At 36.1% G+C, this 282,964-nt stretch overlaps 1 protein-coding gene and 2 long non-coding RNA genes across 3 annotated transcripts; 1 reads left to right on the forward strand and 2 right to left on the reverse strand.

The window, feature by feature from the left end:
* The first annotated feature begins 33,544 nt into the window (after nucleotides 1–33,544).
* LOC127953252 (heparan sulfate glucosamine 3-O-sulfotransferase 4-like) lies at nucleotides 33,545–124,400 on the forward strand. The gene is made up of 2 exons (XM_052552262.1): nucleotides 33,545–34,683; nucleotides 121,228–124,400. Exons 1-2 carry the CDS (start codon nucleotides 34,082–34,084, stop codon nucleotides 121,880–121,882), a joined length of 1,257 nt encoding a protein of 418 aa, XP_052408222.1. The 5' UTR covers nucleotides 33,545–34,081; the 3' UTR covers nucleotides 121,883–124,400.
* A 13,904-nt stretch (nucleotides 124,401–138,304) lies between these two features.
* LOC127953262 (uncharacterized) lies at nucleotides 138,305–151,091 on the reverse strand. The gene is made up of 2 exons (XR_008153130.1): nucleotides 150,979–151,091; nucleotides 138,305–138,499 (listed from the first exon to the last, which is right to left on the reverse strand). It is a non-coding gene; the product is annotated as an uncharacterized LOC127953262 (long non-coding RNA).
* A 36,905-nt stretch (nucleotides 151,092–187,996) lies between these two features.
* Nucleotides 187,997–276,274, reverse strand: LOC127953259 (uncharacterized). Its single transcript, XR_008153127.1, has 3 exons — nucleotides 276,119–276,274; nucleotides 188,936–188,971; nucleotides 187,997–188,856 (listed from the first exon to the last, which is right to left on the reverse strand). It is a non-coding gene; the product is annotated as an uncharacterized LOC127953259 (long non-coding RNA).
* Nucleotides 276,275–282,964: the final 6,690 nt, after the last annotated feature.

Genomic DNA, 282,964 nt, shown 5'->3' on the forward strand with positions numbered 1-282,964 from the left:
GCTGTGTACAAAGAAAACAGACGCTTGAGCTTCTGTCTCGCTATAGTGAGTGATTTGGCATAATGAGGTCGTACCTAATGCTTTTTTCACTGCTTGCTGGCACTATTATAAACTTCAGTGGAAAAACATCAAGCAGTTGTTGATTGTTTTAAAATTGTTAGCAAATTTTGGCATATGAAATGCATCCTAATTTAATGGTGGATCTATGCTGGCGTTTCAAAATTAACACATTTTGTGGTTCCCCTGGCTCTGTTAATATGAAAACAGTGTAAGGAGACCCTCAATTTTCACCTCGGTTGAGAAATTTGGATGTTTTGTGATCTAGCTGTGGGAAACTTGCTGTGAATTTGTACACAGCAGGAATCTCTATCAGCAGTGGCTGTGCTCTGGCAGATAATCTGTTTCATTTGTGAGGTGAAATATTGTGGGGTAGACACAGACCCGTCTGAGTCTGTTTATAACAGAGGACGAAACAGAGGCCTAACAAGTATTTCAATGTTTTTAGATGTCAGTAATGTTATATGTAAAGTTGAATTGTGTCATTTTTTATGTTCCCAAATGTTAAAGTACTTCTCCAATTCTAGTTTAAAGGGGTCATATGATGGTGCTAAAAAGAACATTATTTTGTGTATTTGGTCTAATGCAATGGGTTTATGTGGTTTAAGTAAAAAAAAAAAAAAAAAGGCCACATTACTTTCCACATACTGTACATTATTGTTTCTGCCTTTGGGTTTGTGTGTGTGTGTGTGTATGTGTGTGTATATACACTGAAGTCTAAATGAAAATTCAGCTTTGCATCACATTAATAAATTACATTTTACAATATATTAAAACAAAAAAAGTAATAATATTTCACTTTTTTTTTTTTTTTTTGACCAAATGAATGCCACACTGGTGAGCATGGTACAGTAGACATGATTAGATGATTCTTTCAAAAAGAACAATTGTAAGCAGTCTCCTACCAACCACCTAGTAACCAATCTATCCACAGCATTTAAATAGACCAAAACCACTCAAAAAAAAAAAAAGGTGATGTCACACTCTTATAATAACACCCACCTGGAGGTCAAAACAAAGCTTTGCTCCACTGACCTCCAGTTATTTTTAGTAATATAGTAAAATGCTGTTATTAAAAGGTGAGATTCAGTACAACCTTACTGATGACGCATACTGTGTACAGGCAAGCAGATGAACCCAGAATATAAATGCAATGCGCAAATTTTCATATTAAATGGTTTTCTAGAGGAAGCCATTATAGAGAAAACACAGAACCATTTAGTGTACTACGTTCATATTCCTGGCTTGCCAATATAAAGTAAGCATAATCAATAAGGCATGTACTGAATTTGTTCTTTTAATATCACTTGGTACTTTAAGTTTTTTTTCACAACATTTTACTGCATTGCTTAGTGATAAATATTGCGGTGGGTGCATATAAAATGGATTGCAAATGGCCAAAACTTGCATTTTGTTAACATATCATAGCTTTATTCTTTTGAGAGGTGATCTAAATATTTGCGGCTGGAAACAGATGGAAAATTGACAGGCTTGTGCTGCAGTTCTGTGGATGTTTTGCCCTCCAGGTCTTTGAGCCGATCACGTGACTGAAAGCTTTGAATTGCGTAGTAGCCTATTGAACTAAAATCTCAAAAACCCTTTAGAACATCTTAACACAGACAACAGCACACGAGGAACCAGCTCAGCTCTGTGGCAGCAAATTTTGCATTGGCAAGCAGGGCTTATATTTTCATCAGAAAATGTAAATAAACTAGTTATTTTTGCGTTTCTGGTGTCGCTAGTGGTGCAGAAATGACACACTTCACCTTGAAGATGATGCCTAATGTAATTACATCAGCGTCATCCATCATACCACTTCTATAGTTGTAATCCTCTTTTAGCTCATAGAACTCCTCTAATAAATGCCTTGCGTTTCATTTCAATGGCCTGGATGATGATACTTGTGATAAGAAGTGATTGTCATATGGCAGAATTTGAAGAGCAACAATAAACTGCACAGTTCAGTTCTGTTTGATGTTGTTGGGGCAGGTCTTTATCTTCCTGTCTTTGTGTCCTCTCCACGTGGAAACCGATCCTAGCGTTGGGACTCCAAGGAGCTCAAGTCGCAGCGACACGGCGCTCAGCCAAAATCCATACCCACACCACCCCTCCATTTGTCCTCATATCCCGCCTGACACTTTCCATGAGAACAAATACATCCTCACCTTTTTGACAATAAAGAGGGAAAACTCATCACTTCTACTGACACCACTGAAGGTTTCGAAAGGAATATCTATCAATATCAATCAAGATTTCAAATTTGTAAATTTGATTTTAACAAAATAGATATGTTTTTAGTTTTCAAGGTTTGAATGTGAATTTTGTCAATTCAAATGGCAAATGTTTAAGAATTCAAAGTATTTCGAAGAATTCTTAATTTACAGATATAAAATTACAGGTTTGCACTGTAAACAAATTATTTTAGGTGTGCTATTTAACACAATACATTTTTGTTTTATTTTTATAGTTTTGAATATGGATTTTGAACATTTTAATTTTAAACACATTCAGCAAAACTAAGCTATTAGATTTTATTTTGCGAATATTTTAAAATATTTTAATTTACAGTTTTACACTGTAAACTAAGATTTCCAAAATATTTAAATAAAACAAAGATTATAAGACTATTGTACATTTTACTAAATATACCATTTTTGAAACGTAATAGTTTACTGGAAAATTTACTAGAATCATACTATTTTTGTTGCTAAAATGTTGCAAAGTACATTTGGAACATCACATTTAAAAACATTGACCAATAAAAGTAATAATAATAATTTTCATTTTGAAACTGGATACATTTAAAGGGGGGGTGAAATGCTATTTCATGCATACTGAGTTTTTTACACTGTTAAAGAGTTGGATTCCCATGCTAAACATGGACAAAGTTTCAAAAATTAAGTTGTACGTTTGAAGGAGTATTTCTGTTCCAAAAATACTCCTTCCGGTTTGTCACAAGTTTCGGAAAGTTTTTTTCGAGTATGGCTCTGTGTGACGTTAGATGGAGCGGAATTTCCTTATATGGGTCCTGACGCACTTCTGCCGGAAGAGCGCGCACTCCTGTATAGCAGAGCAATGAGAGCACAACAGACTTCACTGATCAGAGCGAAAGTGTCGGGAAATGTCACAAAAGGAGTGTGTTTTTGGTTGCCAGGGCAAGACAACCCTGCACAGATTACCAAAAGAGAAACAGCATTAAGGGACCAGCGGATGGAGTTTATTTTTACAGAGCATCAACGGAGTTGTGCAAGTGTTTGTGTTTGTTCCCCTGCATTTCAAAGATCTGCACAAGATCCCAGTTTGACGACGGATTTGCACATCGTTTATTTCTTAAGGATAATGCAGTCCCAACGAAAAAGAGTCACGATCGTGTGTTGGAACTGCAGGCGGTGAGTAAAACTGCTTCAAATATCTCTGTGTTGTTAACTTAGCTATCGGCGCGTAAGCACATCAAGTAAACAACATGCGATGTTGTCATCAAACTGCACTTTCCACATGTACAGCTTAAAAAAAAAAAAAAGACGAAAAAAAAGTGGAACTTAAAAAAAAAGTGGAACTTAGTAATTTTCCAAAACCGCTAAGCAAATATATACAGTTTCAGTGCATACCACATAGAGACGTTTTTGCTGATGCTGCTCTTGTTAAATTTCAGCCTCTGGATCTGATTCTGGATCAGAAATAAACGGCTGAATCTGACTGTTAGCCATGGTTTGTTTTGGTTGGGTTTTCCTCACGGTAAAGTCACAGCTTCCAAACGCTCTCAACACAAAAGCCTACTCGCGCTCATGATTCTTTAGCTCCGCCCACACGTCACGCCTCCAGCCGGTCGTGTTTTTCCGGGAAAAATCGGTACAGACTATCTTTCTCTTATGAATATAATAAAACTAAAGACTTTTTGGAGTTATGAAGGATGTAGTACTACTCTATAGGTACTCAAGATTAACAGGATATTGAGTGAAAACGAGCATTTCACCCCCCCTTTAAAGAAGCAATATAGAATATGCTGGCTCTTGAAATTGCAAATATTTGTCAATGTATCCAGAAACATTGAACCGTGTGAGAGTGTTTAAAATTGACCAAGAGGTCATGATAGCTGATAGCTATGCAGTCGCTGTACGGTTGAGATTCATAAAACACAGGTCCGATATTGATCCATGCATGTCAAACCGTTAGTATGTTTTTTCTTGTTACTGGCAGTATATTGGTTGCCATTATATGTTGCCTTCATTCACACATTTATTACTAATCTGATTTTGCTGCAGCTTTGGATTGATTCCAGACACCCAAACGCTGCACAAGATCACTGTAATTATCACTCGAGAGCTGTGAGCCCTTTGCTTTTCTGCTCCTGGATTTTTAAAGTAGAGACATGACCAACAGTCTAATTGACATTCCTGACTTCACCCAATGAAATTAAACACAACCTAGAGAAAGCTGATGAGTTAAAATGACTACAACGCTCATGATGTAGCTGCAGACTAATAAATATCGTATGCCAATCAAGTTAGCCAATCAAGTTAGATGTGGATATTTCCAAGTATATCATATTTCCATTGTGTGAGTTGATTAAGAAAATAAAGTCTGGCACTAAAAGTGACCTTTTCATATTTGCTAAAACTTTCATTCAGATGTGCTTAACATGACATTACGAAAAGGTCATTGCTAGATTGAAGGCATAAATACCTTTATCCTAGATTTTCAGGAACTTAATGAAAATAACCTTTATGTTCCTCTGCTTTGAGCTTTAAATTAAGAAGAAAGACGTTTCTTAAAGAGACAGCGCATCTGTGCGTGTGACAGAGTCCTGCATAATTGAGACCCATTTTTAGGACTAATCGAGTTTGTGTCTTTCTCTGAATGCAAGTACTGTCACAGACAACCCTGGCCTGCTGCCACCAGTGGCCGTGATTGACTTCAATTATAGGCTTTGGGGATTACGTTGACCCAGGGTGAAAATAAATTGTCTTGCTTTGCATATATAAATGAGTGGTTATCAATCCTTTATCTCAGGGTGGCATCACATCTCTGAACGCTGCCGAAGAGGATTGATCTAATGAACATGTTCCAGCAAGCCAAGGACTTTTAAGTAAATAAAGACGAACAATAGTATCAGACAGGCTTTATCAAGCCTGTGCTGAGAGAAAAGTGTTAAAGGAATAATTGAGGTTATTTACTCACCCCGTGTTGTTCTGTATTATAAGAATTTTTCTGTGAATGTGCAGTCACACTAGAAAAATTTGAGTGCAATTTTCTGTTCGAAAAAGAGCATTGGGAAGTTTATCTCACTCTTGTGAAACTGTCAGTTGCATAGATTTGTATTGGGATGCATATTTAGTTTTCTTAAAGGGTTACTACACCCCAAAATGAAAATTTTGTCATTAATCGCTTACCCCCATGATGTTCCAAACCCCGTAAAAGCTCTGTTCACCTTCGGAACACAATTTAAGATATGTTGGATGAAAACTGGGAGGCTTGAGACTGTGAGTAAATAACAGTGTCAAGGTACATCTTCTGTGTCCTCCGTGTCACAAGGATGCGCTGTTTTGTTTCAAATCAATCAAATCATCTTTGTGGCGCAGAGGACACAGAAAAGCACACACAGCACTGTGAAATGGAGTGACACAGAGGAGACCGTGGACAATGGAATCAATAAGGTTATTTTTTTAGTTTTCTTCGCTTAAAAAGTTTTCATATAAACCTGATTTCAACCTCCTGATAGCAATCAATAAATGAAGTGATCTAAATGTATTTATATGTATTTATATTCATCTATTTAAGCACGGTCCATTACACTATTGCAGACCGAGTTAGAATGGAAGGAGCTATTATTGTAATATTGTGCCGTCTCTCATCATGTTGTTGGTTATCCTCTGATCTGCTGGAGATGGTCATGTGTTTTGGAGGAGGTGTGGCTTTGGAGAGTGATTTGCACGGAGGGTGGGATCTTATGCTTTCGATGCTAGCTTACTATTACTAGCCTTTCTGAAATCGGCCAAGAAATTAGAATAAGAGGGTGTATTCATGCCCGATACTCAGTCAAATTCATCTTCAACTTTTGTGTTTTTACTTTTTTTTTTTTGGCTAATGTGTCACCCAAAAATATGCGTATATGGAGAGAGACCCCCCATTTCTTTAACACCCCCTTTCTTTTATGGATTCCAAAAAACTCCTATATTGGCAAGCGAACATTTCTCAGATGTGGGAAGAGTGTCTCATTTTTGTCTGACATCACCCATAACATTATGTTTTTGCAGCTGTAGTAGTTGCACATTGTGTCATCATTATCTTCTTCTTCCACTTTCACTACGCCGAGACCTTGCTGGTGCTAGATTATTTACTAACATATATACATACATTTTTTTATATTATTATAGGATTAGCAGAGTATCAATATTTCCTTTTTTTATGACACGGTTATCGTCAATACCAGTATTTTGCGATATCCCTACCTGTCAGTATACATCACAGTCTGCCTTGCTGTTATGGAAATGATCAGCCTAACATAATGGGGTCAGAATGACATGAGGATGAATAAATGATAACCTATTCATTTTGTGTGAAATACTGTATATCTTTAGCTACTTAAGTGTGATGATTTCCCTTAATCCCAACAGGAGAAAAGTAAGTTTACTGCTGCTGTGAGTCCTAATGTATGAAAATTATGTTATTGCCAAATACTTAAAAGATTGTGGTTGTGATAAAGGTATCAAAAATAGCAAATCAAATCACAAAATTAATTTCCCTCCTTTTAAAGTGCAACAAATCCTAGACAAGCTGACAAGATCATAAAGCGTGTGCAAAAGAACTGTTAAAAAGCTTCCCTGAGGGCATTGACGTCAGTGTCTCTGTGCCTGCAACTCGACCCTGAAATGTGTAGTGTGTGTTAATAGTGTTTTAAGCAGGTGGCAACCAAAGTTAACAGTGCACTGTTATGTCATATCCTGAGGGGGCGAGCAGAGGCTTGTGTCATCTCCTCCACTGGTGCCTTGATGAGCTCTTTATGTTCTTTGAGATTTGCTTTACTGTTTTTATGTTTGAGATCCCAGAGACGACACTGCTGTGTGTTTGAGTGTGTGTGTGTGTGTGTGTGTGTGTGTGTGTGTGTAAAAACAACCTCTTATTGAAATTAACCTCTTGTTTACCCTTCAGAACCTTTTAACCCTCTGGGGACGGATTGGGCGGTACCGCCCAAAATGGCATACTTTTACAAATGTGTAGTTATCTCAAAAACTATTAATGCTAGAGAGATGCGGTTTTTTTTGCCGTCTTCCTCAGATTCCGCTGAAAACAGTTTTCAGTTTGTATATTAAACACTTCCCTTATTGCGCAATACCACTGCGTAAACAGGCCAATGAAAACGATTGTGTTAGGCAGATTCAACACGCAACAGCCAATGGAAAAATTGCCGCTGGGAGGAGTCTTATTCTAACCCAATCAGAGGAAGGTTATGTCTTCTAGCCTTTCAGAGGACTGTGTAGCTCTGCTGTAGCCTTGTAAAAGCTGGCTGGACTATAGTAAAAGACATGTAATCAATAAGCGTTCAGAGAATCAGCATCAGGGTGGAGAAAGCAGAAAGCGATCGGAGTATTAGCGAGCACAAAGAGCTAAATTCGAGCGATCGGAGAATCCGCATCACGTGGAGAAAGCAGAAAGCGATCGGAGTGTTAGCGAGCACAAAGAGATAAATTCGAGAGAGATACAGCATTATTACAGAATTGTTTTATCAAAATGACAAGCAGTAAAAGATTTACGACAGAACAAGCTCTGGAACAATTACTGGAAAGGCCTGGAGAGGCCTTTCTTTGCTCACTGGCATGCCTAGGACTGTTTTTAAAAAAAGTTAATTATTTAATTGTTCTTTACACATTTGATTAAACAATAACACATTTCTGACAAGCAAAGAGTTTGAAAAAATATATTTTCTTTGTTCAAAAACTGTTCTATATTGTGTGTTTTTCAGTAATAAATGACAAAAATCTAATTTTCGTTTTTGAAATTCTCTAGTTTATTGTAAAATTTTTCACTCATACTTCCTTTATATAAACATATTGCATGCATGCTTATGGTAGCTTAGGGTCTTCTGAATCCATAGATACCAAACACAGGGTGTTGCATCTCCTTTACATATGATTTATAAGCCCAAATATAAAAATAGAGAAAACAGACCAAAAAGGGCTTAGTTCCAAAAATAAAAAAAACGCCTAGGACTGTTTGTAAATAAAGTTAATTATTTAATTGTTCTTTACACATTTGATTGAACATTAACCCATTTCTGTCAAGCAAAGAGTTTGAAAAATATATTTTTGGGTCAAAAACTTTTAACTATTGTTGTGTGAGGTAGGATTTTCAGTAATAAATGACAAAAATCTAATTTTCTTCTTTGAAATTCTTTAGTTTATTGTACAATTATTCACTCATACTTCCTTTATAGACATATTGCAAGCATGCTCATGGTAGCTTAGGGTCTTCTGAATCCATTGATACCAAATACATGGTGGTCCATCCTCATTACATATGGTTTATAAGCCGAAATGTAAAAATAGAGAAAACGGACCAAAAAGGGCTTAGTCCCCTAAGGGTTAATATATTACTCTGACAAAATCAAAACTGATTAAGAGCTTTTACCACCTGTTGTATGCACTTCTGTTTGTAGCTGCTTCAGTATGACACAAGCAAAATCATTGTGAATTATTATTATTATTATAAATATTATAAATGAATTAATGGATTAATGAATCTCATCAAATCTCTTGTTCATTTAACTTTAATTACTTAATCAGTTAATGACAGCAGTGTTTACACCATCTTTTTGTTTTAAAATGTTTATATTACATTTATATATATATATATATATATATGCATTGAAGGCATTTGTGAATAGATTGCATTTAGTTTATAGCCATTTCACACAGTAACAGCAATTTGTGAAACATTAACCTGATTCTCTAACGCTAAGTATATTTTTTGAGCTATTAAAATGGCCATGAGATCTCTGAGACCCCAAATATAACAGAACAGAATGTGACCCTCAACTGAAGTGGCCTGGTCCTGGAGGTGTGAATGGACCAGAGCGCGGTTTACGTGAGCGTAGGTCAGCAATTGTGAATGCAGCCTTGTTGTGTTGCGAGGAGTTAATGGAGGCTGTGGCGGCTCTCCTTTAACAGATTACAGCAGCTCTGTGTCACGGGGAAAGAGAGGCAAGGTCTGCAGGCCATCCATCATGGGCCCTGTCTATATCCAGCCTTAGTCTGGCTAAGTCGGGTGATAAAGGTGCATGTCAGCTCCCCTCTGCTGCTCAACTGCATCCAATCCCTGCTGAAATCCACACTGGGGTTCTGGCTGGCACACAAATCTACGCTGTTCAGCTCCACCTGCAGCCAACTTCATACACAGTGGAGAGACTATCCAGGTTTGACTTGCTGCTCTTTCTTTCTTGCTGTCAGTTTTTTTTTTTCTTTCTAGTTCTTGTAATTTTTCTCCTGAAGGATTAAAGCCCCAACTGCGAGGAAACATCCAGCAGTATTTTCTGTGCATATGACAGGGCTTGCTGCTCAGTGCAAAAGTACAATTACATAGGCCTGACCTTACTGTGTGGCAAATCCTCTATCAGCTTGCACGCTCAGGGGAATCTCAAATTAATCCTGTCTGAAAGAGTGAAAGCCCAATCTTGTGTTTCTCTCATGTAATTAATACCAGTACAGTATGTGCACACTTCATTCAGATTAACTGCCTGCATCCTGCTTGCTTGTTGGTTTTGCAGTATCTAAAGGTCCCCAGTAATCTCCATCACAGGCCTATTTATAGTTGCTTTTAAGTATCAATACGTGGGCTGTCTCCTTATTGAGTCACTGCACATGTAGCCATTTATTTTTTTACTGGAACAATACAACAAAACATCATTTGAAACAATAGGAAGCACATCATTGTTCAGAGTACTGTTGCACTCCACAGCTTCAACGGTTTCACTGACCAAACTCATGTAACTTATGCATGACTATTTAGGCAGCAAGCATTGGTAATTCACCCCCCCCCCCCCCCCCCCTCAAGTTATCCCGAACCTGATCTCATATGAATTGAATTTGTACAATGTGAATGTACAATATTGTAAAAATATACTATACGATGTATATGATATTTGTCAAGAATAGAATGAAGGTCCACCACTAACCCCCTTCCTAAACATACATAACCATCACCGGTGCGAAAATGTACAAACGAGACTGTACAAATTCATATGAATTAGCCAATAATTCACCAAAACGTATAACAGTGACACATTGCCATAAGATTGAGTTGGAATTTCTTTCTTTAACATTTTAAGACTCAGTCCACTCTTTTCTACATAATGAAAGTTAAAGTTGTTATGAATTCAAAACACACTCCATTTATATCATATTGCATTGTTCATTGTGAACAATTTATTAATTTATTATTTAATAATTATTTTTGATGATCTGGTGACAAATGCCTTCTACATGTGACTTCTACAATGATTTAGTCCTCTTAAGCATTCTTGACTTGACTTCTTGATTATTCAAGAACAAATTAAATGAATGCTAATTATTTCCCCCCTCTTTTTTTTAACAATCATTTTCACTTGGATAAAATATAACTTCCTCACAGGATGGAAAGCAGAATCCTCAGTAAATAGTAAAATATTGAGAAAATGCTCTAGTTCAAATTAAATTATTATGTATAGGGCCATCATAGGAAATATAGAGAATGTCTTTTCAGGGACCCCTGTTTCCACTAATTCCCTTTCTACCAGCGTTTTCTATTTCTATGCATGAATGATAATTCCTTGAAGTATATTAAGCACCTGATTGGTTGTAGTCCAGGACGTGTTAACCAATGGTGCTGCTTGCAGTTCTGTCATTATAAGTCTCTATTATGCACCTCTCTCTGGCTGATCTGAGTCTCCTAGGACCACATCATATATATATATATATATATATATATATTTTTTTTTTTTTTTTTTTATCTGATTCTCATACCAAGACATTCGAGTGAGGCCTCCACGTGCTTGGCATTCAAATAATGCATAGGAACAAGTCATTTTCACCACCGCGGGTGCAATACAGTATTTTGTTTGAAGAGATCATTACCTTTCCCCCCAGTTTCTCACCCGGCTTCCTTTCCTGCTCTGTCTGTGCAATCTGAATGCACAAAACCTTTCCCATCTGAATCCACACCTAATAGGAATATGTAATACATTTCACACCTTTGATCATCTGAAATTGGGGAGATAGAGTATCTATCCAGCGCCATCAAACAGTGCAGCACTCTTATCTTAAAAAGTCCAACAGAGCTGAAAAGAAGCTTTTCATGTCCTTTTTTTTTCTCTCCATACTCGATGCTCAGATGTTCATTGACTACTGCCTTAGTGCTGAAGGTCAGTATAAGGACAGTTAAAGATTTTTGACATTACGTGTAATTGCTGCACAGGATCAGCTTGAACGTCTGTCAGCCTCATTTGCAATTAATGATCATTAGCGCCAAGCGATTAATGCGTGTTTGTGTTAGATTTGTGAATCTGCACTTTTTAATGAAGCAAATATTGATTCAGATATTTTATGATGCAATCATGCATTTCCATTAACTTGCAAAAACGAACAGTAATTTAAAGGAGTAGTTCACTTCCAGAACAAAAACTTCCAGATAACCTTGTCATCTAAGATGGTCATGTCTTTCTCTCTTCAGTCCTGATGAAATTGTGTTTTTTGAGCAAAACATTTCAGGATTTCTTTCCATATAATGGACTTCTATGGTGCCCCCGAGTTTGAACTTCCAAAATGCAGTTTAAATGCAGCTTCAAAGGGCTGTAAATGATCCCAGACGAGGAGGAAGGGTCTTATCTAGGGAAATAATCTGTCCTTTTCAAAAAAAAAAAAAATGATAATAATTTAGTGTATATACTTTTAACCTCAAATGCTCATCTTGTCTAGCTCTGCATGAACTCTGTTTTTTTCCGGTTCATGACAGTTAGGGTGCATACTTTGCTTTCTTTTTCTTTTCTTTTTCTGTGAGGGAAAAAATATATATATTTATTTAATTTATTTTATTTGAATTATTTCTCACACAAGATTATTGTGGTATATCATGCATTTCAGATAAACTGGATTCTAAATGTCATGTAATAATACAAAATATTAGTTGCTTTATATGTCAGTCATTTGATGATCAAAATGATTGGAGCTACTGCAATATACAGTATCAGCATAAATCTTGCAATTGCAAATCAAAAAAATTGTTCAGACCACATAAAGACAATTTGATGTTAATTATTTGTGTCTGACTTTCATCTGAAATGCACCTGTATTTCTGCTTGGCCTGCTTGACCCTTTTCATCAAAAAGAGATCAGAAACGTATGATTTTACCAACGTATATCTTAGGTAATATAGTAATATAGCATAGTATAGTAGCATAGTAAGGCAAGGAAAGCACAGGACATTGACTCATATCTATAATTATGCAATATTATAATCATATAATATTTCTTAGAATATCTAATAAAACCTGTACTGCAGTTGACAGAATAACTATATGATACTCCACTTGCCATTCAACTGCAGGTAGCAGTATAATGATACAGCCCTCAGAGTACTTGACATGACATGCTGTGAAAACAGTCCTGAAGAAAAGACATTATTATTGCACCCCATGATTACATTATTCCTCACATACCTTTAAAGAACATTTGAATTCAAAACAAGTATCACACTCATTGTAAAAAATATGAAATACATCTAACTTAAGCAGTGAATAGATTGCTATTGAGTACAAGCCAACTCTGATATTGGCCAGTTTATAGATTTGAAGAACTGAGACAATGAAAAAATCATCCATTGTCGCTTGTCTTTGCTTGTGAATTTGTCAATGTCAGTCCAGCTTCATTATTTCCTAATCTGTGAAATGAAGCAAAAGCAAGTTCCTAGTCTAGACGAGCCATAAGTGCAAGAAAAAGTAATTGTGTTTCAAAAAATGTACTCATGCCATTATTCCTCTGTAATTTGATTGTGCTGATTGATGTATCTAGGTAATAATGCATTCAAGAGATTTAGCTATACTGAAGTTACATTGGTTGGTCATTTCGGCTATGTACTACATTCTCATGTCACCATTAATGTCTTTCACACTGACGTCCAAATCCACTATGATTGTATAAATTATGCTGTTTTTGTGTCATGAAATATAGTTTTAGGAGTCTGTTCATGCAAGAATGTATTTGTTTAGGCTTGAAAACCTTTTTTTTTAAGATAACACCTATTTGAAAATTTTCTTCATTTCGAAGATATGAGCTCCTCTTTGGTCTCATTAATCTATTATTTGATCCAGAGAAAATAGTTTTGGCTTACGACAAAGTCTCATAATGATATATTTTTGTATGATTTTAATTCTGAATATCAGAGCGCTGCCTTTGTAGCCTACTTTTGACTGAATTGCCTAGCACCTTAATAGTTGCTATATTGATAGTTGTTTATTAAATATTATTCAATAAATAATATTTTATATAAATAATAGTAGTATTTACTAATATTATTTCATATTGAGAAACAAAATGAGTGTGTGTGAGTCAGAGTTTCTGCTAGAAAAAAATGGTGCCGGTCAAAGTGACTGGCAGAGGTTTCCTTTTCCGGACATTTTGATGATATGCCGGTCAAGTATCGCCTCTTAATTAGTCAAGGTGAGGAAAACTGGAGGCAGGCTATGTAACGTAAAAAATGACATAATCAGGCCGCCGAATGCAACATGTTTATTAGCCTAACTTTCAAATAGACGGAAAAAAAAAAACATTTTCTACTATGGTTCATTTCTTCATTCGGATCTGTTTGCGATCCATTCCATTCTAAACAAACAAAGCATATGTTTCGTCCTTGTTTCATTATAGATTAAGATAATAATTCATAAATGCACGCATAATTATCAGTGAACTTGATAAAAGTTGCAGATATGTTTTACATGGATGCACAAACAAATGCCTTTCAACTTATGTGTGCAAAATTCAGAATGAAATGAATGTGCAGCAATTTGTACAAATAGAGATTCTAGGTCTACTATACATGTTGTAGACATTAAATAAACTTATTTAGTTTAATATTTGTTAAAATATTATAATGTTATTTTTTAATTTATGTTGATTATGGAAAGTGAACCTCACGAGTAAGATAAGATGCGCAATATCGAGAGACATGGAGCGGGTCAGACATGATTTTGACCACTTAATTAAGTTTTGTTTAGTAGAAATACTTTTTTGAAGTGAATTTCGTTTTGTATAAATTGTATCTTAATTTTTATAATTTTTTTTTATCAACCAATTGCCTGGATTTAATACATAAGAAGCAAATATAGCAGACGACAGGCCTAATCATGCAGGCGCCCTCGCGGCCACTTGCATTGCTAGTGAACTGGAGTGCATCTCATCCTAATTTAACAAAACTCAGCGTAGGCCTCACAGACATGACATATATCTTGAAATGTCTTTTTAACAATTTAAAACACATTTTTTTTTACCTATGCTAATTACACATTAAATTCAGGTAGGCTACTTAGTCGCTGTCCTCAGTGCCCAGAAAAGCGCTGAAACGGAGATGAAAGGGGAACACGTTTTTATTTATTTATTTATTTATTTTTTGGCTTATTTTAACTGGCCCATCCAGTTTTCTGGAGGCCCACCTACAATCAAAATCCTGGCGCCGCTAGTGCTTTGCAGCGGTCTGATATCAAGAAATAACAGACCGCATTCCACATTGGAATTCAACTAAGCCATGTAATAATGTTTAATAACTTTCAAACGAGTCTGTTCCTTCATAACATAGCCAAAGTTCGGTGTATTTTTGCTTTATACATTTTAGGCTTATTCTCAAATTCAGATTGTGTTAGGGGGGGCGGGATTATTAGGCAATTTTATTCGGACAATTTGACCGGAGAGATTTAATTTTGTCGGACATTTCATTTTTTTTCCGGCCAATGTCCGGCAATTACCGGACAAAGGAAACCCTGGTGTGAGTGTGTGTGTGTGTGTGTGTGTGTTCGTAATAGGGATCATAGTTACATTGTTCTGCCATTAGATGGTGACAAGAGACAGTTTTTATGAGTGAGTCAGCAGTAAAGACTTTTATATTGAAAGAGACTTAAATGGAGTTATAAACAATGAAGCTATTTTTACTTTAAACAACTCATTTATAAGACAAAGCCAGCAAATGCGCTGAGCAGACCTGTCATCAGAAAACATCTTAACAGATAAAAGGATAGTACAACAAAGATATCGCTTTTCTCTATGTTTTATTGTGAATATGAGATTTAGCTGAAGAATGAATGGTGTATCAGATGCAGGTATTCACACTCAATACATTTCTGTCTCATAATACTCTACATAATGCAGTGAGCTTTTAATATATTAATAAAGAAAGCTTACAGTGAAGCAACTCATCGCTCCTTCTTTGAGTCCATGGAGGAAGAAAGGTAGTTCTGCATACATAATGTTTTTTCAAGACAATCAGTCTTTCTTTCTTTCTTTCTTTCTGTCCACACTTGTGCTGTCGAACTGTTGTATAAACAGTAATTTTAAAGCGATTTAATAAGGGTTTCATTTTTAATAAATCTTGTTGAAATCATGAATTATAAGATCAATATCACACTCACACTGGTGTGATATTGCTTTGATTCAGCATGTGTGTGATTACATATGGCTTCAGCCGTGCTGATATAGTGCAATCTCACACATGTACAGAAATGGACAATAGCTTACTCTTTTTATTTGTTTATTTTATGTTTTTTCTCTCAGTTACTTTGCCATGCTGGATATGATGATTCTCTTGCCATTGTGTTTAATTTAGTAAAGTTTAAGTTTAAATGACTGAATTTGACAAAAGTAATTTTCTGGAAGTTGTCTACAGAAATAATACCTTGAATTACTGTAGCATGTACAATCGAAGCATCTTAATTTTTTTTTTTTAAAAAGCTGGAGGGTTCAAAAGGTAACACAAAACAAAAATGACTCCGGTTTACACAACATGTGCATGAATCTTTAAAGTTGTAATGGATGTGTTTATCAAACTGTATGTAAGAACATTATTTCCCCCTGAAACAGCCCTACAAAGTGCTCGCTGCTTTTATCATTTCAGAAACGATGGGGTCACCAAGGGTTCTGCTAAATATTTCTGTTCACCAGTAGGCAGATGCATAGTACCATAATGGGATCTGCACTTGTCTTATAATGAAACTTCACTTTTCATTCCAAACTCTGTATCAGCTAACCTCTGGGGTTCTGGATCATGGCTTCCCGAGGAGCGTACAGGAGATTTGTTTCCCAGGAGAGCTTCAGGCAGAGGGCAGAAACCTTCTCAGATCACCGCTCATTTCTGACAGACAGCTTCTGCATACTCGGAGACATCATACTTTATAATGTACCTCAAGTATGGCAGAATTGATCTGCAGCATGGTAATATCTTCTTCACGTTACTTACATTCTGCCTTCAACATCGTTTTTTTTCTATGAATGTGTGAGCAATCATGACAAACATGCAGGCTATCATGATTCAGACCAGCAAGATTCCAAGAACAACATTATTAATTTACGGGATGGCGGTGGTGTTCTGGGCTTAGGAGCCCATCATTTTAGGAGCTGGGAGGGCGATGAAGCTGGCGGAAACTATTTCTGTGATGATGGGCATCAAGTAGAAAATATGAATTATTAATCACAAGCATTTTGTCCCTGATGCCCGGAGGAAAAGGCGACTAACACAATCCCCATCTCATTTATTTTTTATAGAAAACTTATTAAAGTATGTACTTGAGATCAAATGGTTAGTACTAGAGGAAACACATGGAAATAATGAATGTCATCAACAGGGTCTGAGTGTTTGTGGCTCTTAACAAGCAATCAGAAAAGTGCTGCAATTTTATGATGGGTGAGATTGGGCCTCTCCAGTTATTTTATTATTTAGCTTTAAGTTCATTTCGTTAAGATATTCACGCTGTTAGAAACGGAGAGCTATAATGAGGGACTGACACAATATGCTCCAAATGACCCAATTGTGAATCATTGTTAGTGCCATTGCAGACAGCTATATACAGTATATAATTGACCTAAGGTTATTCTGCTGCATAATGTTATGATACTTTACAATTTATGGATGTAAATGAAAAATTCACAGCTGTACATATGGTTTTATTGGTAACACTTATAATAAGAATCAATTTGTTAAATTTAGTTAATGCATTACCCAAGGTGTCAACTGAATATAATGTAGTGTCATTTTACTTTTTAACAGTATTTACTGTATTAATATAGGTTATTGTTAATTTATAAATATACTCATTATTTAATTTTCATTTCCAATATATGGATGTTAATTTAACTAATTGATATGGCTGAAATGTAAAAAAAAGAATAGTTTAGGCTAATTTTTTAAAGAATTATTATTATTATTATTTGTATTATTAGTATTGTTGTTGTTGTTGTTCAGCAGGGACTTATTACATTAATCTAATTACAATAAAGACATTTATAATGTAACAAAATATTTTTTTTTATTTTAAAATGATCACTGTTTCCACAAAAAAATAAAAAAAAATAAAATAATAATAATAATAATAATAATAATAATAATAATAATAATGAAAGCAGCACAACTATTTTTAGCATTTTTATAAATAATAAATGCAGCAAATCAGTATATTAGAATGATTTCTGAAGGATCATGTGTCACTGAAGGCTGGAATAATGATGATGAAAATGCAGCTTTGCATCACAGGAATAAATTACATTTTTAAAATATTTTCAAATAGAAAACAGTTACTGTAAGTTGTAATAACATTTTGCAGTATTTCCAATCTTATTGTATTTTTGATCAAATAAATGTGGCCTCACTGAGCATAAGAGACTTCTTCCCAGAAAAAAAAAAAAAAAAAAGACACTTCAAACTTTTGAACAAAAAGTTTAAAATACATTTTTATATTTGTTAATTATTTAACACTGTTGCATTAATTAATTAAAGTGTCTTAGTGCACATATAAATTGGTCTGCATTATTTGTAAACCATTGTATTAGTGACTAAAATTTCTCCTTTTGGAAATGTCTCAAGTTGTCAGAAATGTGCTGTGGCCATCATAGGTATTTCCTGCTAATGAAGAAATAGTGAACTACAGTCTGCGGTCATCAGAGTTTATAGTCAACGCCGTCGGCTTCATGATTTATGCTGTTCTGCCAGCACCCTGCACTCACCCAGGGGAGATGGGTGTCTTTTTGATATAACGGCATTATCTTTTATATGTCCTTGAATGTGAGATCTTTCTTCAAATGCTGGCATGGGGGACACGCAATATTTGAACGTGTCTCCTGATTTTACAGACAAAGTCTTCAAGGTGGACAGTAATATTCCAGTAATATTTCGCCCATGGGTGGCTTTGAGAGAAAAAAAAGCTTTAATCTCTTTGTAAAGTTTAATCAAGGTGAAATTTCAAGATAGTCTTCTGAACTATTCTGAAGTGAATCGTTTTGACGCAACAGGATGGTTTTTATTAATAAATGCCATCTTTAATTAAAATCTCAACTTATCACTGCGAGAGCTATCTGTTGTGCCGCGAAACCGTGACACAAGCGCCATACTGAAATCATTGCATAATTAGGAAAATTAAATAGGTAATACATTCTGCGCTTTACTCCAGGGACGGTTACATTTCTGCTTTTCTATCACCTTATTTTTTTTTTTTTTTAAAGGACTCAGTTTTGTTCTTGCAAAGAGCAGATAAGACTAATTGGACAGTTGAAAGAGCCGTGAATTGATGATATTGCTTGTGTTGCTCTCGTTTTACTACGTGGCCCGCATTAATGTGTTTTGAAACGTCCCTTTTGGGTTTCCGGAGTCTGCACAGTGACCTTGGTGTCTTTTTTCTTCTTTCCCTCTTTATGTACCCTCTTAACCGGCTGAAATAGGATTTGAAATGCACTGCATTATGACATGCGAACAGAGTGTGTGAGCTGACCCTCTCAGTTCATGGAAACATTCGTATTATGACTCACATTCAATTATCAATCCAGCCCTTCAGAGAGGCTCTCAACAATAGATCAGTGAGCACAGAATGACCGTGAAAAGCTTTGTTCCTACTTACCTCTAAACGTGGAAAGTCGGCCGAGCCTGCAAGACTTCTTTGCCATGGCAATAACCATCTTTTGTGCTGCAGGTTTTCTTATTGCAGGGAAATATTCTGCACTTGGCACGATAGGCCCACGCACACATACATGTTGTTTTATTTATGGAGTCGATGCTGCACGTTGAGATTGCGAGACACCTCAAGGTTACGTTAACAGACACCCCAGTTTCCACCCACTATTAAAGATGTATTATTTCCTCAAGCAAGGATTTTACCCATCAAAACTACACCTTGCTGGCCGAATTGAAGTCAGGAGCCAGTGGCTTGTGTTGTGTTGTGTCTGTTGACCATTAGTGCATCGGGTAGGTGTGAGGAATAGATGGTGTATTGTGTGAGCCGCAGTGCAGAGCAAACGCAATGGCCTGAGAGAGTAAGCCATGAGCTGTGACTACGCTCTTTGTTAAACACAGTCAGGGGAACGTGGTCGATTTAGCAGAGCAACTCTGGGTTCCCACAGCACTTCATATCAAACGGAAAGATTAGCGTGTGGTTGGGAAAAAGGACTTTTTTTGTCCGCTTCATTCATTTATCTTCAACACTGCATGTGTAAAACCAATTATAACATCCATTTTACAATTTTTTTTTTTCATGGACATTTTGAGCATATAAATGAGCATATAAACTTGAATATTTTATAACATGCACCGTTTTATAAATAATTATTAATGTGACATGTATGTGTCTTTGAATATGTTGTTTGGATGATCAGAGAAGAGTTTTATGGGATTAAATTAGCCACTGCAAGGGGGACTTTCATTTATTATCACTTGCCATTTTTTAAATCGGGGCAAAAATCTTGTAAATGTTAAAAATGTTGTCTCGTTTGCATAAACAAGTTGACACAATTCATTATTAGTGAACGTTTTTGCTTGTAGGATAAAATAAGCAAAACAAAAAAATAACATAATCTGTTCATGTTGCATTTGAGTTGATTTATTATTAACATTATAGGACCGCTGATTTAATACTTTAGTAGTTTGTCTCTATGTAATACCTTCAGACATCTTTCTTTTTGATATAACCTAACACTTTATTATGAACGATGTATTAATGTGATGCAAGTATATCTCTCATGATCATTCACAAAAATAACCCAATGTTAAAAAAAAATAGTTTGTAGGATTCCTTTGAAAATGTTTCTAAACATTATTTCTAAAAGCCAAAAAAAAAAAAAAAAAAGAAAAGAAACCTATTTACACACACTCATAGACAAATTGCAGTTCATGTTTTTCAGCACTAAATAAATCACATGCCTTTAAAATTTAGACATATTTCCCCCCAAAGGACCAGTTTTTTTTTTTTTTTCTTGCTGGAAGACTGGACATCTGTGTGTCCACTGACAACACAAAGGGGCAGATAAGAGTCCTTTTGCAATGTAAGGAGAGAAAACGCACTGATATGCCATAGCAGTCACTTCCTGATGAAGTGTTCGACTTCAAAGCAGATAAAAGTCAGAAAGGCTCTGGACCACTGGTAGATATTGAAGTGCTTTTATGAAATGCTGCTAAGGGACTTGTGGGCAATGCCTGTGGAAAGGACTCAATACAGAGCTGGAGCCCATAATGTAGGTCGCTGAATACATACAAGGTCTATGTTAGAGGTCTACTAAATAATACAATATTTACATTATTAAGATGCAACCAACCTGCTTACCATGAATTCCATTTAGACCATTGGTAATAATGTTGGCATTACAAAGGATATTGATTTTTAACCAAACATAGATCCTACTCTCTGCGGTCAGTGTCGTCACAGTAAGGTCACTTTCAAAATCCTTCACACTCGCTGTCTGGAACAAATTACCAACCTTCACCTGGAGATTCATTGATCCATCTTCAAAAAACAGATTCTTTTCCAGAAGCACTTTACTAACTAACTAGTGTTGTTGCACCTAATTAATTGGATTAATTGATTCTAGTATAAACTTATTCAAGTTGTTTCTAGTAGAAACGATCTTCCCTTAAATGAGCATGCCTCCTCTTTCAAAACAATTCCTAGCTGGCATCTCTAAATTGCCTAAAATAGAATTTTTTTTTGCCTTAGTTTTCCTGCTGACATTCTTTCTACAGTCCTCATGAATTATATGTACATGTATTTGCATTGACTGTTCTCTGTAGATCCCAAATTCTCAAGTCACGATCGGTCGATTATGTACAACGCCTGCACACTATTGGTCAACAAGTATGAAAAAATATGAAAACAAAGTCAAAATCCAGGCATTTTAGGCAATTTAGAAATGCTGGCCAGGATAAAAAAAAAAAAAAAATGTATTGTCACCCTGTAATTAGTACATACCTGTACAACAAATAATTACTAAGAAATTAAAGTAACACATTGAAATGAATGTAATTTGCAAGACATTATGAAACACATAATCAAAAAATGTGTTTTACTTAAAATATTTTGTATATATATCTTAACGTCAATTTTAATATTAGCTGAAATTTTATTTATTTATTTATTATTATTATTTTTTTTCTCTAGAAATGTTTTCGAAGGAGGTATTTGCAATATTTTGTTGGTTGAAATATCAATACCAAAGTTCATAACAGTACAGCCTATTAAACAGACTGTACTTTTACAGCTTTGTTAAATATCTATCCAGTTAACTATGTTATCAACCTTGACTAATGTCCAAATTTGGTTAATTTACATCCATTTTATTAATATTTGCATAGCTCAAATACCCAAGTCTATTGCGCATCCATCTCACGAGGCCTCTCCTAACTTAATTGTATCTAATCTAGTATTTAATTGGCAAGACGAAAGTTAATTTCTTTCATTTAAGACTAATTATTTTGATGTTCCAAACTTTACAAGAAATGTTTGATACAGCTGCACTGTTTTCATTTTAGTCGGTACGTCTCAGTGTGATATTGTTTTTTTTTTTATATATATATATATTTTTTTATCTGTATTATGTATTTCTAGTTGGACTGGAGGGGGTGGAGGCAGGCAAGAAATATGGTTGCGTTCTTCTCCACTGCATGCTTGTCGTGCGCCGCTGCTCCAGCTCTCCCCAACTCACTATATGTTCACCCCGATATGCACCCCGAGGCAATATGCCTTTCATTATTTCTTTTGAAACTTTCATCTGAAGTCTCCTAGGGATTAGCCCTCTTGATTCCTGACACAGTCGATGAAAAACAAGCCTTATACACTGGGAGGCTTTCAGCCAGTGGAGCTACTCAACTCCATCTCTCACAGTGTTCAGCCATGTCAGGATTCCTACACAACAAGAGGGCTGTCTTTCTTGATTTTCCTAATGGCTACGGTGATCTCTTATCATTTGGAAGAGAGCTGGGGGTTTTAAAACGCTCCGTCTCTTTCTTTGTTAATGAATGTAGCAAATCTTTGGTACTTAACACCTCTGAGATTTTATCTGGGAAACTGTGGTCTGTTCACGGTCATGAATGTTAATAAGCCCTCTTACCTCAAGTGCTTCAGTGCCTCAGTCCTCTCAGATGGTCTTTACAACATCGCTGGGACTTACAAAGATGATGCAAAGCTTACCAAGTTTCAAGTATAGAATTGTAAGTGCTGGCTGACTGCAGGCTTTCTGATTGGCCAAGCTGAACATGCGCTTTTAAATATTAATTGGTGTTTTTAGGAGATTTAAAGGGATAGTTCAAACAAAAATGGAAATTCTGGCATTAACTCACTCTTACGCTGTTCCAAACCTGTATGATTTTCTGTCTTCTGCACGACACCGAATGTGTGCAAATAAGGAAATGGGGTCCAATTTGCTTTAAGGCCTATAACGACAGTATTTTTTTCTCATGTACATGTTTGTAAAAATACAATTACATGGCCCCACAGTGATAAAATTCAGTGATTCAGTCACAATGGAGAAACGAGTTCTTTGATTGTACGAGCTCACCTGGCCAGTTGCATGATTGTGTGCTATAAATAAAATGTAATATGCTTGGAATATTAAGAATTAATTCATATTTAATGATATGCTATTTATCATTTGACTATTTAAATCTCCGTTTAAAAAATAAAATAAAAAAGGTAAATAAATGTGTTTCCTGTCTTGCATTTTATTTCTCAATATGCATATCATAAAAATGCAGGGATTAGCAGAAATAAGTTAATGCAACCTCTTATTTGCAGAAGCTAAACATAAAGCTGACTGGTTTAATTGTATAATTGTAGGCCTATAATAATTATTTCAAAATTGTATTGCATACCTGTTGCTGGCATGATTTATGACCCATTTTAAATGTTTGTGCTTTTCTTCCATTTCGTTTTTGTTCTTATAAGTTCCCACTTGTTGTGGTGGAACAGTGATTAAATATTGTTCTTGTAAATACTGTTCAGGGTTAATTATGCATGCAAATTACAGCAAATTGCAATAGTAACCATACAGGGATTGGCTATGGTCAAAAAGTATTTAAAGGGTGAATTTTTAACTGATTTTTTCGGACGACAATTAAATCACCATATGACTTTGGTGTTTTCAGGAAACAGTAGGTAATTTGACCTGGGATTTTTACATGGGTGGTGGGAGAAAAACAACGATATTCTGGATTCGGACAGCACTAAAGTTACAGACTAACCCTTGTAAATATTGAAAACAGCTGATGTCCCTATGAGAAAAAATTAACATCATAATCAGGCTATACTTGAATTGTATTTAGGCTATCGTTTTCCTGTAGGACGTTTTATACATTTTTTTTCTTGAGAAAAACACAGTGCTCCTGAGAAATAAAAATCCTGTATGAATGAGATTGTCTATGATTGCTGATATTGTATTTTCCCATAGTTTTTTTAGACTAACCTGAGCTACCACTTGCACACTAACCTTACATATTCTTCACTTTTCAATTGTCGAATGCTAACTAAGGAAAAAGTAGGCTAATATAAGAAAATTAATTTAAGAGAGCAAAAAATGAGGATATATGTCAACTAATATATCCAAAGTTCTGATATGAAACTCTAGATGGAGCAGTCCAATAGGTCAAATTCAATCTGATATAATGACATCATCACATGACACTGCTGATTGGTTCTTTTTGCATCAGCAGCCAATGAGCTTGCTGCTCAACATTCAAATATCTGGGTAGTGCTTGCTGTATAGCTATTGCAGTGTGTTACAGAAACCCTCCACCTTCCCCAGTTCCACCTGTGTAGATCTACTATATGGGGTTATTTGATATATGGCATGTACAGTAGCAGTATTTTTTACAACCTCACAGCAGCATGCTGTGGATGTTTTGGAGGAAGTGAGTCTAGATACTTGCTCTGCCGCAGCAACAGCAACAGCAGTGTAGCAGATCTATTCCACCAAGACCAAACACACATGTACATTGCCATGCCAATCCCTCTGAGAGTTGTTATGATAGAACTAGATTTCTCTGTTTGTTAAATAGTCACTTCTTTAAACTATTATTTATTTATTTAAATAAGGTTTTGATCATTAAAAAATCATTAAAAAGATGTATGATGCATGCAAGCACAGCACATATCCTTCCTTCACATTTAGAAAACACACACTCCCAACTCTTTAATAACATGCCCCATCCAAATTGGTATATAAAATCACAGACGTAGGTGATGATAAACATGTAATTTAGGCAACTAGTCCCAATCCAATTATGGATTATTTTTGTCCACTCATTCTTCCAAATTCCTTTTTTTTAGGTTGAGTTTATGACGATAGAATTTGGTGGAACGATGCCTCTAAGCACTGTGTTTGAAGCTGCCCATTTTCTGCTTTCTTTTGTTAGGATTTTCACTATGTTGTATTTTGCCATGAAGCAGGTGGAGCTAATATATCTCTTTTGCCCTTCAGTTATGGTTTACTGTCCAGGGGACTGGACACAAGTGTTTCCAATAATCTCTTAATTAGGCGATGATGGACTATTCATTTAGTATGCAAAGCTGCAGATCTCACTGTTCACTGAGCAAAGCCCCCTTTTGCTGTAGCGGCCGAGCCAACGCTAATGATCTCAGCAAGTGGCAGCAATCCATTGCAGTGCTACTGTGGGGCCACATTAATCTTGTGGGTGATCCGTTTGATGAATGACCCTAAACTAGAAGTCCTAGCAGATTCCACCCTAATTACGCTGAGGGTGCTCCAACTGGGAGGCATTCGGGGACTCTTTGCAGACTCAGGGATGTGTCGCCGCTCTACAGGTGATTCTAGACATTGCTCCGGTGGAAATCCGGTGGACCCTTTGGGGAGAGATGACGTCATGTGTCCTGGGGCTACCAGCCAGAGGTGAAGATGATGTATTGGACCCGTCCCTCTCATGTGCCACCTGGGCAAAAGCCTGCGAAAGTCATCAATCTGAGGGACATCCCGGAAAGGGGTCATTAGAAGCCTTAGATCTATAACAAGCTGTTCTGATTCTTTTTAAACTGTTTGAGAGGTCTTTCACTACCGGATTGCTTTGCGGGGTGTTTTTGCCATTCCACTGGCGTTCAATTGTTTCTCTCTGTTGCTCTGAGTTGTGTTTGAGGATTGAATGCTCAGCAGGGAAAGTGTTGCATCAGCTGAAGTTCTGGAAAAATAAATAATACACCAATGATCTCTTGAGAGGCAAAGTTGAAGAATTTGTTCTCCTTGAGTAGATTCTAGATTAGAAGTTTTAGGTCTCTCGGTCTCGATTATATTTGTTTGGTTTTAGTAGTGTTTTGTTTTTAAGTTTAGTTTCCAATCTAAAACTGGGGAAAAATCAGTGTTAGGTGTTAATATAAAAATACTATATTATACAAATCATAACACTAAAAACTAAAAGTATTCATTTTAAAGGTGAATGTAGTCATCACAACTTTATGATATTTGCTTAAGATTACATTTAACAGTTTTATGAGTGTACGTAAAAATGAAGTTGTGACTGTTAAGTGATGGCAAAAGTGATTACATGTATAAAAAGAGCAAATCCAGTCACAGCCAATGTCAAGCAATTTTCAAATGTAAATTAACACTAAAAATTAAATTAAAAAGTGAATTAAGACATCACATCATTATAATTTTCAGTTTGATAAATATATATTCATTTTGATATTTGCTAAATATTATATATATATATATATATATATATATATATATATATATATATATATATATATATATATATATATATATATATATATAATTATTATTTTTTTTACAATAAAGAAAATTACAGCCAATGAACTAAACATTCATCAACAGCAAGCGGTGACTCCAAAAAAAAAAAAAGAGAGAGATAGTACAAATAAGTAAGAAAAATAAGACAAATACCACATTGTCAAATAATACAACAGGGAATAAATCAAGGTTATAATTGATTTATTAAGTGTTAAATGACATCAAGTGGTTAACAAATATATCACGTATAATTTATATTCAACAATCAACTTCTATTTATCAAGCAATAGGCATAAAATAAACATATAAATAAATAACATTCTGTTATTGGTTGAATACGCATGTGATACCAATATTGTGCAACACTTATTTGATCGATTTTACTGTTATTGTTTAGCTATAAATGTGATCTTAAGACTGTCTTGACTGTCTCTGATAAGATTCTTGTCAAATCAACTAAGAATTTTTAGTATATTTTTTTAAAAGATGTAGATTATGATACTATAGTGCAATGAGCAATGCAACCTTAAAACAGTCACAATGGGCTTTACCCTGCAATTGAACAATAGTCTTAACAATAGCTTCTGAGAGTTTCATTGCCATTCAGTTCTGCTACAGGAGTCTGAAGGATCTGTAGGAGAACCTTAATGAGAAGAAAAGCCTTCATAAGAGGGCTGATGTCTCCAGGGCAAAGCACGGCCTAGCAGATGTCCGCAGGGAAATTCTTTGACCTCTAGTTTCTAGTAGCGAGATGCGAGACTCCCCATGGCCCCTGATGGTTATTCTGCCCGTTCTCTGCGGTTTGCCGTGCTCTTTCTCTCCAGAGCTCATGACCCCTTCAGAAGTCATTTGGATTCTCCTTCCCAGCAACCTGTCCTTTGTGACTTTTTATTTCAGCTCAAATTTGTCATTTCTCATTATCTTTTGGAGTAATGACACAAGGATCAATAGGCTTTTACTCTTCCAATTTTTATCATGCCTGACTGCGGAAATCACTCATTATCTATTTTATGTTTCATAGAACACAACTATGCTTCTTGGAGATGTTTCATTTGTTTGTTTTCTTGTTGATTACACAGATGCTGTTGACAATATTACAAATTCAATCTCCCGGCTTTCCCTTTGCAGTCAACCGAATTCCTGTGTGTTGTTAAGCCGCACAAACAACCCCGTTGCATTGCCACCATCAGACGGATTGATTTACTTGCATTCACATACAATAAAGTTAGGATCTAAAAGGTCAGCAGGAAAAGCTGCAAAGCCCAAAGGAGCATTTATTTTAAGAAGTTGGTGAATTTAATACACATCTATCACTTTTTATCATCTAATTTGTCCGCTGCATGGCAGGCTGTTCAACATGGGAGGAAACAGCGGTATTGATTTGATAAAGGCCTGGTATCTATCATTTCACTTGTTCATTGACTGACTGCTCGGCCATTTCTGACTCTGTCTTTATAGTGTCAGCAAAGCGCTCCTGCTTGCTGCACTATTGCCTTACAAAATTGTTATCATCCCTCTGATGTCACAGGAATAACAGTTTCCTGCATCAGTTGTAACCCAGCACATTTTTATCGCCCTGATGCAGTCGTGCATCTTGGGTGTACACAAAACTAAAAGCAACCAAAGTGTGCCGTTCTCACATCCTGCAATTTGGCATACTCATAGAAGGGATGTGGAAACTGTTATATTGCTGACATTTCTAAATTCAAGGGCTGTATTTGAATGACTGCATATGTGTCAATATTACTGTGGACAAGATGATTTTTTTTCCCCTTAAAGGGTTAGTTCACCTAAAAATGAAAAGTCTGTTATTAATTCCTCACCCTCATGTCGTTCCAAACCTGTAAGGCCTTCATTCATCTTCAGAATGCAAATTAAGATATTTTTGATGAAATCCGAGAGCACTCTGACCCTCTAAAGACAGCAAGGATACTACCACGATCAAAGCACAGAAACATAGCAAGGACATTAGTAAAATAGTCCATGTGACATCAGGGCTCAACCATAATATTACGAAGCTATGAGAATACTTTTTGTGCGCAAAAAGCTTGCGCATGCTGAATGCAAACAGCACTGATTACATTGATTGCATTCTAGGCCATGCATCATGTTTAGATGGGTAAAAAAATAATTAACAATAATTAATAATTAAACAATGTGTAATCAGAGTAGGTATTTTGGGTTTATATATGATCCGACACGTGCACATTTTCTGAAAAACAGCTCATATGGAGTTAAGGATTTTGATGAGTGACGGAGGAAAATTTTGACGAGTCATTAGAATGGCAGCATCTGAGACAGTAAATGAATCGCATAATGTTTTTGTCAATTTAGAGGTTATAAAGTTTCTTGTATCTATATGAGCAAAAGCTATATGAAGCTATATGGTCAAAATATCCTGATCCAAAAGATGAACCGTTATACACAAGATATTTAAAACGTACAAAAGTGTATTGTAACTAGACATGCTAGGACTCTTCTCCACTCATTATTACAAAACATTAGCATTTATGGACAGTGTTACTTGAGTACAGAAAACGCTGCTCATTTTAAAACAACAGGTCTTTATTTACCCTTGTATGGCGAAGAAGTAGACGTCTGTATTCAAACTGCGTGTTGAGTTTTATTAGGTTTGACTGACAATTTGAGGATCCAATGGCGTTACGAGGTGTGGTCAAATGCTCTTTTGATTGCTTTTCATTGGTAAAATATTTGTAAAACCCACAAACAGACATAACAATGACCAACAGATCTGATTTTAAATAATAACAAAATATAGGCTAATTGAGATAGGACGTTTTGATCATTTTCCACGGCACACCAGACAACTGTCACTAGTGTGCCGCAACACAGTGGTTGGGAAAAACTGCTTTAAACTCTACTCTGTACTCTGTGCTGTATTATCATCTTAATTTGTCTCTACTGTCATCCCAGGACAAAAATAAAACTGGAGGGTGAAATTATTATTCTGTCTCCATAGGTGCAGGGAAATTCATTGATGCTATCGGCTGATCTATAGATTTGCTGGCTTGTTCAGCCCTCTCCACATATTTCCATGGTTTTGGATGTGTGTGTGTGTGTGTGTGTTTTGTTTTATTTTATTTTTTTAATTTTTTTTTTTTTTTGTGCCTCTGAGGCTGTCAGAGGTTGCCGTTTTCTCTCTCACTCAGACATTTCTGCCTTTGCCTTGAGCGCACAGCTTGGTGAGCATGTAATTTGTCTGTTTTGTTTGGTTTTCATTGGAAGGGAAGGGCATGTTCAAGTATGATCAAGCAATAATAATGTCCAATAAAGAAGCCAATGGATAGAGAAGAAATATTGCAGTTTAACCATATGTGAACGTTTTATATTTGTCCACAATTAACTATTGTTAGCACACTGAGCAATTTGTCTGCATATTGTTATTTAGCCATAATGTCCTTGCAATGTATTATCTAGGGGACAATTACACCAGGGCTGCTTGGAAATATAGGTAAATTGCTTGTACTGTATTGAGTGTGGAAGGCATTAAAAAGTAAAACTATTAATTATAAGAGCAAATTTTGCACTTAATGAACAGTTATATAATCATTCAGTTTCAAAGACAGTACCAGACAGAAGTTTCCCTAAAGAGAAACCGGTCAAACATGCAAAGCCCTGGATGAACTTAGTCTTTCATAGTCAGGCCGTTTACAAATTTAAAGACAATGTCTGATTCACAGCCTAGCTTCTTCTAGCCAACATATGCCTACTTAGACAGGAAGAGACTGTGTAACCAGCATAATACAATGTTTTCTGAAGGATCATGTGACACTGAAGACAGGAGTAATGGCTAAATATTATTTACAAACATCAGATCAACTGGACATAGTATTTATCATTTATGTTCTTTGTTAAAATTCATGCTATGCAGTTTATTGCAGTCAGTGTTGGGTGTAACTAATTAATAAGTAAATGGTTACTGTAAATTAATTACTTTTCCATTGAAAAAGTAAAGTAAGGGATTACTCTTATTTTTTCTGTAATTTTATTACAGTTACTTATGTAATTTAACTTAGTGCTGTGTGTAGACTGTAGAACATTTATACACATCACAATATTGGATTTAACATCAAAATTTGAAGTCTAATCTTAAAATGCATGTTGGTAAGTTAACAAGAATATTGGTAACACTTTAGTGTCCATTCCTCACTGTTAACTTGTTGGTTATTTGCATGAATATTACTGGGATACTGGCTTTTTATTATTACTTAAAAAGCACAGATGTATGTCTTATTCTGCTCTAATTACAGTACACTTTTGAAGATGAAATTAGTAGTAATGAATTACCTTTTTCGAGTAATTTACCCAACACTGATTGCTGTAGATCTTAGCGTTTACGCAGGCTTATAGACCAAACTACCATTTTCCCCACTCACCACTCAAAGCTCAGACAATTATAAGTCTGTTTCAAGCATTTTTTGGCAGATTTCACAGGATTTCCCTTTGGACCGCACGCCAGAAGCTTAGAGTCCAACTGCTAGCCGATCTCTTAAATATCCATGGATATTTAAAAATGAGTTTTCCTTCACTGTGAACTCTACATTACATTTTCTTGTAGCTTCTAGGCAGGTGCTATCTTTAAGAGCAACTTCAAAAAAATATATGTATGCATCCGAATTTCTGATCAAAGAAATGCATCTCCTACAGTGTGTGGAGCTGTATTTCCAGTGAGCATTTGTACCTAAGTTTGAGAGGTCATTTCAACATTGGAGAATGAGAACGGCAGCACTGCCACATCTAGATAGGTGGGTGCCCTATATGTGGGAAGAGCAGCTAGCTGCAGTAAAAGCCAGCACAACATGGTGTTTTCTTACAATGTAGGTGCTGTAATGAATGTGAAGTTTGGTATCTTTGAGGAGCTCTAGTGCTGGCATGTGTCACTTATAGTGTAAACACTCTTAAAATGCGTAATCTGTTTTGTTTGTTCTTTTTTTTCCCTCTTTTTTTTTTACATGGCATACACGTTTTTGACTGATATATAATGAGTTGTAGGTGTTTCAGTGTTCATACACTGTAAAAAACAAACAAAAAAAACCAAATTCTGTTCTTTTTGCATAAAGAAATTGCAGCTGCGGTTAAATATAGTAAAATGTTAATATATATTTGCAGGAAAACAAACATACGTTTATAAAAATACGTTTATACCATACCATTTTTTAACATACTGCTATTAAAATCTGTTTTCTGTTACCTTAAACATAAAATTACTGCTGCATTTTCTGTAAAATAATGCAATAAACAACAAAATTGTCATAGCATAAAACCCGATTATGCATAGCTGCTAACAAAAACTATTAAGGAAAACATATGAGAAAATTATGTAAATGAAATACCATCAAATGTAAAGTTTCATGCATGGGAAGAATGTCGGATTACAGTTCTTTTTTGAGAACTGTTTCCTTTTACTTCTAAAAATGGTGCATTTAACTTCCCTTATATGTAAGGCTGGAACTATTACAGCTTTCCCCCATATACAGTAAGTGAACTTACTGACAACCAATTACCAGGTTTTACTGTAGTATTTTTACAGTGTTTAACAGTTAAAATTGTGTTTAACAGTTAAAAAAATGTTTTTCACTGTTTCTTTTTTTTCTCTACACATTGTACAGTGCACTCAGTTTAAAACATATTTAAATGTGCAGGCTTACAGTATACAGAGCTCAAACATCGTTCTTGATTTTAAACAACCTCCAAAAACCAACTACAAGAAGCTTGCAGGAACTCCGATTTATCAGGAAAATGAAATGCTTACTTTTAATGGATGCTCTGAGCTGGAAGCTGTATAACATGAGGGACGTGATGAATGGAGGGATCTAAAGGAAGGGGACACATCGTTCCACTCACAAGTCATCTGTTTGTTTCCCCAAAATACATATGTCTTATCCTTGGAACATAATCAGTAGCAAAAAATAAATAAATAAAATAAATAACTTCAAATCAATAACTTGAGATAAATGTATAAATTGACATTTTGAGCATTTTCACTGTAAATATTGCTTTAGTGCTTCTATTGAGAGAACTCTGTTGAAGAAGGAAAACAACAGATAAAGAAATTACCATTGTTGAATTATTCAGCACACATACCACAAGAACACTGCTGAATTCCAGAAATCCGTGCATCAACCCATTCAATCATTCCTCATCTATACAGTTACTCCTGCAGTCCGTGCATTAATGAGATGTAATGTGCATTAAGGTAACTGTCATGAAGAATCACAGTGCTGTTGTTGCATGGATTAGTCCTGCATCTCTCAGGCCAGCAGAGAGCAGGCATGGGCTGCTCTTTATAGGCCAAAGTTAGTGCTTCTGTCATAGAAATTTAGTCATAACAATATAAATGTGATATCAGATAAAATCAAAGGAAGCAATATATTAAAATAGCTGCTGTAATATTCCTCTTATCAGAACTGCTTTCACTGGTGCTGGCATTACAGACCTAGCAGGTTTGCAAACACCCACTGCACTGTAACAGAATTATTTTGTTGTAAACGTAAGCTCTTAAAAAAAAAAAAAAAGAAAAAAGATTGTTGTATGTTTTAAAAGAAAAACACGTTTTATACATGCTACTCACCGTTTTTTTTTTTTTTCTAATTTTTTGTGTATTTCTTTTTTTCAGTGCACCCCCAAACATTCTTCATATGTCTTGATCAGTAAATATTCAGACACTTTGATTATTGATAAAATTTGAAAAAAAAAAAAAAACAATTTCAGTAATTAAAGCCATAAAAAGTTTTATAAATGCTATGAATATACTATATATTAGTTTATGCAAAATTTACTATTTTGTATTAGATAAATAATATTATTAAAATATTTCAATGATAAAAAATAAATATTAATATTATAAATCAGTTTAAATATAAATATTAATCCGTTTTTTATTAAATACATTTTCTGTTGAGATTTGTATTATTTATTTTTTATTTTTCAATAAATATAAAATAGATTCTATAGAAATTTATTTTTGTTTGTCTGATCAAATTACATGCGTGTCTAATGCTTTCCTCCCCTGTTATCTTGTAGAAAGCGTAAGACGTAGCAGCAGTTTCTTACTGTAGTATTATTCTGGTTTTTGGATGAGCCCACGGCTGATGCGCAAATCACGTCTACCAATCAACGCGAAGCGTTACGACTGCGCGCTGCACTCTCAGCCACTGAGAGCAGTCAATGAATATTTATGGCGAGGCTGCTCACTCTCCAGCGCTCAAAGTTAGTGGATTAGCAGTGGGAGGATGACTGCGTGATACAACATCAGCACCTCTTTTGGATTAAGATCCAGCGTTTGCGCCGATTGCCTCTTGAAATCAGCAGTGTGAAGGACAGCGGTGTCAAAACTGCATTCCAGAAGCGGTATCGAGGGCAGACGTGCCCTGCACATCACTTCAGAGACTTTGCTATGTCTTTGCCCCTTTTCTTCTAAGATGCCAAGACTTCCATCAGCATCAATACCCTCAGTCTACAACCGAGAGGGCTGCTCGTTTGGAAGAACGCCCGACCGCAGCCGTTCTCATCTGCAAGTTCATTTCGATCAATTGTGACAAAGGCTGTCAGCGTCGGAATAAGAAATCGATACTCGAGACGTTCTTCTGGAATTTTAACGATCCGTTTTCCTCGAGCGAAGCGCGCGTGGAGAGCGCGGGATCCTCCTCGCACTTTCAGATGTTCGCGGTGTTGATGGTGACAGATTATTGTTGTTGAGTGTCCATGCGAGACTTGGGGTGGAAACATGTCTGGCCACTTCTCTGAGAGGGTCGCTGCTATCAGAGATGGCATTTTGGTCCAGCACTTCGGTTTTTACTTCTAAAGTGCCCCGGAAGATCTTATTCATGTTCACCCTGTCCCTTTCTGTCACCTATCTGTTCTATAGCTTGATGAGCTGTTACAACTCCTTCCAGTTCCAGGAGAACTACGTTTATCAGGGCAGGCTCGTGACAGAGGAGACAACTTTTGTTACGCTGAGGGAGAAACTTTACTCGACCTCTTCCCAGGTCTACCTCGACGAGGAGTTCGTCGAGAGGACGGCCACAGAGCAAACCATCGCCGTCTCGAGCGTTAGAAATAGCTTGGGGATCGACGAGAGGACAGCGGGATGGGTGCGAGCTCAGGCGGCTACAACGCGCTCCGCCGCCGCTGCTGCTGCTGGAGAGCCCCCAGAATTCAGCACCACGGACAGTGAGCTAAGGAGAGCGGTGAACTGCACCTCGGATTACGGGGTTAAAAAATTGCCCCAAGCCATTATAATCGGAGTGAAGAAAGGGGGGACAAGGGCTCTGCTGGAAGCTTTGCGGGTTCATCCCGATGTGCGAGCCGTTGGGAATGAGCCGCACTTCTTTGACAGGAACTACGAGAAGGGGCTGGATTGGTACAGGTGCGCCCTTCACGTTTCTATGTTGTGTTGTTTATGGGTCAATGACAGATAATGATGTCCGATCGCACGATAGCAATCTAGTTTAAAGTTCTTGGAAATGCAATTTCTTTCTTGACTTTACTTTAATATGCTTTTGAAGAAGATTTATACCGATTTTTACCAAAACAGTTGATTTCATCTCGGGTAAAATGCTTATCGTTAATATTATTATTGTTAATATTTAATTTGCAAACATTTTTACACACACACAGTATATAGGTCTATGTAAAATATTCATGAGAATGCAGGAGACCTCTCTGTTTTATGGTTTTCTTGTCACATGACAACAAAATGGCTTCTTTTATGACAGTGACTGATTTATTGGATTTTTATTTATTTATTTATTTATTTATTTATTTATTTATTATTTTAGTTCATTATAGTTTATTATATTATTATTTTTTATTTGTTAATTTATTTGTATTCTTAATAATGTAAAACAAGAAAATAAAAGACAAACACAATTATAATGAAAAATTATGCCAAACTGCTGATGCAAAATGTAACAATTTAATCAGACATGAAAAGAAGAAGAAGAAGAAAAAAAAGTAATTTAATATATCCAGACAAAGCCCACATATCATCAACAAACATCTTGTCATTGACCCAAATATCAGGGTTGAGTTCTCTTTGCTTCCTTTACTATAAAAAGCGCTTGCATTCAGAGATTGCAGACATTATTTACCATTACTGTATTTTTCAAAATGGTCTAGTAATTCATTAAAACACGCTTTTACAGTAGCACAAAATGTCTTGATGATCAAAGCTTTTGGAGACATCAGATGATTGTACAGCTAAATGACAGATATATACATCCAATTTTAGTACAGTCATAAAATAAAAAATAATATACATCTTTATTTGACAAAAAAAAAATATATATATATTTTTATCAGGCCTATGTATTGCGTTTGAGTATGTCTACACATAATGTAGATTTGTTCATTTGCTTTTTTTCCCATTTTGCTGTTGAGAGAAGCTTCAGTCAGACAGTTAGTCAGTAGACTAATACATATGGGATGATTCAAATGCAACCGAGCTCCAGGCTGCAGCGGATGCTTTTGTCCAGCTTTAACATAATTACTACAGCAGCATGACTGTTTCATTTCATGCTGAATTCATGTTCACAATCACTGCTCACAAGAACCAGGTGCAGTGGATGCTCCGTTGAGTGCTTTGACTCCCAGGTGCGCTCAAATCACGAGGTGCTTACTCAGGTGTATGTGTCCCTCAACATGCTTTGACTCATCAGCCTGCGATATTTCCTAGTTCACATTTCTCCACTCTGTTTATGATCTGAGCCAGTGGAGGTTATTACAGCCAGGCTGTTTTTCTTTTGGATTGCTATTCTACATAGACCTAACATCATTCATCCGAGTGGTTGCCTATGGTGATGAGACGCTCATACAAAGAGTGTCTGAGGGGTAGAGAGTGAATGAGCATTAAGTCATGCTGCGGCGTGTGCTGGATCCGCTTGGATCTGCTAGCCTTGGGCTGTGACTCAGAGCTTTGGGGCCAGGCAACATCTGCCGCAATTCACTTCGGAGCGAGCAGAACTCGTAACATTCCTTCATTTGCCTGGGTGTTAATGCGAGCTGTTTCATTACAGTCGTTGTGTGGGGCTCATTAGAACGGGGGATGACAAGCTTATATAAATAACACCTAAGAGTGCTTGTGTGTTTTAGTGTTTTACTGAGGCTAGAAAATCCCTTCAGTGGCCTTAAATTTGTTTCCGCATGCACTTGGAACATGACTTGTAGCTTGGAGGAATATCAAATATGTAATGGACTACCATACTCACTGAAGGAAACAATATTACAAGTGCAATAACTGTCGGGCTAGATGTGCAATACATCAAAGTGAAGCTGAACAATAATATACTACAAACAAACTGTATTTAAAAAAAATAATAATGATAATATTTGATATTATATTAAAAGATGGACCTTGTATTTGATGACATTACAACATACCCTTAATATTTGTGTTTTAATATTGGCTCACCAGATGCATGCAAACTGATTTGCATTCACAGAAGTGGCTCAGTTCACACTTAGCTGTGGTTGTAAGACTTGCAAGGACAAAATAATTCTTCAAAATATCTTCTTTTATGTTCCACAAAAGTCATAAGGATAGGAAAGGTTGATTTTTAGGTGGTTTATCCATAAGAAGGCAACTCGGTTTACAAATATGCTTTATGCAAAGATGCATAGACAAGTCGGTTTTACATTTTAAAGCCATCATGAATAAATATCCAGGGGTAAAGGCTTATTGAACTTCATTTGCTGGGCACCTGTATCAGGAGAAGTTAGGTAGTCTTTTCAGTCTTGAAATATAATGGTCCTCTTCTTTACAGCCCGAAGCAATGTTTAAAAGGCTTGTCAGGGAGGACCGGATGCTCTGTTAAACTCCTGTCTGCTTTTAAAAGAAGCCTCACTTTAACTGAGTAGGTAATGTGTTCCCTCTGTCAAATAATAATAGCTCGGCATCATTAGATGAATCGCACCACTGTTGGAGTCCACTTTTAGATTAAAGGAGTGCAGGGAAGTAAAAACGAGAGTGTTAAAGCTGAAGTGTGTAATTTTTACAGTGTTAAAAGACTCATATCCAAGTTTAATATGCAGAGACAAGCCATTTGTAGGGCAAAACACTGCTGTTTTTCAGCATTCCAACTCTCGAGTAGTGCTGGGTGATAATAGTTGACATTTTTTCAATGATACAAGCATTCAAAAATGATGTATATTATAGTTTATGGTTACTATGTGGTATTGCCAAAAAAAGAAAAGAAAAAAGAAATTGTAATAGGACATTTGCAGCATTTTACAGGCTTCTCTGATCTGTTATTTATTCATTCTATTCAATAATCCCCCACACAATATTCAGAGCCGGAGATCCTTCGGCTATTTGACCTCAGGAGAGTTTTCCCATCTTTATGTCTGGTCGTGAGCCTGTAAAAAAAGGTGGCCTTTCAAGAGATAGCAAAGACTCAGCATTGCCTACACCAAGGTCTCTTCCTTTTTGGTGGAGATGAAATGCATTCCGATCAATGAGAGCTGTACACTGCTGAAGCCCACGCATTGTTCTTGCCTCGTACAAGGCTACACAATGAAGCGCTCTAATTCCACCACCTTTTTATTCCCCGGTGACCCTTGTTTCCTGCTGGAGAGAAGAACTTCAGATATTCAGAACCCCATTCCTCACAACATCTGTAGTTTAAAGGAATATTGGGAGGTGAAGGTAAGTTAAGCTCTATCAGCAGCATCTTGCATGCTTGCCCTATAGACTTACAGTGTATGTGCAAAGCTGTTGGAACTGAGAGATGGAAAGCAATTATAGTATTTTGATAGTGGTCAGCACCAACATGCCAAAAGATACTATTTGCAGATATTTCCTTAAACTGAATAATTCCTAAAAATATATACTTCACACAATGATGAGAATTCATAATTTATTCAGCCTCATTCCAAAACAATGTTAAGATACTATATTACTGTAATTGTATTAAAATTTGACATTATTTATTATATAAAATATTTTATATAATCTGTTTTTATTTAAATTTTCCTTATATATTTGATAATTTTGTTTTGTGTTCTTGTCATGTATACTAGTTTAATACATGTATTATTATTGTTGTTGTTATTATTATAATAGTTTAAGCTAAACTACATTTAAATGATTTTATTTTTAAGAATGACAGCTTAATGAAAAAGGTTTTAAGTTATAAAAACAGTACTATTTATTATGAATATTTGGTAAGTACATGGGCACTTTCTGGTTCAGATGCTGGTAGATCACATTCATAGTTAATGTGATGAGCTGCACCTGTTGTTACTCTGACAGAACACCTGTGTGAACCTGTTGAATAAAAATCCCCCGACACTTTTAAAAATAGCCCTGAAAAGTAAAGTTAGTTGGATAAAGCTTCAGTGCCACTTGTTTGCAGATGCCATTTGCTTTGATGTTTAATGCAATGAAATGTATGCGTTTTTAAGTGTGGCTTAAGTGTTCTGATACGTTTAGGGCCACTTGGTGTAGCAAATCATCTGCGAGTTTATAAGCAGTATGAACAGTGTGCAGTGTTGATTCCTTCCTGTCAGAAGCCGAGGAGCTAGCCTCTGACAGGAGGAGCAAGTTGCAGATCCACTGCTGAGCGAAGCAGGACAGGACCCAAATCCTCCGTTTATCTCTTGTTTACCTTGCCTCAGCACGCCACGCTGCAGTTCAACTCGACTCTCTCCTCCTCACTGCTGGCTTGAAGCTGTGAGAGGAGATGGGCCGCCTACCAGCTCAAGCTGGATGCCATCTCTCTCCATACAGCCTAGCCCCTGCACCTCCATGGGACGCCCCAATCTGCCTGCTCCTGATAAGCTTCCGCCAAGGCGTGCAAGGACGCACCTCTGGGTACTCGGATGCCAACACGGCAGTCGTGGAATTAAACTTTTTAATTAGCAGCATGCCCCTGTGCCTGTCGAGAGCGAGTGGACCGCTGCAGTCAGGTCTGTCTCGTCCCCCTATTTCCACTTAATTAAATTCACCAGCACAAGAGAGCCCAGCGACTGCAGGAGCTTCTGTCCTGGCACTTCACATGTTTATCGCCCTTCCTGTCATCCTTTGGCTAGGTGCGAACATCTCGCCATTCCAACGCTGAGATACAGTTGCTGACGGTTGAAAAATGGCGAATGTACTCGCGCTAATACTTTGTTTTGACGTACTGATGATATGTAGACGTCTTCCGGGATCCAGCTTTCAGGGTTGCACGGAAAGGCATGCGCATATTGTTTGCCCCTCCGGAAACAATCCCAGACAGCAGTCCTGACAGTTCAATTACATCTGGGATTTAAAGTCAAAGAGCATTAAGGTGTAAGTGTTCAAATGGCACCACAGTCTATGAGAAAGGTTCTCCGTGGCCTTAAGAATCAAGGTGAAAAATTAGCTCATATTGTGGAATTTACTCAGAAGTCGGGCTTCCGGGTTATTCGAGTCCATTTATTTTGCAGCACCGGAGCTGTACATGGAATCACCGCGTTTTATCTTTGAAGGACGAGAGAGGAAAATCCACCCGCCGTCAAGATTCTGGAATACATCTTTTTATACTCAGCCCTCAACGCCTCGCTCTTTCTGACAGACATCCTTGCTGCCTGCTGGGCTGAATCCTGCTAGAAAGTTTCTGAAGTGACGATCTTCATCCAATTCCACAAGTTTAATTCACTTACGCTAAGAATCTAATTTGTCAATTTAATTTGCAGCCATTAAAATATTGGCATCGTCACACAGTCGGCCATTAAATCACAGCTTCATGTCTGTGGATGAGAACCTGAGTCTTGTCCTTGTTGCAAAGCTGATATGGAGGCTGGTTAAGCTTTGTTGCTTTTTTTAGTAGCCCCAGCCACTGCCTCAAGTATTAAATTAATTATTTTGAGCCAAAAATAAAGAGTAAACTTAAGTCATTTTGAGCTTAAACGAATTCTCTCAGGGATTATTTACTTTCCACGGATTTGCCATGATGTGATTCCAGTCAGAAGGAACAATGATTTCATTCAACAAAGAGCTGGTTTACAGCCATCTTAAAATTTCTCTGAATAAGAATTCCCTGGGACAAATAGGCATGTCAATCATCCTTGACAAGATTCCAATTTTCTCCCTACATTTCCTGCAGCTCCCCCTCCCTTTTTGCGTATTGGGTGAGTGATACAGTCTCAAGACACGACCCAAAGACAAGCTAATGCAGTTCAGTCAGGAACTTTGACACGTTGAAGCCACGGCGCGACGGCAAACATGCGGCTTCTAGCGTGTCTCACGGCTGCTCCTCTGACCTGACATTTATCGTAGCAGGGCTTTACTGTTCCTCAGAGGAGCTGTAGGGATGAAAACAGTCAGATTCCCTGCTAGGAATGTGACACATGGCTTCACCTGCATCTCTCTGTGACATCTGACACAGTACACAGAAATCCTAATACACCATATGGCTCTGACAGATAGAGGATTCTAGTTAAAGGAATAGTTCCCCTAAAAGTGAGATGGCTGTCATCATTTACTCACCTTCATGTTGTTCTACACTTGTATGCTGTTATTTTCCTGCAGGAATTTCTGAAGAATTGTTATGCAGCCCTTGACACACAAGAACAGTTCAGAAAAACTAAAACAAAAACTAACAAACACCCTTATAAGGTTGAAACCTGTTTTTTTTGGAACCAGAATTTTGTTCATCTTTGAAAGACAAGGAAGGTATTTATAATGAAACCTAAGATATTTCTGGGCCTCCACTGAAAGTCAATTTACCCAAAACTATGATGTTTTAAAAAAGTTCAGAAAGACATCGTACAAGTAAGTAATCCATATGAGTCAAACACTCGAATCCAAGTTTTGGGAAAAGACTTGATTTCTTTCTATGTAATATATATTGTATATTTCCAAGTGTTATGAAGTCTGTTCCTCAGAGAAAGCTTATTATTTGGCTTCAAAAGACTTGAAATAAGTTACACTGGCTACTTTTACAATCCTTTATGGTGCTTTTTCTATATTTTTTTGGTACTGACAGCACTGGTTCACTATGAACTTGTTCTGTGCGATTCTTTATGAAAATGTTCAAAGTTTCCAATGGAAATGATAACCCCATATGGCTTTGGACCAGTGAGAATAAACAGTGTCAAAATGTAAATTTTTGACTGAACTATTCTTTTAAACATTTTGCCAGGGGAACGCTAAATTACAAATGAAGGTGTTCTCCATTTTGCGAACAACTGAATCTGAATGAACAAACGAGAAAGACCGCTTTTTAGCAGTGCTGCTTTGTGAATGATCTGTGACATAGCTCACACCAACCGTTTCTTCAATAATGTACGCAGCTTAGAAGATTGTGACAGGCTTAATTCAATTATGGCGGTGAGATGTGCTTACACTCTGTAGGTGTGAGCTAATTCCTCTGTTAACACCCCTGAGTCACTGTCACAAACAAAGACAAACACGTTCATTGGCTTCCAGAAGCTTGTTTGCTGTGATTGTCCCATCGCCTTTGAAGTTTCTCGTTGCTTTCTGTTGTTTATTTATTCATGTGCCTTTCCTTGCCTGAAATCACCATGAGGTATTCAGCTAGAATAATTTTAGCATAGTGTGAAACAATGTAGGGATGGCATTTTGGAAGTGCAAACCGACTGCAACAGTTTCAACACACTTGAGTTCTGGTGGTGTTCTGTTCTTATGTGACTTTGAATATGTTTTTTAGGGACTTTTTCTGTGCCATTCTCTATTGAGGTTTCATGTTGCCTGCCATCAATTATATGCACACGCCATTAATCAAACACCACATGAGAATCTCCCACAATCAGCTCTGCTCACAATAGTTTTTATGCAGCAGCTGTCGCATGTGCCAAGTGTCCTTTGAGACCTGGACTAAGCTGATGAGATGAAAAAGGATGCTTTTAAGGATTATGTTAATTGCTAATTGGTGTATCAGAAGGTGATTGTTTTGCTGGGGTAATTTGGATTATTGGCATTTGAGATGTCAGTTTGGGCATTGTTTTGTTGACATGCTTTGCTTGTTTTATGCCTGCCTAGTAACAGTATAAATGGAAAGTGTTGCTTTTTTATATTTAATTTAAACCGTTTCATTTCTTGACAATACCTGAATGGTAGTATGAGTAGTACACACAGTGTTTGAAAGGGAGTGAACCCCCAATTGCATTTTGTCTCATTTGTTAGTAAAATTAAAGCTCTCACTGTAGTGGACGTTTCTGTCTTAAAGGGGGGGTGAAATGCTCGTTTTCACTCAATATCCTGTAAATCTTGAGTACCTATAGAGTAGTACTGCATCCTTCATAACTCCAAAAAGTCTTTAGTTATATTATGTTCATAAGAGAAAAATAGTCTGTACCGATTTTTCCCTGAAAAACACGACCGGCTGGAGGCGTGACGTTTTGGCGGAGCTAAAGAATCACGAGCGCGAGTAGGCTTTTGTGTTGAGAGCGTTTGGAAGCTGTGACATTACCGTGAGGACAAAACCAACCAAAACAAACCATGGCTAACAGTCAGATTCAGCCGTTTATTTATGATCCAGAATCAGATACCGAGGCTGAAACTGAACGAGAGCAGCAGCAGCAACAACTCGCTCCGAGCGGGGCTCGAACCGGGGTCTCCGGCATGGGAGGGGACGCACTAACAAGGAGGCAGAGATATTTGAAGCAGTTTTACTCACCGCCTGAGGTTCAAACACACGATCGTGACCCTTTTTCGTTGGGATTGCATCAATCCTTAAGAAATAAACGATACGCAAATCCGTCATCAAACTGGGCCTTGTTTGTAAAACAAGCATCTTCGAAATGCAGGGAACAAACAAAAACACTTGCACAACTCCGTTGATGCTCTGTAAAAATAAACTCCATCCACTTGTCCCTTAATGCTGTTTTTTTTTTGGTAATCTGTGCAGGGTTGTCTTGCCCTGGCAACCAAAATCACACTTCTTTTGTGACTTTTCGTGACTTTTCGCGACGCGCTCGTTCTGATCAGGCTGTGCTCAGCCTCTCTCTGCTCTGCTATACAGGAGCGCGCGCTCTTCCGGCAGACGTGCCCTCAGGATCCATATAAGGAAATTCCGCTCCATCTAACGTCACACAGAGCCATACTCGAAAAAAACTTTCCGAAACTTGTGAAAAACCGGAAGGAGTATTAACGTACAACTTAATTATTGAAACTTTGTCCATGTTTAGCATGGGAATCCAACTCTTTAACAGTGTAAAAAACTCAGTATGCATGAAATAGCATTTCATTGTGCATGATAAATTTAAATAAACTAATATATCTATCTGTATATCTAAACAGCACAACTGTTTCCAACATTTATAATAATCTGAAATGTTTCTTGTGCAGAAAATCTGCATATTAAAATGATTTCTGTAGGATCATGTGACACTGAAGACCGGAGTAATGATGCTGAAAATTCAGCTTTACATAACATGAATAAATTATTGCTGTAAAATATATTAAAATAAAGACAATTTATTTAAACTGTTATAATATTTCACAATATTAAAGTTCCCCAGGTGTTCTTTGTTAGCCCTCTGTGTATTTATACCTCAGTGTTTCCCTTGGTCAGGGTCTGGTGTTGTCCCTTGTGGATGTTTTATGTGTGCTGTTCAGTTCTTTCCTGCTATTCCCTGTGTTTGAATGTACTATATTTTTGCCCGTGTCTCCCTTTGCCTGGATTTAGTTTGTTGTTTGTTAATAAATGTTTTATGTTGCAATTGCATCTTACTCTCCGTCTTTCTGAATCAGCCCTTCTTACAATATCAATCAATTACAACACTGCTGAGCTCTTGCATCCTGATTTGCTTGCTGGTCCATTTTTCTTTCTTTACTATTCATGATTCCTCACCTGTTACTTTGCTATTAAATATTCAAATTTTTAAGTTCAAATTAACAGCTTGAACAGAAACACACGGAGTAGTTTAATGACCTCTGAGCTCATAGTAGCTCATAGTATGTACAGAACATCTTGAAAGGTTTCTATAGAATTGTTGCAATTTTCTCTATGGAGACAAATAATGGGAGTTTTACTGCCAGAACCCAACTGTTACACTATATTGCACACCTCCTCTGTGATTATGCTATTTTTCAAGATTTCGAAGCGTCTTTGTGTAAAAGGAAACAATTTTGAATACCAGCAGTGTTCAAAATAAGGCACAAAGATGAGTTTTCCTGTTTTTATGAGGCAAACTGGGAAATTGAGGGAGAATTATTCACTGGATGATGTACTTTAAAAGATCTTTGTTCACCGTTGATCTTCTTTGAAATTCTCTCCCAGCTTTAGTCAATTTAGTCCTTTTATTAATACACATTTTCATGTTTTAAAACAACAGACGGAATGAAATCATGTGAAAGAAATAATAAATTCTCTCTCCCCTCGGACGTGCAGTTCAGGCTGCCAGCATGTTGATGTATTGGTGATCTCCACTCAGTTACTCATGCCACACTTTTTAACGTGTTTGCAGTGACGCAGACTCGCTTTTTCACGGCCATCCACCCCCATTTTTCCTCTCACCTGCCTCTTCATATTTGAAAGCACCTCAACTCTGATTTACTTTTGTAATACTTGTGCATTTTTAAAATTAACCTGAAAAAACACAGTCGGAAATGTGTTAAAGTTTTAATTGATCACCCCCGATTAACAATGAACCCGGTTCTGCTCATTCAAGGTCACTTTCCAATGACAGCTTCCATATACTCAGTCCTCCGGTTGCTTTAAAATGCCAGCAAACCATGAAAGCGCATCTGGGTAGAGGTGAGAAGGTAGCAGTGCTGTAACTAATGGGTTTATTTAATTTAATTTACTGCAGCAGCCCGGGATCACAAGAGCCATGCGGGCCGGAGAGAGATTGAGCTTGCTGTGGGAAAGAAAGAAAGATTAACCCTCTTTTTAAAAGGGCAAAATTCGCTCTCATGTCATGCTGGATTTTCCTGCAGAGATATGGCACTGTATAACTTGGCAGAACTAAATGAATACAGGTTTGTGAAGGAATGGGGCTCTCCAGTTTATTACTGACAAACCTCCTAATCAACGTCACGCTGGGGGCGCGCGACGGGTCAAGAATCGTTCAGAAATGAAAGCTTTGTAAACATGTCCTCGGATGGATGGAAAGGAGCGTTTGCTGCAACGACTGCCACTCAATGCAAAACGCACAGACGCCTGACCATCAAATGAGAAGGAAGCAGCCGGAGAAAAATGGCTGTGGTTACTGATTGATAGAATATCACGGTCAAGCATGTGTTGTAGTCATTAACGCTCACTAATTAGGGACTCGCCTGTGATGCTGCTATTGTGCTTACGTGTCAGTGCATATCTCTTTCGGTGCATGCTGTCCCTAATTAACAGGCGGAAAAAGGAAAATGTTTCAGAATTCCTGATGCAATCTGTGGAATGTAAATGAAGCAATCCCAGCAGCCCTTGGGTTTGCATACACTATTAAGAAAAATGGTCCTAAACAGTACCCAGAAAACGGTTTGTCAGCTTGTAACAATAGCAGAATCTTTTTGGTGCTTAATACAGTAGAACCCTTTTTATAGGGTTCCATGCTTTGAAAGGGCTATATAGAACCTTAATGGTGCTATAAATAACCTTTAAATTATATTTTTATTTTCTTTAATATTAGTATATTTATATCATTAATATTAGTTTTGTTAATGTGTATTTGAATAAACTATTTATTACTATTGTTTTGTTTTTTTACCCCTCTATTTGCCTGGTCTTATAATATCTTATAGCTTCTATTAAGGTTTTCATAAAAACATCAACAACAGCATGTTGTGTCAATTAGGTATATTTATTTTATTTAATGACGTGAAATTGTAGCAAAAATAACAGTGATCTAACATTATGGGGAGGGGGACTTTACATTAAAACAACAACAATAACAGCAGAATTAGGAACTATTTTTATCTATGTGACATTCACGTAGCAATAATGTCAGTGCTCTTAACAACAGTTGACAGTAGACATAACATGAATACATACATAAATAAGTAAAACAAGAAAAAGATGTGATGAGGACAAAGTTCCAGTGAAATATCTTTACAATCCTTTATAAATCCTTTAAGTCCATCAATTTGTTGTGATTAAATGGCAGTTTCTCTCTAAAGAGGATGAGGTTATGGGAACATTAAACATGTTTGTTTGGAAACCAGTTACAATTTTAAAGTTACATTTCTATTTAAATTAAAGAATGAAATAATTTACCTGTTGAGAGTGTGTTGACAGTCTGTATTTGGATCACTGAGCTCAAGAAAATCAGTAATGAGGAGCTTTGTCAGTTACAGATTTAAAAAAAAGGGGCGGGAATCACTGCTGAAAGAAAAACAGCATATGCTATTTATGTATGTTTTGATGCTGGGATGCTGGTTTATGCTAGTCCTTTGCTGGTTTGAACTGGTCCTTTGTTGGTTTATGCCGGTCCTTTGTCAGCTCATGACCAGCATAGACCAACAAAGGACCAGCAAAGGACTAGCATAAACCAGCAAAAGGACCAGCAAAGGACTAGCATAAACCAGCAAAAGGACCAGCAAAGGACTAGCATAAACCAGCAAAAGGACCAGCAAAGGACTAGCATAAACCAGCAAAAGGACCAGCAAAGGACCAGCATAAACCAGCAAAAGGACCAGCAAAGGACCAGCACAAACCAGCAAAAGGACCAGCATAAACCAGCAAAAGGACCAGCAAAGGACTAGCATAAACCAGCAAAAGGACCAGCAAAGGACTAGCATAAACCAGCAAAAGGACCAGCAAAGGACCAGCATAAACCAGCAAAAGGACCAGCATAAACCAGCATTCCAGCGTCAAAACATACCTAAACAGCATATGCTGTTTTTTTTCAACAGGGTTAAAGAACCCCAAACACTAATACAAAGAACCATTCAGCATAAAAGGGTTCTACAGGATGCAGTGGATCTAAATAGAACTATTACTGTACTTGTACCTAATACACTAACTATTTTTTAGAGTGCAGCCACAGATCCGCTGAATTGCTCACATAGAGCTGTGTTTTGGAATAAACTAGCCGAACTCATGCGCAATCCACCATGGGTAAATCCAGCAAACGCTTCAGGGCGCAGAAAATGAATGTGGCATGATAATTAGTTAACCAACAGAGCGTTGCCAGAGGAGAGAATGGTATACCTAGTATTTAATAACAGATAGTTTAATTTGTGACGCTTGTAATGTACCTATTTCTTCATAACATGTTGGCACTTTTTTGACAGTTCCTTCTGTTCTTTACCTTCTCACAAACATTTGCATGGTTTTGAGGTGTCAAAGTGTTGTAAAACATTTTCAATGCTGATAGATGCCTAGGGCTGAGGCACATTGAGACAGTGAGTTTCTGTTTGCTTAGTTCTCGTAGAATTCGCCTTTGGGTGGATACACACAGGGTTTCTGGGATTTGACTATTGTCGCGTGCGTTCGCGCTACCTTTGTAGCTATGTTTGACAGGATTATTTGACATCAAGTACCACTGGGCCACTGTGAAAGCTGAGTTACGGGAAGTTACAGCAAATTTGAGCACAGATAACACAGAGAGTTGTGTTTAGTTTGAAACACAATCCTAAATGGGAAACTCAAGGTCAGTTTGCCATTTCTATTTGAGTAATGGTCAATATCATGAATAAAACAGCCCGAAAGCAGCAGTGGTGTGCCAAATTGTATCAACAACATTGAATACAATTCATCATTGTAACTGGTTTCCAAACATTCAAATGAATGTGTTTGTGCAAATCTATCAGAATACTCAGTAACACTTTAATTTAAGGACCAATTCTCACTATTACATAGTTGCTTATTAGTATGCATATTACTAGCATATTAATTGTTTATTAAAGCACATATTATTGCCTTATTCTGCATGACCATATTTTAGATTCCTTTTAGATTGTACCCTATACCTAAACTTAACAACTACCTTACTAACTATTAATAAGCAGCGAATTAGCAGTTTATTGAGGGAAAATTCTTTAAATAATTAAATTAAATTAAAGTGTTTCCAAAATCCATTATATGAATATCAGAGTTATATAAGTATGACAGAAATACTATTATAGTTTTTTTCCTTAAATTCTTTTTGAATATTTTTAAAAGTTCAATTGAATAGATAGTAGAGTTTATATATTCCTGTTCCATGTGGAATTTTGTAATCAATTTGCAGTATTTTTATTTTTATTTTATTTGTATCTGCATTGTTAATAATGGATTCATCATTTTTAGATTTTTAGAGTTTTAGATTTTATATCTTACTTACATCAAACTGAACTTAATGAAAAAGAGAAATGTTGAAATGTTAACCAAAATAAAAAGTAATCTATTTTTAATATTTCATAAGTTATTTTATTTTATTTCATGTAAATAATCCTTATACAGATACAGATACAGATTTTAAATAGCCATAAGGTGTGTGTGTATGTGTGTGTGTGTGTGTGTGTGTGTGTGGTGTTCAGATTTTAGATTAGATGTTGATATTACTGTCTTTACATGCTGTATGAGTAACATTAGAGCGAACGGGGTAAACATTCTCTGCCACCTTTAATTTTTTATGTATTATTTGAATTGAAATAGGTTGTAGCATGCTTAACATTGAGTCTTGAAATGCTTAGGATTTAAACCGTGTTATACACTTTTGCGCCTGTAATCTTCCCAATAGTTTGTTCAAATACACCTTCAGCTACTGAATCAATACAGATCTGTGGTCATAGCACACACAGAACTGCACAGAACTGGTTCACGCTGCATTGCTTTGTCTCAATATTTATCTTACAATAGCATGCATGACGCAAGAAATAGACATAGTAGAGGGAAATTTGGTTCATCAATTCTCTACTTTCAATTCATGATATCTTTAGTCTGGGGTCTGAAGGAGTGAAGTCACTGAGGAATAAATGCACAGAGATTAAAAGCATTTGTTGTTTAGGACACTTAACTGTATCATAAAAACTAAGGGAAGCTGTAGATATGATAGATTCACAATGAAGTTAGAAAGTATTTATAGAACAAATGGCATTAAAAGAGAGGTCACATGAATATGGGTGCATAAAAGTTGCTGAAGCGAACCTGAAAGTTTGGACAGCATTACCATTATTTTAATTGAAGTATACACCAGAAAGTGACATGGAAATGAAATGACCATGCCACCTACCTAAAGCAAAAGAATCCCCACTGTGCTTTACATGTCCCTTTTGCTTTTTAGCTTTTATTTCATCCTGTCCCTGACACTGTGCACTTTTCTTTTTGCCTTTTGCATTATTCTCAAATGAAAGACACAACCAAGTTCACCACATGTTCTGTCAATTATGGCAACTCAGTGAAGCAGTCCTGTTGTGATAATGAATGTAATCAAGCCTCCCATGGCACAAGCACAATAACAGAAAGTTCCGTCAGTCCATGTGCTGCTTAGCATTGTAAGTTATACTAAAAGTGACCACAGCTGCGACGCAGATTGCTTATAGTAGACGCTTTTCAGACACTTTATTTTACACATTGATTCTGGCTTAGGAAATGCTCAAATTCTCAGCGGCAATCAGGCACTGTCCAGGCGAGCTTTTATGATTTCCACCCACATGCTCGTACCCAATGTCTGTCAAAATGAAAACAGACATCTGTCACAAAATCACTGTGAATGCAAGGCTTCATTTTAGAGACACTTGCTGTGAAATGTGTAGATCATTAAACCTTTAATGGCTCTTGTCATGTTTTTATTTTATTTGTATTTATTTGTAAATTTAGCTTTACAGTTAGAAATGTTATTGGTGCTGTATTGTAGGTTTGGCAGATCAGCGTGTTGTTCTAGGTATCATCAGCTAATAGATTAGTTCACCCAGTTTCGTTGATGAAAACTGCTTTAATTTGGAGCGAGAGGTACGGGGGATGACTTAATTGCATTAGATATCTGTCCGTTTGCTCACAGATGATTGGTCCATTTTAGGTTTGCGATCTCTAAACCGGAATAAAACCTGCTCCAGAGCAGGGTAGCTGTGTAGCGTAAACTACGATGGTGACGAAACCTGCTCAAAACTAACCCACCTTCTTGAGCCAAGAATCTCAGAGTTTGCTCAAACTAAACATGAACCTACCTGGGTCAAAACTGAAACTGCTTTGTGCTACAGGCCACAAAACATTTGGGTTTTGGAGTAAATTATCACCATATATACAGGAGCATCATGCAATTTGTTTTACTTAATTTTTGTTTTGTTTTGTTGTGTTTTTAGGGCAAACCTAAATAAAAGCTATTTGTCAAGGCAACATTTATAATTTTCAACAAAATAATCTAAAACCAATAATAATAATAATGTTAATAAATACTATATGGACAATAAAAAAAAATAGTAAAAATGGCAAAAACACAACATTATTACTGAACCTTTAATATTAAAGTGAAATCTGAAAATATAAAATAAAATATAGTTCAAAATATGAACAAAATTATGATAATACATCAGTGATGCTAGAATAGCAAGTCATACGGTACATAGAAACAACAATCTTTTAAAGCCCTCTTTTGTGCAGAACTACTTCCATCTGCCACAGATTAAAATCTAAAGTTGACAGTTTTCAACAGCTGAGCCCAAACCTCTGTTACTAATTTGGAAGTGTCACTTTAAAACTAGTAACAAAGGAATGTTAAGTTGTTTCACTGAAAGCTTATTGTATTACTGTTTTAAAAGCAGTGTATTATGTGAAATAGATTATAATGAGAGAGAGATAGACTCTGCGAGTGTGATTACCTGCATCTGAATTATTTTTTATTATAGTGGATTTACAGTAGGAGTCCGCCATGACACTTCCTGTGAGAAATACCACAAACGCAGTGATACAAATGGTGAAAAGGCTGATGGGGATCTGCTGGACTCTAATATAACATTGTTATCAGCGAATCAGATCTGAGGACCAGAAAGAACTAATATGTGTGTGTGTATGTGTGTGTGTGTGTGTGTGTGTGTGTGTGTCTATCCCACAATTTTGTTTTTGGGAAATTATATTTAATATGACTAAAGTTACTGCACACTATAATTTATTTGAATTGATTTCTAGATAATTTTTGCCTATTTAAAGGCCATTTTCCTTAACTGCATTAAATGCATCTTTCATATTATTTTTTTACGTTGTATTAATAATTTAATTTAATATAATAATACAATATAGGGTTGTTACAAATCCAATAAAAAAAAATGTTAGCAAAACTGACATTTGATTGTAGAAGAAACAGAAGAAGCTAAAGTGGCATATATGATCGTGCCACTTTGAATACACTCCACATTTAAGTTTTACTCAACTACTTTGTACTTTTTGATCAACAAACCAGCGCTGCACGATAAATCACATGTGATTGTCATTAGCATGTCTTCAGTAAAACCGGTTCTGTGATTTAATAGTACCAGTAAATCACATCCTTTTAGATTGAGTGATAGTCCAGTGTCCAAGTTCAGAGGCTGTCATATGTGGATCAACTATCAATGCTGTGTATTTTCATCAGTTTCAATATGAAAATAACTTTCATATTGATTCAATTGATGTATTTGCATTTTGAGCAAAAAAGAAGTATCATGGATTTATTGCTTTAATAATATATATATATATATATATATATATATATATATATATATATATATATATATATATATATATATATATATATATATATTAATATAATTTTTTTTTTTTTTTTTTTTTTTTACAGTACAGACCAAAAGTTTGGACACCCCTTCTCATTCAAAGATTTTTCTTTATTTTTATGATTATGAAAATTGTAGATTCACACTGAAGGCATTAAAACTATGAATTAACACATGTGGAATTATATATGGAATTATATACATAACAAAAAAGTGTGAAACAACTGAAAATATGTCATATTGTAGGTTCTTCAAAGTATCCACCTTTTGCTTTGATTACTGCTTTGCACACTCTTGGCATTCTCTTGATGAGCTTCAAGAGGTAGTCACCTGAAATGGTCTTCCAACAGTCTTGAAGGAGTTCCCCGAGAGATGCTTAGCACTTGTTGGCCCTTTTGCCTTCTGTCTGGGGTCCAGCTCACCCCTAAACCATCTGGATTGGGTTCAGGTCCGGTGTCTGTGGAGGCCAGGTCATCTGGCGCAGCACCCCATCACTCTCCTTCTTGGTCAAATAGCCCTTGATGCCTTCAGTGTGACTCTACAATTTTCATAGTCATGAAAATAAAGATAACTCTTTGAATGAGAAGGTGTGTCCAAATGTGTGTATATATATATATATATATATATATATATATATATATATATATATATATATATATATATAATTTTATAATAAATCTTTAATATTCTAAACCTGGATTTGAATTTGTTATGTTATTTTAGCCTAAAGATGTAATGTGGAAGTTTGAAACAGACGATATTGGTTTTAATCTTGCCAACTTGCATATGAAACCTCTGAAACATATGTAACTGGTTTTGTAATGAGCAATGTAAATGAAAAGGTTTTGCGGTGGTGTCCAGCTGTAAAACCCATTTTGCCACTAATTGGAAGCTTTATTTTTAAGAACCACCATGTACAATCACCACATTAACCTCTGTGACCTGCACTCAGGGCATTGGCCTGGGTCTCAGTGTGATGGACATGCACTTCGAATCATCTCTGAGCAGAGCTCACCCAGAGGCTTTGCAGAGATCTTCTTCACATTTACAGTCAACCGTGGCAGGTCGCTGCCCTAATATGGCAGATTAAAGCCCAATATTAATTCTCCTTCCTGTGCTGCTGGAAACCTGGGCAGTTTGCTTGTTGTGTCTGGGGTGTGTTTGTTTTGGCCGAGGTGCTCCGCCTCGGCTATACTTTTTATTAACACAGGCCCTAATGCCTTGATTTAATGCACTCTCGGAGGTCAGATATTGCTCTGGCAGCCACAGAACACTTCCTTCCTCCCTGCCCCATTAATAACAGCAAACAAATCAGGGATGTGCCATAAATATTCTCTCCGGTATATTAGAGCAACTTGGATGTAAGATGTGGACATCTTTATTATGAGAGGAGAGCATTACTCCTGTGCAGCTCCAGCCAGAGGGTGCAACTGGGTATGTGTGTGTGTAGTGTTTCTTTATCTCTCACTCTCACATGTCATTTGTATATGCTCCATTTCATCAGAAATTACATGCAATATTCCCCTATGGCCAGAATGAGTCCATCTTAGATTCATACTCTATGTTTTTTGTCAGGTACATTATTTTATTAGTGCACTGTAAGTGAACATGACTCTTTAGAATAAAGGATCCATTTAGATTTCCAAAGGACAATAAGACAGCCTTATTAATAATAACCTTTATTCTCTAATTCTTTAGCTAATCATTTTTGGAGCCATGTTCTAGAGTTTAGAGTTGGCCATCGTGAATTTGAGCTTAGTTTATATTTCATTTTTTTTCGATGAATGGTCCGCACACATATTTAAAGTCCCATGTAGCCAATCAGAAGTGCTTTACTGCACAAAATGGTTGATGAGAAAATACAGTCGATACAGTATAAAAACCATTATGCCTATGAAATGTCCCCTTAAACTTGTGAATGTACATAGATCACTGGTCAGGATAGTGGAGAATATTCTCCAGCATGTCTATTAGACTTTTTTTTATTTTTTTCTTAATAATGAAGCTGAAATCACATGTACTTATGGCTTTTTAAAGGAAATCCATAATTGTGCATGGTTTAAAAGTTAATACATTATCATTAAAAATCTATTTCTCTGTGGAGAATATGAATCATACAGCTCATATAATCAATAATATCAGATCGCTGGTTTCCAGCTGGTTACAGCTGAATGCAGGTACCTTTGCATCTACAGCATGAAGAACTGCTCTCATCTCTCACTTCCCTTTCAAACTCCCATACTACCTTGAGACATTTTTCCCTCTCTCGCGTCTTCCTGTTTGGGTAACAGCTGCAGTATTAGAGATTAATGATTAATTAATGCTTTCAGTTTTGCATTTACAAAGAACTAAAGCGAATCGAATGAATGCGATTCATTTGCAGCTGCAGTTCATGGTCATTCCATGCATTCAGCTGCTGTATCGAAGTTATTAAGCATGCACAGGGTGCAACTGAACTAAAGCTAATGAGATATAGCATTGTCCAGTTCCACTGAAATCCACAAAGGTTATTTGGTCAAATTTACACATATATATACAAAATAAAGAGTGAAAAAAGGTGGTTCTTAAAGAGTGTATTAGTTCGTAATTTCTAGCATTAGAGACTAAGAGTGTTTCCATGACTACAGTCCTGCTTAATAAAATAGTCTGTAATGAATCACCATCTCATTGTATTCATTTGGCTCAAGGTCTGTGTATTTCTGGTACACAATGTTTCTGTCAGTCTGTTAATGAATAAATGATCTCAGTCATTCATCTCCAGACGCTGTAATGACTTGTGTGTTTAGAAGAATCTGAATCCGTGGCGGATCGCCTCAGCACGTCTGACAGGACGTGTAAAGGTGAATTACCGCCACGTATCCCCAAAAGACTCGACCGGCACATCCAAAGCTTATCCCTGATCTCTCAAATATGATTCAGTTTCACCGGGGTGTGACTTTCATCCTAAATAAATGCCTCAGCTCTATATTACTTCTGAGTGGATTTTTATGGGAAGTGGAGAGATAATGCTGTGTCACAGATATTGACGGGACTCTACTTTGTACTGGGACATGAAGGAAATGTTGGAAAATCTTCACAAAGGGTGATTCAAATTATTGAGACACTATATAGTGTCTGAATAAAAGTATTATATATCTATGTACTTTTATTCAGTGAGGATGCATTAGATTGATCAAAAGTGACATTGATGTATTTTATTGTGTTTCAGAGAAGTCTATTACAATCTATTACAAATATAAATGCTGATGAACTTTGTTTATTAAAGAATCCTAAAAAAAGATGCAGCATGGATGTAGTTTTCACAAAAAAATATGAAGCAGCACAACTGCTTTCCATGTAGTAATATGATATTAATAAATGTTTTTGTGGAGCAAATCATCATACTGTATCCGAATGATTACTGAAGGATCATGTGACACTGGAGTAATGATGCTGGAAATTCGGCTTTGCCATTACAGAAATAAATAACATTTTGACATATTTTTGAAAATAAGCCTTTGTGCATAAACAAACAAACAAACAAAAAGTATGTTTGTATTTGTCTATTTAAAACCTCCCTAAATTACTAAATTCATTTTTAAAATAAAATATAAACCAATTCAAATGAATGTTGAGATTTCAGCTTCATGTGAAACGTTCAGATTACCTGAAGAACTACATTACCCACAATCCTGTTCCCCACAGTTACCATGGAACCATGGAGAGCGAAAAATGCAACAGAAGTGCTGATCACTCACTGGATTAGAGTTTTTATTCTTTCACAAATATTTCTCATTCATTTTCTCCACAAGCAAGCTGTTTTTATTTTTTACAAGGCAAGCTTTTATTACCAGAATATAGGCTAATATTTGCGGCAATGTTGATGACGTGAAATGCACATGACTCAAGTCTGTTGCTTATCCTTGTCTCCATATTGTTTACACACCATCAGTCTTGCGATGCCTCTTCCCTGCACTTCACCTATGAAAGCAGAAAATGCCGCGGGCTGCTCTCATGCAGCAAACAATGCATCACGCCGACCGTAGAAGAGCGAGCCAGAAAAAACATTCACTTTAGCCACAGGACCCCACCACTGATTTTGCCTTTAAAAAGAAAAGCGCGGCTGTCGTGAAGTAATTTAGGTGCATTCAGTGAAATAAAACTGGAAAAGAGATCAGATTACGGCATGAATATTCACTTGAGTTTACAATTAAGGATGTTCTTCCTCTTTTAAGACTGAAGTGAGAACAAAGAGAGGACATTAATTACACACATCAAGTAAGAAATCTTTTTAATGGCTATCAACATCAAAGCTAATGGAGGACTCAAAAGGGATCCTCAGAGAATAATCAATTGTGTGAGTGTGTGTGTGTGTAAGTGTGCACATCCTGCTCTTTCTTTGTGTCTGAGCGCTCAAGAATTGGCAGAATATATTCAGCTCAATCTGTTATTCTCGAAAGAGTCAGGGTTTGCCCAAGGAAAAAAAAAAGCAACATGTTGGTCTGTCCCACTGAATAATCAACATTGTTAGTAATTCTGTTTCCCCCCTATATTAAAAACGAACAGCCTGTGCTACAGTGAGGGCTTGTCTTGATTTTCAGGGACCAATCGAAACCATTTGTGAGGCCAGGCATTCTCTCAGATGTTAAGATATATAAATTATGCATAAACCAGCTGTTCCAATATTTATTAACATGTATAAATATGCTTTAATGGATATAAACCCCTGTAACGGCTCCAAAAAGAACAGAAACAAATGTGTATCTGTTTATTTATTAATTTAATGAAATATTTAAGCATGTATGGATGCATGTATCAACTGCAAGATTTTTAACATTTAACAGTTTTGTAGATGTATAAGAGAAAGTGTCTTGCAACACAAAACAACAACAACAAACCTGCAGAATTCTTTCTTTCTTTCTTTCTTTCTTTCTTTCTTTCTCTTATTTTTTTAATGGGTATTTTTGTCCCAATATAAAAAATTCTAATAAATTTGTATGGCCCAGCTTTTACTATATATATATGTGTGCGTGTGTGTGTGTGTGTGTGTGTGTGTGTGTGTGCGTGCGTGTGTGCGGGTGTGTGTGTGTGCGTGTTTATATATGTTTGTGTGAGACTATTCATGAACATACATGTGCTGAAAAGATGGAGACATATATATATATATATATATATATATATATATATATATATATATATATATATAGAGTTTAGCGTGTCACACATGTCCTATATCCGAAAATTAGAAGTGCATGTCTGGAAATGTTTTGTGTGTAGCTTGAGGTATACTCTCTGCTACAACAATATGTTGAATTATACAAACTCAGCCAGCAGGACTGCGTCGCTCTACTAGAGCAACTGTTTAAAATGGTTTGTTTGCTATGCAGCGGAAGCTTGAATTTTGCTGTTTTGTCACTTACATGCCTCAACTAAATTATGCGTCTGCAAATTGTTGACGCGTCAAACTAGGCCGCTTTCCAAAACCCCGCTTTAAAAGAAGCTCAGCCTTAATTGGCAACAGCTATACGGTGATCCAGCAAACCGGCACCATTCCTTTCTCAGCCCAAGATGCGAAAAAAAAGTACGGGATCGGCCGAGCCAGCTTTCTTTCAACTTTCATCCCTGCGATTCTAATGCCAAATTCAGTTGAGCTGTGCAGTGTTTAACCTCTCCACCCCCAGATCCCCAAGGCTCAGGCTGGAATCTCCTCACAGAAATGAAAGCAGTGGTGGGTGTCGCTAGGGGAGTTGAATGAGGAATGCTGAATGACTGTGAGATAATTGGGGCCTGTTGGAGCGCTCTCTCTCTCTCTCTCTCTCTCCCTCTTTCTGTGTTCAGATCAAGGGGACGGGAATAGAGGAGGGGAGAACGCTTACTCAGCACAGCGGAGCACCTTAAAGAGCACACAGACACATGCTCATGCACACTGGGAGAAAGCAAGGCAGCTGTGCAAACTCATAATGTGCTTTAATTATGTCGACTTTGTGTTTAAATGTACAGCGAAAGGCTGATAACTAACAGAATTCAACTCATTATAAAACCCTGAAAATGCAAAAACAAACGAAAACTTTTTCCTGTTTTGTCATCAAAACTAGACAGACATATGCACACTTAATTAGCATCCAAAACACATGTAAACTCATAGTTTTTTTTTTGTTTTGTTTTTTTTCTGTAGTGTAGATTTGTACACTATCATTCAAAAGTTTGGGGTCAATACGTTTTTATTTATTTATTTATATTTTTATTTATTTACCTTTTCCCAACTTCCTTATGCTCAACAATGCTGGATTCATTCAATTAAAATACAGTAAAACAGCAATATTGTAAAATACCGTCTTATTACAGTTTAAAATGTCATTTATTTCTGTGACGCAAAGCTGAATTTTCAGCATCATTACTTCAGCCTTCAGTCACATGATCCTTCAGAAATGTTTTATAAATGTTTAATATTTCTATGTAAATCTTTTTTTTTATTATATAAAAAATTATTATATTTATTTTTATTCAATGGATCTGTGAATTGAAGTTGATTTTGAAATAGTGACCATGGGATTTGAACTTAGTTTTATCAGAAAGATACTAAGCAGGAAGTTTTAATTTTAATTTTAATGTTTTTTTTTTGTTTGTTTTTTTTTTTTTTTTTGTCTTTAGAAGCCACATCGAAGCAAGAGTGATTTGTTTATTTAATATAAATGTGTGTGTGTGTATATATTTGTCATGTGACACTTACGTATGCCGCATGTTGCCATCGAGAATATCGTCCTTGGTGTGTATCACGTAAAAAGCGTCGCTAAGTGCTGGGCCTTGAGCCGGTGGCATGTTTACCCATGAGACCTGCGACTGGTGACACATGCTTTTACTTTGCCTAATAAATCATTGACGGCCTGATGTGCATCGATGGGAATGCTGTGTCAGTTTTGATACTTGATTAGCATTTCTGTCACTTTGCTTTACACTTAACATAACTCCAGCTGTGCGGCTCAATCGGAGCCGTTCAACGGCATGACAATGATGAGCCGTTCCTCAAACTGACAGCCTGCCATGACAGCATGTCCACGAGAGGGGAAGAGCATCTGAACGCTCTGTACTCGCCGAAAGGGCCCTTGCAGTTGAGTAATAACCGGACGGGCGAGTGTATCAAACATCAAGGTTATTGATTCTAAAAACAGCAGGCTTACTCAACGCTTTTGGCCATTTTCGAAAGCTGTATTGAGCGATTGTGTGTGGTATTAAATGAGCTGTTTAACAACTGCTCGGAAAACGTGTGTTTATGCTTCATTGGCACCTTGTAGCTGTTGAGTTGCAAATGGCAGCTCCCACCTTTAACATGCTAATGAGAAGGTGTTGTGAATCAGCTCTTCATATTTGCACTCCCCTACATGATCTCCAGGGCAGTCAGCCTGAGTCAGAGCTGCTAACTGTGAAACGCTCTCTTAACAGAGAAGCCAAGGACAGTCGCTAAGGCTTTACGGCCGGTTCCAGCTACTCGCTGTGTCTTAAACACATTTGCGCTGCTGTGAGGCAGAGCTATTATCGGATACTGAACTAAACCTAATTCTGTTTAGTTTTGCGTCAGCTTGGGTTCTGTGTTTGAGATGCCGCATGAGAGTCATCTTAAAGTTTGCCGCTGTCACGACTGCCGGCGCGTGTCTTGTCTTCTGTCGGCTCAGCGCAGGAATAAACAAGTGGCAGACGCGTTGCTTATACTGCGACTGTGAATCCTGTCTAAATGCAGGCAAATCTTCTTGCAAATCTAAATATGACAATGTTCTGCTGCTTCCTCGGTGGATCCCTGAAATGTCCATAAAATAAAAAGTAGACTGTAACTGTCAAAACCTAAAATTAACTATGAACTATCAATTGCATGTAGTCATGCATACATATCTAGTGTAATTTTAAATGATATAATTTAAATGTATGAACTGATCATACTGGATAAATTGTTGTTGTTTTAACACTTTGTTTTAAGGTGTCCTTGTTACACTTGTTACATGTACTTACTTCAATCATGCATAATGACATGCAAGTAACCCTAAGCCAAACCCTAATCCTAACCCTAATCATTTAGTAAGTACATGTGGTTAATTAATAGTACTCAGTACTTACAATACATACATTTCATTGAAAAATACTTTTATGTATTCAATAATATTATGTAATGATAATTTCAAATTTATTCATGCATTAATAAAATCAAAAAAGTTATATCTGTAAACGTTATTTAATAGATCTGAGCCCAATGACCAGATGTTATTAACAAAGATTAACAAATACTGTATGGAAATGTCATATTGTTGTTTTCATAGTATTTATGCACTGTTATGATATTTATATATATTTTAAATGAGCTTTAGTTTTGTGCTTTTGTTATCTTTATGAGTTTTACCCCCTAATATATCTATTAAGCTTTGATTATATATATATATATATATATATATATATATATATATATATATATATATATATATATATATATATATATATATATATATTAGTATGTTTTATATATGTTTTTTTTTTTCAGTTTTAGTTATAATTTTAATACTTCAAATTAAACTTGTTTTATTGCACTTTGCCATGGCAACATTTCTTATTCATTGTTAAAGTGTAAGTTTTAAGCAAAAATTTATATAAAGTGAGGGAGATAAAAACAACAACAAAGACTTTTGAAGTGTACTTAATTGGACTTTCACTTAACTGACTAACAAAGCTATAATGAATACTCATTGAAATTGAATTAAATTGATTATTATAATTTGATATTTCAGTTTTAGTGGTAATGATATTTCAGATATTGTTATTTCAGTTTTAGTTTTAGTCATTTTAGTTCTTCAACCTTTTTTATTTCAGTTTGCCATGGCAACATTTCTAATTTGTTGGTAAAGATATACACTTGCTCATGTGTATTCATGTAAATTATATTAATTGACAGATCATGTATCAACTGCCACCTGTAAAATGGCTCACGTTATACTATTTATTATCTTGAACTTCTGCCATATCTGTGAACTTCTCTTCCACACACCACAATGATTTAATTATGGAGAGTATACACTGCTCATTATACGTGTGGTCTTTTGTTTCTGTCTCTTCCAGTGCATTTTTTTCCACACTACATTAAACACACAAAGCTGGTCCTCTGGGTCTGGTCCAGAGCTGGCCATACAATACGCTCTGGTGCCTGACCCTTGCCCGGGGCCAGCTGACCTACATTGTACTGAATATAGAAGATCCTCTTTATGTCTTTTCCACAGAGAGGATGTGAAAATGCATGAAGTACCTCCATGAGGAATGTTTTGTGGGGAAATGCACTTCTGAGAAACGTACAAAACATTACACCAACTTTTTGACAGAAAGAAACTTGTTTGTACAGTTTTTTTTTGTTTCCCCAGATGTTTTTGCCGCAAACCTACTGTTAATTGGCAACCTTTGGCGACAACTTTTTCTGAGATAGATTTTAATTCAAAGCCCATGATTCAGTATAATTGAATGCATTCAGATATCAGACAGCGTCTGCATGTTCTTACTCAGAACTGAGGCGCAGATGAAGTCACATCACAAAATAAAGTACAGCTCCAGAAGCTTATTTGACCCGAATAACCTGCATAGTGACTTTGACTAATTGGATGTCAGGGACTTTGCTGAACTGCCTCAGAAAGCAAATGCATTAATTAATATTCCTCCATGTTCCGCTTAACAAGAAAATTGAGTGATAATGGAGCCTAACTGCCCCGCATCAGCTAGAGTCGCTTGCCATCGCTGATTAAATGCATTGTGGCCTAAAGGTTGCGATGTGACATTGATATTGTTATAACTTCATTATGAGAAATCAGATTTCTTGCATCCAGCTGCCTCTTTGCAATGACCTCTTTGTACTGGTAAAATGATTGCCCCGTTTTGTGAAGTATACAAATGCTGTTCGTGTGTGTTTGGGTTTTACAGTGGCACCAGTAATGGCTTTTTAGTGTCAGCAGCTGTACAGTTACAAGCAGGACAGCGCTGGTTGAACAACTGCATTAGCTGAATGGGTGCAGGGCTCCGTGTGGCCACACAGGTCCCTCTCCATCTCACCCTTGGACTTTTTCACACATCTGAATCACACCTGCATCAGCGCTGTGCATCAGGCCGTCTCAGCACACTTAGCCATGCTTCTCTGATCTCCAGTGGTACACTCACCCACGCCGGCCTCACTTGTATCAGTAACTTCATTTAAAGTTCAGCACAGCCTCAGGGCGTTTAGTCATAAGGGTCAAAATTTGAGGTTTATACAAAATATTAAAGGTGCATAAATAAGCTTTCCATTGATGTATGGTTAGTTTGCTCAACCATTTGAAAATCTGGAATCTGAGCATGCAATATATATATATATATATATATATATATATATATATATATATATATATATATATATATATATATATATATAACCATACATCATATATGTATATATGTATAATCATATATGTATAACCATACATCAATGGAAAGCTTATTTATGCACCTTTAATATTTTGTATAAACCTCAAATTTTGACCCTTATGACTAAACACCCTGAGGCTGTGCTGAACTTTAAATGAAGTTACTGATACAAGTGAGGCCGGCGTGGTTGAGTATATATATATATATATATACTCTATATATATATATATATATATATATATAGCCTTTACATTTGTCCAAATAAAGCTCTTAGCAATGCATATTACAAATCAAAAATTACGTTTTGCTATATTTATGAAAATTGACTAAATATCTTCATGAAATATGATCTTTACTTAATATCCTAATGATTTTGACCTAAATTGTGATTTTTTTTTTTTTTCATTTTAATGCAATTTCTTTCTCATTAAAAGCATTATTTTTTATAAAAATAAAAAAACAACAGCCCCAAACCTTTGAACAGTAGCGTACTGTATGCGCTTAAGTTCATTAATTAATTCACTCAATTTGATTAATTGCATATGCAATTAATTCCATATATTTTTAATTGACTGAGAACAAATTATGAATATTCATGTTATTATTATACATAGACGCACATTAATTAATTAATTAACTGTTAATTAATTAACTGTTACTGTCATTTATTCTATTAGTATGACATTGACATGACTCATTTATAATAATTTCTTTATATGATCATTTATTCAGATCATACAAATAACGATTTACAAAGAGAGGTCTTTTTCCCCATGGAGTGTTTTGCTTTTCTCTACAATTGTTTTGTGGAAATAAACATTTCAAAGTGCAATGACGATTTCGGCTCTTGCTCACGAAGACTTTCAGATTTCACAGGTTCTGAAGTTCTTTGTAAGTATTGCTGAGCAGTTGTCTTTTGTACTCCTTAGTATTCAGTAACAAGATTGGTTTCGTTTAATGGCTTTCACACCTGCCATCATAATGGAAGGTCAAATATTAGAAATAAGTGCTATTCAAATCCTCCGTAATTGAATATTTGAATGGCCAATTAAAATCCCTGTTGGAGGTTTAGATAAGGGGAATTAGCTTTTCTTTATTCACCTCCCATGCAAAGCTTTCCTCCCATTCACCATTATTCCCCGGAATTCTGTCATTCTGATTTTCCTTACACTTTTACCTCCATTGTTGGACATGCTGGTTTGATAATAATAGCGCAGAAGAACTTTTTTTTCTTCTTTTTTTTTCAACTATTTTGCAGATGAAATGGCATGAAGAGTGTACGGTTTCTGTGGGTGAGATGAAACATTCACACCCACCCATGGTGAAAAACATGGATCTGTATCTTTGATAATTAGGTTGCATAACTCTAACAAACAAAGATGTTTGTCTTCACCCATTCACACAGATAAGTTTGCTTGATCAGTCGTGTCGCACCCTCCACTCATAATTTGCTTTAAACTGTATATTCCGTTGTCATCATCTACCCACTCTTGTGTCACTCGAAACTAGTGTGACTTTCCCATCGAATACAATAGGAGATATTTAGCTGTTTATCTTTTTCTTTCATTGAAGTTCTTTATCAATTTTGCTCAAATAAAATAAAATAAGTAAGTGCATGACATATCTGGTCTTTGCCTCATTACAAGACAAAATCCAATAAATAGCAGCAGTTTTTGTGTTGGATTATTTTTAGTTCTCTCTTAACACGTTCTGTGTGATGAGTGTGTTGGGGACGAGCGTTTCTGTGTGTCTATATTGAGATTCATTTCCCTTGCGGTTAGCTGCTGAGAAACAGAGAGACACACACTTGTAAATATGACAATTCTCTGTGAAATTCTCTGTGAAAATATGTTCATCATGAGGGGTCTCTGTCAAAACAGTCAGAAGCTTGTTCCAGCAGTGGTCCTTGACTTTGTAGCCCATGTTTGTGTGATTTAGCTAGTCAGAATGATACATTTTGCATCTAAAAAATATTACATTTATTAGGGAATAGTGTTGTTTGAAGTCCTGCAAGTTGTCCTTCCAATATTAATGTCACCCCCACTGCAAAAAAAAAAAAAAAAAAAAACTTGCCAAGACTGATCCTCAATACTATATCAGTAATATTTGCTGCATTATTGTGTGTACACAGCTCATTCCTTACATTGTAAATAGACAGGAAAGTCTTATTATTCAGCAGTGCACAACAGAGGAGCAACATAGCTGATATTGTAAAATAATTCATCAGGACAAATCATAATGTTAGAATATAATGTGGGTCATTGCATGCAGATTTCTATTATGTGCAAGATACGCAGGTTTTGCTATTCTTCAAACGCTTTTTATTTCAGTATGATAACACATGTATGAGGAGAGTCTAAAAAGGTGTATCAGAAATGAAGTTGAAATATTCAGGCAGGCTACTCTTTTATTTTCAAGCTGATGAGCTAATACCTTCACAGCGTTTAGAAGCACGCTGTGTTACTTTGTTGTAAATGTTGTAATGTATGCACACAAGAACATGCAGGTCAGAAAACACAGTCCAGCTCACAAGGACTGATTTATTGCAGTTTTGGAGTTCTGTTGATTGGTTGTTGGAAAGATTTCTGCTGCAGTAATGAAAGTATTCTAAGCAAATCTACTTTTAGAGAGAGAGAGAAAGAGAGAGAAAGACTTTATGAAAATATTTATGAAAATGTATATGTGAAGTCAGAATTACAAAGAGTGAACTTATGAGTAGCAGTATTAGTTTTATATTTTATTAAAAAAATCCTTTTAGTGACTTATGTCTTGCACTATCAAAATGTCACTATTGTATAATATTCAGGCAACAAATCAAATGTCACACTGATGCCGCATTCAACTTGTTTCTGAAGACTGCCTGGCAAAACTTTAAAAAATAAATAATAATTCTATCATTTTTTGAAAGAAATGTATACTTTTATTGAGCAATGACAAATTAATCTGATCAGAAGTGACACCAAAGACATTTACAATTTTACAAATATTTGTATTTCAAATAAAAGCATAAACGAATCCTAAAAAAAAACAATAATGTTATTATTATTAATAATAGTAATAATAAATATTTCTTGAGCAGCAAATCAGCATATTAGAATGATTTCTAAAAAATCATGTGGCACTGACTGAAGTGATGCTAAAAAAAACTTTAGTATTAATAGATTTGATAGCATCTTTAGCAACAGGAATAAATGTTCAAATAGCAAAGATACTTTAAATTGTAACAATGTTTTACATTATTGTGTACATTATTATTGATCAGATAAATCAAACTTCGGTGAGCATGAGAGACTTTAAAACAAACACTTTAAAAAATCCAATCAAATAAAAACTTTTGAAGAATGTTTTACCATATTAATTTTGTATAATAAAAATACTAAAACATAAATACTTTGTACCCATGTCCATATTTTTAACTCTTCAAATATGATAACATTCTAACTTATCTTGTGGAATTGATGGAATTCTTCGGTAACAGTATATTTTACCCAATACCCAATACCTAAGCAAATTAGGAATTCATTGATGGAAAAGACATAGTTTATAGTGAATAAGAGTTCCCTATTCCGAAGTGTTACCGAATCTACTGACTTGTTGTTAGAATATCACAGCAATTGATAAGAGAAAATTCACTACAGCAGTGTTTCTGTCAGAATGAGTTCCTGTTGCATCTTCTCTTTGAACACTTCTTGTCTTCATGTGTGAATGACTCTATCAACATTAATAGTGTGACAACTAACAGCGCACAATAACACACTGTCACTTGCAGCCACACCGCTTTCTGCTTCCCTCGGCTGTAAAACTGCAGTTGAATCTCTCTCATTTTAGAGCACTCTCTACATAGGACCCATAATGCCTTGAGTGCTCACATGGACCACATGTCAACCGAGGCTTTTCAGATTCCTCGCTCTCCATCCATGTCATCCTGCCTCTTACAAGTGTTGGAGGGAGGATAAAATAGGAGGAAAATGGACTGGGGGTGGGGAGTGGTGGGGTGGTAATGCTGTCCCGCTGCAGCTCTCATCCAGTGAGCGAGTGCTGGCCTCGGGCGGGATAACTTGAGAGAGCTCTCGGTGCTCGCTAATCTCCCCACCCACCAGCGCTGACCTGTGCACTTTGACTGCAGGAGAGACCCAGTCCTCCATCAATGTCACAGTCAGAACTAATGAGAGCCAGAGGCCGCAGGGTCAATGACTAAGATGATTTGCCTACTGATAAGCGATGACGGAGCCTTGGAGAGGGGTTGTACTGCTGTCTGGGATTAGATTAGCTCCACTGTGCCGGAGTGTACAATTTATGAGCTCCCAGAGTTGAAACTTGGTCGCAACCTTGGCGAGGACGGGCGGCCTTAATGTGCATCGCTGTAACAAGTTTAGGTATTAACCCTAGAATGCGTAAAAAGGTCAAACTGGCAACACTCAAAAATAAATACCTTTTACTTAAATAAATGCATGGTTGCAAGTTAAAAATCCAATTTATTGATTTTGTTAATCCTTTTAAGTTGCAGATGTTGTTTTGATATAATAATGTTTGAGTTTTGTTAACATAATGATTCTAATCATTACATCAGTTTAATGTTCTGAGTAGTGCTGTCAAACGATTAATCGCGATTAATCGCATCTGAAATAAAAGTTTTTGTTTGCATAATATATATATATATATATATATCTTGTCTAGACATAGGGTATAAAGTATAACAGACATAAGCAAGCAAGAAAGGAGATTCAGAAGATTTACCTTCTTTATTCTCAGTAATCAGTTTACTGCAAAACAAAATCATTTCTTCAGTGCTTGTTAAAGAGTAAAATGTGTTGTACATAGTTTTCGATGCAATAATGATTTTTACCATTTCCCATTTCTTTGCGCTCTTTTGCGATTTCTGACAGTAGAATAAGTGACGTTAGGCAGATATTGCTCCCAGATGATTTCACAATGCCATTCAAGTGGGTACCCGATTACAGGCTCCTGGGTAATTTGCATGTGATTATGCCACTGGTTTTGTACAGGGAAATAGCATGGCTGTAATTGTCTAACTTTTAGCATGTAATTATACTGCCGTATGCACTCTGTAATCTTAAATTCTATAGTAGGAGTTATTTTGGCAGAATTAATCACAGTGGCATGTGTGCCGGCTGGGATGTGTTTCTTTTTATTCTGAGATTTTCAGTTTCACATTGCATCGTGAACGACGGCACAAAGGATTTTATTCGCATTAATCTTTTACATATCAGCTGGATGTTTCCTTTGTGTGAGAGACATTAGTGAGTGACCTCTAACTCTCGTCCTGTGATGTACAGTGTCATTCGCCTCGACTACACTGTCCCAGATGACACAAAACGCCACAGGAGACAAAATAGCGATGAATAATTACCCCGAACCTGAAAACAGCTCTGTGTTCCCGATTCTGCAGATAGCATCTCTTCACCTGGTCAGTCTAGAGGCTTATCGCCCGCCCTTTTAGCTCACCTGAAAGCATATTCAAGACTTTAATCTAGCAGAAATGAAGTGCATATTTAAGCGAGCGGTATAGGAGCCCGCGGCGTATGGGTTTCAGGCAACCAAGGTTTGTTTCACCAGGCAGACAGCAACGCTTCCATCTGTTTGCCTCTCAGGGGTGTGGGAACGTGGAACACGGCATCTTTCTCATTCAAGATGCACTCATGATGCCTTTATTTTAGCTGTGTCCTCCTTGTCGGGAGGCTGATAGCGGTATTGGCAGCTCTCAGGAAGACTGGCAGCAGGTGTAATCAATACGACCATCCCGCATCAGTGGGAGACAGCCGTGCCCAGAGGCGGGCCATCCATCAGTTCTCCAGCAGGCCTCGGGTCCACCTGGATCATACTGCATTGCACACACTGCAGAGGATGTGCATAAATAAAAAGGTTGTTTTAATTAGTTGTTCCTCCTCTGAAGTTTATTCAATTCTTTTTCCTCCCTAAGTGCCATTAAGAGATACTTAAATAATGCATCGTCTGCTCAATCAAAGGCAGACTCCATTATTGTCTATCTGAGGAATTCAAAACATCTCTGAAATATTAAAAAAAGCCCCCAGCTGCTAACAACTAATATATTTTAGATTATTTATTTTTATATATATATTTTTGTTGGCAGTGCACAAGAGACAATTCTTTTTTTTAAATGATTCAGGTCTAATAAAGAGACAATGGTCTAATGAATATTAATATTAAATTAATATTTTATAAATTGCATGGCAGTGCATAATTGCAATACATGAGCCAGGATTATACTATTCAGATTCTACATTTCAGGAGTTTGTAGAATTATTATTTTTTTTTTTTTAAATGTATTTTATTTAATTTATTTATTTTTTGTTACAGTTTTTTGTAAAATAGTGATCTATGGCTCTGAGTATTAAATGTCGCTCCATCTGAAAACACCTAATGGAGATTTATTACTAATCACAGAACCAGCTTTACTGACGAGATGTGCATGACAGTCGCATGCAATTTATCATGCAGCTTTTTAAAAAAATCATAATTTTGACCTTTGATCCTGAAGTGATTTCTGTGGTGGGGAAGGAACGTAAACTATCAGTAAGATTAGTATTGACCAAGTTCAGAAGCTGTCACATGTACATCAACTTTGTTGTGTATTTCAACAGTTTCAGTATTAAAAATAACTTTTATAATAATTCAAAGGATTTATTGCATTTTGGGGGAGAAATATATCAGTTTTTATAATAAATCTTTGAAAATCTAAATCTGGATTTGAATTTGTAATGTTATTATAACCTAAGATGCCATGTAAAAGGCATCATTAATTGAAAATAATGGTTTTAATCTTGCCACTTTCTTTGTAAAGAAAACACATTTTTACTCAAATTAATCCAAATACATTTATAGCGTTTTGGAACCAAACTCTTTATTTCGTGCAGCAAGCTTAAACTATTTGTATCTTTACATATTTCGAAGGTTAATCAATATTATTCTTCTTTTTTTTTTCAAAGCAAGTACATTTAAAGTTTTATCAGTTTATCTGTACTGTATGTGTGTTTACTGCCCTTGTGAAAAAGTAAACATCATTCTATTGAATGTAATCATATAATATCTTGTAATAATAATCATATCTTAAATGTATATTTTATTATAGGGAAAAAGCTGTTCCTGTAGATACTATAAGTAAAAGGACTCTAAAGAGAGTACATTTCATAGCAATGTTTCTTAACACAATGAAAGTCTTACAGTACATAATAGTACATAATAATTTTTGTTTTGCTTTGAAGAGCTACACTTATGATGTGTTGACTAACACTAAACACTAAATGTAAAGTACTGTATGTACTTGATTACAATTGTGGAGTGATATTTGAAATTACATTTATTTTTATATATTTTAAATATATAAAAGTACATTTTAGTTTACCAGCATACTGCATTTAATATAAATGTAAACTATAGTTTAATCTAATTGCTATTAACATGTACTTTAAGTGTCTGAAAATATACCTTCCATTTGCTCTTAAAGAGATAGTTCACCCAAAAATGGCTACTGGCAATTGTCTGGTTACTAACATTCTTTAAAATATCTTCCTTAGTTTCCAACAGAAGAAAGAAACTCATTGGAACAACTTGAGTTTGAGTAAATGAAAACAGATTTTTTTTTGAGTGAATATCCCTTTAAATGTATTATTTTCACATAAATTATTTCTGCTCTCTTTTAAAAGTACACTAAATTTGCTAGCACTATTCTGTACCAGCTGAGTTGCAGGAACACTGTCACACTACTTTTCAGAGCAGTCTTTTAACAGACTCACTGTTCTTTCAGTTAAAGAAAGACTCTGTAAAGAGTTTCGCACACTTTCTTTCCTCTTGTGCCTGCCTATTATTAGATGGCCACTGTTGCCTGGCAAAAAAAAAAAAAAAATTATATATATATATATATATATATATATATATATATATATATATATATATATATATATATATATATATTGTTTTTGAGCTGGATTTAAGAGATTGAGTTAGCAAAACATTATAATGAACTGAATATAACTTGATTACTCAAGTGACAAAAGTTACATAATGATTAATGAAGCTCATATTTCCTATTCTGCAAACTATTTTCAAATGTAATGTGGTGTCAGTGCTTATTTTCCTGAACATTAATTTTCTTTTACAGATGATGTTTGTGTGGGAGACGCTATTCAGAGGACAGGTTGTTCACTTACCCACTGAGTTTAAGAATGCAAGAATTGCTATGGATCTAGGCTGGGAGCAGCTGGAGATAGTCACAGTATGTGTCTGGAGATAAGCAGAGCGTGAAGAAAAAGAGAGTTTGCAGAAGGTGAATTCTGAAATGTTAAAGAGGCCCAGCATTAGTCACCCTGTGCTGATTCTCCATGTAGGGCCACTGCTGGCGCATGTAGAGATAACTGAGTCACGCCTCTCTCCAAGAACCGTCAGGAGGAAGCGAGGTTACGGCGTGAAGCATGGCACAGAACAGTCTCTGTTGACGTGCCGGAGTGAGGGCAGAGTGCCAGGCAGCGCGCTGAGGTGACATTGCTAGTAAGCATTCCCAAACAGCAGCACAGCAGCGTTACTAGCAGCAGATCCGCTTTCATATGAGTCAGCCACGCTCCCTCACTGACTCCCCCTGTTGCTAATGACCGGCACAACCTCACACATGCACCAGGAGCGCTTTCCACCTACCTGACCACACAGCGCTCATTCCTGTGACATGTGGAAGCGGGATCATCCCCGTGCCGTGAGTTCGTTGTTTTGAAACAAGCTCCTCAGCAGATGTTCAATAAAGCTGAGAGAAGTGCCGGATAAAAGTGATTTTAGCACCACATGAAACTGATTGCAAAAAAGCAATCAAAAAAAAGCCAACTTGGGTTAAAAATCACTTACTGATTTTGTAAAACGATGGGAAGAGCAATATAATGCATCATACAGTACATTATACTTGATGAAGGTCATGGGACCGAAACGTTGTGAGTGAATAAAAGTATATATTGGTATATCTGCAAGAGCAGATAGTGTGCAGGATTTATTCTTTTATTTTGTTTTGAAGTTGGACGTATTTTGTTGTTGTTGTTGTTGTTTGATTGATTACATATAGGAGTGTGAAGGTAATTGTTTATTAAAGGGGTAGTTCAAACAAATATAAGTCTATCATTAATTACTCACCGTCTTGTTGTTCCAAACCTGCAAGACCTTCATTCATCTTCGGAAAAACAAATTAAGTATTTTTGATGAATTCCGAGAGCTCTCTGACCCCCTCATAGACAGCCAGGATCCTGCCATGATCAAAGCTCAGAAGCATAGCAAGGACATTGTTAAAATAATCCATGTGACATCAGGGGTTCAACCGTAATTTTACAAAGGTACAAGAATACATTCTGTGCGCAAAGAAAACAAAAATAACAACCTTTTTTATAAAAAGAAAATTGTCTTTTCTGCGTCACTTTATAGCGATATTTTGGAGAGTATCACATACGTAAACAACATACGCAATGTATGTACGTGAATTTGTTGTTTACGTTCAGATCAACACTTATATTCGTACGTGTATTATTACACTTACCAAATGCATTTATTTGTTAACATAATACAACTAAATATAATTACAGTTTGAAATAATTTTCTACTTTCATATATTTAAAAATGTAATACATTTCTTTGATGCAAATCTGAATTTATCTGCATCATTCCTCCAGTCTTCAGTGTCACGTGATCCTTCAAACATCTTGCTGCTGCACAGCCGTTTTCTTATTATTATCAATGTTGAAAACAAGTGATGCTGCTTAATATTTTTTGGAAACCAGGAAGTTATTTTTACCCCAGGGTTCTTAGATGAATAGAAATTTGAAAAGAACACTTTATAAAAGACAAACACTAACAATACGGTTTCAACTAATACTCAAAACGGGTAAAAAATACACATAAACAAACAATGACAATATAATTTTACATAATGTCAATATAGGTTAATACTCATAAACAACTTGAAACAGATGTTTCTTAAATATTTCTTATATATATTAAATGGTCTCTCGGTAGGGAATTACTATATTCATATTTTGGGGGGGCTTTACTTTATCTATAGGCTGTTTACAGTTGCTAAACAATCTGGCTACTTGGTACATTCATATAGAATGTGCAGTCACAGGTGTGCATTCATTTCCATTTTACAACAGCTTCAAAAACAGCCCATTCTATCAAAAGTTTGCGTTGAAACCATTTGTTTTATCACAGGGACATTTTCAACAGCAGAAAGTTGCAGCCCCAGCACGCCAACCAAAACCCGCTTCCTTCGCCAAACCAATTACCGTTAACTCTCTCTAGATGAGGCTTGGAGTGACATCACCAATGCCAGTGGCATGCGAATAGTGAATTAATGTGGCGCTCCATAAAGTGCGCGCTCTGCAGGCCGCCCGCTGCGTCTGCAGTAATCAGTGTTTGTGAGTATGTAGAAAGCAGTTATTAGCTTGAGTAAACATTGAGCAAGCTGTCCTGATCCCCACTGTGCTCATAGTGTCGCCACCACTGCCACGAGGAGGGCTGATGGCAGCCTATTCACAAGCTCATCTCAACCCCTTTCCCCTCGATAGCGGCATCTCCAAGCCATTCCCTTCCCCTCCATTCGGTTTCATCGACAACACAGAGCAGACATAAGCCTGTCAGGATATCCTAGGAATTTGGTTATAGATGTGTCATCGGACACCGTAGTTTTCTCCTTTCCTAATAGATGACTGGCTTCAAATATTATGTCAGTTTTTTACCGCAAAAGGTCAATGTTATCCAATCTCCACTTGTGCCCGTCTCCATTTACCATAATCATTCTGAGAAATATGAAAGCAGTCTGGCTAGAGACATGAGGCGGTTCTTTATTCAGCACACAAGGTCCAGATGATTAAAAGCACAGTTTGGAGTGCCCTGGAATACTAATTAGCTCCTGTTTATTTTACCTTTCTTCGGACAATCAATAATCACACAAAAGCAATGGAAGGCTCAAATCGCTTCGATAACCGTTCAAATTAAATTGGATGGAGTTCATTACAGATTCCCGAGGCGTCGTGCATAATATTCAATATTGGAGACGTTTTATTTCATCTCTTTGTCTTTTGTTCTGAGTTCCTGTGTGGAAGCCAGACGAGTCAAGAGTTCTAAGACAATTAATTAAGTCTCTGACAATAGGGCATTTCATATGTTTCCTCATAGCATCACAAAAAGATTTGCTGAATTTGATTCGCTCGCTTCCTTTCTGTAGATGTTTTCAGGCGTTCGCGCTCACTTCCATCGCAGCTTGTGCCCAGTGTCTTTATGTGCTAATCAAGAAAAATCCTTATACACACCCGTTTGCCAGCATTCAGGCTTAAATCCCATGACTACAGTGGCACAGGCTGTAATTTCGGAGGTGGTGGCTGCCAGAGACTTGGGCTGTTTGCAGTGCAGCTTTATGATTCTTTTTTTTTGATTTTGTCTTTTCTGTTCATTGTTTTTCGTATCCACTAAGGATTGTTGTTGCTGACAGAGAATGACCTGTTAACAGTTAAATTGGCTTAGTGTAATCACAGCAAAAAAAAAAAAAAGAAAAGAAACAAATTACTGTTATTATTTGCAAAGATGGTGTCTGAACCGTAGGTCAGCCTTGTTTCCAAAAGAGAAGCTCATGGGATGCAGCATTGATGTTAACTGTGAAGTCAAATAGTTTGGAGCTCACACTTTCTCTTAGTTTGAGACTCAAATTATCTCCAGTGTTAATTATGATCAGCGACAGATGGTCAGTCACATATAATTACCTCTTTATTACATGTTAACAGATATAAAGAGGAATTTGCTGCTACCTGTCCTACTTTTACAACAGTAAATATTTTGTATAAAGTTAGTTTTTAAGTCTAAGTGATTCAGTTAATTTTTTTTTTCTTTTTATTTCAATGTTACGTTTTATGTTTACGCTTATTTTATTTTTACTTTTTAATACTACATTAGACTCAGATTTACATCACAATACAGAATAAAGGACCTGCCACTACCTCATTTAACAGATACCGGCACACCAGTAAAAATAGTCTTTTAGACTTTCCAGGTAAATGTATATATTTATTATTTATACATAATGTTTATGTTTCACGAAATGTAGTTTAAAGAGTTTTTAGGTGAGAAAGTACTTCAAATATGCGGTTTGTTAATAAAGATGACATCTATTTGAAAATTTGCTTTGACGTTTTTGGAGATGTGAGATATATATTTCCTGAGAAACAGAGCTTCCATGTGTGAAAACTAGCCCTGATCTCTACTACACCAATAGAATATAACAAAAAAATGTGATTATTTGAATTTCATGTATTTCATTTTTTTTTTTTTTCATTTCATCTTGCTTTTTGTTCGAGCTCTCTGCATGTTTTAGAGCACAAAATGCGAATAACCGTAATTTGCCATGACTGGTATTTTGCATGCGCTGAATATGTATAATGAATGTTAATACAGTTAAAATCCTGTCAGAAGATGTTACCAATTACGGTAATTATATGCACATGGCACTCATTAAATAATGTGAAGCATACGGCATTACTGAAGCACAGATTAGAAGCGCTCTGAATACCTTTAGATTTGGCCCATAAAAATGTCTTTTTATGTACGATTCAGTAATTTTCATAATTACGTTGCAGCACTTTCAGCAAGCCTGCATGTGTAAATATTGTCTCTAACTCTCTCAGCCTCTTAATCTCTTTATCTCGTGCGGCACGTGCAAAGAGCAGATGTTTGTGATTTATTGAATAGTAGAATGATCGTTTAGAGTCAGATACTGGCAGCCAGAGATTTAATCGTTTAATAAAGTGTATTCTGTCACCATGTCAGTCATTCGGGACTCTGATTGGCACTAGCAACACAAATGAATGCGTTTGCGCTTACACAGGAAGCATCTGCCATATTTATAGCTTGATTTATGCATAAATATGTCAGTGCCTGTGACACGGACATTTCAAATTCAATTCTAAATTTGTCACACGGGCCCAAACTCTCACTCGGCTTAAAAAACACCAGCGCGTCTGTTATTCACAGTGTCCGGAGACCATTCTTACAAGGTTTGGCACAAGTACATCACCTGTCAGGCTACATCGATTTAGCCTGTGACTCAGCTGAAATGTAAAAAACAGAGACATTGGTAGGTTTAAGTACCGCTGCCCGCTTCATAGTGCTCCTACTAACTCCTCCAGCGCTCTAAATGTGGCAAAGCCATTTGCTCGGCTTATAAAATGCTTGACTGCTTCTATCCTCCTCCCTTTTACTTTAGCGAACATATTGGAATCCATAGTGCGTGTAAACCGTTAAATGCAGGGAACTTGGAGCATGTCTGAGCATGTCAGGAACCAGAAGGGCAAACTTAATTTTATTGCTGGAAATCATTCTTTTTTTCTCGTACAATGTACAGTATATGTTTCCACAACAGTCTATGTTTCTATTATAGCTGTCAGAGATTTATGGCATGTTACCTTGAGCTGACTTGAGTCCTTTATTTTATCCATGACAGCTTGCAGTCAGGGCACTAAAAATTGATTTGTGCTCTTACAAGAACAGGTATTGGATTGGCCCTCGCCAGAAATGTTTAATATAACGCTTGGTAACATTTGAGAAAATTAAGGATGTGGTCAGTAATTTGTAAGCAGACTACCAGCAGCTTGAGCATTCCTTAAAAACGACATAAATAATGCAACATTTGGAGCACATACCATCTGTGACAACTTATTACAAGAATTAATCATCACATTATAGCTGTCAAGCGTTTGGCTTTTACATGTACTCGAATCCTCTGAGTCACGAAACTGTTTTATGCCGGCTGTAACAGATGTTGTCAATAGTCATGAGAGATAATAACAGTTTGTGATGGTAATAATAGTGCTGTCATACAGCTGACCTTTGATCTATGTTATATGAGATGTCAAAACACAGCCTGACATCACATCGGTCAAACCCATAGTTATGTGGGCCGTCCGGCTGCCTCTGCAAATGTTCATCTTTGGACCATTTTCATGGTTATATTTAATGCATGTGTAAAAGCATGTATTTGTGTTTGTATTATAGTTGAATAGTATAATGTTAATATTATTTACTCTTTCATTTTAGGGCATTTCATTTAACACAGTTAGAGCAAGACCTTGCATTAAGTACACCTATTTTATATACTGGCAAATATACTATTATTATCAAAAAAAAATTTGCATTTTGCAATGTGATTCTGGTTAATGCTATAAACTAAACAACAATTTAAATCAACATGCCACTGTTTTCAAGCACCGTTCATATTTTGCTTGCTTTAGTATTTTCCTGCAGACTAGTCTTTGTTTTGACTGGATTCCCAAAACAATTATTGAAATTATACTTTAAAAGTGTGGGCGTTAAATTCTAAGTAGCTAACCAAAATGTAATTAAGATTGATTGATTTTCACATTAAACTGAACCTAGGTAAAAGATGGAAAGAAATATTTCAAAAGTCACTTAAGTAATGAAGTAAAATGAAAGTAATTTCATATTATATTACAAAAATGTAGCCTGTTTTATAGTCACTGTTAATTTGTTGAGGTTTTTTTAAAGTAAAACTATACAGTTTAACTAGTATTTATATAACATCTCAAAATAATACTTACAGTAAGTGGCATTGCCTATTAAGAATGTACTTTTTTCTTCTAATCGTTGATAACAATTTATAATTTCCACATGTACTTTCTTGTTAAATTCAACTAAACCTTACCCGAACCCTCATCCTAACCCTAACCATGTACTGTACTTAATTTATTGACTCTTAAAATTAAAAAAAAATAAAATAATATTAGATAATATTAAATAATATTAGATAATATTAGCAAGGACACTGTAAAATAGAGTTTAAATTAACTGTCTTTTGAAAAATATGTCCTTTAAATTTTACATAAAATAAAATAAATGAAAAAGCATGTTAAAATGTAACAGTATATTTCAATATTTAAACATACTGAAATATATGCATTTCAAAATTTGTCAGTTTCAACATGCATCAACATATTTGACACCATAAACAAAACAAAAAAATCCACTTACTTAAAACTTACAGTTGCTGCCATACATTTTGAAGTATGTTCAAAATGAATCTAAAAACAATTGAGCTGAAATTACAGTGACCAACATGTAAAAATCATTATTTTCCTAATACATAAATAAACACATACATAAATAAAAATCTATCATGTGATTATACAATTTTTATGTGTGTGAAAAAAAAAAACATGTTTTATGTACTTTCACTGACTAGATTAACACTGTTATAACTCTATTATTAGCAATGTTACAGTAATGAAGCGCAGTTCCTCGAGTACTTACACCCCCGGTTGTCTCATATATCCCTGCGTCTCAGTCCTTTTTGTCCTTTTAGCCTCTAAAGAGGTTTATCCGCGACTGCTCTCGCTGTAGCTCCTGTCAATGTCAGATTATTTACAGTGTGCCGGGGGAAGCCCTGCCTCACTCTGGTAAATGTATGTCTTTCAAGTCTTTCCTCTGCACCACTGTGCTCTAAATCAAATGAGCTCTGTTTTCTTTCGTCTGCACATCTCCTGAGAGACGTTTCGTTTCAAGGTTCAAAGAAATCGCACAGTTTAGTCAGGGTTTGAGGGCATTGTTTACTGCCTTCACAGCAGTCCTCAGAAATACTTCTGATAACTTATGGTGCAAACAACTTTTTTTGTCGTTGTTGGTGGTGGTGGTGTGGTTTAGTTTCTTGATTTCTCTCACTGCAGCTGTGCTTTACTCTGCCACATATTGTCTTTTCGTCAAGCATGGTTCCTTGTCACATTCTTTTTTAGTCTCGGCCAGTTGTATCCTTAAGGTGTTGTCTTTGATACTGATCTTTGAAGGCCAGCGATAACCTTTCAGCACGCTTCTCCATGTCTGCTTGTGTGCTTGATGAAAAGCGGAGAGCGGCCGTAGAGTGGAGAGGGATGAAAGTGCTCCTCGTGCCCTTCCAGTGACATTATCTCAAGTGAGACACAATGAGAGTGGACGAGTGTGGGGTGCGCAATGAACATCTCAGAAAAACTGCAGATAACATTGATCAAGGAGCCAGCATGGACCCTGCAAGTGAGCTATTCATCATTAGCACTCAACAATAGTGAGGCCTTGTGTTAGTACAGACCGACAGCTACTTAATGGTAATGGGCTGCACTTGTGGCATGTGGGAAATAATGTTGGCTCCTCTCTTCAGCTGAGTTTTTATGTATTTGTATCATTTAAAACTTAAAAAAAGCTATTTTCTTAATGAGACATTTTACTTTAAAAGTGTACTTGGGCTACCAATCTTTTAAATAAATGCCACTTGGTTTGATATTTTGTTATCTAATTCAAGAGTCATGCATTTTTAAATGTCACTTAGTAGCCACTTATATACTTACAGTGGAAACCAAATCAAATCAAGTGAGGCTGAAGGACTTAAAAGCAGAAATATAAGGCTTCAACTTTGTTTTGATATAATTCTTTCATCATATATAATATAAAAGAATATATAGATATTATATTTACATTTTAGTTTAAATATGTTTTTATTTTTTACTGACACCAAAATTAACCTATTTTTAGTCTTGTCATGACATAAATTGAAGTTTGCACAGGCAGGTTTGGAACATCAGTCCCAGGATAAGATGTATAAGTGTTGTGGTTGTTATTTCAAAACAGTGTGACATTTAAATGTTTAAATTCATTACGCTGTCTATTCCAGTGTTTATTACTTTAAATGCTTCCGGTTCACACATATTGAGGGCAAGGAAAATGTCACAGATGATATTCATATGTATTGAGTTGTAAACAACCTGGAGTATTCATTAAATACAAACACTGTACAGCAGGGATAGGCAACTCCGGTCCTGGAGGGCAACTATCCTGCAGAGTTTAGCTCCAACCCTCATAAAAACTCACCTGCCTGTATCTATCTAGTAATGCCGAAAACACTGATTGCCTTGTTCAGGTGTGTTTAATTAGGGTTGGAGCTAAACTCTGCAGGACAGTGGCCCTCCAGGACCGGAGTTGCCTATCCCTGCTGTACAGTTTTTACAGTATTTTTTTTTATTTTATTGAGTTCTAGAGTCATGTTGTTAATTTTATTGGAATTTCAGTTTTCGTTTTTTAGTTAAATCTAGAAATAAACCGCCAGTTCAAGGATTTTGAAACATTTACAACAAAGCCATGAAAAATTTAATAATTTAAACATAAAAAAACAGGTAGTTATTTAATTTTCACATAAATAATTATTTTTTTGTTCTGCACGGATATCACATGGATACAGTACAAGGAGGAAACGAAACCCAATTGGGTTTATACATAAATAAATATGCATGATAAATAAACATTGACTTTCTCAATTGATAAAATCTTGTATCTGAGAAATTATGCTTATTTAATCTGTATTAAATGAGAAAAGGTAATGTTATGGGTACACAACGCATTATCCAAAATCCTTGTGGGGACACTTTTGGTCCTAATGAGGAAACAAGCTAATAAATCATACAGAATGGTGTTTTTAATATTTTATTTTATTTTTTTGTTTGTTTTGTTTTGTTAAAACTTTAGCGGTACGTTTAGGGGTAGGGTTAGTGTAAGAGGATTAAAAATATAGTTTGTGCAGTTTAAAGACCGGTAATTTTATGAAATTCCCATAAAACATGGAAACCCAATGTGTGTGTGTGTGTGTGTGTGACAAAATCCTGGTTCCCTTGACAAACCCTTAAAACATACACATTTTACTAGACTGCCATGTTTCCATTCCATTACATCTGTTCTTGGACAGACATTAGCTTTGTGTAGGAGCTCTCCTCTTTAGTGCCTTCTCACCCGGGGCGTATTGCTTACATGATGGAACACAATGTATCCATAAAGACGCAACTGGGTTCATTCTCAGATCTGCTCAGTTATGTCGAGATGCCCTCTATCTATATGGTCCATGTCCTTTACCAGCTGAAACAACTTAATGAATAAGTAAAAAGCTCCATGCATGGTTTAACTTTGCTCTGCACAGAAATTATAAGTGGAAGTGCTGGATGAGGTCTAGCGTGAATTCATGTCTTGTCTCTCAGAGAGATGTTTGCTTTGAGACACTCCTGAAGTCCTTGCAGTAATGGCTCGTTAAGATCCTGGCACACTTTGTCCAGCAGCTCAGCTTTTCCCTCATGGTTTATTAATTCATATGGCAGTATAGAAAAGGGTTAACTATGTAAAACCCTCACTCTAGAAAATAGCGTTTTCAATAAAGTAAGAATTTGAATCTGAATAATTGCATAATATGGCACATATTGCACACAATATGTCAACTTTTATTAAGAAAAAGAAATTTTTTATTAAGGACAATACTGTGGAAGAGCATTAATTTATTTAATTAAAATTGGAACAAGTGCTTATGTTGTTTATTTGTTTTTATGTTTCACATCTGTAGTTGTTGTTGTTTTTTGTGCTTTTAAATTTTTTGTTTGTTTGTTTTTATTTTTTTTTGTTTTGATTTGATTTGATTTGATTTGATTTGATTTGATTTGTTTTGTTTTGTTTTTTTGTTTTTTTGTTTTGTTTTGTTTTGTTTTTTGTTTTGGCTCATGGGTTGCTTCTTAATTTGTCTCAGGGCCTCTCAGATCAAGCTTGAATAACTCCGCTGGCAGAAAAAAAAAAACACATATTAAAAAATAACACATATGTCTGGGTGCGTGTCTAATTATTAATTTTATTACATTGTCATTGTCGTTATTATTTTCTTATTATTTTATAATTAACCCCAGTAAATTAACACCATTAAAATGACAGTGCTGTAAAACATGAGAGAGAAGAGGAGAAAAAAAAAAGCCATGTGAAGACTGTGAGGCTTGCAGTTTCATCAGATAATTATGGTGTAATGTAGACGAAACCCTTGACATCTATAAGATTTCATTATCAGCTTTTCTGAGATGAAAATGGAATTACTCCTCACCTCTAAAACTGTTCACCTGTGTCTGTAATTTGATGAGTTTCGCTGGAGTTGCATTTCCAGGCGGAGGCTCTGTTATGTGAAGGGGAGTTTGTGCTTTTTCAAAACTTCATCAGTACAAGGTGAGCAAGACAATATGGTAAGACAGATTGTGCAGACACCTCTCACCAGGCCTCGTCACATCTCGTTTACGGCACAGCGGTGCTGCTTCAGTCAGGAGGACAAAGTGTCGATGTGGGTGTTCAGGCTACTTCCAGTGCTGAGATTTAGAAAGGGGCATGCAACACAACTAGTTAACTAATGAGTCTTATAGGTGCATTCAGCATTTTCTTCCCTTGTTAAAGAAGTTTTACTTACAAATAAATGTGTCCACTTACAGAAGTATATACAAATACCACTATAAAAAGAAACGTTTTTGAGCAGCACATCGGCATATTAGAATGATTTCCAAAGCATAATGTGACATGGAAGAGTAAATTCAGCTTTGCATCACATGAATAAATAACATTTTAAAACATATTCAGATAGAAAATGTTTATTTTAAATTGTGATTTTACAATATTATTGTTTGTTCAAATAAATGCATTCTTGATAAGAATAAGAAACTTCTTTTAAATCTGAATTATTCGAAACTTTTGACCGGCATAACTAAGCTGGTTTCGGATTCAGCTGCAATTTCCTTAATATCAGACACATTGTTGCATTCAGAAATAGGTGGACAGAGTGCATTACATTAAAGCACGCATTGCTTTTAACTTGACACTGCCGGGATGATTAAAAAACACAACAGAGCAGCCAAAAGCATCTGTCTGAATTTGCAAGGCTTCAGGTAGGGCTTGAAGGGGCTATATCACTTTAAAGATGCACTTTAGGCACCTAACAGTGAAAGCACAGCAAGCTGTCCTCACACTAATTAAAATAAAATAAAAAATAAACTAATAAACTAGTCAACCTCATAACCATCGGCCATCATTACATCCCTAGAAAGGCCACAGTGTTTTATGATGCAAATTCATCACATAGAATCAAATATCTTATTGAGTTGTCATAAAGCTGATCGTTAGGGTGTGACGGCTCAGATAATGATGAGACCAAGTTTGATGAGACGCTGGCGCTCCAATAGCAACACCTAGGCAGGCTATACACATACACACATACAAATCTGTCATATTCCTGCATCTGCTGCAAATACAAAAATAGACACACAGGTCCTCCATGTTTCCGCAAATGTTTTACGAAAGAAGATTTTTGGCGACAGTCGACAGACGCTTTCAGAACTTGTTCATGAGCGTTTGGAAAATGTTCTATGACACCTGTGTGTTGTATTGCTGTGATTTTGTGTTGCACTACCCAGCTAAACAGTTGCCACGCTCTGTTCATTCTCCGGTGGCGCTCAGCTGGATTGCAGAGCACTTTGTGATTTGCACAAGTGTCTGCAGTAATGGGTGTCCCTCCCAGCCAGCTCCCAGCAGATGGCTGTGATTGGCATGACAAACACAACAGAGCTCTGGCTCTCAATTACAGCTTATACCCAGTCTCTCTGTGAGACTGGCTTCTCGATTAACTTCTGTGTCACACTGGTATGGACTAAGTGTTAAAACGTTCAATTAAAGCAAATGTATTAATTACATAAAACATTTTATATATATATATATATATATATGTGTGTGTGTGTGTGTGTGTGTGTGTGTGTGTGTGTGTGTGTGTGTGTACTATATATATATATATATATATATATATATATATATATAGTACAGTACAGACCAAAAGTTTGGACACACTTTCTCATTCAAAGAGTTTTCTTTATTTTCATGACTATAAATGAACACATGTGGAATTATATATGGAATTATATACATAAAAGTGTGAAACAACTGAAAATATGTCATATTTTAGGTTCTTCAAAGTAGCCACCTTTTGCTTTGATTACTGCTTTGCACACTCTTGGCTTTCTCTTGATGAGCTTCAAGAGGTAGTCACCTGAAATGGTCTTCCAACAGTCTTGAAGGAGTTCCCGAGAAATGCTTAGCACTTGTTGGCCCTTTTTCCTGTCTGCGGTCCAGCTCACCCCTAAACCATCTCGATTGGGTTCAGGTCCGATGACTGTGGAGGCAGCACCCCATCACTCTCCTTCTTGGTCAAATAGCCCTTGATGCCTTCAGTGTGACTCTACAATTTTCATAGTAATGAAAATAAAGATAACTCTTTGAATGAGAAGGTGTTTCCAAACTTTTGGTCTGTACTGTATATATATATATATATATATATATATATATATATATATATGTGTTTGACAAATAGCATGCTGGCATAGTGCGTAATCAACCAAACGTGGTATGTGAGAAGATGGGATCTTCAGAAAACCGTTAATGCAATGCAAATACTCAAATGAGGACTGTGGAAAGCACATCAAACAAAGCCAAAACCCTGACATTTTAGGCCATTTAGGAATCCCAGCCAGCACGTGTCTGGGAAAAAGAGAGCATAGTGTATAGTAACCCAAATTAATACAAATGAATGTTAACACATTTACACAAAGTCAGTGATCAGAAAACCTGTGTAGTCACATGAGCCAACATTCTGTAAACAAAATGTTCCTGCAGCTCAAAGAGTAGAGGATAGTGCTGTAAATGCTAAGGTCATGGGTTTAATTCCTTAAAGGAAGATGCTATTAGTCTGACTTACAAGTCTAAGTGAGAGTAAAACATGGCTAAATTCCTGTTGTGTGTTGCACCTCAGAGGCAAGTGTCTGACATTTATTTCTGCCAAGATCTCTGATCGCTTCAGTCTTATCTAAACCGTTTCTGTGGTTCATTTTATGGCAGATCATTTTGTGGATTTGTCACAGTGTCATTCAGACCTGTTACAGAAGGATGGAGTAGTTACATATTACGTTGGACTCCACAGAAACCCTGCAGCTTGTAAGTTCAGCAAAGCCCTTCCACATCTCATTTCACATGCAAAGAGAGTGTTTACATCAAAGTCTTATAGGCACATCGGCAAAAAAAATTGCAATTTAATTTGTAAGGGTCAGAGAGGGGGTGGAAAGAGTATGGTAACATTTTATAAGTGGACCTTAGGGGAAAATAAATAAAAAATTGATCCAAGAACTTTAATGTAACCAGATTTGCTATGCACTGAAGCTGGAGGTAACTAATGCAACACATCTAAGTGTTTTGATATAATGCATATCTGTTTTATTCAGAATCGTTTGTGTATTTCATTGTGTTGAGGGTCTCTGAGGACAGACCTCTGGAGGTTTAATTGGCATTCAGAGAACTGTGCATTTCCATTAATTTTTAAAGCCATCGTCATGCTCTGCTTTTAACGGCAGAGGGGACGTTGCATGCTGATTTTGTTAGATTTCTCAGCACAAAGTGTGGCGAAATGTGTGACCTACTTTAAAGCTTGGAAAGCGGATGGGCAGAGGGATGGACTCCGTTTGACCACCTTCTCTGTCTGAATTCCACTTTCTCACCGTCTCTCTCCTGAGATGTCAAAAAATCACCATCCACTTGTCTATCTCTCTCTCTCTCTCTCTCTCTCTATCTCTCTGCCATTCTGCCTACAAACTGGGCAGGGTTTGAACATTGATGGACCCCGGTGTGAAGCCAAAGCGGCGGGAGCATCAGTGACCCCCGGGTGATGTAGAGCATCCATGTGTTACATGAGACGTGTTCCAGAGTGCGCTGTGCTTTTACAAACAACAAAATGACTGTCTTTTTTCCTCCTTTCTTTATCATACGATGTTGATTTCTATCTCCCGATGCCAGTTCCAGATGTGCCTTTGATCACCGTGTCTATTTTTGCTTTCTTTTGTTGCCATGAAATAGAGAGCACAGCGAAGACAGTTTTTGCAGGGATTCGTCCCTTATTCTCGAGAAATTCAGATGGCGAGGAGCTTTGAATGACTTACAAATGGGTTCTCATTTGCCTGTTAGTCTCGATTGATCCCGTGTGATTTGGAATTGACTTGCTGAAATCAAATATCAGCCTTTATTTGTGGTGATGAAGAAGATGAGCTTGTGAAACACTCACCTCATTTAAGATATCCATTTTAGTCACAGTATGTCAAAGCATCATAGATTTTCTTTTGGCACCCCCTTGTTACTGATTACTGTGTTTATGTAACTGGCACGCGGCAACGTGGCCCTGCATCCTCCAGAAATGTACTGCACAACGTCATGCTTTTTATCTTCTGAGGTTCGGCAAATGCCGCTTTTATATATCCAAGGAGACATTTAGTCATACCTCATTTAGACTGAGGACACTCATCACGCTCAATTAGGTACTCTGTGTTTTTCTTGTCATACCTTTTAATAATAATTATAGAGTTTAATGCTCAAATCAAATAATTACTGCAGAATGTGTGTGTTTCTTTAAAGACATCTGCTTTCACTCTATTGATGGCAGAGCTGTTAATGTGGTTTTGTTGGTAGTCTTTACAGATACATAGGCAGACATGCATAATTGCAGTCTATGCATTCAAGGTTTTCTTGGCCAGCATACAACTATATCTAACAGCTGAGAACTGCAGTGTAGAAGTATCTGAGTTCTGTAGAAAACCGAGTTGCCCCTTTTGAATAACCGTGCATTTCTAACAAGCTGTTTTGATTTGCTGATATGATTGTTCTTGTGCAACTCTTGTTTATTTTGTACAAAATACAATGCATTTTTTAACATGTTTGATTGCAAATTATGTTATAATTAACTGTAAAATGCATTTTCATTGTATTCACTAGTAAAAAATAAATATACTAAAATGTATACAAAATTGCTTTATCTCATGCTACGTAAATACATTTACATATTTATGTCTTTAATAAAAAATACCCTGCAACTGTACTTTTAGTATACTAAACAGGTATACCTAAAAATTGCTAAATTTGTGCTTAAAGCACTTTATTTGTGTGGAAGTAGTGATGAAGTCCACCTAAAGATATACTGAAGTATGTTTGAAACTATTGCAAGTTAATTCCAGGTACACTTTAAATATCTTGTATCATGCAATCCTTATGAATAGTGACATTAAAACACATTTTAGGCTTAATATTAAGAAATGTGCATTGTGCACAAGTAGTACACCAAGAACAGTTTCATTATAATTTCTATATCAGTAAGTCTAGAGCGATATGCCAGTAAATATGTTAAAGGTGGGGTAAAAAATCACCAAAACAAACGCGCTCCTGCCCCAAAAAGGTCTTGCAACTATTTTGATAGCTCCGCCCCACACATAGGTATGCAACCCAGGCAATGATTAGTTCTGTAAAGCAAAACAAAACCAATGTTACACCGTGTCTACAACAGATGCGAGTAGCGCGGCAACTCAAGAACTCATATTCATATTCAGTGTCATAATCAGTGACACTGTCTACATCATAGAAGTATATACATATCTATGGTCTACACTGGATGTGGTGCGACAGGACATGACAATTTCCAGACAATTGACACAAATTTCAAATGACTTTCAGTGGTTGCTCTGTCCAGTGCACTAGAAAGACTTTAGCTGTTGCGGCGCAGAAACAGTGTTATTCACCTATCGAGAGGAAACAAAGCAACCTCATGTCTGGTTGCAGGCCTTCCGCTCCTTGAGTTCTCTCCAGCACTGGAAAGCTGATCTGAAATTTACATGGTTCCTACTTCTTGCCTTACTGCCTTAAGCCTTCTTTTGTTTCACAGACATTTTCTTCTTCTTTTTTTTTTATCCGCCATCTCTATCTTTCTGTCGCTTGGCTCGGCTAATGTCCTTCCTGTGCACTGAATGCTCTCACCCCTTATGGGCTACAAGTTTGCTAGTCAGCCTGAATTAGTTTTCTAAAGCATTTTGGAAAATCGCTTACCCCACCTTTAATAGATTTGAACTATACTTAGTATGAAAGGAATGTATTTTAAATATTTCATGTTTTTGCTAGGGGAGTTATTATCTGATTATAAAACCTAATTATGCATGTTGCAATGCATGCTGGGAGCTCAAACACCTTAAATCATCAACGTTGTTCATATGAAACTGCTCTGACAACTTTGTGTTTGAATATTTGGAACAATAATATTTGGAACAATATTTGAGATAATTTTTGTGTTCTAATAATTTTATTTGAATACACAGTTGCCATGTTATAATATTGGAAAACAGTAATTCACATACTCCAATATTTCTGTCTTCAAAATATATTTTCAAATCAGCTTTTTCCCCCTCTCTTTTCCCTTTTTTTATGTGTTTCTATTATGTGTTTTTTGATGCTTTAAACTCCATATTACCAAGTATGTGATCAATTAATGGTTTACGTGTGCAGATAGATGGAAATTTCAAGAAGCTAGTATCTTTTTCCTGTTTCTTTTTGCTGGATAACCTGATATTTTGGTGTCTGTGTTTTCTGATGCAACACGGAGCATGGAAAGTATTGATCCACACACCATCTGGGGCTGTTCGCTCCATATTATTAATAATAATAATAATATGTCAGTAAAAATGTGTTAGACAATGTCTCTTAGAGGGAATTTATTTATTGAGGGAAATATTTTCTTTCAACAAAAGTAAATGTCACACTCTATTACATTTACAACTGCAATTGCAACAAATATTGCTATGGATTATTTTATAGTCTCTTAAATTTAATAGCAACCCCTACGACCCCTACGATCCAAAACCAAATCTCTTGAACAGGAATGCAAACGGTTGCAATCCTTCATTGGCCATGACTCCCTGTTATAGCCGTACAAACATGCTCTAAAATATCAAAGTGCTCATGAAACTCTATATTATTCTCCCAAATACCCAGAATTTGGGGGAATTTGAAGGGATTAATGGGACATGTAGAACTCTGTATAGACCTGCCAACTCCAGATGTTGCTGCTGCTGTGATGGATGTTTACTGCCTCGTTGTCGATTGGTGGTTTTTATTTTTAATTTCGCTTTATCTGTGACGAAGATTTATCACGGCAAGCTGAATGCTATTTGACAGCTATCGTTTTTTTCTGTATATCATTGACATAACCGCTAAAGTGTTGATTCTTTTGTTTTTTGCTTTGCAATTAGAGTAAAGCGCTCCAATAGAAAGTGCAGTGCAGGCAGATCTGCACAGCGCTATGTGAGCTGAATTCAACTCCTTCAGTGAAACAGGAGCAGTCAGTGTAGACATGATAGCAACCCAATGAGAGGAGGTTTTCAAATCCACCTGAAAAAAAAAATCCTGACCGGATGACGATTTCCATGACAGGAGAGTGTCCTATTATCTAATATGGCTGCCAATGATCATGGATCCATGGTTTAAACCTCACAAACATGGTTTCTAAAGAGGATTACAGCCATTCCTGTTGGATTCTGTAGCAAAAATATGAGCAATAACCAGCTCTACTGAATGTTGAACTTGCTATAATCCTTGGCCACACTGCTGATAAAAGATTACCCTTAAGTAATCCTTGCATTCAGTTTGCCATAATAAAAGGAAGAAATAAACATAGAGGTCCTATTGTTAAGACACAATTACTATTCTATTTTAGTAAATGACTTTCTTCTTTCTCATTTTTTGTTTCTCTTTGATAGTCACTATTGAGACTAAATCTCAGCTTTCTAAGAAGACCAAATTCGTGCATTCCAGGAATCGCAGGGCACTGTAAAAAATTATGCATAGCTCAAGTAAATAATTTACTTGATTGCAGTTCTGTGGTTTACTCTTAGGTTTAAGGAACACAGTAAAAGCATTTCAGTGCAGCTTTTATTATACAATATAGGGGAAGATAAGAGACGATGTCCCCATTAAGAGCAATGTGCATTTACTTTTAAATTGTAACTTAGTTAGATGTAGGTTTAGTATGTGTAGGATAATGAGGCAATGGTGTGTTATCAATGGAAATAATTATTTAACTGAATATTTTGCAACACTGTGAATTGAACTGAAGTTAAATGATTACACTCAGTTAGCTTGGGTTTTAACTAAAAAATACAGTATATCAAAGATTTCTAAAATCCAGCTCCTAGAATTATCGAATAATAACCCAATGAATTAAAATAGGTATTAAATAACAACATGCCACTTGGGGCCTAATGTGCCAGTTCTCATTAACACACAGACACAAAAACTTTCATTTTCAATGTAATGCAATGTCACAGATCATTATTTTCCAGAGACACAAAATTAGATCAGTTAACCTCAAAACTGACAGATTAAGTATCATAAGATTTTATATTCTGATGAAATGGCAAAGCCTTAATTAAAGTTATTGCGACTGTTTGCTCATTTAATTTTTCATTTGCATTGTTCACTACAAAATCAATCTTATGTCGCTGGGGTAAATAGCAATAGCCAAAAAAATAAAAAAATAAAAAAAAACTTGTATGGGTCAAAATTAATATTAGGATATTGAGTAAAGATCATGTTCCAAGAAGATATTTTGTAAATTTACTACCGTAAATATATCAAAACTTTTCATTATTATTATTAGTTATATGCATTGCTAAGAACTTCATTTGCACCCTCCGATTCCAGATATTCAAATAGTTGTATCTCGGCCAAATAGTTTCCCATTCTAATAAACGTTACATCAATGGAAAGCTTATTCATTAAAGCTTATTTTCAGCTTCCAGGTGATGTATAAGTCTTTATAAAATAAAAATTACCCTTATGACCTTACCCTTATTTTTTTTTTTGACACTGAATCTTCACAAGAGAATATGCAAACAATCCAGAAGCTCTTGACTTCTCTTTCCTGTTGTTGTTGTTGTGAGCGTGCAGTACAATGAGGAAAAAAGAAACCACAAATAATCAGTTATCTCTCAGCCAGCATCAGCTTGGCAAAATAAGCAAAACAAACCCATATTACATGCTGGGCTAATTAGGCCCCAACTTGCGTTATTTATTTACAAAGCTCATACAGACATTACACTCCCCTGCTGCCAACCCTTTGTGGCCAATCAGAGCAGAGCCGACGGGGACAGCGTCTTCAACACGCCCTCTGCTCCCAGCCTGCTATCAGCCATGTGTGAAAACAGAGGAGCGCTTGTCAAAAAAAGTGCTCCTCAATTCCTGTAAGCGTTTTGCCTTTTGACACATTAGTCATTTGGTTTGTTGTAGCCCAGATAAAACATCCAAACGAGGCAGAGGAGATAAGTAATCTCATTTACATTCGTTGCTCTCCTTAAAGCATAAACAGCCAGATGCTCTATTTATGAGACGGCAACAATTAGCAAGTAAAAATTCACATATAAAATCCCATTAATATTCAAGGCCGAGAGACGCGTTTGAAAAACAACAATGTGGTCGTAGCTTGTGCTGCAGTTAGTCATAATAATATTATGGTGAAATCCATTCACCTCCATTCTTTCCGACCAGGTGAAGGCATCTGAAATCTGCAGCTGTTTTTTTTTTTTTTTTTTGTGCAGTGTGTGTGCCGATGTTTGCGGTATCTGATCTTGTTGTTGCTGTTGCTGTTTTATAGCAGAGCCAGAATCTGTTTTGGCCCCAGGCAATTTGATTTGCCCGGTTCGGGTTTCGGTGATTTTTGATTTGGTTAGAAGCCCAGAGAATTCACTTTCTCCCATCCCCGTCTGCGTCAAAGGTCTCTAATGAGAAGCTTTTGTCAGCATTCATTGCTACAGCCTCTAAATTGCCACGTTGAAATTGGAGAACAATGCCACTGTAATCAGTCGTACTGGGGATACGAATGCAGAAATTAAGTCACCTGACTGACACTTGGTCTGCATGACAATGCTTCGCCGTTTGGACAAATTGGGACTATTGATCGTCTGAAGACTTCATTGTGTTTTCGCATGGATTTCCTGGTCATGTGTCACTCCCCTTTATTAAGTTACTCCAATATAGCAGCCGCGATTTGTGCCAGTGCCGAGGATCCTCTGATATCTGCCTCCCTCATCGTTACCGTGGAAACCACTGCGAGCCGATGAACGTTTGCTGCAAACATGTCTCCCACATAGGTCTGTCATTTGGGCTCAATATGAGACACGGAATGAGACATGAAATAATATGCCTATATTGTGCTTTTCAGATATTCGTTGATGCCGGCCTGCACTTGTCATTGTGCCGCTCCGCCTTTCATCACCCCCAATGCCACTATCATTATGAAGCACATTTTTCATTTTACCGTACCGTTTCATTCCTCTTCCCGCAGGTTAAGTGATAAGAGTTTAAAAGTAGTTTTGACATGAAGATGATGGCTGCGAGAAGTAAATAAGCACCACGGCTCTGCATACTTCAGACAGCGTCTGAAAGCAGGATTGTGGTGGGGTGGAAGCTCCTTCCAAAGATGAAAAGAACGAGACTGGTTTCCACCTGGGAGTTACTGTGTGATGTCATATGAAAATATGCCGTCTTAGTTGGGAAATTAGTGGGTGAGAATGATAGAAACATGTTGTTTACTTTAGGGAGAATAGGAGATGATATCACACTTCCCAAAAATGGATTTAAAAGGGGGCAAAAATAGAACAAAAGTTTGATTTGGAAGATTGTTTTGATACATCAGTGGTGTAGAATTCCATATTTCTCAATCCTGCTCTCGGGAGCCTTCTAGCACTGTGCTGTAGGGATGTGTCCCTCATCTAAGCACCTGATTCAAGTCATCAGCTCATTAGTAGAAGCTCCAAGACCCGAATTCAGATTGGCTGAGACACCTAAAATGTGCAGAGCTGGGGGGCTCCCAGGGGCAGGATTGAGAAACACTGATCTAAATCGGTTTATTTTCTATAGCATTGTATAATTGAAGCAGGTCCAGCCCAAGTTTAAACTACAGCGCGGCGTACATTTAAGTAACTAAAATTAAAGAGTTGGCATTGCCAAGGCCGGTAGTGTGAGAGGTGGCACGATTGTTTGGGCATTATGCAGAGTGAATCAGATTTTAAGCGACGGTAATTGATAAACCATTCAAGCATTTACTTGTGCAAAGCAGGAGAATTTTATTTCAGACCTCCATGATGTGGCTTCTTAAATAACTGAGCTAATATGAGAGTTTTTGAATCTACTGAATATATGGTTTGTCGGCGTGAGGGGTTTGGGGTATGTGGTGTGCTCAGAATGCAAAGGTTTTGTATTTATTAGCATAAAATGTGTAGTAATACTATTCATCATGTTCATATATACACGATGATCACACGTGATCACACTTCCAATGTTCTTGCGTTCAAAAGATTTTCTCTCATCAAAGCAAAATGTTCCACAAAGATTCATATTTTATATAAATGCTGTCCTTTAGAACTTTCTATTCAGCTAAAATTCTGAAAAATTAAGTATATTTTCAGCATTAGCAATATTATATGTTTGTTGAGCAGCAAATCACTAGTTATTAGTGTGAATTGGACCCTATACTAAAGTGTTATCAAAAAAAAAAAAATTATTCTCAAATTTCAAATCACTTGATCATGCAGAAAGTCAATCTGTGCTGATTTGCTGCTCAACAAACATTTAATATTGCTAATGCTGAAAATATAATTAATCTTTCACATTTTTAGCTGAATAGAAAGTTCAAAAGGACAGCATTTATTTGAAATAGAAATCTTTGTTGAACATTTTGCTGGTAACACTTTAGTATAGGGTCCAATTCACACTAATAACTAGTTGCTTATTAGCATGTTTATTATTAACATATTGGCTGTTTATTAGTGCTTATAAAGTACATATAATGTATGACATCCATAATCCTACCCAATACCCTAAACTTAACAACTACCTTATAAACTATTTATAAGCAGCAAATAAGGAGTTAATTGAGGCAAAAGTCATAGTTAATGGTTAGTTAATAGTGAGAATTGGAGCCTAAAATAAAGTTTGACCATTTTTTTTAAACAAATTCAAATATAAAACTGCCAAATATAAAACTGCCTAATGTTTATATATATATATATATATATATATATATATATATATATATATATATATATATATATATATATATATATATATATATATATAAACATTAAAACATTAAAACATTACAAAAACATTCAAATATATTTCCAACTCCAGTGTTTTAAATTATAGTGTTTATATGTATCTATAATTATGTATAATTTTTATATCCCATAAATGTTTATATTTCTTTATTTATAAGTCATAGTAAGTACATAATTAATTTAAGAAAATACATGTTTTCTGTGACAGAAATCACCCATTAACATGTCTAAAAGTGATCATCTACCCACCCACATCACATTCAAAACTTAAAAAGAGTTAGCATACAGAATCATGTTATTATTTACATGTCAAATCTGCTTTTTCCATACAACAAAAATGAATGCAGTTCACTAGCTGTCAAGTGCAAGTGCAAATTATATATTAGATTGAGATTTAGAGCTGAATCCTCATGCCAACCCTACACCCTAAAATAAAAGAAGTTGTTGAAAAATGTTTGGTTTTCTTTGATCATGCCATACACCGCCTACAGAGCCTGGGGCTGCCACATGGTGCCCCTTAAAAATTATAAAATAGACAAATAAAATAGTACCCTTTTATTTTATGTATTCTATATTGTTATTTCTAATGTAGCCATATGTACTGTAAATGTTTCTTCTATTATATTTATATAAAAACCTTTCTCCTTCAGTGCACTGTTGGAAGTAGCTGCAGGATGGTGAATCTGTGTGCAGTAATATTCAGCTGACAGTAGCTTTGGACCTTTGCGGGTTATATCTGACTCTTTATTGCATCGTTTTTAACTGCATATTCTAAGAGTCTCACCGGATTACAATAAAAAAGCAACCATTTACATGGTCAAATGCGGCGTTTTGGGAGGGAAAGACAATCATCCATATTTGATGATATTGTTTGTTTGTCTCATCCTTTGTTCTCCTGAGTCCCATCCCCACTCAACCAGCATTGAACTGGCATCACTTCCAACGTTAAGTGCATTTTTCATGATGCAATCTGTGAGATTCTCTAATGGAAGCGTATCCTGCCTTCTATCGCCGTTCCCTCTGAATGCACCTTTTGTTACAAAACAATCACGCTGGAATTTTATGAATGCAAGAGAAAGGAAAACTGATCAACGGAATCTATGGGTCAATTTTTCCACCAAAGCTTCAGAAAGGTCACCCGTGGCATTGAGTTATGTCTGTGAATTCGGAGAGACTATGCGTCACAGGGCATGGACCTCGGACGAGAGCATGGTGGGTCATGACGGGCATCTGGCCCAGAAGGTCACAGTTCATCCTGCTGTCTGTGACTCGTGTTCACTGTAATTCTATCAAGTACTCGGGCAAAAAAAACCCAGTGATCTTTCAGGCTGCAAAGGTCACGTGTATTGATTCCAGCAAAATGATGTCGTGCTTCTCATCTCTGGTCTTCTTTCGCTCCTCTGCGATCGTGAGGCTGCCTCGTCAGCCCGGCCGCTAATTGCTCCAAAATGAAAGTGCCCTGATAACCCAACGCTTCCCCTATCAATCTTTGTCGAATTTATCTTTAATTGGTCTTGCAAAGGTTTTTATAGCTCTGATCTGTCCCATTTTTCCGGATGACATTTGCTGGCTTGACTGGCATTTTATTCACTTTCTTCGCACACAAATTCCGCTACTTCGCCGTATCAACATGCCCATCAGAACTCATCCGCCTATGTGGGTAATAGCCTTCTTTCCGACGTCCCCCTTTTCTGTGCAACCTTTTGAAATGCCTGCACTTTTGATTGAATGACGGTCATTTTCAGCAGACATTAGGCAAAGATAACATGGTACTGAAATGATAAAAGAGAACCATTACGTTTCTTTTCAAACCAGGAAGTCATCTGTAGTCGGAGCCACAATGTCTACTCTTGTGATTCGAGCGATGTCTCGATGAAGCCGAGTTTGTCTAAAAGGAAGGAACACACGTTTTCTTCACTTCCACTGTCGAGTCGTTGTTTAATGTCCCTCTATAATTACCACTGATAGACACAGTTCAGTCGCGCTCGGCGTAATTGGCCTCTGTACATTTGACCTTTACGTCGGATCTGGCGAAATAACAGTTCATAAAGTGAAGTGAAGTGAAGTGAAGTGAGTGAAGTGAAGTGACATTCAGCCAAGTATGGTGACCCATACTCAGAATTTGTGCTCTGCATTTAACCCATCCGAAATGCACACACACAGAGCAGTGAACACACACACACACACTGTGAGCACACACCCGGAGCAGTGGGCAGCCATTTATGCTGCGGCGCCCGGGGAGCAGTTGGGGGTTCGATGCCTTGCTCAAGGGCACCTAAGTCGTGGTATTGAAGGTGGAGAGAAAGCTGTTCGTGCACTCCCCCCACCCACAATTCCTGCCGGCCCGAGACTAGAACTCACAACCCTTCGATTGGGAGTCCTACCCTCTAACCATTAGGCCACGACTTCCCCATAATGACATCCAGCAGGTTTCGAGGACCTCTGAGGCCTGTTATTGTCCTGGCGCCGGAGAATTATCAACCCGAAAACAGCAAAACATGTTTTGAGCTGGATAATGAAAACAGCCAGTGCCTCTGAAAAGTATCCGAATTTTTCGTCAGCACGCCTGTTAATTACCCCGTTTCCCCAGGGTTCTTGCTCATGGTTTGGTATGAAAAGGCTCATTAACGCCGTGCTCTTCTCATTGGGCTGATTTTGTCAGTCGAATCCCGGTGCCCTCCTCTTCCTGCCAATTGGTAGTGCTCACCGGCATTCATATTATCTTCAGCCTCTGCAGTCCTTCAATCATGCCTTCAGATGCTAGGCCACACACACTGGAAGTCTCTGTGTCGGTGCGCTGGTGTGGTGCAAGTGCCAATAGTTGAGATTATAGCTCATATCAGTCTGTTACTGCGCTTCAGGCAATTTTTCAGCTAACAAGGACTGGAATGACACTTGAAGGGATCGTTCTCCAAAATATTAAATTTCTGTCATAATTTTCTCACCCTTGTGTCATTCTAAACCTGTATGATTTTTTTGTTAAAATATCCTGGACACTTTTTTTTTCTCTATACACTGAAAATGAGAGTGGACTGAGTCTTTCAAACTCCACAAATGATATAAACTCAATGAAAGCACAATTTTGCACTATATTCTATCATAAAGCCATATGATAGTTTTGTGTGAGGATCGGGATGATATTTAAACCATACTTCACGGAAAGATTTGATTTGAAAGGCACAGATTTTCATTGAAAAATGATTTAAATTTCAGTCTGTTCATCACATTTAAAAGTTTGCGGTCTGTAAGATTTTTTTATTGCTTTTGAAAGTATTGTCTTATGCTCACCAAGACTGCATTTATTTGATTAAAAAAATACAGTAAAACACTCATATTGTAATATTGTTTGCTTTGTATTTGAATATATAGTACAATATAATTTATTCCTGCGATGCAATGTATCCTTATTCCAGTCTCAAGTGTCACATGATCCTTTAGAAATAATTTGAATTTGCTGAATTAACTTCTAAAGAAACATTTTATTATTATTATTATTATTATTATTATTATTATTATTATTATTATTATTATTATTATTACTATTACTATTATAAGAGTTGAAAACAGTTATCCTGCGGAAACTATGAAATGTTTTATCAGAATTTATTGATAATGTATAAACACAAAGAGCAAGGTTTGTTTAAAATATAATGTAACATTATGTTTTGTAACATCAACATGTAACATAGCATATAGCCTTAACAGGTACTTTTGATAAGTCAGTGTATCATTGCTGGATATGTTGAATGAATGAATGAATGAATGAATGAATGAATGAATGAATGAATGAATGAATGGTAACACTTTAGTACAGGGAACAATTCTCACTATTAGTTGCTTATTAGCATGCCTATTATTAACATATTGGCTGAACACAAACATATATTCTGCATGACCATATTCTACATCCCTAATCCTAAAAGCTAAACTTAACAGCTACCTTGCTAATAAGCAGCAAATTTTGAGTTTGAGGCAAACGTCACAGTAAATGGTTTGCTAATAGCGAGGACTGGACCTTAAAATGAAGTGTGCGAGCCCAAACAAACAAACAGACCCCAAAGGCTTCAGAAGACATGGAATATAACATATAAATTGTACGGAATAATGCAATGGTGCTTATTATTTTATTCTTTGAGTTTAATAGTCCTGGTTTCATTAAATAGTAAGGAACAACACAATGTATGTTCTGTATGTATGTATTTAAACACATTTCTTGCGTTCTTAAAAATGCATTGTTGAATTATTAAGTGAATACTTAGTTTATTTTTTGTAAGCTGCAAATGTCTGATCTCATCTTTCACAATATATGTGTTTAAGTTTCTTCTTTTAACCCCTTCACAAAATTTTCAGACTGCTCTTCGGGACCCAGGCATTATCCATTTGAGACAGCCATGAGGAAGTCCTTTAGACTTAGCTCATCCCATCTGAGAGGAAGTGTCTCACTGTTAACTGCTGAAATGAATGCTTGCTTGCTGCTGCTCTTCCTCCTCAAAGTGACAGTTCACTCAAAAACATAAATGCTGTCATCTTTTACTCACCCTCATGTCATTCCTGTACTACTGACTTGAAATCTTTCATGGAGCACAGGGTTTTCATGCAATTATGAAATAAAGAGGCTTTCAAGCTTCAGTAAGGACACAAAAGCACCATGAACTTTTTCGCTTGAGATTTTCCGTGGTTACACAATTTCAGTCCTAACACAAAACTATCACATGTCTTTAAATGATTTGAAATATAACAATACATAAGCTGTATGGGCCACATTCATGATTCTCTTTGATGTTTGAAAGCCTCGTACAGGTTTCGGAAGGGGTGCACTATCCCTTTAATGCACCTGGAGGAAGATTGTGTGTTATTCGGGACCTGCAGCCGTGTCACTCCGTCATCATCAGTGGCTCTGACAGACTGACTCAGCTCACAGAGAGAGGCCATAACATCCCCCTTCAAATCTGTTATTTCACACAGGGGATTCGACTCTGACTTGTTGAGACATTAATTGAAGTGCATAGGGTGAACCTGGTACGTTTATTTGGACTGGAAAAATAGGGGTGTCATGTACCTATATTTTTAGCGGGCGTTAGTGTCATACTTGGTGACAGGACGACAGAAAAAGATGCCTTGAATGACATAGTCGTGTCTTATATACAGTAAGTATGAAATAGGAGAGTCTAGGGACATTGTACAATTTCACAATTACACTTTTTCTCTATCGATTTCACACATTTGTCTAAAGTCAAGTCACTGTTCTCAAAACAGCTTACAAAGTGATCTGAACACTTTGTGAAGGTCCTAAACAGATTGTAAGTTTTCATTAATTTCATAAAAAAATTACAAATCATGCGAATAATCTTCTCAAAAACACTGCACAAACACTTCAATGTTTTCATAATAATTACAGTATTTTTCTCAGTCGATTTGACACTTTTCTCCAACGAAATGTAAGTGCTCTCAAAACAATTAGCACAGCCATCTAAACACAGGCTTATCTTAAACCAACAGTTCAACTTTTCAACTAGTTAAGCACTGCAACTGTTTTCTAATAATATGTTTATTAGAAGCATATATTAACATCAAATGTTGTTCTGAACCACTGTCTACGATGCTCTTGTTCCATTCATTTCCATTGAAACATGTTTGGACATTTATATGTCTTGCTATTAATAAAAGCATTACTTACTAATATTATATTGCAGTGTTTTGTTTTGCAGGAAAGTTAAACTGGTTGCTTAAGATGAGCCTGTGTTTAGATAGCTGCATGAGAGCATTATTACTTTTGAGAAAAGTGTTAAATTGGCAGAGTACAAAGCTAAATGGAAGCTGAACTAGATGACCACTGATCACCATGTGGCTTTTGTTGGAAATAAGCAGCTTTGGCATTTTGTTTTATGGGGGAGGGAAAATGAGTTTGGGTGGGTGGATGATGACAGTTCAGTTTAAACCAAATAATCTGTACAGGGCCCAATTTATCTGAACTTGCCACATCTAATGAAGAAATGTAATAAATTATTTTTATTTTTTATTTTTTTTATTATTATTATTTTTAGTTTAAATGTGTCTCCTGCTACACTTTAATCAGTGAAACTGAACTTGCCAAATCTAATTAAATTTGATCGGAAATTACATTTATGCACTTACTTACTTAATGCATTTACTTAAAAAGAAAGTTAATTAAAAATATCAGTTTCAGTGTATCTCTCTAGAATTAAATCACTAAATAGCCATTTTTACTCATGTATTTATTTATTTATTAAAAATGTATGTTCATTCATTCATTCACTCAATCAACCAATCTTTTAGGATTTTGTGATTCATTTTAGTTTAAATGATGCTACTCTGGAGTCTTGCCAAATTGAGATATTATTTAGATATTAGACATTAAAGTATTTTATTTACTTCACATATTAACTCATAAGTTAAGATAACAAGTTTTAGAATTAATGTTTCTCCACAGAATCAGAGCATTTCGAATAATTAGACAACTTGTGATCGTTGTTTTACCCCCTAAGAAAAAAAAAATGAACCTTTCTAAATAAATAAATAAAATAAAATTAATTTACTTGTTTACTTATTTATATATTATTTAGAAAGTTATACATAATTTTTTATTTATTTAAATTTGTCTGACACAATGTAAAATACTTCAAGCTCCCTCCTTCTGAATATTTACAATGATGCCTTCCCAGGATTTGCTGCAGAAAACACATCCCTGAGTCTTGAGTGACTGAACATTGAGAGATTGTTTTTTTCTTCCCCAACCTGTCCTGCTGACAACGTTTGTCTGATGAAGAATTAAAGTGGGAATATTAAGACCTCTGCCCGGCCGGTCTCTCTTGAGTGGCATGTTTAAGAAAACAGCAGAGATGAGATGTTTCAAATGAGTGTTTCAGTCCATCTGCTTCTGTGGTTTACATCTCAAGTAATAATTTAAGATCAATCAATGGCTGGCGCTTTCACTACAGTAGCTTGGATTATACCCTTTCACTCTCTCGTTCTTTTTACTTGCTCTCCTTCTTTTTCTAGCTCTGAAACTAGACTCACCTAACAAATGATCCCAATATCTGGTAGGGAGCACTTAGGCAGCATGAATAATTACAGGTTATGGTGGGCTGGTGTGACAACAGCCGGGCTGGAGTGTGCGTGGGTGCTCCTGCTCTTGGCTTGTCACTGGCTGCACATTAAGGAAGTGTGGGACTTGAAGGCTGTCAGGCAGGGACTGTAGTCGCATCTTTATTAATAATGAAAGACATATTGAGGCCCCCCGCTGCGGCTGAATCTCACTGGCCTCGTAATATCTACAAGAACAACAGCCAGAGCAGCTGTGGCTCATGTATCTCTGAAACGGCTGTTATTTTAAGACTCAGTATTAGGATGTTTGATGGGAGTGTGTGTATGAGGTGACCAGTTTAAAGTTCACACATACAGCACAGTAGCAGGGATGTTTTTGTTAACTAAAACTAACCCTCTAAAATGTATTCAGTAACTGAAATGAAGATCAAATAAAGCTAAAAACCTAAAATAAGAAAATAAGAAATGTTGCCCTGGCAAGTAACTGAAATAAATAAGTTTAAGGTGAAATACTAATTTTTTTTATAAACAAATAAAAATTAAAATTAAAATAATGAAAGATATATAGATATATCAAAATAATAATAATAACACAAAAAATATATATTTCTACATCTTAAACTAAAATAAAAAATTACATTAAAATAGCCAATTTAAAATATTACTAAACATTATATTATAGTTATAAATAATAATACAATAACATTTGTCCACAGAGCACTAAAGTACTCAAATGTCTAAGACTGAAATAAAATTAATTGAATAAAAATATAAAAAACTTATGAAATGCACATGAAATAACAACTTAAACTGATTAACTGAACTTAAATAATAATAATAATAATAATAATAATAATAATAATAATAATAATAATAATAATAATAATAATAATACAATTATTTTAAAAGTATTAAAATAACACTGAATCAAAAAAAATGAATCAATGGCTAGATTATTAAAATTACTTAAATTAAAATAAAAAATATAGCTATGTGGAAATATTAAACAACAAAAAAAGAGAAAAACAAATAACAAAATTACTACAATTATAATAAAATCTGAGATTCATTCAGTCGTAAATATTCGTAAAAACAATATCGTAATTAGTTCAAATTAATATTAAAATTAAAACAACACTGACCCATACAACAGGAAAAGTTCAACATTTGTTTGTTTGTTTGTTTTCCCTAGAATTACTTCACTTAGAATAAATGGAAATGTGTATTCAAGTCTTTTCCTAAGAAAAATTGTTTAAAAAAAATGCATTACAAAATTAAATTAAATTAAATTAAATTAAATTAAATTAAATTAAATTAAATTAAATTAAATTAAATTAAATTATGAATAATAAACTTAATTTAACACAAATTGTAATTAACAAACGTGCTGAATTTAGATATTTTCATATGCACATTTCTCATCAAATTCTCCAAAACAAAATGATCAGAACTTTGTTTTCCACAATAATTGTTTTTAATTGTTTTTAATGTCAACAGTGCCCTTTTCTGGCTCTGTTTTTATGGTTCCAAAACATGTTAAAAGAAATTTAAGTTGAAACTTAAATAAAAGATAATTAGTTCACCATAAGGTCTTTTGAGCCATAAAAGAGCAACCTCTAAGCAATAAAAATGTTCCTCTGGGCAGAGCCACTGAGTTTTGAGGTGGACATGATTTTTATAATGAGCATGGTAAGCTTGTCTGGTTTATCTTGGTGTAAAGCAGCTGTAAGGAAAAGAAGAGGAAGGACCTGGTGGACTCTCAGAGGGAATTGTGTGAGTTGTTTGCATCAATTGCTTACAAAAATAATGAACCTTTTAGGGGGCAATAATCACTGCAGATTAGCTCCATGCCAACGGAAAATCCATTAATAATGTGGCCGTCATCAGCGAGGCTTTTCTTTATTTGTAGTCGAGAGCTCTCCTCAGCACACGCTCAGCAAGTGGCCAAGGCTCTGCACGGCTCATATGCTTCACCTCACTCTACATGTAAACAAACCACAGAAAACAAACACACAAAGATTGCACATCATCACCACGCAGTTCCGTTTGTGAGAATCATGAAAGGCAGATTAACTGAGCAGCATCTGTTTGTATCCTTCAAGGACTATAAAGATGGCCATGATGTACAATAACTAATAAAGACTGCCCACCAGCGAATGTGTGTACTGCCATGGAAATATGTTTTTGATTCATACATAATTGCATCATTGCATATAAATAGCTATTAATCAGCTTGAATGGCCAAAATAGCACAGTTTTGACTGTCATTTCAGACACCTTCAGCTTGCGGGAATTATTTTTGCTTCCCTTTAACACATTTTAATGGACTGCGAAAAATCACATTAAAGAATGACACAGTTCTGTAAATGATTTGATTATGTGTCAAACATATAAATATAGCATATAGGCTTAAGACTAATTCTCTCATAGAACAAATTGCCATAAATTAACCATTTGTATTCTCCATCAAAAAGGTGTATATTCCGTTTTATCATTTACAAATATTGTTCGAATTTTACTTTTGAATGTTCTCTGAATGTTCTAAAACAAACACACACACACAAAAAAAACATTATCTAAATGTCCAACTACAATGTTTCAGAACAAATATCCCATGAATAATTTATAAATGACAATGACAACTGTTTCAGAAAATTATTAACACTAGTTAACTTTAAACGTTTATCTATATTAATGCTTCTGAAAAAGGTTTGCTCATAACTTTGAGAGAACCTTCCCAGAACATTCTGAGAACATTCTCTGTTGGCTTAGTCTGGCTGCATTAGTCTTAGAGGGGATGTATGAAAAGCAGCTTATTTTTAAACTCAACTCTTAATGTTAATTTCTCTTTAATGCAAACATATCGGTGCACTGGTGCAGACGTGGCATTGTAAAACTTATCAGTGGAAAACAGCAGAGCACTTTCTGTGTGAACGCTCAAACTGTAGTGGTGGGGTTTCTGCAGAGCATCACAAGGCACCATGTTGTTTGTGAGTTTTAAGATGCACATGAGTCATTGTAAGTCTAATCAATTCAAAATCAATCAGTCAAGAATGGATTCAGCCCTTCCTCTTGACACACATAAACACTGCCAACATCAGAGGCAATTTTGCATGTCTAACGATCCGTGTTGTTCGTGTTTGTGAATTTACAGTTTGCAAGTTTCCACTCAGTGGTGTCCCTTATGTGTCTATAATCTGGGTTAAATCCAATTCCTCCTCCTTCCCTGGCATTAAAAATCTTGGCTTTGAAATAACATCTGTTTAGGGTTCCTCGCGGTAGGGAAACACAGAAAAAGACGCATTGCAGTTTTCTGTGTCAAATCATCAGATCCCAGGGTTTAATTGAATGTTGGTAAAGCAGGAGACAGCCAAAGATGAACACTGACATACAACTCCATTTAGATCATTAGCTCTCTTCCAAAATCCAATCAGTGGCCTACCTGGACAGCATTTTCAGGCATCTTGGTGGGCATCAAAAATCCCTCATTTTGACACATACATATATCTCAATCTATTTCATAGAAATAACAGAATACATTCTGATGACTGTAATCTAAGATGTTAAATGCACTAAAGGAAATGTCATTTTTAATTAGTTTTTGCTTTAAATGGATAGTTGAACCAAAAATTAAAATTACCCATGATTTACTTACCTTCAATAATCTCTGTTTTAGATTCATTCATATGAAAAACAATTTGCATTCAACCAAGTTTTCAGGTCATTAAAAACATTCAAGAAGAAGCCCTAATTAGCTACTTTCCTACTTTACTGGCATATTTATATATATATTTGTGTGTCATCAATGTAATAGTGAAATGATATGCCGTGTTTTTTAAAAAAAAAATAGACCCAATTGGAAGGATATATAATATGAAAACAAAATGGGACCCAATATGGATCCTTGGGGAATCCCACATGTAAGAGGAGCTGAAGATTATATAAATTCACCCTAGGCATCTGAAAAACTTCTATTTGTTAAATAGGACTTAAACCATTTTAAAACAGTACCTTGAAACCCTACCAATCGCTCAAGCTGTGCACTAAGAATGTTATGGTCTATGGTGTCAAAAGCACCAGAACTGCAGCATTGCCAAAGTCCACAATAAAAAAAAAAAAACATAAATTAAGAACCTTTAAAAGCACAGATTCGGTACTGTGATGTTCCCTGAACCCAGACTAAAATACTTTACAGAGGTAATTTCTATTTAAAAAAGACTGCATCTGACTGAGAACTGCCTTCTCCAACAATTTTGAGAGTAAAGGCAATTTTTAAATAAGTCTATAATTGCGACACACATTAGAGTCCAAAATAATGTTTTTAAATAGAGGCTGCACAATTAGGGGGATTAATAACAAAACAAACAGAGTAACTTTCAAAAACAGCTATATGAAAAAAAGAAAAGAAAAAATCCATCCATGCACATTCACCAGGATCTTAATATTCAGATATAACATCTTAACAAATTATCCAAAAAATGATCAGAACACGTATGATCAGAATGCAAACAAACTGTATTATGTATAGATATGTTTAATACAGTGTTTTTGTTCCCTCAGCCTTATGTTCTCTGAATCTTATAGTATATAGTATATCCTATAATAAATTTGGCATTTTCTTTCACAAAACAAATGGAGTTCATGTAGTACCATTTGTGTGTTTTTCTGTTGGGTTTATCAGAGTGTTAGCTAAGCAGAATACTAATATCAGTTTTACTCCCTGTGTTTTGGATGCTGGAAATCATCCAGGTTTGCCATCTAACCTTTACTCCTGTAAAACACACTGGTGCACAAGCTAGACCAGCATCAAGTCAGCCCTGGACCAGCATAGAAGTGCACGCAGGTGTAAGCTGGCCTTTCCAGCAGAATTAGAAAATAGCTGCCAAACAGCTCGCTATTTTGAAACTCACTGCTGTGCCTAAAGACTTGAGGGAATGAGGGAAGCTAATCTAATTTCATTCTAAACGAAAACAGTCCCTTTCAAACTTAAGGTCTTTTAAAAGTAATGCAGGGCTTCATCATTCATGAACGCATTATGAGGTCAGATTTCCCGACCTGGAGTTCATCTTACAGCTCTGCAGGCTTGAGCGTCAGCTGAGATTGTGGTGTCTCTTACAGAGTATTTTTATCAGTCTGGCCATAACAATGTAATATATAACTCACCATAGTTTCTACAGCCTGTGTAATGTCTGGTGATGAGCAGAGCGGTAAAATTAGCCCTTAAATAAGGAAGTTTAAGAGTCCACAGGCTCATTCAGAAGCAGCAGTGGGGGTTTATTCACTGGTGTCTTGTAACTCACTTTACAGCACTGATTATAAGAGCCTGCAGAGATGCTCATGTGGGCAGACGCCACAGTCTATTTGCACTTCTCACGTAGGGTATAAGAAGTACTTTTGACCTAACTGTAATCTCATAATTTCAAAGCACTCTGAAAAATTGTTTATCTCTTACCAACAGCCACGGAATACTATCTGCTTGCTCTTCTGTGAATATACTTACAAGCCTGAAATTATTTTTTTAACTGGAAAATTGTGAAAATAAAGGTATAATTTGATACTAAAACTCTCCAAACTATTTGTTTGTTTTTAAATAAGGCAACACTTTTTGCCACAGTAATAATACAGAGCTCTTGAGTTTTCACTCATGCTGACATTCGGGCTAATTTCATTGCGCTCTATTAGAAAGTCCTAAACAAAGCAAGTGGGTAAAGTTACCTAAAGTGGGTCATGATGAAGTTATTTGAGGGTCAAATGTAAAAAAAAAAAAAAAGAAAACGAGGCTGACTGAACTCCAGTGGCACTTTTCCATGACACTGAATATACTGCATGTACTGAGAGAACAGAATCACTCCCGAATAAAAGAAAGCCAAAGGCATATTTTGATTACCAAGTGAGATTACTGCTTGCTTCTAGCAATGATTTGCTTCCATATTTTCTGTATTATTTCAAATATTTGACGGTAAATACACACATGGGAACTATTGAATGAAACTGAGAACGACTGAATACAAATGTTGCTGAATTCCAGCACTTTTAACACTTCTATCATTTGCAAATGCCATGCTAACTTTTGTTCTGATAGTCTTTCCCTGAGATGCATTGTTGTATCTGTATATATTTTGTGTACTGTATAATGTGGCATCTGTGTATATTTTGCACACTGTGTGTGTGTGTGTCTCTGTTTGTGAGTGTACAAACATAAAATTATACAGTATGCAATACAAAGAATATACAAAAATATGCACAGATATACACAGATAATCAATATTAGTGTTTTTTTTTATATATATATATATATATAAAAGAAATTGTATTAATTTTTAAATTCCCAAAGACAAAGAATTTGGACTATAGGATAAACAATGTTAGTGGTTTTGTTCAGTCGTTTTCTCTCTCTCCGTGTATTGGCCCCTGTTTACATGTGTGAGGTGATAATGACAAAGTTGCTTGAAAGTATAATTTTTCATCCCCCCTTTGCCTGCTGCCTAAATTAAGCTTTTTCAAGGTTGGATGTGCAGCTGGGGATCGAAGGACAGGATCTTCCATCAGCGCCTGGAGGATCTTGTTTCCGGTTAGAGAATATTCAGTGATACTGGAGCCCAGCCTTGTTCGACTCTGAGTCTGAGCTATGGTTTGAGCCCACCGACTGTCCCACAATCCACATGGGCTGCTCACATTCTCTAATCAATGATTCACAATCACTTCAAACGGCTGTTAAATACTGAAAATGATCATTTGATGCGTGTTCATTGCTGTATTTAAAATTAATTGTTGTGAAATGCCATATCCGGAGGAGCTCTAGAGCTTTCAACTTATTTGCTTCTTTTCTCTTCTTCAATCAAACATGGTTCAGTTTTAAGAGCTGCATTTATATCTGTTCAGTACAATATTCATTCATTCATTCATTCATTCATTCATTCATTCAAATCCAAATGTATATTTTGATTAACAAGTGAGGCAATAGTATTTATTACAAGGAATGTAATTGGATACATTGAGATATTGTGTAAATGTGTGTAATGAATGCAAATGTGTATGAACAGCTTCACTAAGAAAAGAACAATCTTTGAGATTATCGCGATGACAAACCCAAGACAAGGATTAAATATTCAGGTCGCATTTAAGATCTTCCTTTCGGCCATGCAGATTACACAAATGAATCTGTGTATCTGTAAAACATTATCCTTGCCTTCGCGATGTGCGATCCTCCCTTAATATCAAGCCACCTCTGATGAAGAGATTACAGATATGTACAGTGGTTTATTGGAAGTGCTTAAACAAGCTATTCGTTGGCCCAGGGCTTTCTGAAAGTGGTGCCGAGATCCATTTCAGGATTACACATATATCTAGACGCATCTCTCGAATCGCATGCCAGCGAAGTGCTCAATGACTTGGGACAGTCATTTCACAGTCGGCATGTTCTGTGTCGCTCCCTCTGAAGATAAAGAATGATTTTTCTCATTTATTGAGCCAACACAGCATTCTTCTAGGAGATATTATGCAGGACTTTGACAGTAAAGTACAGTGCTTGAAACCATCGAGCAACAGTGATGCAACACTGCACATAACAGGGTTGCAAGTGACGTAGTGAAATTGAATCGTACATATCGTGCTTTGATCCACGGCATCATTAAATATACATGAAATCCAAGTCTAAAAAGAGGGCTAAAACAGTATTAGTAGAGCATAGACAGTTAAAATGGAGAATGAACCTATTTGGCTTTTAATGATGTCTAGATAACATTGAAATCTAGGACTTGTGTTGTGATTCTCTTAGAAAACACAAACTGCACTTGTTGATTTTTCATTGGTCGAATCCACTGGCATGTTTTATGTCAACAAGAACTTTTGGCAGCACCCTGGTTTAGTGTTTACTGTAATGTTGCATGAAAATGCTGCATCATCCAGAGCTCTGTAAGCCAGAGTGCTCTATAAATTGTATGTGTAGGTAGAGATAAATGATGGACATTTGGCGACAGGAAATACACAGGCGTTCCTCTCCATATGCTGTGGCAGACCATGTGACAAATGTGTTGGTTGAATTTCCATCGTGTTCGTTTTACACTTACGTAAGTGCCTTGTCTGCGACAAGACCGCTACAGCTTTAAATACCCAGAAATCCTTCAAGATCGCACCTGCAACTCTTCAAGAAAAGATGTTTCATCATCAAGTGACAGAAAACCTGCTTGTGTATTTCTTAAAATGTATATATATATATATATATATATATATATATATATATATATATATATATATATATATATATATATATATATATCTTTAAGCAGTTTCTTTTTCACAGCATTATTTGTGGCAGTAAAAGCACAATTTGGATTACCAAATGTTCCAGTAATAGTTCAGCTTAGCTTTTAATGGAGCAGCTTAGTCCTTCAGTACGTGATTATAACGTTCTTAGCAGGCTCTTCCCATGAAGCCAGATGTTCACGAATAAACACCACCGCGCGATTATGTCTCTGTGAAAGCTAATGCGGTTCTAGCCTGGATTTTAGTGACCCGTGTTAGTTTGGTCTTAATATGAAGATGAAGGTAACAATGTTATCATTACAAATGTGTAATTAAAGATATTTTAGCTTACCATACATGCTTGTCGGTACATTCGGCAGTGCATTTTATTATATTGAAAAAACAACATAATTATGTATTATTATATTATATTATATTATATTATATTATATTAATTATGTATAAAGAATACAGATATACATGCAAAGAATGTGTGCTTTAGTTGATCAGAAACATTCAGCTACTGTAGTTGCATTTAATATAAATGGAAAATATAAGACATTTTAATTTAATTATAAATAACATCAAATTAAGTTTGCAAACACACACACACTTTTAAACTATATTGTTTTGTAATAAGTTGGCTACTATATTTTTAAAGTATGCCAAAGTGTACTTCTTTTTTACTTTAGTGTTTATTTAGAGACCCTGAGATGTTAAAATATTTTTTTTTTTAATCTGTGATTTGTGTGACTGTCTTTGTTAGACTATATGGTAAAAATGTCCTCTTGAAGTTGCAGTGCACACAAGAAAAAGAGACGATGACATTTAAAAGTTGAATGACAACACTGCATGTGCATTAACTGTAAGCATTGGTGCTTCTGCTCCATTCTCAATGCTTTAATATTTTTCGCCCTTAAAGCACATAAAAGGTCAAAAACGTGTGAGTACCAGAGCCTGAAAAACATACACGGCACTTTGATGGATTAGTGAAGTCCAAGAACCTTTTTCTGTCTTGGTACCATTCTCTTTTGTGTCGCTCTCTTAGGTTGGTGTAAAGTTTATATTAACACTTCACTCTCCTTTTGTGATTTTGAAAAAGAAAGGCTGTTTTCAGTTTTAAAAAAATACCTATTTTGGATTTAGACTCCATCAGTCTGAGCATACTTAGAAATTTACATTTGTGAGTTTGTGAGAATTTGTACTAAGGATATATCAAATCCATTAACATATTTATTGATATATCACTAAAGGCTTATTGACAAAAAATTATAATTAAACTTTATTAGGAGTATTTCATTATTGCACAATGCACATTTCTTAATGTTATGCCTAAAATAAATGTATTTTTAAAAACATATATATTTTTTTCTCACTAAGGTACATAAAGGAGGTGAAAAAAGAGGGTTCTCACGGTTTTTGTTAAAGTAAATGTTTCTCAGTTTATCTTTGAAAGTCATTTTCTGTATAGGCACATACCTTCAACTCTTGGCTACAGAAAATGTAAACTTTAAAACAATTAATGGAACAAATATTGTAAATAATTAGTTTAAAAGATTTATAATCTGCCTTCACTGGTGGACTCTTGCCTGAATGTACACTCTTAGAAATACAGGTGTTTCACGATGCCATAGAAGAACCTTTTTGTCTAAATGGTTCCATAAAGAACCTTTAACATATGAAGTAATGTTCTTTGTGGCAAATGAAGGTTTTTTTAGATTATAAAAAGGTAAGAAAATACCAAAAAAAATGTTCTTCTATGACATCACTATGAAGAATCTATTAAGCACCTTTATTTTTAAGAGTGTACAGTGATTGAGTGTGTTTTATTGTGTTCACTGTTTTACCCAGCAGCTACTGTATAAGGATCTTGGAGTTTGAGAGAGAATTTATAGATATTTTCAATTCATTAGAGATTTGAAACAGATGTTTGAAATCAGTATAAAAGACTACTGCTAGGGAAAACATATTTGTAAAGGGACTTTTGACTCAGCTACTAAGTAGGTTTTTTGTTCCCATGTGACCACTAGCCCCGGTCATCCGTATATGATTGATACATTACATTAAAGTCTCTTCTCATTACATTAAAGTCTTTCAGAAACTAAAATATTTACTTATTTGCTGGTTCCTGGGCATGTTTGTAGGTTGGGTGCATTGTGGGTAATTATACTCTGTAAGAGATCAGTTAATGAACTGGAGTACACATTGTTTCTACCACTAAAAATGTACTGTAGTCTGTCCCCATACAGACTGTACAACCACCTGAATACAAATGGCTATATACTTTACTTAATCTGTCCTTAAATGAAAAAAATTTTTCAGGTTCTCAGTGTTTCGAAGTACTCAACCATACCTGTGAGGGCTAAAGAGTGCAGATCAGCTTCATGTTCAGGAGGCTGCTGCCAGCCTGAGCCTTTCGCACAGATAGAAAAATAAATTGAATCTTAGATACTGTATATTTAAAGGATTTAGCAAAACTGGCTCAAAAAATAGAAGGAGAGAGAGAGAGAGAGAGAGAGAGAGGAAGAGATATTTTCATTTAAATATGGTCAGGAGTTCACTTTCCTGCTGCAAATCCTACTATCGCCAAAGAGCAGAAGACACCGAAACCTTGATATTATTTTAATAATGACTGCTACAGTGATATCTAAATGGCTCACCCATTGTGCATTGTTAGTGAAAATATCAATCCACTGTGCCTAGATTTTCTCGAAGGCTAGTAATTCCCAGTCTAGTGAGTCCGAGCAGGGAAATTGAGAAAATACATCACGTTTGACTGTACCAGAGTGAAATGTTCCGTACTATGTGATGTTAGAGCGGTGGAGTGTCATTGGCGCAATGAGCGGAGCCGTAGCTGCTCCCAAATGCTGCTTTGCACAAAGCTATTATAAGTAAGTGCACTGGACAAATGGGGTCCTGTGATGCTGACTCAAGCAAATATCAGACTCAATGGAGTGCCTGCAGACTAACAGCACTCTAAAAGTACTGTTGTGCTTCAGAGGACTTCAGCACATCAGACAAACAACGCCATAAGACAGTCTACTTAAGGTCTTATTTTGTTCACAGAGGCAGGCTGCTTCCTCTTTTTTATGTATGGGCTTTTTGTATTTTATTAAATAATAGAGTATAGAGAGAAGGACATTACTTGGAAACGAGAAGGGGAAAGGAGAGCATGACCTGATACAGGTCAGACTTGCCCGAGTTGGAGCCCCAGTGTGTTCTTTCTTTCTTTCTTTCTTTCTTTCTTTCTTTCTTTCTTTCTTTCTTTCTTTCTTTCTTTCTTTCTTTGCTGTTATTGTCATTATAAATCAAAATGCATTTGGGCTTTTTTGATTAAGTAATAATAACTTAAACAAATAAAGGTAACTTAAAAATTATACTTATTGAAACTTTTACCTCACCCTGTAACATGCTGCTTTAACAAGGTTCAGTGAAAGTTTTTTTTCTTTTTTCTTTTTCTTTACAAAACCTGTTTAGGGTTCAGATCCCGCTATAATGCATGGCACTTCACTTCTGATCAATTTAATACATCACTGCTGAACAAATGTATTAATTTCTAAATATATATTTTAAACAATAAAGAATCATATTGATCCTAAACCTTTGAAGAATAATATAAATAAAGCAAAATAAAAATAAAGCAAAAATAAAAATTATTACTTAATAATCATGTTATTGTCCCTAATCTGTATGTAAATGAAAATAAAACCTTTATTTTTTTGCAAAAACTTGCAAGAATAGAAATGACCTGGCAGATAAATCCGTTGTAAAAATGGAAAAAGCAACACATGTGAGCATTTACCTCTGACAGACTAATTTCTTAGCAAATATTGATGTATGAGACAACTTGTAATCAGTTTGATAAATTAAGTGGCATATCATGAAAATGTTTTGATTATAATCTTGAATCAGTTTGGCAGCTGTAATTGTCTCCTACACAATGGATCATGATGCATGGCGTGTAAGGGCACATGGAAGAAGCGACAGAGCGCATTCATGCTACATTTCTTCTCTGATGTAAGTCTGTTATCAAGGATGGGAGCCATATGGAAAAGTCAGATTTTTAATGCGTCGGTCTACACGGTTATCCCATCACTAATGGATGCCTGTAACTCCTGTCACTCATGCAGAGTAGGAAAGCTGTGGTGTTATCATTCATGGGCAGCAGTGCGATCTCTCTCAGTACCTGGATGAGTGCTCATCGCTGTTTCTTTTTGGCAATAAAATCTATCACATCCAATCTGTCATATTAATCAGTTCTGCTTAACTGAACCATATCAGCTAGATTTTCTGGATAGAAATTATAGCCTTTGCCTCTATTGTACCCAGGTGTGACTTCTACTGCGCCTTTTTCTTTTTTCAGATGGCAATAATTTTTCAATTGCATCCTGGTAAAATACTAAATGACTGATGAGCGTGCTCGTGCAGTCTCTGGCGCTCTATAGCAGGAGCCAAACATGGCATCTACTCGTTTTTGTAACCGCCTCACCAATCACAGGATATTGAGGGGCTATTGTGAGGAAATTGTATGCGCATGGCCCCAAACAGTTTTCTCACACCATCGAATGCAATGTAAATAAATGTAAGTTCTGAAAGCACCTGCATGCATATTCCGATGAATGGCAGGTTTCTATGCCGTGTGAGTGAGAAAATGGGAAAAGAAAGTTCGCTTCCGCTCACCCCACAGGACTGAATTCATAAATAGAAACTGACGCTCTGAGGGGTGGCCTTCCACAGCAATTTCTCGTTAAAATGATGTTGCAAGAGAAAAACAAGCTCATTTACAAGGTGATATACAGGCTGGTTTCATGGAGCAATTATCAGCTTTATGGTGATATTCCAAAGATCCATAAAGCTTCTTCTCTGGTTGGTTTCATCACGCTCAGCATGTCCAAGAGGCTCATAAACATAGCTTTAGATCTAAGTGCAGCAGGCTGGCAGGATGGGTAGCGATGCACTTTGCTGCCTCGCTGTTGGACGTAGAATGGCCTTCTGGGGATCGCAGGAGGAGAGAACAGAAGAGGTTTTTTTGATCAAGACCAGCTGTCAGTTCTCTCCTAAACGGTTTCATTGACGTGAACAGTTCCCGGGGAAGTGGAAGAGGCTTTACTTGAAGCGGGGAGAACGTGTTGTTGTCTTAATTACTCGCACCTCTCTCCATGCAACTTAGAAACTGACTGTTCTACAGCTCTCTTAGCACAACATCAGTCAGTCGGGTGAGAGCGCAAAGGAAACAGAGGCACAACTGTCTGGGGAACTGTCATAGGTGTTTCATCCTGTCGAGTCTCTTGGCATTGTTCTCAGAAAGCCTTTCTATTCACCCCATAAGAAAAGAAAAACAATTCCCTGTGCGTTTTGGGCCTCTTCATATCATACCAAAAGCACATCTAGATGCGCTCGAGCGCTTGTTGTGAGATTGTGTGTTCAGCGGCATTGGCTTTTGCACTTTCTACTAAGATTTGTAAATAAAACAACTCCATTAATGGAGTATATTTTACAAGAAAATGCCATTTCTACTTCACGTTTAATTCAAGGTGTTACTTGTTGGTGGGTTTATTTTTTTATTTTAATTTTTTTTTCTAAAATTTACTAGCCATTTCTGAGTGAAAATTGGGTAACACTTTATTTTACGGTGTGTTACGTAAGTTACATGTACTTACAATAGTAATAACAATAAGTTATACAAAATTCCATTTCCCTTAATAATTATTATTAATAATTACTAACCCCTTTTTTAGTGTAAAAATACTTTCTCAGACTAATGATGAGGTGACTACAAATAAACCATTCGTAGGTTGATTCCACCAAAGGTGTAAACACGGCGTCTCTTTGGTGTTAACCAAACATTGCTCTGTTTGTTTGAGCATACAGACACAGCAGCTCTGGCTCATCCAATGGCCTGAGTTTGAAGTGGTTATCGGTTTGCCTTAGCATCTGAGGATTTTTGGGGAAACTAACTTTTTTATTGATACAGAAATTATACGTGACCAATATAGTCTTTTCATTACTTCATTGACTCACATATATATTATGAAGATACACTGTATGCTGGATTGGTTTGTTGTTGCCAGATATTGCTTGAATGCCTTCTCTATAATTACAGCAAAGTTTTATGTCTTGGAGCGATTCGTCTCTGCACTCATTGACTTGTTTTGAGGAAAGTCTTGCTCTTGTTATTGACTTCTTCTTGAATCTCTGCCATGAGCCCCTCCTCATCCAGTTCTCCTGAAACAATCAGACAATTCTGCCATTACATCCCCTTGATAAACAACCGAGGTACATGCAGAGCTGTTGTGGGAAACATTGTGCGTGGTACTCATGCTGCTGTGAATGTCATTTTTGTATGAATTTCTTATACTATCATAGAAAAATCCTAGGTTCTATGACAAATACGTTTACTTGTTTACACTGAAACATGCAATACTGACATATGGAAAACTGCTAAAAAAATATTTATGTATGAATAACAGATACAAATAGCTATGCATTTTTATGTATAACTGTTGAAATCATGGCATCAATATGTTAAGTCTATGAGGCATTTTTTTTTGTTCTATGGTACTTCAAGATTAATTAGATAGATAGATAGATAGATAGATAGATAGATAGATAGATAGATAGATAGATAGATAGATAGATAGATAGATAGATAGATAGATAGATAGATAGATAGATAGACAGACAGACAGACAGACAGACAGACAGACAGACAGACAGACAGACAGACAGACAGACAGTGGTGGACAAAATTATGATGTTAATTACTGGAAAGTTAAATAGGTATAATTAGTTAAATTAAATGTAAACAAAACAAAACTTGTGTTGGATTTATTATTATTATTATTATTATTATTATTATTATTATTATATATAGTTTTTTTTGTTAGTCTTGTTAGTGCAATACGAATTTTTATTTAGCATCTTTGTACATAATACCAGTATTCCGAATTTAACTAACTTCATTAAAAATAAGCATACTTCAGGTAAAAATGTGACCAATACAGCCCTTAAAATATCTGTACCTGAAGGTTAGGCATCCTTGCATTGTCTGTAAATTCACAGAGTATTTTTTTTATATCTGCCTTGGAAACAGAGTGCCTTAGAAAAGATGCATTTGGAGGCAATCCTGACAAATACTGTGCCAGTGTAAAATAATACCTCTGGATCATGCATTATCTTTCTCTGTCTTGTAGATCTCAGCAAGTGGTAATTAGAATGCTTTTACCTTCAAAGCACAAAAAGGCAATATAGTTTTGCACTCTAAAAAAGCCAAATTCCCTCAAAAATAATGTTTGTTAAACAGTTATTCCTTCTACTTGACTGTGCTCACATGCCATTTTATTGTAAAATGTAAAAAAAGTCAATCAACATTTTTTTGTTTTGTTTACTTACATAACATCAAATTCACAATTTATAAAATTCACTGCGTATATTTTTCTTCTTAAACTGAAAAATTCAGTCCACATGAAATGATCCACGGAGCTATGAAGGAATTTATCTCGTTTAACTCTAGTTGTCCTAAGCATGTTTATCCAAGCGTTATGCAAGCACAGCAAGGCCTACAGACAAATAGCTCCGGTATATTATGAAATTTGTGCGAGTAGGTAAACAGCAGATGGTGAGGGAAGCCTTTTGAGCCCCTCGCGCTGTATTTACCTGCCCACCTGAATGACCCATGTCATGCTGCACTCCTCATGCAGGCATAAGCAATTGTTAACCATTTGTATCTGTTTCTCACCATCCCAGCTGAGCGCAAGGCCAGCCGAGTCATCCGCGGCGCAGAGGAAAATTAGCTTGTTTATCAGCATTCTGTTTTCTTTTCCACCTCTCCCTCCCTCTGACATTTTATATGTACATCATCCATGACTGATTCGCTCACAATCAAAATGAGTTCGACCTCAATCACAAATGAAGGTATCGCGCCTCCGTAATCTCCATATATTTGCAATTACACATATAATGAGTTGCATCGAGCTTGATGAGGACAATGGCCGGTTATGTGCTCGTCTTAAATGAAGAAGGTTACCTTGAGCGTCAGTCATCTGTCCTGTTGACGGAACGGTTCGTCCGGAGAAGCATGACATGTTGTTATTACACATCAAGGCCTGCTGCTCATTGAGCCTGTACTTTAGATGCGATTTACATAGGTGAATACAAGGTGATTCATTATGGGTTTTTTTCCCCGTTTTGGTCGCTCTCAGCAAGTTTTTTTTTTCCTAAATTCAACTCATGAGCAAACAAGCCCCCACGTCTTTGACACCTTGTGTGCTTCATTGTGGACTTTAAATAGCAACTCCTGAAGACCTTGAAAGGGCAAAATATCTTAAGTCATTCATTACCTAAGTGTAGAACATTGATGGAATGTAATGAAAACTAATACTCTTTCTAGTCACTGTGCTATCTACAGATGTGTTTTATATCCCATTACTGCTCTAGAAGTGGCCAAAGCTCTATGGCATGTTGAGCAAAGCATAATCCATTGGGAAATTACCCATCAGAAGTGCAATACTGTTACAGAAATGAAATTACAGAGGCACTTGTGAGTGAGTGTGTGCATGTGTGTGCTGAGGGGTATGGAGGATGTATGTACTCCATTTGATGTCTTCCACAAGGAGAATTCGAATGCGGCCCGGAGAGATGCTCATTTAAAATGTGTCCAACCCGCAATGATTGATTGGCTTGTGCTATCACCATATTTGCGAGAGAGCGACAGCTGTCACATTGGAAGACATTCTGTATGTATATACAACACTACAATCAGCAGTACTGCTTCATAAACTATTTTAGAAGTAAAACTTTATTTTACAGATGTAATCAGTCATTATCATAATTGCTAGCATTTATGAATAAAATGAAAAAGAGATAAAAAAAAAAAGATGGTAACATTTTACATGAATCCTTAGTATGGCCTGAATAAATGAGTTCTAATTTGTTGGGTTTCCATGTTTTGTAATGGTTTTTATACTGTGCAAACTGTATTTTCTATAGCCCCACCTTTACAGTATACCTTAAATAAACTATTTTCTTTTTTTCCCCTAGGGATCACAGGGCATCCCCAACAATGTCAAACATTTCAGGTTTCACTATCTTTGTGGAGACATTTGGTCCCCACAATGTAGCATAAACAAGTACACGCACACAGCATTGTCACCTTTGAACAGAGGTGCAGTTCAATTTAATACAATTTGGTGGACAGTGCTTATATTTCAGTTCCACAATCCCTCTGCATCTATATAATAAATGAAGCCTGTGCAAGGTGCTGCTTTATATAGTGTATGAAACAGCACATACAGTCTCCAATCTATCGTGAGTATGTGTGCTGCCTCTGCACATTACTGTGCACTTTGAACCTTCAGCTGTGTTTGCAACCTTTTTTTATACCAGTAGGCTTTGCAACATAAATGCAGGATGAAACAATACAATTTCTAAAAATTGAAGATATAAGTATCTACAGTCCCTTCCACAAAAAAAAAATAAAAATAAAAACGTGAATATATTTCATGTTGGTTAAATAAGATCATATAACCAGGTCATTCTGCTGATGATGAATTACAGATTGACATTGTACTGAACGTAACAAAGCAGCTGATTGTATCTCATACGATGTTTATCAAAGGTTTATTTATTGGTGTTTTCGTCAATGATGCCCCAGAGTAATATGATTGCTTGAGTAATATCATATCATCGGCTGTGAGGTTGGAAGTCCTGTTGATTTGTCAGATATTATGAAAGTAAGCCTGAATAACTTGAGTTCTTACCCACTGCTTGTCGTTGCGTTAGGTAAATGCAATAATAACGAGGAGCAGTTGGTGGCAATTTGAGTGGAAATAAAGGTCTTTACAGAGCAGTTCAAGGGAATGAGAAAGAATAAGAATGATTTACTTTTTAAAAACACATTTTCTGTATTTACCTAGACTTTACACAAATATCTGTGATTGCACAAAGGGAGTGCTGTTGTTCAATGTGAAGGCACAGTATATGGAAAGTTAAACCCCCCCAAAGAGTTCACCCCCCAAAAAATGAAAACTTTGTAGAAATGTACTCACCCTCAAGCCATCTGAGATGTAGGTGATTTTGTTTCGTCTCCAGAACAGAATTTGATAAAAATATGAAAAGTAATATAATCCACAAAACTCCAATCCATCGATTAATGATTTGTGAAGCTGTGCTTTGTGGATTATTGTGATGTTTTTATCAGATGTTTGGACTCTCATTCTGACGGCACCCATTCACTGCAGAGGATCCATTGGTGAACAAGTGATCTGATGACAAATTTTTCATTTTTGGGTTAACTTTTCCATTTTTTGATTAATGTGTTGGTAGTTCTGAGAAAGTGTGTGCAACCAGGTATTTAAACTCTGAATGTTTGGTTTCTGGCAGGTTTAACAAAGATTTCTTTATTTATTTTCTGCTCCAGTAAAAGCTAGAAAAGGTCAAGCGCAACGAAAAAAGCAAACATTTCAAGAATTACATAATAAATAGTGCAGAACATTTTGACAAGCTTCAGCTAAAGTTAAAGACCTGCTCTTTAACCGTTGTGCCCTAAAGAAAGACCTTCAGCCTGTAACGCTTTAATTCAGCTGACATCGCTTAACTAAAGTTTATATTTGGCTTTGAGCGACTGAGTCCATGCAGCCACAGAAAAGATTATTACCACCAACCATGTGTATTTAAAACCATACATTTGTTTTGTCTCTCTTCAAAAGCTTTTGTGTTTTTACCACTATTTTTCCAGCATTTTAAGTCAGTGTTTTTCCTGTGTTATGGACTATTAACTTTTAAAATAATGTAGCTTTTAGTCTAATATGAAAGTGATGTAATTTAACATTATTCAAGTCTCTGTTTTTCATATGAAATATATATTTTTAAATGATTTATATAGTAATTTTTAGTGTTAGTATCTCATCCATTTTAATTAATGCTATCACCGTAATCTAGATTAATTTATTCAAAAAGTTAGTAAATACTGTTAAATCATAAATTATCCAACTATGTATAAATATCTTCCCCTTAAATAGCCTTTTAATGAAATAGCTTCCCTAATACTGCCAGTAGATTTTTATTATATATTTACGTATTATATGACATGACATGATATGATAAAATAAGCTTATTTTAGTGAATGTTGTGTAGAATTTAAATGAAATTATTTTATTTATTTACTGTGTGTGGGTGTGTACTGATGAGTCCCATAGTGTCTCAGTTACGTAGAACTGGAGGCAAATTAATTATGTAGTCATAAATTTAGGTCAAATTCTTGTTGTGAGATTTAATGAGGGATCATACTGAATAGATCAGTATAGATCACAGAGCAGAGAGCTTGCTAAATATTCATTTGTTTTGCCCTCCTGGGGCATGGATCACATTGTAATATATATTTATTTTACTTCATTTATGAATGACTCTTTCCTGGCACACTGATTTATCTCCCAGTTTGATCCTGATGATAAAAAGTTGAACACAATACTTCATTCAGTGACAAACAGCTGACTATAATCATTCAAAGCACATTCATCTTTTATCACATAAAATGCCATAATTAATATGCTGTACTTCTAGTGAGGCATCTGAACATTAAATCACAACAAGAAGAGGAGAAAAGTCAAAGGATACGTAAAAAAAAAAAAAGAACTATAAAAGGATTATGAAAATGTTTTATTTTTATATGTACTGTATGTTCTTTGACATCAGATGTCTGTATTTTAAATGTAATGTATACCTATTTTAACAATGCTGCAGCAACATATGTTGTTGTATTATGTTGTTGTTAGCACATTTCTTTCCAATGTTTTATAAACAGTACCACATCTAGTCTGGTAAATATGTTATAAAAAATAAATGTCAGAATGTGTTCAAATCAAAGTGCAACATCAAATATCAAAAATCAAATCAATAGCATAAAAAAGTACTTACTTAGTACTTATTATACTCCAGTGTCAAATTTTTACATTTCTTCAAAATAATAATAGTATGTATATAAACATCATCATGTTTATAAAAATAACTATTATGAATTAAATTTAATTCGTAGATTATATGATTCATTTAAATCTAAATAAAAAATAAATAAAATAAAATAAAAACAATAACCTGTAGCTGACTTTCATCAAAATATTGACATTACTTTTTAAAAGTTATTCAAAAGTGTTAAAAGTGTTTTAAATCACAAAACCTGTAAGATATTTGCCTTTGTGTCCATTTGTAATGTATTTTTTAAGATTAAATAATTATTAACTTCGGAATGTTATCACTGGATGTTTTTGAAATTATTTTTATTTTTATTTTTAAGTGTAATTTAAATGTCCAGATTATGTTATTTTTATACCTAAATAAAAGTTCAACAAATTTTTAAAATAAAAAATCTGCAACACATAAAAATATATATTTAAAAGCCTTTGTACTTGCTGGGTACAGAGTGTAACACTCTGAGTAAATGTACTGTATGATAAAACAATACCCCAGGCACAGCAGTATTAATAATATTCAGTGAACTCATTATTAAAGTTCCCAAACAGTGCCAGGAGTAACACAGATGGAGTCAATTAAGACACGAGCGCTCATACACGTAACGTTTCATCTTTGGGCTTTTATCTCTTGTATGTTACTCCGTGGCTATAATTAGCTGTATGCTTCTACTTGCCACATTATGTCCAGTGATAATAACAATAATTTTCACATGTGATTTCAAATAATTTACCACTTACTAGTTGAATCAATTTTGCACGTACCGTGTCCTTGGATATTGCGTTTAATAATGAAGCCAGTGCATGGTGTTAACTGCTTCACACTAATTTGCTTTTCTCGCTTCTGGTGTTTGCAGGGAGCTGATGCCGTCTACTCTGGAGGGACAGATCACGATGGAGAAGACGCCCAGCTACTTTGTGACAAACAGCGCCCCGAAGCGAATCCACACGATGGCGAGAGACATTAAGCTAATCATAGTCGTCCGCAATCCAGTGACCAGAGCCATTTCGGACTATACTCAGACGCTCTCCAAGAGGCCCGAGATTCCCACTTTCGAAGTGCTGGCCTTCAAGAACCGAACGCTGGGCCTGATCGACGCGTCGTGGAGCGCCCTGCGAATAGGGATCTACGCCCTTCACCTGGAGAGCTGGATGCAGTATTTCCCGCTCTCGCAGATGCACTTTGTCAGCGGAGAGCGGCTTATCGTTGATCCGGCCGGCGAGATGGCAAAGGTGCAGGATTTCCTGGGACTCAAGCGTATCGTTACTGACAAACATTTCTATTTTAATAAAACCAAGGGATTCCCTTGCTTGAAGAAGCCTGAGGACAGCAGTACCCCACGGTGCCTTGGCAAGTCCAAGGGCAGAACTCACCCCAAAATAGACCCCGATGTCATTCGCAGACTGCACAAATTCTACAAGCCCTTTAACATGATGTTCTACCAAATGACAGGGCAAAACTTTCAGTGGGAACTGGAGGAGGACGGCAACTCGCCTGGCTTTCGGGACTAAACCGCTGCTGCTCTCCGCACCACCAGCCTTCTCATAGCCGAACGTCCCTCAGTGTTCCCTCGATCCGTGCTTTAACACGCTAATCGGTCGTTCCTGTCTTTGCGAAAGTGTGTGTACCCATAGCGAGAGTGCTAATCTGTCAACCCCCAATACCAATGGTGTTTATGATGGCAAACATGGTTATTGTACATATTATCCCGAACATAAATATATTTATATTTGTCAAGAGAAGAGGATTTTATTCATTTTCGTCAGAAAGAGTTGCTATACGAATCATGTCTTCTATGATGATGCATGCGATGAGTTAAGTGTCCTTACCCACCGTCACCCTGAGGGTTTTCTTTTTAATCTCTCTCTTTTTTTTCCGCACACCAGCAGCGAATGCAGTACAATTGAGTCTGATAGCTGAGGTTATTTGTGGATTCGGAAGACTAGAAATAACTACAATCAAACACAGATCCTCTAAAATGAGAGCGTTTCAGCTATTTCTGCCCAATTTTATGCATACAGTTTTGTTTTGTGGCTAATAAAATTTCAGAGAGTTGGGTCCAAAAGCTTACACTTCTATATGCATTTTTTTATTATATCATGTATTCATATAATATTATAGTATGCCATATGTTATCAGAACAACAGTTGTACTGCATATATTTCCTAACTTAATCCTCTTCGTCCCACATGGGTCTTATGGCCCATTTTTCAAATCTTAAAACATTACAGGCATCAGGCTTTTGGACCTTACATCTTTAACAAATTAGCTTGAAGAATTGCACTACATACAGTACTTTTTTTTATTAACTCTTCGATATAATTATATGTTTACTTACACTACTGCTCAAAAGTTTGGGTTCGGTAAGATTTTTTATTTTATTTTATTTATTTGTAAAACCACTAATATCATGAAATATTGTTATTATTTATATTTGCGTATATTTTAAAATGTTATTTATTCCTGCAGGGCAAAACTGAATTTTCAGCAACATTACATCAGTCTTCAGTGTCACATAATCTCTCATAATATGCTGATTTGACGCTCAAAAAAAGTAAATAAAAATATATATATATATTATTATTATTATAAATGTTGAAAATTGAACTGCTTATCATTATTATTTATTTTTTTACAAACACTGACACATTTTTTCAGGGTTCTTTGATCAATAAAAAGCATTAATTTGAAATATAAACCTTCTGTGATATTATGATATTATGAAAGACTTCACTATTGCTTTTGATCAACTGAATGAATATTGTCAAACAAAATAGTATTTAAAAAAAGAAAAGAAAAAAGATTCTTACTGACCCCATACTTTTGAATGTTTGTGTTCTGTCTATGGTAATAAAACATGCTTTTAGACATCTGTCATGCTATTACCATGATTTTTACTATTAATATGGTAATCATTCATTGCCATAGTATATACAGTACAGTATCAAGGTTATATACAGTACATATAACTTCACAGTACCAACATCGAGTAAGTGTGTATTCATTAATCACAACCTCAAGAGTGATGCTGTCTCTTATGTCAGTTGATCACAACCACTAAAACTGTCATTATCACACTCACGGCTTATTTCAGAAAAATCCAAATGTTGCACATATGCTCCATTCCTGGGTTTAACCCTCCATATTTATATATAAAGCAGTCATTGGCATAGTTATACAGCAACATGATAATGAGTGCAGCAGCAATGATGGGGGAGAGAGCAGCAGGAAGATACCAAACATCTGTTGTAACAAAGTCCTCTGTCATTACAGACAAATGGGACATTAAAAGAGATGCCTGGGAAAATCATCAAGGAAGTCAGCTTTTTCAACCTGCAACTTACCTGATTGATGCATTTCTGGTTCATTTTAAAGAACCATGTTATGGAATTGATATTTCTGGGATTACTGCAGTGATCTTGACGCTAAAGGTGTTTTTTTGTTTGTTTTTTAACAAAAAGCCATGTTGTTTTCATAAAGAAACTCTGTTGGCTGGCGATATAGTGGATTTTGTTATATACTTGTGCACTTGATTTGGAGAGCCAAATGGTTTTCAGTATTAATCTGGCAATATCTAAGTCTTGGCCATTCATAACCAATGTTTCTCAATTGCCTTCATCTCAGATGGTGTTGTCATACATCTGAATATTATGCAAAGCACTGTTGCATGACCTATTCATGCCTAAAACTACTCCATATAATGTCACTCAATACTTATTTATTTGGCGATTTAAGTCTATGTTGTGCTATCTGATAATTTAAACCAGAGGACTCCAAGTCTCAGCTGAAAAGAGTGTTATTGAATAGCAAGCAGTGATTAAATTAAACAGCCCATTGGATGATTTTAAGAAAACATTAATTACATTTGTGCTATGACATTTAAAAGTAAACCCTTAGGATGCAAAAACTGAGATAAAACTAATCTCACTAGCCTCGCATTTAGAATTGATTATTTTCTGTGGTTAATTGATTACAACAGTCAGGCCAGAATGAACTTAAGTCACTTTTCCGAGTTTACTTATTCCTCAGAATTCTTTGGTAAAAAAAAAAAAAGCGAAAATGTGGTTTACACGAATTGGGGCTTGTTTGATAAGAAAATAACAGGGTGTCAATATCCATTTAGCATTGCTTTTGCATTCACATGCTTTTCCGATTCCCCCTCCATTCAGTCTGTCTGCCTGCTGTGTTTGTGAACTATTTAACAACTTCGACAATCAATGCAGCCAATAAATCAATAAACACGGTCTTAATACACATCCCTGGCCATGTACCGGCCCTCCCTCCGCACACCTCTCTGGCCGTGCGGCGCTTGTTGTATGTTCTCAGTGCTGAGCTGGTGTGTTTTTCGCCCGGGGGGAATGACAGACCTGAGAGATAGTTACACAGAGCAATTGGTTCAATCAGAGTAAGCGCTGTGCTGCCCTTTTATATCCCCCTGACTGAACACTGAAGCCTGAACCACAATATCCCAGGTCATCCGTTCTGCTTTGAGCCTCAGCTGTGTAGCAATCCCCCTGGTGCTCTGCTGAAAAGCGCTCTGATTCCAACTTTCTCCCCTCCATGTAACACACCTCCATTCTTCCCTCGACAATGGATCTGTGGAGTAAGACAGGCGGGAGCCGCCTGGCTGCTTTTTCTTTTCTCTTCCGTCCTTTTTTTATGATTTGCCCAAATCAAGCAGCACTAATGTCAAATTATGGTTTCCCAAACACTGTTTCCTAACCAGGCATGATGCGCTAAACTGCTAAAAGATTTTGCCTACTTTCTCACAACATGAGGCATTTTGCAGGTGTTATTAGTTCTGTTTTTTTGTGGTGTCACGCTGAGTAGACCCGCCCATGAAATTTAATTGGTCCAAATTCCTGTTCCCCAAAACCGTACACAGAGTGCTGCTGGAATTAGTCCTGAAACCCGGAAACTTAATAGGTTTTTAGAGTGTTTTTATGTTTAGATTTGTTTTTGTTTTTTGTTTTTTTGGTTAAATGCGTGAAAAAGGTAATATATTTTAACTTTTTTAAAATGACATAAAATACCCCACTTTGTGCTTTTATGAATCTTGCTTATTAAACGTCATCACTCAACTACTCACTTGTTCACTTTTACAGCCTCGTTGTTTTTATTACTGTGCCCCTGTAAACTTAAAATTACGTATAACTTAAAATTTGAAAGAATTATTATTATTTATTTTTTTAAGACCGGTAGAGTCTGAAGCATATTGATGGTGACATTGGATTCATGTGACTGTGATAAAGTTTGTTTATAGTAGTTTCTTATTTTCCTGCTGAAGAAAGAGAGAGAGACATTTAATCTAAAACCAACCTAAGATGGTTGGCTGTTTTGAAATGCTCTTCTGATCATAACTGGTTTAGTAGGCTGGTTTTTGAGGGGGTTTGACCACATCTTTAGATGGTCATGCTGGGAGACCATCTTGACCAGCTAAGACGAGCCAACCAGCATAGGCTGCTAATTTATTTTATTTTATTTTATCAGCATTGTTATCTTTGATGACTGTATTTAGCCTTCTGAATTCAAAAGTTATATTCATTTGTAATTAACACATCATGATGAACAAAACATGTAAGAATCAGAAACCTTTGTTGCTCACAGAGCTTATTTTTTGCAATAGTCCAAAAGAAATGGAAAAGTCCTATTATGTTTTGTTGAGGAAAGCTGGGTGATGCCGACTTCCATGCTGGACTATAAAAATACATAATTCCTGCAGCACTCTTTTGAACATTTAAAAATTATGAATGGGTAATTGTGTCACAACATGCAGTAATTTAGCTTTTTGCTGGAAATTTGCTGGTTAGGAGATGGTATAAAATTTAGCTTTAGATTCATAGGGATAAATTACTCACCAGAACGAGACTACAATCAACACACTGTGAAGAAAAAAATGAAGATATGAGTATTTGATGTGAAAATACTCGATGTTTGAATAAGCTGCAGCAGTTATTAGGTTCTTGATGATATTTTGGAATGTACAGCTTCATGATATTTTATGTTTTTGCACACTGATCTAGAAGAAAAAAAAAATCTGCTATGATGTAAATATCAGAAATGTATAATGTACATATGAAGCCAGAATTCTTTTTCAAAAGATAAATAAAAGTGGAACGAGAGCCACCGAGGTCTCAGCTTCCTGCATGTGTACCATGTGTGTGTGTGTGTGTGTGTGTGTGTGTGTGCGTGTGTGTGTGTGTGTGTGTGAAAGAGCTGATGTTTTGCTGTTATGTACTGGCAATGCTTTTGCTGACTCAGTGAGCAAAAAGATAGAAACAAGAGCTTTGAAGGCTCAGAAGTGCAGTGAGAAAGGAAACCAGAACCTCTGAGAGTCCGGGGGAAAAACAGCCAAAACTTGAAATGAATTAAATTTTGATTATGTTATTTCTGTGCTCCAATAAGAGACATTTCTTTAGTGTCTTTTGCGATTATAAAAGAGGGTTAATACAAATCCTACCCTCTTTTGAAACTTATTCCGGAGCTAAACCTGAGGTTTTACATTTAAATCAGTCTCTGATATTGTCAAATATCATCCGTGTGAACAAAGGCATTAGATAAACTTCTCATAGTCTAAATGATTTAGCATATATTTCAATTGCTTGGCTTAAAAGTCCAGTTATATTATGGTCCATAGATATATATTAGGATTTTCACTTATTTTAAAGCCCACTAAGTGAAAATCATAATGTTGTATTACTGTGATAAAAACTTTAAGGTCAATGAAGTTAAACACTTTATAAAAATGTACATTAAGAAATAAATTGTGGTTTTGTCTAGAGTTGTCTGAATGGTGTACACATACATAAGACGAAGACATAAGATGTGAAAAATGTGAAATGCGTCAATATTAAGTAAGGGAGCATAGTGAGTATCAGTGAATTTTTTTTTTTTTTTTTTTTTTTTTTGTCAATTCATTGTTCATTTTTCAGGGAGCAAACTCCAGTTTCCTGATCTGAGCCCTTACTGCTGAATTAGGGAGGTGACTGAGACGCAACCAATGAAACTCACTTATTATCAAACTTTACCAGTGGAGACAACGGGAGACTTAATACCTGTATGGCTGAAGAAGCAGAACAGGTCTGAAGCCAAAAGACAGAAAGACTAATGAAGACAAAAAACAAGCGTAAACATCAGTATAAGGCAAACACAATGTGGAAAGATTTGATGACGGAGAAATATTGTGATGCTCAAGTTGCATCTTTTTTTTGTTGGACAAGTAAGTAAATTAACTAATGCGTAGTACAATCTCAAAAACTCACAATCAGCATGATTTAAATAAGCAATGTAAGCAAAATAACACATCAACGGATGGCTTTTCTGCCTCTAAACCAGTGTGGAATCAGTCACAAAGAACAGCGATGCTAATGCTAGCTAAACAACTACTAACTTAACCTTTAAGGTTAGTGTTCAAAAACAAAACTTTAAGCAAATAAAATTATTTCACTTTCTTTTATCCTAAACCCAGACATCTTTTAAAAACGACTTTATATGGATCAAACTTTAGAAAACCTACAGTCCTGATTTTAGCCTCTGATTTGAACCTTTTCTTCTGCTCAACCCCTCAGGTATGCAGGGCCTGTTTTCAAAAAAAATACCACTTTGATACACCCTACCAGAGATCTGTTGCATGAAAGACATGCAAAGCTGTCCTCCAATTGCCTGTCCCTATGGGGGGTTTATGGCGTGTGGTTCTGAGATGGACTGATCTCTGCTAGACTACAGGCGGAGTCATTCACTCCTATCAGAACCACTGCAGTTGGCCTGTTATCACAAGCTGAAAAATATTGCTGTGGCAGGTAAAGCATGCACAATCAAGTTGGGTAATTTTCAGTTGGAGGCATTGTGGCGTAATAACGTGATGAGCATTAAAATCCTTAGCTAATTTATCATATAGAAGATTTCTTAACAAAACCGTGAACATAACTTTGGAGACCAATTTACAATTTAATTAATTTCTTTATTGGGTGGGTTTGGGAGGGGACTGGTTGTGAAAATGAGGAACTCCGATTCACTGGATTTGCAAATCCAGCATCAAACTGTGCCTTGCTTATAAAACGTTTGTCAACAAACACACCCGTTGCTGCCCCATAAAAACAAACTGTTTCCACTGTTTACATAACGCTGGGTTCTTTAAGAAGTTGAACAAAGTTATCTTTCCTTTACAAACAAAAGCACACTTCTTTGGAGACATTCTTCCAGAGTAAGTCCCGTGCAGCACTGCCACCGGATGAAGCTCATTGTTTTTGCGCAATCTCGCTCACGCTCCAGCTGATGTGTGCGCGGGTCTGTCTTTCTGGGAGAAATGCCCATATAAGGAGTTCCACCCTCATCTACATCATGAAGAGCTACGATCTGAAAAAAAAAAACTCTCCGAAACATATACGAACCCGGAAGTAAGATTTTTGGTACAGAAATAATCTGGTTATATGTCCAAATTGTTTTTTTGAAACTTTGTCCATGTTTAGCAGGAGAATCCAACTCTATAACAGTGTAAACAACTCTGAATGCATGAAACAGCATTGTACCCCCCTCCCCCCAACATTGTTTAATGCCAAAATGCTAATCTATCATTCATAATACTGCGTCCTCCATTGAAAAAGTCCATCCCCTGTTGTCATTTCACATGTAAATTCACAGACATATTAGTTTAAACATTTTTTTGGACAGTTTTTCTTGTAAATAGAGCTTGATCTGTATTTCTCCCTTGATTAGGATGAGATTACTTTTTTGCTGGAGGCAGCAATGTTATGGATTATGGGTTTGTATTTTATCCAGGAGCAACATTTTAAATGTAAGAAGAAAAAAAAAAAAAACATGCAGATTTTCACTTCATAAGATATTTGATGGACAGGAGTTGTGTGGATTACTGTTGGATTATAATGATGTTTTTATTGCCTGTTTGGACTCTCATTCTGACGGCACCCATTCACTGCAGAGGATCCATTGATGAGCAAGTGATGTAATACTAAACTGAATACATTTTCAGCAAATTTTCTTTTTTATTTATAAATATATCATACTGCTATCATTTTGTTTATTTTTCTGCATTGTTTTATACTGAATACAGAAGTCTTACACAGGTTGTAGTTACAGCACAGTCTATAGGTTTGTGCTGGGCTACAAAGCCTTGGTTTTACCCCTCAGGCCATCAAGACAGTGATGTCTAAAAATGCATCATCCCACTAATCAATACCTGCAAAAATATCCTGGGTATGGAAGTGTCTAGTTTCTCTATCCATCATTATTGGTAATAGTTTCATTAATAGAGTGCTGAATCATTTTCTGCCGAGTGGATATTAACCTTTTGCCAGTAAACATTCATTATGTTTGTGAGAGGTGTGTTCTATTAGAGTTTGTTGCTAGAATACCAAATGACGCTTGAGAGGATATTGCACTACCGCCTCTAGAAACTTACAGAGACGCACAACTTCCCCTGTTAAAGTCCTTCATTTTGCAGCACAGTTCAGTAATACAGCACAAATTGATTCAGTTGCTTTTGCCACTGGAACATTTTGTATCAACTTATCTAAAAGTGCACATTCTGCAGAAAAGTGTAATTAAATGTGACAAATTAAGCTACATAGGAATACAGTACTGTGGCTAGAAGCACATAAAGCCCAGACAAATTGAGACAAGCTTTTCATGCACAAGACATGGTTCTAGCTTGTGACTTGTCGTTCTTGTCATCTGTCTACTTTACCATTAAAATAAAAAAAGGCCTACAAATAAACAAAACACACATTCATGATGGGGTTTTATGGGGACTTTCCATAAACATTTTCCATCTCCTAAACCTCAGCTGTTTTCTTAATGGGGACCAAAAAAAAATGTCCCCACAAGATCACAAATTTTAGGTTTTAATTTTGGGGACATTCACACAATCAACAATACTTAAAAATATTTATTTTCATTGTTTTTTTATTATAATTATCAATATTTTGTAAAGTGGAATGTTAATAAAAAACCTTTACTTTCATACAGAGATTTATTTAAATAAATAAATACATACTGTGCATACATACAACCTTCTTATAAAGAGACCTCATGGAACTGTATCGACTAACATTCCAATTCATATTAGTTGTAGTTTTGATCAAGGAGACTGATCTAATGCACTGCACACAATTAGAGCCCTGCATTTCAGCCCAGGCCCTTTTTTATGCCCCTTGGGCCAGGCTTCGAGCCAATTTTCACGTCATAGTTCAGATGCGGGCCAGGCCTCGGGCCTGTTTTAGGATACTCCTTATTTTTATATTTTAGACATCTATCAATTAGTGATAAAAAAAATTACGCGCTATTGGAAACAACATGAGACTGTGCTACAGCGACTGTCAAGAGCTGCACGAAAGTGTTTAGTGTCCCGCAGCAGCAGCATGTATGGTGCGTGCCATAGGCACAGCTGAACAGTTCTGCATTCAAATACATGCAATAGGCTTAAGCTTGCAGCAAAGCACTGGCAAAAGTAATTACCATAAATGTGACGGGGGAAATAGTAAGGAGATATTTGAATTATTTACTAATAAACTAGTGTTTTCTGAGTCTGTGTCGCAAGGATGCAGTAGCTGATCTCCTCATTAGACACGACTTTAGAGAGAAGTGCATGTTTATGGATTATGATTATAATGAAAGAGTTTTTGTTTTTGATTTTTTTAATTTCATTAAGTAGTAATTTAAAGCTTTCAATAGATATATTATCATGTCTGTGAATGTGAGGCATGTATTCACTGAGTTTTGTTCATTTTTTAACTTATGTTAAAGACGAAACTGCAGAAAGTGCATCATGTTTGTTTTCTTTATTTTATAAAAGCACAAGGTTTTGTTGATATTGTCAGTGCATAAAAATAAAAGCAGACCCTTTGCAGTTACGAATGATTACTCTTACACATTTATCTAGGTTTAATGTTTAAACATTGTTATATGCCTGAACTGTATGTATATATATATATATATGTATATATATATATATATATATATATATATATATATATATATATATATATATATATATATATATATATAAAACTGTACAGGAGTTTGTACTGTAGTACAAACTCCTGTACAGTTTTTCTCCAAATATGAAACACAAATGTATTTCATTCATAAATATGAGAATTTTTTAACAACTGGTGTTGAACTTGAAAATACTGACTATAGCAACTAAAACGGTTACATCTATGCACTCTGGTTTCCAGACAAGTTCATATCCTTTCATTTTACACATGGAAACATAATTAATAAGAGCATATAAACACTTCAGGCAAGTCAGCTCTTTATGTGTGATTGCATGTTCTTCTCTCATTGCTTCACCTAATGGACAAAGCTTTTCACACATTCAAACAAGCGAACAAAGTGACATCTTTATGTGTAATTTTAAGCATAGCCATTATTCCCTTGTGCATTAGAGGCATCTGCTATAATGCAGCTTTTTCCCAGGTCAGTCAGCCTGAGCTCTAAAGGAAACTAAACAAGCGTGGATAATGCATTTTAAATGATTTTAGAAGCCTGAGTTATTAAATAGCACCCAGCTCTGTTGTTTAATGTGTAGCTTGAAATGAAGACTGATATCGGAAATGTTAAATACATTTAACTTCCACTTTAAATTGCCAGAGGCATAACTTTAATATTTAACCAGTTGCTTTTTCTTCTCTTATGTTTACAGTCATGGTGTTATGTCCTTAAAGGTTTTCCATTGCCTCAGAAAATTACATATTATTAATTTGTTTGTTTGTTTTGTTATTTGTAGTACTTATAGTTCTCCAACTAATTTGAAGTGGATTAAAATATCAGAGTACTGTCTTTTTACTTGAGGAATCATCCAGGAACTTTTATGATTGCTTTTGTTCTATATTAATATTCAATAAATATTATTTTATATAAATTATAGTAGTATTTAGTTCTGGGAAACAGTGTGTATGTGTGTGTTCTGAACACTGTTTTCATGATGGTGATTTTAGTTCAATTGTTCCGCCATTAAATGGCAACAAAAGACAAATCTTTTTGTTGTTTCAACGTTGAAACAACTGTCATTATTTCAACCATATTTCAACATTGAAGGTTGGTCATGTGCTGGTTGTTTTTCAACCATTCAGCTTTAAGCGTTGTGTCAACGTTGCAACAACTAACCATATTTCAACGTTGAAGGTTGGTCATGTGCCTGCTGGGTAATTTCATCAGTTACTGCACGTTGTGCTAGCATTCTGCCAGCCTCACATCATACACAGAGATTAAATAGTTAGATAAGACCATATTTATTTGAATGAATTATAGCATGTATTTCAATTAATCATCAATCCAGAGAGAGAGAGAGAGAGAGAGAGAGAGAGAGAGAGAGAAGGGGGTGAGAGTTGCATGTACCTGCTGCATCTGTGCGTCTTTCTCTACAAAGAATTACTTAAAAAACAGAGCCAAACATTTTTTTACCACCACGTTGCTGAGAAATATAATGTAGCGATCTAGTATCTAGTCTGTTTTATTAATAAAAGTCATGGGGAAGAGTTGAGAACAAGTTTATGTGTGTGTTCAGCGGAATCAGAGACACCCGACCTCTCTCTCTCACACACACTATACATGTGTGCGCACAAGTGATGCGTGTTGGTTAATGTGCATCAATTAAAGCATCGCATTATTATGGAACAGTGATTAAACTACCTGTGTATTAAAAGGTTTTACTGCATAGCCTACCTGTAAGCCAATCAGAATCAATTATTCAAACAGACCTTGAAATAACTGAGCAATAGCACACGAGTAGTTGTGAGTTATGGCTGTACAGTTTTGTTCAAAATAATAGCAGTACAATGTGACTAACCAGAATAATCAAGGTTTTTAGTATATTTTTTATTGCTACGTGGCAAACAAGTTACCAGTAGGTTCAGTAGATTCTCAGAAAACAAACAAGACCCAGCATTCATGATATGTACGCTCTTAAGGCTGTGCAATTGGGCAATTAGTTGAAAGGGGTGTGTTCAAAAAAATAGCAGTGTCTACCTTTGACTGTACAAACTCAAAACTATTTTGTACAAACATTTTTTTTTTCTGGGATTTAGCAATCCTGTGAATCACTAAACTAATATTTAGTTGTACGACCACAGTTTTTTAAAACTGCTTGACATCTGTGTGGCATGGAGTCAACCAACTTGTGGCACCTCTCAGCTGTTATTCCACTCCATGATTCTTTAACAACATTCCACAATTCATTCACATTTCTTGGTTTTGCTTCAGAAACAGCATTTTTGATATCACCCCACAAGTTCTCAATTGGATTAAGGTCTGGAGATTGGGCTGGCCACTCCATAACATTAATTTTGTTGGTTTGGAACCAAGACTTTGCCCGTTTACTAGTGTGTTTTGGGTCATTGTCTTGTTGAAACAACCATTTCAAGGGCATGTCCTCTTCAGCATAGGGCAACATGACCTCTTCAAGTATTTTAACATATGCAATCTGATCCATGATCCCTGGTATGCGATAAATAGGCCCAACACCATAGTAGGAGAAACATGCCCATATCATGATGCTTGCACCTCCATGCTTCACTGTCTTCACTGTGTACTGTGGCTTGAATTCAGAGTTTGGGGGTCGTCTCACAAACTGCCTGTGGCCCTTGGACCCAAAAAGAACAATTTTACTCTCATCAGTCCACAAAATGTTCCTCCATTTCTCTTTAGGCCAGTTGATGTGTTCTTTGGCAAATTGTAACCTCTTCTGCACATGCCTTTTTTTTAACAGAGGGACTTTGCGGGGGATTCTTGAAAATAGATTAGCTTCACACAGACGTCTTCTAACTGTCACAGTACTTACAGGTAACTCCAGACTGTCTTTGATCATCCTGGAGGTGATCATTGGCTGAGCCTTTGCCATTCTGGTTATTCTTCTATCCATTTTGATGGTTGTCTTCCGTTTTCTTCCACGTCTCTCTGGTTTTGCTCTCCATTTTAAGGCATTGGAGATCATTTTAGCTGAACAGCCTATCATTTTTTGCACCTCTTTATAGGTTTTCCCCTCTCTAATAAACTTTTTAATCAAAGTACGCTGTTCTTCTGAACAATGTCTTGAACAACCCATTTTCCTCAGCTTTCAAATGCATGTTCAACAAGTGTTGGCTTCATCCTTAAATAGGGGCCACCTGATTCACACCTGTTTCTTCACAAAATTGATGACCTCAGTGATTGAATGCCACACTGCTATTTTTTTTAACACACCCCTTTCAACTAATTCAACTAATTGCCCAATTGCACAGCCTTAAGAGCGTGCATATCATGAATGCTGGGTCTCATTTGTTTTCTGAGAATCTACTGAACCTACTGGTAACTTGTTTGCCACGTAGCAATAAAAAAATATACGAAAAACCTTGATTATTCTGGTTAGTCACATTGTACTGCTATTATTTTGAACAATACTGTATATCAGCATTGCTGTGATTCGGCTGTAGATAATCACAGCATGCTGACATATAGCCATGTCTGATATTGCATTTATACAACAGTTCGACAGTATGAGTGTGTTTATAGTCTATATAAGAAGCGATAATGGAGTGTAAAACCCTCTTTTGTGCAGAACTTCTTTCTTCTGCAACAGATTCAAATCTCAGTTTGACGGTTTAACAGCTGAGCTTAATAGCTGAGCTTAATAACTAACAGAAATACATATGCTGTTTGTTTTATGTTACCTTTGCTAGTGTATGTTATGTTGAATGTTATTTTAAAGTTTTGTTTTGTTATTGTAAGTTATGTTCTGTAGCGTTATGTGAAGATACAGGTTTCTTTTTTTTTTAATTGCTAACATCCTTTTGTCCAATTTCTAGTCACATTTTCAAAACTCTAAACACAATTAGCACAGCACCTGTCCCTTGTAAAACCATAGCCTTAACACAATTTGTGTTGTTTTCACACAATATGCAGTCAATTACCATGTTTCTAAAATTGTATTCTTTTCATTCAAGCTTACCCAAAACTAAACTCATGGATCTTTTTAATTTTATTTACAAATGCTTAAAGTTGTGGTAAGTGATTTCTGGTAGCCAGTGTTGAAATTTCAAATCACCAAAACAAACACGTCCCTACCCCAAAAAGGGTCTCGCCCCTATTTGATAGCTCCACCCCACACATACCTACGCAACCCAGGCAACGATTATGGCGGAATCTGCTGAATTATTATCTGCTGTATTGAAAATATTATTTTACTTTTCGGACACACTTTGGAGGAGGTTTAGACGCTACAGGCTTATAGGGTGTGGAAATGAATGTTTCTTTATCATAGCTGAAGGGAACAACAATACAATTGCAGATGGACAAACAAGCAAACATGACACATGAACGTATTCAAGCAAAAGCCAGTATGTATTATTTCTGTGAAACAAAGCAAAACCAATATTACTCACCTACGAGAAGAAACAAAGCAACCTCGGCGTCCGATTGCAGGCCTCCACGAGTTTTCTCCTGCACTGGAAAGCTGATCCGATATTTACACGGGTCCTACTTCTTGCCTTATCGTAAGCCTTCTTTTGTTCCATAGATGTTTTCCTCTTTAGTTTTTTATCCGCCATCTGTTATGTCCATCCTGTGCACTGAGCGCTCTTTCCTCTGCATCATGAGTAGACACGCCCCTTACAGCTGATTGGCTACAAGTTTGTTTTGGTACTCTGCCCAACTCAGTTTTCTAAAGAATTTTTGGTAGCACTTTATTTTACAATCCTGTTCCTCATGTACATACTATGTACTTATTATTGTAATTACAATAACTATGTAATAACTAGGTACTAACCCTGAACCTACCCCTAAACCTAACCCTACCCCATGTAGTTACCTTGTATTACCAGAACTTTCTTATATAAATACACTGTAAGTACACTATAAGTACATGTTAGTACACTAAAATAAAGTACTGTAAAATAAAGTGCAACCAAATTTTTTTAAATAATACATACCCCAGCTTTAAAGACAGCATGTCAGAAATGAAGACCTACTGTTCCAAACCTTAAATATAGTATAAAGCTTCTATTTCTGCAACAACAACAGCTTAAAAGTGTTCAGAAGAATCTTTTATATAAAATATTGTCAATTGATGAGCATTTTTAAGTTAAAGATCACTGAAATATTTAGAAAAGCTGATTCCAGTCTCAGTTGGAGGAATAGTCAGCTGTTGAAGCTCTTTCCATTACATTGCATTTGGAAGTTATGCTTCTGTTTTATAATGTTATAATGTGTAAAGTTATGTTGTTATGTGAAGTTTTGTTCTGTAAAGCTGTTGATATGTTATGGTATGGCATTTAAAGTTGCTATGTATGTAAAGTTATTATGTTGTTGTGTTATGTAAAGTTTTGTTTGTAATGTTGTTATGGTGTGTTAAGTTATACTGTTGTGTGAAGATTATATGTCATATAATGTTGTTTCTACAGTATGTTGTGGTATGTAAAGTTTTGTTTGTAAAGATATGCTGTTGTGTTCTTGAAATTTATGTTGAATTTGATATTGTTTGCATAGCTTTGTAAATTAAAGGGCTTGTTTGTTGCAGCCATGTAATGTAAAACATCTGCATGAACCCAATTTTAAACTATGTGAACCAAAGTAGAGAAATCCACACATCACTGATTCTGTTCACATCTGTACAATTTGAGAAGTGAACTCTCAGAAGAGTCTGATACAAGAGGGTCCAGTGATGTTATAAGTATCTTTATGCAAAAATATTCCACCTCAGGAGCAGAGACTTTCCCACCCTGATTAAATAGGCAAGAAATCCACAGTGGCCATGATTCCTCCAAACACGACAGAGGTCTTTGCCAATGGGCTGTGTATCTCTGTTGTATCTTGCCCTGGCAACACATAAATGATGCAAGACAAAGAGACGCCAGATCTGATTGGTATGTGTGCCTGTACCCAAAGGAGGAATTTTAATAAGCTGTTGAATAGAGATTTACATGCTCTAGTATAGCACAGTCTCTGTTTTCTTTCAGTTCATTTGAGATGTTAGATGAGTGGAAACTTTCATTCTTATGAATAAACTTAATCTGAAGGGGTTCTCAAATTTGGTTCTAGCTATTGATTTCTTTCATTTTCTTTTCATATTTGGCAAAAACTGAACAGTATATTGCTTCATACTTCCTTATTTATCCTGCAGATCTTATCCTGAATGTCCTTGAAACTCTAAAGACATTTAATGAGGTGCTATATTGATTTTGTCTGTGTGGAAGCATGAATACCTGTGCAATGATAAAAAGCTCAGGGACTACAGAGTTTGGTTACTTGTTGCCAGAGGTTTCTTGTAATATAACTATTTTAACAATTTAACAATTCTCTACTTTGCATTCGAGTTGTAAGATCAGATCCTATTACGGTAATGAAACTGAGCAGGATTATTTTCCAGCCAAGACTGCCTGTTATTAGTCTGAGATATGTTGATGTATGCAACAAATAGGGTTATGAGGATTTGTCATAGTACAAATTGTTTCGAAAAACAAAAGACTGAAAATGAGCATAAATGCGCTCACTGAATTGAGCAGAAACCAACAATTAGACATGCCAAGCTAACTCCAGCAAACTACTAGCTAGCAACAACACGCTTCAACATTCTGAAAATAATATTTTGTGACATGTAATATCTACTGAAGTAACAAGGATGAAGAGATGTCATAACTAAAGAATATACAGTATCATTTTCATTCATATTAGCATCTATGACCGTATATGATTGCCTCTTCACCACGATAATAATCTCTTCTAAATCCAATGCTTAATTACGATATTTACTTAAAGCACACAAAAAAAACATGAATGAACATCAGAAGGAATTTTATTTCAACAGCGTAAAGACATCAGTAAACATCTTTTTTTTCAGGTTTCATTCCATTGAAGTTCATCTATTCTCCTTTCTGACTTGTTTGTCAGACAGATTCGGCATTATGGTGTCAGGATAATAAAGGAGGATTCAGTAGCGAATGTAAATCTCAGTTCTTTATTGAGAAAACAATAAGAGTTGTAGCGATGGGTCAGACATGAGCAAGCACACGAGGGTCCTCTCCTGGCAGCACAGGGACGGAGATGGGCAACCAGTCTTCCGTGGAATACAGACCAGAACAAAACTGCAGGAACAAGACAGCCAGGGACAGGACGACTCACAGAACACTCCAAACAATCTGACAAAGACAGGAAGTGGAATGAGCACATATATATGCAGGTGAAAAGTGACTGCAGCTGTTGGTGGTGATCAGGTGAGTGGTAATCAGTGGCCACGCCTCCAACACAACCAAACACACACAGAGAGCATGAGTCAGCAAACTCAAGAGCCGGGACATATGTTTGGTCAGATCACCTGTATTAGGCCTCCTGTGAAGGGTTAACGAACTGAAACTGAACATTTAACACTAGCAACGTGTTAGGACAGACACAACCCCAAAATAACAGTAAATGTGCAACATTTACACTGCTCATTCATTTCCATGCAAAAGATGCTGGGAACTGACAAAATGTTATTCAAACAGCATAAAAGTTGGTTTTACACCTTTGAATAGACTGCACACAATGAATATAAATCGTACTACAATTTCAAGGATTGTTTGGAATTAGCTCATTTGAATGACCAGTAGCAAAACAAACAAAAAAATCTATTTTCTTGCGTCCAGCGGCCAAGTCGATTGTGATAAATGAATGCAACTCCGAAATAACAGCAAGGACAAACTTAGGAAAACTGTTTAAACTATTAATTTAAGTTTGATGTTTTGAGAGCTAGTCTTCTGGTCCTTGAGCTATGAAACAAATTATCTCAGATTGTCATATTTTGAACTTTCCTTTTAGTATTTGTGGATGTTTTTTTCAGAGCAACACATTACTGCTTTTCTCTCAATTACTATAATGTTTCAGATTCACACCCGCCTCAGGGTGGGAGTTTGCAGCTGCTGTCAGGATGTGTCTAAGTCTGTTTGTTTTGAACAAACAGATGTCTCTCAAAAGGAATAGGAGATGCATTCACTTGAATAAAAAAGGGGGAGTCTAGCAAAAGAATTGTTGCCTGCTGTGTTTCGAGACCGCTACGTATGTTATATTCATGAATTCAGAGAATTTCTACATCACATACGGATGGTCTGGAACAGTGCTTATCACTTAATTGCATGGAAAACAGTCAGCAGAGGAAATCACTAGAGATTGTGGGTTTGACATGCAGAAACAGAAATCCCTAAAATCCATCAGAATGTCTTCTATTGAAAACAAGAGTCGCAGGCAATAAAATGTGTGCTCAGATTCTGAAGTTTCAAAAATCCTTGAGCAAACCTTAAGGGTGCATAAAAGTTTTATGACCACACAGTAACAGAAAAATAGTAATAATAACACTCACTTTTGCTCTTTTTCTCTGTCTCTTTCTCACTTTGTGTGTGATTTTGCAGATTCTCAGTAAGATAATTAATCACTGGGCTGAGGTTAAGCAGAACGCAGAATGTGTTCAGTAAGGTTATGTTCTGTCCCCAATTATAATGTAAATACACTGCTTGCAGTAATAAAGTCATTGAGATTTTAGAGGGAAAAAAACACTAATGCTAAGAAAAATTTGGACTTAGAATAGTTGGAATTTTTGGGAAAGTTCACCCCAAAATAAAAATTGCTCACCAGTGGATCCTCTTCAGTGAATGGGTGCCATCCAAACAGCTGATAAAAACATCAAAATAATCCACTGTTTCCAAAGTAATTCAGTGTTTGAGCTCTCATTCCAGATGGTACCCATTCACTGCAGAGGATCTATTGGTGATGTACATAATGCTACATTTTTCCAAATCTTTTTTCATGGAGAAACTCATCTAGATCTTTTATGGCCTGAAGTTGAGCAAATGTTCATTTTCTGGGCAAACTTTTCCTATTAAAAAAAAAATGTGAATTGAAATCACAGAAAGAGAACAAAGAAAAAACTATTTTTCTCAACTAAACATGTTCAGCACTGCCATTTAAGCCATTTGAATGTATTCTCTTATGAAATGAGTTATCTGGCAATGAAGTTGACCGCATGTTCAGAGCCACTATAGTGTCTATAATGTGATAAAGCTGTAGCCTCCTTATCACCGGACATGTCACCCATTGAGCATGTTTGGGATGCTCTGGATCAGCGTATACAACAGCGTGTTCCAGTTCCGTTCGATATCCAGCAACTTCACACAGCCATTGAGAGGAGTCTCAACTCTATGTGAAGGAGATGTGTTGCACTGCATGAGGCAAATGGTGGTCACACCAGATACTGACTGGTTTTCCGACTCCTCAACACAGTAAAAATGCACATTTTACAGTGTCATTTTATTGTGGCCAGCCTAAGGCACACCTGAGCAATAATCATGCAGTCTAATCACAATCTTGATATGCCGCACCTGTGAGGTGGATAGATTATCTCAGCAAAGGAGAAGTGCTTACTAAAACAGATTTAGACAGATTTGTGAACCATTTCTGAGAGAAATAGGCCTTTTGTGTACATAGTTCAGCTCATGAAACATGGGGCAAAAACAAGTGTTGCGTTTATCATTTTGTTCAGTGTAATAACACAAGGCCTCTTAGGGCTTCTGTAGGTGTCTTTTCAAACATTAACATCTAATATTTCTGGAAATGAATGCAATTTAAACTATTTTTAAAAACTACTCTTACAGCAGCTTTATGAATTTTACATTAAAATTTCATTTAATTTCTACTTTTCATTTAAATCCACAACCCTTGCTCAGATGAAAGACCCTGTTGTGTGATTAAACAACATTTGCTGTTTCAATGAAATATGCAGAGCCAGTAGTAGAGAGGTGTCGTCTTGCACATTTCAAAGGCTTTTGAGTTTTGTTTTCACTTCAATGGTTACAGTGGTATATTACACAATAAAACATACATTCCAAAGCACTAGGTAAAAATAATCATACATTTATATAAAACTGCACATTAATCAGTGACAGCAGTGATGGTAGCATTGCAGTGTGGATAGATTGTTACAGTTTCCTTGCAAAATCATGTCGCACCTAGGCTGTTAAAAGGGACTATAACTGTGTAGAGTGTCTATTAAGAGCTGTACTCTGTGGTCCAAACATTGATTTCAGACCACAACTTTTTCCTGAAATGTCAATTCAGTCCTTATACAGCTAGGAACAAAATGTCATATGGAGCCAAACTTGCCTGCAATTATTCCAACAATATTGGATTTAACCCTCAAATCTACGAGCGTGACAGTCAGCATCAGATCTTGGCTGTTTGGTACAAGTGAGGAAGCTTGTGTTAGGTTCAAAATCTTGAAAGCCTGTAAAGAAGAAATCAATCAAAAGACCTAACATTGTTCATGACAATATTATCTGATTTCTTTTTATTAATACAACTAATTAGATAAATGTTTGACAGATTTTGATGTTGGCTTGACAAAACCTCTTCTTAAAACCATTTTAAAAGCTTGGACGGATGGACGGACAGATAGATCCTATATACTGTAGCTCCACTAGGTATATAGATGGTGAGCATAGCTGGGCTTTTTTCAAGTGCTTTAATTAAAAACAGTCTGATCCAGCCCAGTTTCCATTCATTTCATTACTGAATAAACATCATTACATGAGATGTCAGAACGGATCAATATGCCGAAAGGCTGAAGAGCTCCAGTCCCCAGCCCACCTCCTCCAAACCTCAGCACCTCCCTCACACGCTCCTCCACACGTATGAGACAGATGAGGTCAAGATGTGTTCATATCAGCACCTCCCTCCCTCAGGCTAAACTAGAGCAGGTGGATGGGAAGGGGGGATGTGTCTGCTCTGAAAGGCCGACCCAACCAAAAAGGCATCATTAAATTCATTCTTACTGGTTTCTGTGCATTATTCATATCGGGCCGCTGAAATATAAATGGAGCTGTGATGCTGGAGCTCTCAGAGACTAGAGCCCCATAAACTCTTCTGCAGTGAGTCTGTCGTGTTTGGTCAGGTTTTTCTAAAGAGCCGAGAGTACGTATCCTCGTGGAGGGCTGTGTTGGAAGTTCTTGTTGGTCCAGAAGTCATCAATTTTGAATAGAGACCAAAGAGAGCTGCAAGGAAAGCTTAATTGGCTAGTCACTCATTTAGTCACTCTTTTCAAAATATGGATCATAAAAATCTCTCTCAAACACTCCACAGCATTAGAGCTGCACATAAGTCAAAGCGGGTGAGGGAGAGTCAGAACAGGAAGAATATTGAGCAGAGACAGCTGGATATGTTGACAGGTGAAGACAAGCTTTCCCATAGGAATGAAATGATTGAATCGTGCACTTATTAACTTATCTCTTCATACTGCACTGAGTAACTGAAAGGTTTTTCACTCCCATCAATTGATATGTTAAATATAGACCTTTTTTTTCATGTTTTTGCTCTTGATTGCAAACCGGAACATAGCAAAACTTGAAATGGTTTGAAATGATGACCTGTGATTATGGACGTTTTTAGGGAGCACTCAGCTCAGCCTTCACGACACATGCGCTGTTTACTGAGAATCTGATGACTAATGATCTGAGAAAAGGGAAATATTAATACTAATAGCCGAACAAAAGCTAGTGGCAACAAACAAAAGCAAATATACTTTTCCCTTTTATTATTATTACTATTATAGGTATGGAAATGTGTACATGCATTTGTATTTCAATTTCTAATTTCTCTCATAAATATACAAAAAAAAAAAAAAAAAAAAAATACACAGTCCACTACCAGCATTTTTAAGATGTCATCTTTGATGTGTCTGTGTAATTGCAGAGTCCATTAATGCATTTAAACTTTTGCTTATTACAATCTTAGTTGCACAATAAACAGCTCTGTCTTCTATTGATTCAAATTAAAGCATCTCTTCCATATCCGAAGTACAAAACCAGGAATACAACTTTTAAACAGTGTGTTATCATTTTCTCAAAAGGCATAATGTGAAATGTTGACTGCTAAATGCAAATGGGTCTGAGTCTAATCAGAGCAACACAGCTTCAGTACTCACGCATGGAAGACATGTCAGCATGCTCTGAAGACAACACTGCATGCTTCTTCAGATGCAAGCAGGGATTTTGTAGCATTTTATATCTCTTTTAATTAATTAGACAATTTTGTGTAATCATACAATATTTATAAAAATGTTAATAAAATTGATTAAAATTAATGTGCCTCTATTATATAGTATTTTAACTACCCAAGGTAAAAAAAAAAAATAATAATAAATAAATAAAAATAAACTCTCATATAACACATTGCAGCATCACATATTTTCTCTCATTTTCTGAAATGGTTAGTTTTCTCGAAACCATCCTTTCCAAAAGCATACTCTGCTCTGATTGGTCAGATGCCCAGTCTGTTGTGATTAGTTAATTTACAGCGTATTTAGGAAATTAAATACCCATTAACATGAGGTAACACACTGTATGTCTAACATCGCTTGATCAAACTGGAAAATTAGAGGTCTCATCATATCCGCTTGTCAGTGTTAACAGCAATATCTATAGATTATGGATGATTATTCCATATAGTCTTTAAATGTGTTGTTTTTGACTTCCACAAATCATTTTTTCCCTTCCTTCCTGTTTCTACATCAGCTTTATACACATGGGTCTATAATGACCTGTATTCATTTTCTATGTTATTTCAATCATGACTGAGTCTGTGAAAGAAATGCATTTTATCATTTATTTTTCCAGGTATTCATTAAATTTCTTGTTTTTGATTTTTGATTCCCACAAATCATTATGTTTATTTTGATCCACTTCACTCTAAAAAAAAACTGTTTTTGTATTTATACATTTGCTAAATTTTGCAAGTAGAAACATATTATTGCAGAAAACTTTTCACCTGCCCCACATTTCACAACTCAACAACTAATGCATTAAGTCTTATTTTATAATTCATTACAACAGAAAAAAAATTGATATACTGTGGAAGATAACTGGACAAAATATTTGAATGGTAGGCTAAGATTACCTTGACCTTCAAATCTTTAAAACATGTCCGATATCAGCTAGCTTGTTGTTCTATTCTAGTCTGGCTGATCCCAGACATTCTACATTAACAGCTGAAATGTTTGTAGAGACACTGCATGATGAGGAAGATCAGGCAATTCTTAGTCCTGATTCAGAGTCAGAAATATCTGATTCTGATGACCTAGACAATAAGCCACAGGGTCAGTCTGCAGTTGTGGGTGTAAATCCAGCTCTCCCAGATGAAGAAAACTCATTTGATGACATTGAAGACTTGTCTGATGAGTCCTCTGAAGAGGAAGCCCAGCCCCAGTCCAACAGATTGAGTAAAACTGGTTTGTCATGTATCTATGAACACAGATGTGGCCCATGGTGCTTTGGTACAATGTGCTGGATGTTGTCACCCTCTTTGCTTAGACCAGGAGAAGTCCTGGAGAGCCACAGTCCTGCAGAGTTCAGCTCCAGCACTAATCCAACCCACCTGAACAGTGAGGCCGGTGGGCTTTATTAAGGTTGAAGCAAAACTCTCCAGGACTGTGGCTCTCCAGGAGCACTGAGAATGCAATTTGAGAAGGTGCTGTACCTGTGTGATTCTATTTTGTTACACTACACTAGCTGTTTCTCATCATGAAGGCTGCGGCCTCCAGAGGTTGCATTTGTCAGCTGTATATGTCAGGATAAGGATGTCTCCATTTAGAAAGATAACCACTGCAAAATTGAATTGTGAGGCCTGAGGGTAAGTTTTTAGCAAATTTTCATTTTTGGGTGAACTACTCCTAGGAATAGTCAGCCCAAGACCCTAAGAGAACATGGATAATGGTCATGTTTTTGATTCAAGACAACATGATTTCATCAAAAAAAAAAAAAAAAAAGTGTAAAGTATGTATGCTTGCTGCATTTAAAGGTGATACTCTTCATTAAACGAAATGCAAATGACAAGGAAAGGACCATTTCTCCTCCAGCAAAGGAAAAGAAAAAAGACAGGTCATTCACAGCTGGCCTTGAACTGTGATGATTTACTTTTCACCTTTACTGAAGTATTAATGATGATGGTGTGGGATGATATAGTTAGTGCGGTACGCTGTGCTGTGCTCATCCATTTGCAGTGTGGACTCTCCCCACCCTGTCACTGCGCTGTGTGGAGAATGCATGTAATGAATAATATACCAGAGGACTAACAGCGGGGTAATTACAGGATAATGAATGCACCTGCGTTTTGCCCACAGTGTCAGCACAAAAATAAATAAATAAATAAATAAATCTGGCAGTATGTTGCTGCTCTCCCCAAGAGTGCTTCCAGTCCATCACTGGCCAACACACAGAGACTGAAGCCCATCTAATGGTTCAGCTCAATGAAGCCTCAGATTGTCTATAAAGTCATCTGGACTCAAGTGTTAAATGTCAAAAAATGTTTGATGCACTTTATGGGTTAAAATGAGAGTGTGCTTAAAACTGAACACACATATTTGAATATGGCCTCAACCACAACATGTTTTATTATGTTTTATGGTAAATAACCCAACTTAATTACATTAAACCATTACAGAGATGCTTGAAGGGAACACAGTGCACAGGTAAATGGACTACCTTTATGACATTATGGTGGAGCCACAAAAACAACAAAACATATTACTTCAAATCTTCTGAGAGGCTATAAAAATCAATGTAAAAAGGATAATCCGGACTGAATCTTTCAGAGACAGCATGTCTAATAGGTTACAGAGTCGTGAGTGTATAAGCACACTTGAGCTTTAACTTCCAATGCATTACGATTTCTCTTTGGTAATTAACATTGTTCTGAGATCACAGATTCAGAGAAGAGGATTTACCCTGGAGTATTACTGAGCTCAAGAGACCAAATTATTAAAGAGGAATGGCAGTTTGAACATCACATCTGTCATATTATTCTCCTGCTGAGGATTTAACACACTGGTATAAACATGCATCAACTGAAATGTTTCAATGGAATAAATCTGAGAGAACACTACGACACCATAAGTTTATGTTTTTGGTGACAACTGCTTGAAAGAAATAAAAAAAGACCACTTTTGTCTTTCTGGTGTGCCAGTATCAATATATATATTTGGAAGAGCCTGTCCAGAACCTATGCATGAATGATATAATACAGCACATATTATTAATGAAAACTGATTTTTGAAGCTTGTGAAATCATTCAAATTGTATTACGTATGAAGGGATGTGAGATAGATATCATAAGCTGGAAAAGTGAAATGTTATCATGATTAGGTTTGATAATTTCCAAGGAATACATGAACCAAAATCTATACTTTCAGTAGATTGTTCCTTTAATTAAAATCACCTGCCAAATGCATGTTTTCTTTTCTTTCTTTATTTAGGCTTGTTCACAGTTCACAGTTGTTGTTTTTTAAATCATTAACTAATTTAATTATCAAAAATGTCCCCCATTTCTTTCTGACACCCAAGAACTAACATCATTTTCTGTTGACAGCATTCATCAAGCTCAGCCATTCAACCGTGCCACCAAAGCTATTGTAAGAAAAAAAAAATGATAAAATAATTTCGTTCATTAATCTGTGGGAAATATAATAATATATTCATCAATAAAAAACAAACAACATTTACAAGATTAGCCAGTGTCTCCTGAGTGACAGCTTCATTTAGGTTAATTCTGCAACCCTGCTATCCATTTGGACTTGTTTATTCTTCAGTTTGAATGGTTATCACATTCTTTTGCCAGAATTTATCAAAATTTGACAAATCATTTGCTTTAACCTTCTGAGGTTCAGAGGGTTCGATATATTCTGAAGGTTAAGCATCTCCTTTCACTGATTATTTGCTGCCAGAGAAAACAAGACTGCATTTTACGGGTTTAAGAACTTATTTTTTACTCTGTTCACAGAACATGTCAGCTGTTATTGCAGCATCTATTATGTCTTTCAAGGAATTCAAGCTTTTATGTATAAGAGACAGAGAGAGAGAAAGTTTCATGATCTATGGAAATGATAAAAACTGACATGTGGATCTTTATCAAGGGAAAACCAAAGAACGATTTTACATCTGCCTAAACACTGAGATTTAATGGCTGTGAATTTTAACAACTTTGCACAATTAAAGTTTTGACATCCGACCAAAAAAAAAAATGCTCAGAATGAATGAATCCTGCTCGAGGAACAGAAAATTATTCAGCAGCAAATAAAAATAATCCTCGGGTTTGCATTGCTCATTCGTTTCGGAGTCTGCGACTACAAATGCAAAGTTTGAAAAGAGCATGCTGGCAACAGAGCTGTGTGTCTGGAATAAAAGTAACTAATGATACAACAGCAAACATGTCAGTTCACAGTGGCATGTGTAATAGTTTGTATTAGTTCTACAAAACGCCTGATTACTTGATGTTAAAAAAAGAAGGCAAAGAAACAGATGGATTTGCTTGTCAAACTAGCACTTACAAAATGGGGGGAAAAATGCTTATAATAAAAAGCCTTGTATAGACTTAGATGTTTCATTGTTTTTAGATGAATCCCTTGGAGTCCATTATTTATTTTTTACTCTATAAATAATATAGTGCATTTTCTGCAGATATCTCCTTGACACTAATGAGCGATGATTTGAGTTTATACAATGCACATTTCTAAATGATGCCATATGGCATTAGCCTTCTTGTCAGATTTCCAAGTAACAAATTAGGCGAGCGATGACTTCCATCCAGCTTTTAGATGCTGCTGGAAAACACATGAATGAGAGGAGGAACAAAGATAGATCTGATGGCCACAGTTTCAGAAAAGGGGATGGGCAGATCTTTTCATTTTGTCAATAAACCGACCTCCATCTAAGCATAATGATGATCAATCATAAGTGATGTGTTCTTTTTTTAAATAGCAGAGGACATGATGACATTGGTGACTGATATAATCAGATTTCAAAACTTGAGCTGTTTACGGGAGATATGGAGAGCATTTTAAACCATCATAGGCACACTCCAGACGAGAGGGCTGTACCCAAAGCAGGCAAATTAATTATGCTGCCAATTATAGCATATATCCTTTCAAGGAGAAGGCAATCCCAGAATGCACTGCATTGAAAATAAAATAAAATCTATAAAATATTACTGAAAATGCACTTTTTAAAAATGTTATCATATTTTTTTATTCATTTATTTGTCAATGAAACCTTTAATTAACCTGTTTTAAATCAGGGGGAAATCATATTACATATTACAACAGTGTTTTGTAACAACAAAAAATGATGGTCTATGTAGAGCGTTCCAAATTGGCCACTTATGAGGTTTCATGATACTGTAGGTAGGATGCTATATTAGAAGGAAGGCAGCATGTATATATAAAAAGAAATAGTTGACATGACATTCAGCCAAGTATGGTGACCAATACTCAGAATTCTTGCTCTGCATTTAACCCATCCAAAGCACACACACACAGCAGTGAACACACACACACAAACTGTGAACACACACTCGAAGCAGTGGGCAGCCATTTATGCTGTGGCGCCCGAGGAACAGTTGGGGGTTCGGTGCCTTGCTCAAGGACACCTCAATCTTGGTATTGCCGGCCTAAGATTCGAACCCACAACCCTAGGGTTAGGAATCGAACACACTCAGCTGTCACTGAGTTCATACCATTTCAAAAGTTACTAATTTGTACATTTTAGGCAGCCATACACTTAAAGGTAATATGCACCCATTGGGGTAAAATCACGTGTAAATGTACATGATCCATTTTAGTTATTTGTTTGTTTGTTTATGCATGCTTGTTCTCAGTAGCTGTTTTAAATCATTACCTAATTTGAATTACCGAGAATGTTCCCAATTTTTTTCTGACATCCAAGAACTAATATAATTTTCTGTGACAGCATCAATCAAGCTCAACCATTCAACCGTGCTATCGAAGGTATTTTAAGAAAAAAAAAAGTAAATATTTTGTGTGAATTAATCTCTGGGGAAAGTAATAATGATATGTTCATCAATAAAAACAAAACAACATTTGGTCCCAAATTACCTAGCTCTACTGAGTGACAGCTTCATTTAGGCTAAATCTGGTTTATTATTCGTTTTTAATGTTCATTCCATGCTTTTGCTAGAATGTATCATAATGAGACAATTCATTTGGGTTAACCTTTTGAGGTAGTAATAACTTTAAGGTATAATATGCACCTATTATGAGAAAAAAAATGTAAAAAAATAAATAAATTACAAACGTGTTATTTCTGAAACGGTACAGCCCCAGTGATATATATATATATATATATATATATATATATATATATATATATATATATATATATATATATATATATATATATATATATATATATATATATTTAGAAAAGAAAACATGTTTCTATATATATATATTAACACTGTAATTCAGTCCTGGTACAGTAAAATGCGGACCCCACCCGTTTGTCTGTTGGGGGCTTTTGTTCTGACATTCATCTCTTTTTATCATACTTCAGATCTTACCACAGCCACCTTCTCTGTATCCTAGCAACTAGTACACTTCTTTTGGAAGTGAGAATACTCTGACATAAGTGTCTAAACTATTCTTCTTCTTTTTTTCACCTCCACCTTGAAAAAAAGAGTGAAAACAGCTACATAAAGGATGTCATTGAAGCACATTAACCGAATGAAAAGCGTGTTCATTTAAAATTATATGCTCTACATTCTGTTAATATTCAGCACATGTAAGGCTTTTTGTTGTTGCTGTTTTATTTATTTAGCTATTTAGCTATTTATCTGTCAATCACTTGGTTGTCCCTGAAATACTATTTGTCCGTTTTCAACATGTATTGAAAATGTTTAATGTTAACTTCAGGTCTGTTCACACCACATACAGTGCAACTTAAAAAACATGAAAGAACTTTATTCCTCATTCACTGAGCAGATGCATTTATCTTAAGCAACTTACATTTGCATGTTAATTTAATACATTTATAATCAGCAGGATGTCTGGGAATTGAACCTATGCCCTTACCATTGCTATTGTCATGTTTTAGTAGCTGATATACAGAAACAAATTTTTTTTTTCTTCTTGTTAATTCTTTTTCAGACCAAAAACGTTAACACAAAGTACAATGCCAAATTTTCATAATTCTTTGGAAGAGTTAATATAAGCATATCAAAATTAATTATTAAGCATCCAAAACATATACAAAAATAAAAATAAATGATAAAAAACGCTCTGAATAAATAATACTTCTGACTATAACACATGATAGGTAGAAATCGATAGCCTGAATGCACTGTAAGTCACTTTGGATAAAAGCGTCTGCTACACACACAGTGTTGGAGAATGTTACTTTTAAAAGTAGCTCACTACAATATTGTGTTGCATTTCATAAAAATGCAACTAACTGTGTTATGGAAAGTGATGGAAAAAATGCATTATGTTACTTTTACATTACTTTTTGTCACCTTGCTTATTTATTTTTAACAAAAGAAAAGCCAAAAGAAAGGCCATTTCGCATCAAAAGTTACTTATTTGAAAAAGTAAGTTAGATATTTTCTTGTGAATTCAGAAGTAATGTGTAAAATTCCAATATGGTGTTAAGATTTATGTGAGAAGCCAGAAAGTGCAGCCCGAGAGGAAGACCGAGCAGGTCCTATCGTTTGATAATCTCTGCCCTCTTGTAAGTTGATTGAAGCTTCCTGTGACATCAGCGTGCTGTGCTGTGCTGAAGAGAACCATGATGCAGCATCTAAAAGAACTGACCTTGTCTGAGCCAATCACTCACAGGTATTGAGTCAGGTTACAGGTGACAGCTGAGAAATGTTGGGGTGGATTAGGGAGGATAAATCATGGGGTACATTCTCTTCGCGCTGACCTCCCGAGAAAAGATGGACTTTTGACTCGCAGTGGGACTTCATCTGGGGAACATCTACAGTAATGCTGCCTATTAGGCATAAAAGAGAAATGAGACCTTATCTACATAATATCACGTGTGTTTTACACAAGCGGACTGTCTGCTACCTTATAATATCGCTAGTGTAGTGTAGAATTTACATTTATAAAATATAATAATTACAATATTTATTAAATATTATACCCTTAGCCTTACCAAAACTGTTATCAAAATCAAATGTGGGATAATGTGGGTTTTAGCTTCCTTCTAGGATGCTCTTAGCTCTTTTATGGAGTGTTATGACTCATGTTTCATGGGAATCATACTCGAGTGCTACACAAGTGTAATCTAGTCAGAAAAGAAAAGTATGTGGAGCCAGTTATGTGATGTAAACACCACAACATATTGAGTTTACAAATAATTCATGAAGGTAAGAGTGTTTTGAGATCATAACATGGTATTTATTAATCAATAATCTGCCCGTTATCATCATGCTTATTGGAATACACAACAGTTGTTGGGGTTTACTGGCTATAATATTCATTTCAACTGCTGTGATTATTACAGGTATGTATAGATGGTATATTTAGGTGTTTTGCAGAAATAGGAAGAGACGTGTATTTCCAATGAGCCTCACTATATAGCTTCTGTGTCAGGAGCTCTTTCAGTCTGTTCACTTGCTGTGTTGTAGGTTCTTGGCTTTTTCTATTTCTTGTATTCTGCTCTCACATCGTGGAGAGAGGAAAAAAAAAAGTGGTTTTGTGATCTGGTCGCTCAATGTTATGAACAAAATCCCATGATTTTTTTTTTTCCCGCTGGATTGCACTTGGCATCTCTCGTTTCTCTCCTCAAATCCTCACTCACATCTCTCCCTTCCTTTTGTCAAGAAATGACCACAATATACCAGGTATACCTTTTTTTCTGAATGTCAGAAAGCATTCTCAATTATCCATCAACATTGGTAAATGGTGGTAAATATTCAGTTTGCTTAACCTCTGATGTCATACATAATTGCCACTTACATTTGGCATGTTTTGCATGATTAAATATGCAAATGCAACCCAGAATATCAAGATAATATTTGGATACAAACCACAAGATAATGACAAGTGTAAAGTGAGCCACACTTAAGCCAATTCTGCCGAGCAGGTGTAACTTACTGTATCACTCTGCTCTGCCAATGACCTTCGATAACTAATGCAAACAACCAATTATTCCATATTGCCAGATGTGGTGTTTCGGAGAGAAATTACTAACCTTCTTGCCTTTCTCAGCTGCTCGCTCATGTGTGAGATCTGATATGTTTGAATACTGTAAAAATGACTCTGATGTGTTTGCAGTAATCTAATACCCCCAATATTTTTACAGTGAGTGAGTGCAGGGGCTCCCGGGTTTGTCATGTTTTGTATCTGCTACAGCGAGACTCTTATTTGCTAAAACCTGTCACGTATCAGCCTTTAGAACATTTGATGGCAACGTTAGCTGCTGTGTTTGTATTTGTTTGTCGGTGCCAAGTACACAAAGCAATAGCTAGAGGTCTACACATCGCTATATTTTACTAAAGGAGAGCCAGTCAGAGTTTTAGTATATGTCTACTGCAATATGCATTACATCCATATGTGGGAGAGATGGTTGTTTATCTCCTTCAGCCTGCTTTTACGCTTCAAACTAAATTATTTATGAAATGATATTGTGCAAGTTTACTGTGATCATGTTGTAGTGAGAACCTGCATCTGAAGACTGAAGAACTTACCATATATTATGGATGACGAAAAGAGCCATTGAAAATCTAGCAGAGAAAAGAGCTCCTCTGATCCGCTGGCGTAAGGACATGCATGTGAAGATGCTGAGGCTGCAGAGCTTCTATAATTAACAGAGAAGAAGCAAAGCTATTATTTTTTGTCTTAGACATGTGCTTTGAAGCTGAAGATACCATGTGAATAGATGAAATGGCGGATTATTATTGTGCCACTACAGGGGGAAAAAATACTTTTTTTAGATTAGCAAAATGCTTATTCATGTGGCCAGCTCTAATCTTCATGCTCTGTTGACGGTCCTGAACAGCAAACACTTTCTAAAAACTACTTTCATGGGCCTGTTTTAACAAATCATCCCCAAGTGACCTTGCATTGTTATCTGTCTGATCTTGCCTTCCTGATGTAAATGTAAAATCTGTTTATATACAATCACTCCTGAAATGGTTGTTTAACACAAAAAGGTTTTTTTTTTTTTTTTTGGTACGTAGCGTAACACAAGCTGATATCTTTAATTTAATTTAATTACATTTTTATTAGGGCTGTCAAATGATTAAATTTTTTAATCAAATTAATCAGAATTTTCAGTGGATTAATCAGGATTAATCACTATTTGCAATTACACCTGAATCCTAACCATTTTATTTCTGAAATGCATACCAAACGATAAATAACAGGACACAGATACATAATTTTAATGTATTGATTCATCAATATGTGGTTCTTTTTTTCTGAATTTCAAAAGTTTAACATTTACTTAGATCAAATTTACCTGAGCACTATATCAAACCATGCCATTTAACTACAGATAGTGTAAGGGTTTTAGGTGAACCAGTGGTTAAATATAGCCACATATCTATGGAATTATGCATAGAGAAACTCGAAAGAATGAAAGAACAAACATGCGCCCTCTGCACTCTGGGCACTCTTGTTTTTGGGAGGTGTTCATTTGCTCTGCCACAATACTTTAGGATCGATATTTTCACATTCTGAAGGCTTCAAGTGCCAGTAAAACCAAGTAAAAATGCATATGCTTTTCCAAACAGCTGTAATTTTCGCTGCATTGCATGTAGGCATTCTGCGCATGCACAGTGTGAAACACAGGACGCTATAACAGGAAGAAGCTCCAGCGTATCAACTACCAAAGTCGTCTCTGTTTATCGAGCTTGGCATGAATGTATTTGAGAGTAACTGGGGTAAAACCTTAAGCTTCTTTGGTGTTTTCGTCTTGGCGCTCGCCGCAGTTTTTTACTATCTTGAGAATTCAGAGATCGACGAGACTTTCTGACCTGAATAATTTGTCACACTGCGCATGCGTGAAATGCATTAAAAAATTTGACGTAATTAACGACAAACAATTAATTAACGCCATTAAAGCACTATTTTTGACAGCCCTAATTTTTATTTAAAAATTTATTTTTAATTTTAAAATTTGTTTAAAAAAAAAATTCTTCACTGGATATGACGAATGACCTTTATTTATATAGGGTTTTATACATTACATATTGTTTCAAAGCAGCTACTACAGTAATAACCAGGAAAACAAAATAATCAATAAATCAAACATGAGAATAATCCAAATTCTGCTTCAAAGCAGCTCTAACAAGAAAACCGTGTCATTGTTCAGCTCAAATCAGCTCAGTGTTAATTCAGTTTAGTTCAATAACTGTAAAGTTCATCAATTGTGAAACGACTTCAATTCAGCTATAAGCAGCTCGACAGAAGAATATAGTATCATTTTTTAACTCAAGTCAGTTTGATGTTGATTCAGTTGAATTCAATAACAGTGACAATGTTGCAAATATACCATACATGTTAAGCATGCTATATATACATATACTACACACACACACATATATATATATATATATATATATATATATATATATATATATATATATATATACATGCTAAAACAACTAACAAATAAAAATATGATAGTTTAATTCATGCCTTCAACAACTTTTTCTTTAAAGAATCAGGGTTCCCATGGTCTTGAAAAACATGGATGCTATACAAGGTTGCTTATTCTAGACCTGGAAACGTCATGTAAACAAATAAACTCTTTACAATCCATGGGGATTTTACATAATAAATAGAGTATATATTTTTCTAATTATGCTTAACTTTACACTGGAAAAAGTCGATGAAAAGGGTCCTTTGAATATTGTTGTGGACAATGGAGAGCTGTGGAGTTGAAAATAATGAGAACCAGTGTCCTATTAATATTATTCATATACTATTATAGTTGTTTTATTATTAATAAGCTGAGTAAGCTTTCACTTTTAGATTTTCGGTTTGCATATTAATCTGAGTTTACATTGGTAGTAATTTTGTTTGGAGATTTTGGTACATATGAATCCAACTAGCAAGCAACGCAGCCAGTAACTATTAACTACTTCATCTGATTGGTGGCGTAGAGGGCTTTGAATTAATTTTCTACCTGTTAAAGGCAAAGCTGCTTCCTTCTAGCAGCTTCTTCTGGAGAATGGTAGATGGTGCAATACGTCTTCTGGTAGATGCAAGCCTCTAACATGCCTTGAAAGTCCACATTAATAGCAATCCACCAGATGTTGTAGCAGTCTTAATGCCACATGTAGCTACTGACTAGTGTTCTGGATTGATCATAACATTCCTGAGCTGGTTAGATAAGGCATGCCTTCAAGGGAAAACTATATTTCTTAATTCACCTCTCATCTGTAGCTAGCAGTGACTTTGAATCTGCTCAGGTGAAGCACAGCCAAACCCAGGTGATGAGCTTCTCAGGGCCCCGTGGATCTACCTACACTGCAGGACTGATGTGGTTGTTAGTGCACAGTCATATATGAAGGCTCTGATAGGCGCTGACAGATGCCAGATTTAGTCAGGAGCCCTTCTGCTGATTTAAACAGTGCAAAGAGGACCAATGCAATGGTATCCAGTAATGATCCCCTTCACCAAGCAATGCTAGTCAGAACTGATGGTGCCTGAGGTGCATGTTGCACTGTGAAAAACATATTCTGCCTATGAATCTTGAAAACATTTCGTTACACTTACTTTACACCATCCTTGTCTTTCAGGCAACTGTATAATTATCTGCATTTCACAAGTTCATACAATATGTAGCCTGTATTTACTTACTTGATAGGAATAGATGAACAAGTTCTTTCTCAACTCTTCACAAAATACCACCTCATATAAAACACCTTGCAGAATAAAGTGAAAATAAGTCTGTTTGTCTAGTGAGAGATATAGCAGGATTGGTGTTGTTCAAATTCATCAGCTGTACAAAGTTGAATGTTTTCTTCAACAAAGAAGTGTTTGCTCATTAAAAGAGATAAACCTATCTTTGAAAAGATGGCTTTGGTATATTTTTTAACCCGGTATTACCCATCAAGGTGATATGATTAGATTACAGTATGCAGAATATACTACAGTCACCGCATACTAGACAGCATCCGATCAACATTACTGAACTCACATTGGAATCGAGGCTAACTTTAAACCACACAGTCATTAACATTTCTGGACCATTCACCTGCTGTCTAAATCAGGAAGCCATTATTGATGACTCTGACACAGATTTGTCCTGACATTGTGTTAAAAATGACTGCAACGGAGTGCTGTAGACATGACAGCTTGTTAGCATTTAGCACTTCTGATTCCATCACCCTGACACCTTCTAATGTTTTATCCTTAGACATACTATACATCATTAACAAAGCTTTGTGTTTGTTTGTTTGTTTGTTTTGACATTAAACACCAGCACAGAAAAGGAAAATGACAAATAAACACATATGTTGTGAAATGTTTTTTCTTTACCGTGGACAGGATCCTGCAATCATCCACTACTGTTGCCCTCCGTGGACGTCCAGGTCTTTTTATGTTGCTGAGCTCACCAGTGCATTATTATTATTTTTTTCAAAATGCACCAAAACTATCCATTTGCCCACTCCTAATGTACCTGCTATCTCTCTAATCGATATGTTTTGTTTTTGAAGCCTAACGTTTGACTGTTTCACTTGTATGGACAGCTCCTTTGCCCGCATGATGTGGGTTCATAGCAGCAGCTTCCAAATGAAGACGGCATACTTAGATTGGTGAAATTAATTAATTAAATTATTTAGCATGCAACCATGGAGTTCATTTATGGTTAGCATTTTACTTCTGCCAATTGTATTTATGCTTTATAATTTGTCATGATGAACAAAACATGTAAGAATCATAAACTTTTGTCGGCCACAGAGCTTATTTTATGTAATAATCCAAAAGCCAATGGAAAGGTTAGCACAAAGGGGGGGGGGGCTTGCATGATAAACTTCTGATTTTAAATGTATAGCTCTTTCAATTATGTTATCTGATTAAGATTACTGCAGCTATATTCCCTATGGGGAGCAGGGCCATTCATTAATCCTCAGTATTATTCTAAATACTTTAAATGAATGCGCTTTCATGGAGGTACCTTTTCTTAAAGGGATAGTTCACCCAAAAAAAAAAAAAATCTGTAATCAATCACCCTCATGCTGTTCCAAATCCGTAAGACCTGCATTCTTCAGAAAACAAATTAAGATATTTGTGATTAAATCCGAGAGCTGTCTGAACCTCCATAGATAGCAAGGGAACTACCAGGATCAAGGCAGGGAAATGTAGCAAGAATATAGGTAAAATAATCCATGTGACATCAGCAGATAAACTGTAAATTTTCGAAGCTACTGTTTTCACAAAAAGTTGCGAAGGGGGCTTGCATTCTCAACAACTTCAACAATTTGCTTATACTAGCATAGTCTCTGGATCAGTTGTGCGAGCACAGAGATCTGGTGCAGGCATCTCAGCCAGTCATGTCTTCAGGTCAACTGTGAAAAGAGCAACCTCTCTCCAACACAGAGGATCTCTTTTCTCAGTATGGAGATGGATTCAGTCAAACAGACGGCCTCTGCCTCAGACATCTCACAGAGGAATGTGCGCTGTCTGTGTTGAAGGGCAGGAAAGCAGTCCCACTGAAACAATTCCAGAGGCTCTTTGGGCATATGGCAGCTGCAGTGGCAGTTACACAGCTGGGGCTACTACATATGAGACCGTATCGACACTAGCTCCATGGCCGAGTACAGAGTACTAGTGCTGTGTTCAATACATCGATACGATATACATCGATACAATATACATCAATACGACAGCTGGCCCCGATATTGTGGCACGTTTGCAGCAGTGGACCGCGCTTATTTTGAATACAAGAACACAGTTTCAAATTGAGTAGAAGAGTGTGAGGTTTCTAAAGAATAATGAATAGAGCATAATATATAGGCTACAACAAGGTTTAATCTGGCCGCAGAGGAACACAACTGGGTTGCTTGAGATAAAGAGACGTAATCCCCGAAACAGAGCTTCCCACTTGCGCAATACGGAAATAACTGCTAAGTGTTCTACTTATCTTTGTCAACCTGGCAACCATGTGTACACACTTTCTCTCCACTATGGATAAATGCACTTGCTTTCTGAAAACACCAGTTAGTTTGCAGTTTAGCGTTCTCCACTTCAATATTCTATTCTCAGACAAGCATAATTCATCAAATGTTAATTTATGAGAGAGAAAGAGAAAGGCTGTTTATAGTATGTATGAATTGCCCCCATTTTGCCATGTTTATCTATTAACAGTAAAGCTGTGGCTTTAATTCCTTTAGAAACAATGATGTTACCAGCTCCTTGTTGAGAAAGATAATGTAGCTCATCAGTGATTAAGCTATTTATTTGATCAGATTGTGGGGCAGCGCTAAAAAGTTAGTTCCTGAATGTCTGCGTTTGGCCGCAATGTGATCTGTGTGTTTGGTTGAGCATGTGTGTGCATTACAGTGAAGACAGCGCATTATTTTAGAACTCTTCTCATTTTTATTTCACCAGCAATGTAAATATGATTTTGGTATATATTAGAATGAGTACATTACAATATGGATGTATTAGAACATGTACATTATTATTTATGGGCTTAAAAACAAAATGCAAACAATCTGAATATTGAACCTGGTGGGGAATGCCCAAAGTATACATGAAACATATTCCATTATTTATTGTACTGTGGAAAAGTTAGGGAGGCGCTTCATAAGCAGAATTCAACTGCCTGCTCTGCCAATAGTTGGAAATGGCCCTATAGTATGCAGTGTTAACTAAATTCAGCTGTTTTACTAAATTCCATGCAGTCCTGTATTGTGATATGTATCATATCGTGGCCTCTGTATCATGATACATATCGTATCGTGACTTTGATGGTGATACACAGCCCTGCCTCCAAACCTTCAAGCTGTGGTCAGACTTTGCGTTTGCATGACCCCTAATTAGACAATTTCAAGCTGTTTGGTCCGCGCTGCAACAGCACTCTTGTCCGTTGTAGATATTACCATCCGTCAAGCAGTTAACAGTTATAATTGCTAACATATCAGACTCTTTGAAAATGACATTGGCAACATCTGTGTTAAAGAAAAATGAATCACTTCATCCAATGTTTAAGTGAATAAAATAGGCTTGACAGTCGTGTTCCACAACTATTGACTTTGTTCTCACTCACCAGACTTTCGCAACAAAACCCACCCAATTGCTACTCAAAACTAGTCCAAAACGATCCCAATCACGTTTCAAGGGGGGTTGCCGGTAAAAAAAAATAAAATAAAAAAATAAACATTCTGGGGGGTAAAATACAAGTTTTCTGGCTGGGATCCTCCGGTAAAATTTGCATTCATATCACGTTATTTGGACCAAAGCACTGTAAGGCAAGGGAGGGGAAGACTCAAAATCTTTTTTTAATTTAAAAACGCATTTTTGCCCAGTTTGCATTTGTATTGTTTTACTACTTACACAATTATTTAAAGTATAAATCATTGTTACTTACAATACACAGTATGGTTTGTTATCCTATTTTTAGGGGGACAACCCTCATATGGGGGTCCTGTCCACCCCATGACCACCACAGGATTTCCACCTATGGCACTGGCACACAGCTGGCTATGGGGCCTGCACAAGTATGCATTCCAGTCCTTGCACACTATTGGCCCAACCACACCGTCTACAAGACATGCTTATGCCTTGAAGTGGAACCTGTTTGTCAAGTGGTGGTGTTTTGGCTGGCGCAAAGCCAGATCGGACGTGCTGAGCGCTTGTCATATTATCACAAATATTCAGTCTTTTCAATCATTTAATGCTTATTTAAAGTTTCAGACATTTAAATACGCATAAGTACTAGCAAAACCATACATTTACTGTTTGTAAAATAAACGCTGATGTCTATGGAAATGGCAGTAAATTACAAATATAATCTGACTACATGTTTTTATTGATATACAGATTGTATAGAGAACTATAACATTTACTGTGCTCTTCTCCCAGTTTACTGGAGACCTACTTTAACGTGTTTAGGGAGGAGAGGATGAATTTGCATTTTGTAAGTCCCACATCTTGGATTTACTGTGAACTATCATGTCGGCACCCATCAGCCGGTATTATCACGTATCATCAGCACGTTTTCCTTATAACAACAAGCACAACTATGAAGTCAAACAGCGTAAATAGAACAACCACGTTGGTCAACCATCTCAGCTATTAAGTTTTGCTGGTCGATAGCATCTAGTCCACCATCTATACATCCAGCTGCAAAAAAACCTGGATCAGCAAGAATTCCCAAAATTAGATTGCGACAATGTTGAATATTGTGTTTTTTCAAACATTAGTCATTTTATTTTAGCTTTCCTTGTTCCTCGACAGGCTCCCACTCATGGTCAGGATGATGTACTCAAGAATATATTTTAAATGACATGTCCAAATAAACCAAGAGCAGTGAACAAACAAGACTTTCCCAAAATACAGTCCCTGTGATTTATGTTAAAACTATACATCTCTAAGACAGTTTGTTTCAGGGGCTTTCAATCCTTCCAAACATCTCCGAGCCAAGAGTCTTACTGTCGAACACAAGCAGCTGTTTAGAGAAAAGCAGGATTGCCAGAGGCACAACAAGTGAATGCAAATCTCACAAAAACACTGGCACAGCACCTAGACAAACATCTGTGATGGGGCGCTGTCACACTGCGTCTGTGCAGTGGAGGAGGAATCCCAACTCCTTTAAAATTATCTCTGTTTTAGACTCATCTTGCTCAGGCTAATCCATCCTGACAGTGTAGATTGTTCATAACAGCTATGCTAGAGTATCTGCAAAACAAACATGCCCTTCTTCAGTCATTGGATTGCTAGTCAAATATCTTGAAATGGTGTGATTCTTGATTAAGACTCTGGGACAGGATAATTAGCCCTGCAGAGAAAATAACTAGTAACCTTTTGATGTTTGCAAATAGCTTGTTTTATATTCAAGGTTCTCGGGTTTGTAAAGAAACACATATGATAATTATCGTTGGTTGAAATTATTGAGTCTGAAATAGATGAAAAGATGGTGATGCATGAAGCTAATGGACTTTTTTTTACCAGTTGTCTGAACAATTGCTCAGATCAGCTGTTTAGACAAAGGTTCTGCAGGGAGTCCTCCAATTATTGTCTGTGCTCCAAAAGAAAAAAAAACATTAAATAATATTTACTTTCCCTCAGCCAAAGCTAAGGTTAAGAATGCAATTGTTTCATTGTCCCTCTCACATTAAAACAAAAGAATGGATGGATGGATGGATGGATAGATACAATGTGAAGTATACTAGCATTCAAACGTTTGAACTCAGTGAGTTTGTTTATATATTTTTGCATATACTGTACATTTCAGAAATATTGTTCCATGGCTTAAGATAACTAAAGTTGCCCACTGTCTTTGTTGTGTTATCCATAATATGATTATATTGCAATGTTATGCTAGAATTTCTTTTACATTTTTATTTGAAGTCTTGCCTTGACAGCAAAAATGGCAGCAACTTCTCGACAGAGATGATTAGACTAACCTGAGACTGACAAAAATGAAAAATGATTCAGCAAATAAAAGCTCTTTTTAAGAAGCAGAATAGTGTGTATTAATGCACAAAATGATGACAGCTGGTAATGAGCGCTTCCTGCATTCTACCGCATTTGACAACTGTGCCTGGAATACAAATGCAGCAGAGGTGTACAAGCTGTTCTAAAGGTTTATGGATCCTATTTTTTATCAGACAGTGCAATCTTAACAATTTCCGCAATAGGAAATGATATTTATGGTGACAAAAAGTACACTAAACACACAGATGCAATTTTTTTGCTATGTGCATTGAATTTGGCTTCATTAATGCATTGAAATCCTCCACCTTTCGCCTTCTTCACACTCTTCACGTGGAGCACATTATGTTCCGAAAGTTTGACATTTTAACATAAGATTATGTTTGTTTGTTTTTAATTTGCTTGCTTGTTTGTTTGTTTTTGCAATGTTTTAAGATAAAATATTTCTCCTTAAAATAAATCAATAAAAAAAATTCCACATACTGTACTACAACCAAAAACAGTTCACTTGTTATTACTTGCACTACTGTTTGTTCATCCAGAATACTGAATAATCCATTTGCATACTGGAATATTTTTCTATGCACTTTTTTTTACTGTCCAATTCCCTAGTGTAAATATTTTCATAGTTTCTGCTTTTAGTGTATATACACTTCTTGCAGAATCCATCTGTATAGTATGTTCATAGTACATACTATAGTACATATTAGTACATCTGTATATGCTGATAGTATTTATAAATCTGTAAATTATGTCCATAGCTACTGCCTTATTTGTATATTTATTGTACATTTGTAACATATTGTAGACACTGTACAGTATATCCTGTACTTACTGCTTATTGCACTTCTGGTTAGATGCTTACTGCATTTCGTTGCCTTGTACCTTACATGTGCAATGACAAAAATGTGAAAAGTGACGTGACATACAGCCAAGTATTCGTGCTCTGCATTTAACCCATCCAAACATTCAGAATATTTAGCGTCCGTGGTATGAAAATGATCGCTGCGAGATGCTGCTGAAGTGAACAAATCTTTGAAAAGAGTTGTGAGCGAGAGTGCGGACGCAGCCTCGGTGTTGCCAGGTCCAGCTATTATAAATGTTTTTGACTTGTCTTTTCCACTTAATATGACACTCTAGAAAGTTAGGTAAAAAAAAGTTAGGGTCAGCGATATCTTCACCTTATCTAATTTTCAAAAGATTTTAAATAATTTCGGTTAATTGTATTTACTTATAGGTGTTTGTTTTTTTGAATAGCAATATCTTAGAACATTGCATCGCCAGCATTTAAACTGGCAGTAATCAAAAAAGTCCATGGACAGGTTATTGCTGACAAGATATGACATTCGGTAATATTACCTGTCGGAAGCGTTATCAACGCTGTCAAAACCTGTAGCATTTAACACTAGTGCAGAGATGTAGAACAAGTAGGGTAACATTACATAATGAAATGAATTATACAAACACTAGCCATTAAGAAATCTATGTCATTCAGTATAGTAGTTAAACTTTCACAAATCATGCTATAAACATTCATAAGAGCACTAGACTAAGTTATCAGCTATATAATGGTTAGAAATAAAATCTATAACCGGAATATGTTCCTGTGGCTCAAGTGGTAGAGCATTGCGTTAGCAGTGCAAGGTTGTGGGTTTGATTCCCAGGAAAAGTTAGGTAAAAAATGTTAGCCTGAATGCACTGTAAGTTGCTTTGGATAAAAGTGTCTGCTAAATTCATAAATGTAAATATGTATGGTGGCATGAATAAACAACTGATAAAATTATCCACCCCATAAATATAGTAAAGTATTAACAAACTGGGATGCAATAAATAGAGTATGATTAAAAAAATGAGCATTCCTCCACGACTGTCTTTTTAAAAATGTTAATAGTAATGTGATTTGAAATTTGAAAATGGAGAAAAAAGTTACCCAAAAGGCAGGTTCGAACCCAGTTCAATGGAAGTAAAATGAACATGTCACACATTTTACCATCTGCGATAATAGAATTGTTAACTGTTGGTTGTCTTTTGTAGTGCTGACTATCTGAGTCACACGTTGGTGGGTGGAGTTAGTGTAAATAGACACTGTTATAGAAACTTCCTGGACTCACTAATTTTAAAAGCCTGGCTACGGCCATGATTGCCAGCCTGAGACTCACACCCACAAGCTTAGGGTTAGTAGTCAAACACATTTGTGACACACACACACACACACACACACGCACGCACGTACGCACGCACACACACACACATCTAAATAAATTAGACTGTCCTAGAAAAGTTCATTTATTTCAGTAATTCAACTCAAATTGTGAAACTCTTGTATTAAATAAATTCAGTCCACACAGACTGAAGTAGTCTTTGGTTCTTTTAATTGTGATGATTTCGGCTCACATTTAACAAAAACCCACTAATTCAATCCAATCTCAACAAATTAGAATACTTCATAAGACCAATTAAAAAAAAAACATTTTCAGTTAATTGCTGGCCTTCTGGAAAGTATGTTCATTTACTGTACATGTACTCAATACTTGGTAGGGGCTCCTTTTGCTTTAATTACTGCCTCAGTTCAGTTTGGCATGGAGGTGATCAGTTTGTGACACTGCTGAGCTGGTCTGGAAGCCCAGGTTTCTTTGACAGTGGCCTTCAGCTCATCTGCATTGTTTGGTCTCTTGTTTCTCATCTTCCTCTCTCTGGGGGTCAGGTCTGGTGAGTTTGCTGGCCAATCAAGCACACCAACACCATGGTCATTTAACCAACTTTTGGTGCTTTTGGCAGTATGGGCAGGTGCCAAATCCTGCTGGAAAATTAAATCTTCAAAAATTTGGTCAGCAGAAGGAAGCATGAAGTGCTCCAAAATTTCTTGGTAAATGGGTGCAGTGACTTTGGTTTTCAAAAAAAACACAATGGACCAACATCAGCAGATGACATTGCACCCCGAATCATCACAGACTGTGGAAACATAAACACTGGACTTTAAGCAACTTGGGCTATGAGCTTCTCCACCCTTCCTCCAGACTCTAGAACCTTGGTTTCCAAATGAAATACAAAACTTGCTCTGATCTGAAAAGAAGACTTTGGACCACTGGGCAACAGTTCAGTTCTTCTTCTTCTTAGAAGATGCCTCTGACGTTGTCTGTGGTTCAGCAAATTCCTTGACACGTCTGTGTGTGGTGGCTCTTGATGCCTTGACCCTAGCCTCAGTCCATTCCTTAAGTTCACTCAAATTCTTGAATCGATTTTGCTTGACAGTCCTCATAAAACTGTGGTTGTCTCGGTTAGTTGTTCCATACTTTTTCCTTTCACTCAACTTTCTGTTAACATGCTTGGATACAGCACTCTGTGAACAGCCAGCTTCTTTGGCAATGAATGTTTGTGGTTCACAACTCCTTGTGAAGAGTGTCAATGATTGTTTTCTGGACAACTGTCAGATCAGCAGTCTTACCTTATGATTGTGTAGCTTAGTGAACCATACTGAGAGACCATTTTGAAGGCTCTGGAAAGCTTTGCAGGTGTTTTGAGTTGATTAGCCGATCGGCATGTCACCGTATTCTAATTTATTGAGATGCACCTGTATAATATATATATATATTGAATTAAATAAAATATATATATATATATATATATATATATATATATATATATATATATATATATATATATATATATATAGAAAAATCCAATTCCGTTTCCATTAAAATCATTAAACAACTATTAAAAAATAGTGATAAGGAAAAATGCACAATACTCAACTACTCAGTGCTCAATACTTTTTTATTATTTACTGCCAACTTAATTTAAAGGTTGGCAATGTCAAAATGTAACATATATGGATCTTCATAAGTAGGGTTGGGTATTGTTAGAAATTAAACTATTATTATGATTTGTTTTACTATTTTACCTCCGCTGAAAGTAGTGTTGCTGGAAGGTAGTAGGCATGTTGAGTAATGCCAGTCCATCTATCAGCATGTGCTTCAAAGTTGATGTTTTTTACACAATCAATAACATTTTGCTTTTCAAGTAGGAATATCTAGACCCTTGAGGGCTAAGACACTTGTTTCATTCACTTTCATTTCACTAAATTGATGAAACATAAACTGTTATACTTATAACCTTGTATACACACCCTCCATAAAGCCCCTATTTTACAAATAATAATGCAGTCAGGAGATGAAATTAGTGTTTTCTCATTTTTAAACATTTAAAATGCATGAAAATAAATATTTTCTATCACTTTGTTTATTACTCTTGAAATGACCTGTACACTAAATAAACTCTCCACTCATTTTTTATGAGCTGAACTCAATAGATAACTATAAAGAATGCAGTGTCTGAATAGCAAGAAAGCAAAGTAATATGATATTTTGCCATATTGCAAAAAGATACCAAATAAGGTTAAATAGTACCATGTGGAAATGTTGACCTATTTAAAAAATGAAAATATATTCAAAACATAACAAATAGCTCCATTGCATGCTTCTGTTAGAGACAAACACTAGATTCAGATGAACAGAGAGAGTGTTTGCCCTTGGAGTTTTCTCAGGTTTTCATTTTGTGGTACTGACACCTCGTCTTACTGCCTGGAGGTAGCTGAATCTTTAGTGTGGGCGTCTGGGCCGTGAGAGACAGGGAATGTAGAATCAAACGCCAGAATACAAGCCCTACTGTGTGCACTGTCAAAGGTCCCAGTGCTTTAAGGCCACGATCTTGGCTTGTGCCTGCAAATCCTACATATCTTTGTTTTCGTGATTCATTACATTTTAACATGCTCAGCTGTAGCAGCAGCCTCGGCGGCAGAGACCCTGGAAATATAGAAGCCCGAGTTGTGGGGTGACAGTGTCGTTTACACAGAAAGTGGCGGGACGTTATTGAAGTAGACAAAGAGGAATATTGAAGATCATGTGTTTTTCTAATAGCACTGCCAAAACAAGTTCCACTTGTTAGAAGATGACAGCTCAGTGAAATTCAGGAAGATTATGCCACTGATTCATAAAGTAATGACTGCTTCTATAAATGCATTGGGTTATTTTTGGTAAGGCTGTGCATATCACTCTTTCAGTAATCCTATCAGGAACTGTCAGTGTTTATTATGTGAAAGTAGAGTTGAAAGCATCCCCATTAAACATGTATGGGAGAAATACAGGCCTTTTTTAAACAGCCAAATACGTCCATTCTGCATCATTTTCCCATTTTTATTCCTTGACGATAACCAGATTGACAGCTGAATAGCATTTATGATCTCAAATGATTGCTACAGCACTAGAAACCCTCAATTATGACAACGTTTGTCAGCATCACTTTTTGTCACTTCTCATGAGAAAAACAGATCATATCTGATAGTCATCATTACTGCAGACCCAATAAGGAAAACTCTAAATTGCTCCACCTAGGGATTCTCTGCAATTTGGCTCATCTTACTAAAGAGAGGACATGTAATTTACCAATTATGTTTGAAATGGCAGCATGCTGAAATTTACCCTTAATTTTGGTGTGTTTCAAAGGACATTGTATCTTATTTGGAGTAATTGTGTAAAGATCAGAGGGATGCGTGTAAGCTTCGTAAACTATATTTTAGTCGCTTCAAATTTGCAACCATAAAAGTTTTCCTTAAAAAAGAACAAATGACAAAATGTGAATATTTAACATTATAAAACCTACTATATCAATTGTGACCCTGGAGCCCAAAAGCAGTCATAAGTAGCAGGGGTATATTTGCAGCAATAGCCAACAATACATTATATGGGTCAAAATGATAAATTTTTCTTTCATGCCAAAAATCATTAGGATATTAGGTAAAGATCATGTTCCGTGAAGATATTTAGTAAATTTCCTACCAGAAATAGATCCAAACTTAATTTTTTATTGGTAATATGCATTGCTAAGAACTTCATTTTGACAACTTTAAAGGAGATTTTCTCAGTATGTGGATTTTTTTGCACCCTCAGATTCCAGATTTTGACCAAATATTGTCCTATCCTGACAAGCCATACATCAGTGGAAAGCTTATTTATTCAGCTTTCAGATGTGAAAACCCTGTTGTGTGTACCACTGCCTTTTGTCATTGAATTGGTAGTTTCGGTAGTTTCCTTATTTGCAATTTTTAAAATGTCCATCTTCAGGTTGTGGTACATGTGACTTTTTCTGTGAAATATTTAATGATTAATGAATGTATGAAATTATATAAGAATAACTTTGTATATTGTTACTGGACTAGACTGGACCGAAGCCACAAGGTTTAATTGATTATCCATGCATTTTTTTTTTTTTATCGTTTTGCATTATATGTTTTGCCACCCACAATTGATACTTATATACATTATGTAAATAGCTGTCTATATTAGAATGTTATTCAAGATCTAATTGATTTACATTGCAAGCTATCAGATATTTATCTTATTTTTGGGCCATATAAATATCAGCAGCTGCACAGTTTTTGCTCAGATTGAGCTTATGTATAAAAGTGAGGTGTGTTTTTTCCCGCGTGTATTAGCTCTCATTCCCTACTACATGTGCCATAAAACACTGATGTTTCAAATATAATACTAAATTTAAAATAAACGTATTTATGACCTGCCTAACTCAAATCAACTTCTTAAGGAAACAACTATAGAAGCATCTTTTGGCTTTACAAGGTTAAGCATCATTCATCAACTGCCTAAAATTATTAAGAGATCAATAACATCTTCATCCATCTCGCGCCAAACTGGCATGTGTGAGCACTTGCTGCTCTCACATCACAGGTGCATCTTGGTAGCTAAAGTGAGCTCTCATTGTGTTATGATATAGTACTGAGTGAGAATGAAAGCCAGAGGAACGTTTTATTGCTCAGACGCTGCAGCAATGAAGTTCTCAGTGATGTTGCAATAAACAATTCTTGCATACAGCAGATAAATAATTTGTTCTATTAAGAATTCAATGAAAAATTGAGATTATATCCAACTTTTGATAGTAGACTGGAATTTCAAATCAAATCTGATCACAGTTTGTAACTTCACTCATCTCACTTTAAGAAGATGGATGTGAGATTAATATAGCCTTTGTCTTTCTTTAGGGAAAGTTATCTAAAGCAAATTCGAATGTTTTCATTTGCTCTCCATGTTATTGCCGCAGAAAAGAGCGAACTGAGATATTGAAGAGAAGATACAACATAAATTTTTAAATATTGTGTTAGCTAGCAAGTTCCCTAAATTTAGGTTACAGAATCTCTGATGTTGTGGCTATGAACAAAGTCTGAATTAAAAGTGAAATCTTAACATAATCTTTTTTCTGCCTAAATTATGTTTTGTGCAGTAAATATGTGTGTGTGTTTTCGGTGAAGAAATCTTTCAATGAAATTGCTATAAAAATTATGTTGAAGTGAAAAACGCAAAGTCAACCGAAAGAGTAGATGATGGTGGTATATCAAGGGGATAAAAAAGAAAAAAAAAACTAGGATATTGAAAGTAACAAAGTCTATAAACTCCAAAAGCAATTATTTAAACGGATTTAACACACTCTATGTAAGCACCCAGTGGCCACTCTTCAGAGGCAGTTCTTATCTCCATGGCTGGTCATTAACCTGAGTGTTCATTGGATGATATATGAAGAGCATTGCTTGTGCTTTGGCCTTTCTATAATGTTGAAACTCTCCTGCAGCTCAACCAGCAAAGACTGCACAGTTATGACATATTTATGCCATCATTTGGCTAAGTGACATCCATTTATAGTTAATTTATTAGCCTTAAGCACAATGCATCAGCAAAATGAGGAAATGGTTGCACCCTTGGGTGTAGTGAATAAGCCATTTGATAACGTTCAAAATGGGACGCCTTGATACAAAAACGCTGAACATAGTTTCAGTTATACATCTTAACGTTTTAAGAGAAATTAGACAAATCATAATAAAGAACTGAAGTAAAACATTATTTTTTAATATATATTTCCGAATTAAAATGAATGAATAACGCAAACTGCATTTGAAAACTAAATGAAATGTAGTGACATATATATATATATATATATATATATATATATATATATATATATATATATATATATATATATATATATATTTTTTTTTTTTTTTTATGTGCCCTTGCTTCCATTTTGAAGCTTGAAAGCTCGAGTTGGCTTTTGAAAAGAATGATCATTATTTTAAATTTCTCATCTTGTATTCCATGGAAGAATAAAATATTTGTAACAACATACGTAAATGATGACAGAACATTCCATTAAATTTAAAACAGTTAAAAGAAATACAAATATAAATACTGTATATTATCTATTAAATGAACTGCATTTATACACTCCGATAAAAGAATTCCAGCCTCACTCTCTGGTTCCAGTTTTGAGTTAACTGTGTGTAAAGGGGCCTTCATTTAAATGCTTGTCATTCATTAAAAATCTGTGTTCTCATCTCTCAAAACAGACAAAGAAAAAAAAGAGTGAAAAGAGAGAGGGGAAATGATGAGAGAGAGAGAGAGAGAGAGAGAGAGAGAGAGAGATGAAGAAGAGAGCATATCCTGACAGCTTTCAAATTCCAGCCTTCACATGCTGTTGGAATAGGGCGAGTGTGATGGAGGCATGATCAGGACAAGTTAAATTTGAGCAGTAGCTGTGATCAGTGAAGCAGGAAGGGGTGTTCAATTAAATATTTCACCTCAGCTACTGCTGTAAAGATACAGACCCTGGGCTGTCAGCTTCCGCACTGCAACATTCATCTGCAAGATCTTTTAATAAGAAAAAAAAAGAGAAATGTCTCTTTTGCCTGTCTTTGCCCCTGCTTTTCATATGACAACTTCAGCTGTTTCCTTTAAATTGTTAATCTCATTTTTGTTTGTGAAAACCAGTGGTTGGTAAATCAAAGGTTTCTTGCTCAAACCCCAGTAGGAATGACTCATGCATGACCTTGACAGTCAGTGGGATCCCCTATTGCCATCATGCCCTTGAGCAGAGCACTTAGCACCCGGTCACTTCTGGGAATAAATGGGCTTTCACTAATGCTAAATGACTAATAATAATAATTTTGCCTGTGTTTCGTCATACTCCCATAATGTGAATCACAACACAAATTCAGAGCTTGATCCACTAAACATCAGGACAATATTTTTATGTGGTCGCACCAGTGAAAATGTTGGCTGGTCAAATACAGATATGAACTATAAAAACAAATATAGCTCAATCAGGCAGAAATAATCCCTGTCATTAAGAACATGTCTATCAACTTAAATCCTATCATTATATACAGTGGGGATCGAAGTTTGGGCACCCTTTGCAGAATCTGTGAAAATAAGAGTAATTTTCAAAAAATAAGAGAGATCATACTAAATGCATGTTATTTTTTATTTAGTACTGTCCTGAGTAAGATATTGTACATAAAATATTTTAACATTTATTCCACAAGACAAAAAAAATGCTGAAATTATTAAAATAACCCTACTCAAAAGTTTGGGAACCCTTGGTTCTTAATACTGTGTTCTGTTACCTGATGATCCTCGACTGTCTTTCTGTTTTGTGATGGTTGTGCATGAGTCCCTTGTTTGCTCTGAACAGTTAAACTGAGCAGCGTTCTTCAGAAAAATCTTTAAGGTCCTGCAGATTCTTCAGTTTTCCAGCATCTTTGCATATTTGAACCCTTTCCAGCAGTGACTTTATGATTTTGAGATACACCTTATCACACCGAGGACATTTGAGGGACTCAAACACAACTATTTAAAAAGATTCAAACGTTCACTGATGCTCCAGAAGGAAACAAGATGCATTAAGAGCTGGGGGGTGAAAACTTTTGAACACAATGAAGATGGCCAAATTTGTATTATTTTGTTGAAATATAATTTTTTTCCATTTAGTTCTGCCCTTCGTAAGCAACAGAAGATACTTGTATGTTTCCCGGTACACAAATTAAGTACAATTTACCTTGATCTTCAAATTCCAAAAGTTTTCACCCCCCAGCTCTTCATGCATCTTGTTTCCTTCTGGAGCATCAGTGAATGTTTGAATCTTTTTAAATAGTTGTGTTTGAGTCCCTCAAATGTCCTCGGTGTGATAAGGTGTATCTCAAAATCATAAAGTCACTGCTGGAAAGGGTTCAAATATTTTCACAGATTCTGCAAAGGGTGCCCAAACTTCGATCCCCACTGTATATAATGATAGGATTTAAGTTGATAGACATGTTCTTAATGACAGGGATTATTTCTGCCTGATTGAGCTATATTTGTTTTTATAGTTCATATCTGTATTTGACCAGCCAACATTTTCACTGGTGCGACCACATAAAAATATTGTCCTGATGTTTAGTGGATCAAGCTCTGAATTTGTGTTGTGATTCACATTATGGGAGTATGACGAAACACAGGCAAAATTATTATTATTAGTCATTTAGCATTAGTGAAAGCCCATTTATTCCCAGAAGTGACCGGGTGCTAAGTGCTCTGCTCAAGGGCATGATGGCGATAGGGGATCCCACTGACTGTCAAGGTCAAGGTCAATTTTTATCTGCTGAAAAAGCATGAAAATATCCTAGTCACTGTACAAGTATGTACTGTACAAGTATTGTAGAGTCAAGTGCTGTTTTTGATTATTTGCATTACGAATCTCTCTTGTGATGTAATCTAAACCATTTTCTTACACAAGTACAAAGTACATGAGTAAACGATACAAAAGAGACCCCCCCAAAAAAACTCTGAGTTATGTAAATAAACGCCTGTAAATTCATACAAGAGTATGACACATATGCACGGGGCACGGTACTATCTGTGAACATACTGACTCACATGACACCCTCTGAAGTGCTTTTGTTTTGTGGGTTTGGAACAGCTTTCCTGTAACGTTTTCTCTCTCTTTTTTTATCACACAGTGCCATTATACAACTGTGTCTGCATTTCCCTTGTGTGAGGAACCATTTATTTCACCTTTTATCTTTTATTCCTCTCAGAGTACATTTCTGGAGTGACAATTGCATTCTGTCCATAGAGGAGAGGTATGCTGCTACATAAAGAACAAACACCATTATTACCAAACCACCGCCGCTTTCATAAACAGATAACGTCCGACAGCTATTTTCATTTACATGAACAAGAAGAGACACAGAAGCCATCAGAGAAAATAGGACTGATTACCAAGCAAAAATTGCAAATCCACCCTGACCAATTTACAGAATTTCAGTAATCCTCTAAAGGAGGATAACATTTAAGCTGTAGATGCTTTACCATGCCACGCGTGTGAAGCTCATTTTCAGGTATAAATGGGTTGAACGCAATTGTTTTCCAATGCTTTTTAAAAGGTCAAAGTGAATCAAACTTCTCATTTGAAGGTTTGCATAATTAATGCATGCACTAAAAAGAAAACAAATAAGGTTGAAAAACAAAAACAAAGATTTGCTTTGTTTAACTACATTGCAGTTTTTTTTTTTTTTTTTTTTTTTTTTTTGTAGTGTCTTCATTGTGATTAACTTAAAATTCCAAAATTCAAGCTTTTCTTTACTATAATAAAAAGTAAGTGAATGAAAGAATGAATGAATGCAATAGGAAAATAACATTGCATTAAAAATACCGCCATTATAAATAGGTCTAAAATTGCAATTTCATCGTCATAAATACTGTGATGTACTGTACTGTAATGAAAAAAGTTTTAAACATTAGTTTACCATAAATGCTTGTCTGTACATTCAACTGTACACTTGAAAAACATTTCAAAGACAACAAAAGTATGAAATTACATATAAAGATGTACTTAAGTCCTAATTACTCTAAGTCAAAAAAGCACTCTAAATGTCAGCTAAATGCATTCTAAAGTTCAGCTAAATGCTAAACTATAATACATTTTCATTCAGTAACATTGTATTCAATTCACACTGAATGTATAAGTAGTCTTTGTGTGAAAAAATGTGAAAGTCATAAATTTTTTAAGTATCTCAAAACGTACTTTTTTTTTTTTTTTTTTTTTTTTTTTTACACAAGGAGTGTTTGTTCTTCTATTAATTCTATCAGCTTGTTGTTTTATCCTTGACGTGTTTCATATTTCAGTGTTCTGGGGCCTGTACCATGAAGCCGGATTATTTGGCTAGCCAGGTAAGTTTCAGTTTAGTTTGCACCAATCCTGGGTTTTAGGTGCTGCGCTTATTGCCGTAGTAATTTACACTCCACAGCTAACCTGCTCCGGGGCAGGTTATGTTCTGGGTTAGAGATCTCAAACTGAAGCTGGACCAATCAGATGTGAGAGAAGTGACACATGTCTGACACAATCACTCCAGTTTATCTTGCTCCAAATGAAAGGTCACTAATGCTAAAAAAAAAAAAAAAACTGAGAATTACGGAGTCTTTTTATGATTTATATAATTATTGTGATTCATATTATTATTTATCTTTTATAGATCTCTCGCGAAAAGTAAATCAAACTTGCTTTGTATTGCAAGGCCATGATTGGACCAGTGATGTCACATATTCATGTGCACGCGCTCCACAAACTCAGGATCAAAGCCTGAGTTGACAAAGAAAGTTGATGATCAGCATCATGGTACCAACAAAGCCGGACTGGAGAGGTTTGGTTTTGTCAACTCAAAATTAATCCTGTAACTCTGAATTTGTTCAGCTGCCATCATGGTACAGGCCCCTGGTCTATGAGTAGCATTTCATAAATGTATATGGTTTAAACACAAGCAAGCAATTTGCATGATTTGCATTACTCATCATAAGGCACAAAATAAAGTGAACAATCAGACATAGTTCATCATTTTGATCAACTTTTAGTAAAAGACAGCTGTCGGTCTATGATAACCAGATCCATGGAAATGGACTGGAAAGTTCCAGAACAAGCATAGATCCTCTATAGCATATATGAACACCCATGTGTGTTAACAACAAGGCTGATCAAGCCTTCATAATTGGCTGATAGATCACATTTGAACAAAGAGGATCAAACATGCACTGAGGCGAGTAATACAGTGCTGTAGTTTCTCACAGGAGCAGAGAGGACGCCTCTGAACACAATCATGAGGTAATTAAAGACACATCTTATTAACACAATGAAAATACAAATTACATTCAAAAGTGTGAAGCTAAACTTCCTCACCAAAACCTGTTAATTAAAAAACAGGAACTAATGACTTGTCATAGGCGCTCTGCTGGGCTTTACCTGGATAAACAGATTTACATATTGTTGTCTCTGACCATGCTGCAGGCAGCATGTATGGTATATTAAAGAGACGCATGGCCAATAATGTTACAGCATCAGCACCTCAGGGTACAATTAGAAAATAACCAAACAGCACATTCATTTATAGCACGAGTACCATATAAACGCATTATGATAATGCTTATTAGTAAGAATAAATGCACAAAATATACACAGTAAGGACTTTATGGTTACTAAACGACAAAAAAATAAGCCAAGTATGTTAAAATGGTTACTGTAATACCAATAATACTATTAATAAAATGTCCAAAAAAGTCATTTTAGAAATCAGACAAGAATTAATAGAGAAAAGATGATAATTAAAACCTGTAATTAGTTTTTCTCCAATGAACCCTCAATCAACAATAAGAGAATAATATAAAAGCCTGTGTTGTAATATCGCCCATGTACTTCCTTGGGTCCTCACGGGGATTGTTGCGTCGATGTATGAAATGCTAATGAACTATTTAATTCAGAGCCATCTAGAGGGACATGTAAGGAGGGATGAGGTATAAAAGGATTGGAAAAACCACTTAAAAGAAAATCAGAGTTCACACAGGGGAAAGAAGCATGCTCAACATGAAACACTGACAACATGGTGGTCTACCTCTCAACAGGGGTAGAGCTGTGAAAGAGAGAGAGAGAGAGAGAGAGAGAGAGAGAGGGAAAAAAAAGTCATAATATGAAAAGGCATCTGTTAAATGACACTATTTATCATGAATGATCGTAGAAGCATTTAAGTCCTGTTTGTCATTTGCTTTTGAATTAAATGGCATGTTGCAACTATCTCGTCCAGACAGATAATCTCCAAATAATGGGAACCTTGAAACTAGGGCTGTCCATTTAATGTGTTAATCTATTGTGATTAAGTATAAGAATAAAACGCATTTAGTTGTGCTCCCTGACCTGCACGCAAATCCCATAATAAGGAATCCTGCAACTACCAAAATACCCAAATTTGGCTGGTTTAATGTGCCCTTGCTGGTAAATACCATAATGGCATACTCCGAGCAAAAGTATATACTGCTTATATTTTATTATGGTATGCAACACTTTAAGAAAAAAAAGGTTAAAGTCAGTGGGGCGATAATATTTCTAAAGGTAAGAAAACCTTACCTTACGTTTTTTAAACCTTTAAGGTTCAAATATGCACACTTTAGGTAATAATATGCACATTTGAAGTAATAATATGTATCTTTTTAGGGTAAATAAGTTCCAAAAGTACCTTTTAAATGTAAGGATTTTAACTGTACTTCCCCAGTGGCAAAATTTTTTACTACTGCAACTACTGCAAATGTGAATTTCATGTTATAGACTTCAGAATAAAACCATTCATCTAAAAATCATTTCTAAGTTGAACACATACATAAAACAAATAGTCTTGACTTCTAAAGCAACTTTTGTAATATCTATTCATTGCTTTTGTCTTTGAATTATATTACTTTGGCAGCTTTTCTAAGCAAGCGTTTATATGTGTGATAACACATTCCTGCATCATATTTTCTGAATGAAATCCAGTACTTTTTTTCGTAATAGTTTTGGGGTAGGGCATCAGATTTCATAGCATTTTTTTGCTTTTCGACAACCATTTGTAAAGTGAAGAAGAATCAGAATCAGAATCAGAATCAGAATGAGCTTTATTGCCAGGTATGTTTACACATACGAGGAATTTGTTTTCGTGACAGAAGCTCCGCAGTACAACAGAATGACAGCGACAGAACATAAAACACATAATAAAAGAATAAAAAATACAAATAAGTAGATAGTGAATGACAATATACAAATGACAATTGTAGGCAGGTATATTACAAAATGAAGTTATGTATGTACATATATATTGTGTGCAAAATTTAAGTGTATACTAAGTATGTGTGTTAGATAAATAAAGTGTGTGTGTATATAAATATAAAGTGTAGTGTGTTCGCAGTTATTATCAGCTGTTCATAAGATGGATTGCCTGAGGGAAGAAACTGGTCCTGTGTCTGGTTGTTCTAGTGTTCTAGTGTTCTAGTTCTAGACTTGACAAGTCTTGTACTACCACTTGATCACCAGAAAAGCAGAGACATGATTCATCTCTTTCTCTGAGTCAGGTTACAACTGTGTTCAATTCCCAGCAGATTTTCATGTATGAATGCTTTTGAAAACTTGACTTCAAATTACAAATATGATCAGTGACAGAAGAAAGTGCAAACATGAGCCAGATGTTTTCTGCTACATCTGTGGGTGATTCACTAAATCCTAAAACTAACAGAAAATTACAGAGTTTGTAGGGGAAAAGCTTATTTATATATAAACCTGTTTATGTAAAGTTCTTAAACTTTACATAAAATTTAAAAGTTCAGTTCTTAAAATTAAATGGCTGATTTTCGTGTATTTTGGCACTATTTTGCAGATTGTAGTTAAATGTATTCACATTTTTGACATTTGACTGCTTTTATTTTAATAAGGGCATCAAAATGTAAACATAATTTGAAGAAAAAAATATGGAAATTATGTATGTATGTGATGGAAAGTTTTTATTGTCTAATTATGAAATATTAGGCCTTATTTGCAATTCAGAAGATTTTTTATATTTATTTTTTGATTTGATTTTTTTTCAAGATGGAGAGCTGTTCTTTAATTTGAAATCATCAATTGTTTTATATATTGTAAACAATTCATGATTCCAAGAGAAAATACAGTACTTATAGTACATAACATCATAACAGATGCTGAAAACATCATCTAGTTCAAAACCCTGTTAGCAAAACAAGTAGTTCGCTTTGACTGTGCTGACTATCCATCACAGTTTTGGACTTTTTCAAAAGATTGACAAAATAATATCCAAGCTCTCCTGAAATTAATGCTTTCTTTAGTTTTGACCAAATATCATCTGAGCCCAAGGGAAAAAATGAAACTGGCTTTGTGTAGCAGAGGAAGCTCAATACGTACTGTCCTGGAAGCAATTTTGCAGGGCTAATAGAACTCAATAGCATGTTTAGAGCCTGCATTTTCATTTGCATCGATCCCTTTTTCATTATGATTTACTCCCTCCACAAAGAAACCAATCAGCTGTGTCTAAGTTGAACTGCCCTTAGTTTACAGTGAGAGCAGAGGCCAAAGGTAATTAAGTGATTCTGATAAGAAATTAACACTTTGTGCCCCTAAACGAGGATAATCTATTCCTGCGTGACAAGATTAAGCAAAGGAGATGAAGAAACAAACTCAATCATGATGCACGTAGACACATAACACTATATTGACTTCATGGAGGTAGGAGTTAATAATCAGAGCCTGCTGCACAAAACAAGCAGCGCTTTTCTGAAGCCCAACTGATTCTTCAATCCCAATGATTAGACCATATTCACTTTACATTAAAGGGGGGGGTACAATGGTGTTTCGTGTATTCAGAGTTGTTCACAGTGTTAAAGAGATGGATTCTCATGCTAAACATGGCCAAAGTATTAAAAAATAATTTAGAAGAATGTCTGTGCCGAAAATCTTACTTCTGGGTTGGTACAAGTTTCAGCTGTTTTTTTTTTTTTCGATCATGGATCTAATGACGTAGACCTTAGTCCTTATATGAGCACGTCTCGTGGAAAAGCGCTCACATTGCCCAGAGGAGAGTGAGACCGCGCACATCAACGCGCTTCAAAATCGTCGGCAGCGCTGCATAGGATTTGTTCGAGAATGCCTCAAAATAAGTGCATTTTTGGATGTGAGGGAAAGTTTACAGAGTTCAGCTTCCCCAAGAACCCAGCGTTACATGAACAGTGAATGCAGTTTGTTTTTCCTGGGCAGCAATGGAGTGTATCTAGTGCGTTTGTGTGTTCTGGTCATTTGAGTGATGAATGTTTTATAAACAAGGCCCAAGTCAACGCTGGATTTGCACATCGTTTGCAATTAAAACATGGAGCCGTCCCTGTGATAAAAGACCCCATTCATGGAAGTACAATTGCATTCGGCCTTTTCTGGAAAGAATCGGAAAGCTGTATTTTTCTTTTATAAATATGATAAAACTAAAGACTTTTTGGATATACAGTACAGACCAAAAGTTTGGACACACCTTCTCATTCAAAGAGTTTTCTTTATTTTCATGACTATGAAAATTGTAGATTCACACTGAAGGCATCAAAACTATGAATTAACACATGTGGAATTATATATGGAATATACATATATACAAACCATCTCGATTGGGTTCAGGTCCGGTGACTGTGGAGGCCAGGTCATCTGGCGCAGCACCCCATCACTCTATTGAATTGACAGACTAGGCATATCTGTTTTCAATTGTAAAAGACTTTTAAGACTACTGTTAGTATATAATGTACAGTATATTTTAATGTACTTCTATTTAGTAATGATGCATTTCATAACAGTGAAGAACAAATATTCTTTAAAAAGAAAAAAAAATGTTTTACAGTTTAAACAAAAGTTCTCAGGAAAATAAATAATGTTTCTTGAGCATCAAATCAGCATCTTAGTATCCCAGGAATGAATAGTGTTATAGTAGATAGAATAGTAAAATACTGTATTTGATGATAGACACAGGCAGACAGATACAGTAAACAGACAGACAGACAGAGAGACAGATATGAATAGCCACAGACTTTTTGTCTGTTAGCCAAAAGTAGCCACAGGTTTGTTTGTTTTTAAGTGCAGCCTAATGCAATCATTTCAACGTCAGAAAAACTAAAATCAATATGTTCTCTTCCAGTCAAGGTATTAATATACTTCACTAAGTAAAACATAAATTGCCTACTGCAGTTAATTTTTAGGACGGTTTTCCGCACAGTATTAGTCATTTAGGCTTCTGCATTTCCTCAGCGCACAATGTGATGTATTTTCCTGTAATCAGGCTTCCATTGTAACAATGTGCTTATGCATCAAAGAGCATGTAGGCGGTTCATAAAAACCCAGAGAGTTAGTTCCTGTCATTAAATTGGATTTCATCCATTGTGGGGAAAAAACAACGTCAAAAAATCTGAACATTGAGTACCACAAGCTAATTGCCACTTTAATGCATGACATAAAAGATTCCCTGCTGCATGTCCAGGCCTAATGGACCGGATTTGCTGGGACAACTCCAATGTTGCTTTTTGTTTGCCTCTTGCTGAAGTAAATACTGCCGTTTGATCGCTATCATCCATCACAATCTAACAAACAACCCTTAGGATCAGAGAAACATTAATAAAAAAGAAAAAAAATCAAGTTAAGTTACAGAATTAGTTTTTATGGGAATTAGATTGTCTGAGACTTGAAAATGTCAGGTTTGTTTGAAATGGACATGGATCTGCAGTGCACTTCTCTTCCAGCCCAATCTCTGCATAGATGGCAACTAGTGAAAAATCTGACCTAAAATACCACTGAGGCACAGAACAAGTTGAAACGGTTCCTCACTCTGATTGATAGAACAAGCTGTGATTTCCCCTGAGTTCTAGATGGACGGAGATGATAGCGCTATCCACAATCAATCTGGATGTGTGACTCTGGCCTTCAAGAATGACTACAGATAGCTGAACGCTGCAGGACATACTCTCTGCTCTTCCATGGAAACATGTATCAAGGGTATTTTAAGACAGACACCATGGCTGACATGTTTGACAATGATCACCAGTAAGGCTAAGCTAGAAATCCCATTGTTTGACCACAAATATAACTATGTTTCTGGAGCTTTTCAAGCTCATATCTGACACTTGCTCTTCAGAATGTCATATTTTCTCAACTCATATATATATATATATATATATATATATATATATATATTAGTGGTGGGCCATTATCGCCGTTAACGTGCTGCGTTAACGCGAGACTCTTATCGGGCGATAAAAAAAATATCGCCGTTAATCTATTCTCAAAGTTGGGTTGGGAGCTGGGTCTATACTAAGCGAGCTATGATGACTTTCACCTTGATATTTTGTATAACCGACTGGCTGAGGCCAGCCTAATGGACAGCAACACTGAACCGAGCTCTCTTCTGCGAAGTTCTCCTCAAAGTCCCTCCTGCACTGGAACGAACAAATACAAATCGCATTTTGACACAAACAACAAGATGTGAAAGAGACCAATTCAACACCACGGTATTCTGGTGTTCAGGGCTCGCGCAGGAAAAGGCGTCTCGAGACGCTAAAAACTAGCATTTTCAAGTGTTTCTTGAAACATCGAATTTGCTTATTTTTGCTCTAGTGCCGACAAATACATACGAAATATGTCAAAATGTCCACCTTGGAAATTATGCTTGAAAAAAACTGTCAGTTATTTCTTAAGTGAAAGTAAACAGTTGAGGAAACAAATGTGATGTGTATTATATTGGATGCGTTCATCGTCTCTTAAAGTGACCGCACCTAATTTAGCTACTGGCTGCTGTAATGTTAATCCAAGAAAATGAAAATGAAAATCACTCACTGCTCTTGACTACTTTGTAGTTTTAACAGTCAAACCAAAAATTATTCAGACACCAGATATATTTTTTGATACATATAGCAAAACTGTAATAATGTGAGAAATGTTGAAGGTGTCTGAATAAATGTAGGTTTGATTGTTCATTTTAATATAGAAAGCTAACCAGTGCTTTTACATTTAATTATTTAGTTTCTGTACCTTTACACCAACAAACTTGAAAAAACTTTGAACATTGTGTAAATAGCACAAATAAATAAAAATAAACGAACATACAAATTAGACATTTTCAGACAGGGCCCACTGGTACAACCTTCACCGGGTCCCCGCTTGTGCAATGTGGAAGTAGTTTACAGCTTTTTCAAGCAGTTTGTGATGCATTTTGGAAACAGGAGATGTACATTTCTAATGCACCATCTAGCTTGATAAACCCCTTCTCAAAGACTTACTGTTTGTCAATTTTATTTGGGTAACATACATATTCTGAATGCCGTCGGCAGAATTCGAATGAGCCATTTTAATCTAGATTAATCTAGATTAATTTCAAGATCAAAGTGAGATTAATCTAGATTAAAAATATTTATCTATGCCCACCTCTAATATATATATATATATATATATATATATATATATATATATATATATATATATATATATATATATATATGAAAAGTTTGGTTCCAAAACATAATAAATCCATTTTGATTAATTTGAGTGTTTTCTTTACCAAGAAAGTGGCCAGATGAAAACCACTATTTTCTGTTTCAAACTTTCACATAGCATCTTTAGGTTATAATAGCATTAAACATTTAAATCCAGGTTTTGATTTTGATAGATTTATAATAAAATGTTATTATTTTTTCCCCAAAATGCAATAAATCCATGATACTTTTTTTCTCAAAATGCAATAATCCATTGAATCAATATGAAAGTTATTTTTCATATTGAAAATGATGAAAATGCACAACATGGTAAGTTGATCCACATATACAGTAACAACCTCTGAACTTGGTCAATACTATTCTTATATACAGGCACTGGACTAAAAATAAATACATTTTAATACATTTCCTTTAAGAAGGAAATGTGGCAGGTTTGAATGCTGCCGTCTTTCAGTTGATGATCTTTGATGGATAACTGCTCTCATGATCTACCATCGCTTCCAACATGAATTCAATGGGTCATCTTGTTAACGCTATAAATTAATTACAGCAATAAAATTAAATTTCATCATGAACAAGAACATGAATAACAATATCACATTAGAAGCGTAGCTTGTAAGTGATCTACTGCTTTGTGTATTAAATGTTGCTCCATCTAAAAGCAAGTGATGGAGATTTACCGGTACTATTAATCACAGAACCGGCTTTACTTACGAGATGCACATGACAATCACATGTGATTTTATCGTGCAGCCCTGGTTTGTTGATCACAAAGTACAAAGTAGAGGAGTAAAACTAAGATGTGGAGTGTATTCAAAGTGCCGCCATCATAGTCTAGAGCAAGGATCCTCAAATCTGGACCTCGAGATCCACTTTCCTGCAGAGTTTAGCTCTAACCCTAATCAAGCACAACTGAGCATGCTAATCAATGCCAATCACTGTCTTTGGGATCATTTGAAAATCGCAGACAGGTGACTTTGATCAGGGTTGGAGCTAAACTCTGCAGTGCATTGGACCTCCAGGGCAAGATTTGAGGATGGGGGGTCTAGAGTGTGTGGAATGGTGTGCTGTGATTGGTTGAGAGGATATATTGCATTCTGCAAAAAAGGGAGACTGCAGTTTGCCACAGTTTGGAAAAAAAGGGATAAAACATGACCTAATAACTTTGTGAATATCACATTTCACATAAAATTAAAAATTAACTTTTCAATATCCATCAGAAAAAATACTAATTTCGGCAGAAACTAATTTTCATTTATTTTATTTATTAATGGTGTTTATCGCGTTTTGGAACTCTTCATAAATACTGTGTGTGTGTGTGTGTGTGTGTGTGTGTGTGTATTGAATATTAACGAACTAGAACACTCTTTTATGACTATGTTTCTTAAGTACATGTTTAAAAAGTGTACTTTGTAGACATTTTAAAGTGCATTTTAAAGTTCAAAAGTTTTAAAGTTTAAGTTCTTAAGTTACTTTAAAAGTTTTTTACTTTTTCTTTTCTGTAACAAGTAATCTTTTAAAAAGTATTCTAAAGTGTACTTCTACAATAGAATTAATAGAAACCATTTTAGCAGCCAGAAAGCAAACATAAATCAAGGTCATTGTTTTGAAAATGATGACAGAGAGCCATTACAGATGTCTCTGTTGTTTCCTACCATTAACAATCTGCTAGTTGCATTAACTGCAGATCCTAAACTGCAAGTGGCTGAAAACGTTCAGTATGTGAAGTTATCTGTGCTCAGCTGGAAAAAATACCAAAGACATCACTAATCTTTAGTAGCAGCCTTGGGATTTCAAACGTGAAATGGGAAAACGTTATCTGGATGAAATACTATGACTTACATGCTATTCTTTAAGCAACTAATCCACTCTAACTATCCAAGTGTTAACTCGCTATGGCAACTTTGACAACGACTAGCGTACTGTTGCGTGGCCATGTTTAACATACAATGATATAACATTTGCAAAATGTGCCTCAAAATGAAATGTGTTAGCTTCAATAAATAAACAATGACGTCTGTATTTGTTAGGGTTATCTTGAGAAGTGGCTCAGGTCAATATTTGCACTATAATGAGATCTTCCAGAGTTTGTAACAGCATGGGTAATTGAACCAGGCCAACTTTAATCGAATTAGAGTCACGGAGGGAAAACACCTGACCTATAAAACACCAGACTTTCAGGATAATGCAAATGTATCAGAGCACCTTGCAATCCTTTTTCCTTCCACTATAATTATGCCGGCTGACAAGAAGCTATTAAATGCTACGTGTGGTAAGATTTGTCTACCCATTGATTGTCAACATTGCTGCCTCAACAGAATTGCTGCATAAATATTCCTACATGTATGGAACAGTAACCTATATATTTACATATATATATCATTATATAGAGTTCTATAAATCACTTTTTTGAACGTCTATATAATCAACATGGCTTAGAATATGTGCTCTGTAGGTAAAACAAGTCTGGATTTGTGAACTACATTTACCCTTTACGTTTACCCAGAATCCAACAGCAAGAGAGACACCTACTCTGGAGAAAAACAAAAAAATAAACATCAATAACAGAATAAACTTTCACCAAGTTTCACCAACAGGTAAGCAAGCACCTAATGTATGGTTCTTGTGAAATATGTGCTAGAACAAAAAAAGTAAAACAAAGCCTCACAACCGACTATCCGGCCGATGCATGCAGACAGCACAAAATATAAGACCATTTCACGCTTTGAGAGCCCTCCAAAATATCTCTCACTGGTAAAACATCTACTTTGCCTGCTAAAATTTTTTTTATGTCTGATTACACAGCTATTTTTCAATGGCTGTCAATGGAGGTGGGTATTTTTCTACGCATAATGGTGTAGTTATGGCATCTACAATTCAAGTCTGAATGAACCATGCTAACCAGTCGAACACCTATCTCCATTTCATTATTTTACCATTATCTCACTTTAAAGAACACAGCCTGCAAGCTTATTTTGATGTTAAAAGAAATCCTTTGTACATTTATAATTCATAACTAGATCTTAAAGGAATAGTTCAAATAAAATGTACATTTTGTCAAGAAGTTAAAAATGTCTTGATGGATTTGTTTCTTAAAAAGATGCAGCTTTTCACTTCACAAGAAGTTAACTGATGGACTGGAGACGTGGATTACTTGTGGATTATTGTGATGTCTTAATCAGCTGTTTGGACTCTCTTTCTGGTGGCACCCATTCATATATAAGGTGAATTTGCATAACCAATCTATTCCAAACTCTGTGTAAGGAAATATTTTACCCTCACATGAAATTCCAGATTGTGTACATTCAAATTAATATTACTGAAAATGAGTTGAAGGATGGTTCATGTGACTACAGCTTAATTATATCAATCCATTCTACTAGGACTAAAGTAATTCAGACCTATTTTACCTGACTGTATACATACTGTATACATGTTTTTTTTAGTTTAGTCAGAGGATACTTATACACTGGATTGCATCCAGAACACAGCTTGGACAGGGTCATTGCAGGGTATTTACACTTGTTCTTGAGCCACTCTATTATTAATTTAGTCTTGTATTAAACATGAGCTTTCCTGACAATGATAAGGGAATTCTCAATCTCCATGGGCCAGTTTGCAAAGGTGTGGTGCTAGAAGGTGCAAGACCTGTTGAAAGACATGCCAGGTATGATTAGCAACTATCAACTGAAACTACAGACTGTTTGACAGTAGAAGAGAGAATTCATTTATATCAAGACTGAAAGTTGCTAAAAGGTGCTGTATGAAAATTGTTTGCCATTCTGAGAGGTTCAGGCATCTGTAGACTCTTTTATACAAGTTGCTGTAGTAATAGGAAGCTTGAAACCTTGCAAAAGACATACCACAATTCCATACAAAAAAAAAGCCAGGCTCTTTCAACTGTAAAGTTACAGAGCTTCACCCCTTTTACTGTTTGTACTTCACGCATGCTTTGTGCTGGAAGATGAGTATGTCAAACAGTAAGCTTTCTAGTCAGAAAGAGTTTTTAATAGAAATGTATACTTTATTCTCTGTTGTGTTCAGTGCAGGGGAAAAAAGAAGTGTGCGAATGTGTGTCTGGGAGCAGGAGACACAGTAGATAGCGTTTTTCCATTTCCCAGAACAAAGAAAAAGAATACATTTGTGGTACACATGTATGCTATTTGCTTAAAATATCAGTGCTGAATTCTCACCTTGCAACTGGAAGATTGTGCCTGTCATTTGTCCCTGAGCTCTGCCCTGATCATATTTTTTGTACATCTGTGTTTTTTTTTTTTTTTTTTTGTATTTGGTTTGCATGAGAGACATGAACCCTTAACATTTTCAGTTGAATGTCATTTCAACAGAATCAATGCACAAATATTTTAAATCACATTTCCCTTATGCAGTAATGCACTTTCCTGCAAAAAAAAAAAAAAAAAAAAAACACTTCTTAAACCAGACTTAGCAGGTCTATTGATCTCCTTGCTTGATCAGACTGTTCTGTAAGCTGTTTTTTTCCCCTAAATCTGGCCTGTCTGGAAGACCATCTTAAACTAGCTATAAGCAAGTCAGCCTTTTTTTTTTCAGTCGAATCACATATCTCAGAGTACTGAGAAATGAAACAATTCTGAGTGCTCTTGCAACAAATGTCAAGCCAATCTTTGCATAGCTGCTAAGTCAAATAACAGAAGGTAAAACAGAAGGTACAAATACAAAGTCAGTATGTTCAATTATCCAACAGTATCTTAGCTAGCCTCTCAGATTAGCTTACTTTGTTAGCTGAGTGTTGTTTTAGTTGTAAATACCTTTTCAAAGTACATGCTTCCTGACAATTTTGGAGCAACATGATTCACATTGCTTTTCAACACTATTGTATGTAATAACTGGATTTCATATCTCTATTATGAATTGATGCTGACATATTTTGCGAATTGTGCCTAATTATCCAATTATTAGTTTATTGCATTTGGTATTTAGTAATTAACTTAGGTGCTCCAAGTGATTTTTTTGAAAATGCCATTCATAAAATGTTGCTGTTGTCTGACAGTTGGCTGAAACCATTTTTCTAATCTGTTTCTGCACCGAAGCCTAAACTCTGATAACAATAAAAATAGTGAAGGGAGTGTTTTTTTAGACCATCTGAAACACTGTCTGTCAAAACTGTTACCTTGCATACAGTAGGACTCTTTATCATGTGTTTATTATGTGCCATATAAATGTAGAGAAGAGGAATACACAGAAGAAAAAAAAATGTGTGAAAGGAATAGTATCTAAAAAAATGCAATATTCACAAATAAACAGCATCAAATATTGATATTCTTCTGCTCAATCATAGACCATGTCATATAAGGATATAATCATGGTCTCTCGAGTGAGTCTGTGTGAGAACGGGAGGACTGTATCTCTAACATCAATGTGTAGTGCCACTGGCAAAATTGTACCCCTGTGCAATCGGTGACATATCTGATGACCAGGAGCTTAGCACATCCACATGAACCACAGCACAGCCTTTAGGTGATGTACTTTTAATCTAATTACACACAACTCTCCTCCAATAATAAAGCTGGGGTGCTTATCAAAGTGGATGATTTGAAAAATGACTATGGGCAAAATTTGACGTACATGCATTTCAAATGCAAAAATAAGTGTTGGCAAAACCGCACTGTAACAGTGTACACAACGCACCTCACAGCTCTCCGTGACCCCCATTATTTATGGTGACAGGCCGAATTGATTGTGGTTGAAAGATCCTAACCAGAATAAAATGGGCTTCTCTCTTATTGCCTTTCAGGTAAATCTCCGCTCGCCGCTTTTCCTCTGGGGAAAAGATGTGCAACCCTGGGTTTCGTGACAACAGTTGTTTTCCTCAACCTTGCAGAATGCTTTATTTCCCTTTTGCATTTTCATTCATGTGAAAATCCACCAGATCAAACATCAAGCCCCCGTCTTTGCCACTTTCTTGTGTTCTTGTCATTCCTGCCCTATTCCCTTTGTCACTGTTACAGAACACTTTGTTAACTTAAGTTTAAATTAAAGCGAGCATCGTCTTGTGTGCATAGTATTTCATCGCACATCATTGTGCCTGTGACCGAGAACTGCATACATCTGTATTGTGCTTACGAAGCAGATAGGAAACCATTTCCAAGACAATGACAGAGGGTTAAGCATTTTATACAAAGTCTTATAGCATCTTCAGACAATAAAACAGAAAAAACACCCTCACAGACCTTGACATATGATATTGTTAGCAATGCATCTCTTAACAGCATTATGCAACCACCGGTTTTCCATTACGCCAGCAGTGGCTATTTGTTTCAATGAAAACACTAGAGAGGGCCAGAGAAAATTACTCCCTGATCAGACTCCGTATCCATAGAGCCCGGACAAATTTGCATAATAGAGAAAGGGTGAGGAAAGAGGTTAAGGCCGTCTTAGATACTTCAGCAACTGCAGCAGCTACATGCAGAGCTCTGGATCCGGCTAATGGAATACAAACATACCCAGGAAGCCAGTCTAGCAGACAACTATCTCAAAATCTGTTTAACCTCACGTGGAGAGAGGAGAAAACCACTGCCTTTCAATCATGCAGGTTCAGCAAATAGGAAGGGAAAATGAATCTGCTGATTTAAATTGATGAAAAAATACACGCAAACAGGGTTTCATTTTGTTTCTGATTGCTTTGCATCAGGTATCGCTGATTGCCCTGAGAGATCTGCAGAATGGTGTGGGATTGACGCGGCGTCCATCCTCCAGTGGCGGGTGTGCTACCCTTGATGCCGGCCCATTTAACAAGGCCTTCACTCAAGCCTGAGCGGGCCATCATCACACTCCCCCTACACTCCTCCACTCAGGTCAAGGATGTTTGACACCTCTCCTTCAGCCGGACACACAGTAATTCCTGCTGTTCAGTGTGTGACATTCTGATTCTTACAAGGACACTTCGCCCAAAAAATGGAAAATGCAAGCATCATGTATCTTACCTTATGTCATTCTGAGTCCATCTGATTTTCTTTCTTCTGTGAAACGCAAAAGGAGATATTTAGTTGAATGGCCAAGCTGCTCTTTTCCATTCAGTGACAGTGGATGGGGACTAGAGACACCCTTGTGAAAAATAAATACATACTTTTAAAAAGAGTACTTATGTATAAAGAGTTATTAAGCAAAAACAGATAACTCCATTTTTTTTTTTTCAAAAATTATTTTATGTAAAAAATAACTAACAAATGATATGATAACAACATGATACATTTTTATTTTACAAATATACTATATGAACAGTATGAATTTATATGTGTGTGTGTGTGTGTGTGTGTGTGCATGTTATATTTACATATATAATTTATATATGTGTATATTATACATATATATATATATATATATATATATATATATATATATATATATATATATACATTATATATGTAAATATAACAGATTATTGGTGCATATTTTACAAGAATAAACACTATTTTAGTCTCATTTTAGTCTTCCACATTTAATTCAGTGTTACTTGCCATTTCTTTTTAATTATTTGTAATTTTTATTTTTAGTAAAATTTCCTACTGATTTCTGAGTGAAAATGTATTCTATACCATTGTTTATGTTCATGAGCTTTACACTATTTTTGACACAATTAAGTAAACAGTAAGTATTTTTATATGCAATTTCATAAATACTTTGTTTATGAAATACAGTTAAAGTGTACTGTCAAATTTATTGACCAGGACCTTCCTTAGGGGGGTGCAACTGGTGCAGTCGCGCTTGAGAGGGCCCCTTTAAATTTCCCTTTAAACCTATTTGGCATCACTTCAAAATACTTCCCATTCCAACCTAATTAGCTAGTTATTTCAAGACTATGTTCATATTTCACAAATATTATCTTATATCCTTCTCCTATTGGACTGGACCAATGGGACATGATTTTTAGAGTAATTAAATATTTACTCATATATTTCTAAACTAATTATGAATTCTAGGATATGATAAATTAAAGACATATATGAGCCTAATTAGCATACTTATTAGGATCCTTGGTGTGAGACACCTGATATGCCTTCATCAAGTAGTTAAATGGCCACAGTCGATGCTGCTCATGACTGATATGTGTAACCGTTTGCTGTACAATGCTTTGCAGCAGCGTTAGTGATTACACAGATGAGATGCATTGCTGTTGTCAAAATGTTAACTCACAGTTGCAGAGTGTCGGTTTGGCTCCTTGTGCGGCCCATTAATAAGATTAATAATTCATTAAATACAATCGCTGTTTGTGTTTCATGAGACAAAATTGAATGATTAATGAGACATCAAGGTATGAGGCACTATATTTGGAGATTAATAATAGAACATCTGAAATATTACATTACCACACATCACTTCTCATAGGAGAAAGCACTCATATCTAGGAACAGGTAAACAGCTTATTAGTTATATTTATTATTTTCATATGAAAATGTAGTCTGCTAAAATGTGCATCAGATGTTGTTTTGAGGTGCAAACTCTTTCTTAAGTCTGTTGTTGAAAAAAATGACATCATTCAGGAAACAACTAAATTATTCAAAACATACAGGTTTATTTCTGACAAATTTGCTTAGTTTTAGCATAAAAACACTTCTCATTATCAGATTTGCTTTTGTAGAGGTAGCAGATTGCACATAAGGATAGCACATCTGAATGGGTGAAAACAAAGGGAAATGTGTCAGCCACGAAACCAAGAAGGGAATTCCCCATAGAGTTAAATGCAGTATCACTGCACCTGAAATAGCTGTATTCATCCGTCAAATTCAAAGTTAAGAAAGTACTAATGATTTGGACATGTGTACTGAATGCAGTAATTATCTTATTACAACCGGAACTAACTAACAATGCTAGAGCCATCAAATATATACCTTGAACAAATTGTAAGTCACTTGGGATAAAAGCCTCTGTTGAGTGAATAAATGTAAGTGTGCTTTTAGTGTGTTTTTGGACTGTTTCTCTAATGCAGTGATTCTCAACCTGTGGGTCGTAGTTCTGTTCCGACAGGTCACATTCAGCAAAATACAATACTAAAATGCAAAGAATTATATGCAAATAACCACATAATCATGCATGGATAGTATAGCAACTAAAAAACTAAACCTAAAAAAAAAATAACATTTCCCATATTGTCAACTTCCTGTTGACATTAAAAGCTGATGCAAATCCGTCTGTAACCTTTTTATTTGTTCACAACAATAAACATAGTTTGTAGTATTGGACACAGAGAGAATGCATATAAGTTTTAGTTTTGAAAAACTAATAACCAAAAATTCAGCTTTTGTAATGCAAATTTATATAAACGTAAAAAGTGCTGGCTATTTATAGTATACATAACTATACTCTGTTGATTTATTGTGCGGTGCTTAGTCAGAAGTTTGGGAGAGGAGAATAATTTAATGTAATAATTATAATAATAATGACTAATTTTATTTAAATCTATGCAATTAGGTTACTCAGACAACGTGCAAAGCACAAAGCCCACATTCCAGCCATCCAATCCCTCTCACAATGTAAATCCATTTATATCTTATGTTAATTCAAATAGTTTCTAAGGCGTGACAGGTAATTGCTATGGTGTGAGATTCATCTAATGTCTTCAAGTCACCAGTTGTTTGTGCATCATAAATATTATACCTACAGTTCAAGAAGCTGCATGATTAGATTATACTCTCATGCATGAATTATTTAATCACAAAGAAAACAGTGGACATGGAGGAGTATTACAATACATGTCTGCTACAGTTTGCATTTGTAGTGGAATGTGAGGCATATATAGGGAGGGCAACTCGCAGGTAGCTTTTGCATGAAATCACACACATGCCAACAATGCGATCGCAAAACAATAATGACGATTCTAAGCAATACAGAGTACAGGCACCAAAGGTGTTTTGGAACCGCTCACCTTAATCCCTCAGTAGCCATCTCAGATTTGCATGAAATTGCTGCCAATTGGGAAATAAATAATTTATGGACATTTACAATACATATTCCCAACATTTTATAATGCAACCCCTCAGTGTTACACCTCAAATTACAAGGGAATTTATAATAATGTTAATAAGTCAGTACCCAAACTCATTCTCTCAAATGGCCTGGTATTCAGAGCATTCCTAGCTTATATGGACTAAATGCCCTGATAGCGCAGTAGCACACACTGTAGTGCTTCACTGCTTCCATCAGCCTTGTTGTCATAAATAAAAACACAATGACATATATAAAGTGCACAGTCATAAAGAATTATTGTAGGAATCAAAGTTAATCACCCATGTTTGGATGTAACATCACAGCTTGGTTTTAAAAAAAAAGGCTTTTAAAGATCTGTCCATTGTAGTGAGTGTCATGCATCCAAGGTTTAAACACACATTCAAACACAGCAGTGTTGAACTGCGTTAAATGAGATTGTATATGTAAGACGCCAACAACCAGAATGACTGCAGTAATAATGATTGGGCTTTTAATTGATTTCTATGTAGCATGCTTCACACAAATGTATATTATATTCTATGGTTATGAAAGACAGTATTTTCACCTGTTTTAGTCAATGCTCTTCACCGGGGTTTATTTGTATGCAGCTATAGTCTAGTCTCTCTACTAAGAGCAGGAGTCTACAGAGTGGTTACTGAAAGAGCCCTGATCTGAATAATGTTTCCCTCTTCAATAGAGGGTATGCCTTGACTTGAAAATTACAAAAAGAGATAGTTTAATCAGTGGTTTGTTTAAGTTCAGTTTGAAACCATGCTGATTTGTTTAAAGTGGTAAACATTATGCCCAGCAGTCCAGATATTATCAGGTGTTGCAGCTCATTTTTTGCGAAGAGAGAATACAGTAGTTAAAATGATCAGCATTCATGAGGAGGGTGCTCTGCATTAAAGGATTAGTTGAAGATCACCCAGAAATGAAAATTTGCCTGTGTTTTACTCACTCTCAAAGCATCCTAGGCGTTTCTACTTTCAGACAAATCCAATAGGAGTTATAATAAAAATAGTCCTGGCCCGTCAAAGCCTTTAAATGGGGGTAAGAGAGTGTTGGTTGTCAACAGTTCAGAAGACGTGAAATAAAGTGCGTACATCTATCATAAAACGTCCCTCACACACACTGTTAGAAATGTCTGTAAATTTAACAGTATTTAACTGTAAAATGAACTGTATTTTACTGTAGGACAGTTATACAGCATATTACTGTATTTTAAAGTAACATTTTGGGGAATACCCTCTTGGCGACACTAAATTACAGTATTTTTAATTTACTGTAAATTTAAATACAGTAAAGAAAAAATGAGCGCGAAACCTGACCAATCACAGATCAAGTTTTATTTCCCACTTGGAGAAAGAAGAAAACAAGACACACAGATGCGAAAAGTCAGTCAGATGCAAAGGTGGGTACAAATATTACTTCTTTTACTTTAAATATATTATATCTTTGGTTTAACTAAAACAAAAATATAAATAAAAAAAACGCTGCCACTGTATGGCGCGCAGTCACCTCACATTTATGCTGTGAAGAGAGCTAGAGAGAGTTGTGGTGACACTGTGCAAACATTCATATTTCTTTCCTTTCTTTCCCTTTTCTGAACGTTTCACCGTCAAAATATGGACATTAACGGGTCTCTGCCTTGGGTTTGACCACTCCAGGAGCTGGTGAGTGTTCATGTGAACTGTTAGCCGAACAACAAAGCTTTCGTGGATTTAGCTTAAAGTCAGTCGGATTTTTTCCCGCTATTATCGCTTGCTGTTAACTGATTACCCCATATAAATGCACGTCATGCTTGTAGTGCTAGAGTAAAACCCGCAATGTTCGTGTCGTGTGCAAACACTGGCGTCTCTGTGGAGACATTATACGCCTTTATTAATCATGCCAAAGGGCATAAAAACACGGCGAACTTAAGGTTTTCGTGTGCAGTTCCTGAATGCTCATACACTTTCCAAAGCCTCTCCGCCCCTCAGTCTCACATTTAACGTTACCGCAAACACATAAAGTTAAGGAAACTAAACAACCAAGAAAAAAATATGTCTACTTCAAATGTAACATTTGTTCTGTACATCAGCATCGGGAGAATAACATAATCTCGTTCGCGAAAATGCGCCGCAAATACCACAGAACACAATGGAAATGTTTTCAGGGGACCCCAGTAAGTGACGAACCCGACTGTATACATCCAATGCGCGATCAACGGCTGTCCGAATTCATTCACAGCTTCAAGTGAACCGTATTAGTGGACTAATGTAGAAATGAGTGAATGAGTGTTAAGGGGGCGATTTCGGATTTAGCCAACGTAATTTCCTCATTATTTTAACCTGGGATGTTCTCGTGAAAAAAGCAGCATGGTGTCTATCAGCTTAATAGCTGTACTTAGGACATAAATGTCTTATTATTGCTGTTAACATAACTGTTGCAAATAAATACATTTTATACAAAAAAAGTTTTCGTAATATGCTTTATTTATCTGTGTGTGTCTCAACTTTAAAATTAGCTGTTTCATCTTTGGACCCTACATTACCTTACATTTCTTACCTATGAAACTTATTTAAACATAACATTAAAATTTTTTTTACAATGTTACTAATGTATAGATTAATATCTCACCCTCATGTTCTTTTTACATTTTTTATATTGTATATAAAGTTGTATGTCATAAATATGTAATCTCTGTATTTTTTGCAAGAAAACAAAAGTAGACATTGAGTACTAAACATGCTCCATCCGGGTTCGTCACATATTGGGTCCCCTGGAAATATTTCCGTTGTGTTCTGTGCCATTTGCAGTGCATTTCTGTATTTGGTTGTGTTGTTAGACATTTTTCACATCAAATGATCTAACTTTTTTTTCTGTTATGTAAAGGTTAAATGATAACCCTGACAACAGCAAGTGCTCCTCAAAGTTCCACGTCATCAAAAGAAGTGGGAAGATGGTGCAAAGGAAGAACTCTGGTCTGAACCCTCATGTATCCTCCTTCATTAAAGGGATAGTTCACCCAAAAAATTAATTCACCCATTAATAACTCACCCTCATGTCGTTCCAAACCCGTGAGACCTCCATTTATCTCCTCTGTCCCTCCATTGAAGCTGTGTGTTCGGTCTGCTGTCCATGTCCAGAAAGGTAAGAAAAACATCATCAAAGTAGTCCATGTGACATCAGAGGGTCAGTTAGAATTTTTTGAAGCATCGAAAATACGTTTTGGTCCAAAAATAGCAAAAACTACGACTTTATTCAGCATTGTCTTCTCTTCCGTGTCTGTTGTGAGAGAGAGTTCAAAACAAAGCAGTTCGTGATATCCGGTTCGCGAACGAATCACTCCATGTAATTGGATCCTTTTGAACCAGTTCACCAAATCGAACTGAATCATTTTAAACGGTTCGCATCTCCAATACGCATTAATCCACAAATTACTTAAACTGTTAACTTTTTTTAATGTGGCTGACACTTCTGAGTTCAAACAAACCAATATCCCGGTGAACTGCTGTGAGGAGAGAACTGAAGATGAACACCGAGCTGAGCCAGATAACGAACAAAATACTGACTAGTTCACGAGTCAGCCACATTAAAAAAGTTAACAGCTTAAGTAATTTGTGAATTAATGCGTATTGGAGACGCGAACAGTATAAAACGATTCAGTTTGATTTGGTGAACTGGTTCAAAAAGATCCAGTTACATCGAATGATTCATGAAATGGATATCACAAACTGCTTTGTTTTGAACTGTCTCACAACAGACCCGGAAGAGAAGACAATGCTGAATAAAGTCGTAGTTTTTGCTATTTTTGGACCAAAATTTATTTTCGACGCTTCAAAAAATTCTAACCGACCCTGTGATGTCACATGGACTACTTTGATGATGTTTTTCTTACCTTTCTGGACATGGGCAGTATACCACACACACAGCTTCAATGGAGGGACTGAGAGCTCTCGGACTAAATCTAAAATATCTTAAACTGTGTTCTGAAGATAAACGGAAGTCTCACGGGTTTGGAACGACATGAGGGTAAGTTATTAATGACCTAATTCAGATTTTTGGGTGAACTATCCCTTTAAGGAGTTTCTGGATTTCAGCTGGCAAAACTATTAAGCTACTAAGAGCAAATACATTCTACACAGGAGTTTTCTGAATTAGTAAATTTTTAAGATTGTTCTTATGACTGAATCTGTTCATGTCTGTTGTTTTAAAATGCTCTTAATATGAAACTTTTATGTATAAATGAAAAGTATTCAAGTTTTTGGAAAACTGAAAGTACAATCTGCAAGAATATTAAAATGTTATTTCAAGTATTACAATTTAACTATTAAACCAATAAAAGAAGTTAAACAGTCTTTTGTTTCTTTTTATAGTTTTTACTACTGAGACATGAGACCTGTTGAAATACAAGTTTTACAATACATAATAAAAGTGAACCAATTACAGTAAATTTCACAGTGTAAAGTAATATTTTATTGTATTAAAATATATAAAAGGAGAAAAAAAACATAATTGTGTTTTACAGTAAAAAAAATATATTACTGCAAATACATTTACAGCAAGTTAAATGGTACTGTAAATATGAATACAGTATTTTTACTGTAAATTTAATTTACAGTAAGTTACTGGCAAACTGCTGCCAGTAAGTTACTGTAATTTCTACAGGAAATTTTTTACAGTGCACCTCTGAGAAATGCAGGAGCAGAGGAAACAATGTTTCCTTACTTTAGCAAAGGAAAAGCAGTCCTCTCTTGGCTTATATCAAAAACTTCTGCAATTTTTCTTTACAAATCCTTGTTTTGTACTTCTAATTCATGAACAGCATTTTGTATTGCTTGTCTCTAACTGCATACATCACTAATCACACAACACCAACGTTTAAAGGGGGGGTGAAATGCTCGTTTTCACTCAATATCCTATTAATCTTGAGTACCTATAGAGTAGTACTGCATCCTTCATAACTCCAAAAAGTCTTTATTTTTATTATATTTATAAGAGAAAGATAGTCTGTACCGATTTTTCCCGGAAAAACACGAGCGCCTAGAGGCGTGACGTGTGGGCGGAGCTAAAGAATCACGAGCGCCAGTAGGCTTTTGAGTTGAGAGCATGTGGAAGCTGTGACACAGATCCAGAGTCTGAAATTTAACAAGAGCAGCATCAGCAAAGGCGGTATGCTATGTGGAATGTACTGAAACTGTATATATTTGCTTAGCGGTTTTGGAAAATGACTAAGTTCCACTTTATGTCGTCTTTGTTTTGTTTTTTTTTGTTTTTTTTTTAAGCTGTACATGTGGAAAGTGCAGTTTTGATGACAACATCGCATGTTGTTTACTTAATGTGCTTACCAGCTGATAGCTAAGTTAACAACACAGAGATATTTGAAGCAGTTTTACTCACCGCATGTGGTTTCAACACACAATCGTGACCCTTTTTCGTTGGGACTGCATTATCCTTACGAAATAAACGATGTGCAATCCGAAATGCAGGGAACAAACAAAAACACTTGCACAACTCCGTTGATGCTCTGTAAAAATAAACTCCATCCACTGGTCCCTTAATGCTGTTTCTCTTTTGGTAATCTGTGCAGGGTTGTCTTGCCCTGGCAACCAAAAACACACTTCTTTTGTGACTTTTCGCGACGCTCTCGCTCTGATCAGGCTGTCCTCAGCCTCTCTCTGCTCTGCTATACGGGAGCGCTCTTCCTTCCGCCGGAAGAGCGCGCACTTAGGACCCATATAAGGAAATTCCGCTCCATTTAACGTCACACAGAGCCATACTCGAAAAAAACTTTCCGAAACTTGTGACAAACCGGAAGAGGTTTTTTTGGAACAAAAATACTCCTTCAAACGTACAACTTAATTTTTGAAACTTTGTCCATGTTTAGCATGGGAATCCAACTCTTTAACAGTGTAAAAAACTCAGTATGCATGAAATAGCATTTCACCCCCCCTTTAACATCATCCACCGGAACACATGACAGTCAGCAGAAGTGAGAAAAAGTGTTTATTACATTTGAAATATGGATATTTATCTTACAAAATTTCATAGATTCATTACAGGAGGCCATTATTCATCCCCAAGAGCCATTTTATTACAGATGTGTATACTTTATTTCATGTCTTCTGAACAGTTGACAACCAACACTCGCTACACAGGCTAATTTCATTTTTGGGTGAACTAACCCTTTAATTTCTGTACACAAATTGTATCCCATTGCCATAGAGGACAAGAAGTTATACAAAACCGCAGGTACCTTTCATATGAAAGTGTTTACTGTGTGCCTCTCCATAATTTTAAAGTGCTGCAGAAAAATGCTCTTCAGTCGTCTGTTGTTATGACTGAACACTGAGTGTTGCATGATTGCGTGGGTGGGGAATTGTAGAAAATTCATAAATCCTTTACATTTGCATTTATAAGCTCAAGATCTTTACATCTCATGCAAGACAAGTAGTTAGATGGACTTACAGTAATCTTTTGGATCAAGCTCATCTAATGTTTCCAAGAGCTGCTAGTATCTGTCTATCTATCTTGCTAGCTTGCTGTCTGTCTGTCTGTCTGTCTGTCTGCCTGTCTGCCTGTCTCTATCTGTCCATCGGTACATCCATCTATTCATCTACAGTATCTATCTATCTATCTATCAATCTATCTGCTTGGCAACCACTAAAAACACTAGCAACAACATTTTTAACCTTCAAATCTTTCTCTTAAGTGCATGTATTCAAACTACATAAGGCCAACTTAGCTTTCAGACTTCAAGGCTTTTTATTTGACACATCTTTACCAGCCTTCATAGTTTGTCTTTACAAACTTTCTTTTTCTTTTTACATTCCATTGAATTAAGATTTGAATTAACATTCAGTCATACAAAATGTCAAGGTTTACTCATCAAACTGCAAATTACAAACCTGTTTTGTTTAAAAGAACTGTGAGAGGTGTCCAACCACCAAACTAAAATATTCATTATCTGCTTCAAGAGAAATTGCTGAGCATGTGTCACGTCTAAGTCAGGTGTTTAGGTGTCATGTAGCTAATAAAGCAGATAGACCCAGGAGATTGAAACCATGTGTTTCTTACAACAGTAGACTGATACACAAGTCACATAGTACATTTCCACCAAATCAGATTTGATTGTCTGTGCAACTTGCAATTTATTTCATAAAGTGTTTATTCAACCTCATGCTGCAAGCAAGAAAAAGGTGATTTTTAAAACAATTTTGAGGATTTCCCCAATTCCACATCCATTGCACTATGAATCATTGTTAAATCTACAGTTTAACAAGCTTGTAAAGTGGTCCTATGCAGAATTAACAACCTACTAGAAGGAAAAATTGCCCAGGCTACCAGTTGCATCCATGCATTCACCAAATGTCCCACTACATTTGCTCAAAGTGAATAAAATAACATCTTTCCAATCATTTTTTTTATATATATGAGCCATACAGGTGCCCTTGTTAGCATCATATTATTAACAGTAAAAAAATAAAAATAAACTCTAAGGCAGAATAGACCTTCTCATATACTTTAAAACTCATAAATTAACATTTAAGTAAAAAGGCATTTGGCAAGGAGGAAACACATTTAAAAGTAAAAAAAAATGTGTAGTTTTTGTGACTCTGAGGTTAGTTAAGGTAGTGGTCTATGGAGAGAGGTTTGGTGATGCAACAGAGGAGAGATGATACGAGGCTCCTCCAGTGCATAGATCTTCATTTCTCTGCTGACATTTTTGCTTGAGCTTGGAAATACTTTCTCTTACTTCCTGGAAATGAAAGGATTGGGCCCCCAATTCTAATCGAAATTTCATTTTGATTGATTGGATAGTGCATGTTATGGCATTCATCAAAGTCGTTGTTATTTTTGCATTACTCTGGAAACATTATTTTAAAGCTCATTAACTTGAAGTGGTTATATGTATGAGATACCAAGCAACTTGGTAATTTTCTCCTTATTTCTCCTCTTTTTTTTCTCTCTTCAAACGGTTTTCCTCTGTGCTGTACCAACATCCAATGTTCAACTACACTGATATTCTTTGCTAAAACAAGCTTCTGCTGATGTTTTTTTTTGTTGTTGTTGTTGTTTGTTTGTTTTTTTTCTTGAATCCATGGAAAGAAACAGCAAACACTTAAAGGTGCAATAGGACATCTTGGAAAATGCTAACTTTAGCCTGATAGCACTGAAAGTGAATGTCCCACCCTCCCTGCAATTGCTGTCTAAAGCCACGTCCCCTGAACACAAATACGCTTACAGACCAAAATACCAGAGACAACATTACTACAATAGGCTTCATCTCCAGTTCCCAATTCCAGTCCATGTTCCAAAGTGAAGTAAACCCCTGCTCAGTGAGTAGGGAACAATGAACACGGTGTAGGGATCATATAGATCAGAACACAGTTCATGCACATAGCTCACTTCTAATGAGCTGGTTATCTGAATCAGATGTGTTAACTACGGAATACATGCAAAATATGTGCGCTAGGACTGGAATTGGAAACCAAGGGGCTACATCCTTTAAAAGTACTACAAAACCAGGAAGGAAGATTGTGATGTTGATGTTTGTCTGCCATTCTGGCTCTGTCTTCACAGTGTGCATGAACGCGCTAATGTCATATCCTGTCTGCGTGAACAGGGTGCACAGAGGTATGCAGATACATACATTGACAGGCAGGTAGGAAATCCAATTAAAACGCTCGGACCGAGCATTTTGATTGGATGAACATTTCTTGGTCCTACACCTTCCACAGAATATATAAATACAGATAAATACATTTAGAGCATTTAACCTAATGATTGCTATCGGGATGTGGAGAGACTTTCAACCAGCATAACAAAAAATGTTTCTGAAGACAATCACCTATTGCACCTTTAAATATCATGTATGGTTTACTTATTTCACTTGTTGAACATAATCCATTTTCAGGAATGACTCAAAGTCTGTTCACATCTCTGTTGTTAGATCAGTGTCTTTGACCATCATTATGAATTTTTATTATACTGTGTTGTAAATAAAATACAAATCATAAAAAAAACTATTTAAAAACATTTCAGTTTCCTCACATTTTGTGACGTCTTACCTGCCTCAAAGTAACAGTCACACTGATGGGCCATTAGGGGATGGCCCTTTGTCTCTCAGGTGTGAATCACTAAATAAGTGAAGTGAAGTGAAGTGAAGTGACATTCAGCCAAGTATGGTGACCCATACTCAGAATTTGTGCTCTGCATTTAACCCATCCGAAATGCACACACACAGAGCAGTGAACACACACACACTGTGAGCACACACCCGGAGCAGTGGGCAGCCATTTATGCTGCGGCGCCCGGGGAGCAGTTGGGGGTTCGATGCCTTGCTCAAGGGCATCTAAGTCGTGGTATTGAAGGTGGAGAGAGAGCTGTTCATGCACTACCCACACCCACAATTCCGTCCGGCCCGAGACTAGAACTCACAACCCTTCGATTGGGAGTCCAACCCTCTAACCATTAGGCCACGACTTCCCACGACTAAATATTAATGGACATTGTCACTCCCTCGCATAAAGCTTGCCTACTACAAAACGTATATCAAAATTTTTATCAATATATTGGCTGCATCAAAAAACTTAGGCAGCTGACTTGCTGCCTCACTACCATATGAGGCAATGACTTTGCAGGCAGTGTTTTTGCCTGAAGGGACCTCATGAAACTGATTTCAGACAGGCTTCTGAGGCAGCGTAGTGATTTAATGATCTACAACAAAATAGGACAAGTTTTTGTGATAACTAAAAGCATATTTAATTAATGTAATACTGATTTCTTGCTAGAACTAACATCAAAAATGCAAAAGTCAATTGTTTTGAAAGATTATATTAAGAAAAAAATTTATGCACTTATTCCATTTAAAACAGTCTGAAACTGTGACAGTTCTGAAAGTTATAAAGCCATGGAACAAGAGCGAGGGGTCAAATTTAGTACTCGCAACACGTCACAGTGGAGCACAACAGGGCAGTCTATTGAAATCCTTAATTTGTGGTCAGTGAGATACAACATCCAGAGATATAAACAAGAGAATATACTCTTGCATGCACACTCTTGAGCTGGGAACATGGACTGAATGTTTAAACAGAGCCATGGGTTCCACTTAACCCCTGGAGTCTGAATCTGAGCTCAAAAAAAGACTGTCGGTCTTGAAATTCAAGTAGTGCATGAAAATTGTAAACAAAGTTCAAAGATGTACATGGATGGGGAGTTTTACTGTACATTGTCCATTATTCTCTCCTTATTAAATTATGTGGAAAATCATGTGTACACAAGGAACATGACCAGAACATCTAACATTGCAACTCTGTTATAATTGCGCATTTATCTCTCAAATATGGGTTATAGTTCAAAATACTTTACTTTTTTTATCTTGTAATTGTAACTATAGCTCACATGAAACTTTATATCTAACAATGTTTAGTTAAATCTTGCAATGGGATGTTTTTTTTTTTAATCGTAACAAACAATTCTGAGTCTGACTGTATTTCTCATATTTAGAAAAGTACTTTGTCAAATTTGTGATGTTCTTTCTCAAATTGCTTACAAATGAAAATCTTCAATATTTCTTGTAACTTTAGTTCTTACAATTTTGATAGTATTTTTTTATTTATTTCAGCTTTATTTCTTGTATTTGCAATGCTATTTATCACATTGTTTCTTGCTACTGAACTTATATAGCTCAAAATATGATCTCACAATTGCACATTTTTATCTCTCACCATGTGACTTTATATTTCACAATGTGACTGTTCCTCATAATTGAAATTTTCGTTTTCTCAACGGCGACTGTATTTCTCATAATTGCGAATGTGCATCGTGCATCTCTGTAGCGTCTGACTATTTCTTATTTTAAACTTTATCCCACAATCATCTCGCCTTATATGAATATGGAAAGAACTAAAGGAGTACATTACCACATATGACTCAGCTACATCCTCAGCACTACTTCAGCATCTCCAAATCCTTTGTTCCCATAATTGGTTTCTATAGCAAAGTGAGCAAGAATCCGAGCTATGACTTTAAAGGCGTACAGCGCCAGGGAAATGAAATAACCAGACTTATTCAGTCTCATGTTATAATCATCTGGCTCTGAGATCTAAATACAGATCTCTGAACAACAAAGACAGGTTTTTAAAATAATTCCGCTCATTTGTTTTATTTTTAGCGCCAATATCAAAAACCAATATCTCTCTGGTCTCAGCCTCAGACAGCCCGCCCACGGACCACCCACGGTAACCTACTGTAGTAAGGCTTCAATCGACTTTCCACATTTCTTTCACAGAACAACTTGCTGGATCCCAACCAAATGGGCTTCAGAAGTGGGCATTCCACTGAGACCAGCCTACTCCCTGCTACTGAAGCCCTACAATGGGCAAGAACCACATCTTACTCTAGCAGAGACTACTACACCATTTATATTCTTTTATGTATTTTTTCCATTACAGCCCAATATTGTGGCAAAATCTATTTTAGGAAACCCTGCCCCTAAACAGCATGTAAGAACAGCAGCATGGATTGTCTAGGTGGGCAGTTGTTGGTCAGAATAAACTGTAATATCTCTCTAATAGCTTCATTTCCTTGACTACACGTGCTGTCAGTCCATCAAAAAAGGCTGTCAACACATCAGATCCTATCATTATGTAATTTGCTAGCATCAATGACCTTGAATGGAGTCAGGAGGTCTGATTCGAGTGAAGTCCTGGAGCTCGCGTTCAGTGACAGGTCTCTAGTCCTCAGAGCTGAGCTGCTTCTGTTCTTCATCTAATATTAGAGCACTTGTGATCCCGAGGCAGCTGCCACTGCTCTCCAGTGGGTTAGTGGCGTTAGCCCCGTCCGACAGCATGTAAAATATCTGTTTACATTTTTGCTTGACAACAGGGCTCTGACATCCACATTTCCCCTGTGACCACATGAAATAACCCTGTCAAGAAAAGTACATTTCAGTCTCCACTTATGGCTTTTTACCAGGCTCACTCAACCAAGGTCAAGGGGGTGACTTAGGGAGGGAACGTTAACTGTTACCGTATCATTGTAAACTACTGCTTCAGGACATTTCTCTGCACTGGAGTCCTGTTCGCAATGCAGCACTGTACCAAACAAATCAAATTAAAAATGAGAGGATATTGAATTTGTTTGTTTTCTTTTAATCGCTTGTGATTGCACGAAAACACCACTTGAGGATTGAAATTGCAGATGTGAAATACTGGCAGCACGGAAATGTTACAAAACCACATTTCATTAAAATTACACAAAAGGGCAATCAGTGATTCATTTGAAACACGTAATTTCCCATTTCATAAGGAAAAAATACTTAGTATGTCCAAATGTAAAAGTAATGTAAGGTCACTGCAAACATTAATTTAATGCAGTATAGACTTTCCTGAACAAGGTAATAATTACAGACTGAAACACTTCAAATTCTGAAACAAATAACATTTTTCCCCTAACAAATGTTCAGTGAGTTGCTTTACTTCCACAAATGTTGATCAGCAACTTCAAGCATGTCAAATTTAATGTTATATATACACTCAAGTCTGCATTCATTATCGTAACAATATTAGTATTACATATAATATTATTACAATTTGAAATATATTTTTTCTATTTTAACATATTTTATAAAGTAATTTATTCTTGTGACGCAAAGCTGAATTTTGAGCGTCATTATTCCAGTCTTCAGTGTCACATGATCCTTCAAGAAATCATTCTAAAATTCTGATCTAATATATATAATATATTTTTTTAAATAAATAAATATGAAAATAAATTAATAAAAAAATGAATGAATGAATAAATAAGAAAGCTACTAAATGTATTGTTTAGGTGATAACCTAGTTAATTAAAAAATTATATATATATATATATATATATATATATATATATATATATATATATATATATATATATATATATATATATATATACATACATACATTTACTAGTTTGTTAAAATAATTACATTGTTGTATGAATTTAGTTGAAAAATCTGACTAAATCTGAGAAGGTCAAGAGCAGTTACATACAGTAATATTTTACCAAACAATGGTTCTGAAAAACAACATTTGATATGTGTACCTGATGCAATAATAAAAATGAACAGGACAACAAAGCGTTCTCAATCCATGGAAAGCACCAACAGAAGATTTAAAGAGACTGCAGAGTTTGAGAAGTTAACGACCTCTAAACCCATTCCACCTTTATAAATCAAAGTCTATCTTTGCTTCACAGGAATACACCAGACGGGACTTTGCAGCTATACAGGAAAGAAACCAGTCAGCAGCCAGCTGTACTCTCTCTCTCTCTCTTTCACCTTGCCCTTTTAATGTGCCATGAAACTCTTGTGTCCCTACAATACATTTTGTTCTGAAACAATGTGCAGCAGAAGCCTTGAGTCTGAGTGTATTACATCTCACACCAACTCATCACTACACCTTGTAAAGGTGCCTCGAGAGAGAGAGAGAGACTGCAGCAGGAGAGCAGGGCTAAAACCCAGGGTTCTGACTATTTATGACATTTTTCCTACCGCATTATCTTCACACTAAATCTCCTTGGGGTAGATGGAGTGCACAGAGCAAGCTTTCCACCCGCTAACTCTTAACATGTTACCAGACATTGCTTTTAGGAGCTGGCTGTTAACGGAGTTGACAATAGTCTTTTATGGCCTTCAGATTGAATATTCCCAGTGTCCGCCTCAGTACAGGCCATGTCATTACAGCTGATAGCACCAGCATCCGCTGGGAGGGACATCCGAGTGATTTTTTAATGGCATGAGGCTTTTTCCCCCACTCTGCTGCTATCATTTTAGTGGTCCGCTGCATGTTTTTTTTTTCTTTCTTTCTTTCTGCATTTGTCTGTATTAGTAAAGATTTCTGTTGTAGCGCTGAACAAATTACGTACCATTGCTAGACAAATGTTGTGCAATTAGTCACTGCTTAAATGGCTCCTAAAGGAGCACTGGCGCCATTCCTTTCACATCTGACTAGACTAAATTTATGCTGTAGCTTATACTGTACTATGTACGTTAAATACTAGAAATAATAGTGCAGTGTTCATAACAAAAGAATAAACAGGTGAATTAGATGCAATATGCCAAAGCCATAACCCAGCATAAAAATTACTCAGAAAAATGTATGTTTTGATAATTTACCCATTAAGTTAGAAAAGCATTATTACTGTATTTTTGTTTTCTATAACCATTCAAAATGTCCAGCTTTTTTTTTCATGGTTATCAAACATTAAGGAAGCATTCATTTTATTTTATTTTTTGCAACCATTATGGGAATGTAACTGTTGAATGATGTATTTTTTTGTGCTAAAGTTGTAAGAACATTATTAAAAGGTCAGATAACTTTGAGCAAGCATTCTATAAATGTCAGTTGAAGAATGTTTGTTCAGAACTTCAAAGGGAACCTCATCGGAACGTTAGCCAAAGCTCTGAGAAAACTTCCACTGTAACACTAAAAAGCTTTAGTGTCACAGAATGCTCTTTAAAAGTGTGGATTATATTGATCATAAAGTAGTAAAAAGCCCATTATTATTTTTATGTTTTCACAGAGAAATAGATTTTTTACCATTTTGTTTAACCTTTCTAGACAGACCTCCCATAAGCTCGGAGGTTGTTAATCTTCGGTATATGTCTCCATGATTTCAATACAATTTCAATCAAATTTAATTGCTAAATTCTAGGTGAAGAAGTACACTAGCCACAGAACTTAAAAGAGAAATCCACCAATCTAAACAGCTGCTTTTACACTGAAAATGAGCTCAGCATTGGCCGCCAGTTCCATAAACCATTCTTAATAATGCAAACAAGTCATTTCCTATCATACAACAATGACTTTTCAAATATCTTTGACTTACAAATGTTGGGATTTAATACAGAAGTGATTCAGTTGAGGTTTTAGAGAAAAAGAATAAGGGAAAATACATACAGATCCAAGACTGCCGTGCGCAGTTATTATTACACTAAACTGAGTGTGTTTTAGGTTACTACTTTCGATGCTGACAGACAGAATTTCATCTTGTATGCATTCTCTCTCCAGTGAAGATCTGTTCTGACATTTAATTATTCTGAAACATCACTGCTGCTACTTCTTTTCTCAGACTCTCTGAACATGGGATGTAAAATAGGTTACAGCATAGGCTCTTGCAAAATATGTGCTTTATAAGTACTAATAAACAGCCAATATGTTAATAATAGACATGCTCATAAACAACTAGTTAATAGTGAGAATTGGTCCCTATAATGCTAAATTGCTACCCATTACTGTTGCACCATATTGAAAACATCATTCCCCACATCAGCACAAAATGTCATAAACTTGATTTATGAAGTCAGGTTTCAGCAAATCTCTCTCTTTCACAACTCTTTTAATATCAATGCTTGTTGGTAAATTTTTCTATTGAAGTCATTTTTCAGTGATTGTGTTGTGATGGATTGCTATGGTGTAACTTTGAATGAGCAGTCCTTTTGATAATGTCAACTTCTAGTTTAGTCTTCCTCTCTGTTGTTTAAGATCGGCATCTAACCGCAGCATGTACTGAAGCGCTGCTTACTGACTCCTCCAAGCTCAGTCAGAAAATGCCAAAAAGAGACTTTGCAGATATGTTTAAGTATTTTAAAGTACTGACTGGCTGATTATTCAGTTGAGATTCTCAAGAATGACAAGGAAATTGGTGTAATTACAACAACATGCAATGGTCTAAAGGTCTGTGGCAACACTGAAAATCTGGGATTCAAAATCTAGTTTAAACCTGTTAATGAATCATAAAATAAAGAAGAAATACTTACAATTCAGCTAGAGTGCTGCTATTAAAAGGCAATTTATTTGTAATTAAATGTTTTCAATTAAATTAGAATTCATAACAAATGTTTAACAAATAACAAATGTTTCAAAATTTGAAAAAAGTGCAAAAAATGCAAAAATCCTTTAGACCCCACAGTACTTTACAGACACATAATGTAACCAGTGTGGCATTGTGGGACATACGTCAAAATAGTGCATTCTTCTAACCAGCTGAATATTCAGAGTCAGTTCATATTGTTTCCCCATTTGTTTGCTCCAGTCCTGAGTGCCATCACACCATGTGCTATAATGACCCATGGCACTTCATCAAATGGTTTTGCATTTAAATTATTCAGGTGCTTACACAAAACCCCAAAGCAAAATTAGACCAGTGTACGTTTGGCACAAAAAGGTATTGGTTTTATTCAAGGGGTCAGTAAATCCTGAACCATTATTCTCTTACTGAATTAATAATATGTATGAACATCTGTCAGTTATCAGTGTTGTCCATCAAAACAAGCCTCCACAGTGTTTAATGATCTCATGGCTGGAACCTCTCTTAAAATTAAGGATTTTACACATGCAGCTCTCTACTGGGAATGTGCATAGCCAATTAAATATTCTACACAGATAACTGCAGATCGATTGCAGAAGAACAGACCTAAGGTAATTTTAAGGTCACAGCCAGCTGCTATTCTTCAAACTGTCAGACTACAAATTGATTTGTGCCTTTTGAAGTTGGGACCTCATCATGAAGATGTGCTCACTAAGCCTTTTGCACCACCAGCAAGCAAAAAGAAAACAACTATGTGCTTTTCAGATATAGAAAAAATCAGAAGCAAATTATATTAATTGATTAAGCCTGCAGACAACTGAAGCTGTTCAAATTTATCAATTTGTAAATATGTTTAGAGTCATTATAGATGTCTAAGAGTTGACCAATCAACCTATCTATCCATCCATCACATAGTTTACATTGTGTTTTTCATTTGAAACATTCACTCAGCTGACATTTCATTCATCAATACTTATTTAGGAACTAAACACAAGAATGAGTCATTTAATCATACAATTAACCGATTTGCTTAATAATACTGATTTGTTCAAAACACTATTACTGCATATTGCTTGTAGATGCACTTTGACTTTGTTTAATATGATTTTCGCTGATGCATAAAAATAGATAAAGTAACTGGAAATATCGTCGCTAAAAATTTAATTCATGCAAGTTTAATAACTGATCTTGCTTGTAAGAAATTCCTTAAAAGGGAAAGTTCACCCGAGAAAGAAAATTCTGTATTTAATTACTCATCCTCATGTCGTTCCATAAGACCTTCGTTCATCTTTGCAACACAAATTAAGATATTTTTAATGAAATCCGAGAGCTTTCTGACCCACTAGCAAGGGAACTAGCACATTAAACACCCAGAAAGATATTAAGGACATTGTTAAAATAGTCCATGAAATATATATATATTTTTTTTTCGACAATTTCTTCTCTTCTGTGTCAATCTCCACCATGGTACTCTTGTCATGACTGAAATTGTTGAGTTGCGTTGCTGTCTATGGAGTGTCAGAAAGCTCTTGGATTTCATCAAAAATATCTTAATTTGTGTTCCAAAGATGAATGAAGGTCTTATGGAATGACATGAAGATGAGTAGTTAATGACATAATTTGCATTTTGGGGGGAACTATCCCTTTAACAAAGACATCTTTGAGAAGAATCAAGGCAATGGTTAATATGCCTCACTTATTCATTCTTGTTTGCATGTGTGTTTATGTGTATGTTTGTTGATTTGCTTGATCCACTGCAATTAAAATTTTAGGAAAATATTCACCAGGATTTGACCTTGCTTTTTTGATACAGTCAAGCCCTCTAGCCATTGGCAAGCGTTGAACACAGCCAGTCCAATCTGGAATGGGTCCAGAAAAACCAATCATTTACAAACGTGACTTAACACACTGCTGAAAAAATGAAAATAAATAAATAAAAATTATCACCACCTGCTCGTAAGTGATTTACAGCTAGCTTCCAGTTCAACCAGACTGATAAGAGTCAACTGCAGAATGACTCCATGACCATGTATTTATTTTAACTTAGCACCTAAGCAATCTGAAGCGCCCGTCATTGATTTTTACCAAGCTAATGAAATTATACAGCTCTGAGCCAATCGATGACAATCTCAGTTGTTCCGCTTTAGATCTACTGTGCTGATGGCCAATACTCTTTAACTCAACCTGCGATCATGTGATCACATGAACATTTTCAATGCATGTCCACAGTTCTCTGTCACACTGCAAACAGGGTAGGAAAACATAATTAACATGAATGTAAAAACCTACTGTAATTGTAGCTGATACAAAGTGCTCTCCCGTGTACTTTTCAAAGGAATTCAGAATAAATAGGATTTAATAGGATACTTAACCCTACAACACATAACTGCATTGCATATATATGCATATGCGAGAGATGCAATTAGATGCATTTTTATTAGAAAACACCTTGTTTTGTCAATGAAAATTAACAGGGATCATTTAGATTAAGTGTGTGTGAGTGGGTAGGTTGATATTTCAGGTTTTGCCTTCATTTTGGGGTCTAGGCAACAGTCCCCATGAGTTTAAAAAGCATAATAGCCATACTAAATTATTTATTTCTAAATCTATTATTTAAATCAAGAATGCAAAAAAGGCTTGTATGAGGGTTCCGTTGAGAGGTAGAAAGAGTATAAACAGTATAAAAAGATGCATAGTAAGAAGACAACAGAAGTTAATGGAAAATTTAAAAGGAGAAGGTAACATTTAATAATAAGACTCATTTGTAAGCATTAGTTTCCATCAGCTGTCTCTATATATGATTAGAAAGGCAACGGTAAATACTGCGTTCATGTTCAGATTTCCATTTAGTAATAAAGTAAATAGCAAGCTGTCATTTAGCAGATGCTTTTATCTAAAACGATTTACAGAGTACTTACAGTGACACTCCCACTGGAGTTACCATAGGTTAGATACACATTTACTTGCTTATTTATAAATGAGGACAAACAGCTTCTTTTATTTTTCAATGCAAAATTAACCATAATTACAGACTAACCGTAGCCATCAAAGAAAACTATACTGCATTTTAAATAAAATATGAAACCATAACATCAACATTATAATTTTTATTATATATACAACATATTTATATATTTTAATTCTGTTATATAATACTGTATATTTGATCGTTGTTCATTTATCATTTGTGAACACTTGTTAAACACATTACTCAACATGCTAACAATGAACAATACTTCTAGACTTTTTACTAATATACTAAAAGTATAAGTATACTTTATACTTATAGACTTCTTTTTACTTCTAACATTCATGAGCCGTTGTTAAGCTTAATGTTTGACATTTACTAAAACTTTTTCTGAAATTAAATGGTTTATATATTATATTAATATATTAATAAGATTAACTTACCTTAACAAAGATTAATTAATTAAAAATATATTTTCATTGTTAGTTTACGTAAGCTAATGCACTTAATAAAATAAAAAACTAAATATAAAAACAGTTGGTTCACATGATCAAAGATACATTGAAGAATTCATTGAAAGTTAGATGAAAGGATCACTTCATGTGGAGGAAAAAAATAAAAAATAAACTGGTCGTATGCATTTTAGGGGTAATGAGAATGATTACAAGCATTAATTGGTTAGTAAGAGGAACAAACTAGAAAGCAAAGACGATTAAAGAGTGGCCCTCTTAATTTCCCCACAGATAATGTGCTGTGGTTAAATATAAGAAAAGACTCTGAAGCCCTAATTGCATTTCAAACAGATCAACAGCGTATTACAATGGCCAGGCTTTTATCCATGACTATCAACCATGAGTCGTCCACTAGCTGAGGTCAGGCTTTCCATCTCCAAAGATTAGGCAGTGACGAATATCCGTGCTGGAGATTTAACCACAGGATGTTTCATTAGAGATCAGAGAGATTTGGTTTTGATGTCCGCTTGAACATGTGCAGTCCTTGTTAGTTTAGAGTGGGGCCTAATGAACACACCATAGATGCATCTCCATGTTTTGTGAAAGTGTGTATGTGTTTGTGTGTGTTAGATTGACGTTTGAGCTGACCACCCATTAGAAACAAGCCCTAAATTATTGAGCACAGACTCCAGGAAACCGGTTCATATGAAATAATCCTCAGCAGCATTGTGAAGACAGCCATTAATAATAAACAGTATTGATTCACTATGTGCCAATGGACAGTGCTGAGTGTGCAGAGAAAAGAAAATGAAAGATTTAAACAATGCCTATTTTCATAATGAAGAAAATCTTGGGAAAATTGTGGTAGTTAGAAGCAAATAAGAGCTGAGTAACAGCGGTAAATGTGGGCAGAAGCTGGTGAGAACTTCATTTTTTCTCAAGCCCCTGGGTTGTGAAAGACTGTGTTGTGAAGACCTTGTTGGAAAGGGCAGATAAAAAAGGCAGCAGACGTGATCCGCACCCGGACAAGCACTAAGAGATCAACAGTGTATGCTGGGGACATACTACCAATTTCTTTCCCAGCCAATTAATACTATAGTCACGGCAGGTGTGTGTCTAATAGAGAGGAAGCATCTCCAATTGTTGAGGGGGAATTTTCATTTCATTGAGTGTGTTATGATAAGTGGCAATCCGGTGCTGGGATTTGTCGTTTTTTATGTTTTATTGAGTGGTTGCTGCAGTTGTCAACAGTGGCGGAAGACAACAGAGGCAATGTTCACACAGTTTTCAGAATCAAGATCCATGTCCTGATCGCTTTTTCTGTGGTTACCAACCTGTTCCAAAGGCCTCACAAAACAAATAAACGTGTGCCCAGTCCAGTCCACTCTTATATATCTATACAGCTGCAATTTTGGTTTATTAAAACAGTGTCTCCACTGAAAAAAAAAACATTCTCATGGCACTTGTTATTGTAACATTACTAAAGTAAAAAGGCATGGAAACAGCAATTCACTTCGATTTTAAGTGATTTGGGATTTTATTGTTGACAAGCAGTTGCTATACTGCAGACCTAATCAATAGACAATTGTGTGAAAACAGTAGAAGATATCATTATCTCTTTTATTATCCTGCAACACTGTCCCCGGCACTATGTGTGTAGAACAAGGTAACGCCCATGCCGCACAAGCATTCTGATGATTTGCATTTGTGGCTCAGCGGCAAATGTCACACTTAGCATGGCTAATGTGTTAACGCTTATCTACTGATGTTTGTGCTACTGGGTCCTGTGATTTACACACAAGATCATCAACCAGTTGCCACTCAAGTGTTCAAGTTCAAATAACCCTGGCGTAACGAATTGCGTGCACCATCCACAAGAGCGAGAGAGGCACCGACGTGCGTTCCTTTGAAAGAGAGGCTCATTAAAGCACTCCTCTTTGTTTTGGTTTCGCCATTAAAGCTATCCGCCATTCCTGCTCCTCATAGCTCCAAGCCTCTGCTTTAACGTGTCATTTTAATTGGCACTCTTTATTCTTTTTCTAGTGTTCCTTGGTTATTTTTATTCAATGCCTCTTCTTGCACATAAACAATTACATTTCTGAAGTGGCATCTCTTCTGTCCTGTCCCTCTCTGGTGGCATGGTGACGTGTGAGATTTGGGACACAGATTGAACTCCTAAATCGTAAATTAATGTTTTGGCACATATTTACAGACAGTACCTCGTCGCCCAATGACCACGTTGTGAATTGAATTGCGAAAGATGTTAATCAGATTTGACGTTTCGCTTGTTTCCTGCAGAACTGGGGAAAAACAGTTCTTACTTGATGTGCTACTGACTTCTCTTGTGGCTATTTATTTTATGAAGATAACTCCAAATAAATCTGCTGGAGGTTTAAAGATGGTATGATTTGGACAGCAGAGAGTTTAAGATGTCAAAGATAAGCTCTGACATTTCTTTTGCTGAATGTGAAAACAGTTCATGGAACTTTGATTTCATCAGTTTTTCTCTCAGTGTCGTATTTTCTCCTGAATAAGACACAAGCATTTTAATTCCTATATTTTTTTTTTTACAGACTGCAAGTAGAAAATGAAGGGCAATTTAAATATATATATATATATATATATATTTTTTTTTTTTTTTTTACTCGAGAAAACATTGTGATACATGTACACAGTATTTATCTCAGTATCTCCTTCAGAAAGTGTAAATAAATGTTTCACCTGCATAAAAAGAAGATTTATTATGAAGCTCATATTTTCAGCTTGAATTCAAACAATGGTTTGACAAGTCATAAATTATGCAAAAAAAAAATGACACGGCATATAATTAAATATGTCTAAGCATGTTTCACTTGTTAATTATTGTCTGTAAAGTCTGAAAAAAAAAGTTATATCAAAAGGAAAGAGAAAACATGTGTTTCCATCCTTGATTCAGTTTCATCTTATATTATTCAAGGTGTGTTAGTGGATAACTTGACAGACTGTAAAATTACATCAGTGATAAATAATTACTCCAAAATGGTGCTGTTATCAAAATCAAATTAAAATTCAAATGGAGGGGAGAAAAAAATGAGAATGCAGCTCGCATACACAGGCACGCACATGCTCGCACAGACATACCCACGCACTTACATACGCACACAGCATACCTAATGCGCGATGGCCCTCAGTTGCAACGCTCTATGAATACAGCACCTGGAATTGATAGACTCAGACTCTCAGAACATGCAGCCTGTGCTAGACACAACACCAACAGGCAAAGAGAGCACTATACATAACATAGCCGCCATTTCTTTCAGTCAGGGAATCATTAAACCTCTTCTAATGGCTGTGATGAAAGTGATGAAAGCTTCGGCAGAGGAGGTACATTCACTCAAACGGTCGGTAGTGTGTAGTATAAGGAGAGAGCACTGACATGCGCTGACATCTTCATCAACCATAGACTGTATAAAAACATGGATGACGTGTCTGTGACTTCCCCCGTAGTTTTCTGAAGAGTGTTTTTGAAGCTTAAAGTGGGCAGAGCGGGCCGTCGCCATCTTGGCAGCGCGTCACTCACAGATCATCGAAAATGGGAAAAAAGGTGGGAGCTGGTTGCTGAAGCCACGCCCACCTAGCTCAACATTGGTGACAGCAGCAACAATCCACCTGTCACTCAAGTGGCCACGCCCTTAATTATGCAGGACTTTAAGGCTTAATATAATTTAAACGGATTAGTTATATATATATATATATATATATATATATATATATATATATATATATATATATATATATATATATATATACATATATATATATATATATACACATATATATATATATATACACATATATATATATATATATATATATATATATATATATATATATATATATATATATATATATATATATATATATATACACATATACATATACATATATATATATATATATATATATATATATATATATATATATAATAAAAAAATCACCCCCCTCACAGTTGGGAAAAATTTGATATATAGACCAAAATAATTTGTTGTACCAGGCTGTAAACTTTTTTTTTTTTCTGCTGTAAAGTTGGGCAATTTAACATGGGGAGTCTATGGGATTAACTCCCTTTTGCAGCCAGCCTCTAGCGGCCAGTTGACAAATTACAGTTTTATTCTCTTCCTTGTTGGCTTCACAAGAGAGAGCGGGAGGTGGCTGCTTGACATCAACATAACCCGAGATCCCCGCTGTTAGACACTATACCATTGTGATGAGCAACATAGGGTTTCACAGGAAAACTAGGACTGCTGCTTGGAGATTTATTGCAAAGTGGATAGGCTACCCCTCATGCACTAGCTGAAAAAAATCAAATAAAATTAAGATTAACATACTTAAGTGTAAATTGAATGTAATGTTTTTTGGGCACTTAACTGCATGTTATTTGCAATTAAATTAAATTGTATTATTGTTTAAATATATATTAAAGGGATAGTTCACCCAAAAATGAAAATTACCCCTTGATTTATTCAGCCTCAAGCCATTCTTGGTTTATATGACTTTATTCTTTCAGATGAATACATTTTTTATATTAAAACGTGTCCTGGCTCTTCAAGGCTTTATAATGGCAGAGAATGGGGTTTATCATCATAAAGTGCTCCACACAGCTCCAGGAGGTGAATAAAGGCCTTCGGAATTAAACTGATGTGTTTGTGTGAAAAAAAATAAATCCATATTTAAAACTTTATAAAATGTAATCTTTAGCTTTCGCTAACTGTCGTACATCTTAAATAACGGTCATACAGGACTTTAATAAAGGGTAAATCTTTATATGTAATTTCATAATGTTTTTGACTGAGATATATAACATACTTTCCAATTAATTGAAAGAACTTATGGTGATCTTAAACATAATTTAATGTAATTTTTACTACAACTTTTGTCATGATTTAAAATTTTACATTTGTAATGATAAAGTTACAATTGAAGTGCATTTAAAATATATCAAATTAAATTAAAATATATTCACTTAAAATGTAATATTGGAGAACACACTTTAAAATTATAATCAAGTTTTTTTTTTCTTACATGTGCTTTATTGTACATGTGTATCATAAAAGTAGTCCATATATCATTAAGCATTATATTCCAAGCCTTCTGAAGCCATCTGATAATGTTAGATTATAGAAGGATTATAGAAAACTTGTAGCATGAGTCAATATAGACTCATTTTATGGTGTTTTTCCTATTTTTCCTTGCTATTTTAAAGGGTTCATGACATGAAAAATCAAAGTTGCCTTGATCTTTTGACATATAAGAGGTCTTTCTACAATATGTTTGTACTATTGTGCATATGACTGCATATATATAAGCTTCACAAACCCTGGTCACCATTCCTATTTACTTTGAGCAGTGTAGACATCCTGTCTAACATCTCATTTTGTGCTCTACAGAAGTAAGCCAAACCTTCTTTAATGTTTAAAAAGAATTAAGATACAGTTAAGTTTGTTTGGTAAGTCACAGCTGAATGTACGAGGCAAAAATCACACATTTGCATGTCTAAATTTGGTCAGCCCATTGAGTCACACTTTCCACAGATCATCTGCTTTACAAATTCTGTCATCATCAACCCACTCATCTGACTTTTTTATACTAGTACTGTACTAACCCCAAGCCCTCATTTCACATTAAACAAAAACTCTACCACTAAATCTACCACTAACTTACTGTCCTATATCTGCCTTATAAATCCTTACATGGCGCATCCTCTAAATAAATCAATCAGTAAATACAGAAACAAACAAAAGCTCAACACCACTTCTTAAAATTGTTAAAGTAAAATGTTTCCAATTTACCAACTAATAAATATTTATTTTCTTTTTTTTTTGGCAAATTTAATGTGTCTGGCTTATGGTGTCTTTCACATCCAGCTATTTTTAGCTGTACAAAACAGCTCATTTTGCTGCTTGATATTGCAAACTGGTGTTCCTTCCCATATTATTTGAATGCATTATCTTATTATGAACACACTGGATGTAACAGTTTAAGCAGTTTTACCATTTACCGCACTTTGTTATTCTTCTCGTTATTTACAGTGGCTATTGAACCAGAAGTCTCGTGCATTCACCGAAAACTGCTTACTTCTGCATTGAAAAACAAGGTGGATGGGTCGCGAGAAAGTCAGATAGATGCACCACTGCATAAGTCATGAATCGTATATCATTTAAATGTAAATTCTTATAACATCAGGGGAAATTATACTCAACTTCAAAAAGACCTGCACGGCATCTCTCAGGTTCTTCCTTTAGATCATCACCTCAAGTGCCCCGTATGCAAAACCCATGACTGAAGCCAAACTAAACAAGCGATTACGGCCCTGATAGCTTCTATCAATCATCTGCCAAGTGGCATTCGCGCTGAGGAGGAGGAAATAAAGAGAAGGAAGACTAATTCAAATTTCCTCGCTCAAATGTTTTACCAGCAGAATCAGACGGACGGTAGCCAGTACTGTTTGTTATTTCGGGTGTGTGCAGCGTGTGATACGGCACTGCAGGAAAACAGCAGTCCATCAAAAATGTATCTTGTCAATCCCCTGTGTATTTTCATATCACGTCGAAAGCGAGGGCTTCTTTGTATGCAGGTGTTGAATGGGATTAGGCTTCTACAGGTATCTGTCTCCTCTCTTCTCGGGGGCCGGGGGGAGCTGAGCAACACGGCACGGAGAGTTGCCATGGTTTCCAGCTCAGCACTGCCTTCCCGCATCCCTGACCGATACTTTACTACGGCTGTGTGTTCGGCTTCACCACATCCACAACACAAAACAATCAATCACGTCTAGCTGTAAAATCTACAGTATATGGAGGACGGTCAAGTGGACAACACTATTGGGTTTTGCACGGATACCAATCCAGCTCTGGTTTTTGTTTAGTCTGTGATGTTGGATATTAAATTATAACGCATTAATACCGCCAACAACATGCAGGGAGCTGCGTCCACCCACGCATGACCCGCAAGGTCTGCTTTCCGATATCTACGGCGGTGGCTTTCAGCAGCTTTCGACTGAGCTATATTCGCGTTAGCTCTGCAAAGCCGTGTGACACCTGGGTGTACTCGTATCAGACACATCTGGTGTGACAGCGGCACATCCACCGAGCGCCACCCGATGCAAAAACCCAGAAGTTGCTGAAAACGCAACTCTCTGGAGATTGCTGGAAAAGAGCAACTATGAAGTAATTATGGCCTTAAAATAAAACTAGATTGATGAGACATCTGTACGTGTCAAACAGGATAAGCGGTTATCAACCGAGTGTGAAGACTCGACATGAGTGCAGAGTTGTATCAAACTCTTAGACTATCTGAAAAGAGGGGATCTCTATACTATTCTCTCTAAGACTACCACCAGCTGGCTGGTAATATACAGTGGGAGAACGGCGTAGCTCGTGTCGGCCTCCCTGCTGACACTGTAATGCAGATGCCTAAGGCTGAGGAGAACAGCAGGTTATCCGTCAGAGAGGACCCACAGATTATGTTAACTCTCTGTAGCACATTATAGGTTGAGATGCGATGGTGTGCAACTAATGAAACCGGATTTAGCTCTTGTTTGCTTTTATCTTTGGCTCCGTTAACTGCTGGTAGACAGTAATCACCTGTTGTTGGCTGTGTAAATAATGTACGGAACAGCGTCGAGGTTTTCGCCTCTGGAGACTCAGATTCAACCTTCTCCTGACATTTCTTGTTAATGTGAGCGAGCAAGACAGACACGAGATGTTTGACTAAAAAACAAGCTGACGCATTAGTCTTCCTATGATGCATATTTTAAGGTTTATGTTATAAAGTAAGCTCATCAGGGATAAAATTCAAGGCAGATCTCTTGATGTAGTTACATTTGTTAGTAGTGAGGTTTTACGGATAAAGGAATAGTTCACCCAAAAATGAAAATTTGCTGAAGATTTACTCACCCATCAGAACAGATTTGGAGAAATTTAGCATTAAAACACTTGCTTACAGATGGATATTTGCAGTGAATGGGTGCCGTCAGAATGGGAGTCCAAACAGCTGATAAAAACACAACAAAAATACACAAGTGATACATAACTGAGAAAAAGAACATTTTCAGCAAATGTTCATTTTCATTTTTGTAGTATTCCTTTAACTATTTTTAGTGTTTCACATGACTTTCAAATGGATCATTCCTTAAAGTTACCAAAAAAGTGACTTCTGTTTCCTCAGTTTAAAAAGAACCTGTATGTGTGTATGTATATATATATATATATATATATATATATATATATTTCTTTTTTTTTTTTTTTTTTTTTTTTACATAGTTAACTGCATTGTGTTAACTGCACTTATAACAAATAAATAAATAAATAAAAACCTTCTTGAGGGGTTGGTTGTTTTGAATAATTTTTATTTTGAATAGTTTTAGGTCATGAAAAATATTGATCTATTTTGTAATTGTATCTTTTCACATTCATTGATTAAAAAAAAATAAATAAATCATACACATCATAGTTTTAAAACATTTTCCCAATTCCTATGTTTATACGTGGAAGAACAAACAACGTACAATTTGATGTATGTTTGATAATAGATGATTAATAATTATACATTTTCTGAAGGTTCAGCAGCCCATTTCACTAATCAAAAAAAGACCCTTTTTTAAAAGCTATTTGTGGAAAGTCCTGATGCAATATTTATGCAAAGGCTGAGGAATAATGGTGAATATATTTTTTTTCTCATTGGGTGTGAAAAAAAAAAAAAAAAGCTGGACCGATTAGTCAAAGCACAGGCATGCCAAATCCTGATATGTTCAGATACTTGCTAAGTCGCAGATGTGGATACATCATCAGAGACCCATTAAATTTCAGTGACATTTCCAGGTGTATAAGCACTTCTCACAGTTATCCTCACCTGTATTTACACATGTACTAAAAACTCATATTATGAGGTGTAAATTAATAAACTAATTAGCTTCTAATATTGCCAGCCATAATAAGCCCAAGTAATTCTACTTTTCCTTGTTTAAAGCATTATTGACCTCAAAACGTGCCTGATGCAGAGTCTCACAGTTGGGTGTCGTCTCTGCAGAGTGTAAATTGATTTGAAAATGAAGATAAACGGCGAAGTAGTCCAGTTTGATTGATTTTTTTTCTTCTTCTTCTTCTTTTTTTTTTACTGTAAGTGAAAAAGCAGGTAATCTTTTAGGCAAGAGAGACCATCTTTACTTAAGAAGGCTTCTCTTATAATCTCCAGGGAAAGGATAAGGATACACAACTTAAACTGAGAAAGCAATTGCCATCTCATGTCGTCATCGGCCCAAAGAGAGCTTTGTTTTTTTTTTTTTTTGCTCAGAAGAAAAATAAAACTATTCAATTTTCACCGCCGAACACACAGGGGTAGTAAGATGGGTTTAGTTCCTCAACAAAAGCAAATTATCTTTTGAGAAAAGAGACCTGTGATATTTTCCCTTAGCAGACACTGATTCAAGCTGTCAGTCCCAGAGACGAACCCTGCAAGTCTCTCAGCGCTTTTCCTCTCCCTCTCCAGATTTCCCAGAGAAGACAATCATCTTTCGGATTGTTCTAGCCAGAAAGTCTGACGCTGTCAGGTAAATACACCCTTAGCCCACTAACAAACCACATCACGCCTACGAGTTTGTGAAATCTGCTAAAATACCAGCTGTTTATATGACACAAGTTCACATTCTGGAGAGATTTTCTTCCGAATGAGACTCAGAACGCATCGCTCTCCCTGTGCGTGTTAGGGGTATTGACAAAAATCTCAAAAATAGTGAGAATCCTTAATGGATTTTGATGTGAGATAACAAAAGAAGATAGACATTTTCATAGGAGGAAGCCTTGCTATGGATTAAGTAATAGTATTTTGGCCAGAAACAACAGTTTAAAGTTAAAATGCCATAATGGATTTGTTTCAAACAGCTTTTATTTTCACAAGATGCTAACTGATGGACTAGAGTCGTGTGGATTACTTGTGAATTATCGTGATGTTTTTATCAGTTGTTTGGACTTCTGTTCTGACGGCACCCATTCACTGCAGAGGATCCATTGGGGAGCAAGTGATGTAATGCTAAATTTGTCCAAATCTGTTCTGATTAAGAAACAAACTCCTCTACATCTTGGATGGCTCGAGGGTGAAAATGGTTTTAGTAAATTCTGACATTTAGGGCGAACTATTCATTTAACTACAGTAACCCTATTGTATATAGATATCTACAATAATCTGAAAATATAATTATCAGATGTGTTACATCAAAATGAGTGCATCTTGTGAGGTAGACGTGATCCCAGGGGCTGGAACCGATGGTTTGTTTTCTCCGTCAGGTCTTAACATGGAGGTCTTTCAAGAAAAATGCCAAATCCCCTTGTTTTCTTCTGTCCCATGATGCTTTACTGGCCAAACACATCCACCAGTAATGGAATGAATAAAATGATTTATTTAGCATGTGCTTCGAGGATATTTGATATGCTTGGCTACGTTTAGCCCATAGCCTCATCATAATGAAACAGCAAGCATCCAGAGCAGTGGCAGAGGCCTTCCACGGGAAGAAGCGAGACAAGCCAGCGCCCCAGGCTCTGTTAAATGATGCTCCGCGTCCGCAGTCCCTCTCTCATTTCTCCTCATGTCAATACCCCTCTGAACGCCTGGTTGGCTTTTTTTGTCAGTTTCTGCATAAGAGGCATACAATCTGCCTCTCGTATATTTACAAGGAAGGAAACAGAGAGAGAACAGCTCTGAGGATGTGTTTTCGTGCCGTTTCCTCTCATATACTTGTGGTCTTGGGAAATGTGTTGCAGCCGAATGTCAGGAAAATATATTGTGGTGTGTTATTGTGGCTCGGCCGCCTTGTTGTTTAGGTACCTGTAAACTAGCGAATGGAACTGTCAGCCCCTGACCCTGTGTCACCCAACATTTTTCTTGCTCAGTGATGTAGCACAGATTCGGATGCTGATGTTGGCCAGATTTTGGGTCAGATAGGAGTATGCGACTGTTTTCAGGGTGCTTCTGGATCACAGAAATAGTCTAGTTTTTGCACAAAGTCTAATTGAGGTCTGTTTTGACTTGTATAATTCTGGCCTAGTGCATTAGAGAGAAAAAAAGACATTTTGCAAACCAACCGATAAAGTACCATTAAAATGAGGACTTTAAAGTGTTTTTTGGATGTCTGGAACACTAGTTTTGACATGTCTCAAAAAAGACCAGTGAATTAATTATTTTTATTTATTTATTTTTATTTTATTTTATTTTTTTGTGCCTTTTGTGTACTGCCTTTATTGAGTTACTGCTAATGTAACTGCGGGATAGTACAGCTACAGTAGTTTGTTGAAGATCATAACTTTAAGTGAAACAAATGCATGTCGCATAACATTTTGCTTAATTGTTTATACAGACAAATCATAGTAAAACTGACAATTAGTGTCTAAACCGTCCAGATTTCTTGATTTTAAACTATGACGTGAAGCACTAATGAAAGGAAAAAGCTGTACCCTGATGCAGACAAATACAAAAACAATATGCTCTGTGTTTTTCTCTCTCGCTGGAGTTCTCGTGTAAATATTAGGCTGCTGTCAACAGGAATGGTAGGACAAATAGCCTCGTTTCCCACCATTACTATTAGTTGTTGCCCCCTGCGCTTACATTATCAGTAAAATCCATTCCATTTGTTCAGCTTAGTTTGATTCACCGTGTTAGGATTCTAAAAGACGAAATATGCCTTGTATATATTTCAGCCATGCATTATATATGAAGAAAAATGTGCCAAGGGCCGAAATCAGGAACAAGGTATGAGAAATGCTGAAATGTATTTTTTCCCTCTTTGATGTTTGGCAATAATTCAGTTGTTTAATAAAAGGTTTGTGTAATAAAAACATATAAAAAACAGACTACCGAGCTTTCAATGTCAACCACTGATGATTAGAGCTGTAATTTTCCACACATTAAATGCAAAAGGTTGGTAAAATTCAGAGCACTGATAAGTGAAACATAATCAGCTACTACCATCAGCACAAACATACAGTATATAGACTCTCAGCCAAAGATCCATCCCCAGACAAAATGCTCACGCATCTCTACGTTTGCAGTGGTGGAATAACAAAAAGTTGATCTCCCGTTTGGACAGCACTCATTGAAGGTAATGAGCTTGACAGAAGTGGCGGCTTACTGAGCACGGCTGCTCATGATTACACTGACCCTTTGTTTCTCCATCTGACATCATTATCCCCCATCGCCATGGTCAAACTCCACAGTCAAAGATCCATGTGTGTCCGTATCACAGCGAAGATATTTCCTGAAACCCAAAACACATTTCTCTACAATAACAACACCAAAAATAAAAACTGCACACTTCAAGCGTTTAAAACTCTATTTAAAACTAGATGTCAGATCCAGCTTTCTATAGAGGAGGACAACAACATGGTCAACTACAATAGCACAGGCCTCAAGAGGGACAAATGTACTCTTTGGCCTTGCTCTCCCTCCTCCTCTTCCACTTTCTTTCACTTGTACTCTTCGTCCAATCTGAAAACTGTCGACATAGTTTGGATCCAAAAGGCAATGAACTAATCTGTGACCTTTTTATATATGAGGACACTGAGGAACGGTGCTCTGGTTGTGATGAAATAGTGAACTGTGAATTGTAAAATATGAGCTGTAAGTAGTCCATGTGTCATATCTTTGAGGTCATCTATATTCTAGTGTACGCTGAAACGTATCTTTTAGCAGATATATGTTTTTATAAATGACAGACATTTTCCCTCTAGAACACAAAAAAATAAAAATAAAACACAGTGATGACTCATCCTGCACTATACATTTATGTCCAATCAAATGCTTTCTAGAGAAAGTCCCTCCCCCAGATACCGCCTGCCACTGACTAACATGTATGATTAAGGGATCTAAAATATTGTCATGCAGAATAGGGCGTAAATAATACATAAATAAATAAACAAAACATTATTTTAATGTGGATGCCGGTTAATAGATGCATATTTGAAAATTAGTCTTTAAAATTTTAATTATACAATGTTACTTATCTCTTAACGATAGAGTTGTGAACCAAGTGTGACTTGCAGTTAGGTGGGACTTGTTTTCTAAAGAAATACTGTACTTATATACTCTTATATACACAATGTAAATGAGGCCTTGCAGTATTTAAAACATTAGAGCAATATAGATTTGAGAGTATTTGGGGGTAAAACTGGGCCATTTTGCTGTGACCGTTTGATGGCGAGGCTTGAAAAATGGAAGCAGTATGAGCTGTTCCCAGAGTAGTGCTTTCAGTCCTCCAGGGTCGAAACAGCAATTTTTAAAGCCATCGCTTTATTTACAGTACAGTTGCAGAAGTTAAAGATGGTCAGAGAAATCTGCTGCACTGTCCATCAGACAAATAAGAGCAGAGGCAGGTGTGTGCGATAGAATGGCCACAAAATAGTTTTCTCTCTCTTTCTCTCCCCTTCGAGTGGGGAGTTACCTTTACAACTACAACAAAATGCTATATAGCTCCCTCATTTACTGTAATAAACAGCACAGTATATCTCACACATGATAAAACTTTAACAGCTTGGGAGAACATACAAAAGCATGCATATATGTCAGAGTCTTTCAGTATTGGCTAGGCTGATCTGCGGGTATTAAGTTTTATATGAGTGTTAATAAACTCTAGAGTCGTCGCGTGGGCAGCGATTGTTTTTTTTCTCCAGACATGCATTCAGAGATTCAGACAGTTTATTGGTTTTATTTGGAAAGGGCTTGATGCCAGATTAAAAGCTGTAAAGCTCATGCAGAGTTTGTGCGGGTGTGAGCAAAGCTGGTGCTTCCCTTGTTCATTAGGGAAGAAAAACAGAGTATACATCAACTTGACACAAACAGAAGTCTTGTGTTGTGGCATAATTAATCATATCCTGACAAACTCTCACATTTAATGAGCAATCTAAGAATGTAAATAGCCGATCATGAAATGCTGCTCAAAAATCCATATTGCCAAAATATATCACAAATGTCAAGTAAAATTATATGTAAACTTCCTCAAACTTGAGATTTCGGGACTGAACTTTTGTTTGGGCTAGATTTTGATGAAAGCAGTCCTATGTTTACCAAATTAACTGTAATTTTTAAAAAAAATGTTTAACTAAATGTGTTTTGGAGTAATTAATTGTGATATTTATTTATTCACAATCAATTATTAATTAATTTAAATGCACATATCTTTATTCCAAATTGGTACACAAAGTGAAAATTGTACATGTAATTTTTAATAAATAAAAAGATTTAATGAAATAATATTTTTTATTTTAACCAGGTATTTTTCAGTTCAAGTAAATTAAGTGGAAATGTATGTTTTTGCAAATAAATAAATATATAAATTTATACATAAATAGTGCAGACAGCTGAAATTAAAATTAATTGAAAGCCCTTAAATGCACACATACGAAAAATAATATAAATAGTTTCCATCTAATATGCACCAGTGAATTTATTTATTCCTTTTTAAGGTATACTACTTCTTATCAAATATCAATGTCAATTTAGATTAAATGACACAGTTTGAGGAATAAAAATGAATTTGCATTTAACCATAAATTCCATGGTCAGTAATAAGGCACTCTGTTTGAACAATTGACATGGATACAAAGAATCAGATTTTGTATGGAAATTAATACAAAGAATTCATTCAATTCTTCGGACAAACCAACAGCATCTCTGCTGCATGGTTCTAGTCTAACTGCATGTAAGAAAGAAGTAAATTGTAATTGTGAAGAGACTCTGAAGAATGGATTTTGATGTCGTGAAGCGTTATGATTAACTGGCCAGCTTAGGCAGACAGAATGATTGACACAAATCTGAAGACAATTCCCGGGGGTGAATCGTTGAGAGAGCGTGGAGGCAGAGGGGAGAACAGTGTTTACTGGATTGTGCGCCTTGAAGGATTTATGGGTTTGAGAAGAGAAAGGGCTGAAAAGCCATATAGCCGAATGAGATGCACATCCACTCAAGCCTCATAGACAACCTGCCAGCTATCATAGCATCCCCAACACTTGTCTGGTGGCATGACGAAAGCTTAAAGCCGCCTGCTCGCAGGACCCGTGCAGATTCAGCAAAGGCTTCTTGAAATGCTGTCTGGGAATCCGGAAGCAGTCGGTAATAAGAGACAGGTGTCATCAGAGAGACTGCCGTTACAATGAGTTGTTAAACTCAACCAAAGTGAACATTAAAGAACTCGTTGCTGCCACATTATTAACTAAATAAATCCTCCCTGGTTGGTCATTGTTCTGCCAAACCTAGATGCAAAACAAATCTCTCAAACAAAGTAATATCCAGCATGTTACCAATGGGAATCTCAAACCAGAAACCAGCTATATAATGAGCTCATATAATTAATAGATATTTTTCCTTAAACACATTAGTTGGATGCTCGTCTAACTTTTCTAAAACATTAATACTTACTAGTTTCAGATGGCTCTGAGAAAATTCTAAGTAATGCATGCAAAACAATAAAATGGAACGTTGCCTGAAATATTTCTCTAACATTCATATAGCCATGGAAAAATAACTTAAGTAGGAACATTAGCAAAACGTTTTTAGAACATAGTTTTCTTAGCTAGGTCTATCGGTGTTCAGTTTTACATTTTAGTTTTTAGTGGTAATGTCAATTTCTTTAAATTTTTGCTTTTTAAGATTTTTTCTTTTGAAAAAAAAAAAGTTAATTAAATACAAAGTTCTGTCATGAAATGTAGATAGGTTCTAACTCAATCAGATATAATAACATGATTATTGACATGGTGCAGCTGATTGGTTTCTTGCACAGCCAATGAGCTCACGGCACAACATTCAAATGCTTGGCTAGTAATTGCTGTAGCAGTTGCAGTCCGCTTCAGAAACCCTCCACCTTCCCCAGCTCCACCTCAATAGATCTGCTATACAGGGTGATTTTATGTATGATATACGTATATTGGGAGTTATTACATATATGTTACATGTGCAGCAGCGGTATTTCTTACATGCCCACAGCAGTATGTTGTGGATGTATTGGCAGTAGGGAGAACTTGATTTTACGGAAGTTCTAAGCGGCCATGCATTACATTTTTTTTTCCCTTTTTGTTTTCTCGTTATAACGACTTAATTTTCTCGTTATCTCGACATAACGAAGTTCGTTTTCTCGTTATAACGACTTATTTTTCTCGTTATCTCGACATAACGAAGTTCGTTTTCTCGTTATAACTACTTATTTTTCTCGTTATCTCAACATAACGAAAGTTTGTTTTCTCGTTATAATGACATGACAGTTTTACTGTTGCTATAGTAACGAACTCAACTTTGACAGGCATCTGATGGACAACCATGCAGGCGCTCTTACTGTAGCCTATATTTCAGCAAATTTAGCTTCACCTAGGTAATAAAGTCTACAATTCTGTATATAAATAAAGGCTGATCAATCACTGTTGATTTTTCCAGAGACAGTACAACGAACATTTTGTTTTTGTAATTAACATGTTTAAATGGCAACACCGCGAAATTAGCTGCTTGGATTAAACTCACTTTTCATTTTCCCTTTATTTGAATTAAAATTATATATAATTTGTAATTTGTAGTACTCATTATATGATGTGGCAGATATCATGTGTGTTACAAGCTTCTGTTTGAAAAGACAGCCATGTGTAGGACTAGGTGTAGTGTGTGTGTGTGTGTGTGCGTGTGTGTGTCTGTGTGTGTGTAGAAAAAAACGATTAAAACATTATAGAACAAAACTGAATTAAATTAGCCTATGGATTTTACATATACATCACATTTCTCATCAATATGGTTAACAATAAAGATTAGTAATAAGGAAAAGAAGCACATCAGCCTGCATCGTTAAATCCCGTCCTACTGTAGATAAACAGAATACAGTGACGTCAACCTAGGTTTTGATAAGCAGTTATTTTATGACACAGAACGCGTTGGTGAAACTCATGCATCTAGCAGGAACTTAATACACAAAATATTCATATTGATTCAAGCATTTAACATTTATGAATTAATTAAATGTCAGTAATAAAGACTGCACAAATTATAGCGATCATGAGGAAGGTCCGCATACAGTAAAGTGGATAGTGTACAACGCCCCATCAGTTATATTCAGGTCTATAGTGCCACCTGCTGGCGCAGTTTTGTAACTTCTTAGAGAAAATTAAGTCGTTATAACGAGAAAACGAACTTCGTTATGTCGAGAAAACGAGAAAATGAAGTCTTTATAACGAGAAAACAAACTTCGTTATGTCGAGAAAACGAGAAAATTAAGTCGTTATAACGAGAAAACAAGAAGAAAAAATATTATAATGCATGGCCGCTTAGAACTTCCGTATGATTTGGCCCCAGCAGCGGATTTATTCTGCCAAGACAAAATACATTCACATTGTCACATATATTACCATACTAAACTCTCTGAGAGATGTCAGGACTAAAATGAAGTGCATTTAATTCTATATTATATACATAACATGAAATAAATACAATTACAGTTGTCAATTGTATTAATTGTATTAATTGCATTTTCCTATCAATTCAACCCATAAGGAAATTAAATGTAAATTTAGTTAATCAAATGCAAACCACTGTTTTTCCAATAATCAAATAAATAGTGCAGCTACAGATGACATGACATTAAATTATTCTACCAAACCTAGATGCAAAACAAATCCCACAAAGTAATACCTAGCACGTAACCAGTGGGAATCCCAAACCAGTAACTCAGTCTGAGGTTTTATTGGCGTAAAATGAGGCCATACAGAAGGCCAGTTAATCATATACGTGTTACGATGTACATTTGCACATGCGGTTTGCAACATGTTTTTAATCGAATAACTCAGATAAAAGCTGCATTCTAACATTGTACAGCTTGAGGGGAGAGGAAGAGACAGCAACCAACAAGACAACACAAACATCATCAATAGACCTCTGGAGAACCGAGGCCATCCCCTCCCTCCGGATGCTGTCGCTACGTCTCCAAGACTCACTCCTAGCAAATAAAAATGTCTTGGACTGCAACCACATTAACAGGGATGGAGGAGACAGATTTTAGACACATAAAAAGAACGAACCACCCTAGAGCAAGCTGCAGCAGGCGGGGAGCGGCAGACCATAAGCATGAAACTTGGTGCAAACAGTGTTTTGGCAGGCATTGGAGCAGAGGGAGCAGGGGTTGGACTCTGTGCAAAACACCTCGGAGGAGGCAGAGATGGGCACAAAGAGAGAAACGACAGCATCCGTGAACTATTTCGGCAGATCTTCCATGTATCAATGTATTGACGTCTTTGTGTGGTGCATGGGCGTTGGCGGCCAACACTATTAACTCAATGAAGCTAGAAATAGCAGAGCAATTAACAGGTCTCCAAATGACTGAGAAGATAAACAGATGCACTCATGCAGAGCACACAAAATGGCTGCTCTGTATCTAAAACCATTATTTTCACAACAACCACTGGGTAATTATGGAAGTAATGCTAGAAACCACTTAGCTTGTTTTAGTCAGTTTTAGACCTTTTATTTACAAAAAATCTTCCAATTCTTTTACTTCATGGCAATATCCCTTCACATATTATTAAATTCAGCTACACTAACTTCTAAACAGCCAGATCAGACCATCAGTTAATCCAACAAAGGGTCAAGGTTTGGCTGGTTAGCCCCTGCTGGTAGATGCTGTAACCACACCATAAGGCTGTAAATAATCACAATGCACTGTTTCAGTTGGCCAATCAGAACAGACTGCGCTTGTCTGAAGGAGGGACTTTGTAGAAAATGACGCGTTTGAGAGAGGCAGGGCATAGAGGACCTACAATAATGTATAGAATTTGAAAAATAATGTGTTTTTTGAACATTAAAGCATGTCAACATATTCTGTTACACCAAATTAACAAAATAATGATCTTTAAAAGAAGCATCATATGACCCATTTAAAGACTCCTAAAAATATAGTTTTCAAAGTTTTCGCAAAAACATTTTGCATTTGCATGTTCACAGTTCTCTTAAAGGAACACTCCACCGTTTTTTGAAATAGGGCTTATTCACATTATTTCCTACATTTAGATAGGTGGGCAAATGCATTTTTGTGTCAGTGCATGCATTGTTTTAGTTTGACTGGGTCGGCGTTAGCTTAGCTTAGCACAATGAATGGAATCCTTTGTTGCCAGCTAGCATGGCCTGAGTAAAAGTGATCAAAAAAATAAAAAAAACCCACCTAATTACTTCTTGTGGCCTGCGTATTCACAACGAGTACAAATAGCGATCCAGATTAACACTAGGCGATTTCCTAGGCAGATATTGACTTGGGACTATATTATGGGGAAGCACAGGCGAAGCACTGCTGCTTAGGCGAAGCACTGCTACTTCGGCGCAGAGAATCACGCAACACATGAAATCCCACGACTTCCGTCAACACACCGGCGTGAATAGTAGCTGCCTGGCTATTTTCCTTACAGTACACGAATGGCGATGAACATGGCTGATTTTGAGAGAGACGAAGAGGGTGACTTCTCAGACAGTCAAGAACCAGAACCATACCTATTTGAACCAGAGTTTACAGAAGACGAGCTGCGTGCTTTGGAAATAGAACGACAGGAGGAGGAGGTTGCGTTCGCTCAACAGCCTGAGGACGTAAGGATGAGAGCAAACATGAACTGGTGGTGTGAATGTGGGGGAATATGCCAATCTATAACCGACGGAAATAGAGTGTCTGTGCTGTAGAGAGTGGGACATGTTTTTGCCATTGATGACCAGGCTCAACACGTCAGATCAAGATGAGCGTGCCCGAAGTTGTGTCACATCTACAGAGGATTTCACGGCGCTGATCCATTCTGCAGTACTCGATTTTTTTTCCGGTGTGACAAAGTGAACTGGAAAAAACGCCCCACGCCGAATGGACCAAATGGACAGCTGTCCACAGAGTAAGTGATTATTTTAATCATGACGCATGTATAGATCGACCCATATTATACCTGTATTCACATAGAGTTGATGTTTTCATGTGTTGCGTGATTCTCTGCGCCGAAGTAGCAGTGCTTCGCCTGTGCTTCCCCATAATATAGTCCCAAGTCAATATCTGCCTAGGAAATCGCCTAGTGTTAATCTGGATCGCTATTTGTACTCGTTGTGAATACGCAGGCCACAAGAAGTAATTAGGTGTTTTTTTTTTTATTTTTCGATCACTTTTACTCCGGCCATGCTAGCTGGCAACAAAGGATTCTAGAGCTGAAACAACGAATCGATTTAATCGATTAAAATCGATTATTAAAATAGTTGTCAACTAATTTAGTAATCGATTCGTCGCTAAATAAATTTTATTTGCCATAAGCGGCTCATTTCGTGCATATTTCAAATCTGCGGTGACCAAAGTGTGGCAGTAATGAGCCACCGGAGGTTTTACTCAGCCAGTACAGCAGGTGAAGTAGCGAATAGCCAATAGCTGGCCTCGTTTTATGTCACGTGCTTCCCGAACAGCGTCTCTGCAGCATTCAGCGGGAAGTGGGAGTACTTTACTTTGAGCCTTTAAAATGAAGAGTAACCTGTAAACTCTGCACTACTGAACTGTTTAAGGGGCCGTTCACATATCGTGTCTTTTGCGTGCTCAAGTTCGTTATTTCCTATGTAGGCGCGCAGTATGCACTCTCATAATGGAAGCGACGCGGTCGCGACACGCACGCGGTGCGATGCGCCCGTTTTTCCAGGCGCGTCCACACCGCATCCATGTATCCTTTGCTGAAATTTCCGGGTCTTCATGGAGAGGGCACGTCATGGAGAGAGCACGTCATGGTTGCTTAGCAAAGGCAGACGCCTCAGGGGCGCTTCTGCCCGAGCGCTTTGGAAAGAAGGAGAAAGCGGCGCGACTAGCGTTTTCCACGCGTTTTTAGGTGCGATATGTGAACGGCCCCTAAAATTTTATTTGTGCAGATTCTCCAGTACAAGGTTGTTTGCAAATGTTTAGTCGTAAAAGCTGAAAACATTGCTTTTTAACAGTTAACATTTAAAGCTTTACAAACATGTTATGTGATCAGTTTGTCGTTTACCAGTTCATAATTCAGACTTGCAGCCTAATTATGACTGAATGAGAGAGGTAAATGTTTGAGTATATTTAAAATGCACTTCTTTTCTAAGTATTCACTGCTCTTTTTCACACAGCAGGTTTTTTGTGTGTGTCCCAATTTTTTTTTTCTGGACAACCTTCTGATGGATTTTACTTTAAATTGTGAGTTCCATTCAGGTTTCATGCCATTGGCACTTTTTTTCGAAGGATTGTTTACAATTTCACAGCATAAGCTATAAAGCTTTTTCCCAGTAAATAATTAAAATACAATGCACTGCAATTTTATTCTGTTTTATCCTTATACTTCGTGAAAATATGTTCTCAAAGATTCCTTAAGCTTTGTTTGGGATGTTAAACTACTTTAGGAGCTCTAAGGACTGCCATGGTGAAAACAATATTTGAAATCTCCTTGTGAATTTTGCTAGAGTATGGATCAGTGTTTTGATTGCAGAAGAGTTCGACAAAGGATTACTAACATAATAAAACAACTCCAGGTATATTTTTGATGAGGATATGACAATGCAAAATGGTTAAAATCTCTTAAAAATCTATGCTGAATGATAAAGACCCTTTATTAATAATTTACTTGGGGAAAAAATGGAAAAAACTAAAATATAAGTACATAAACCGATTAATCGATTAATCGTAAAAATAATCGACAGATTAATCGATTATCAAAATAATCGGTAGTTGCAGCCCTAAAGGATTCCATTCATTGTGCTAAGCTAAGCTAACGCCGACCCAGTCAAACTAAAACAATGCATGCACTGACACAAAAATGCATTTGCCCACCTATCTAAATGTAGGAAATAATGTGAATAAGCCCTATTTCAAAAAACGGTGGAGTGTTCCTTTAATTAATGGTCATATGATAAGTAAGCCAAACCCCCTTGCAGTTCCTTTACAAACCCCAGTCTGGGAAATTTTGATGTAATGTAATGTTTAATGCACTTCATTTTGTTAATAACAATGAATGGAATATATATTTTTTCTCTTTGTATTTTTATATCAGTATGGTACAGGACTAGCCTATTTAAATCAATGTAATAAATTTGTTAAGTCAAACGTAATCAAGAAGTAGTCTGATTATATTACCTAAACTGTGTAATGTAATGGATTATGTTACTAACTTTGTTTTTCTGTAACTTTGTTATTTTGTAAGATCTATATAGAAAGAGAGAGAGATACATTTTTGTGAGACCTTCTTTAAGGTTCAGTATACATAAGGCCGACTGACTTGCACAGCAAAAAAAGCAGCTTGCAGACAGACAGACGAGAGCGGCGTGTAATTTTTGACTCTCATCGCTTGAGTTCTCCTCCCTTTACCCTCCCCATCCTCGTGCACAGGAGTACATTCAGTAACGTTTTGTTATTCCCTTCGGAGCAGCAAGCCAGAGAATATGTCATTGTTCATTGTTAAATGACACTTGACTTCTGCCACAGTGTAGTTCGCCTCGTCTGCTTTATTAATATTTTGTCAGGTAGTGGCCGCCCTTCTTTCATATTGCCTTTTTGTCAAGCGCGGCAAACAGACACCCGCATTCCTGTAAATGAGTTATGCAAATAGAACGCTGCAACACACCGATACGTGGACAGCACCGTGAACGCGTCCGTTGCTTGTAGCAATAAAGAGTGGATGACAAAGAGAAAGGGTCAGCCATCGCTATAGCCTGAGCTGAAAGAGAATGTGCGAGTGAATCATGCCTCTCCTCCGCTCCTCCCCTAAAGATGGTAATTTACTGTAAATCAATAAGCACCCATACTGGGTACACGTCTCCACGCTGACACAGCTTAATTACCGGCCAGGTCCGGTCTTAAATCACACCAAATGAGATCAAATAAATAATGACCGGTTTAAGTGCCGCTGTCCAGGGTTCTCTGTCAAAATCGGCAAGTGCAAATGAGTTGCAAATTTATGGAGATACAACAAGCTCTGGAGGAACATCCTGCAATGGGGTTGACAAATTGAAAAGTGGGGAATGCCCAGGAACCATGTTTCTTGCTGCCAAATAAGACAGTTAATCTGCACAAACTCTCTCAGGCTGCTTAATTCCCTATAAAACCATATTTTTTTTTTTGCACTCGAACTCCTCTGAGTTTAATTTCGAGATCTCAGATGACAGCCAATACAACAGGCTGTGTTTTCCCTCAGCAGGCCGATAGCTTTCTGTCAACGTGCAATAAAAACGGTATTTATGAAGGAGAATACACTCTGTTTGTCTCTCTGGGATGTCTTGATGCATCTGGCACCATAAAGTGGAATATGGACTATTTCCTGGGAGATGATTTTAAGTTCATGTCCATACCCTCTTCTTCATGTCTGGTGTGCATTAGGAGCGATTACTGGGAATTTTTTAAACGCTCTCAAATCTTTGTTCCGCCATGATAAAAACGCCTGTTGACAACTTGATTTAGATTTTTTGCTCCAGTGGATCCTGAGCATGAAGTTTGTCAAGCAGACTGCAAACTCAATTTGGAGAACTCTTCATTGATTTTTTTGCTCCACACATTGGGAAATGATTTGTAGGCACTTCAGTTGCTTTAAAAATAAGTTTAGATATTGTTTTTCAAGGAGTTGCACTAGTGTTTCTGCTACTGAAAGCTTTATTGGGTCATTGTGTTGTCTCTCTAGTGCACATTTAAGGTGCACGTGCTGTACTGAAAAGGGAGTGAACCGGTATAGTAATAAAACATTGCTGGTCCTCCCATTTCAGGCTGCCACCAGTGAATGTTACACCCTGTTGTAGACCTTAAGCTGAACAGTTATTCACAGTTTTGACAGCAGTGGAGAGTGGGGTAAGCCATGCCACTGTTTACTGAAGTTAGACTTCAGTCAAAAATAAATGAGACAGAGATAAAATACTGATATACTTATATATAGTTTCTTAAGTTCACAGAGGCTCTATTTATTCGATCAAAATACAGTTAAACAGTAATACTATGAAATATTATTACAATTTAAAATAATTGTGTTCTATTTTAATATATTTTAAAATTATATTTGTTCCTGTGATGCAAAGCTGAATTTTCAGCTTAATTACTCCAGTCTTCAGTGTCGCATGTTGCTTTAGAAATCATGAATTGAAAAAATGCTGAAGAATTTTCAGGATTTTTTTTTATTTTTATCAATTTAATCATCAATTTTGTGTTCTTGTTGAATAAAGGTATTTATTCAAATGATAATAATAATAATTCTTGCCGACCCCAAACTTTTGAATAGTAGTGTAGTTCAGGGCAACACATAAAGCAAATATATTAACAATTAATGCATTGTCCTATTCAAAATGATTATTTTGCAAAACTTCACATTTTCTTTAATATTATTTAAAAAATTAAAAAATAAAATCCATATCTAAAAATATAGCCTGACAAAGGTTTAATATTCAGAATAATTTAATGTAGAGAAATAAATAAAAGTGAAATTCTTTATAAAATCTTTTATTGGTCCAGAAAGCTTTGTAAGCCTGTAGTTGCTTTTTCAGGATGAAACATCTAATCCTTGGAATAATCTTTGATATTGGTGTTAAAATGATAAGTTTCTTGTTCTCAGTGCCCATTTTTTTTATGGATCCAATTTCAAAATGTTGAGTGTGATCAATGTCTTGGTATTTTCTTGATTTGGATCCAAAGCATCATGATCACAGTCGATTAGTAATGTACACTCTCCCGTACCTGTAATTAGTAGTCATGCATATGCTCTGTCTGACACTGACAGTCAACACCTGAACACATGGACTCTGGAGTAGCTGTGTTTAAAAATATATATATATAATAATAATAATAATAATTTGTGGTAGCTAAAGTGACAAAGGAAACTTGCTAAGGGATACAGTGATTCATCTTCCTCCTGAAGACAGAAGGACCGAACAGCTGTTTCCTCTCAGGAGGCTGGAGCCGGGAGCCCCATGCGGAAATCGCACAGCCTTTTGTAGGCTTAATCACAAACAGTAAGACCAGTAATCCACTGTCAGCGGACAAATGACCCCAGCCCCAGAGAAGTGCAATTACTGCTGCACCGACTGCAACTCTTCTCACCTAAAACACTTGACCTGAATTTAAAAATGCAGTCATTGCTCTCCACTCACTATTCTTTTCATGCCAACTTTTCATCGGCCCGTCATACATAACAATAACGAAACACTTGCTGTGGGGTATTATCCAGCAGACACAAATAAAGTGTACCAAAAGTCCTTTCATCTGCCCTGTGGGTCATTAAAAGCGCCTAAGGAAATGCCTCTGCAGTGCCCTCATTTATCCGTTAATCCGCTTTAATTAATTCCCTTTCATTTACCTTGGTTAGCAGGAATCAATAGCACAGGTTGCACTTAATTTGACAAATGTTCTTTCTCTTAATCCCACAGTGCTTTAATGGATTTATGGGGGTCTTTCCTTAAAGTGTGCTGCGTTCTTAATGAGTTGGGCCATCGATCCAGCCAAACTTCCCGAAATTTGCTAACCCTTCATTTTACTGCAATGGGCATAATCGTAGGGATGGTAGGAACTCGGCCATCTTCAGAAAATCTAAAATGTCCCAAACAAAACTTTATTCAGGAGGCAAGATTTAATTGCACTATAAAAATATACAAAAATAAATAAAGAGTTTTTTCAACTGAAAAAAAACAACTTTTGTGGCCATATTTGCCATTTATAAGGGACGCGTCCTGGCTATGATTTTTATATTCCCCAAAATATCCAAAGTAGTTTGACCAATAACATGCAGGTATTTTACATAATCGAAGGTGAAGGTGAGAATGATCAAAATACATGCACGTGTTCGATCGTTTGTTGGTTTGACTTTTAGCTGCGCACCTATCATTGTATGACACCAAAGTACTGCGAGAGCAATTTGAAAGCATTATTTTCAATTGTGTTCAATTCAATACAGTATCTAAACTGAGGTCCAAAGCGAGTGTGCCAAAAGAGCCTGATAAACAAAATTTCTCCATTGATTGTTCCCCAGCAAGCACAGGACATCAATATAGCATCAGGTTGACGTTGGATATGAAGTCGGACAGATGTTGCATTTTGGTTGAGAATGAAAATCTGGTTGACGTCAGTATTTGACATCAGTATTTGACACCAACTTGACATGACTTAATATTGGATTTTGGTTGCACATCCTAAAAGTAAAGAAATATCAGCATCAGCTGGTGTTGGTATTGGACATCAAATTAACATTGACATTACACATTGAATCGATTCTGAAATTTGGTCATCTGACATTTCAACCCGAAATTTAACCAAATATCATTGTCTTATGACATGGTGTGCTTGCTGGGTTCCATTAAGAATGTTTAATATCCATGGAACCTTTTTCATCACACAAATGGTTCTTTAAAGTGTAAAAGTGTTCTTTAGATTATTAAAAGGTTCTTCACACACACTTTTAATATGTCTTCACTGAAAGGTTCTTAGATGAACCCAAAAATGGTTATTTTATGGCATTGCAGCAAAAACTCCCTTTTGGAAGGCTTTAAGTATGTATGAGCAGTTCGCCATGACTGAAAAAACAAGTCATATTTAATATGGTTGGGGTAGAAAATTGCATATGAAATGAGACTTGTGATTTTGTCTATATTACTAACCTTCCACGCAATGACATTTTCTTAACACCAACATTTTGCAAATGATCATCAAGGTCCTGTGACTCACTGATTTAATTACTAAAAATTATAACCTTAGGGTTGTCTTCTGCCTCCTTACAATATGTCTCTACTGATTTTCAAAACCAAGCCTACATTCTAAGGCAGCGTCTTGCGTTCTTTCTTTTGGAACACAAAACACCTGCACCTTTAACACACCTGTTTCTCAAATTAATATACAGCAGAAGTTTCATAGCCGTGGGTGTACAGATCAAAAGTGTGGAATGTGGTTCCTTGAAAGTCAAGAGTATTATAGTTACAGTAACATTCTATAGTTTTTATTCAAATTTAAGCATTGCATTGGGCTGCTATATATTTTTGTTGAAACACATGATTCCCCATTTTCTTTTTTAAATCCTTAAGTTTAAAAGAACATTTATTTGAAATATGCATTTTTGTAATAAGTTAAAATTGTATACTGTCACTGACCCCATTTCCCTTTTCAATTACTATTTTGGGCGAACGATATTTATTATTTATAAATAATTAGTATTGTTAATAACTGTTAGCTTGTGTGGTGTTCTCTTCCACTAAAATCAAGACTACACAAACTAACGCAAACCACATTAAACAATGAAGGCTAAAAACATAACGTGTTGCAGATACTTTAAAATCTACATCGAAAATAAAAGCAGCTGAGATAATAAAGAAGTGCTAAACATGTTTGGCTCTTGATGTAACTTGCCCTTTTCATAACAAAGGAAAAAGCCCCTTTTTGCTTGTGTGCTTCAAGTAGAAGGAAACCTCTGATTGTACATGCTCAGTGCTCAAAGTCATACATGGTTTTCTCAAGACTTAAAAAGCCAGTCCCAAAGGTTTCAATTAGGAAAGCGTGAGGCATCCTAGTGTATGCAGTCTAATAGTAAAGACTGATCTCATGAGTGTTGGATAAGGGCATTGCCTGTAGTATTGCTCTGTCTCTAACTCGGGTTAATTGGGTTCGTCTCAGCTTTTGCCAAAGAGAACAGAGAGGGAGCAGGAAAAATCCCCTCATTGTGTGCTGAAGTTGTTATCCAAGTGTGGAATTCAAATGTGTATTTGTCAGTTCCAGATGCATGCCTTAATATTCCATGTAGGTTCAAAGCAGTGTCAGATACTGAACCCTGAGAGTAGGGCTGGCTTGCTGAAGGCCTTCTTGACCATTTTTGGACTTCATTATTTCTCTGTGTGAGTACACAGAAGCAGGGGCTTAGCCGAGCACAGACCCTTAAGGAATGCCTCTTTAAAACCCAGCAGAGTAATGTCTTAAAGTTTTTACAAGATTTCAAAGTATCAGCCTATCCCTGGTCCTGTGTTGTTGCTAAATTTTACAGATGTCCAGGAGTCTACCCAGAAGCACTTTAGGTAGAATAGGAACTTGTTTAAGCATAGTAATCCATGTGACCCAGCCCTACAAATGATCATCATTTGATGTAAAATCAACTATGGACCATCAATCTGAAGTTATTTCCTCCCACAAACAATCCAAAGCACAGGTGGATGTGTAGAAATAAAGAGAAACATTTCATATTTATTGGTGGAATAATAAACAGTTTGGTGTGCTGAAGCCTGAAATGTGGTGTGCTCAAATCATAAAAGCATCTGCATGCAGCACTCAACAAACATTGGTAATCTCTCAAAATCATTTCAAAACATACAGTCTTAAATAACCATGTCTAAAGTCTGACTGTGAGCTATGGAAATCCAGATTTATTTATTTTTCAAGGATGGCTCATATTACAGCCAGTTGCACCTCAGCTTTAGAGCACCCACTGAAGGCACACTGACACTTCATTCATATTTTACACCTCATTCAGCAGCCTGGTAATCAAACTGGCAGTCCTCATAAAAAGGCAATTAAAGCTCAGCAGAGTTCATTTTTAATATTGCTATAATCGCAGCAAACAATGACATGCTGAAATTGAGCAAATAATGAAATTCTATTGATCACTTATTAAGACACATTTTATTAAAGACACTTTATTAATCTCTTAACACAATAAAAGTTTGTACTATTCTGGGGTGCTCGGTTTATTCCTTTAAAAAAGTTGTGATGTAACGGGTAAGTACTGACAGATTTTTTCTTTTTTATTGTGATGAACAATCTGAGTGTAATATATTACTGAAAAACAAGAAATGTGGGGTGGGACTTGGTTCTGTGCTTCAAGCCGCGGTCACACTACACTTTGAGTATGTGAAATTCGTCCGAACGCTGCAACAGTCATTATATTACGTCATGCTCTGCAGCATCTTTTTAAAAACTTAAATTCAACACATAAACCTAAAATGTAAAAACATACAGTCTACTCCAGTTTCTTGCAGCATTGCAGCTTTAAATGTATATTCTTTTAATTCAGATAGGAGTTCATGGTGTGACGTATCGATCTGCCGTTGGTTACACTGTGTCACGTTATGTGAATTCACCATTTTCACCAAGTTTGAACTTTGGAACACATCAAAATGCAAAGAATTTTTGCAATGACTTGAGTTTCCGGTCTGATGCATTCGCATGTGTATGAATGGAAGACAATGGAACGAAAAGTGTGACCGCGGCTTCAGTTGTTAATTGGATTTTGCACTGAACTCAAAAATGGAGGCAGATGAACACATGCTTGCAGGGGTGGATTTAAGCAGATTAACTGATTTCGAAAACAGAAAATGTGAAATATCATTTCATGCTGACTCTTAGACCAGTTGAGTTAAAACGTTAATACTGTAAATATAACATTAGGTCAATCATTACAATGGAAAACCTTATTTAAAAAAAGGGGGAAGACAAAAAGTGCAAAATTTGTATACTGTTTGTGTTCGTACAGGCTTAATTTGGTTTGTTTTGAAAGACCCATTTCTTTTTTCATGAAAAAAGGACAACTAGTTTAAAAAATTGCATTTTCTTATATGCCACAATGAATACAAAATATATAAGATTATTTTAAAAAGCGACTTGTATATAATGGCTTTTCACTGGCAGTTTTTGAAACATGAATAAGCAATGAAGAAGTTTTGTTACATTTAAAAAAAAATGAAAAATTTAAACTTAAAAATTAAACTTTTTCACACATTTAATAAAAAGTATTTAGGACAGTTGTATTACCTTAATCATGTTTATGATTTGCTGTATGTATATTCAAGTCGTTGTGTGTTTGAATTGCATCTTAATGTATTTAATATGTATATATTATAATATGTAATGAAAACTACTTACATAATAAAATTCAATGGTTTTATTTTTGGGTGGAAAATCCCTTTAATACTACAACTGCTTGCAAAAGCCACTCACAAAAAAACACTCCAAATGACATTCTATACAGAGAAACCTAAAAACATCTTCTTATAGAAGTGTGGTTGTTTTTACCTCGAGGTGCCATGTGAAATGACACTGGCACTGTTAGGCATACGGTGTTTACCATCGGAAGGGAATACAAGAGTGAGTGATGGTAGTTATTTTGGTGATAGCACAGCGATATTTATTCAAGCCTTAGGAATCCCTCGTTAGACACGAATGAGAAGCATGATACCACAGAATCTGAGACTTCCCACAAAGCACAGAGGCAGACAACAACATCCATGTTAAAACGGAGATCAAATGCAAATCAAAAGGAACGACGTCTCAAAAGGTAGATTACCGCATGGATCACGGAAAACAAATGGCTGCTTCCGCAACCTAATGAATGACTTGACTTCCATCTTGAATGCATTCTCTTGATTAGTATGGGGCAGAGGCTGTTAGGGCTTTTGGCAGGAGCTGAATTAAATGTAGATGGGAGGGTGTGGAGATGCTCCAGTCTGAATAACTGCAGATGCCAAAAAGAGGCAGGCAGAGAGGGAGGCATATAATCTAAGTCATTATCAGACCTAAATGGACAGAATGTGCAACCATCTCAAACGAACAAAGTGATTTCACAGATCGCTGGTGCCCTTTTCTGGGGATGGCAAATAAATGGCGCCACTATATATTTTTTCCCCCACTGTGTAAGTTCTCCGTAGTGCAGTTATACAGAGAGCAGTGACCTCCCATCAGGGCAACCCAATCATCTCACACCGCACATAAATGGAGTTCAGTGATGGAGGTTGTGCTGATGAAATACTGAGTGTAGCTTTCTTTATCAATAAAGGGATCGTCCTGTAGGGTGATGGTATGGCTGATAATGGGATGTGCATCTAGTGCTCAGTGCATCAACAAACTCGGCTGAAGATATAATGACTTTAGATGAGGTCAGGTTGCGAGGTTATGGGAATAGTTCACATGAAAAAAAAAAGTTCATGTTATTCCAAACCCATATGACTTAGTTTATTCCGTGGAACACAAAAGGAGACATTTTTAATAATGTGCTGGCTGCTCTTTTCCATGCAGATACAAAAGCATAATAAAATTAGTCCATATGAATCATACAAAGCATTTCTGCTATACAGCCTTGTATGGCTGAAACCGTGTTAAAATGTCATTATTTACTCATAATCAATCCCTCCAGTGGGCCTTGAGTCAAACCGATTAGTTGAATCAGTCTGATTTGTCTGAGTCTTTCAGTTTTCTTATCTGGATCAACAGATTCACTGAAAATATTATATTAATAATAATCTTACTCAAAAGATGATTTTGTTCACAAAACAGAAATACATTACAACATCTGAACACTGTGAAACAACATCAGGGTTCAGTAAATGATAAACCATTTGTTGGTGAACATCAAAAATCAACTTATTTTTTTTTCCCATTAGCCCACTACAGTAAATTAGTTAAACCCACCTTTGACTCAAACCGATTTTAACTACAGAGTAGATCATATCACTTTCTTTGATCTTTTCATGTTTTTCTTCAATGTCCTGGAGGCTACATATTTCTGTGTACTGTAATAGAGAAAATAAACCTGAAGTTTTCATATTGAGGATACTTTTGAATGTACGACATATAATGATAGTTAAAACCACAAGCTGTAATTGTGGATACAGAGTGATTTGGACCCAAGAAAATAGAGACAAGAAGTATATGTTACTGTTTGATATTGCACAAAAAAAAAAAATAATAATAATTTAATAAATAATAAATTCAACAGAGATATTAGTACAAGGATGTCTGAAGGCATTTCTACTAGTATTATCACTGCCATTAATTACAGACTCTGATTGTAAAGAAACATCAAACCAGCCCACCTTATTATAAAGCATTAATGAGTATTCACAGTAAAATCTAATTCAGCTGATTATATTATCACAGATATGAATGTTGATGAGAACAAATTTAATTTGCTACTACACCACATCTAATCTGCTGTGATTAAGCTTTATTAGAATGTAAAATGAGCACAGACGATCATATATAACATTTTCCAGGGCAAATTAAATCTTTTCTTTTGTAAATAAATTGGCAAAACATTTTGCCTCTTGCCTCAAATTGGGAATGTCCTTCAAAACATATAGTCACGGCAAATGATGATATTGCGTCACTTTGTATTGGTTTGAAGTGAATAAAGGGTTATTGCAGTCATTCGCTTTGCTATGTAGCAACGTTGTGTTTCTTTGCACTAAGCATTGATTTTTTTTTCCTGACATCATTTTTTCAAGTGGTTTCTGATCCCCTTTTGTCTTTAGAGCCTCATGTCTCAAAGCTTTCAAAAACTGCCAAATGCTTTGAACTTTTTTCTTGGTAGAGTCTGACATGTCTGCAATGGCAAAACAAAATGTCCATGTAGAATTCCACACCTTCAACTGGTGCTTCCAACAGCGGATGATTCATTGATTAGTTCTGAACATCTCTCGTTCTCAGAGACATGAACCCCTTTTAGCCTAAACATGAAAATATAAAGAAAGGTTACATTTGTGAAAATGTACTTGATAAAAATGACAGACATATCACTTTGAAGCCACAAACCCTTCACTAGTGATCATAATGATCTGTCAAAGGCAGGAAATATTATATTATATTATATTATATTATACTACATGGCTGTTGAATGCTTGAATTCAATTGGTTGAGGGAAACGTATGGTGAAAAAACATACATACGAAAGTAGTTCCTGGCAGATCTTGACTGCATTGCATGTCCATATCACTTTGCCAAATTATTACATTTATTTCAACAGTCCTTACAGCCTGGAATTAGCAATGGAGGCTTTGGATGAGATGTATAAGAAATTAATTCTACTCACAAGAGTGTTTTAAGGACAAAAACCTGATGTCTTTACAACATCTGAACAATGTCTTGAGGTGTGGAAACCGTAGTATAATGCGGAATAATTGACTCCCATCTATTGAATTATTAGAAAGAAATGCACGCCGTAAGTTGTATTATTTCTAATAATTCAACAGACCATCATCAGTTGTTCCTTACTTTATATTATACTCAGTGTTTTCTCCTTCTGCATTAACATATTGCATCAAGAAACTCAAGTTTTGGCTGGAGGCAAATTGCCTTAAATTTTACTCTGATAAAACTGAGGTAATTCTGATTGGCTCCAAAGCTGTTGTATCAAAGCTCTCTTGCCAACTGACAGATCTGGATTAGGGATGCACCGAAATGAAAATTCTTGGCCGAAACCGAAAACCGAAAAAGAGGAAACCAAGGCCGAAAACCGAAACCGAAACACCGAAAGAAATTATGCCAATTATTAGTACCATTGCATTTATTCCTATGACCGTGTACTAACTTTACTAAAATTAAGACATTGCAATTGCATAAATTAATATTAAAGTTTCAAAGATAATTACAATTACATAACTAAAAAAAATACATAAAAATACATAATTACAAATGATGCAAATATTTATTAAGCACATTGCAACAATGCACAGTATAAAATAAAATTCAAACTAAAAATGTATCCCACTCATGTGTATATTTAATAATAATGTACAGGCCTACTGGCCTGCAGAAAGGTTTTAAAATGAACAGTTCTCTCATAAAAACAAAGTGCATTTAGGTGAAGTGCATTTGAAATTGTTCTCTGTAGGACTAGAAAGTGCATTACTTCTCCAGTAGGCAAGACTGTTATCACTTCTGGGGATGGTGACTTCAGACAGTTAACCATCTAGCTGTTGAGCAGTTGAGCTTGTCATCTGCCTGACATTTGTGAATATTTGAGAGAGTGTATTTAAATAGGGCCAGGGCATAAATAAACATTTTTTTTAATCAAATTAAAGCAGAAATCTAGCAGAAAATCTAGCATAAATATGGCTACAATCTGATATTATGTATGTATATATGTTTGTGTGTGTGTGTGTGTGTGTGTGTGTGTGTGTATACAAAGAACAAAAAAGCCAACGTATTATTATTATTTGAGGCACTTTCTTGCAGAATTCCACTGAACATATCAGACAACGATGGTGCATGCCACTCATCTGGTGCAGAGACGAGTCTTTTCTGCGCTCTGATCTGTCTCCTGCGCTTGGCGCTTCTCCGTCTCCACGCGGGTTCTCCGTCTCCAGCGCGGCCTGGATCATTTCTCGTGCGCGCTGCCTTATTTCCGCATCCAAGTAATGGTCTTTATAACGCGGATCAAGCACATTCGCGATGAAGTGCAGAGGATCCGAAAAGATCTCAGTGAGACGTGTGCTAACAGACTCTATAAGACTGTACTTTTCTTTGTTTTTACTTCGTGGTCCGTCTTAATCTCTTTGTTAGGAGACGTTTTAGTGCTGCGAATAAAGGAGTAAGAAGAGAGAGAACGTTCTCACTGGTGTTAAGTGAATGTCCCGTGGAGCTCGTGGTCTGCGCTATGCAGGTGCACGTGCAGGTCGCCGGTCGCGGTTTCTGTTTGCGTCATCACAATATTTCGGCCGTGTTGTTTCGGTGATAAAAGTCTATCGGCCGAAAACCGAAAAGGCCATTTTCGGCCGAAAATTTTCGGTGGCCGAAATTTCGGTGCATCCCTAATCTGGATGGTGATCTGATTGTGCCCTCCACTAAGGTTAGCAGTCTTGGTGTTCTCATTGATTCCAGTCTTTCGTGCGATGATCACATTAGTAAAATAGTAAAGACAGTTTTTTTCCACCTACGTAATATCGTGTGTATTTAATCCTCTCTCAGTCAGCAGGATGCTGAAACTGTTGTACATGCCTTCATCACATCTCAATTTGATTACTGTAATTCACTTCCTTATGGCCTGTCAGCTAATAACATCAAACGACTACAAAATGTTCAAAACTCTGAAGCTCGCTTGATTACCCACACAAGAAAGAGTGATCACATTAACCCAATCTTCTATCACCTTCATTGGCTTCCGGTTTCTTTGCGCATTAACTACAAGATACTAATTCTCACCTATAAAGCTCTCCATAACCTTGGCCCTACATATTTAACTGACTTACTTCTGCCATATATTCCTGCCCGATAGTTACGATCTTCTAGTGAGGAATTGTTAGTCAACCCTAAGTTCCGTCTGGTGACTAAGGGAGCTAGGGCTTTCAGTGCTGTGGCTCCCAGATTGTGGAATGCTCTTGCCCAAAACATCTGTCAAGCATCCTCCCTTCACTTCTTCAAAAACCTTTTAAAAACGCATTTATTCTCTGAGTATTACTATTACTACTATCAATTCTCAGTCTGTAATTTGTACCCTGTTGTGGATTTTTCTAACTTTGTAAGTGGTCTCGGTATATTATTACAATTGGTGTGTGTTCTGTCTTCTGGTATTGATGTTTATCTGTTTCTTCTACCAAAACCTGTCTTGTAAAGTTACCTTGGGTTTTGGAAAGGCGCTTTATAAATAAAAGTTATTATTATTGTAAAATAATTTAAAATAACTTTTTTTTTAAATGTATCAAATATACTGTATGACACATCAGGCTATTTAGGCATGTTTATTTGTTCCTCTCTCAATCATCACTGTATTGTCTTGCATTGGATTATATATTTGATGATCGGGCACTTTGAGCAGACAGATCTGATTATTATTCCATAGATCAAACTTTACAGGGTTAAAAACAAGATGTTATTTAATTTATTTAAAATCCACAGCTAATTCCAATGTCAACTGAGAAAGATGCTTTTCTCCCATAAAATGTAGTTCTGTCATATACCAGTAAAGACTGACTGTCAAAGGTTGACCCATAGGGTGAGAGGTATAGATAAGTATTTCTCAAATGCACTAAATCTCAAAGTAAAAAAAAGAAAAGAGAAACAGAGAGCAGGAAGTTGATCAGTGGCCTATAAATTCCCAGTGATGTAATGTCTGTGGTCCAGCAACGGCATTGTTAACGTCTGCAGGACACGATGAGTCATACCAGCTGAGCATTTAAAGAGCAGACTAATGCCTTGCAAATGAGTAGGTAAGTCTAATGATAAAAAATGGGGTTTTCTATAAGAAATGATCCAAGGCACACGCTCACCTTCTTTTTTCGGTGCCCGAGTGTCGCTTCAGTCCTCATTTTCCTACAGCTTTACTGGAAATGATTGGATTAGCTATACACATTTCATCTCCAGCGTGTTCACATTCCACCGCAATTAGTCATTCTGAACAGACAGGCAGCAGAATAAAGCCACTGAGCCACAGTCATCACAGCCACTCTTATCACACGAGTCACACCAGTTAGGATAAATTTACAGGGCTGGAGGTCCTGCTTAGCCTCAGACTAAATGGAAGACAAAAGGTTTTAGTTGTCATGACAATTAGATGGAGTCTCAGAGCGGAGTAGGTTTTGATTGCCTGAAGTTATTAGCTGGCGGTAATTAAGTTTGCATTATTCTCTCTCGACAGCAGTTTTGCTTCAACACTAGTCTGTCCTCTGCAAGCACAGCCAATGCATGGACCAAATCCCCTTCTGCGGAATGGCACCCAATTTTTTTTATCTGACCCTTTTCATTCTGGAAAACAAGGCACTTTAAATAAATTCAGCAATAAACTGTTGATGTGAAGAAAACTAGATGGAAAAGGTCAAGTCGTGTTCAGTAGCGTGACCTGAAACTGAAATTGTTTGACATTCACTGACCATAAAACTATTTTGATGTTTTTGTTTTCGCCATGTCTGTTCCAGAATTGTGTACTTGCTATTCCCCAGTGTGCATCATGGAAAATATAGTAAGTATGTTGTAGTGTCGGTCCCCTTTTCTGCTGGGAATATTTACGTGCATTATGGGTATTGTAGCTCCAGGGGGTGTGCGTCAAGTTTTTCAGACATGTATGGAGCAAGACTAACTTTTTTGTGCTCCACAGAAGAAAGTCATACAGGTTTGATAAGACATGACCATGAATAGATGGTGACAGTATTTTCATTTTTGGGTGAACTATCCTTTTATATCTTGAGATTTATGCTGGTGATGAAAATAAAACAAAGTGCTTCAGTGGAATCCAGCTGCACTTTCTTTGCTGTCTATTCTGTCATAATTCAGGTATTTGATACATGTGTAATTGAGACTTCTGTAGACATACTCCACATGAAAGGCAGGAAAAGTATTTTTCTAGAGATGTTAATGCTTTAAATAAGAATAATAAAATTAAATAAAAATAATTATGAAAACAATCAAATAAAAACTTTATTATTTCATGAAATTTTGCATTTATTTCATTGTTTAGATAATTTTTACTGGAAAATAAGGCAAAATACAAACTAAGACAAGTTTGGAAAAAGTAAAAAAATAAAATTATAATTTTCCATAAGATTATGCAATATAATTATAGTTACTATATATAACAAGTTACAGGATACTGCTGGTGATTAAAATAAATCAAGAGCACTTCACAGGAAAACAGATGAGCTAATTTTGTTAAGTCTATTTTTGTCAAACTTGCAATGTTTATGATTCTTGTATAAACATTCTTATGCCACATGCATGTCAGGAAATTAATTTTTCTAACACTATTAGCATTTTCTGGCTTTAAGGACAAATCTAGCAAGGTCTACAGAGGTTCATGCTTCAAACTAGAAAATGGCATAAACACACACACAGATAACTTAACATTCTTTTATTTTTTTTGTTAAAATCAATTACCATTTATAATGATGATATTGTAATGCATCCTCAACACTGTTCTCACACAATATTTTGCAACAGTAAAATAAAAAAGATGTCCGCTCTGATAACAGAAGGAGCATTATACTGAAAATTGAGAACCAAATTTCTGACTTAAAATCTTATTTATTCTTTTCCATATTTCTAAATTCTCTCTTAAGTTCATGCCAATAAAGGCAGCAGAACAAACCTTGCTCTCAAGGACACTGCAACTCAGAAAGGCAGCACTTGTCTGCACTTGTAACAACAGCCACCTCCAAAGTCTGCCTTTTCCTGAAGCAGCAGCAAGCAAGGTGGTTTTTCAGGGATACCTTGTGCTTTCACAAGACGGAGCGACTTTAACTGGAGAACTTACCAGTCACATGCTCGCCTCTAGGAGAGCGTCGTCCCCCAGGTAGTGTCATGCAGGTGGGAACAGAATGTGTCAGTGCCTAGATCATACTAATGCAAGCCACCCTATGTCCTCTCATTTCTCCGAGGGAGCAAAGCAATACTCGTCTGCAGTATTGCAAAAAGCATTGCAGGATAACAGAATAACTCCTCTGGTGCAAATCACACTAAGATGACACATCAGTGCCTCCACACACTTGTGGAAATACAGGGACGCAGGTTTCCTTCAATCAAAAACACAATTCCACCGCTGGATAGACAGCAGTTAATTCACAGAGTCAAAACGTCAACAGGTGACCCCAAAACACCTCCATTGTTAACGTCTATCTGAAAAGCATGCTTTGAAGTGCCCCAGATGGTGCTCCGCGTTATTATTCATGCTTGTTGTTTTGGTAGACGCATGACCTGTAGCTACTGCACAGAACTGCTTTGCGGTGAGTGTCAACAATAAACATGTGAGCGTTGCTTTGCAACTTCAAAGCTGATGAAAGTCTCAGTACACAGCCCCCCCATCCCCTAAAGAGTTCATTTAGATTTCGCCTGCTTCTCTTTTAACTGCAACACAACAAAAAGCTCACCAGAGCTCTATATTTGTATTGCAGAGGTTTTGTTCGGGGAGAAAAAGAACAATTATTAAAAACCCTAATTACTGGGATTCTTTCCTTTTTTGCAGTTTTTCTGTTTTATTTGTTCTTAATTGATGCATAACTTTTAAAAGAACATGCTCAGCATAGGTTCATTTGCCGTATATAATGGTGTGCATTTGGTGTATTGTTCCCTCTTCTATTTTAAAGAAATTACAGACCATGATTTTGTGCATTATGGCTTTTTTTTTCCTGTGACTAACTGCCTCTACTTATTTTTTCAATGGGATAACAGTTACTGCACATAAATGCCCAACAGTGGCATTCCCACGCGTTTATGGCACCGAAGGATCAAGGATCACACTGACAGGTTGAATTTCGGCATCAGAACCCAATGTGGCCCGTTCATTTCATGGTTGAACACCAGTAGCTCTCACCAGCCTGCTGTTCCCCTTTTGTTTCTGAGCTCTTTGCCGGCTAAATAACAGCTTTTCTTTGAACAAAGCTGACAAACTCTGCTTAGAGACGGCTGGTGTGAATGCAAATGTACTTTCAGAGTCACATTGTGACTGTGGGGAATCAAGAGATCATTCCAAAAAACTCTGAGAATCAGAGCAGAGGTGGCGGAAAAGGGCCGAGCAGATACCCCTTTTACCCTTGACTGCTCCAATGTCTTGTTAACACTAATGAAACAGATTTTAAAGGTCACACTAGCCGCAAACATCATCTGTCCTCACCAAATACTGTAGGTATACTTTACTCTCTGAATTTCAAATCTGCTGTTTGATCAACTATTATCGAATGACTGAGTGGCCGAGAGAAAACTCCATGGGCAGCTTCCTCTGAGCAGCTGAAAGAAAGGGCGGTTAAATATCCAATTTTACTCTGTTGGTTTTTCCTCAGAGAAAGTAAATATACATGGTGAAATTGCTCCTTATATGTTCAGCAGAATAAGAGATTGTATTCGAAGAGGAATATAGTGTTTCCGGGGGTGTGGGGGTCATTTCAATTTACGAATTAATTCAAGTCACGCTGGCTATGTAGGTTGTAAAATTGTATGCATGGACCACAACTTTCCTCTTCTTGATTGATCTAACAATTATATTTGTATGGCTCAGAAACAGTTGGAATGTAATAAGCTTTCTTCTAATATCGCTGGAATGACCCTTCATGCTAGATGAGCATTTTGAAACACTCAGATCCAAGGCACAGCTGGGAGAATGGGCTTTATGAAATAAAACGCTGTGACTCGTCTTCCATAAACAGAGCGTATCTTTGTGTCAGTGCACTAATAACTTTCGGCAATGCGCTCATGCTATGTAATGGGCTGGGGAAGAAATGATTAAGTGCATTCTCTTTCATTTCTCCAAACTCCGCCTCTCCAAACCACCAAGTTCGAATGAGCCCGATGATTTATAATTGATGACAGCTCACTGTCTATGGGTGAGAGGGTTTTCATTAATATCACAATGAAGCCAATCTTCCAGCTCTCCTCGATTGTCTTCAGATCCCACAGAGATCGGATGTACAGAGGCAAGCTGCACTGCCCTCTCTCCAGCGCTTCTGCAAGCTAGTCCAAAAAGTCTTGTTCCTATTTGCCATCTTTATCCAATCATTATCATTAAAGATATATCAGGGATTAATATTTCAGAGGCTTATGTAAATGCTCTCTGAGTGATGCGGAAAAAGTTGTGGGAGCGCATTGAAAAGCACCAGACAGAACCAAGAAAACCTTTGAATTTCATTACCCAAGATGGGAAGCACACTGTCTTGGCTTTCATTATAAGACACGCTGCGTCAAGTGAGTTGAATAGCACCAGGCAATTCAGTTAAGAAGGCATCCCAGGGCTTTCTGGGAGAGGCCTAATGTCACTCCAGATATATCTTCCTAGTACAGATGGAGGACTCCATCCCTTTCCACAGATCCATTGGCAGGGCTTTTGAAGCAACCTCAGCATGGGTCTTCCTTGCATTTTTGCATAGGCAGATTACTTCCTTATTATCTCTTAACCAACACTTTAAATGAAGAAAAAAGATGTCATATTTAAGGCACTTCGGCACAAACACATACGTGACTGCTAGTTTAAACAGGTATTACACCCGAAGGAATGGAGAGAAAAGCGCACCCTGAATACTTTGGCATATGATAATTGTGCAGGACATTAGGAGAGCTCGCTTTCTTTCTGTGGCAAGGACGAGATAAGTAGCCCTGCCATGGTGTACTGTCAGCAGGGTAAGTGTGAATGATGACCACAGCGGTGCTCGGATTAGGAACATCTCCTTCAACCCTGGCTCTGTCCCCTTCGCTGAGCTCTGAGATACCAGAGCACTGGCCTCATTTGGATGCAGGCTTCCTTTTCAACTCCCCATAACATTGCTCAACACAAAAGCAGCACACAGATTCAATGACAGCATGCCGCCACACTTGTGGTTTTTATTCTGAGCGACAAAGCGCTCCACCATCTGCAGCAATACTCCCATTGTTACCCATATGTGGAAGATTAGAACTTGAGATGGGCCAAGCACCAAATATTTCAATACATACAACTTGTCTATTACTCTATTATAAATATTTTACTCTATTACGCCATGTTTGGTACTAGTTGGCATATTATGTACATTTTGTAAATGCATGTTATCGATTTCATGAACTAATCCATGCATGTGTTTGATTTTTAATTTTTATTTATCAATCTTCACCTGAAACAACTTCTCTCTGAATGTATGCTAGACTTTTCCAGTCCACTTAAAGTTGGCATGAAATAGAAATTGTCTTTTCTTTTCTTTTTTTGGCGTATGTCCAAGTGAAATGGCTTCTTGAACTAGAAAAAAAAAATTAGAGAGCAACACTTGATTTTGTCCATCTCAAATTGGCTGAATCATTAATTTGTTGTTGTACTATTGCTGCAAACTCATGTAAGTGACATGACTGGTAGCTGGAGGGAAGGCATTATTGTCCTGCTCTTGCGCTGGAGCACATATCATGAGAGAAGTCATTTTTTGAGTAAACTTTTGAGTAAATATGCATTTAATTCCAATTATTTATAACAAACATTTCAATATTCCAATAAAAAATAAGAATTGTCAGACTAATTTTGATTTCACAGTAACTTTAAACCTCGCCCCTCCGCAATAGACCGCAAGCTTGCACATATTTGAGTGAAACGCCCACATCTCGAAATCCAGTCAACAACTGATGGAAAGAACCATGTCTACATCCTACATTTTTCCTGATATTTCACTACACTCGTATGTATGTCACAATATGGAAGAAAAAAATCTGTTGCTACATTTGTTTCATCTCAACTTCACGGTAGCACACAGTGGATTTTGAGTGCACGGAAAGGAAACCGAATCCTCAAGTGCCTTGATGCAAAGAAAACAACATAATATATCCAAACTATTACATTAATGTGGAGCAGTATTATGTTTTACAGATCAAAGGAACTGTGAACTTTATGAGCAAATGATTGCAGGGTCCAGTCAGCTATTGGCTTTTAATCAACTACGTTCACAAACTGGGTGTGAAAATTTCCAATATGTCTTTTTTTAAGCCTTTTCTTTTTTCAGTACCAGTGTTGGCAAAATTACTGCATTTTGCCTTTGTCAGGAAGTATGGAGGTCTTATTAGAAGTGATTTGAAAGTTAGGCTTCATGAACTCAAGAAGGGTTCAGGCTCTCGCTGCCTGTAATTTGATCCAATTAAAAAGCTTTGATGAGGAAGCCTCCTTCAACTGTCATTGAGGGAAGATAATGGTTTGGATTTCTGTTTATGGCTCAGCTTTTCATTTATGGCAAGCAGGGGCAAATCATATTTAACGGTGACTTAAACTGAAGTTTTTTTGGGGGGAGGAGGGGGCACAAGTATCATATTTAATAATTTTTTCCTACTAAACTCAAGGACAGCATTAGTCGCAACACAATAATGAAGCACCTCGCCCCCGAAACAATCAATGAGTACAGAGGGAGACAGATGGACTGTTTCACAACATGATCACACCTATCTCAACAGCTCGAATTAGACCCATCACACTTAGTCCTCCTCTGTGGACGTGTCTTCGGCAACAAAGCATATCTAATTCGTAAAGGGAAAAAAAAGAGAGCAAAATGTTTAAATGAGCCGGAAAATGTAATGCATCTGCCCAAGCCTCTTTGATGGGAGTCCATTGACTCTGATATGAATGTAGGATTTATGTGGCCATTTATGTATGCTGCGTTACGGCTGAAGGAGCATGGCCCTGTTCTATTACACGAGTTAACACTTCTGCAGAGATCACCTGAGACCTGCCTGACGTTTTCCCTTCCCCCGCGCTCGCCCTCGCTCTCCCTCCTACTCCTCTGCTCTGGAGTGTGCTGAATGCCTGATTTCTCCCTGACAAGATGATCACATTATCCATGGCAATTTAAATCAGATAGACACTGGCAGGTTAAGGATTATCAGACGATGCAGTGCAGGAAGGCCTTACGCGAACACCGTATTCTAATATGGGTGATAAAAAGACACTTAAACCTTGAGCAGAGGGGTGCTTTAAGCAAGTAATATATTTTAGGTGAAAACATTTGAAAGAAGTTTAACGAGGTACTTTCAGCTATTATAATTGTATATGAAAATTCTGGGCATATAGAATTATATATTAAAGAGGGGAAGCACCTTGAATAAAAAGCATGAATTAAATATGATCAGGATGAAAGATGGAGCAAGTTCAAATTCACTGTATGCTATAGAGCGGAAAGGTTTAACTGGGCTTAAAGACCAAAGTTTACTCCAAATGTACAATGCACTGACACTCTCTAGCATAAGTTCCTGCTCGTCAGAACAGGTACAGATTTTAAATGATGCAACAATCATTTAAAAAAATATATTTTTTGCTATCACTGATAGGCTATATAGAGTGCAACAGTGCCCTCCACTTCTTAGTGGCATTGGTTCTGTATTTTTTGTTTTCAAATAAGAATTTTTTTAAAGTCTTTGAAAAATGATTACAAATCAGACAAAAATAAAGGTGCAAGACTGTTTACCTAACAACTAAATTTAATTAAAGAACTAAAAATAAAATAGTTGATTTAAATATTATGTTTATATATAGAAACAATATTTAAAGTCAATTGCAAAACTTGAAATTAAAAATTTATGTAGTTGAAAAAGCAATGTACAAAGCTGTTTATGTTAAAGGAATGTATGCAAATGTAATTAAAAATGAAAAAAAAAACAGTTGATCTAAAGATAATGTTTCTGTAGAAATAATATTTAACGTTTATTGCAGCAATTTTAAGTAAAAATGTAAGCAGTTTAAATAAAAAAAATTATGAAACAAATAGGATTTTTCCTCCAGAACCCAATGTCACACTTAATAGTTATTTAGTTTAAACATTTCCAATCACCTTTGCTGTGCATTCAGATTATCAAAATGCAGAACAGGCACTTGTCTGTGCATAACTCAAATTTTGGTAACACTTTATAATAACGTCTCATTTTTAAACATTATTTACAGCAACAATTATCATGAACTAACAATGTGCATTTTCAGAGAATTTATTAACAGCTTCTTTTGCAAAATATTGTTCACGGCAAGTTCATGTAGTTATGTATTGGGCCAAATCCAGGCCAGATGTATTAATGTAAAAATGTAATGTGTAGACAAAAGTGTGTTTTTCTTTCCTTTTCTTTTTTCTACTTTCAGAGGTGAGTCACAAAAAAAGTGAGTCTGTGTTTAAAAGTTTAAACTGCAGTAGTCATTAACTAAAAGGTTACCTGAATCCAAACAGTAAGTTTTATACAATAATCTTTCGAAATGATAAGCTGGAGAAGCTGGAGAATACTGAAGCTGGAGAATACTGTGATGTTTTCCTGCATCAAGATGGTTTTGACTTAATGATATGGCATTGCTAGAAAATTCATCAAGGTACTGACTTGATTCATAATCCAACCACGGACAGAGAGGTTTGGGTCTACACGACTTCATCTCTAAGATGAAGGAATCCTGAAGGAGCACTGTCAGTTCAAGAGTGATCGCAAATGATAGCAGTGGAATCTCCTAAGGACCCACTCAGACAAGTAGGCCAAGAGTTGACCAGACGAGGGCTTCAGCTCATCAGAAGGAGGCCTGCAGATTCCTAATAGGGCTCAAAGAAACAGAAGACATCCTACCTGGGTTCTGACCTCAAACACACCGGCAAATCTTGGAACCTCCTTCCATTGCAGGCCATGGGAACAGATTGTTTCAATTACCACAGTCCTCACGTACTGAAGTCCCCCTGACACTGGCTGCATCCACTCACTAGAAAGGGATTTGGGAAGCAACATGTGGCACCAGAGCACTGGGGACCAATGCTTCCCTACACCAATCTATATTCTGTTTGAACCCAGAGTTCTCTCCAACACTTTCAGATTTTCCTTACATCAAACATCTGTCCATCAGCACAGATTTGTGTGCTTTCCACTTGCCCTCTAAACTTAAAGTGAAATCATTTGTGGGCACATAAATCTAAACTAGAAACATTTTTGCTCTCATTTACAGCTTTTGAGACTGGAATAGATGCCTGAACATATATCTCTGTACACTGGCTGTATGTAACTATCATGGATGTACATTTGGGTATAGATCAAATTTTGTGAATCACTCCTACCAAATAGTTCTAGTAATAAATAGTAATAGTAAAAGTCTACTCGCAATAATTTGTTTTAGAGCCTCAGAATATTGTCCATTGCATTTAAAATAACTTGTTCTGTACATAAAATAAACAGGAGGCTTATCTGGACATGTTTAACAAAATTCCAGTGTATTACAATTAAAACTCTTTAATTGTGTATTTTGTTGAATGCATTAAACTGGTCAAAATTTCTATTTTCAAATAAATGCTTTTCTTTTCTTCAAAGAATTCTGGGGTGGGGAAGTATCACGGTTTCCAGAGAAAATATTAAGCAGCACAACTGTTTTCAACATTTATATTAATAAGAATTTCTTTTTTTTTTTTTGAGCAGCAGAATGTCAGTATATTAGCATGGTTTCTGAAGGATCATGTGACTCTAAAGACTGAATTAATGGTGCTGAAAATTCAGCTTTGCATCACATTAATAAACTACGCTACTAAATATATTAAAATGGAAAACAGTTATTTTAAATTGTCATATTTCACAATATAACCGTTTTTACAGTACCAAATAAACACAACCCGATTAGAGCACATGACTAAAATATTTTAATAGTCTTACTGACCCCAGTGACTAACTTTTAAACAGTGGTGTATTTTCACTTTCACTTACAGTCTATGTTAAATGAAAATGAAAATTAACATTATTTTTATAGTTATAGATGTCAATACAAATGTTAAAGCAATGGTTCACCCAAAAATGAAAATTATGTCAATAATTACTCACCCTCATGTTGTTCCAAACCAGTAAGACATATTCACAACACAAATTAAGATATTTTTGCTGAAATCCGAGAGCTTTCTGACCCTCCATAGACAGCAACACAACTGATACATTCAAGACATAGAAAAGAAGTAAGTACATTATTAAATAGTCCATGTGACATCAGTAACTCAACCGTAATTTTACGAAGCTACGAGAATACTTTGTACACAAAAAAAAAAAAAAAACATCTTTTTTTAACAATTTCTTCTCTTCCATGTAAGTCTACAACGCACGTGTGTGGTGCTGTTTAAAACTACACTATTTATTCCTTTTTAAATCATCACATAAGTATATAGAGAATCACACCACTGATTGCAGGCCAAAGTTGAGAAATTGACTAATTGATCAAGGCCCTTAGTTGCTGGATTTCTTATAGCAACAGTGCAGGGAGGATGCAGGAGTCTTGTCATTGATGGTTCATAGTGCATCTCACAAAGAACAAGAGATCTCAATGGGCTCTTTTGTTCAGCTTGGGGGGGGGGGGTTGAAGCGTATCATCCGAACCTTTCCCCAGCCCATTAGATCTCCCTCTAAATCAGCATTAGAAAGGTTAGCCCAGTGCTGATAGGTTGCCACAGATGATACAGTGTGTATGTCAGAGAGCTTCTCTGGATGAAGGCATAGCTCCCTGTACACCACAGATGCGCGTGGAAGATGTATGACTGTGCTTTAATGAAGGCGAGAAGGGAGCATCAGCCACTAAGGAAGCGTCTCTATTGCACAGGTAGGACGGTTATCGTGCCCCTGAGTGTGTGACGGCATTTCTGATGCCTGAGGCTGAGGACAGGCTGCGATGGTACACAAAGTTCAGGAAACCTATTCTGCCATTAAGACCGTCAAACAGGGTGTGAAATAGGAACATGGAGTTCTTCCACTGTGGAATTGAATCTGTTTAATGCAGCATTACTGTACAGAAAAACATTCGACAAGCCAAATTCACTTTACCGCGAACAGGAGTTATTAATACATCAATAATATACCATTATTTGTGCCTTTGAGGGAATTGGATTGATGTTTTGGTAAGAAAAGAAGACAGTCATTTGCAATTTAATTGCTTCCTCTTCTATTTTCAGGGAAAAAACACTGACACGGATTCTTAAGCAACCGCTGTAATTCTCATGGCGCCTGTTGCCTAATTTCCACTGTTTCTCTGAGAAGGTGTACGAGAGCTCCTTTGATAAGTGTCTTTGATCTGCTTGCAAAGACAGAATGGAGTCATGTTTCTTTTTGAGATGTGCTGTCGTCTGGGTTTAAAGACAATAGTCTTTGGCACATACTGAGATGGCCACTGTAGATTTAAGTGATGGCAAACTGTCCAAGTCAAGCATTGTATAACAATGAGGTTTTGTTTTCTGTGTCTGTCAAAAGAAAAAAGACATCGTCTGCATTCAGAATAGCTGGAGGTGTTGGATCGAGACAGTTTTCAGGCCTGTGTTCCTTAAAGTTAAACAATATATTGACAATGGGAGAAATTACAAGATTTGTGCATCATCAAACATAGATTCACCTGAGATGACGTGGTAGGTGAGGCACCACTGTTGATGTTTTTATATTAGTTTTATTTTAGCATCACTGATATACTATTATAGTTTTTGTAAATATTTTGAGTTAGATTTTCTGTTATAATTTTTATTTTATTTTTTTAGTGAATTTGTTGTACATTTTTGTCTTATTTTTTTATATGCCTACATAATTTTAAGTAGGTTTCACTTTTAGTTTATCAAGTTTACATTATTTCAGCACATTAAATATAGACTAAACACAAATTACAAGTGTTGCTTTGTCAACTACAGTAGCTGAAAAAATATATATACGTTTAGGTTTTTCATTATTTTTATGGTTTTAGCTTTAGTTAAAGGTGCAGTATGTTTTTGACTCTACTAAAGCATAAAAATAACATAATATTTTTGCAGATATTTAAGAAACATGCGAAGTTAACATACTTGTTTATCTGAAAAACAATGCTTTAGTCAGTTGTTCTCCTTTGAAAATGTGCGTTTCTGCCGAAATATGGTTCTCTGTTTTGGTTTGTGAAACCCACCCACCATGGGCTGCCAGTTGGTGGAAAACCTGTTGGTGTCATTAATCTGGCAACCTGCATGTATATCAAGTCTGAGGAGGAGGGGCCAGGCGAAAAAAAAGCAACATTATCATTATACAATAGATCAAGAGAAGTCATTGGAACATGATCATATTAGTTTCATATGTAATGTTCAGGTATGCATTTGCTGTAATGTAAAATGTGGACATATTAACGGCTTTTAGAAAGTAAAGGAAAATATAAGCTGCTTAATAAATGTAAAAATCTTAATTCTATTATATTTAAATTACTAAATTATATATGGTTTTATTACCACTGGGTATTTTTGAAAGTGACCTTGAAAGTATATTTTGAGAATAAATATACATAAAATACACAGTTAATTAATAACTGATTCAAAAATGTTATTCAAGTGAAAATTAAAGTCTTTACAAGTGATGGAATTGCTTGAAATGAATTGAAAACCAGAAATTACACAGTACAGAATAAAAATGATAAATGTCAAATTAGGTTAATTGCTTACATAACTGTTATTGAACATGTTTAAATCATCTCACTGATTTAACACAATGATTCAAACTATTCATTCCAATAATTTATTATATGAACCTAATCCTAAAAATCCCTAAAGTTTTGTGTAGGTGAAATGCTAACATTTTACACACCATCAATATCATTTCTGAGTCTATGCAAATGTCTGAAAATGAATGTGCCACAGCTTCATATACTGCCATTGAGATCACCTGCAGACTCTAAACTGGTCTGAACCATTAGAAGACATTTAAGACCGTTCCAGTGTTCTCGCAGTCAGTGAAAAATTGATGTTTTTAAAATATCACTTCCTAAATAGCTAAAACTTGATCAATGCCATCGTTTTAGATCATAAAACAAACTATTACGACGAAAGAAAGAACAAATCTGTCGCTCTAATGGTGTCAAAGAATCAATCAGCTAAACTATTGCATAGACTGACAGCACACAGTGCCCATGGGAACTTTCCTCAGCAGATAACAGAAAACAATTAAACAGTCGAGCTGTGAGGTTAGAGGTAGCATAAGGAGCTTATGGGAAAACGTGATCCTTCAGCCAGTTCACTTATAGCTCTTCAGCTTCATTTCTGACTTTCCCTTATTCCCATTCAGAATAAGAATAACCTCCAAACAGAATGGCATTCGTAAGCCTCGTGGATATAGAAGTAGAACTGCTTGCACTGGACTTCAAACAAGACGTCTAGTGTGTGGGAATGTTATAGATCAGAATAAATTATCGGCATTATGCTGGTGCGATTTCTAAATGTGCTTATTCCTAAAGTTAGTTGTTAAAAAAAAGTGTCAAATGTAATTGTCTGTCAGTGTGAAAAGCTTACATTATTAACATTCAAGGCATATATTTGCATTTAATTCACTTAATATTAAAAGCATACATTTAAATACACAAAAATAGTTATTATAATAATCGACTTAAATCATAATGAACAACTTGCACCTTCAGACTCGTTTCGATAATCTACTGACAACATTTTTTGTTTTATTACCATTGAAAATTTCACCTAAATGTGAAACATTAGTTATTACGAACAACTGAATGCAAAACCGAAAAAGGAATAATTATTTTTTATATGCACGCTGATACAGATGATTTCAGACATTGCTAACAAACAGCCCACTATCTAACATTAGAAATGTGCAGACTAAATTCATTTTGATCATTTGAAGTGATTAAAGGGATTCATTTTCTAGAATTAGCTCACCATAAGAATACAAGTCATCCACTTTGAAGAAACTAAGAAGAGACTTTCAAACTCAAACTCAAGACATGTCTCTAAAGGAATGATGTTGGTGCATCATCATCAAAGCTGAACTAAAACCTAAATAGATCTCATTTTGAATCTATTCAGCTAGCAGCTAGTTATTATTTTCGACAGATTTCATTACCTTTTTCTTTTATTGTTTCATTGATCACTAATTATTGGTAGCTTCTGAAATCACCACTTTCCTCAGGTAATGTGCAGCCTATGGGCATTGAAGATAATGCAACTCTGTGTTCATATTTCTGAATGAAGAGATAAACATTCAATAAACAAACGTCTGGAAGCTATATGCAGAGTGTTTCCATTTTTGATTGATCTTCTCTATTTGCTTACAAAATGAAAGATATTTGGTTCAAAACTTGCCCCAGAAACATTTTATCTAACATTTAATTTTTATTTAATTTAACCAATCAAAACTGCAGCTGTTTGTCAGTACATGAATAAGAAGAATGGCAGGATAGTTTACTTGCTAAATAAAGATGGTATTTATATATTGAAACAAATTAAAAGTCCTCAGTTCACTTCTATAGAATGGACTTCAGGACTTCACTGCCAGTTATTTTTTACATTTTAACTTTAAAAGGCCCATTCACACCAAGAACAATAACTATAATGATAGCTATAACTATAAAGTTTATTAAAAGTCTAATAATCAGTGTAATTGCTTGAGTCTACATCACAACTATAAAGAAAAACAACATCATTGGAATCACTTTCAGGAATTTTTTTTTTTTTTCAGCTGATACTTTTACAACCAATCAGTATCCATGCAACTTTAAAAATAGCAGATGACAAAGCTGCATTTACTTGTGTCTGTGTTATCACTCATAATATAATTATCTTTATTATAAGTATTGTTCTTAGTGTGAACTGGTCTTAACCCTGTCAGTAAATCCAAGTAACATATTGAATCAAACATTACATTTCTTATACAAAGTACTCCAATAATCTATTTATTTTACAACTTCAAAAAAAAACAAATTCACAGAATAGTACAAGCTTCCCGATTCTAAAAAGAAGTACAGTGACTAAGAACTACAATAATCAGCTAAAACCAACTTATTTGTTTGTGTAAAAGTTAAACACAAAAATTACCCATGATACAAAACCTGTATAATTCAAACAACTATGTAAACCACTGTGTGCAATTATTCAACCGACCAACCAAACCTTTGTTGCTTATACCCTCAAATGTATCTTTCCAGTCGCTCTGTTTTCATCCCAAATAAAGCTACATAATTTTAAACACATCAGTGAACATGAGAACATGACACGTGGAGGGGCATACTTGGACGTGTAACACTAGGAGCAGCATTTGAAATGATCTACTGACACATGAGTCAAGCACAACTAATAAGAGTCAACTGCGCTCGGGTCCAAACGAGACTTGGCTTCATCCGACAGAACTCGTGACAGCCGGAATTGCACCTACATACGCAATAACGTCACACGGCTCAAGAGCTTTTCAGAAACACTGAGTAGAACAAGTGGCCTAGAACAGTGTTTGCTGTAAAACTTGGCTGTTCTGTCACAGGGCATCTTCCTCATGTGGCCGTGATGTGACCAGGCAGCTGGCAGCGGCAGAAAGCGAGGCAGGTCACAGGTGCCAGAAGAATTATCAATCTCTCACTCCCACGGCAAACGAGCACAAACGCTTCCCCTCCCACGTGCAGCCTGAAGACGGGAAAGGCATCCACCCCGGGCATGAGATTCTTGTGCTGGAGAAGAGCACAGGCTCTGTGAGGGTAACTGCTGACCCAGTTGGAAAATGGGCATGTGTCCCAAGGTCACACGCCCACACACCCAAAAGGTTTTGTTTGTTCGCAAACTGCCACAAGCCATCTTTTGCAGTCCTTATGCCAGGTGTGTACTAGAAAGGGAGTTCTCCGGGAGGGAATGTAGGCAACTGCTGTCTCAGTCGGAGTTACATATCAAAGTCTTATGGGACATGCGCGCGTATAATGAATGTTGGCGTTATTTGTGAATTCTGTTGTTGACTGAAGTGGAACAATGGTGTGACGCACTACGCTATTATAGCTCCTGCACTGACACATTAATAATGCTCAGCATTAAAGCCCATTTGCACCAAGGACAGTAACATAGCTTAAGAAATAATAACAATTTTCTGTATATCGTTAGAATCACTTTCGGAGTTATTTTCTACAGGTGATGAATGATAAAAAAAACATTGAATCTTCAACATAACTGCATTGTTTGCTTATAATAGACGGTATGTTATCGTGCATTGTTAGTTATCGTTATAGTTATCGTAGTTGGTGTAAGTGGGCCTTGGCAGTCATGTGTTGTTTTTAAAATGTTTAAGGGACGTTATGTCCAGTGTACATCTATAAAAAGATATCTAAACACAGAGCTGGTAACCAAAGTTTATGCAAACATTAAAATGTTATGCAAAGGTGGATCAGTTCAATGCAGGAGCTCAGCTATTGGAGGGAAGAGAGAGGAAGTCATGTGACCCATCTGCCGACTTTATGTATTTGTTCTGATCACGTAGCTGGAAAAATGAACCGTAAAACATGTCTGAGATTGTGTCGCATATGGACCCAGATAGAGAGATGTTTGTGCTCGCAATGCAGATAGATGCTATAGCAAAGAGCACATAATTTAGTTCTGTGATATAATGTGTTGTGCACTATATACAATCTTATGATATACTAACATTCTTAGGTATCAGACGTTATCCAGCCAGCAATGAAGATTGTAATGTTTTCAGATCACTACAAATTTTATATTGCCATGTTCTTTTTTTGAAATTCACTGTATGTCTGAATGAATGAGGCTTATTGAATACTTTCAACCTCATATGCCATTTTGTATTTGCTCTTAGAGCTATTAGAAATCAGAGGGTGATGTTCACTGTCATTGGATTCAATGTGACAGAAAATAGAAAAACAGACTTCATACATGTAGATGATAAGGAGCCATCAGCCATGAACGTGGGTAAAACGGGAGATTCTTTTCCATTCTGCTCACATTTGCTAATGCAGTGCTGAGCCACAGTGTCTGGTGACATCGCTGCCGCACTACTGCCCTCTGCTGGTCACACATGCGTATCATCCTGAGAGCTGCACCCAACTACATTAACAGTTTTGTCCTAAATCCCCCCTTTGAAAAAAAATAAAATAAAAAAATAACCGGAACAGCTTTGTTTTTGTTTCTCATTACTGATATCATCTTGCATTCCATAGCAAAGAATCAGTTCATTTACCACAATGAAAATGAAAGCGGATCATTACATTTCCAACTAAATTGAAAACAGGAGAAAAAACTGACTTATTAGAAACAAGCTACATTGTAATAACTCATCGTTCTCACGCCTAGGAAATAACTGTGCGTGTAGCTGTGCTGCTGAAGACAATTAATTTTGATAGAATGTGTTTATTGGGTTTGTACACACAACTCTGGCTGGTTTCTGTTAATGATACAAGAAATAGAATTCAAGGTTAAAAACATACTCTAACCACAATAAGGGAATGTAAGAGCACAGTTATAACATATACTCAGTTCTGCAGTAAATAGGATTGTTGACATTAACACAAACGTTTGGCAACAATTTGGACAGATTTTTGCATGAGATTTGTACATTCAGACCCATGAGTATAAAACAGCAGATGGGTTGAATGAAAATGCAATTTCACTCCCTTACAGTAGGTGGCGCTTACAGAAAAACGGTTCTGAAACTTGAAACAGAGAAAGAAACACCAACTTTAACATATTTTCAAATACAGGGGTATTTGTGACCCTGGACCACAAAACAAGTCATAGGGTTAAATTTTTTGAAATTGAGATTTATACTTCATCTGAAAGCTGAATAATAAATAAATTGGCTTTCCATTAAAGTATGGTTGGTTAAGGATCGGACAATATTTGGCCGAGATACAACTATTTGAAAATCTGGAATCTGAGAGTGCAAAAAAATCTGAATATTGAGAAAATCACCTTTAAAACTGTCCAAATGAAGTTCTTAGTAATGCATATTACTAATAAAAAAAAGTTTTAATATATTTACTGTAGGAAATTTACAAAATAACTTAATGGAACATGATCTTTACTTATAATAACCTTACAATAACTTTGACCATACAATGTATTTTTGGCAATTTGTGCTTCAGGGTCACGTTTATGCTTTTAAGCGCCACCTACTGTCAAATGTTGAATTTGTTTTCATTCAGTTTGCCATTTCGTCTTCACCGTGGTGATATTAAACAGCAACATCAAACACAAGAGTACAAAGACAAGAGCCACTTCCTCTGAAATTCACTGCCACTTAACTCCGTGTTCAAGAGCGCCACCAAGACTGAGTTTTATGTAACAGCAGCACCTCCGGGCATGTGACCAAAAGTTGACCAACTTTATTCACAGTGATGGAAAAGAAATGAGAACATTAGTGTATTAACAACTTAAAAGTTTATTAACAAATAAAACACTTGCATCCAAAATAGCTTCTTTTGAATAAATGAATAAATGACTTCACAATCGTTTATTGTAATTTAAAATAAATGTATGAATGGAATCCAGATGTACTACATTCATCACGTTGTCCTTGTCATGTCACCTACCAGTGTCAGTTGCTTAGCTTCAATGCCTTTCACAAACCCTTTCCCATGGCCTTATGGGACTGTAAAGTGTCCACTGAAAGTGCCCCTCTAAATCTCACCAGAAACTGCAGGTCATCGGGGTTATTTTTGCCTACTGTTTTATAAATACTGTGAAGTCGGACATTTGTCTACTGTTCCTCTCCAAGAAGGGAGGTATGAATTCAGATGCAGTCAAAATGTTCATCACCCTGAATTTCTGTGCCAAACATTCATCTTGGTGAGATGAACAGGCCTTAAGTCACCTATTAAAGCTTGCTGACCCAACATGAGGGACCTGGACAGAGAGTACTCTGTCACTGTGAAGCACCATCAAAGCTCTCTTAAACCGTTCCTTCCCCCCAGTGTCTCATGGGATTTCCCCTGCTGTTACTCAGAGTGTGCATGAAATCCCCTGCTGCTCTGCCATTAGGACTTGCCATAGTCCAGTCAGTCTGAGTCAGTGGGCAAATCATGACTCTCTCTATGCAGTGCGCAACTGCTATGAACACATACTGTCAAACTATCACTCTCAATCTCACTTCCACATGCTGGAATCATCTGAATCAGTGTCCAAACGTCTGATACAATATTTAGTCCCTCTTGGAAGTGTTCTAGACCTTTCCTTTCTCTTTATGCATCCTGCATTGTGTCCTTCTGACGATGGCCCTGAGAGTCAAAAGTCGCTCGTACTCGCTGCATCTTGATTCAAAGGAGATGCTCCGAAGGGAGTGTGGGCAGAGGGGGTTTATTTCATAGGAATATACAGAAACAGCTGTTTTACCTCTAATTAAAGGAATGTAGCAGGTGCCACCTGCACCCCAGCAGTGTGGGGGCACACCTGGTTGAATTAATTTGATCCAAAGTGGTTCAGACAGGGCTGCTCGTGCTCTGGTGAGGCATTCAGACACAAACACATATTAGGCTAGTGAAACTGAACACCTGCTTAGCTGGAGATGCAAAAGTGCCCCATGCAACAGTAAGAAGGGGCCTCTATCCTAACACTGACCACTGGGACTCTCTTTAGTGAGGTATGGGGGAGGTTCTGGAGAGAGCTATCATTCCCATTCATCTCAATAGTCGTTGCTAAACATGAGCAACAGGAGACCGGCACGGTATTGGTTCACGGACATTCAGTTATTATTTTATTTTAAACAAAGTCATTAGTTAAGTTAAAGAGATCGTTCTGCCAAAAATGACAATTCTGCCATCATTTACTCATCTTCAAGTTGTTCCAAACCTGTATGAATTTCTTTCTTCTGCTGAACAATTTCTGGTTCCTACTGACTTCCGTAGTATGTTTACATCCACACTGGAGGTCAGTGGGAACTACTGTTTGGTTGCCAGCATTCTTTAAAAAATATCATCTTTTGAGTTCAGCAAATGAAATAAATTCAGGTTTGGAGCAGCTTGCCTTGAGAGTAATAATGTTTTTTAGTGAACCATCCCGTTAACATCAACTATGAATGAATCAAATATGACTGTTCATATGAACCCTAAACTGTGCATTACATTCTGTTCATATTTTCATTTACATGTGCACTACATGTATTCCCAACAAAACCTCATTTAGAAAAGAGAAAGACCATGTAATAATGTCATTTAGATGTGTATACATGAAGGATTTCCAATCTTTTTGAGCCATCAATCTGATTACTAACAGATCATTTGGGTGCAGGTAAACATATGTGCTGATAAAAAGAGAATTTTTTTAATTATATTTAATAAAAAACAAAAATGAAATTTAAAAGTATATACTAAATGTATTCATTTTGGTTTCATGTGGTTTTGTAGCATTTGTTGTTTTACTGAAATACAGGCCGCCTTACATTGCAAGTGTCTCTGCTAGTGTTAAGCAGACTAGGTTCATGAATGCTATTTACTCATTTAAAGCTTTCCTTTTTGTGATTTCACAGTGCGTTTAACTTTAGGACCTTCATTTGTCACCTTCGCAGGGCTTCTCCCATGTCCATTAGAAACGACGGTAGAAGTTTGCAACCCTTAACCTTTAATAGTCTTTACGCATTCATAAATTGCCTTCAAGATGCACAGGGGCACTGCAGTGGTCATTATTTACATTGACAGGCTGCAGCGTGGAAGAAGCACCAGGATGCATCCCAACACAAGTAGAATGGATTCCATCAAACATCAAAAAAACAAATCCTAGGCATATTGACGTTCTTTTGTAGAGGACTAGACAAAAAAGAAATAAAAGTCAGTTCTGGCACGTGATTAGGATTATTGATACCCTGGTGTTGTTTTGTCATTGAGGGTGCACTTTGGTGTTAACATCTGCCAGGTATATATGTGCGCTATGTCAATTTGTCTGAAATGCAGCCTTAGGAAATGCTGTGCATTCTTGTGCACTGGTTTCTTTTGTGTCACAATAAAGCATTAATTTCATGAGTCAACAGGCTATGACTGGCGGCTTATGTAGAACTAAACAGTGTTTAATTGGATTCTGATCCGTGGCAACACAACTGCAGGGCTCTTTGCCTTTTTTTCCCCCTTTTGCTTTTTTTCCAGAGCACCTAGAGCATAATGGAGGCGATTACTTCCCCCCGTCTGGTGACTTGGTGACTTGGTATTGTGAGCCCCTGGGAAGGTGCTGTTTACGGTCACACTTCACATTGCCCTGATGCCCTGGAAAAGAGCCTGGCAGCATCGCTAATGCTGTCGGCTGCTGCACTGCCACTGCAGAGGCCAACTAGGTGTCATGCTGGATTAAATTTTAATTGATTACGAGTTACGACCACAAAGATCATCTGCTGGCTGACTGACATGCTTAGGACACAATTCATTTCACAACCCATGAGTGAAATCTCTTTTAAAAATCAGGCTAAGGTTTCAACATTCAAGAGACTTTCTTCCTGTAATCAGTTAACACACGTACACAAATCTACACCAGTTTATGGGGAATACACACTATTTTTTATTGAAGGATAAAGGCTGTCTGATATTTAGACATTTAAAATGTAGAGTGAAATAATTTTTTTTTTTTTTTGGTCAAAGGGATTAAAAAGACCCATTTTGATTTGTAATATTCAAAACAAGAACTAATTTAAATGTCAGTGGATAAATTAAGCAAAGCATGCTTTTCACTAAATAAGTAACAACTGTGATGAATAACTCTCACTTATAAGCACTTATAAGCATCTAATAAGAATGCTGTAAGAAAAAAGTTGCAAAGAAAACAAAAAATTACTGATGTTTTAAAAAAAATATATATATATTTCAGTCTTTGTACGATATTCCCAGTTGAATTAAATGTTATTTGACATGTCTTTGAAACTCAGATATTGTTAATATTTTTTACTGTAAATCCCATACCATATTTTTTATTTCTGTGTAGTTGTTACCTATATATGTAATTAAAACTTTTGAATAAATACTAAAAGAAAAAGAAAAAAAACTTTAATGATACCGTTTTCAGGCGGTCAAAAACTGCATTAAAAGCATGCATGCTCACAACGCTGCTTCATTCTAATAATCACAGAAAAAGTATGATACATCACCCAAACCTGATCCATACAAACCCTTAGCTACAACACAGAAAATTCAATATCTTTTCATAGGCCTATTCTCCTTTTTTCAGCTCCTCTTTTAGTTTTCCTTTGTCCCCTGCAACTACCCACAATGCAACACCCAACATTCACCAGCTAGCAAGTATTTTTCCCCTCAAAGAATAATACATTTTTAATGCTGTTATGACTAGTGTTAAGGTTAGGTGCAATACAAATAAATATATATTATATAAGATGCAACCCCCATATGCTCTTGATTGCTCGTGTAACCTCATACAAATATATCCACAAAATTCAGTGCAGCAACATTTCATACTCATATATATTATACACACAAATGATAAATGACAACATAACAAAAGCCTTGTATTTATAACATCACACTTGTATTTTTTCTTTCATTGCACTGCATGCGGTAATTGGTTAATGATTTCTCCAGTATGCGTTCCATTAATAACCTCTTCAAACTCATTGCAAAAAAACTCTTTATGAAATATGTTCATCTTCAGCAAACATTTGGAGCCGACCACACCACTCCAGGAGGCCGAGCTCTGGCCTGCCCTGCTGGATGAGGCTGAAGTGCTGAAGTGTGCTCGGGAAAACAGCCAGCAGGTGATGTGAGTGCTGACAGCCTACGGACAGGCATTACCATCATCATCATCATCAGGCCCTCGAACTTCAACACAACACTCCCCTTCCCCTTCCTCCCCACAGTGTGCGCCGCATTTGAATAATACATTCTCCTCTCCAGCAGAGACAATCCAGCCTCCTCCTAACGAGAGCTAACAAGTACAGTGTCTCCTCCACGGTACCATTCATGTTTACTACAGACCCCAGCACCAAGCACAAGGATGTCAAATGCTTTTTTCTCAGTAATGTTGACCAAGAGTATTTCATCACTTGCCATTGCCAAATTCTGCACACTTCCTGTTACAGACTGAATGTTGTAACATTATTTTTGCAATCTTGCAAACACATACATGCAAAGGAAATAGTTGATGTGACACGTAAATTATAGACTGTGCTACACAACACCTGCAACAGGTCTGGAAAGATCAAGAGATCACAGAATGCACTTTACAGATTACAGGGGAAAAAATTTGAGCTAAAAAATCTTTTTCTTTTTCAAAAAGACATTTTTGGAAGAAAAAAATAATAATATTATTATTATTATTATTATTTATATATATATATATATATATATATATATATATATAAATTTATAAAATATATAAATATATATTCTTTTTTATTATTACTATTATTATAATTTTTTTAGAAAATAGATTTTCATTTTCTATTTATTTTAAATTGCAAATTTGGGGAAGGTTTTTTTTTTTCTTTTTTTTTTGGATTTATTAAAATCTAAATAAATTTCTTACAAAATAAGATGCCATTAAATATAATGAAATACCTTAAAAGAGTCAAATGGGTTTTAAAGTGTTGAAACTAGGAAATGGTTCATTTCTTTTAACAGGAATAATCATGCAAGGAAACTTTTGCATGCAAAATTTGGGACAGATAAATTGTTTGGTTCGGGCTTTTTTTTTTTACTATAATGAACTGAATATCTATTCAAAATATTATATCAAAATGATGTCATAATAGAGATGGTCAAGACCTCTGAAGTGCGACAGGTCAAAATACAGTTTGATGTTAGCTATATGTTTTCTAGTTTACTTTTATGTAACATAATACCAAAAAGACAAAAGTTTCAGTGTGTACAGTATTCATGAAGTGTCTTGAAGCTGAGAAGTCTGTCATGCGATGCTTAGTCCCCAGATCTACAGAATCAAGAACTGTTTCACTTTATTTGAATCCTTTGAACAAACATCACCCATAAGTCACCATGCCTCAATCCAAATGTTGTATTACACAGCAGGGTTAAACCAACAACCAATATTTCACTCTGTTTTACATTTTAGTGTATATTATCACACATTGTTCATGTCACACGCTGACCTTGTTTACAATCACAGAATCGAAGACAGAACTGATCGAGGTTGTATGATTAATTCAAAAAGCAGCTCTATTCATGCTGCATGAAGTCTTCAGATTTAGACAAACCACTTACAGTAACTATTGCACAAGAGGAAATACAATCAATTATAATTTATATATTACTTCAACACATCTAAATATGAAAAATATGAATACCCTGAGTTTAAGAGAAATGTGTACCCAAGGTCACCAAAATAGAAAGAGAAAGCCATGATAATGTAACGGTTTCATTTTATTATTATTATTATTATTATTATTACATTCAATGAATATAGTTTTAATAAAATTGCTATTGATATTTAAAAAAAAATGAACACTAAACATCAGTTTACATATGGTGGATTTATAAAAAATAATTGAAGTGCCACAGGCCTGTATTTTAAACCTTTTCTTTTTGTTTTCTTTTTTGTATAGGGTTCTTTTTTAAACAATAATATGGCCAAATAAAATGTTCTTCTTAATTTTTCTGGTAATCAGATAAAGGCATAAAACAGTAATTTAATTGATATTAATAAAATGAAAAACCCTTTTCTTTTTTGGCAAACAAAGTGCTGCACAACAGAGGTTTAAACAGTGAGTTTCACCATCCACCATTCATTCATTGCGGATATTATGCCCCCTTTACGCGTGATATCAAATGCTTCCACAGATTTGTAGTATTACTATAGAATTTTACCTGAGCATTGCCAATCACGCAAATTGTCGACAGTATCTCCGCCAACACTGAATAAATGAGTGACAGACTTTATGTTGTAACATTGCGCAAGGTTAATAAGGATGACATCTAGTGGAGAAGACTAATGAAAAGTTTCACAATAATCAGATCTTCTTTCAAATGTTTGCTGAAATAAACACCAGAAAAGATCAATTTGCGGCTTTTGATAATCAAATTTGTTAACCTTCAAGAGGGACGTCTATGTTTAGAAACCCATGTCAAATCAATGCAAGTTACATTTAAAAAAAAACATGTCTGAAGACTTTATGGCAGTTTTTCCAAACCCCCTGTATCTCATGTTTTTAAATAAAGAAAGTAGCCTATACTCTTTCAGTCCTTTGTATTAAACTATACAAACATGCATGGTGCTGTTTTTTTAACAGTTTAAGAAACTTTATTAATTATATATGGTTTATAAACATTATTTTAAAGATTATGCACTTTTTTCAAAGATAGTTGTGTTATTTTATTACAATTATAATATTTTGCTCGATGCGCCCTCTTGTGGCCTCAGGAGAGAAGCCAAAAGCTTTTTTGAAATTATGCCTTTTAAATTCTAAAATAATATAACTAGTAGAAAATTCAAACTTAGTTTTTCAGTCATTTTAGCCGCCCTAATCCATGACACTTTTTCTTTTTACATTAGATATTTTTTCATCAACCCCTTTCTTTTCATATTTGAGAGTCAGATGTGGCTTTTTCTTTGAAGTGTCATCTAAAGGGCCAGTGTCTGAGAACGTTCTCTGATGTGGATGAAGCAGTTGAGTGTGTGCTGTTCAATGCAGCTTCCAGTTGTGCACCTGTGAGCAGTCAGTCTTTCAAACTTCAGACTTTATACTCATTCTCTTGTTGTGCAACTAAGCCAACCATATTTATTTCTGTGCTGGTTAGATCAAGACTGTGTTCCTCTTTTGTATGGAACAGACTTAATCTCTCAAAAGAACAACAAACTGATGCGTTTCTAAAGAAACGTGTTTCTGTTTAGTCATTTTTCAAACCTAAATTTGAGTTGCACGTGACTTGCAAGAAACTCAATATTTCATCTGAAAAAAAAAAAAAACATTGTACTGCAATTTCCATGCTTCATTAAGCCACATTTTCAACTGTGATGACAGTAAAAAAGGTTTCTCCAGAACCAAATTAGCACATTAGAATGATTAGAGTGAAAAGGTTTGCTAGTAACCTGGAGTAATGGATGCTGAAGATGAGGGTATTTTGCCATCACAGTCAAAATTAGAATTTTAAAATACAAGAACACACAATTCTAAAATATATAAAGAAAAGAGTTATTTCAAATAGTAAGAATAATTCAGAATAATTCAGAATTTACTATATCTTTTTTGAGAGGTATCGATTCGATCAATTAAATGTTACCTTGGTGAACAGAAGAACTTAAGACATAAAAATCTCCAATTTCAAACTCTAGCAAGTAAAAAAAGGCAATTTATAGTGTTAAGCAACTGAATATTAGCATAAGAACAACAGTATTTAAAAAAAGTTGTCAGAAATAAATGTGACCAGAAATGTAAATATGTATTGTATTGATATAATACATTTAAAAATGAATGATAGCATCAGCAAAATAAGGACAGAGTCAGTTACCACATCCAAAAAAATAAAAACTCTACAGAAGCCATGACAAAGCTCAACTTAGCAATGACAGAGCTTCTCATCGACTGACTGTACGACACAATTTCACCATCCAGCTAGATTCATAAACAATTATCCCATCAAGTTTGGTCAGAAATCTTGGAGTAATCTTTGATAACCAGCTGACCTACAAAGACCAGATTGCAAAGATATCAGGAAGATCATGCCCTTCCTAATGAAGCATGCTGCACAACTTCGCATCTAGGACCTTGTCAGAGCTGTTCTGGCTGTACTTCAATTAAATGCAATGATACGTCTACATATGATTCAGAACGCAGCCGCATTAATTCTTCAACAAGCTCAAGAGAGCCCACATTACACCTCTATTTATCCCTCTCTGCACTGGCTATAGGTCGCAGCTCAGGCCATTAATGCTTGCATACAGAACAACCAACACTCTCCTACTTTCACTCGCTTTTACAAGTTTACATTCTCTCTAGAGGTCATAAAGTGAGCCATGCCTTGTTTATACAATCTCAGAAATGCAAAGTTGCATTCCAGAAAGTCACTCACTGTTCCTTGCTAGCAGAAAGATCTTCACACACTTAGTCTGGAATGCCATGCAGCTGAAAAACAATTCCTCTATATGCTTTCGCTTTTTCTTTAAAGGTGCCACAGAATGCATTGATACAATTTTCAATTGTTCTCTGCTCTCCACAGAGTGTGTTTGCAAAGTTTTATCTTAAAATACCCCACAGATCATTTTTTATAGCTTTTTGAAATTGCCACTTTTAGGGAATATCAAAATGCTGTTTATGTGTATGTCCCCTTTAAATGAAAATGAGCTGGTCCTCCCGCCTCCCTTCCTGTGTTGCCAAGTCCACAGTTTTCCTGATGAATTGTGCTTGTTTAACACTATTGCCATGGGTAGCGTTTTATGTCCGCGTAAGGATTTTGTAATGCTCCCTTCTCAGAATATAATAATAATAATAACAAACTTTATTTTCTATATAAACTTAATTTCTTCTTTAAATGTAGATATCAAAGCGCAAATACTACTGTTACTGTATAAAATAATACAACAAGCAAAAAATATGAAAAGAAATACAAATCAAAACAACAACAAATAAAACAATTTTAAAAATAAATAACACAAATGTTTAATAAAAATCTACCCTAAAAAAATGCGAAGAGTTTTAGCTTGCCTTATATCAAAAGGTTATGGCCAGAGTGCCTTAATAGCACTTCTTGTATTTATTGCCTATTTATGATGAAAAATCGCTTCGTGTATTCCTCATTTTTAAGACACATCGGACAAAGCTTCTGCTAAATGAATAAACATGTATGTAAGTGTTCTGGCCACATAAAATCTAAAAGTTCTTATACTTGCATATCTCACATGAAATCTTGTAAATAATGATATCATTGTCCTTAAATGCCATACATCCCACATTTTATTGTAATATCACATATGATGCAAAAATGGTCAGAAGCAGCCTTGACTGAAGGTTATGATACATGGGGATTAACTTTTTAAGCAACCTGCCTGACATCATAGACTGGAATATGAAGACATGCTGCATTGTGAAATGTGTGCAATATGCTGAGTGTTTCTCAGCATTCATTTTATTCAGTGTAAACATAACACACACACACACACAATTTAACAACTGCAGTGTTAAAATCTTATGTAAAACCTCACTGTGTCCCCCTAAACACCTTCACAGATCATCTAGCTGCGCAAACATCTGAATCTTTAACAGCTGGCTCTTTCCCACAGAGCAGTCTGCTCAAGGGTCATGGGAGAAATCAAGGGTAAATTAAAAAGCAAACAAATGCTGTCATTTAAGTAACACATAAAACGGATTGACGCATCAATGAATGTCCTTCCCAGTTCTAGCGGTCAATATACTGCAGCGATGCTGACCTAAAAGATACAGCTGTATTATATGTGCAGCATCCAATCAAGTGGCCTAGTTTGTAAACAGGCTTGTTGACTCAGCAGCAGAGGGTTATGAACACATCAGCAGAACACAAGACATAATCACTGTTTTCATTATATCGTGCTGCATCACTTTTTTTTATTCTTGGGAAATTTAAATATTGCTTGAGGCTTAGGGTTTCAGATCATTGTTTAGCCCTTCACAGTGCTCCTCATGAAAGCTTAGCTATCTGTAACTAGGAATGAATTATTTATTAGCTTTTTGTCTTTTACATGATACATCACAGGGTTGGCAAAAGGTCATGTCTGTGATACATATGGAACACAGGCCTCAGATAAATAAACAATAGTTCTTACAGAATATATATATCATGCACTGAACACACTGCTTCCATTCACTTGAAACAACCTTGACTGTAAGGAGTTGCAATCAGAACTAAAATGGGCAATATGTCAATCATCATTAAAAATCATAAGACAAATTAATTGTCTATTTACTGTCTGGAAGTAGGTCTAAGCGCTAAACAATAAAGGCCAGATTTTTCCAGTTTATTCATTGTTGTTTCAGAATAGAAACATCTATTCTGTATTAACAAATTAACATTTAAATCAACTAATAAATAAACTGTTGAGAATATGCAGGTGTTATAGCTATGTGAACGTTACAGAACTTCCTCTGTCGAAAGGCCATGGTCAAACCATGTTTTTGTTACCTGTCAGGTGCTTTTTGGTCTTGTTTCTTCGATCTTCCTGTTGATTTTAGGTTTGTTTAAGCCATTGTAAGGAGATGTTAAATTGATAACACGTTAGTTTGACAAATGCAAACTCACTAACAAAAGCCGCTTAATCTTCATTTGTCGCGCTCTAAACTTCCGTTTTCCCATATATGGACTGGCCACTGGGAACGCGCAAAATGATTGACAGGCGCCTAACACACAAAAAAAAGAAAAACACAGTCGTTTTTTATTTCAAAAGAGTTTTAAAGTGATATCTTTCAGGTAGAGACTAAATATTAAAGTTAACTTTCAAAAAAGTTACATAAAACAGATCATTATATTTCTGCATAAATAATTATAATTCATTATAAACATTCTTTCATATTGTGTGTACACCAATTACCGATTGCAATGAAATGACATGAAAGGAATGCTTTCTGAAGCGGAACGTTATTTATATTTTGTATGTCCAGCCGAACTTTAAAACCGGGTGCTATATTTAACTGTTTGCACTACTGGCTTTGGCTTAAATACTTTTCTTTTTACGTTAGTTGCGCATTTCTTACGTAATTAACGTTAGCTGTTTACCTTTGTTTTTAAACTATGTCTATTATACATTGAAAGTTGAAACTAACATGACTTTTATTGTACATCAGTTCTGTATCTTAGTACCATGAGCACTAGCTGTGTTTCTCCTCTACTGTGTTCACTTCTCACCAGATCACCCATCAAATATCAATTACAAGTGATCTGAACAAGTTTATTCTGCTCATAGCTCCAGTTTGGATTGATGTTCGAGCTGTTTTGCCCTCGACAGTCTGTGACTTCCCGCTTCACTTCAGCGAGAAGATTGAATTGAGTGTGTTGAGGCTTCTGGAGCTGGCCAGAGATCAGCTGATGGTTGAGCTTCTGCTGAAAGAGCTCAGGGCATCACAGATTACTCCTGGGAGAAGCTCAACAGTCAACACTGGGGCATGGAGAGATGGAGAGATGTAGACAAGGACTGGACGAGAGTCTACTCCTGTGGCTGCTTATTCAAAGTCTTAAGTTTGTGTCATGGAAATCCAAATCAATAAAATATCCAGGAGGCCATTAAAACATGTGACATGGGATTGTTAATGGGAGCAGGCATCGTGGACAACATTCTGCAGAGGCTTGTTGGTGTCTTAAGAAATAAAGTGAAATGAAGAGTCCAAACGAAGCAGAGAGGAGTGAAGGACCCTGTTCATCTCTCAAGAGCATGAAGGATTTGTCAATTATGTTTTTGTAAATACGTTGAAGTAGCTTTCTAATTTTAGTTTTAAGGAAATTTATGTTTATTTTATATATCGTTTTTATATTTATATTTAGCTTTGAATTTTTCATTGTAGTAATTGTATATTTGGGGTGTGTGCATATTTCCCACCTGATTCAGAAAAGCAACTTTTCACTGAAGAAATCAATATTGTCGATTGATCAGTATTACGGATTAATCCATTTTAGCCATAAGTGTCATCTTTAAGTTAAAAATTAATTTGTTACAAAGACAAACCTTTAGACTACCTACATTACTTGTGATGTTTAAACTCTCATTCTGATGGCACCCATTCGCTGCAGATCCATTGAAAAGGTAGTGATGAAAGTCTAAAATGTCCACAAATCTGTTCCAAGTGTAGAAACAAACAAATCTGTGTAAAGGAAGTTTTCATTTATGGCTGCACTATTTCTTTCATACTCTCACTATACTGTTAAAAGTGCACTCAGTCATTTTAAATTTGCGCTAAAGCAGTCTTCTTAGATTTGGAAATATACTAATGGATGTTGCATCATGCAAAACCAGTAGCAGTCACTCTAGCTGTTATTCATGATAGGTTCCAGTGCTGAAAGAAGATATTCGCATCCCAGACTATTGCGGTCTTGGAGAGGGAGATGAGGATGACATTACAATTAATGCCTGGTTTGGGCCTGGAGGGATCGTGTCTCCTCTCCATCAGGATCCTCAACAGAATGTTTTGGCACAGGTAAACAAGAAACAAATGGTTCATTTGGCATTTGAAAGGCAAAGGCTTTTGTTCCCGCTGTTTCATAGGGTTCTGGTTTTGTTTTTGGACATCAGGTGGGTGGAAGGAAATACATCAGGCTCTAAAGCCCAGATGAAACAAAAAATCTCTATCCACATCAATCACAGCTACTGCCAGGTAGAAGAGAAAAATCATTTATGACAGCAAGTTTCTTGTTCTTAAATAGTTTTGAAATAATAATAAAAAATAAATAATCTAAGTTGTATCGTATCTTATAAAAAAATAACAATTGGTAAAAATTGTTTTACCACCAACAGGTGGAGGTTGAGAATCCAGACTTGGTGGCGTTCCCGGACTTCTCTAAAACCTCATATCAGGAGTGTGTTCTCTGGTCTTGAGATGTCCTCTTCAGACCTCAACAGCACTGGCATTATTAGAGCTCAGCTTTTCTGTCAGTTTTTGGTGGTCCTAATTTGTACAGAATAAAACATCTTGTGCTGCCAAATCTTGTATTGACTTAATTTGTACAAATGCCAAACTTTTTAATTTTAGGTTCTTTGTTATACACACATATAAATGTAATACTTACTGTAAATGATTGGGGTTTTTTAGCATTAGCATGATTTAAAAAATGACCGTGATTTTAACGGTAACAAAAAAACGTGAAAATGCTACAGTACAAACCTGTTAAATGGTTAACGGTAATTCCTGTAAAATTTACAGGGAAAAACCATGACGTTCCCAGAATTCTTTGCATTGCATTTCAAATTTTGTTTGAATTTTATGTTTTTTCTTTGAAAAAAATAGGTTTCTTCTTATTTTTTTCTTGTCTGTTATGTTTATTAGGGTTGTATGTTACATATAACGTTGTTAAATTAATGTTTATTGTATTTCACTTTAATGAGTCTCACCATGATGGTGTTAAGTGTCTGTGTGAATGACTCTATGTATCTTATTGCTTTTGTTACAATTTAATTGTAAAGGCATCCCCCATCTAACCAGGTTTCTTATATTTAAATAATTTAATTTTATAGTTATTGCTTTTATTGTAAAAAATTGCTACATGTACTGCATTATACTAACCTATACTTGTCACAGCACTGACATAATGTTGCTCTTTTGTTGGTTTGATTGCTTCTTCTTTCATCATTTGCAAGTCACTTTGGTTAAACGCATCTACTAAATTAAAGGGGTCATATGATGCGATTTAAATTTTTACTTTCTCTTTGGAGTGTTAAAAGCTATTGGTGCATGAAGTAGATCTGTAAAGCTGCTAAGACTAAAGTTTCAAACTCAAAGAGATATTCTTATAAAAGTTAAGACTCTGCCAGGCCCCCCTAAGGCCCCCCTAAAACAGCTTGTTCTAACACGCCCCCACATCTCTTTGTCACTATGTGGGAAGATTTCCATAAAATCGCCCAGATGTTCAAGCAAAGAAAGGAGGAGTAACCTTTGATTCTCACTGTAGAATTGTTGCTGTCGCTGTCACCATGTTGTTGAGATGTTGTGTGTTTCATTGTGATAGCGAAGGTACTTTGTTTGGTTTTCGAAAAGAAGACACAACTAGAAATCAGTGGTTAAGTTGTATTTACAACACTGTTTCAGAACAGTTCAACCCAGATATTCAGATGTGTGCAGCGATTGATCCTGGGAAGGCTGTGCACAAAGGCTGTTTCTATAAAGTGGGGCAATTTTAACTTTGCAAGGACAATCTGGCACTTCTGACTCAGTCTGTATGTACATTTACATATGTAAAGAATTTGCCACTGATGATTCAAACGTGAGTTTTGAGCAGCGTAGAGTAGCACTTGTTGTTTGTAGTTTCTCTGATTACAAATGCAGACATGGTTTTATGTTTACACAGCACAATAAACAATGTGAAAAAGACAGTGTAAGTCATTATAATCAACAATTTAATAATCCTTTTAAAAAAAAGCATGACTTTTTTTAACATCTGTTCAGATATTTTATCCAAAGCAGCAATGTATCCAAGCTATATATTAAACAGTACATGTATTTCTGTATAACTTGTGGTCTTGGTTTGCTATTTGCATTTTCTATCAGGTCATCTACAGGAACAGTATGTAGGGAACTAAATTAAATGGTAAACCACATTAAGTTGCAACACTTTGAACTTTGCTTATAACTTGAAGTAATATTTGTATTTATTTTTTAAGATTTCACTGTTTTGAACAGTGCGCTTCTCTAATCTTAGCAAGTGTACAATTCTACAGAGACAGCAAATGTTTCCATATAAGAGCAAATACATTTCCATTAAAGGGCAAATCAATTTTGTTTGCTCTTGAATTAGAATTCCAACAAAACTAATGTGTAACTGAGAAACAACCAACTCAATAACAATTCTTTATTAATAGAAAATTGTTTACAAAAACAAAAACATCCTCATTAATGGTCAAACGGCCAGCTGCAGCGATGAATCAACAGGTTGTGAGATTACCTTTGGGAGCAATGTTCTCTTTGGATGATGAAGGCAGATTTTGTGAACTCTGTTACTGGGAATGCTGCATTTCTGCAAATGACAAAAAGAAAATAGGAAAACATTCGAATCTAAAACCTTTTGAAGTACACAAATAGTATATATAAAATCTTAAATCAGTGGAGCGATGTTAAAGAAAAACAGTTCACCCGGAATCTCGTGAGGCCAAAAATCATTGCATGTAGGGCAACGAAGGTCACTGCGTGCTCAAAAATATCTAGCAACACACGGGAGGTGCATCATGATTCAACAGGCTGAGGTTTCACACATCTGCCACTAAATGTCAAATAAAAGTTCTTGTTTGCAGTCTGCTCTGTTTGAAAATTCTATCAGGTAACCCCTATCATAAATTCTATTATAGAAATACAATTTCAATAAATGTAAATTCAACCACTCAAGTACTGATGACTTTTTGGTCACCGAGTTGTTCCTTTAAAATGACTTCAAATTAAACCATAAATGACGGTTCAAATTAAATAATGGAAACCTAAAGGCTGGATTTCCTGAATAAATTAAACTTCTCAACTTTTACTCGTGTTCATGTCTTTACCTGCAGGGCAGTGTTGTGGCACACATGGCACAATTTGATGAGGTCTTGGTAGATTGTGCGCATATACTCTTCCATCTCTACAATGCAGCGCACACTTTATGTATTCTTTCTAAAGCAGCAAAACAAAATAAAAAATTAAAGTATCTAATTGCTTTGGGAGGTAGCGAGTGAGTTTTTTATAATAGCTTTGTAACTTTGATAAAAGACAACACAAGTTTTACAAATTGTGACAGTGGATATTTCCTCCCATTGGCCTGGCACATCAACAGTAGCTCTGTGGCCGATGACATTTCAACCACACCTTCTGCCTTTGGTCAGGTTGAAGCCACCCTCATTCACATATATGAAGTTGTGAGACGGTTCTCTTGACTCCAATTTCACGTTGCATTGCAAGAGAAGATATTCGTTGTGATGTAAATGAGAATCTATGGGCAGACAGACTTGCACATCAGGAGGTGTAGACAGACTGCATTACAATTCCTCATAAGGTCCTGCACGCAAAAACAAAGTTCTGTCTTAGTTTCCTGTGTTTGCCTTTATAATTTTGTATTTTTGCTATATCACAATGATGTTGTAATGTTTTTTTTTTTTTTCTCAGAACACTAGCAAAGTGTAACTGTGAATCCTATCCCATCTTTTTCTATCAATATACCACATACAGTAATTTGTACTTTTTAAATGGACATATGGCATACATAAGAAGTGCAGCCTTCTGCAATTCAATACAGTAACTGTATTGTGTAATGTGAGTGCACTGTTATATTGACAACATGACTTAGCAGTTGACTATCTTGTTTGTGAACAATGACTCAAGGAATTTTCATTCTGATGGAACTGATATGTTCACTGGCATAAATATTTTTGAGAGATGAGCTAAAGATTTTGATTAAGTTACAGGATTTGCAGGTAAACCATTGTGTGGTGCTGTTTGTACGATTTGTTTTGAGAAATGCATATACTTTTTTGCAAATATTAAGGATGATTCGGGAAATGCCCCAAAGCCACTGAGAAAAACTGTAAAATGAATAGCATGCCTCTTTTAACCATTTGTCCTGGACAAATTTGTTTAAGACAAGCTTTCTTTCTTCTTCGGTTTCTTTGTCCTGAATAATGAGTTAAGTCAACAAAAGATTTTTTTACAGTGTATATTATTAATTTGTTAATAATATAAATAATTATTATTTGTCACATTTATATTAATAATTTCACATTGTTCGGGACTTTGTCCTCTTGAGCTGGAAAAGGCATGCCTCCTGTTTGTCCTGAGAATTAAAATGAAAATGTAAAAATTATTCTCATTTTGGTTTGGGGCAAATAATGTTTTGTTTTCATCACTCAACATTTTGTCTCTGTGTTCAGATGGATCTGATTGCAGACTCTGAGACTGCAGACACTGCCTCATCCACCGATGTCTTAAATTGTGCCGACAGTCTCAGAGTCTGCAATCAGATCCATCTGAACACAGAGACAAAATGTTGAGTGATGAAAACAAAACATTATTTGCCCAAAACCAAAATGAGAATAATTTTTACATTTTCATTTTAATTCTCAGGACAAACAGGAGGCATGCCTTTTCCAGCTCAAGAGGACAAAGTCCCGAACAATGTGAAATTATTAATATAAATGTGACAAATAATAATTATTTATATTATTAACAAATTAATAATATACACTGTAAAAAAATCTTTTGTTGACTTAACTCATTATTTTTTGTTATCTTTTTGCATTGGTTTTTTTGAGTTAACCTAACTTATTTGGAAAAGTTTACCTGACAAATTTGGAAAGGTTGACCTGAC

This window comes from Carassius gibelio, chromosome B3 (genome assembly GCF_023724105.1).
Source record: "Carassius gibelio isolate Cgi1373 ecotype wild population from Czech Republic chromosome B3, carGib1.2-hapl.c, whole genome shotgun sequence".
Lineage (NCBI taxonomy): Eukaryota > Metazoa > Chordata > Actinopteri > Cypriniformes > Cyprinidae > Carassius > Carassius gibelio.

Coding starts and splice junctions, on each gene's coding strand:
- LOC127953252 (XM_052552262.1), top strand. CDS start 34,082: ATGGCATTTTGGTCCAGCACTTCGGTTTTTACTTCTAAAGTGCCCCGG. Junction 34,684..121,227: donor AAGGGGCTGGATTGGTACAG/GTGCGCCCTTCA, acceptor TGGTGTTTGCAG/GGAGCTGATGCCGTCTACTC.